At 42.7% G+C, this 288,358-nt stretch overlaps 2 protein-coding genes and 3 long non-coding RNA genes across 41 annotated transcripts in view; 3 read left to right on the top strand and 2 right to left on the bottom strand.

The window, feature by feature from the left end:
- Positions 1-32,364, top strand: part of LOC309664086 — an 85,607-nt gene extending 53,243 nt beyond the window's left edge. The window contains exons 1-6 of one of the 9 annotated variants that reach the window (XR_014265573.1): positions 24,786-26,126; positions 26,911-26,958; positions 29,016-29,083; positions 29,479-29,567; positions 29,828-32,314; positions 32,350-32,364. This is a non-coding gene — a long non-coding RNA (uncharacterized lncRNA). Of the gene's footprint in view, positions 1-24,223; positions 24,751-24,785; positions 26,127-26,746; positions 26,762-26,910; positions 26,959-29,015; positions 29,084-29,478; positions 29,568-29,827; positions 32,315-32,349 lie in introns of those variants that run through there. The other 8 variants (XR_014265579.1, XR_014265572.1, XR_014265574.1 and 5 more) reach the window with 8 other exon arrangements.
- On the bottom strand, positions 1,399-107,502 carry LOC309664075 (uncharacterized protein). Of its 17 annotated transcripts, none has more exons than XM_082469072.1 (7): positions 90,251-90,479; positions 89,722-89,885; positions 74,136-74,247; positions 64,566-64,670; positions 63,254-63,413; positions 10,099-10,318; positions 7,266-7,658 (listed from the first exon to the last, which is right to left on the bottom strand). In XM_082469072.1, exons 3-6 carry the CDS (start codon positions 74,187-74,189, stop codon positions 10,110-10,112), a joined length of 528 nt encoding a protein of 175 aa, XP_082325198.1. In that variant the 5' UTR covers positions 74,190-74,247; positions 89,722-89,885; positions 90,251-90,479; the 3' UTR covers positions 7,266-7,658; positions 10,099-10,109. The 17 variants fall into 17 exon arrangements, 10 of the variants coding, with proteins under 10 accessions (XP_082325200.1, XP_082325198.1, XP_082325205.1 ...); XR_014265564.1 differs by lacking the exons at positions 7,266-7,658; positions 10,099-10,318 and adding exons at positions 14,565-15,747; positions 23,621-23,921; XR_014265565.1 differs by lacking the exons at positions 7,266-7,658; positions 10,099-10,318 and adding exons at positions 16,453-23,376; positions 23,621-23,921.
- On the top strand, positions 85,512-88,917 carry LOC309664106. Its single transcript, XR_014265617.1, has 2 exons — positions 85,512-86,637; positions 87,089-88,917. It is a non-coding gene; the product is annotated as an uncharacterized lncRNA (long non-coding RNA).
- Positions 107,503-114,976: 7,474 nt separating the features above from the next.
- On the bottom strand, positions 114,977-117,711 carry HAND2 (heart and neural crest derivatives expressed 2). Its single transcript, XM_082469056.1, has 2 exons — positions 117,094-117,711; positions 114,977-115,761 (listed from the first exon to the last, which is right to left on the bottom strand). Exons 1-2 carry the CDS (start codon positions 117,646-117,648, stop codon positions 115,663-115,665), a joined length of 654 nt encoding a protein of 217 aa, XP_082325182.1. The 5' UTR covers positions 117,649-117,711; the 3' UTR covers positions 114,977-115,662.
- A 978-nt stretch (positions 117,712-118,689) lies between these two features.
- LOC309664097 lies at positions 118,690-272,093 on the top strand. 13 transcript variants are annotated; one of them, XR_014265587.1, is made up of 6 exons: positions 118,747-118,868; positions 119,286-119,401; positions 188,514-188,605; positions 197,597-201,326; positions 265,056-265,229; positions 265,645-272,093. It is a non-coding gene; the product is annotated as an uncharacterized lncRNA (long non-coding RNA). The 13 variants fall into 13 exon arrangements; XR_014265590.1 differs by lacking the exons at positions 265,056-265,229; positions 265,645-272,093 and adding an exon at positions 188,026-188,124 and having other exon boundaries at positions 118,690-118,868; positions 188,518-188,605; positions 197,597-212,824; XR_014265591.1 differs by lacking the exons at positions 265,056-265,229; positions 265,645-272,093 and adding an exon at positions 146,432-146,536 and having other exon boundaries at positions 118,690-118,868; positions 197,597-212,824.
- The last annotated feature ends 16,265 nt before the right edge of the window (positions 272,094-288,358 follow it).

The following is a 288,358-nucleotide window of genomic DNA, read 5'->3' as shown; positions in this document are numbered from 1 at the left end:
CACATTCCTGTGCCAATCATCAGAAAGAAAATTACATATACACTTCATGACTCCTGAACTGACAAAAATTTGCTGCTGTGGAAATACTTGCATGGTTCTGTAACAATAAGTAAACCCAGAAGTAGAAGTATATTTTAAAGAAAAAAAAAAAAAAAGGAGTTATCAGTGAGTTGCCAATTTCATGACCAACACTTTGACTTAACTTTTTTTGGTCCTGGAGCATTCTTTCCATTTTCCAAAAGATTTCTCATTACTCATTAGGAGGGTTTAGCCAGAAACTCAGAAGGCATAAGCTGTTCAAAAAGATCACAGTATGTTTTTCTTGAGTTTCATTCAGCAGCAAGGAATTTTCTGGTTGTTTTAATTGGTAGCTGGCTTCCCAGTAGTTTTCCATTGCAGTCATACTACTTCACTCCACTTAATTTAAAAGACATCCATTTCTGTGTCTCTCACACATCTACTGAATCTCTCCTACTTCCCCTAAGGAGTAAGTATGGTGGCCACTGTGTCTCCAGGCCTTAGTCCTTTGTGATCTTAGCTCTCTGTGCTCTTTCTTTCCATTGGCCCAAGACCAATGAGATGCGCAAAAAGGCTGGATTTGCGGCATTCATTCCTTAAACCAACATGTCTCACCAATCTTTTATCTTACTGTGTAAGCCCTCCAGTGCCAGTCCACCCCTGGAATAATAAGAATATCTCTTCTCTTGTTGCCTTCTGCCTTCCCCTCCCCACCCCTGCATCTTCTCCTGGGACCTAAGAGGGTGTTTCCCAGTGGCTATAATAATAATAGGCGGTATTTATTGAGCATTCTCAAGCATTTCCCAGACAATTCAAGAACGTTACACGTAGAGCAGGCCTAGGTATTGACACCTCTGCTGCCACTTCTATGCCATCACTCCCATGCCATCACTCCCATGCCATCAGGGGCTGAGACCCCAAACCAAAAGTTCTCCTGGGGAAGAACTTTTAATTGCCAGACTTAGCAAGTAGAATTACAGAAATCCCAGTGAAACTTGAATTTCAGATAAACAATGGGAAAAAATTTATTGTAAGCATGTCCCAAATATTGCATGAGAGGTACTTATATTTGAAAATGATGTATTGTTTATATATCCTTGCTTCTCCCAAACCAGGTCACTGGCTCTACCTCACTCTCGAGCTTTCTCTGATAACTCACTCCCAAAACATGGGGAAGTGAGTCTTCAAAAAGCTCTCCTTGGAATAAACAGTATAAAAATTCCTTGATTGTACAATTCTAGGTATGTCCAGGAAGCCCATGTGCAAACGTAGGTGTGGAGGCAGCACGTTATAGCAGCAAGCACGCGGGCTTTGGAACAAAACAGCTCTGTGTTGCCTGACAGCCCTACCACTACTGCCTGTAGGACTCTGGGTAAGGGCTTTAATCCTCCTATGATGCAGTGTCCTCCTTTATAGTAAAAAGAGAATAAGACTTAAATTGTAAGGTTGTGCATTAGTTTTCTAGGGCTGCTGTAACAAAGTACCACAAACTGGGTGCCTTAAACAACAGAAATGAGTTGCCTCACAGTCTGGAGGCTGGAAGTTTGGAATCAAGGTGTTGGCAGGGCTGGTTCCTCCTGAGGCTGTGAGGGAAGGGTTTGCTCCAGGTCTCTGTCCTCAGATAGTAGACAGCTGTCTTTATATTCACATGGCATTCTTCCTGTGTGTGTCTCTGTGTCCAAATTTCCCTTTTTGTTAATAAGGAGACCAGTCATCTTGGATGAGGGTCTTCCCTGATACATCACCTTGACCTAATTACCTTTGTAAAGACTTTATCTCCAAATAAGGTCCCACTTTGAGGTACTGTGAGTCTGGGCTCCAATGTATCTTTTGGGGGGAGCAAAATTCGACTCATAACAGGTTGCCAAAAGAATGGAATATGGTAACTTATATGAGGCACCTAACAGAAACTCTGGATTATAAGAAATACTTAAGAAATAGCAGCTTTTATAGTTATTATTAGCAGTTCTGTGTTTTGTTTTGTAATGATCTTATGAATACACAGTTACTCTCTGGGATTAATGGACACATATATAGAAGGTCTAGGTGGGGAGAATGTGTAAGTATCTGGAAAATGTTAGACATAAGAATCAAATATTGAGGACTTCCCTGGTAGTGCAGTGGTTAAGAATCCGCCTGCCAATGCAGGAGACACAGGTACGAGCCCTGGTCCGGGAAGATCCCACATACCATGGAGCAACTAAGCTTGTGAGCCACAACTACTGACCCTGCGCTCTAGAGCCTGTGAATCACAACTACTGAGCCCACGCACATAGAGCCCGTGCTCTGCAACAAGAGAAGCCTCCGCAGTGAGAAGCTAGCGCACCGCAACGAAGAGTAGCCCCTGCTCGCCACAACTAGAGAAAGCCCTCACGCAGCAGCAAAGACCCAACGCGGCCAAAAATAAATAAATAAATTTATATAAAAAGAAGAATCAAATATTGAGAATAAAGGACTTTATGTTTCTGTATGTGTTTGGGGTAGAGGGGAGAGAAAGAGCAGGGACATAAGATAGATGGTGAATAGAGGTGATAGGATTTAACTGTCCAGACTGACACATGTTGAATTAACACTCCATTTTACTTCACTTTGAAAACAGAGTCAGAGAGAGACAGAATCAAAGTTTACCCTTGAACAATACAATCTGTCAGAAACGGTCAGAATCATTGTGTTTTTTAGAGCAAAAAAATAGTCACCAGAGAACCAGTCACTCAATTCTGATGACAGAAAAAGTCAGACTGTAATTATTCTACAAACAGCATTACTTGGAAAATGTTTACTAAAGCAAGTTTCAAGCCTCTGTGGGATTTAAAAGTGGTGCATTTTCTGTGGCACCTTTCATTTCAATGTATTCTTTGAAGAGAGATTCTCACTGCTAATAAAACTAGAAAGGAGAGAATTTCATTTGTTAGTTCGTGAAGAAAGACACCCCATTTGATCTTGGACATTTCCCTCCAGGATACCCTCTGTGCGGCTGGGTTACTAAGACAATGCAGTGGAATGTGTGGCAGGGAGGTTGGGTCTTCAGTACCATGAAGAAGGGTGATTATTTAAGAAGTCTGGCCTCCATTAAGAATAGAACAAGAGGGGGCTTCCCTGGTGGCACAGTGGTTAAGAATCCGCCTGCCAATGCAGGGGACACGGGTTCAAGCCCTGGGCCGGGAAGATCCCACATGCTGCAGAGCAGCTAAGCCCGTGCACCACAACTACTGAGCCTGCGAGCCACAACTACTGAGTCCATGTGCTACAAATACTGAAGCCCGTGCGCCTGAGAGCCTGTGCTCCACAGCAAGAGAAGCCACCACAATGAGAAACCCGCGCACCACAACGAAGAGTAACCCCTGCTCGCCACAACTAGAGTAAGCCCGCGTGCAGCAACGAAGACCCAACACAGCCAAAAATAAATAAATTTAAATAAATAAATTTTAAAAAAAAGAACAAGAGGAAATATGTTTGATTTGCAGAAGAAAGGATTTAGGCTGTATCCAAATGCTCTCTGTATTGGTAATCAGTAAAATAGATGCCCAAGAGAGATTAAGTAATACCACTCCTAAGAAGATCTATAAAATTATGATAGAAATTGCATTGTTAATAGTATTTGAAAATCGTAAGGCCTTATGAATCTTCTATCCAGCATATGAGATTTGCATAGGGTAATGCAGCCTGAGGCTCTCATGTGTTTGCAGATTCTCAGGGTTTTACTTCCCATCTCCTTTCCCCCATAGGTCAGGCTAAACAGAAGAGCTTCCTTTAAGTCTTACTTTGGGAGGGGATAAATGTTTTCAGTTCTCCCCTTTCACAGATGTATAGTAATTCAAGTGTTCTTTATTTGAGGGCGTTAGGTCCATATTTCTGCCCCTCGTGGACCCCAAAATTTGCCTCCTGTACTTTCATAGACATTAAAACTCAAACCCATTGTTAAACTGGCAAAAAAAAAAAAATAAACCCAGAATAGTCAAAATATCAGTTTCTGTAGTATTTCCCTTAATTTCCTATTAGCACTTAAAAGCATACTTTTTATATTTTTGTCCAGTACCTCTAAGTGATTTGTAGTAAGAGGGTTTTCAGATTATCTAATCAGCACTGTTGCTAGCAATGAAAGTCCTGTGTTGTTTTTCATGTATTTATACTTTGAACATTTCGTTCTTATTTTTTGTCAAGATTTCTTTGTGTATGTAGTCACTTTTGAATATGAACTTGCTTGATAACCACTTATGATCCCATATAGAGTTACACTGAAAATACCTTCTTAGGCAAAGTGAAAAGAAGATTTGTGCAAGGTCAGCTTCAGGTTGCCCTCCCTCGGGTTTAAGGTTTGGATTTGGACTGTCTGGAGAGCCTAGATTCCCTAACAAAATAGTTTGAAATGCAGTCTCAGGCCGATAACAATCCTAGAGTCTTCAATAAAAGTTATTAAAAGCCTTCTCTAGAAAGGTGTATTTTCAGCCCTACACAGAATTCCTATAGATAGTCTCACCAAAATGAACTTGCAATTCTAAATTACAAAATACATGAAAGAAACAGTCCAGAATCATCAGCAATAACAACCTGTATAATTAGACCTTAAGAACTTCAGGAAAAATATTTTAAGTACATTTAAAATTGTTAAAGAGAAAAAGCAAACGTTGCTAAAATATTTACAAGGAGTAGTTTTTCAAGCCTACAAAGGGGTTAACTGGTACGCTGTCCCATAGGTCATTTTACTTATGAAGTAACTCAGGGCCAGAGTTCCGCTTATGGGCAGGAGGGCACTCTTATTTTCAGACCATCCTCTGCACATGCTAGGGTTCAGTGAGCAGAACTAAACTTGGGAACAAGAGCCACTGCTGGCCTTCAGTCATGGGCCACTGAGCAAAGGGAAATCTAAATCTGTATTCCAGCTGAAGTCAAGTTTGGAAAGCAAACTGATTAATTCCAAAAGGGTAGAAAGAGTGAGAATCAAACGAACGAGAAACAAGACAAAGCCAGCGAATTTAGGAGGTGGACAAGGTGCTGTTCCTTCAGGCAAAAGCGTACAAGTGGAAGCAACCTTCATAGGTCACCTTCAAAGGAGGCTGTGGTTGGGAACTAGCTTGGGGGGTATTCAGAAGTGTTGTTTTGACTGTGAAGTAAGGCCAGATCTGCTGAAAGAAATCTAATTTCAGAAAGAGACTGTGTCTGCTAGGGTGTTAATAGGAGATTCTAATCCCTGGAACTATACATATTTAACTGGGCTTGGTTTCTCCTGCCTCTGCCCCAGGAACTTCTGTCCTTTGTTATGTGGGTGTTGGACACAAAGCTACCAGAGACTCTGTCTCGACTGATCAGCTTCCAGATGAATGGGACAGAAACGTTTCTCAGAACTAGAATCGGGCCGGAATGTTTTAGTATGAATCTAGTGCCACGTCGGGTCTGTAGATAGCAAGTCATGATGAAAAGAAATAGGCTGAAGTCATGTGATAGCTACTTGCATCCACATTTAAGTGTTTGGAATTTTTGGTACCTGTTTTTAGGGTACAGAATGGAATAAATAGGATACAGTTAAATAAGTAAAATCAATTCAAACTGCTTTTGCGTAAGAAATTTCCAGATTTCCAGAGAGGAAAGAGCTGTCTTCATGAATGAAATCCAGCTCAAAGGTAAAAGCCAGATTAGCATAACTTGATGTGTGTGTGGGATATGTCTACGAGTTGGAAACATTCTAGTTGAACAGGGATAATTTAGAGCCAGTTTCCAGGGGGTCTAGAAAATCATCAAGCAGCTGTTTTTTCTTCCTTCCTTCCACCCTCCTCCCCTCCCCCTCCTCCCCTTTCCCCCTTTTCCGTCTTCCCCCTCCCCTCCCCCTCTCTCCGTCCTGGTTGCTCCTTTTCTCTCAGCATCTGCCTTTGCAGACAACCTCTCAACCCCGACGTCTGCATCTGCCACAGAGAGTTTTGCTGTCCTGCACCCTCTGTTTCTGGGTCAGCCTGTGTCGGGTGTTAAATCAGATGCCTCTTCCAGCCTGAGGCAGGGATGGAGGAGGTCGAAATAATCAGAGTCCTAAAAGTGATGGAAAGGTAGAGAGTGGAGTTGCCTTTTACCTCCTTGAATAAAAGTGGAGCTGCCCTTCGCCCCATGGGGTAATTGTCAAGCTACTCTGTGTGTTTAAGGGCAGTGGGCACCCAGGTCTCTCTGTGATGTTCTGTGCAGTTCCATGGAACACGTCCCCGTTTCTCTCAGATTATGTCGAGGCTGGTGGTCTTTGTTATGGCTCATGGTTAGTGATTCTTCTGGAGGTTGAGTGAGGAATGCTTTTCCTCACAGCGTGGTGAAGGGCAGGGGGGATGTCCCCTCTACAGATAAGAGGAACCATGAAAGTGAAATAGTTAGACTCAGTACTTTGCAGATAGAATTCTGTTTTTCTTCCTATTTCACTTGTATATGTTACTTTTTTCCAGCTCCAGAGGCTAACAGATAAGAAAGCGGTTTGGGCTTAGGTAGTGCCTTTTTTAGAATGGCATTTACAGCACAGTTTGCATGCTCTGAGGAATATTATATCCGAACAAATAAGGAATTCATACTAAATAAATTTGAGAAATAATTAACAAAGTAAAGCAGGATCCTCTACTGTAGGACTTCTCAGAGCCTTCAATAGGCTAATGGCATTGGTTTTCCCAAATTTATTCGACCATCAGAAAAGCACCAACAGGGACTTCCCTGGAGGTCCAGTGGTTAAGACTCCACGCTTCCAATGCAGGGGACGCAGGTTCAATCCCTGGTCAGGGCACTAAGATCCCACATGCTGTAGGGTGCAGCCAAAAAAAAAGTAAAAAAAAAAAAAAGCAGCCGCAGAAACAAAAGCTTTTAACCTGGTTTCTGCCAATGCAATTTTCCCTACTCTCTTGACCCAAAGGTTCATCTGATGCTGTGCTTGACCAAGACACTGCCGCCCCCCCCCGCCCCCCGCCCCGCTCCAGACCTTCCCTTCTCTACTCTGTTTTGTGACACAGGGGCCAAGACTCTGGAGACCATCCTTTGTGCTGGTCAGCTGGCTTCCTACTGATGCACCCAAGAGGGAGACTGGTCAGCCGAAGGGAGAGGGGTTTTCCTTCTTCCCTTTTGTTTGCTGCTTCTGGGTGTCAGCCTATCAATGGCTCTTCACCGGGCAGCAGTGGCTGTTGGCTGTCTTCAGCCTCTCTCCATGGTCCCAGAACCTCACTGCAATCCATCTGAGGTAGCAGTGGTCCCAGGGAGTCAGAGCCCCAGGTCCAAGAGGCCTCTCCTCCCACCTCCTGAGGTACCAGTGTTACTGAACTCAGGTTCGGCTGCTCACTGCTCAAAAGCCAATCATTGGAGACGCAAGTGTCAGTAGAGGGGAAAGGTGCTTTAATCAGAAAAGCTGGCAATCTGGGGAGAAGGTGGACTCGTGTCCAGAGACCACCTCTGAAGATTCTGCTCAGCCATGACAGTCTTTAAAGGGAAAAATGTGGGGAGGAGGAGAATCTCAGGGAATCATCAAGGCAGGAGGTTGGGTCCTGCATCTCCATTGTGTGCAGACTGGCTGACTCTCTCTTCAGGTGTCATCTTGTCCGAGTGATCTGCCAGCAGAATTGCTAAGGGGGCTACTGGGGGTAGACAGTTAGTCATTCTTTAACTGCTTCATTGTTCCTTCTTCTTTTTATCTAGGAAGAGAATCAACAGGTCAGGCAAATCATGGTGTGCATTCAGGAGAGCATAAGTCAGGATGTAGTTTCTATTGGTTAGTGATCTCATTCCTATAATTTGGTTTTTAAGGTTAAAGAGGGACAGAAATGAGTAAACAGGAAAGGGGCAAAAGAGCTGCTTTCAATTCCCCACTGTTAAACATCATCCCATTTCTGTGGGATTAGGGGCGAATGTCCATCTTCTGTAACTGCTTCATGCTGACATTGGGCGCCTTCTCAGAGTGGAAGATGTCAACATGGGTCTGTAGCATCTCTTTGTTGACAATTTTAGTTGCCCGTTTACATGTACGGGCAGAGCAAGCTATAATTATTCTGATGTCACAAAGGCACAGATTACTATGAGCAATAATATTAATCCCATTCTCTTGAGGCCAGTTCTTGGAATTGTGCTAGCCACAGATTCAGTGCTGCTCAGGATGGAGCAGCTTGTGTCGTGCCCTCTGGTGGCAGTTACAGTATCTGTAAAACAGCTCAGGAATGCCCGTCAGACACTGAGTCTGTGCCTCTGTTGTCCTAATCATTAACTACTTGAGCCTACGCTTTTGTGACTCAGGGAGGCCTGGGAGACTGGAGCTTTTCCACATACAAGGGGCAGGGGACATGGGGGGCGTTTGTACTTGTGGGGACGGGGCTGCAGGGTTCGCCGCATTCCGCTAGCAGTGGCTCAGCTGGGCCCTACCCTGAGACCTGGGTCCCAGTCCTGTGTGGCCTTCAGTCAACTTCCAGGTCCGGTGACTCCAACTCTTCCCCAAGAGTGGAAGCTGCTTCCTACCTATCTCTGTATCCTAGTGTCCTGTTTTGCTTTTTTCGTCTTCTGACGTCTGTAACAGACTTCCTGTATCAAATCCCCTCTGTTGAAATACCTAGTGTGGTGTCTGTCTTCCTGACTGGATCTCGATGGAAAAAGAATGCACATGAGAGCCTCCTCTGCAGAGGAGTGTCTTTGGAGACAGAAGGAAGGTGGGAGTATGGGTAGAGGGGGCAGGGAGGAAACTCCTGGAATTCTTTCCTTGAATCTAAAGCAGGGTTTTCCAAATCTTACAAGTTTAAGTGAACTCAAATGAATTTAATCTAGGAGATTTCACAGCATGCCTTGAGATAGGAGGAGACATTCTGGGGTGCTATTAAAATAGAATTATGAATTGCTTTCTCATCTCTTAAGTTACTCAGCAATTTTAGTAAAAGTGGAATGAAATGTCTCTTTTTGCATGACTGTATTTGCCAAACCTGTAAACCGCGGATTAGTCATTCCAAGACAGTGGAAGAAGACACTTAGTAGAGGGTTGGACTTGGGAGTAAAACACAAGCAGTACCTTCCAAATGGGACCTCCAAAGATACATTTTTAAATATTTGGTTTTTAAAGATAAACTAGGGCTTCCCTGGTGGCGCAAAGGATAAGAATCCACCTGCCAATGCAGGGGACACAGGTTCAATCCCTGGTCCAGGAAGATCCCACATGCCGCGGAGCAACTAAGCCCGTGCGCCACAACTACTGAGCCTGTGCTCTAGAGCCCGTGAGCCACAACTACTGAAGCCCGCGTGCCTAGAGCCCGTGTTCCACAACAAGAGAAGCCACCGCAATGAGAAGCCCACGCACCGCAACGAAGAGTAACCCCCGCTCACCACAACTAGAGAAAGCCCACACACAGCAACGAAGACCCAACGCAGCCAAAAGTAAATAAATAACAAACAAAACAAAACAAAAAAAACTAAACTAAGTTCTAGTTCTCAAATACGGATGATCATTAGAATCATCTGGGGAAGGATTAAAAATACAGAGTGCAGAAACTGACCCTATGACCAGGATTCAGACTCTCCCAGTTTGGGGCCCCAGAACTGGTATTTTTTGAAACCTCATGTGAACAAGGGGTTCTGATAATCAATAGGTTTAGGATCCATTATTATATATATAGAATTTTAAATTTTCTATTTTTTTTTTTTTAATACTTAGATCCAGAATTCAGTCTTTTGGGTTTTTTTCCACTAAAGGTCTGAGCAAGGAGCAGAGCTGACATTCTCTATCCTGGCGGGGGCAGCTGGAGGAGACAGAAGGCAGTGGAGCTCCCCTCGGAGACTGGCTTTTGAAGGGCTTTTGATCATCTCCACCCCCTGCCAGAGCCAATCATGGATGTCAGAGCCCAGGCAGCTGTGGCAGCTCAGTTTCCATGGCAACACCGCCTCTGCCAGGAAGCTGGGATTCCCTGATCCCTGGGCCTTTCCCCCATCAGCGCTGAGCTTTTCCCAGTTGTGGGATCCTAAGAATGACCGGGCGTCTGGCTCCTTTAAGAAACAGCCCCAAATGTCCGTAGATCCTGCCAGGAGCTTATCAAGTCCCTGGAAAAGGAAATAAAGGAAAGAACATAGCCAGGGTCAGCAGCAAGAAAGCGTCTCATTTACCTGTAGCCGGGTCAGTTTTCTTGCTTTGTGACTTCGAAATGAAATACAGAGCAGAGGAGAGCCTCAGTATGAAAAGCAAACCAACACGCAAACAAACAACCACCGTTTATGAAAAGAGTGCAGAAGGGTGTCCCCTCTTCCTGCTGCCTCCTGGCCGCCTGTTGCAGCATTGAGGAAGTCAGGAACATTCTGCTCACAGCCAGAGGAAAGGACACCAGATCTGTTAAAATCAAGAAAAATAAGGATCACGTGAAGGTGGGAGTTGGGTGCAGCGGTTCCCTTTACACGGTGGGTGTCACGGACCGAGGGAAGGCAGAGAAAAGAGGCAGCCCTGACCTGGGGTTGCAGCTGAAGCCACCAGCCCCGCTGATTTAAGTATGTTATAATTTCAAAAATTCAAACAAACTAATTTTTTAAAGGGATGAAGAGGCTGCTTGTCTTCCAGCTGAGCCGGCCGGTCCCCTGTGCCGCCCAGCGTGGGTGATGTTGGTGGGGACTTAGTGCGGAAGAGCGGGTCCTGGATGTGATCCGGAAACTCACCAGGTGTGTGGCTTCGCAGTAGTGGAATCTGTCGATATGAACAATCCTCAGCATGTTGGGTGATTCGAGTGCACTTTCATGATTCCCTCTCATTTTACCCCTTTGCTATTTCCACACGCCGCAGGAATCCCTCACTCCCCTCTGAATTATGTGCCGCTGGAGACGGATGCTCGGACCTCCCACTCAGGCAGGGCAGTCCCAGCACCGCCAACTCACAGGACCTATTGTTCGTCCCTTCCTTACCCGGTGCTGTCACCGCAGCCCGGCACTGCAGCCCAGCCGGGAGGGTGGGAAACGAGTCCCCAGACAGCCATCCATCTCGCTCGTAAACGCTCTGTATTTTACTAAGTTCCATCAACGTTCACGTACACACCGAAGCAAAACAATCCTCCTCTATGCATTCTTTTTTTCTCAACCTGTATGCAGCCCACAGACGTACATGAAGTATTCGCGTGTGTGTGCTGGGAGTGCTTGAAGCCCTGCGTGCATCTGTGCAATGGTGCGTGTGCGCCCCAGGCCGCGTGCCAGGGCGCACAGGACACCTGGTGCCGGGCGGAACCGCCACCTTCACAGGCTGCACATGGAGGCCGAGCTGCTCCTAGGCTTGGATCCTCATGAATCACTCTTTGGCAGTTTCCTCCCCAGCGTGCCATGTGTTGGTTTTTTGTTTGTTTGTTTGTCTTTTTCCTTTTAATGACCATTTCTTTAAAACTGAAGTGTAGTTAATTTACAATGTGTTAGTTTCAGGTGTACAGCAAAGTGGTTCAGTGATACATATATATGTATAATAATACAAATATATTACATATATATAACTTTTCAGGTTCTTTTCCGTTATAGCTTATTGCAGGGTGTTGACTGTACCCCCCTGTGCTGTGCAGTAGGTCCTTGCTGGCTTTCTGTTCTGTATGCAGTAGCGGGCACATCCCATGTGTTGGTTTTAACTGCCTCACTCATCTTAGCATGTCCAAAGACTGTGTGATGAGTTGGTGCCCCAGCCTGCTGCTGCCTCTCTCCTCCCCCTCTTCTGCTCCCACACCCAGATTCGCCGGGAACGTTTATCGCTCAGTAAACGATAAGGGATTCCTTCTGCGAGTCCAGGAAGACACGAAAGGCAGCTGTCTTTTGTGTTAACATCAACTCCGGCTCTCCTCACCGTCTTCTTTCTACTTGTAGGCCCTCTGCCCACTTACTTTAGAAAAGAAGCAAACGTTACACTAGCTTCCCAGATCATGCAGTCCTGTTCTTGAATAACCTTCCAATGGTTTACTATGTAAGATACCCGGAAGAAAACACACACACACCCACACACACACACACACACACACTCACTCACTCACTCACTCACTCACTCACTCAAAACCAAAGAGTTTGGCATCCTCTCCTTGTTTTTAATCAACGGCTGCTTCCCATCTAGTTTTCACCTTGTGAAACTCATGAGGAATCTGAAGTCGTCACCTCCGCTTCAGACTGAGTGTTCTGAGGAGTGCTAGAGGGCAGACGGGACAGGGGTTTGAAGGCTGTTGCTCCGTATTCTTGGACCCCTTCAATATGCATCTTTCAGCCCGATGCTTGGTGCACCACAGTGCACATTTGAAGTCTCAGGTTAGGGAACTACCGAGAGTGCTAGTTCTGAGGCTAACGAGAAGCACCTGCAGATTCCTTTCTCGTTCAGCTCAAGGATTTTCTAATCTCTTTCAGTGTAAATCCTCTTGACTGGAGTGAGGCTTCTAATATTACCTCTTACGATGAGTGCTTTTCAGACCCCGTAGAAGGCATCCTAATAGTCGAGAACAAGAGAGAATTACCACAGAACAGGAGGGAAATGATACAGGACTTGTTGATACAGGGTTGGACAACAATGGTGAAATTCCACATTTTTATCTAGAATCATCCTGGAATGATTAAGGCTGAGAAGACATGAGGAGGGCCAGGGGACCGTCCTGTTACAGCCCGTGGTGCCAGCGTCCAGACCAACCTGCACGTGCTGGTCACCTGTCTTTGGAGAGTGAGCCCCCAGATGCAGGGAGGCTGGAGAGAGCAGCGTCTGTGTCTCGTCTCCAGACGTCTAGGGGAGAATTCATGTCCTGGGGTGATGCTTTTGCCTTGCCTCTATTGAGGACTTTCTCCTCTGAATTCTCACATTACTTTCTTTTTTAATTAATTTTTATTGGAGTATAGTTGCTTTACAATGTTGTGTTTCTGCTGTACAGCAAAGTGAATGAGCTATATGTATACATATATCCCCTCCTTTTTAGATTTCCTTCCCATGTAGGTCACTGTGGAGCATTGAATAGAGTTCCCTGTGCTATACAGCAGGTTCTCATTAGTTATCTATTTTATACATGGTAGTGTGTATATGTCAATCCCAATCTCCCAATTCATCCCACCTCCCCTTCCCCCTTGGTGTCCATACATTTGTTCTCTACGTCTGTGTCTCTGTTTCTGCTTTAACCTTCATGCATAGTTTATATGATCCATGCCGTGTGATGATACGCCGTTAGCTTCCTCTCTGCATTTCGAGGACAGAGTTTGTTTTTAGGGCCACACTGACTTGCAACAGTCATTGTGGGTGATCTGTCTCCATCTATCCCACCCTGAGCATTCTCTATATGAGAGGTCAGCAAACATTTTCTGTAAAAGGCCAGTGTGTTTGGTTTGAATGTTTGTGTCTCCCCAAAATTCAGATGTTGAAACTTGATGTCCAAGTGATGGTATTTGGAGGTGAGAACTCTGGGAGGTGACTGGGTCATGAGGGCAGAGCCCTCAGAAGGGGCACTGGGGCCCCCTCAGAGGGCTCCCTTGTCCCTTCTCCACGTGACACACAGCCAAAAGGTGGCCTTCTCTGAACCAGGATATGGGCTCTCTCCAGACACTGAATCTGCCAGCGCCTTGACCTCAGACTCTGCAGCCTCTAGAACTGTGAGAAAGAGATGTCTGTTGTTTACAGGCCTCCCAGTTTATGGTATCTTATTAAAGCAGCCCAGGGACTTCCCTGGTGGCACAGTGGTTAAGAATCCGCCTGCCAATGCAGGGCACACGGGTTCGATCCCTGGTCTGGGAAGATCCCACATGCCACGGAGCAACTAAGCCTGTGCGCCACAACTACTAAGCCTGCGCTCTAGAGCCTGCGTGCAGCAACTACTGAGCCTGCGTGCCACAACTACTGAAGCCTGCACGCCTAGAGCCCGTGCTCTACAGCAAGAGAAGCCACCACAATGAGAAGCCCACACACCGCAACAAAGTGTAGCCCCCACTCGCCACAACTAGAGAAAGCCTGCGTGCAGCAACAAAGACGCAATGCAGCCAAAAATAAATTAAAAAAAAAAAAAAGGCAGCCCAAACAAACTAAGACAGCCAGACAGGACACATTTAGGCTTTGTGAACCACGTGGTCTCTGTTGTAACAGCTCTGCTCTGCGAGAAAGCAGCCAGACACAATCATACGTAAATGAGCAAGGCTGTGTTACAATAAAACTTTATTGACAAAACAGGCTGAGGGCCAGAAGCGGTCCTTGGCAATAGTTTGATGATTGCTGGTCTAAGTCAATGCCAGTCATCCCATTTCCCTTATTAGTGATCAGACCAGGCAGGCATGTGTGTGTGTGACCTTATCCTGGTCAGGAAACAGGAGGGGACATCTGGTGCGGGCCTCTGGAAAAGGCTTCCTTGATTGATTCTAAGACCTTGTCCCTTATTTCCCTCTGGACCTTGCTGTGTTGGGAGCAGGCATCGTACTCCCTGGCTGAGGATGGCCCAACACTGGAAGGAGGACAAGGCTGAGAGGAGCACAAAGAGGAGAGAGACCCTGACATTGTCACCCAAGCCCACTCTGCTCTGGTCTCCAAACTATGCAGATTAATCGATGTCCTTCTTGGGTAAGCCAGTTAGCCTTTTTGTTTGCAAGAAAGCATATTAATTGATACAGCTCTACCCCTGAAATGTTTAAAATGATGTTAAATTGATGTAAATCGAATCTAGCTTCTCCTTGGGGGAAAATTATATACTTCATACCGCATTTCTGATAAAGAGCCCAGTGTCCAACTTTTTACAAAAATGATAAAAAATGCCATGTTGAGTCAAACATACATGGCGTGTTTCTAGAAAGTTGTTTTTACAGTGCATATAACTGATGACTAGGACAGAATACAGTGAGTCGCTTCAAATTCAAATTCGCATGAGTGTGTATCACATGAAGTTCTCGTCTTACATCTTCATAATTCCTACGTCTTAGTGCAGGAAATATAGTAAACACTCACTCAGGTCACAGAATCGACTGGGATTTTTAGGGAACATTTCACAAGACTCTTTGAGGAGAATTTTAAGGATATTTGGGTCCACATGATAAATTTAAAGAGTGTAAAGGGGTCCAGAACCACTGACTTGGAAGTATACTTCATGAAACATGAAAATACGGGAAATACGATGTCAGGGGGTAAAAAGCAGAACACTGAAGTGGACACGCAGGGACTCCAACTATGTAAAAAATACATGTGCACAGAGAAGGAATGGATGAAACTATACAATCATAATTTAGGTAATTCAAGTTTTATTTTCATAAAATTTCCAAGTTTTCTACAATAAAAAAGTTTTGCTTCTATAATCGGGAAGAATAAAATTTCAGTACCGACCACAGAGCACACGTTTGCCTTATATGACAGCGGCTGCCACCAAAAGAACATCATTCCTTTTATAAGTTGTGTATAAGGATTTAATACGCCTGACTATAAGACAGTGAGATTTTTAAATAAAGAAACTCCAAAATCAAATGAATGTATTTCTTCCTGGTAGTTCCTTTAGGAGACGATATGCTTATTCAAATGACGTTTTTTGGAGGTCCTGTGGAAGAACTGTCGGTGAACAGTCAGCCACGGAAGAAATGGATCTCCTGTCTCTATCGAGGCTTAGCATTCTCTCTCCTCCCTCCTCAGCCAGCTTCAGCTAATGGTTTGTGTGCTTGTTGACACTGACCTCCAGCGCCACTGGGAAGGGCTGTAGGGTCATGTGCAGGGGTGGAGCCCAGAAGCGCCCTCAGTCTCCATGTAAAAGCAGGTCTCTTTGTGGATTCCGAGATGCTTTAGGAGTTAGCATAGGTTTACTTGGCTGTACCCTGTAAAGGCGAATTAAAAGAAAGTGAGGAATTAATTGCACTTTCCTTTTTATTTTTATTTATTTTTAATTTTTAATTTTAATTTTTTAAACATCTTTAATGGAGTATAATTGCTTTACAATGGTGTGTTAGTTTCTGCTTTATAACAAAGTGAATCAGCTATACATATACATATATCCCCATATCTCTTCCCTCTTGCGTCTCCCTCCCACCCCTCTAGGTGGTTGCAAAGCACCGAGCTGATCTCCCCGTGCTATGCAGCTGCTTCCCACTAGCTACCTATTTTGGTAGTGTATATAAGTCCATGCCACTCTCTCACTTCTTCCCAGCTTACCCTTCCCCCTCCCCATGTCCTCAAGTCCATTCTCTACATCTGCGTCTTTATTCCTGTCCTGCCCCTAGGTTCTTCAGAACCATTTTTGTTTCTTTAGATTCCATATATATGTGTTAGCATATGGTATTTGTTTTTCTCTTTCTGACTTACTTCACTCTGTATGACAGACTCTAGGTCCATCCACCTCACTACAAATAACTCAATTTCGTTTCTTTTAATGGCTGAGTAATATTCCATTGTATATATGTGCCACATCTTCTTTATCCATTCATCTGTCGATGGACACTTAGGTTGCTTCCATGTCCTGGCTATTGTAAATAGAGCTGCAGTGAACACTGTGGTACATGACTCTTTTTCAATTATGGTTTTCTCAGGGTATATGCCCAGTAGTGGGATTGCTGGGTCGTATGGTAGTTCTATTCTTACTTTTTTAAGGAACCTCCATACTGTTCTCCATAGTGGCTGTATCAATTTACATTCTCACCAACAGTGCAAGAGGGTTCCCTTTTCTCCACACCCTCTCCAGCATTTATTGTTTGTAGACTTTTTGATGATGGCCATTCTGACTGGTGTGAGGTGATACCTCACTGTAGTTTTGATTTGCATTTCTCTAATGATTAGTGATGTTGAGCATCCTTTCATATGTTTGTTGGCAATCTGTATATCTTCTTTAGAGAAATGTCTATTTAGGTCTTCTGCCCATTTTTGGATTGGGTTGTTTGTTTTTTTTGATATTGAGCTGCATCAGCTGCTTGTAAATTTGGGAGATTAGTCCTTTGTCAGTTTCTTCATTTGCAAATATTTTCTCCCATTCTGAGGGTTGTCTTTTCATCTTGTTTATGGTTTTCTTTGCTGTGCAAAAGCTTTTAAGTTTCATTAGGTCCCATTTGTTTCTTTTTGTTTTTCTTTCCATTTCTCTAGGAGGTGGGTCAAAAAGGATCTTGAAGTGATTTATGTCATAGAGTGTTCTGCCTATGTTTTCCTCTAAGAGTTTTATGGTGTCTGGCCTTACATTTAGGTCTTTAATCCATTTTGAGTTTATTTTTGTGTATGGTGTTAGGGAGTGTTCTAATTTCATTCTTTGCACTTGCCTTTTTATCCCTACTCAGTACACAGCGCCATGCTGAGCACAAAGCAAAGGTTCAATTCATTGACGTTAATTGGGACATCTGTGACACTGCGGAGTCACTGTAGCTGGGGACTGGATTGTCTGTGTTGACGTCACTCAGCTAAAGAGAAGCTGAGAGTTATCAGCTTGTTTAGACTCATAGATGATTCAATTTTCCCAAATAGCCTAAAACTCGGTCTCTTACTGGGGTGACAAACTCTGCCCAGTTTGCCAAGGATATTTCTCATTTTAGCACCAAAACTCATGCATCTCAGGAACCCCCTCAGGTGCAGGCTGACTGAGGTGGTTGGTCACTCTCTCCACTGGTGACCCAACTTTATAATGATGCAACTTCCCTTCGTCTTAGTCTGACCTGGCTTCTCCAGCCAAGCCATTCACCCAAGGCTGGATGGAGGCATCCAGTGGCCCAGCCATCTGACCTCTGCTGTGTGTCGTTGTCCTACAGACGAACAAGCCAGAACAAAGGGATGAACTGCACAGAGGCAGGGCCCTACACGTATAACCTGGTTATAATTTTCCTGGGAGAGTTTGGGTTCCTGGCTTATCCATCCATTTCTTATGTATGTATGTATGTATATATTTATGGCTGCGTTGGGTTCCTGGCTTATCTGTCCACTCCTTATTTATTCATTTATTTGTTTATTTATTTGTTTATTTATTTTTGGCTGCCTTGGGACTTCATCGCTGCGTGCGGGCTTTCTCTAGCTGCGGCGAGCGGGGGCTACTGATCGTTGCGGTGCGCGGGCTTCTCATTGTTGTGGCTTCTCTTGTTGTGGAGCACGGGCTGTAGGCACGCAGGCTTCAGTAGCTGTGGCTCGCAGGCTCTAGAGTGCAGGCTCAGTAGTTGTGGCACACGGGCTTAGTTGCTCCACGGCATGTGGGATCTTCCCCAACCGGGGCTCGAACCCGTGTCCCCTGCATTGGCAGGTGGATTCTTAACCACTGCGCCACCAGGGAAGCCCCCGTCTGCTCCTTGTAAAGAACAACTGCCTCTCAGGTTGGCTCATCACTTCTGTTTTGCCTGTGACATACAGAAAGACAAACCGACCAGCCCAACATGACCCTGCTCAGAACAAGGTTTTCTGCCAGGTTTTCACATGCTGGAAAACTTGTGTCCCTCGGAAAGAAACCCCAGGAAAATGAAGCCTAATTTTTATTTATTTTTGCATTCAGAGAGGAATGGCAATGTCTTCCATGTCCTAGACACATCTTAATTTGTGGATTTTCTTCTTATTTGACTCTCTTAATAGGAGGAAAGTATGCCAGGGCTGATTTATGGATCTCCAGTGGTGCCAGGCATCATTTCACATGTGCACAGCTGCTCCACAGTAGTTTAACTTGGCGGATAGTATTAAACCCTGGAATTGTGTCATCTATTTGTACACGCATACAATAGCCTCCTTGTGCAGGTTTTTCAAGAATCCTTGCAGGCATGGTTGAGACTGGGCGTTTAAGGAGCCTCACAGAGTGATTTATTCTGTTGGAAGGCTTTCAGAGTTTCCAGAATGAAGGATGAGATAGCATTTTGTGCCATTGATTAAGTTCCCCCGGGGAGTTAGAGTCGGGCTAACGTGGAGAGGCCTCAAGCCCGCGGTGGGAACTCCCGTTTCAGTGGTCGTCCAGGCGATGTGGGACATGTGACTGCTGACAGCAGGCTGGCTTTCATTCTGACGTGTCGCAGGGAAGCAGCTAAAAGTGGGGGGCGGGATGATCTAATGCAAGTCGCCGTGGGCGTAAATAACTTGAGAAGCTCTGTTGACAGCAGAAAGTCCGGCCTCCGCAGTAGTTAACAAGGCTATCTTCAAATTCAAAGGGCCCTGACATCTGTCACAGTTGTCCTTTGTAGTCAAGGGTGCTACTGTGGACACCGTGTTTATCCCTGCAGCCGAGTGTGGCTGAAAATACCCGTGTGTGACAGATGATAAGGCCTTTCTGCGGAGGGGGACAGAGCGGACGTGAGAGCCTGGCTGGGGTTCGTGTGCGGGCCTCCCAGCGCACAGCTTGGCGTGTCACAGAACATCTTGTCTCCATCTGCAGCGACCTGGCCGCTCTGGCCTCAGCCCCTCGGCTCCAGCGGCCCGCAAGGGTCTCCATTCTTGAGCGACTTTCCCTGGGTCTTGCTTGCTGTCTCCCCTGCCTGCACAGGGCAGGCAGGCTGGTGCCAGACTCCTTCCTACACCCCGGCTCGGGGGAGAAGCCCTTTGAGGTGGGCTGGGTCCCTTGACACTTTTGTCGATGGGTGATTTTATTTTGCCACTTCAGCACTGAGCGTTTTCAACTGGAAAGACCTTTGAGGCTGAAAGGACTTCCCCCCTTTCTTGGTGTTGCCTGTCTTAGGACAGGGAAAGGCAGAGGCAGTGCTCTGGGCTCAGGTGTGCCTCTCCCGTCGGTGGGCTAGGAGGGCACTTACACAGTTCATTGCCGTAAAAAATGGTACCTCACCAGCCTATTCTCAAAATCCTTTCTTAAGGCCAGAAATTCCTAAAGGCTCATCTTGGAAGCCTAATAATAGGTTCACAAGCCAGCGACAGGGCTCAGAAAGCCTTCCTGCTCGGGCGTCTTGCTGGGGGCAGCAGCTCGGTCAGGCCCGGGCGGCGCTGGTGGCCGCAGCCCATGGCCAGCACTGTGTGACTGCTTATTACTTCGCCTCTTTGGCAAATAAAAATCTTTTTACCCATGGGTTCAAGATGGGGCTTAGGAAAGAGAATAAAAGGGCTTCTTGGTGATGCCTTAGCCTTAAAATCTCCTATGGGAGGAACTGCTAATTGTCTTGAACAGGGAAACCCCAAGAATCTTATGAGCTCCTTAACCACTGAGTGAATCGCCTTATCAGACCTTCTTCGAGAAGAGTCTGGTGCATAAGGAAGTTTTGATGAGGATGACTGAGAGATGAGAGCGTGGTGCCTGAGACCCACCCTGGGCACTGGACTTCCCCGGGAGGCAAAGACGACTTGAGCCTCCATGAGCAGCTAAGGGACACTGGTGTCCAAGAACAGACATCTTCTCGGGAGGGAGAGCGGGTCTGGAATTGGGAGGCAGGAGAACTGAGCACAGACTTTGTCTACTTCACAATTCTGCCCCTTTGGTTTGAGGTCATTCAGTAGAGTTCCATCCCACACAAGTCTTGAAGTTGTTTCTCCAAGGAACGTCTCTGAATCAGCTTTCATCTCTTCTTGACCCTCTAAGGGACGCTGGGAGGGAGGCCCAGAGTCCCCAAGGCTCCGGCGCATGTAGCAACAGTCTCTGATCCTGTAGATATTGTTTTTTTGTTTATTTGTTTGTTTGTTTTTTGAGAAAGTAGGAGGAATGGGATTGAAAGTAACAAGCATCTAGTATGTTCTGTCATTCCCATTTTATAGATGAGGAAACTGAAGTTCGGTTATGGGACCAGGATTACGTGAAAGCGAATAGCAAAGCTGGGATCTAAACGTAGGCCACCTACCGGGGGTGAGCAGGTTGACAAGTTAGCCCAACTCAAGAGAGCCCCCTGCACCTGACTTCTGCACTCCATCTCAGAACTGTGGGCTTCTCTCTACAGTCCTGACTGAGAACTTCACCAGGAAGACAGCAGGTTCTCCTCATGGTGTTTGAGAAACCACTGACTAAATAATGAGCCTTGCCTGTATCCCTGATGATCTTTTAAAATAGTAAATAGTAGCACTGCTATAATGGTGAACATTGAAATGCCACCATCTGCCCTTGGTGTTTCGGAAGGTACCAGGCAAATCTTGCTGTTCTGAGACCGATATCTAAATTCTTTTAATTAACTCATTTATTGACCAGGGGATTTTTGCAGAATCTAACGCCTGTGGCTGGTGATTTGTTATGTAAATCAATATTGAAACGTCTCTGGTCAATAACGTTTGGGTAACAAAAGACGTATTAATAAGTCTCTGGTCAATATTAATAAACCTTATTTGGTTTGATGAGTTAAAACAATACCCTTAGCCTCCACTGTGTATGTTGGACAAGAGGTCAGAAGGAAACAGTTCCTCTGAGATGACTCTCCAAAGAAGATCCTAATAGGTTTGGGTTGATAGACATCCAAGAAGTTACAGATGATAGGGGTTGACACCCTTCTAAAATTACTACATGCCCAGTAGGCTAAGCCCATGGTTTCGTTCCTTTTCCATTGGATTTCTAAATGTCAGAAGTCCCCATCTTCATGGTCTGTGACGTGATGGGGCCCTTCTAGTTACAGAGCTCTTCCTCATGAATTGCTCTGTGAAACCTCCAAGACAGTGCTTCATTCCTTTTCTGTCAGGTGAGGACATGGAGACAGAACGCCCGTGCATTCCTGACGGCAGCACAACTGGTACACCACGGAGCTGGGGCTAGAATCTAGAACATGAGTGCTTTTAGCATTGCCCCGCCGTGCTCCCTCTCCACATTCCACAGAAGGGTTATTAAGGATCACATTTTGCATAAGGCAGCCGATGGTAGCAATGGTCACCTGAAGCCAAGGTCCCAGGCTGTGGAGCTGGTAGGGCTGGGGCATCTCTTGCCTTGGCTTGGGGTTGGCCCAAGGGATTAAAATCACTGGGGTACAAGAGGAAGGATGCCAAGGTTGGAAGCCGGGCCCAGGCTGAATTGGGCTGTGCTGGCGGCATGCGAAGTTATGAAGCATTTTCAAAGTACCTATGACATTTTTTTTTTTAGGTAATAAAATCTTTACGTTCAAACTGTTAGAAAATATTTGAAACAAGCCATTCCTAAATATGTTTATGTAAGTATTCCTAAGACACACTACACACATGTGTGAGTCAGACTAAGTTCTTCATAAAATAGAACTGAATTCAGTTGTTTAAAATGGGTTTGCTGTTGGGTTGCATGGAGACATGTACGTGATTTGATCGTAGCCCTCACTTTTCAATGTTTTGAGTGTCAAAAGGACATAGGATGGCACCTTTCTTAGGAAGTGTGATTTATAGTATACTCCACACTCAGTGAAAATTGAGTTTGTGTAGTAGTTAGGATTAGGTTGCTAGAAGATCCAAAATAACAGTGGTTTAAAGAAAATAGAAGTTTCTTTTTCTCTCATGAAACGAAGTCAGTTCACAGATGGTTTGGTGGCTTCGTGGTATCAGGGGCTCCTCCTATCTTGTTACTCACTATGCATGAATTCTATTTCCAAATTCACTTCGTGGGCCAGTATGGCTGCTGGAGTGCCAACAATTATATCTGCAATCCAGGCAGTAGGAAGAAAAAAGGAGTGAAAATGAGGGAACGCTCTCTTCTACTTCCACTATGTCTCCTCAGCTAGAACTCTGTGATATGCCAGATCTGGCTACCAAGCAGACTGAGAAATGTATGATTTTAGCTAGCCGTGGTGTTCTCAGCTAAAACAATAATTGGGATTATTTTAACAAGGAAAACAAAGGGAGAATGAATATTGAGTGGCAATTAGGAATCTCTGCCACAGGTTGGTTATGGAACCTGTTCCCTTCATCTTGTTCCCTAGGCTCCCCACACTTGCTCCTTGCCCATCCGCTCTTGCACACATGCAATTAAAAAAAGACCCTATTGCTTGAGAGACCCAGAGCCATGCAGAACAGAAAAGATCATTATGGGTGGAAACTGAGTCAAACTAGGGAGCTTCAAGAGCTATGATTATTTGCCTTTATTATCAGTATCATTTATATCATCATCAAAAAACCTTACTGTGTACTAGAATGTGTAGGGGAAAACATCAGAGGTGTTAGGAAATATAATACAGGATTCCTGTCTCCACCCTTGACTTTCTCATTTGGGGGAGATGAGACTCCCAGAGTAAGGTCCTGTCAAGAGCTGTGAAAGGGCTGAGATTTTCCCCCACTTGTAAGTGAGGAGCTAGCCCGCCAGTGTCCTGGGTGCTGGCAGGAGACACAGGACCCTGGGTCAGAGATAAAGAACTTAATTATAGCAGTAGTCTGAGCGCCAGTCTTTTCTTGTGCTAGTTCCCCAGTTCCCGCAGGGTGACTCGGGTGGCCACATGGCGACTGCACGGCAGCAGGTGTCATTACAGGAGAGGAACCTGGGGCTCAAGGCAGGCAAGCCTTGTACGATGGGAAGTAAGGGTGCCGCCCCTTCTCCCGAGGGAACCTCCGTCTCCGAGGTTCCAGGCTGCCCACTTGTAAGCATCCTTGTAAAGACGGTCCCTCCAGAACAGAGGTGTAAGCGTCTCCGCCTGCAAGATGTCAGACACAGGAGAGGCCCGTGGAGAACCGTCTCCCACCCGACGTGACACAGCGCACGCCAAGCGCGGCACCAGGACAGAAGCACCCCGGTCCCCTGTGAGTGAGCAGAGCGCGCTGGGGGCCGCGCAATCGGGGGCCTGGAAGGGAGGGTGAGGCTGGACCAAGAGTGGGAAGAGGGCTCCGACCCCCATGCAGGTGCGCAGACGCGGTACAATGAGGCGTTCGCAGACCTACCGAAGAGCAGTTTGGTGGAAGGGAGAGTGTTACAGGAAAGCCGTGGGGTCTGGACGTCCCGGCAGGGCCTGGGATGCCTGAGGAACTTCCCACAGTGAGGAGGAGGGTCGGTAATGGTGCCGCCGGCGACACGGCTCGGGATGGCCGGAGTGGAGGAGACGGGAGGCGAGGCAGGGACCGGTCTGGGCATCAAGTGCTGGGTACGCGAGCGCTTCCCACATGGCAGGGCAGCGCACCTGTATTTATTGTTTCGCTTCCTTTACTATGGAGCAGGCAGGCAAGCTTGCAGGGAACTTCGTGTCTGTAAGGATGAAGGGGTAGCACCACTGATAGACCCGTCATCTCAAGTGGCACTTCCTGAATTTCTCACGAGGGCATCACCCAGGTGTTCAGTGCTGGATCCTCTCATGTATTTTAGGATCAGGCCCTTCCCTGCAGGTATCAGTGTGAGGTTCTAAAGGACCCCGGGGGCCCTTCCTGCCCAGGATAAGGGAGGGCTTTGGTGTGGGGCAGATGGATAGAAATACCTGTGTCGTACCTGGGTGACCAGTCACAATAGCAGCTCTGAAAGTGAGAAAACTAGTGTAAAGGACACGTCCCCAGGGAAACCCGGATACTAACAGACAAATGGCTTCAACAGAGGAGCCCCTGACAAAGAAGATGCTGGACATCCCTGTCCTTAACCCTCAGACTGGAGACGGAAATTCTACGTGTCCTCGAGTGGCTTCCTACTCTTCTCACAGAACAGTCTTGGCTCCTTGACGTGGTGTGAGAAGCAGGAGCACGTCCCCCGGCCCCCGCACCTCCACAGTGAGTGAAGTGGCCCTGACTCGGCTTGGCTTCTGCCATCCATCATGGAAGGCTTTGGCAGACCACTGTGGAAACAAACTCCTAAATATTTTAAACAGAGACCATGGCTGACAGGAGTCAAACTTTCTGTATTAAGGGAGGATTAAAACCTCAGCTATTTCCAGTAATTTATTATGCACCCGCTTATAAACACATTGCACTGGTCACAGAATGTATACGTGTAGCAGGCCCTCCAGAGACAGATGAAGAACACTTCAAGGGCATCAAGGGCACCCAGGTTCCAGCATGGAAGCAGAGTCACAGTTGGCAACCTTTGCACAGTAAGTCCCCTGACCGTTGGTGACCTGTGTCCTGTGGGCCACTGTCTGGGAACCACTGCACATGGCAAAGGAGCAAGACCCTCTGGCCTTACTCAGACCCATCATTACAGTGTCCCCAAAAGTGACCCATGTCAGCCTTCAAGGGCTCACGTTGAGAAAGGCAATCTGTCTCGAGAAAAGCCATCCAAGTGCCAAATTATTGATGGACAGTCACCACACCCAGTGTGCTGTGTCTGACTGTGGGCACCACACCTCAGGGGCAACATTAGCCCCAAACGTGACACATGCAGGGCAGATGCATCCAGACCAGAAGGGGACACAAACCATGCGACACTGGGACAAAGGAACAGGATTCACATGGATAGAAGGGGGGGCACGCTTGCTGTCCGAATGCTCTGGAGGTCGTGGAGAGGAAGGTTTTCCCAGGGTGGGGGCGGAAACCAGTGGTAAAGGGTGGTCGCTGTGAGAACAGATTTATGCTAAAAAACCCGGGGGTGTGGGGGGAGTACTTCCTAACAGAGCTCTTGAGAAAGGGCTGAGCTCTCTGCCCCTGGAGACGCTCAAGCCTTCGCTGCACAGCCATGCTGGAAGAACCCTGCAGAAAAACTCCAGCATCGGATCACTGAAGGAAGGGACTAAGTTGTTTCCCCCACAGGACCCTGTGATGCCATGCATGGGGGACTTGAATCTGAAGTTGGTGTGTGTGTGGTGTGGTGTGTGTGTGGTCTTGTAATAGAGAAGAATAAATCTGACTCCATATTGGATCTATTTCTTTAGCTCCAACCTTTGTGCCCTGTTGCCTCTGCTTAGTCATGCTGGCTCTGCACCTTTTGTAAAAGAATGTTGCCTATGGCTTGAAATATACAGGATAGCCTGACCTTGACCTGACCTGAACAGAGAATAACAGGGACGTGACCTGGCCTGCTGGACAGCTACAAGAACAAAGGATCTGACACCAAGAAGTTTGCAACAACTAACCACACCCCTCCCTCACCTTGCCTTTAAAAGGGCTTTGCTGATAGCTTTTCGGGAGTTTGGTCTTTTTAAGGCATGAGCCACCTGTCTCCTTGCCTGGCCCCACAATAAATCTCTCTGCTCCAAACTCTGATGTTTCAGTATTGTTTGGCCTGTGTATTAGGCACACAGACTTGCGTTTGGTAACAATTATGGCGAGCCAGCCAGGAATCTGTGCCTGTGGCGGGTGGACCCCAGCCAGGGACAGCCCCTTCCCAAGTTCCCAGCAGCTGCTGGAGCTCATTTTGCTCCGGGGAACTGCAAGGGACTCTCCCTGAGAGGCGTCAGCTGCCCCAGTGCACAAGGCCATTTGGAGCAGAGAAACATCCAGAGCTATGGTCCACATTTGGTGTCACTTGGGGGTAAGTCGCTCCATCTTGCACAGGCTGGGAATTCTCTCCACTCCATTTGGGTTACTTCCCTTGTGGGAAGTGAGACACTCTGGGTCTGTTCTCTTTTGAGAGCTAAGCCAGTCTATTTGGAGACCTCCATCTGGGAGTAGAAATGGAATTTTAGACTATACCTCCACTGATTTTGTGTGACCGTAGCTTATTTGTTATTTGTGTTTTTGTATGTGTGTATTGTTTTGGGGTGAGCCACTCCAGCTTGTGCCTTTGTTAGTGAGACCATACGTTTGTTGTTTGTATGTGTGTGTATCAGTATGCATTGGTCAGTTGAGACGTCTTCGGTAACAGGGCTCGCATATGACGGCACCAGGGTATCCTTCCCTATTGTGTTGGGTTTCACCTGTGGTCGAGCATTGGTTGGGATTTTCCTTTTGCAATGAATGGGTATCTCCCTTTTTGGTGCTAGGGAACTGTGATCGTGAAAGACCATTTTGCATTGCATTTGTTTGCTTTATTAATATTAGATAACACCGGCCATGAATAATTAAGTATGGCTAATCAGATCTCTGTTCCATCTTATAGTACCCCTAGCATGTATTTTGCAAAACTGGGAGATCTTCAGTATGCTCCTAGAAAGAGAGAGAAAGAAGGTATTTTTTTAACACTTCACCACCACTACATTCTTTAGACTCTGGACTAAATTAATTAAGATGATGAAACTCTCTTAAAATTCCAAAACTGGTTCTTTTTGCATATGCAGTTAAGAGAAAGCTGGCTTGATAAAATACCTTTTTTTCAGAATTCTGACCCCAAGAGAACAAAAATATTCTGAGGAGCAAGCTTGAAGGTAACTAAGTAAATTCAACCTATTCCAACTGTTATTTTTGGTTTGCATTTGCCAGGTGAATTGCCATGACACGTGTGGTAATGATTCCTTATCTTTACATTTGCATGTTGTTTGTTGTTAAAAAGTAGGATCCTTGTTGAGGAAATTGTTGGACTTCACCCTTTTGTTTTTGTTCTGCAGGTATTAGATTTTGTTCTTTGTGTGTATGTTTACATTTGTCTTGCATAGAAGTATGCCAGCTATGAGATCTCTTGTCTATCTGGATGTATGTATGTTTCATTATGATTAGGTGTCTTTGTCTTTGGATAGTATTGCTGAGGTTAACTTGTAAATGAGCTCTATTTAATAGACTTAAAAGTAAATGCTTACAAATTAAATACTTACTACTATTTAGAAAACAAGCCAAAATGAATTTCAGGTCCTCATGATCTGGGAAATATTCACTACGGAATTGATATCTGGTATTGAAGCTAGCTTAAGCTTGTTGGTTTGACTAATACAGACATGTCTTTTAGAAAATTCAAACTATTTAGGATAAATCTTATAACCAGCAATAGAAATTTCTAGTAAGCGTTTCCGAAAAATAAGTATAAATTGTGAGAGATGCCTTTAACATTACTTACTTACTTAGGATGCTTTTAAATGCATTTCTATCTTGTAATAGAAAACACAACTAAAAGTATCTTAAACAATTACGACTAATTCCTAATGGTTCCAGCATAGATTCAGTCAGTGAATCAGTGACATCAAGGATCCAGGTTCTTGCCATATTTTCCTCTGCCATTCTTACATGTCAGTTTTGTCCTCGGATTTGTTCCCTCATGATCTTAAGACAGCTTCCACGGCACCAGTCCTCATCCAACAATGACCAGATTCAGGAAAAGTATGAACCTTTTGTCCCTTTCAAGAGCAAAGGAAACCCAAAAGTTCCCTTATTTGCCTTCACAGTTCTTAAGCAAGGTTGCACCTGTACTAAATCAAATATTGCCAAGAAGAAAAGGAATTACACCAGGATTGCCTTAACCTAATCCTCATTCACCCACTGGGGCTAAGGAGGGACCAATGAAAATCATGGGCCTAATAACTGAACAGTATTGGGATTCTCTTGGCAAGGAAGTATGAAGGGAATTGTTGGTGTGGTCAATACAGACATGTCTTTTATTGTGCCTGGGGTTACTGAGGGTGAATGGGTTTATGTTGTTTCTGTTGCACAGTTTGTCAACAGAAAAAAAAATTAGCTTGGTATGATGAAATTCTTATAAGTAAATTAGATGCAAATAGGATGAGAGCTTTTGGGTGACCTCTTTAGAAATGGCTGTGATTTGGGAATGTCTGCTTAAGGGTGGTCCCTCCAGATATTTGGTAACTTAAATTTTAGAGTTGTGCTAGTTTGGGTGGGATGATGGGGGGTTACTGAATAGCTAGGTCATTCCCAGGCAGGTTACTGAAACATTAAGTACTGAACATAGAAGCTAAAGGTGTCTGGGACTACGTTTGGTGCCACACTGAGATATTTTCTGTAAAAAGCAGATGTTTTAAAAAATTATTATTGTTGTTTGTTTGCCAACCTACAGAATGCTAAAGGACAGTTCATAATTGATTGCTTCTTGGTTTTCGCTAGAAATTAAGGGTTTTTGTTTAGAGCTTTGGATTCAAATTTAAATATGTAATTAAAGCTACTAAAATAATAAAGGAAACATTTCCGTATACAGCAGGAAAGTAGGATATATGTTTGGAGTTTTACACATGGTTGGGCTGAGATTAAGTTAAACTTAAGTAAATGGATTTTGTTATTAAAAATAGGCTGGTGCAAAACTAGATTTGGTCCCTCTCTACTAAGGGAACAAGTTTACTTAGAATGCTGCTTTTGATAACAGATAATGTGAACTTCCTTGCCTTTAAGTGATCTATATTTGCTTCTGAGATCTCTTCTCACTTTGGTTAAGAAACTAGTATTGTCTTACAGTGACTTGTGATCTTATTTGACCAAGTGTTTTGAAACTTTTTGACGAACTTCCCAAGTATCAAATTTTAATTAAAATTCTTTTGACCTCCAGCTAACTTTGGGATGCTTTAGAGGGCCCTTGACGCATCTTAGAGAGAAGTATTTAACTCGTATTATTTGGTATGTTGAATTACACGGGAAGCATTGTCAAGTGGGTGATAAGCCTCCTCAGATTATACAGTACAGATAAATGTTATTAATATAGATATTCTAGAAATTATGTAAAGTTTCTGAAATGTAGATATGTCCTGGTATAATGCTATCAGTCATAATTCTGGTTATCTTAAAATGTTGTATATCGCAGCAACTTGACTAAGCTTTTTTGTTAACACACTGTAATCAGATCTTTAACCTTGCCTTTTTAAGTCTTTAATAGACAGTTAAGCTGATGCTTTGCAAAAGTGCTTCATCTTCAAGAAGATTCATAGGAAGGACTAATAAATTTTAGATTATACTTTTTTTTTTTTGCCGCACGACATGGCAAAATTAAGTCACGATATTAATTCCCCGACCAGGGATTGAACCCGTGTCCCCTGCAGTGGAAGTGCAGAGTCTTAACCACTGGATCACCAGCGAAGTCCCTCAGGTTATACTGCTGAACTGGGTAAGAAATTAAAAACCCTAATGGAAATCCTGATGGCTTCATAAAAAGTTAACAGAAGGATTGGTTACTAAGTGAACTGCTGAATACGGTTATAATGTTTATGGGTTTTCTCTGGAAAATTACTGATTTTGATTTGTGTTTTCCAGATATAGGGAAGCACTTCCCCTCCAGTTACTCATGACTTAACAGCAATTTGGTAAATTATACCTTGCTGAGTAAAACTGAAATATTTTTCTTTTCTCTCTGGCTGGTCCCTCCAGAAACTGGAGATCCTTGGGTTCTGAGCAGCCTTATCAGGTGAATGGGAAAGACTGTCTTGTCTCCTGGCATGTACAGGAATCTTGATATTTTGGGGACCAAGAATGCCACCGAGGCAGAATCTGATGGCAGGCCTTTGGCATGGATTTCCTGGCCTTGAGAGGCCTTTGGGAATTCAGTCTAAGACTCCTGAGGAGTTCCACCACAGGCAGTTTGGGAAAGCCTATGTAGTCAATTGACCAGACTTATAATTTACGTGTTTGTGGAGAACACTGCCTGCTTTAAGTCTACTGCTAAAAGCACATGTACAATGCTTGTGTGGCAATTGGGTATAAGTAATAAAATATATGGCCTATAAAGTGTATACCCATTAACATACCTCTGAGCCTGTTCACAATATTTGATCAGTTTTCCCCCATCATGAATATCTAGGCAAATATAAAGGAGGCCTAGCACCAAGGGACATGATCTAGACCTGGGGCAAGAAGCTAAATCACCCTGGCATCAAGGGACATGTTTTGGTCTGTTGAAGAATTTGCAATTAACAAGGGAGACGATGGGAAATCTGTACATATTTTGAGGTCTGGGGAAGTCATTCTAGCTGATACATGATTTCTTAAACTTATACTGACCAGAGCAGCCTGTTTTGTGGCTTTTCGGACATGCATTGTACATCTGCCTTGGCCACGGAGGAGTGCAATACATTTGAAAGTCAAAACTGGAGATGTGGTTCAGACGTTCAAGGTAAAACTAGGTGGCCATTGTGCATGTGATTTCAGGCACATTCCTGTATTGCTGAAAACTTGAATTTTCTGAGCTCTGTCCTACTTGGGATGCCACCAGCCATTCTCAAAGCAGTGTCTGCTGGCAGACGGCAGCTGCAACCATATGACCTCAAGATCTCCTCTTGTAACTATTAAACTGTTAGACAATAAAATTGTTTTAGATGTCAGCAGAAAAAGGATACGTGCAGTGGTCAATTGCTCCTGTTATATATATGTTAATACCACATCAGAAGTTAAAACCTACTTTGATAAAAGCACACAACTGGCTACCTGGCTACAAGTCTCCCCCAAAGTGCCAGGTCCAGACTGGTTTTCAGGCTTATTCTCCTGAATTCCTCAGGGAATGAGATTTTTATTATACAAGACTCAGATCCAGGACTTGGAACTTGAGAATATTTCCAGCTCTGTGTCCATTCCCCAAATCAAGGTAGGACTACGTCCCATTTCAGCAGGAAGTAGCCAGAGTGGTAATCACCCCATTCCCTGAAAGAATTGGGGAAGGATGAAACAGGATTGGAGTTTGAAACCAAATCACTGTGAAACGGAGTTCCTCTGCTGAGTTTATGATTAACCTCTCTATCTAAAACACTGTTCCCCTCTTGTTGTCTGACACCTCCTCAAGACTGAGGAGTATCAAAGAAAAGGGAAGAACTGTAATATGGAGGAACAAATCTGACTCCATATTAGATCTGCTCCTTTTACTTTAACCTTATTTAACCTTTGTGTTCTGTCGCCTGTGCTTAGTCATGCTGGCTCTGCATCTTTCGTAAAAGAATGCTGCCTATAACCTGAAATACACAGGACAGCCTACAGGATAACCTAACCTTGACCTGACCTGAACAGAGAATAACAGGAACATCAGGACCTGACTGTGACCTGGCCTACGTAGACAGCTACATCCAACAACACAAAGAAGTTTGCAACAGCTAACCACGCCCCTCCCTCATCTTCCCTTTAAAGGGCTTTGCTAAAAGCCTTTGGGGAGTTCCAGCTTTTTAAGGCATAAGCCACCCATCTCTTTGCCTGGCCCTGCAATAAACATTTCTCTGCTCCAAACTCCGATGTTTCAGTATTGTTTGGCCTCACTGTGCATCGAGCACACAGTGTGTGTGTGCTGTATGTTGTTATGTGTAGATGTGTGTGTGGTATGCATGATGCGGTGTTTCTGTGTGGTATGGGTATGTGTGGTGTGTGTGTGGTGTATATGGTGTGTGTCTGTGGTTTGTGTGGTATGTGAGGGGTGTATGTGATAGGTGTGCGTGGTATATGTATGTGTGTGGTGTGTGTGTGGGGGGTATGTCCAGTGTGTGGTCTGTGTGTGTGTGTGGTATATGTGTGTGTTGCATGTAATCTGTGTGTGGTCCGTGTGGGGTGCGTGTATGTGTGTGATCTGTGTGTCATCTGTATGGTGTGCATGTAGTGTGTGTGGTATATGTGTCTGTAATTTGTGTGGTGTCCGTGCTGTGGGGTGTGTGTGTGGGATGTGTGTCTGTGGTTAGTGTGGTGTGTGTCATGTGTTTGGTGTATGTGTGTGTATGGTATATGTGTATGTGGTGTTTCTATCATCTGTGCTGTGTTTAGGGGTGTGTTTGGTGTGTGGAGTGCATAGTGTATGTGTGTGTTCTGTGTGTATAAGTATGTGTGGTCTGTGTGGTGTGCATGTGTGTGTGTATGTGTATCTGTGGTTTGTGTGGTGCGTGTCATGTTTGGTGTGTGGTGTCTGGTGTGGTGGGTGTGAGTGTGGTTAGTGTGGTGTGTGTCATGTTTGGTGTGTGTGTGGTATATGCATGGTGTATGTGTGTGGGGTGTGTGTGGTGTGTCTGTGGTTTGTGTATCTGTGGTGTATGTGTTGTGGTCTCTGTGTGTGGTAGGTTGTGTTTGTGTATGGTGTGTGTCTGGTTTGTGTTGTATGTGTAGTGCGTGTGGTGTGTGTTTTGTGTGTCTGTGTAGTGTGTGTGATGTCTGTGTGTGTTTTGTGCCGTGTGTGTAGTGTATGTGTTGTGTGTGTGGTATCAGTGGTGTCTGTACACAGGCAGTACACGCAATGTCCTGACACTGTCCTCTGTGTATGGGATGAGTGTTCCGTCTTCCCAGGTGTGACAGGGGTGTCCTTTTCCTCACGCCTTCCTTTACACACACGGGAAAACCAACGACAGGGGAGAATTGGCAGTAGCTTAGAGCCAGGCCCACTTCCGGTTAGTTTAAAGAACATTTATGGATGAAATGGCCAATCTGAAGTAAAAAAAAAAAAAAAAAAAAAGAGGTTGTGGGGAGGGAGACAGGTTAAAAAGAGAAGAGGAAAGGAAGCAGGAGGAGGAGAAGGAGAAAAACTTGTGAACTTCAGAACACTATACTTGCGGTCAAACAGAACAAATTTCTTTTTACTCGGGACATAAACTTGTCCTAAGCAATGTGCTCGAAGGGAAAATTCCCAAGCTGCAGTGCTAGGTTCGGAGTCATTTATCAAGTTAATCATGATCTATTTTCTTGCCCTGAATAGCGTCAGCTGGAATATGTTACATTCCATCCCAGGAAGGGAATCCAAGGGAACAATTCCCAGCAAGCAACTGTTCAGTCTGCAGAGTGAAAACCTCCAAGTCTTTTCATTACTGTTCCCAATATTTTTCCATCATCTTCCAATTGGGGAGATATAGTCAAATGGGAAAATAAGGATTGGAACATACATTATACAGTTTTGGAACCAACACGGTGTTGGTGTCAGGAGAGACCAAGATTCCAATCAGAAGGCAAGGCGAGGCTTGGTACAAGATATTCACTTACAGAGGGTGGAAAAAATAATAAGGCTGGCCTGGTACATACTTGGCACAAACTTGTAAGAGTACAAGTGCTTAACTCAGTTCCTTTCACAAGTACCTGAAATAAGTGGTTGGCCTAATGATATTTTAGCATTCAGCTATGTAATATTTGACAATATGCAAAACTATAAAAATGTAGTGAATTGTACACTGTGAATTGTAAAAATGAGTATCAATTTGAGGGACACAACAGATTTAAAATGTAAATTTTTATAATTCTGAAGTGTTATTATGTTCATTTTCTTCATTTGAGATAAAAAGTGCCAATATTCTATTTGACTCACAGCCCTGACGCAGCCACCTTAACCATGAACGTCCACAGGAAAAACAATGAACTGGGCTACAAACTAGTTTCTCTAGTTTATGAACTACTGTCAGCCGTGCGTTCTCTCCCTCTTCCAAATTTGGGCCTGATATTAATACTACAAAGGCCCTATGTATCTATACATGAAAAGGAGGAAGCTGGGAATTTTCTGGATCATGTGGGCTAACAAAAAATTTCTCATGGAATACACAATGAATTGAAGCAATATTTTTAAAGAAAATTTACTTAATTATAATTTATCAAGTTAATTTCTTCTATTCTTCCTTATTTGGTTGTGAGTAAATAGTCTACCGGCAAAAGATATTTTCCTATTGTACTAAAGAATCACATTATCCACTTTTTGGCATTGGTCTAGAGTCTAGACATTTTTATATCAATATTATGCAAAAAAAATCACTGGAATTTAACCTAATTGACTACTCAAGGCACTAGATTAAAAGTCAGTGAATCCACCCAGGAGACAAGCGAGCACAGGTGCACAGCAGTTGACCCCTGGCATGTCAGCTGTTGCCTTTTGGGTTCATGTGAATGTGGGGAGGGTGGAAAAGAGCGAATTTGTTGACAAAATTTGCTAGTCACCCAAGGTCAGATTTTTTGCCTTGGATTGTTTTGGGAGAACCCTGCCAACATTTAGGAAATATGATAACTTGGACATTTGCCTATAATTCTTGTAACCCCTCCCGGCTGGAGCTAAGTATTAGCATTGAAACACTCATGTTAAAATGGTCCTCCAAGGTTCAGCATCTCTAGGCTGCCTAACTCTGCTCCCTGTTCCATGTCACCTCAATTCTAAAAGCTCCACGTGTTCTTCTATCCCAGTGACGCTGAGCTGCATCAAGTTGGCCAAGCCAGCAAGCTTTGGGAGTTAGTGGAGGAGAACATTTTGACATCATCTAAAAAGAACATGTATTGTAATTACAAGAGGGTGGGGAGTGAGGAGACTTCTCCCCAGATAATTGGACCCAAATGGAAATAAGGCTTTGCAAAAATGGAATTATTGAAAAATATCAGTAACAATGATGTCTAGATGGTAAGTCAAACAGTGGCTCCCTACAAAATCCACCGATTTATCCATTCCCTGATGAAAACCTTTACTCAGCGTTTCCTCTGAGAAACACTGCCAAGCACATGGGTGGGTGTTAGACAACACTCATGTGTAAGGGAGATGGCCCTGCTCGGAGAGCCATTCTCAGAGCTCCGAACGGACGAGGACAGCTGCCCGGTGCCCTCAGTCTCCCTACCGCTGACATTTCCTCACATAAGCCAAGAGGAGGAGTCTGTGACCCAGAAGGCCCTCAGAAGCATTTCACGGCTCCACCCTTTTCAACCGCAGGCATCAGAAGAAGATCCTGACAAGGCACAGCCGGGCACACTAAGGACACAAAGCACGGCTTGTTTAAGTGAACTCATCCCTGTTTTGAAACCCACTGATAAACACAAACTTTTTGCAGATAAAACAAGAGAGGCAGAGAACAGAAGGTGGTTGCCAGGGGTCAGTGGGGGCGGAGGGGCTGAGTACCACGGGCAGCAGAGGGGGCGTTCTGTGGGAGGGAGTGGTTGGTCCTGCGTCCTGACTGTGGTGCACCTACGACTCTGCGCATGTCTCAAAGCTTACAGAAATGTACATACACAGAAAGTGAATGTACTGGATGCCCATTCACAGTAAACTTAAAGAAAAGGGGACCCTCATGCACTGTCGGCGGGAATGTAAATTGGTGCAGCCACTATGGAAAACAGTATGGAGGTTCTTTAAAAAAACTCAAAATAGAGCTACCATACGATCCGGCAATCCCACTTCTGGGCATATATCAGGAGAAAATGTATATCTGAAAAGATACATGCACCCCAATGTTCACAGCAGCACTATTTACACAAGCCAAGACATGGAAGCAACCTAATGTCCATCAACAGAGGAATGGATAAAGAAGATGTGGTGATATATATACAATGGAATATTACTCAGCCATAAAAAGGAATGAAATAATGCCATTTGCAGCAACGTGGATGAACCTAGAGATGATCATACTAAGTGAAGTAAGTCAGACAGAGAAAGACAAACATCATATGACATCACTTATATGTGGAATCTAAAATATGACACAAATGAACTTATTTACAAAACAGAAATAGACTCACAGACATAGAAAACAAACTTATAATTATCGAAGGGGAAAGGGAGTGGGGAGGGATAAATTAGGGGTTTGGGATTAGCAGGTACACACTACTACATGTAAAATAGATAAACAACAAGGTCCCACTGTATAGCACAGGGAACTATATTTAATATCTTGCAGTAAACCATAATGGAAAAGAATGTGAAAAAGAATATAAACATGCACACACATATCTGAATCACTATGCTGTACAACAGAAACTAATACAACATTGTAAATCAACTATACTTCAATAAAAAATCTTTTTTAAAGTGAACTCAAAAATTATATACATAACACTATCTTTAGTCAAGTGTGGAAACAGAGACCATAAAATAACCCATTGGAAATATACAGCACTTTCCAGGTTAAAACTCCTTCAATGTAATTTAAACTGTATACTCCCATTGGTCTTGACTTTAAAAGATTAGGAGACATGTTGATATGAAGATAAATGTTTAATAGATGTATTGGACAAGAATAAAACTCTGTCTCCTAACAAACAGCCAGAGCAAGAACTTTCTGCCCCCAGAGACAGAGTGTGCAGTGACAGCACAGTTCAAGACCCCATTCCAACCGTGTCCATCAAACTGGGCACTGAGCCTGATCCGCCTTTGTATTTTCAGCACAGTTTTGCTCAGAGTAGGTGCTCAAAAAATCTTGTTTTACCTAAAGTGAAGGGAGGAGAAGGCTTCTGGCGGGTACACACAGAGCAGAAGCTCGGAAGTATCCCCAGTGTGGGATCCATGTAACTTCAAGTTAATTTTGCCACCGTGTGTAAACCAAGACTGCCCAAGGTATTTTCGTTTCATTTAGTTTGGAAGTCACTCAAGGTGGAGTTCAGAATTAAGAAATTGGATGCTATCTTGGATATTGGTGATGGGCCATGAAAAATAAATTAGGTCCTTTAAATAGTAAGTACTGTATAAAACAACCCAGGAGTTAGCCAGAGAAAAAAATGGCAAAGCCAATTTTTAAATAAACTTTTCTGTAATCAATCAAATCTTTTTAGAATTTAGATAATATAACAGACTCAGAATTTGGTCATAAAAAGAAAGCTGCCAAAATAACAACATAAAATAAATGTAGAACACTTCATTTTTACGAATTTGTTTTTTCAAAAGAAAATAGAGACGCTGCCAATTTATCCCTCAGCAACCTTCCAACTGGGTAAAGCACTAAAATAATATATGCTATTTAAAAATTATAAGGAATCCGTTAAATTGCCAAGGTCTCAGATTTCATGTATTGAGGATTTTGCTTTGATGGGAAGCAAATGCTATACACACCCTATTGGAATTAGATATTTCTGGATGTGAGCAGCAGTTTTCTTTGAACTGGACGGAGAATGCTGTATAAATGAGACTGAATAATAAATACTTGCCTGTGGAGTCCTCTCTCCGCGTCAGACACCAACCAAGCAGCCTGCAGGAAGGAGGAAGAAACTGGCCTGGGCTCATGGATCCCCCCTTCCAGGTTTAGACAGGGAACAGTTGACCTTCAGCTCCTTCAGAGTTCCTGCTGCACTGGGGGAGGCTTGTTCCTGCCGCCTTACTGTCTACACGAGGCCACTGACTCTGTTAGAGGCCTATGTTGTTGCTTATCCTGCTTTGCAGCTACCCAGGCTCTGTGCCTGTGTGCCCAACTCTCTAATACACCAATGACAGCCTTTCCAGGGGTCTTACCTTCGCTGGGAAGCCGAACATGTGGCCCAGCCCAGGCAGAGAACCCAGACAGAGTTAGAAACAAGGGCTACGGTTCTGGCCATTTCCTATCTCTTCTTTTTTCCCCTTCCCTCTCTCTCTCTCACCCGTTTATCATTGGTATGCACCATAATGTGTTTGCTAGGTGGTATAAGCTGTTATAGCAGAAGGTAACAAGGCTTTTAATTGGTGCAGAAGCCTGCATTGGGCATCTCTTACAAGCATTCCACCAAGCCAGGCATAGGGAGATGAGAGGGGAGCGGGACCCAACCCCCCCCCCCTCCCTCTTGGCACTCTAAATGACTGAGATCAACTCACAGGCCTATTGATTTGTCAGGTAGACCCTGGTTGCTGAGCAAGCGGTCATAAAGACTGTACGAAAAAAGAAACAAACAAAACCAACAAAAAACCAAATCGCCTTGCCTCCAAAGCAAATTAAGTAACAGAGATCCAAATTGGATCACTTAACATTTTCTGTTTTAAATGTACTTAAGAACATTTGCTTACTAAGACGAGTTTTTGTTTTATACAACCTTAGAGAAGCCCTATGACTTTTGTCTTTATTTCCTTTTAATACAGTTCATTGAAATTATCTGGATTTGGCACCTTGATTTGTTACTTTTTAGCATTATGTGAACTTTTAGAAACAATCATCCTAATAGCCATGTAATACAAGTTTTATTTAATAGTTTTTAGAAGTGAAATATGTTCATAGTTTAGTACCAAAAAGTGACTAAAATGAACAAATCTCATGAAATTATCAGTGGACTCTAGGAAACAAAGCATTAAAAGAAAACTCTGTGAGCAATAGACTTTGAACATATTTTCCCCCAAAGATCAAAGGGTAAGATTAAAATTTCAAAAGTGTGATGATTTTTAACCTTTGAAGGTTAGGTATTTACAAAGAAATAAAAGCTGAAAATATTATATATATTTTGAAAATTAAAAGAAAAACAGCAACTCAGTTCATGTGATGAAATAATATTGACTATGCACAAAGTTTTTAAAGTCCACTAGTCCTGGATACTGAGATTAGAAATGCAGTATAGACCGAGTTAGGATAAAATCATCTGATTGACTTACAGGAATAAATTCCAGGTTTATTTGAAGGCAAAGAATTAAAATCACCCTCTACAATGTCCAACACACAGTCAGTTCTTAATAAATACTGGGTGCACGGGGGGAAAACAATGCATTCTTGGCTTGGAGGTTTAAAAACGTCTTTGAGACGCTTCTTGGTCTCCTGATTGCGTTCAGCATGCTGACCTGGATTCTGGATGAGAATCACCCTGTCCACGGGCAGCTCGGCAGGAAAACCCAAACAGTCTCCTCTGAAGCTTCTACCAACCTCACCCCCGACGCACACTGTTTTATACTCAAATGAGTATTTAATGCAATTAAAAAATTTTAATGGCCATTTCAGAGTTAAAAAAATCAGGCGAAACAGTTTTTGGAATGGATGGCCTGGTCAATATAGTGCAGTGGTCACCCTGGTAGCCCGTGCAGCCCCGACACGAGAGGTACTAACTTCTGGGGGAGGCGGGGAGGGGAATGACTTTGAAAGTGAGAATCATACTGACTTCTTACTACCTCTGCTTCTTCCTTTGCTTACCTGTTTCTCCCTTAATTTCAGCAAGAGGTTTCATTTGTTATATGGTGAATTTACCATGAAAGAATCTTTCTTTTAAGGAGGAAAATAAAATTCAATGTCTAACACTTGGCTAGCTAATAAGAGACATGTTCACAGATATTTTATCTTTATCATGTATGATTTCCTCTACAAGTTACAGCTCCAGTACGTTAGCTTTAGAAATGTTATTTTTATGTGAAGCTTTGTGATACTTCATGGCTGAACCTGACAAAATTAGATTTCCTTTTGCCAGGTGTACGAGTCAGGGTTCTCTAGAGAAACAGAACCAGTAGGGTGTGCGTGTGTGTGTGTGTGTGTGTGTGTGTGTGTGTCTGTGTGTGTGTGTGTTACGAGTTTATTGTAAAGAACTGGTTCAGGTGATCATGGAGGCTGAGACTACAAGATCTGTAGTCAGCAAGCTGGAGATGCAGGGGAACTGATGTAGCCCCAGACTGAATCTGAAGGCCTGAGAACCAGAAGCACCGATGGTATGATTTTAGTCTGAAAACCAGCAGGTCTGACACCCAAGAAGAGCTGATGTTTCAGTTTTAGTCCAAAGGCAAGAAAAAACTGATGTCCCAGCTCAGGGGCAGTCGAGCAGGAAGAGTTCCCTCTCACTGACAGGAAAGTCAGCCTTTTTTGTTCCATTCAGACCTTCAGTCGGTTGGATGAGGCCCACCCACATTAGGGAGGGCCACCCCCTTTACTCAGTCTACTGATTCAAACATGAATCTCATTCACAACCCCCCTCACAGACACACACACCCAGAATTATGTTTGACCAAATGTCTGGACACCCCTTGCTCCAGTAAAGTTAACACATAAAAATTAACCATCACTCCAGGTGAGACTCAATTGTATGATTAAATGAGTGCTGATAAGTTTACATGCAAGAAATTATGCTTACATCATAAGTTCAAGCTTTTGGTTACAGAACATTTGAAGATTTAATGAACCATTTTAAGGGGAAATTAGTTAGCCTTTGCAGTGTTACCTGAAAAACTATTGTTTAACCAAAAACAATTCTATAAACATTAGCCACTATTTAATTAGTTCATTAATTCATGTATCAATCATGCATGTGTTCAGCAGACCTCAGCTGAGCATGTATTTTGTGCCAGGCGCTGTGCCAGACACAGGGTGTTCAGATGCCAAAGGAGAAAAACCCATTCCTGTCAGCCAGGAACTTACTGTCTAGTAGGTGAGACAGCCAAATAAATTAGGAAGTAAAGTGGGTTACTGAATATGCTTTTTTTTGAGATATAATTGACATGTAACATTATATTAGTTTCAGATTGGAGGTAGAGACAAGACAGTGGAGTGGAAGGACTTGAGCTCACCTCCTTTCATGAAAACACCAAAATCACAACTAACTGCTCACAACCAGTGATAACAAAGACTGCAACCTACCCCAAAAGATATTCTACACCTAAAGACAAAGAAGAAGCCACAAGATGGCAGGAGGGGCACTTTCACGATATAATCAAATCCCATACCCACCGGGTGGGCAACTCACAAACTGGAAAATAATTATATTGCAGAGGTTCTCCCACAGGAGTGAGAGTTCTGAGCCCCATGTCAGGCTCCCCAGCCTGGGAGGAGCCCCTAGAGCATTTGGCTTTGAAGGCCAACAGGGCTTGAGTGCAGGAGCTCCACAGGACTGGGGGAAACAGAGACTCCACTCTTGGAGGGCGCACACAAGGTTTCACGTGCACTGGGATCCAGGGCAAAGCAGTGACTCCACAGGAGCCTGGGCCAGATCTACCTGTGGGTCCTGGAGGCAGGGATCGGCTGTGGCTCACTGTGGGGGGAAGGACACTGGTGGCAGAGGCCTCAGGGAATATTCATAGGTGTGAGCTCTCCTGGAGGTCGCCATTTTTGCACCGAGACCTGGCCCCACCCAACAGCCTGCAGGCTCCAGTGCTAGGACGCCTCAGGCCAGACAGCCAACGAGGGTGGGGGGACACAGCCCAACCCATCAACAGACATGATGCCTAAAGTCACGTCCTGAGCCCACAGCCACCTCTAAACACACCCTTGGCATGGCCCTGCCCACCAGAGGGACAAGACCTAGCTCTACCCACTAGTGGGCATGCATCAGTCCCTCACACCAGGAAGCCTACAAAAGCCCCTGGACCAACCTCACCCACCAGGGGACATACACTAGAAGCAAGAGGAATTACAATCCTGAAACCTGCAGACCGGAGACCACAAACACAGAAAGTTAGACAAAATGAGACGGCAGAGAAATATGTTCCACATGAAGGAACAAGATAAAATGCCAGAAGAACAACGAAGTGAAGCAGAGATAGACAATCTGTCTGAAAAAGTATTCAGAATAATGATAATAAAGGTGATCCAAGATCTCGAAAAAAGAATGGAGGCACAGACCAAGAAGATACAAGAAATGTTTAACAAAGAGCAAGAAGATTTAAAGAACAAACAGAGATGAACAATACAATAACTGAAATGAAAAATATACTAGAAGGAATCAATAGCAGAATTAATGAGGCAGAAGAATGAATAAGTGAGCTGTAAGACAGATTGGTGGAAATCACTACCGTGGAACAGAATAAAGAAAAAAGAAAGAAAAGAAATGAGGACGGTCTAAGAGACCTCTGGGACAAAATTAAATGCATCAACATTCACATTATAGGGGTCCCAGAAGGAGGAAAGAGAGAGAAAGGGTATGAGAAAATATTTGAAGAGATTATAGCCAAAAACTTCCCTAACATGAGAAAGGAAACACTCAAGTCCAGGAAGCACAGAGAGTCCCATACAGGATAAACCCAAGGAGGAACATGCCGACACACATATTTATCAAACTGACAAAAATAAACGACAAGGAGAAAATATTAAAATCAACAAAGGAAAAGCAACAAATAATATACAAGGGAATCCCCATAAGGTTATCAGCTGATTTTTCAGCAGAAACTCTGCAGGCCAGAAGGGAGTGGCAGGATGTATTTAAAGTGATGAGGGCTTCCCTGGTGGCGCAGTGGTTGAGAGTCTGCCTGCCAATGCAGGGGATGCGGGTTCGAGCCCTGGTCTGGGAAGATCCCACATGCCACGGAGCGACTAGGCCCGTGAGCCACAACTACTGAGCCTGCGCGTCTGGAGCCTGTGCTCCACAATAGGAGAGGCCGCGATGGTGAGAGGCCCGCGCACCGCGATGAGGAGTGGCCCCCGCTTGCCACAACTAGAGAAGGCCCTCGCACAGAAACAAAGACCCAACACAGCCAAAAAAATAAATGAATAAATAAATAAATTAAAGTGATGAAAGAGAAAAACCTACAGCCAAGAATACTCAGCAAGGCTCTCGTTCAGATTCAATGGAGAAATCAAAAGCTTTACAGAAAAACAAAAGCTAAGAGAATTCAGCACCACCAAACCAGCTTTACAGCAAATGCTAAAGGAACTTCTCTAGGTGGAAAAGAAAAGGCTACAAGTAGAAACAAGAAAATTACAAATGGGAAAGCTCACCAGTAAAGGCAAACACACCGTAAAGGTAGGAAATCATCCACACACAAATATGATCTCAAAAGCAGCAATAGTGAGGGCAGTACAAACGCAGGATATTGGAAATGCATTTGAAATTAAGAGACCAGTAACTTAAAACAATCTTGTATATATAAAGACTGCTATATCAAACCTCATGGTAACTGCAAACCAAAAATCTACAATAGATACCCACACAAAAAAGAAAAAGCAATCCAAACACTAAAGATAGTCATCCAATCACAAATGAAGAGAAGAAAAGAGACCTACAAAACAAATCCAAAACAATTAACAAAATGGCAATAAGAACATACATATCGGTAATTATCTTAAATGTAAACAGATTAAATGCTCCAACTAAAAAACACAGACTGGCTGAACGGATACAAAAACAAGACCCGTATATATATGCTGTCTACAAGAGACCCACTTCAGATCTAGCGACACATACAAAGTGAAAGTGAAAGGATGGAAAAAGGTATTCCATGCAAATGGAAATCAAAAGAAATCTGGGATAGCAATATTCATATAAGACAATATATACTTTAAAATAAAGACTGTTACAAGAGACAAAGAAGGACACTTCATAATGATCAAGGGATCAATCCAAGAAGATAGAACAATTGTAAATATATATGCATCCAACATAGGAGCACCTCAATATATAAGGCAAATATTAACAGCCATAAAAGGAGAAATTGACAGTAACACAATAATACTGGGGGGACTTTAACAGCCCACTTACATCAATGGACAGATCATCCAGACAGAAAATCAATAAGCAAACACGGGCCTTAAATGACACATTAGACCAGATGGACTTAATTATCGAGCATTCCATTCGAAAGCAGCAGAATACACATTCTTCTCAAGTGCACATGGAACATTCTCCAGAATAGATCACATGCTGGGCCACAAAGCACGCCTCAGTAAATTTAAGAAAACTGAAATCATATCAAGCATCTTTTCCGACCACAACACTATGAGATTAGAAATCAACTACAAGAATAAAACTGTAAAAAACACAAACCCATGGAGGCTAAACAATATGTTACTAAACAACAAATGGATCACTGAAGAAATCAAAGAGGAAATCAAACAATATCTAGAGACAAATGAAAATGAAAAAAAGATGATCTAAAACCTATGGTATGCAGCAAAAGCTGTTCTAAGAGGGAAGTTTATAGCAATACAATCTTACCTTAGGAAACAAGAAAAATCTCAAATAAACAACCTAACCTTACACCTAAAGCCACTAGAGAAAAAAGAACAAACAAAGCCCAAAGTTAGTAGAAGGAAAGAAATCATAAAGATCAGAGCAGAAATAAATGAAATCGAGACAAAATAGAAAACATCAATGAAACTAAAAGCTGGTTCTTTGAAAAGATAAACAAGATTGATAAACCTTTAGCCAGACCCATCAAGAAAAAGAGGGAGAGGGCGCAAATCAATAAAATTAGAAATGAAAAAGAAGTTACAACAGACACTACAGCAATACAAAGGACCATAATAGACTACTACAAGTACCTATACTCCAATAAAATGGACAACCTAGAAGAAAAGGACAAATTCTTAGAAAGGTACAACCTTCCAAGACTGAACGAGGAAGAAGTGGAATATATGAACAGACCAATCACAAGTACTGAAATTGAAACTGTGATTAGAAACTCCCAACAAATGAAAGTCCAGTACCAGATGGCTTCACAGGCGAATTCTATCAAACACTTAGAGAAGAGTTAACACCTACCCTTCCAAAACTCTTCCAAAAAATTGAAGAGGAAGGAACACTCCCAAGCTCATTCTACGAGGCCACTATTACCACGATACCAAAACCAGACAAAGAAACCACAAAAAAAGAAAATTACAGGCCAATATCAATGATGAACATAGTCGCAAAAATCCTCAACAAAATACTAGCAAACCGAATCCAAAAATGCATTAAAAGGATCATACACCATGATCAAGTGGGATTCATCTCAGGGATGCAAGGATTCTTCAATATCTGCAAATCAATCAGTGTGACACACCACACTAACAAAATGAAGAATAAAAAACTTATGATCATCTCAAGAGATGCAGACGAAGCTTTTGACAAAATTCAACACCCATTTATGATAAAAACTCTCCAGAAAGTGGGCATAGAGGAAACCTGCCTCAACATAATAACAGCCATATATGACAAACCCACAGCTAACATCATACTCAACAATGAAAAGCTGAAAGCATTTCCTCTAAGATCAGGAACAAGATAAGGATGTCCACTCTCATCACGTTTATTCAACATAGTTTTGGAAGTCCTAGCCATGGCAATCAGAGAAGAAAAAGAAATAAAAGAATCCAAACTGGAAAGTAAGAAGTAAAACTGTCAGTTTGCAGATGACATGATACTATACATAGAAAATCTTAATGATGCTACCATAAAACTACTAGAGCTCAGCAATGAATTCAGTAAAGTTGCAGGATAGAAAATTAATACACAGAAATCTCTTGCATTTCTATACACTAACAATAAGAGATCAGAAAGAGAAATTAAGGAAACAATGCCATTTACCATTGCATCAAAAAGCAAAAAATACCTAGGAACAAACATACCTAAGGAGGCAACAGACCTGTACACGGAAAACTATAAGACACTGATGAAAGAAATTGAACATGACATAAACAGATGGAAAGATATACCACATGCTTTGATTGAAAGAATACTGTCAAAATGAACATACTACCCAAGGCAATCTAGAGATTCAATGCAATCCCTATCAAATTATCAATGACAACTTTCACAGAACTAGAACAAAAACTTTTAATATGGGTATGGAAACAGAAAAGACCCTGAATAGCCAAAGCAATCCTGACAGAGAAAAACGGAGCTGAAGCAATACGACTCCCTGACTTCAGACTATGCTACAAAGTTACAGTAATCAAAACAGTATTGTACTAGCACCAAAACAGAAATGTACATCAATGCGACAAGATAGTAAGCACAGAAATAAACCCACACACCTATGGTCAATTAATCTATGACAAAGAAGGCAAGAATATACAATGGAGGTAAGACAGTCTCTCTTCAGTAAGTGCTGCTGAGAAAACTGGACAGCCACATGTAAAAGAATGAAATTAGAACACTCTTAGCAGCATACACACACACACACAAAACTCAAAATGGATTAAAGACCTAAATGTAAGACCAGATACTATAAAACTCTTAGAGGAAAACATAGGCAGAACATTCTAGGACATAAGTTGCAGCAATATCTTTTTGGGTCCACCTCCTACAGTAATGAAAATAAGAACAAAAATAAATGGGAACTAGCTAAACTTAAAAGCTTTTGCACAGCAAAGGAAACCATAAACAAAATGAAAAGTCAACCTACAGAATGGGAGAAAATATTTGCCAATGAAGTGACTGACAAGGGATTAATCTCCAAAATATACAAACAGCTCATACAGCTCAATGTCAAAAAGACAAACAACCCAATCAAAAAATGGACAGAAGATCTAAATAGACATTTCTCCAAAGACAAACAGATGGCCCAAAAGCACATGAAAGGATGCTTAACATCACTAATACAATGAGGTATCACCTCATACGAGTTAGAATAGCCATCATCAAAAATTCTACAGAGAGTGGAGTCAAGATGGCGGACTAGGAGAACACAGAATTCACGTCTCCTCACAACTAGGGCACCTACCAGGCACTGGTGGGGGACCACAGATACCTAAGGAGACGGGAGGAAACCCCAGCGACCGGGTAGGACGTGGGGTGCGGGGGGAGTGTAAGGGGAGAAGTGGAGGTGGGACGGGACTGGCACCCCTGAGGGGCGGCTGGGGGAGGGGAAGGGATCCATGCCAAAGTGGGAAATTGGGGGACCATTGGGAGGACAGAGGATCAAAAGGGAGTGTGGCCAAGTTTCCCCTGCCCACTTGGGCCCCTGGAAGCCTGCTGAGATTCCGGGCCTGATCCTCTGCCCACCGAGGCCCCCTCTAGCCACACAGGCCCTGAGGGAGTGGGAAGGAGGGAAGGGGGAGCAAAAGTAAAGGTCGGACCTCTGGGACTGGCACCACTGAGGGGGGTGGCTGGGGGAGGAGAAGAGTTCCTACACCCAGGAGGACCCACCCTCGGTTAGAGGTCCAGCAGCGACGGGGGAGACCCTGGGGGTGATGGGGGAGGGGCACAGAGGAACAGAAGGGAACGTGGCCAATGACTTCCCTGTCCACTCAGGCACCAGGGAGCTTGTTGGGCCCCCAGGCCTAATCCTCTGCCCTCAGAACCCCCTCCTGCCGCGCAGAGCCCAAGCCCTGCCCCTACACCCCCACCCAGGGCCCCACCTCTACACTCAGATACCCCCTCCGAGACCCCCTCCATCACGCTGGGTCTAAACCCCACCCACACACCCTCACCCAGGGCCCCACCTCCACACTCCAGAACTCCACACTCCAGAGGCCCTCCTTTCGACTTGCTGCCTCTCTCCTTCCACGCAGGTCCTAAGCTGAGGCCCCGCCCCATGCTCAAATGTCACCCCCCCACCCTCCTAGGTCCTGCCCAACCCTAAACCCCGCCCCTGCCTAAGTTCCACCCCTGCCTGAACTCCACCTCCATAGCCAAGGCTTTTTTTTTTTTTTTTTCTTTTTTCCTCTTTTAGATTGGGGCTCTGTTTTACCCTGTTGATTCATTGCTGTTCATTCATTTATATTTTTATTTTTCCTAATCTATTTTTCTAATTTTATTTTATTCTTTATACTTTGTTATTGTTCTCTCCTTCTGTCTTGTTCCCCCTCCCACACACACACCCTTTTTTTTTTCTTTTTTCTATTGTGGTTTTATTTTACCCTGTTCCAGTGGTTTCAATTATATTTTTATTTTTCCTAATATATTTTTTATCTTTCTAATTTTATTTTGTTTTTATTCTTTGATATTGTACTGCTCCTTTTTCTCTTTTTTCTTTTTTGCCACGCCACACAGCTTGCAGGATCTTGGTTCCCAGGCCAGAGGTCGGGCCTGAGCTCCTGTGGTGGGAGCTGCGAGTCCAAACAGCTGGGCTAACAGAGAACCTCAGACCACAGGGAATATTAATCAGAGTGAGATCTCCCGGAGGTCCTAATCTCAGTACCAAGACCTGGCTCTATCTAACTGCCTGCAAACTCCAGTGCTGGATGCCTCAGGCCAAACAACCAGTAAGACAGGAATACAGCCCCACCCATCAAAAAAAAAAAAAAAATGAAACGACAAAAATATATGTTACAGACAAAGAAGCAAGGTAAAAACCTACAAGACCAAATAAATGTAGACGAAATAGGCAACCTACCTAAAAAAGAATTCAGAGTAATGATAGTAAAGATGATCCAAAATCTCAGAAACAGAATGGAGAAAATACAAGAAACATTTAACAAGGATCTAGAAGAACTAAAGAGCAAGCAAACAGTGATGAACAATACAATAACTGAAATTAAAAATACTCTAGAAGTAATCAATAGCAGAAAAACTGAGGCAGAAGAACGGATGAGTGACCTGGAAGATAAAATGGTGGAAATAACTGCCAAGGAGCAGAATAAAGAAAAAAGAATGAAAATAATTGAGGAGAGTCTCAGAGACCTCTGGGACAACATTAAAGGCACCAACATTCGAATTATAGGGGTCACAGAAGAAGAAGAGAAAAAGAAAGGGTCTGAGAAAATATTTGAAGAGATTATAGTCAAAAACTTCCTTAGCATGGGAAAGGAAATAGTCAAGTCCAGGAAGCGCAGAGAGTCCCATACAGGATAAATCCAAAGAGAAACATGCCATGACACGTATTAATCAAACTATCAAAAATTAAATACAAAGAAAAAATATTAAAAGCAGCAAGGGAAAAGCAACAAAAACATACAAGGGAATCCCCATAAGGCTAACAGCTGATCTTTCAGCAGAAACTCTGCAAGCGAGAAGGGAGTGGCAGGACATATTTAAAGTGATGAAAGGGAAAAACCTACAACCAAGATTACTCTATCCAGCAAGGATCTCATTCAGATACGACGAAGAAATTAAAACCTTTACAGACAAGCAAAATTTAAGAGAATTCAGCACCACCACACCAGCTTTACAACAAATGCTAAAGGAACTTCTTTAGGCAGGAAACACAAGAGAAGGAAAAGATCTACAAAAACAAACCCAAAACAATTAAGAAAATGGTAATAGGAACATACATATCGATAACCACCTTAAATGTAAATGGATTAAATGCTCCAAGCAAAAGACATAGACTGGCTGAACGGATACAAAAACAAGACACGTATACATGCTGTCTACAAGAGACCCACTTCGGACCTAGGGACACATACAGACTGAAAGTGAGGGGATGGAAAAAGATATTCCATGCAAATGGAAATCAAAAGAAAGCTGGAGAAGCAATTCTCATATCAGACAAAATAGACTTTAAAATAAAGACTATTACAAGACACAAAGAAGGACACTACATAATGATCAAGGGATCAATCCAAGAAAAAGATATAACAATTGTAAATATTTATGCCCCCAACATAGGAGAACCTCAATACATAAGGCAAAGGCTAACAGCCATAAAAGGGGAAATCGACAGCAACACAACCATAGTAGGGGACTTTAACACCCCACTTTCACCAGTGGACAGATCATCCAAAATGAAAATAAATAAGGAAACACAAGCTTTAAATGACATATTAGACAAGATGGACTTAATTGATATTTATAGGACCTTCCATCCAAAAACAACAGAATACACTTTCTTCTCAAGTGCTCATAGAACATTCTCCAGGATAGACCATATCTTGGGTCACAAATCAAGCCTTGGGAAATTTAAGAACACTGAAATCATATCAAGTATCTTTTCCGACCACAACACTATGAGACTAGATATCAATTACAGGAAAAAAAAACTGTAAAAAATACAAACACACAGAGGCTAAACAATATGCTACAAAATAACCAAGAGATCACTGAAGAAGTCAAAGAGGAAATCAAAAAATACCTAGAAACAAATGACAATGAAAACACGATGACCCAAAACCTATGGGATGTGGCAAAAGCAGTTCTAAGAGGGAAGTTTATAGCAATACAATCTTACCTCAAGAAACAAGAAAAATCTCAAATAAACAACATAACCCTACACCTAAAGCAATTAGGAAAGAAATCATAAAGATCAGATCAGAAATAAATGAAAAAGAAAGGAAGGAAACAATAGCAAAGATCAAAAAAACTAAAAGCTGGTTCTTTGAGAAGATAAACAAAATTCATAAACCATTAGCCAGACTCATCAAGAAAAAAAGGGAGAAGACTCATATCAACAGAATTAGAAATTAAAAAGAAGTAACAACTGACACTGCAGAAATACAAAGGATCATGAGAGATTACTACAAGCAACTATATGCCAATAAAATGAACAACCTGGAAGAAATGGACAAATTCTTAGAAAAGTACAACCTTCCATGACTGAACCAGGAAGAAATAAAAAATATAAACACACCAATCACAAGCACTGAAATTCAAACTGTGATTTAAAATCTTCCAGCAAACAAAAGTCCAGGACCAGATGGCTTCACAGGTGAATTCTATGAAACATTTAGAGAAGAGCTAACACCTATCCTTCCCAAACTCTTCGAAAATACAGCAGAAGGAGGAACACTCCCAAACTCATTCTACGAGGCCACCATCACCCTGATACCAAAACCAGACAAAGATGTCACAAAAAAAGAAAACTACAGGCCAGTATCACTGATGAACATAGATGCAAAAATCCTCAACAAAATACTAGCAAACAGAATCCAACAGCACATTAACAGGATCATAGCTGATGATCAAGTGGGGTATATCCCAGGAATACAAGGATTCTTCAATATATGCAAATCAATCAATGTGATACACCATATTAACAAATTGAAGGAGAAAAAATATACAATCATCTCAACAGATGCAGAAAAAGCTTTTGACAAAATTCAACACCCATTTATGATAAAAAAAACCCTCCAGAAAGTAGGCATAGAGGGAAGCTACCTCAACACAGTAAGGCCATATATGACAAACACCATTCTCAATGGTGAAAAACCAAAACCATTTCCTCTAAGATCAGGAACAACACAAGGCTGCCCACTCTCACCACTATTATTCAACATAGTTTTGAAGTTTTAGTCACAGCAATCAGAAAAGAAAAAGAAATAAAAGGAATCCAAATAGGAAAAGAAGTAAAACTGTCACTGTTTGCAGATAACATGACACTACACACAGAGAATCCTAAAGATACTACCAGAAAACTACTAGAGCTAATCAATGAATTTGGTAGAGTAGCAAGCAGGATACAAAATTAATGTACAGAAATCTCTTGCATTCCTATACACTAATGATGAAAAATCTGAAAGAGAAATTAAGGAAACACCCCCATTTACCATTGCAACAAAAATAATCAAATACCTAGGAATAAACCTACCTAAGGAGACGAAAGACCTGTATGCAGAAAACTATAAGACACTGATGAAAGAAATTAAAGATGATACAAACAGATGGAGAGATATACCATGTTCTTGGATTGGAAGAATCAACACTGTGAAAATGACTCTACTACCCAAAGCAATCTACAGATTCTGTGCAATCCCTATCAAACTACCAATGGCATTTTTCACAGAACTAGAACAAAAAATTTCACAATTTCTATGGAAACACAAAAGACCCAGAATAGCCAAAGCAATCTTGAGAAAGAAACACGGAACTGGAGGAATCAGGCTCCCTGACTTCAGACTATACTACAAAGCTATAGTAATCAAGACAGTATGGTACTGGCACAAAAACAGAAATACAGATCAAAGGAACAGGATAGAAAGCCCAGAGATAAACCCATGCACATATGGTCACCTTATCTTTGATAAAGGAGGCAAGAGTATACAATGGAGAAAAGACAGCCTCTTCAATAAGTGGTGATGGGAAAACTGGACAGCTACATGTGAAAGAATGAAATTAGAACACTTCCTAACACCATACACAAAAATAAACTCAAAATGGATTAAAGACCTAAATGTAAGGCCACACACTATAAAACTCTTAGAGGAAAACATAGGCAGAACACTCTATGACATAAATCACAGCAAGATCCTTTTTGACCCACCTCCTAGAGAAATGGAAATAAAAACAAAAATAAACAAATGGGACCTAATGAAACTTAAAAGCTTTTGCATAGCAAAGGAAACCATAAACAAGATGAAGAGACAACCCTCAGAATGGGAGAAAATATTTGTAAACAAAGCAACTGACAAAGGACTAATCTCCAAAGTATACACGCAGCTCATGCAGCTCAATATCAAGAAAACAAACAACCCAATCCAAAAATGGGCAGAACACCTAAAGAGACATTTCTCCAAAGAAGATATACAGATTGCCAACAAACATATGAAAGGATGCTCAACATAACTTACCATTAGTGAAATGCAAATCAAAACTACAATGAGGTATCACCTCACAGCAGTCAGAATGGCCATCATCAATAAGTCTACAAACAGTAAATGCTGGAAAGGGTGTGGAGAAAAGGGAACCCTCTTGCACTGTTGGTGGGAATGTAAATTGATACAGCCACTATGGAGAACAGTATGGAAGTTCCTTAAAAAACTAAAAATAGAACTACCATATGACCCAGCAATCCCACTACTGGGCATATATGCTGAGAAAACTGTAATTTACAAAGAGTCATGTACCACAATGTTCACTGCAGCTCTATTTACAATAGCCAGGACATGGAAGCAACCTAAGTGTCCATCGACAAATGAATGGATAAAGAAGATGTGGCACATATATACAATGGAATATTACTCAGCCATAAAAAAAAGAATGAAATAATGCCATTTGAAGCAACATGGATGGACCTAGAGATTGTCATACTAAGTGAAGTCAGACAGAGAAAGACAAATATGGTATCACTTATATATGGAATTAAAAAAAATAATACAAATGAGCTTATTTACAAAACAGAAATGGACTAACAAACTTCGAAAACAAAACTTATGGTTACCAAAGGGGAAAGGCTGGTGGGGGGAGGGATAAATTAGGATTTTAGGATTAACATATACACACTACTATATATAAGACAGATAATCAATAAGAACCTACTGTATAGCACAGGGAACTCTACTCAATATTCTGTAATAACCTATATGGGGAAAGAATCTGAAAAAGAATGGATATATGTATATGTATAACCGAATCACTTTGCTGTACACCTGAAACTAACACAACATTGTAAATCAACTATACTCCAATATAAAATAAAAATTAAATTTAAAAAACACTGTACTAGTTTCAGATGTACAACATAATGATTCAATACATGCATGCACGAAATAGTGTCAATGGTAAGATGACCACACATGCTCCTAGCCTAGAGCAGCCCCCTTTACACCTGTAGTCCCAATGAACTAATTAAAACCTCCCTATTGTTTGCAAAAGTGTCCTTATTTGGGCAACAAATTTTGCAGCCACCTAGCTAGACGAGATGAGAGAGAAGTTTCTATACGATAGAGGAGGGATGCCCGTGAGGAAGAGGCTGAGCTACCTGCAGGCAGGGACAGGAGGGCTCTCAACAGATCCTGGGATTGATCCCGAGAATGAGGCAGAGTGCTTACTGGGCAGAGAGAGAAAGGGAAAGGGCGCTCTGTGCGTGACGGCCACGGGGCAGGGATCAGCAGGGGCCCCGGACCACGGAGGACTCCGATATGTCTGGGCAGCAGCGGAGGGGTGAGAGTTGGAGGAGGCCATCAGGGGGTTCCTGACTCAGTCGGGGGGGTTCACGGTAGCTGAATCCTAAAGGCTTCTGGGTGTTGGGCTGGGTACTCTGAACACATCCTGCTGGTAATGACGACGTCACAGCAGACAGTTTAGGTTAGGTGTGTGATTTAGAAAAACAAACATGTCTGTTAAAACTTGAATTTCTGAGTATTTACCGATTTGAACCAACTTTGTAAAAATTACATCAGTGGGGGGCTTCCCTGGTGGCGCAGTGGTTAAAAATCTGCCTGCTAATGCAGGGGACACGGCTTCGAGCCCTGGTCCGGGAAGATCCCACATGCCGCGGAGCAACTAAACCCGTGCGCCACAACTACTGAGCCTGTGCTCTAGAGCCCGCAAGCCACAACTACTGAAGCCCGTGCACCTAGAGCCCATGCTCCACAACAAGAGAAGCCACTGCAATAAGAAGCCCGCGCACCACAACGAAGAGTAACCCCCGCTCGCCACAACTAGAGAAAGCCCGCGCGCAACAACAAAGACCCAACGCAGTCAAAAATAAAATAAGTAAATTAAAAAAAAAAATTACATCAGTGTTAGAATTATTGGCACCGTTATCTTCACCATCACAATTTTAGAGCTTTTTATTGGATGGTTATTTAGTTCTAGGCATTAGGCAAGGCAGGTTACATACACTGCCTCAATTAATCCTCACAACAGCCTTTTGAAGTTAGCCTTAGATCTGATTCCCATGCACGTGAAATTTTGAGTGGGGGAATCACCAAGAAATGTTCAACCTTTGAAAATAAATAAGCAGTAATTTCAGGTTAGCACATTTAATAACATTTGCAGAAATATTTTGATTTTCTCGCTGGTCCTTCCGAAGCCCTGACAGGAGTCAGGGTTTTCTCAGACAGTTGCCACCTGTCTGTTGACACCAAGGTTATCCTGATAGACTGCAAGTAAGCTCTATGGATTCCTGTGCTTCCTCAGGAACTACTTATTCTGTAATTTTAGATGAAGCCAGGAGTAAGAAACGTTGTTTAATAACTCAGGATCCCACAGATAAAGAAGTGAAAGTTTATCCAAAGAATAAAGGAGCCAAATGGAGGTTCAACTGGACAGGGATGCCCAGCTCCTCTCTCAGTAACTGCCCGTAAACAATACAGAGCAAGGTCCCCAAGTTAAGGAATGTCTTGGTGCAGGGACTTTGCAGGCAAGGACTCTTGTAAGGAAGCTCTAGAATAATGGGGCTGGGCTAACGTCACCTGTGACTCCACCTGGCATTGTTAGTGACTTCAAAATTTATTTTATAAATTAAAAAAGATTTATAAACTCAACTGTTACGTATTTTCACTTAGACTGTTGCCTAACTGCTCATGTTCACGTCATACCCCAAGGTAGGGAGGCATAGCTAACATTTTTTCTCTCCACTGGAATGCATCTTTTGCTTTGTCTTTTTTCCTTAGAAGAAAATTATTTTAATCTAAGGATTATTTAATTACAGACATTCAGATGGCCAATAGACACATGAAAAGATGCTCAACATCACTAATTATTAGAGAAATGCAAATCAAAACTACAATGAGGTATCACCTCACACAATGGTCAGGATGGCCATTATTAAAAAGTCTACTAATAATAAATGCTGGAGAGGGTGTGGAGAAAAGGGGACCCTCCTGCACTGTTGGTGGGAATGTAAGCTGATACAGCCACTATGGAGAACAGTATGGAGGTTCCTCAGAACTAAAAACAGAATTACCATATGATCCAGCAATCCCACTCATGGGCATATATCTGGACAAAACTATAACTCAAAAAGATACACGCACCCTAGTGTTCACAGCAGCACTATTCACAATAGCCACGACATGGAAATGACCTAAATGTCCATCAACAGATGAATGGATAAAGAAGATGTGGTGCATATATACAATGGAATACTACTCAACCATAAAAAAAGAATGAAATAATGCCATTTGCAGCAACACAGATGGACCGAGAGATTATTATACTAAGTGAAGTTAGAAAGAGAAAGACAAATACCATATGATATCACTTATACGTGGAATCTAAAATATGACACAAATGAACTTATCTATGAAACAGAGACAGACTCAAAGACATAGAGAACAGACTTGTGGCTGCCAAGGGGAAGGGAGGGTGAGGGAGGGATGCAGCGGGAGTTTGGGGTTGGTAGATGCAAACTAGTAGATACAGGATGGATAAACAATGAGGTCCTACTGTATAGCACATGGAACTATATTCAACAGACAAACCATAACAGAAAAGAGAAGAAAAATAAAAAGAATATTTGATTTTACCTTACATAATTCCTTATTTAATGCTCTTCCTTTCTTTATATAAATCTAAGTTGTACCTTATCATATTCCTTCTCCCAGAAGAACTTCTTTTAACATTTCTTGCAGAGTCAGCTGTTTTTGTTTGTCTGAGAAAATATTTCTCCTGTACTTTTGAGGTATAATTTTTGCTGGATATAGAATTCTACACATTACTCTATATAAAATACATAAACAACAAGGATCTACTCTATAGCGCAGGGAACTATATTCAGTATCTTGTAATAACTTATAATGGAAAAGAATCTGAAGCTGTACACCTGAAACTAACACAATATTGTAAATCAACTATAGTTAAATATAAAAAAATTTGTAACTATGTATGGTGCTGATGAATGTTAACTAAACTTATTGTGGTGATCATTTTGCAATATATACAAATATTGAACCACTATATGAAACTAATACAATGCTATACATAAATTATACCTCAATTTAAAAAAATAAAGGACAAAATATTTTTAATTAAAAAAAAAGTTACCAGTTTTAAGGAACTGAACCCTGCGTAAATCCAGAGATTTGTGGATGAGGAGGCAGACTCAGAGAGTAAATCCCTTGGTCTGAAAGTGGCCAGGTCTCTGACTTCAAAGCCCTTAACCACTTAAGGAAGCAGGTCACTTGAACATTAGAAAGTAGGAAAATAAAAACATGAAGTATAAGATAAAAACATAAAGTTTAAATGAAGAGGAACAAGAGTCAGAAGTTCTTTACATTTTAGAATATCTAGTAGCTCCTCCACATGATATGTGAATTCTTATGATTATTTACTGGTCACGGTCTACAATTACACTGTTTTTAAGGGATGACACTTAATGATCATTTAATTCAAAGTCCCTGGAGTTACCTGTGGTCATGAGATGTCAACAGATTTGACAGGTCACAGCTGCCTGCAGATCACTTGTCTGTGGGTAAGCTACAAGTAGAGACGAGTCACTAGACCAGTATCACGTCCCAGCAAAGAGCAGTGTGATATTGTGATTTATGAGAGGGGCTGGGGGTCGAATCAATCACCAGCGGTCAGTGATTTAATCAATCGTGCCTATGTAGTGGGGCCTCCAAAAAACCCCAAGAAGGGTGCTGGGAGAGCTGCTGAGTTGAGGGACACGTGGACGTGCTGGGAGAGGGTTCACTCTGAGGGATGGAAGCTCCTTGCCCTCCCCAGGCCTTGCCCTACACACCTCTTCCACTGGTTGCTCCTGAGTTATATCCTTTTATGCTAGATTACCAAATCTAGTTAAGTAAAATCCTTCTCTGAGTCCTGTGAGCCACTCCAGCAAATTAACTGAACTCGAGGAGGGGGTCGTGGGCACCTCCGATTTATGACTGGTTTGTCAAAAGCACAGGTGACAACCTGCACTTATGACTGGCATCTGAAGTGGAGGGGGCAATCTTGCAGGACTGAGCCCTTAACCTGTGGGATCTGATGTTCTCTCCAGCTAGGCAGTATCAGAATTGAGTTAGAGTGTAGGAACCCAGCTGGTGTTGCAGAATTGCTTGATGGGTGGAAAACCCACCCACATGGTGTCAAAGTGAAGTAGTATAACAGAGCATGTTAAAGTAAGGAGAGACACACAGGAGTGATACTTATCACTGCATTCATTGTGTTAATACAGTTCACATGCTTTTTTGAAGGACATGTTGTATGCCAAGTCTAGGGCCTTTTGGAAAATCTAAATTGGTTAGACAAGAAAATAAAGATCACAAACATTTGTAGTTATTCAAGAAAAGGAAGTAAACAAGATGAGAAATCCTTGTGTAGTGAGTGAATATTTTGAAATAGTCATCTCCTTCCTCCCTCCTCCTCCTGTCCCTTCCTTTCAATTAAATTAGGTCATTCTCTACTAATTGAATCAAGGAAGCGATGTGACAGCAAGAGAGAAAAAAGAGCCTCTTCCAGGATTCTGAGTTTCCAGAGACAAAGCTTTCAGGCATCACACCAGGGGTTCTAACTATGCAGCTTCTTCTCACCCCTTAGGGGATATTTGAAAGGCGCTGTATACTAGTTGGGGGGTAGGTGTTTTTCACAACAACCGGGGACATTATTCCATCACCTGAAAATAGTGGGTGAGGCCAGGGATGCTAAAGAGTGGGGAAAATCCTGCAGGACAAGGAAGGGCTGACCCCAAGTTCCAAGAGCACCTCTGTTAGAACTCACTGACAGGCAAGGATATGGAGAAACTGGAACCCTGTGCATTCAGCCACTCTGGAAAACAATATAGCAGTTCTTCAAAAATTAAAGTTAGAATTACCACATGACCCAGCAATTCTACTTCTGGGTATAGACCCCTCCAAAAATTGAAAGCAGGGACCCAAATAGATACTTGTACAACAGTGTTCACAGCAGAATTATTCATGATAGCCAAAAGGCGGAAACAACCAAAATGTCCATCGTCGCACAAATGTGGTCCATCCATACAACAGAATATTATTCAGCCTTAAAAAGGAAAGACAGTCTGACACAGGCTACGACACGGATGAACACTGAAGACATTATGCTGAGTGAAATAAGCCAGACACAAAAGGACACATATTGTACAGTTCCACTTGTATGACGTACTTAGACTAGTCAAATTCATAGCAACAGGAAGCAGAATGGCGATTCCCAGGGGCTGGGGGTGGGGAATGGGGAGTTAGTGTTTAACGGGGACAGAGTTTCTGTTTGGGAAGATGAAAAAGTTCTGGAAATGGAGAGCAGTGATGGTCACACAACAATCATAATGTACTTAATGCCACTTAAAATTGGTTAAAATGATGAATTTTATGTTATGTGTATTTTACCACAATTAAAACAAAACAAAACTCACTCAGTGGCAGAGGAGACATTGAAAGCAAGCCTTTTCTGCCCTTAGGCCCATAAAAAGATCCCTCAGGCTGGGAGAAGCAGCAAGGGAGGCCAGCTGGAGAGGCAGGCAGTGATGCGTTTCTGAGAAAGGCCCTGCTCGCTGTTCTTGGGGAATGGTCAAAACCTTCACAGATCTCAGACGGGGAAACTTGTACCGCGCTTCCTGGTACAGCCCTAAGAATGGCAAGAATTTGGAAGAGGGACAAATATGGCTCTGTGCCGTGTCTTGGCCACCCCAGGTCTTAGCCTCACAAAATCCCCAGGCCCCAGTGAGTGCACGAGCAGAAGAACAATTGCTGAGTGCCCAGGAGTGGTGGGGAAGTGGCAGAAAGAGGCACAGGAGCTGAGGGCAGGCAGATGGAGCTGAAGGGACCTCACAGGGTTGCATTTATGAGCAGGGACAGCCCAGGCTGATGGGCAACACAGTGTCCCCCGAGCACACAGACACTACGGAGGATCAGACGAGTCCCTCCAGTGCCTCGGCTCTGCGGAAGCCTCCCCGGAATCTGCGTGTGACACCAGAAACCGAGACACGTCTTGAAGTGAGTGAACGAGGGTTGGAAACAGAACCGTAGTTGCACCACCAAGTTACATTTATTGCAGCTGAACCTCCAGCTCGACATGCAAAGCCATCCTCACTTCCCCCCAGCTCTCTAAAGGTTGCAGAGCCACTGGGGGCCTTCAGCAGAACATCCTGTCTAATTTTTCACGTGTATGAGGACCTCCACCATTAGTGAGTTCAATCGCTATCACTGTGCTTTCCCTCTGTTCACAAAATGTTTCTGCACCGTGTTGGGTGGAGGTGCTTCAGCAGAGCATCCCCCTGCCTACGGAACGCTGCCCCCCCAGCCCTCGTCCGAGGCAGCACAGCCCGCCCGGAAGCAGTCTTCCACTGTAGGTGCCTATTTTCTATTTGGGCATGGAGCAAGGAAGTGAGCTGAATGAATATGATTAAGCTCCTGGCCTGCGATGCTCCCCACATGGTCTTGTTTTTGTTTTTCTTTAAAGGAATGATGCTAAACCCTAGTGGCTCCCCCAAACACCTGGATTTTAGTATCTGAAAATTTAAGATAATTAGCAAAACATAATCCCGACTTAATATAGCTTTCATCTGCTCCTATCAATTTAATATGATTATTCCCAGTGTTAATTTCAAGTTCTAAATAGTCTCCTGTAACAGGCGGCTCACATAGAATCCCATCTCTTCATTTTACTAATTCTACTGCAGATAAGTGTTCCCTTGGCTATTCAGGCAAATCCTTGTAATCCTGGGAATGTGGTCGTTAAGTAACTAACCTCTGGTTGGAAAAAAAAAAAATACCAGTCCTGGTCTTCATCACATTTCGATACTCTATGGAGCCCAGGTTTGGGCAGTTTCCAGTTTTCTTCTGTCTGGAGACTTCAGTTGCCTGTAAGGCTTCTGAATTCTGTTTTCCTGGCGTGTCTGCTGTGGAGCGTCTCACAGTTCTAGCTCGCCCCCCACCCCGGCACACTCTCGGGCCTGCTCCCTCTCCCTCTCCCTCTCATCCTCCCTCTCACCCTGGGAATTAAAGGTACGTGCTCTGCAGTCTCAGTAACCTGGCTTTTAAGTGAGACCACAGTACAAAATAATAAATGAGATTTTAAACAATGTTTGAAGTGGGTGCAAGCCATGCTGTAGGTTTCGAGATGGATATTCTCGCAGAAGCCATTGTGGAAGATGACGAAAGGCAAATGAATCACAGATGAGGGCGAAACAAAAACAAATGAAGTAAGGAAAATGAACAGACACAGATTTTAGAAATGATTTTCTATTCCTAATTAGGCTTGATACCACCATGTTTGGTTACTGATATGTCTTCATTCACGTCTTTGGACCTTCTTAAAAAAAGAAACAAAGAAGTCACTTCAAGGGACCCCCTCGTTTCAGTTCCAGAGTGTGGCTCAATACACTTACGGCCAGAGTCCGGCAGCCATCACACACCTACGGTAATGCCTGCCTTCTTGGTCATGGGGTGCTGCCTGGATCTCATTTCATTACTCAGGACAATACGACATTCGTGTCCACAGCAGTCTACGTTGCTCCAGGTCTGAACACGGGCATGGAGTAACCATAAAATAAAAGGAGGGGAGGGCTTCCCTGGTGGCGCAGTGGTTGAGTCTGCCTGCCAATGCGGGGCGCACGGGTTTGGGCCCTGGTCTGGGAAGATCCCACATTCCACGGAGCAACTGGGCCCGTGAGCCACAACTACTGAGCCTGCGCGTCTGGAGCCTGTGCTCCGCAACAAGAGAGGCTGCGATAGTGAGAGGCCCGCGCACCGCGATGAAGAGTGGCCCCAGCTCGCCGCAACTAGAGAAAGCCCTCGCACAGAAACGAAGACCCAACACAGCCAAAAACAAATAAATAAATAAACAAACTCCAATCTCTAAAACAAAATAAAATAAAAGGAGTGGATAAGGGGACAACAGCACACAGCTCTGGGAACCCACTGATGGCCAGTTTACTAGCCCAGGTAGGCACGATCACTGTAAGCTAGAATAGTGCCCCAGATGACAAAGATAGGAGCAAGAGGATGAATAACTACCTAATGGCTGACTGCAGACACTGATTTGTTTTCATAATTTTAGGTTGAATATACCAGCTTGATGAAAGTTTTGAAAAACCGAGTATAATTCTTTATTAAAATAAAAAGCACAGTGAGTTATGCTTTTAAAAAAGACTAACTTTAGGGAACTAGATATTTTCATGGCTCCACTGATGACTAGCTAATTGACAAAGGGAAAATGCATCTTGCGAGTTCAGAAAGCTGGGGCTGCAACTAGTCTACTTATTTTAACCAGTCTACTTTCCTATCTGGATGTATGTGTAGAATATGCAAATCAAATAAAATACTTATATTTTACTGTATACATCTGAGTTAAATTGTTGTCCAGATTTGGTTGTCAAAAGTTGCCTTTGGAAATTGCTAAAATCCACTTCCGGTAATAATGAGGTGATTATTAATTGGGCATGATGAAAACAGCACAGGATTGGGAGCTGTAACACCTGTGTGGCAGCCCACTCTTCTATGCTTGTATACTCAACAAACAGTCCTTAGTGTCTTTGGACCTCAATTTCCTTGCTTAAATATGCCAATGGTTAGAATAAAGACTCTTAACCTGGGTTGGAAGGGTCCATGACTCCCCTGAAATCAAACTCTTTCGTGTGCCTTAGTGTCGAGGCCTTTCTCTGGGGAGAGGTGCGGTAGATCAGACACACCAGCAGCGACAACTCTCATCTAAAGGTATCATGCGATTCCCTGTCCCTGGGCATGGGATGGCCTTGCAACTTGCCCTGACCAACAGGATGACGCAGAAGTGATGTTATGTGACTTCTCAGCCTTGACCTTGCTGCTTCTGCCCTCGTTCTCCTGGAAGGCTGCCCACCATGTAAACAAGCCCTGGCACCCCTGCTGGAGAGCTGCGGCCCAGGTGGCAGCCAGCAACAACCGTTGGGCGTGTGGCTGAGGGTGTCCTGGACCATCCAGTCTCAGTTAAGCTAAGGATGACTGAAGCTTCCTGAGGGGTCCTGGATGAAACCAGCCAGCTGGGCCCAGGAAAACAGAATTGTGAGCAAATTAATAGTAGCTGCTTTAAGCCACTAAGTTCTGGAGTGGTCAGTTACCACTGTATTATTTAACTATTCCAAGAGTGTATTTAGCTTTTATCGAATTCTCAAGGGTTATGACTTTCTGAATTTGAATTAGGTTATTTCAAAGGTTATGATTCCTTGTCTCTGCTCTCTTTGTTAACTATGTCATAGGTATAATTTAACGTGGCAGTCTTGCATTCAAACTGCATTTTAAAGTGAATTCTAGAATTTTTGAACTGAAGAATCAGCAGGTCTCTGAGTCTATAGTTCAAAGACGTTTTCTACTTTCCTCTTAAAAAAAAATGTGGAACAGTCCTCAGGCACATCTTACAATCTTCATATTTTTAATGATTAAAGCAATTTCATCTGAAAATTCTATTAATATTTCGGTTATTTCCAGACCAACGTTTGAACTTAATTAGGACAGCAAGCATTGCTCCTAAGTGATCTTATTCTTCAAGCCCTCTTAACCAAACTCTGTCCCATCCTCTCTAGTCTACAGTGCAACACAGAGTCTGAGGGAGTGGTCTCCTTGTATCTTTACTGCTGACATCACATGGACGAAGCGCCACCCCAGCCGTGCATGGATTCTACACTTGCTTTTGTTTCAAACAGCCCTCTTCATCACTGGGAATGTTAGCCTCCTTCTGGATTTAGTCTTTCTGACTCTTTTCTCACATGTTCTTGGCAGTTTTTTTGTATCCATGCTTGTTTTTCCAGATCATCTTTCACACTTTACATACACCATTTAAAAATATATCTGACCTCAACAAACAGCTTCCTGCACAAAGATAGTAAATCTTTTTGGCTACCTCCTTCCCTTTTCTTCTTCTCCTCCCCACCCCCTCCAACCTGCCCTTGCTTTGGACCATTTACAATTGTAGCATCAGAAGTTCATTTTGAGGACTCTCCCCTGCTTCTTTTTGGAATCTCAGACCAGGGGGTCAAAGTCAAGCTTTTATAATTTCCTGAGATATTTTAAAACTCAAACTAACCGACTGTATGTCTGGCAGTGACCACATCCCTCTGGAATTTTCTGATGGCCAGGTGGCCCTCTTCCAGGATTCCTGTCACTCCTGATTTTCCGTGCAGAGCCTCTGAGTTGGCCAGAATTAGAAGCAGGGTGTTAATCCTCTTCATCACTTCCTCTCCCTTCTGAAAGATGAAATTATCATGTGGGTTAGCGATTCTCAACCTGGCTGCAGGCTGGAATCACTAGGGGGCGGGGGCACTTAAAAACAAGCAAGCAAATGTCTGGGGCCCTACCCTGAGAGATTCCGCCTTAATTAGAATGGGTGGAGCCCGCCTATCCATGTTTTTAAAAAGAAGTCTGGGATTATTCTAACGTGCAGCCGGGGTTGGGAGCACTAACTGATGAGGTAAATCGTGAATTCATCAGAGGCTCCGAGTTTAGAAAATGAGACATCTGGCGGATGCCGGGATAGCTGAGGCCCCCATCACTGAGAGTCCGAATGCTTCTCTTCCCTAATCCATTAAGTTTTAACACAGGCAATCCAGTTCTAGCATGTCTACACAGGACAATGACAACCAGACCATGATATTACTTTCTGATTGTTGATATCAATCTCAACAGAGCTCTAACATCTTTAAACAAGATGAAGCTAGACAGCAAAAAGTCCTTTGAAAAGTTCAGAAAATAGTTGGGGACAGTAGTTTTTCTGAAATTCCAAATACAGATGAGCTAACTGCTGTGGATGGTTTTCCTTACTAGTTAAGAGAGCAGTTTGACAAAGGAAATGTACTGCAAATGAAAAAATAAAGCAAAACTTTTTTCTCCTTCTTTGATCAATTTTCAGGATGCTAATTCTGTGTTAGTCAAAAGGCAACTGACATGTCAAATACATTATATTTTTGAAAAATTCTCTCTCACCATACATCGCATACATTACATACTTAGGCTTTAGAATTTTTTAAAAAATTCTAATTGTTAATTATTATCACCAAGGATGCAAATGCAACTTTTCATGAGGCTATTACTCTTTCACAATGGAAACGGCCTTGTTTCTAGTTAGTGGCAGAACTGATTTTGGTGTCATTCGCAGAAGTAGGCTAAGTGTCAGCCAAGCTGGGATGCTGAGGCGTGAACAGCAAGTCAATTCTGAAGGAGCATCTTTTCAAAGGACCTACTGAGGGCACAGCTGCATCTTGGCGACCACAGCACACGCTGGGATTGCACAAGCATGATTACGCCAGGTAGGTGGTGTTAGACACTAGAGGCATGCAGGGGAATTCAGCCTCCTATGAACTAGAGATGACCAGAGGAGAGCAGTTTTCCTGAATGCTTACTCCAGGAATAGAAGCTGTAGAGTCTAGCTCTAACCTGTTCCAAGTTAGCTGTGTAGAAACTGCTATCTGCGGACAGTAGAAGTGCAGAGGTATGCTCTGTAGAATCTAAAAACAGAAAGACAACAGAAAGGATGAGCAATATTGTCATGCTGAAATACTGCAACTGCTTTCAATCAAGCAGGCCCTTTTGGAATCACATGCATTTTGTCAATAATTCAGTTTTGCAAACATTTTGCAATATGGTATCATCTGACAAACTCTCAATAATGTATTTTTCCACTTTCTAAAGAAAGCACATGTAGAAAATGGTGTCAAATAACATGAAAGGGTGTGTTTTGAAACTGTGGACACTAAGAAAACTAGTGTTGCTTCTCTTTCCAACTCTAACTCATGCCACATTGAGCTAGGATTACAGGAGTTGAAAATAATGCATGACAAGATGGTGGAATGAAAAAGAAATCTTGACAAAACAAGACAGAGCTAACAGCAGAGTGAAGGCAACTGCTACAGGGTTTCCTAAAATTGGTGCATGTAACTCAGACCGAGAGTTATTTTAACATCTCTTTCATTTTACTTAGACATACCCAAATACACACAAATATTTCACCATCTACTGCCAAATATCAACAATGAAAACGATGTATACTTTTGTTCTGTATCAGGGCAAGAACTGCAGATACATGCATAAGTGTTTACAGAAGTTTTTAAAAATCTTAAGTTATATTTCTCCTCCTACCGAAATTGTGCAGTCTTTCTAAACAACTCTGTTGACTTTCCTGGAGAAAAGAGAAGACTCCCACTGTTTCAAATTAAGGTCCACATATTAGCAGAGGAATTACTGGTTATGACCAATGGAAGACAGATTGGCTGTTCCTTCAATTAGAAGTACGTACATTCACTTTATAAATAGTTTGCCATTGGAAAGCAAGCACTTCAGATCTCAGGTGTGCATCCGTGATTACTTTTTCCACCTCTTTCCTTAGTAGGACAGGAAAAAACATACTTAGAACCCTAATGTTTTGATTTTGCAAGCAATACAACCAACCTCCTGATTTCATGGTAAACCAGGAGGCCTTCCTACTTTGGCACAGTTCAGCCAGGACTGCACAAATGACTGGGATCAAAAGAAGACATTCTGCTTCTTCACTTGAACTGAGTCAGTGCGAATTAATTTAAAATGTCAAACTTGATTTCAATAAAAGAGACTTGAAAAACAATACTGTTTGGTTAAGAAAGAGGTTAATGAGGAAAATGTAATCCCCACTCAAATGCCATTGGAATGCAAAGCCACATTTATTTGCATGTGTGGTAGCTGTAAAAGGTCCAAGGAATTTTGTTTTCAGTGTTTTGAATTGTTTATAATGTATTCTTTTTATTCCATCTACTAACAATTCCCAGAAATGATGGAAATCAAAAGATGGAAAAACATAATGGCACTTGGGTTCTAAGAAAATTACCAGTTGCAACATCTGCTCTAGCCACAGTTCATGAAGCAGGTGATTATGGAGACAATAAAGAAAAATGTTATTAAGTCAGTAAAAATCCCTTGAACCTTGCCAATTCTGTGATAGCGCCTTGAAGTCTGACACTCCAGAACAGTCCATGAAAAATTGTGCAACAAAATTTTCACTACTAATGATGGTCGTTTGCAAGCACAGAGTTCAGATATTCCAGGCTGCAGGACATAAAACACACTACCATTTCTTTGACCTCATTACGTTTTATTAAAGCATTTACCAAAGTGTCAAATAAAACAAATCTATTATTTAAAAATCAACCCTGGAAAGGCTTTTCAACAGACCAGTTTTTCGTGGCACTTTTAGGTATTTTCCCGCACATTTCAGGGCCAGGAACTGCTTCATCAAGAGCACTGGGTTTCAAAACAACGCCATCTCCCCAGGCTCGGCAGCCAGAGCAGAGCCCTGTGCTGGGAGCACCGGCCATCAGTTACGAGGAGCCAGGCCCTCGGAGTCCTGGCAGAAAGTCTGCCCTGTTAAGGTTCAGGCCACAGTTCACCTACTATAGAGCCGCTGCTCTATCGGTTAGGATTACCGTTGCTTGAAGTTTTATTTAATGCCTTGATCCATCACTTGAATGGCCTCCTTAGGCTTTCAAATATGAAAGAATGAAAATGAGACAAGAATTAACGTTTTTCTGGCCTCTCCTAATATTTCTATTTCTGGCAAATTCTTTCAGATATGGAGAGTGATACAATTCTACAGTAATGAAATCCCTTCAGAAACCTCTCCTATTTCCCTCCCCCGAAGTTTTCAGGGGACAGGACAGCCTGTGGAGTACCTCCCTGCACCCCTTCCTGACCTAGCCCATTGGTGCATTTGGAAGAACCACCGGCCCTTCTGGACTAAACCCTGGCTGGGGTGAGAGGTGCAACGTATTAGGCCTCTGAAGTCCCAACCACTTCACAGAAACCAATAAACTAATACAGAATTAATATTTTCCTGAAGTTTCAGCGCCAGGTCCCTCCTGGGTTCCTGTGGCCAGGCTCCACGTCGCCATCACTGAGGGGCCAGGCTGCAGCACGGCCTCTGTCTACATCGTTGCTGGCGCGTAGCAAGAGGGACTAAAGACCAAGGGCAGACCACGGGCAGTCATTTCCACTCCCACTTCACTGGCCAGAGCAAGTGCACATGGTCACACCCAAGTGCAGCAGACGTCTCCTCCTGCAGGGAGGGTACCGTGCCGAGAGCAGTGAGACCGTTCCCAGAGCAAGCCAGTCCTTCTGGACGACAATCAGTAAGGGACACATATTCAGTCTTGTCTCTGCTCAGGAAGAACCGCTGAGCCAGAGAATCAGCTCCGCAATAAGAGCTGCAGTTCAGGGCATTAAGGTGGGGCCAGGCAGCAAGGCAGACGGAGGAGGTGGCCCGGGAGTCCGCCACTGTGGCCAGGGACGGCAGCGCCCGTCCAGCACTGCGTTCACACTGAGCCAGGCTGATTTGCTCAAGTCACTTGCTGTTCAGTCTCGGGCTGGAAACCGAAAACTCACTCTTCCCTTAACTAGGGTAAAGGCTCACTGGGGAGTGAATGTCCAGAAATTAAGGCGCAGGACAGGACAACATTCAATCAAGTAACAAAATGGGCAGAGCAGACGGTCACGGAGCCCTAGCGAAAACGTGTGCCTACACTCTCCAAAAAAGTGCTGGTTTTCCTGCTTTGTTGCAAAATCCAGAGAGGGAAGCTGGTAGAAGGGAGGCTTTGTGGTGAGAGAGGCAGAACCAGCTGCGGGTTTCAGGACAGCAGGCAAGCTCTCCTGGCCCTGGCTCATCACCCGCAAAGGTCCCCCCGCCCAGGACGGTCACCTCACCAGCTGCAGGGTCCACGCCATACTCTGTGCCCACACTGTCCTCTCCCTGTGTCAGTCAGGGTTCAATACAGGAAACGGAAAACACTCCAGATCTTTCAAGCTCAGAGGGATTTAATACAAGCTATCACATGGAAGGGCTGGGGGAGCAGCCGTGAGAGCCCCCATACCCTCTAAGCTGGGGACCAGGCGGTGGGCCAGGGGGTGGGGCCACTGCCCACACTCATGCCTTCCAGAGCCCTCTTGGGCACCTACACAGCTGAGGAAAGAGAGCGTCCTCCTCTTTTCTGCCTTTCAAATCCTAGGTGACTGCATTTCATTATCAGAACCTGCCCTGCATCCTGCCTCTGGCTGCAGAAGTGACTGGGAATTCTAGCTTGTGTGCCCCAGGCCCCGCAGCACAAGGAGTTCCATCGGCAAGAGCGTGGCTCTCCTCCAGGGACAGGCAACCACAGTGCTCAGTGGCTGCCAAGAGTAAGGGGCCCCGGACCCCTCCTCTCCTGAGTCCCCTCAAAGTGGAGAGCCCCAAAACTAACCAGTCAGAGCCGCTGTTACTGAGTCACCCTCCTCCAGACCTGATCCCCTCACAGCCTTGAGTGTCAGGGGACTGGCTGGGGGGCAGGGGCGGGCAGCGTTCATGGAATTAAGGTGGCATTAAGGCCAAGATCTCAGGAGGGCTCTCCTCTTGCCCTGCCAGTCACCTTCTCCCCCAACACCCTTCTCAAAACAGACCACTGGTTCTCACGGTCTGGTCCTGGGCCAGCATCGGCATCACTTGGGAACGTGTTAGAAACGCACCCCAGCCTGGGTGCATCAAAGCTGGGGGGTGGTAGAGCCAAGCAATCTGTAGCTTAACAAGCCCTCCGGCTGATTCTGCTGCACCCCAAAGTTTGAGAACCCCTGCAGTTGGGAATTAGACATTTCTGGAACAAGAGAAAGTGGAACCAATGCCCACCTGATTACTAGGAGTGAACATGGCATACATCTCAGCAGAGGTCTGGTCAGGCTAAGATGGAGCCTGGGCTAGGTCCATTGCCCCAAAGTCCAAATCTACGTCTCCTTTCCCTCTGGTTGACCACGTGGGACAGGGTCAAAGCCATGACCAGCATGTTTTCAGGGGAAGAGAGAGAAGGAAGGCCATACCCAATCTGGATCTGGCTCAGGTAACCAAATCCCAGTACCTGGAGTGGAAAAAAGACAGGCCTGGTTGACATTCCTGAGGACAGGCTCCTATACCAGGAAGTAGGAGAAAAAGCCAAAGGGAGCCATCGACTCTTAAAACAAAAGACCTACCCCTCTAGTAAACATGGTTTAATCAAAGTCTTGTAGTATCTGTTCCCCTTAGACACCGGGGCAGAGAGGAAGATGAGGGACAGAAGCATTCCTCATGCCCCGTGTCAATCCCTGAGCTCCTAAATTGGCTTAAGACTACTCTACCTGCCCCTGCTAAGATAAGCTAAGACAAAGACTCCCCGTTCCAAAACTTCTGACTCCAGCTGCCCCTCCCCCCTCCACACCCAGGTTGAATAAGCAGAATTCTGCTTTGGACTTTGCTGCAGAGGTCCTGTTCCCATCTTCCTGTTGCCACCTTCCTCTCTGAGGCCTGGGGCTCCATCTCATTCTTCCATGCCAATCTTTTTCCTGGGGTCTGAGGCCTGATGTGATGTCTTATCAAGTATTACTTTTGTAACCAGGAAAGAACCCACTGTGCTGAGATTTTAAAAACTGAATACCCACCTCCCAATCTCATTTCCCTGAGGGTCATGCTCAGTGTCAGATCTACAAGGGGGCATATACCCTCTAGTTCACTGCAGAGCACCAGGAGGTGGCAGGAGCCCCAACCCTGCACCCCAAACCTCAAGAGCGTAACATGGATGGGGACCTTGTTGGATTTTTCTACAACCATAGCTTTCAAACTTCTTTTTACTGTAATCCATGATAAGAAATACATTTTGCATTGTGACTCAGTACACACGTATGTATACACGAGAAAAAAGACTTATGAAAGAATATCCTTAATATCCTTCTAATATTTTCTATTCTACTTTAAAAATGCTAGTCAAACCTCACATTACTGAGTTACTAATGGCTGGCAACCCGTGGTGTGAAAAACACTGAAGTCCACACTGGAATAAACACACCACCGGCGCCCCGCAGAAGGCAGCATTCATAGCACACTCTCATCGTGACCAGCACTGCTGAGAGCTCTGTGTGTTTGTATGTGTGTTGCTGTCATTTCAATTAAAATCGTAAAATTGCTACAGGCCATAATTCCAACTCTATGCTCCTAGTGTTCCAATAAATACAAAAAAATTACTTTTACTGGATTCATCTTAACTTCAAATTTGGTGATTTGAAACAGCAGCACGTGTAGATGGCTAAATTCTCATTACCAGATAAGCAGTTATTTTCTAAGTTTCAACAAACATTTTTGTTCAATGTAGTTTGGTTTAAATCAAGTAAATGGATATAATTGCATAATCGAGTTTCTCTCTTCTCCCTGTTAAATAAAAGCAGTTCAAAGACTGGAAACATTTCAAGGATAAAAAATGGGGTTTGAAAGCTGAAACGTGTGCCTTTCCTAATAGATTCAGACCCTCAGCTGTCCTATGAGGGCAGCTGGAAGCCCTCCTTTCACAGCTCGGCCGGTTCTGCCTCTTTGGGACCTGCACCGACTCTGTCCCTCATCTCAGGTAGGCCCAGCACACGACACCAGGGCCTCTCCTGTCCCCGCAGGACGGGCCCGCGCGTCATCTGCAGCGCAGACAGGCAGACACAGGATGCTGGCAGATTGGAACCGGCTTGCCGCGCTCCGCGCCCTCCTTCCCCAAATCAAAACCCACCGAAAACACCGCAAAGAGCCAGGAAACCTCATGGCGTTAATTACTTCCATTCCCCAAGCTGCATGTGGCACACAGGACACCTCGTATCCCTCCAGGGGTGCGCAGGGGAGGGCGGAGGGTGCAGGGAGGGAGCGCCAGCCCGGCCCACCCTTCCTCCCAGCTCTGCGCCCTGGGCTCAGGCCTGGCTTGAGGGTTGGCGCCACCTGGCTTTTTCAAGCAGAACGAGAGGCAGGAGGTCGAGGAGGTGGGCGAGGGGCTGCGGGCACTGCGGAGGGAAGGCGCCCCGGAGCGCCCCCCCTTCAAAGCCCTGGGGCGGCCAGGCAGCTGGCAACCGCGCACTGCGGAAGGACAGGCAATTACCCTCCCGGGAACCGAAAACCCAGGAATTTCCCCCGCTACTGAGGTTAGAAGAGTGGATTCCACATTTAGGGCAGGCCCGAAGCGCAGAAATAACTGTGGCAACTCAAAGCGTTATAAATCAGCACTGGTCAGTTTACGCCTTGATGGGCTCTGGTTGGTTTTACCTATCAGCTATTCTGCGCAAACTTCCCACACCGACCTGCGGGAAAAGAAAGGAGACAGGAGAAGGGGCTCTGATCTCCACGCAGCTGCAGCACCGGAAAGGGGGCAGCTTGTTAAAGGAACCTCCTGTGCCTGGGTTTGTTCACATGCAAAATGGGGAAAACCACACGTTCAGTAACTGCTGCAAGTGACCTATGTGAAAATAAAACAAAGCCCACCAGGAAGTGCTTTCGACGTTACCGCTTGAGTAGAAAAGTACAATCACAGCTGTAATAAAAATGGTAACGGACTCTAACACCCATTCAGGGCTCTATAAATCTGCACTGTTTGTGTGCGTGGACGTGACGCACTCACGGAAGGACAATGGGGGACACTACTACTAAACCTGGACTAAGTTATCTAAAGTGATTACCTATCCGCCTATTTGAGCTGGCCTCTTAAAGAGGGGAGGATCTAGAGAAAGGTATGTTTGGAAGCTGCTTTTCCATGTAACCATGAAGGTGCACCAACAGACACATGGATGCATGTAACAGGCACACATTACGTGCATGAATGGAAATGTGTACATGCACGGGAAACGTGGGTTTGCATTTATTATAATAACGACTCAGGTACAGTGCTACACGGTTTACTGGAGACTTTGCAGCATTCACTTTTCATTTAACCCTCACAACATTAGGGGGCATCATTAATCCCCACTTTACAGGTGAAAAAACTGCAGCTCAGAAAAAAATAACTTGCCCTGAATCTTGATGATGAGAAGCTATAAAACCAAAGATATTTATTCTAATTCTGGGCCTTTCTCATATTCAGCAAACACGTGATGGACACCCACTGTATGCCAGTTAAGCATTGTAGCCACAAAGATTAAAGACCTATTCTACTGCCCTCGGGAACTCACACCTAGTGGAAAAGAGAGAAATGACACTCCTGTAGAATATAAACTCTGTAGTCAGCCTGAGGCTTAGTGAAGGCTTCCAAAAAGAGCAGACACCCAGGTGGCATCTTGAAGGACAAGGAGAATGACATCCTTCTACCTTATGGAAAAGGAGGGAGGTGTGCAGCAGGCAGAGGGACAACACGTGCAGAGACATGAAGGCAAAAGAAACTGGGCTGTTCAACACAGTTCAGCGGAGCCAGGGCTCAGCGTGTGTGAAGGGAAAGTGGTGAGAAAGGAGATGTTACGTTAGGAGCGTCACAGGCTCGCATTTGGGTTTTCCTGAAGTCTATGCAGAGTGAATGGAAGATTGAGAGTAGGGACATGACATGACCAAACTGCATTATATAAAGACGACACCGGCTGCTGCGAGCACAGACTGGAGAGCACACCGGCAGCAGGAGAAATAATGGAATGACGCAAACTCAGCACCTGTCATCACTGAGGCAGGAGGCAGACAGGGTGGATTTGAAAGATACTAGGAGGACCTGGTGGCAGCTGCCAGGTTACGGCCCAGCTCCTGACTGATGGTGGTGCCATTCATAGAGCCTAGGAGAACAGACTATGAGTGTGCAACAGGGACTAGAAACGCATTCCGTTCTGAGCGTGACGAGGTTTAAAAACCTAAGTACATCTACTTAGGACGTGAAAATGTCCTCCAGCAGGGGGTGGGATATTTGGGTCTAGCACTCCTAGAAGAGGTCTGAACGGTAGAAAAATATGCCATCAACGTCACGTGAAACCACAGAATGGCTAATAAAAACAATAACGATAATAATAATAATCATTGCTAACACGCATCTAGTACTTACTACATACGTGGCACTGTGAAAAGCACTTTTAGTACATTTTCTCATTTAATCCTCATAACCATCTCAGGAAGTATTTAGATTGACTATAGCCCAGGGAGAGGTTTTCATATAGGAAGAGAAAAGGTCCAGAACAGGACCCTGAGGATGAGGTTTAGGAGGAATGGGCGGAGAGCTCTTTGTACTCTATTGCACAGCTAGAGTTGCAACGAACACCTTACATAATCGCCCAGATTCAAAGGTGGAAGGTGGGTATCCTTGCTCCGGTCCTACCTAGGACAACAGCCTGCAGCGGCTGTCTGGGCTGGGTGGCCCACTGCCACAGGCCTAAGGGAGACCCCCTCAGCCCTGGTGCTATGTGGGGTTCTTTTAGCCTCCAAGTTGTCAAGGTCCCCCCGCCTGCAGGTGAGAGAGGGAGAGACTGCTTCAGTGCAGAGAAGCTGCCTCTTGCGCTACACGCCCACGGGAAACACATTACAACTGTCCCTCTGAAACACTCTGGATTCCAGCCAGGCAGCACCACCAGGCTCATCAAGGTCTACCAAGGCAGGAGAGAGCATCCACACTTAACTTCCAACATGGCAGACAGTTCCCCACATCCTTATCGCACATCGAGAAGGTGCTTCCCCAAAGCAAGCAACAGCAGCTTTACCATCTTACTATTAATGCTGGGTAATTCCTTTGTTAGCTCTTCCACCTGCCCCCAACGTGGATAATTTGGGAGTGTGTTGTGTGAGGGAAAAGGATCAGTGAAATATTAGTCTGAACATTGGCTTTACTTTACAAATTTGTTAATTATTGTTGTGCCTCTTTATTAAGTTTGATCATGGATTTCTACCTCTAAAGAGACTCTAAAGACCCGTGAGACTTGTGGCTGTATCCGCATTAGAGGACCCGTAACCTTGTCCCAAAGCTCCTTGTGGGCTCGCCGTCCACAAAATAGAGCAGGAATGTTTAAAGAAGCGCAGCACAAGTGACACGGTGCTGACTTCGAGTTTTGCTTTAAATCTGTACTCCTGTACCCAAGACCATTATATTCTGGTCTGGGTATTGCTGTTCTGAATGAGAAAGTGGGGTGAGGAGTGTGGATGGCTGGGTGGTAGAAGGAAATATCCTAGAGACTTGACCCATGCTCACCTGGCCCGTCTCTGCAATAATTTTCACGGAGTATGGCACTGAGCAAGAAGCCATCCTGGGCTCTCTAGCTGTGCGACCGGGGGTAATCAGCTCTCTGGGTTCGTGTGCTCATCTGCAAGAAGGGGCAGAAGCAGCTCTAAAGAACTATGCAGGTTTAACATTCACTGATTAACTTATTAACTTAATACAAGAATAAGCAGGGTGTCGGCGTTGGCTCTGTGGCTTCTGCATCTGGCAGGGGTCAGGGACTCACTGTATGCTGATACACACAACAGCATCAGAAAATATAAAAACAGAAATTGGGGAGCAGACAAGCCTCTCGGGCTGGTGAGTGCTGCTTGCTTGGCGCCGAGCCTCTGTGCGGGAATCTCTCCGCTTTGCCCTCCGCACCCCTGTTGCTGTGCTCTCCTCCGTGGCTCCGAAGCTTACCCCCTCCGCCACCCACAGTCTCCGCCTGCGAAGGGGCTTCCTAGTGTGTGGAAACCTTTCCTCCTTCACGGCTCCCTCCCACTGGCGCAGGCTCAACTTTCCTGCATAATTAAGAATTTGCAGCTTCGTAATGCCATGAACCACATCTGCACTGAAATCAATTATCTATTTGCCGTGTGGACGAAAGGCTCTTGGTGCTCCAGCCAGGCATCAGGGCCGTGCCTCTGAGGTGGGAGAGCCAACTTCAGGACACTGGTCCACAAGAGACCTCCCAGCTTCACGTAATACCAAAAGGCAAAAATCTCTCAGAGATCTCCATCTCAACATCAAGACCCAGCTTCACTCAACGACCAACAAGCTACAGTGCTGGACACCCTATGCCAAACAACTAGCAAGACAGGAACACAGCCCCATCCATTAGCAGAGAGGCTGCCTAAAATCATAATAAGGCCACAGACACCCCAAAATACACCACCAGACGTGGACGTGCCCACCAGAAAGACAAGAGCCAACCTCATCCACCAGAGCTCAGGCACTAGTTCCCTCCACCAGGAAGCCTACACAACCCACTGAACCAACCTTAGCCACTGGGGACAGATACCAAAAACAACAGGAACTACGAACCTGCAGCCTGTGAAAAGGAGACCCCAAACACAGTAAGATAAGCAAAATGAGACGACAGAAAAACACACAGCAGATGAAGGAGCAGGGTCAGAACATACCAGACTTAACAAATGAAGAGGAAATAGGTAGTCTACCTGAAAAAGAATTCAGAATAATGATAGTAAGGATGATCCAAAATCTTGGAAATAGAATAGACAAAATGCAAGAAACATTTAACAAGGACGTAGAAGAACTAAAGAGGAACCAAGCAATGATGAAAACCACAATAAATGAAATTAAAAATACTCTAGATGGGATCAATAGCAGAATAACTGAGGCAGAAGAAAGGATAAGTGACCTGGAAGATAAAATGGTGGAAATAACTACTGCAGAGCAGGATAAAGAAAAAAGAATGAAAAGAACTGAGGACAGTCTCAGAGACCTCTGGGACAACATTAAACGTGCCAACATTCGAATTATAGGGGTCCCAGAAGAAGAAGAGAAAAAGAAAGGGACTGAGAAGATATTTGAAGAGATTATAGTTGAAAACTTCCCTAATATGGGAAAGGAAATAGTTAATCAAGTCCTGGAAGCACAGAGAGTCCCATACAGGATAAACCCAAGGAGAAACACACCAAGACACATATTAATCAAACTGTCAAAAATTAAATATAAGGAAAACATATTAAAGGCAGCAAGGGAAAAAAAACAAATAACACACAAGGGAATCCCCATAAGGTTAACATCTGATCTTTCAGCAGAAACTCTGCAAGCCAGAAGGGAGTGGCAGGATATACTTAAAGTGATGAAGGAGAAAAACCTGCAACCAAGATTACACTACCCAGCAAGGATCTCATTCAGATTCGATGGAGAAATTAAAACCTTTACAGACAAGCAAAAGCTGAGAGAGTTCAGCACCACCAAACCAGCTTTACAACAAATGCTAAAGGAACTTCTCTAGGCAAGAAACACAAGAGAAGGAAAACACCTACAATAACAAACCCAAAACATTTAAGAAAATGGGAATAGGAACATACATATCGATAATTACCTTGAATGTAAATGGATTAAATGCTCCCACCAAAAGACACAGGCTGGCTGAATGGATACAAAAACAAGACCCATATATATGCTGTCTACAAGAGACCCACTTCAGACCTAGAGACACATATAGACTGAAAGTGAGGGGATGGAAAAAGATATTCCATGCAAATGGAAATCAAAAGAAAGCTGGAGTAGCAATTCTCATATCAGACAAAATAGACTTTAAAATAAAGACTATTACAAGAGACAAAGAAGGACACTATATAATGATCAAGGGATCGATACAAGAGGAAGGTATAACAATTGTAAATATTTATGCACCCAACATAGGAGCACCTCAATACATAAGGCAAATACTAACAGCCATAAAAGGGGACATCGACAGCAACACAATCATAGTAGGGGACTTTAACACCCCACTCTCACCAATGGACAGATCATCCAAAATGAAAATAAATAAGGAAACACAAGCTTTAAATGATACATTAAACAAGATAGACTTAATTGATATTTATAGGACATTCCATCCAAAAACAACAGAATACACATTTTTCTCAAGTGCTCATGGAACATTCTCCAGGATAGATCATATCTTGGGTCACAAATCAAGCCTTGGTAAATTTAAGAAAATTGAAATAGTATCAAGTATCTTTTCTGACCACAACGCTATGAGACTAGATATCAATTACAGGAAAAGACCTGTAAAAAATACAAACACATGGAGGCTACACAATACATTACTTAATAACGAAGTGATCACTGAAGAAATCAAAGGGGAAATCAAAAAATACCTAGAAACAAATGACAATGGAGATACGACGACCCAAAACCTATGGGACGCAGCAAAAGCAGTGCTAAGAGGGAAGTTTATAGCAATACAAGCCTACCTCAAGAAACAGGAAACATCTCGAATAAACAACCTAACCTTGCACCTAAAGCAATTAGAGAAAGAAGAACAAAAAAACCCCAAAGCCAGCAGAAGGAAAGAAATTATAAAGATCAGGTCAGAAATAAATGAAAAAGAAATGAAGGAAACAATAGCAAAAATCAATGAAACTAAAAGCTGGTTCTTTGAGAAGATAAACAAAATTGATAAACCATTAGCCAGACTCATCAAGAGAAAAAGGGAGAAGACTCAGATCAATAGAATTAGAAATGAAAAAGGAGAAGTAACCACTGACACTGCAGAAATACAAAAGATCATGAGAGATTACTACAAGCAACTCTATGCCAATAAAATGGACAACCTGGAAGAAATGGACAGATTCTTAGAAAGGCACAAACTGCCGAGACTGAACCAGGAAGAAATAGAAAATATGAACAGACCAATCACAAGCACTGAAATTGAAACTGTGATTAAAAACCTTCCAACAAACAAAAGCCCAGGACCAGATGGCTTCACAGGTGAATTCTATCAAACATTTAGAGAAGAGCTAACACCTATCCTTCTCAAACTCTTCCAAAATATTGCAGAGGGAGGAACACTCCCAAACTCATTCTACGAGGCCACCATCACCCTGATACCAAAACCAGACAAAGATGTCACAAAGAAAGAAAACTACAGGCCAATATCACTGATGAACATAGATGCAAAAATCCTCAACAAAATACTAGCAAACAGAATCCAACAGCACATTAAAAGGATCATACACCATGATCAAGTGGGGTTTATCCCAGGAATGCAAGGATTCTTCAATATACGCAAATCAATCAATGTGATACATCATATTAACAAACTGAAGGAGAAAAACCATATGATCATCTCAATAGATGCAGAGAAAGCTTTCGACAAAATTCAACACCCATTTATGATAAAAGCCCTGCAGAAAGTAGGCATAGAGGGAACTTTCCTCAACATAATAAAGGCCATATATGACAAACCCACAGCCAACATTGTCCTCAATGGTGAAAAACTGAAACCATTTCCACTAAGATCAGGAACAAGACAAGGTTGCCCACTCTCACCACTATTATTCAACATAGTTTTGGAAGTGTTAGCCACAGCAATCAGAGAAGACAAAGAAATAAAAGGAATCCAAATCGGAAAAGAAGAAGTAAAGCTGTCACTATTTGCAGATGACATGATACTATACATAGAGAATCCTAAAGATGCTACCAGAAAACTCCTAGAGCTAATCAATGAATTTGGTAAAGTAGCAGGATACAAAATTAATGCACAGAAATCTCTTGCATTTCTATACACTAATGACGAAAAATCTGAAAGTGAAATTAAGAAAACACTCCCATTTACCATTGCAACAAAAAGAATAAAATATCTAGGAATAAACCTACCTAAGGAGACAAAAGACCTGTATGCAGAAAATTATAAGACACTAATGAAAGAAATCAAAGATGATACAAATAGATGGAGAGATATACCATGTTCCTGGATTGGAAGAATCAACATTGTGAAAATGACTCTACTACCCAAAGCAATCTACAGATTCAATGCAATCCCTATCAAACTACCACTGGCATTTTTCACAGAACTAGAACAAAAAATTTCACAATTTGTATGGAAACACAAAAGACCCCGAATAGCCAAAGCAATCTTGAGAACGAAAAATGGAGCTGGGGGAATCAGGCTCCCTGACTTCAGACTATATTACAAAGCTTCAGTAATCAAGACAGTTTGGTACTGGCACAAAAACAGAAATATAGATCAATGGAACAGGATAGAAAGCCCAGAGATAAACCCACACACATATGGGCACCTTATTTTTGATAAAGGAGGCAAGCATATACAGTGGAGAAAAGACAGCCTCTTCAATAAGTGGTGCTGGGAAAATTGGACAGGTACATGTAAAAGTATGAAAATAGAACACTCCCTGACACCATGCACAAAAATAAACTCAAAATGGATTAAAGACCTAAGTGTAAGGGCAGACACTATCAAACTCTTAGAGGAAAACATAGGCAGAACACTCTATGACATACATCACAGCAAGATTCTTTTTGACCCAGCTCCCAGAGAAATGGAAATAAGAACACAAATAAACAAATGGGACCTAATGAAACTTAAAAGCTTTTGCACAGCAAAGGAAACCATAAACAAGACCAAAAGACAACCATCAGAATGGGAGAAAATATTTGCAAATGAAGCAACTGACAAAGGATTAATCTCCAAGATTTACAAGCAGCTCATGCAGCTCAATAACAAAAAAACGAACAACCCAATCCAAAAATGGGCCGAAGACCTAAATAGACATTTCTCCAAAGAAGATATACAGATGGCCTACAGACACATGAAAGAATGCTCAACATCATTAATCATTAGAGAAATGCAAATCAAAACTACAATGAGATATCATCTCACACCGGTCAGAATGGCCATCATCAAAAAATCTAGAAACAATAAATGCTGGAGAGGGTGTGGAGGAAAGGGAACACTCTTGCACTGTTGGTGGGAATGTAAATTGATACAGCCACTATGGAGAACAGTATGGAGGTTCCTTAAAAAACTACAAATAGAACTACCATACGACCCAGCAATCCCACTACTGGGCATATACCCTGAGAAAACCATAGGTCAAAAAGAGTCATGTACCAAAATGTTCATTGCAGCTCTATTTACAATAGCCAGGACATGGAAGCAATCTAAATGTCCATCGACAGATGAATGGATAAAGAAGATGTGGCACATATATACAATGGAATATTACTCAGCCATAAAAAGAAATGAAATGGAGGTATTTGTAATGAGGTGGATGGAGTTAGAGTCTGTCATACAGAGTGAAGTAAGTCAGAAAGAGAAAAACAAATACAGTATGCTAACACATATATACGGAATCTAAGGGGAAAAAAAAAAAAAAAAAAAGGCCATGAAGAACCTAGTGGCAAGACGGGAATAAAGACACAGACCTACTAGAGAATGGACTTGAGGATATGGGGAGGGGGTGGGGTGAGATGTGACAGGGTAAGAGAGTGTCATGGACATATATACACTACCAAATGTAAAATAGATAACTAGTAGGAAGCAGCCGCATAGCACAGGGAGATCAGCTCGGTGCTTTGTGACCATCTAGAGGGATGGGATGGGGAGGGTGGGAGGGAGGGAGATGCAAGAGGGAAGAGAAATGGGAACATATTGTATATGTATAACTGATTCACTTTGTTATAAAGCAGAAGCTAACACACCATTGTAAGGCAATTATACTTCAATAAAGATGTTAAAAAAAAAAAAAAAAAAAAAAAAAAAAAAACAGAAATTGGGTTTGTGAACCAACAGATTACCAAGATTAAAAATTAATAACCTAAGTACATGCGTATGCATACGCACAAATATATAATACACACATATGATAAAAATTAAAAACGTGTATATAGAGAGAGAAATAAATCCAGAGAAATTGACTGGTCAGGACATGCAGCAGGTTGATGGCAAAGCCAGGTGTAAAGTCCAGATCTTCTAACTGCTTGTCAGGTAATTTGCCCACCGGTCTGGGTATGTAAGTCACATGAGTCACCAGACACTGGAAGATTTGATGAGATTCATGTTTAACCAGCTCCATGTGCGGCGGTGTGTTTCCCTCCCCCACTATCATCAGTAGCGCATTAGAAAAAGCTGCATGTTCTGGCGACGGTGTGGTGGCCCCCAAGCTGTAAGCTTATTCAGCTTTCTGCTTTCCGGAGAACTGCTTGTCTCTTTCTTGGTATGCACTCCTGACGCTGCGGTATTGAGCGTAAAAAAGGAAAATGGCTTGCAGCCAGTTTCGTTCCAGGTGCCTGCTCTGAATCTAAGAGCCCCTGGTTGTTCCCCAGAAGAAGGACGTGCTGCCCTGAGGGGGAAGTCTGCATCTCCAAAGAATGGCCCATAAGGCATGCTGACGCATAGATAGTGGTGCATAGATAGTGGTGCATAGATAGTGGTGCATAGATAGTGGTGCATAGATAGTGGTGCATAGATAGTGGCGACAGAACTATGTGGAAATACAAGGTTTACTGATTTGTTGTTTAGTATTCGTTCCGTACTAAACCTATATATACATTCATGCTCTTTGAATAAACTTGCCTTGCAACCATCAGTTGTCTTGGCCCTTCTGACCCCATACTGGTGCTTTTCAGTTCCTTACCCCTCACCGCCAGGAACTTCTAGCTTTCTGCAGCCGGTCTGCGGCAAGTGGCGCCCGAACAGGGACCTGAGTGCGTGAGGCATTTCGGAAGATTTCAGGTAAGTAGAACTCTCGAGTGAGATAGTGTGGCCACAAGAAATAATTTCGTTTTTAGGACGGTAACTCGAGAAAGAGTCAGAAGTAAAATAATATGGGACAAAAGGGCTCTAAGGAGCGTGATTTATTTGCTCAGGTTTTGCTTTCAATGTTAAAAGCCCGTGGAACTAAGGTAACTACCTCACAACTTCTGGAATTTTTGCAACTAGTATATGATGCTTGTCCTTGGTTCCCTGAAGGAGGATCAGTGGACTTAACAATTTGGACTCGTGTAGGAGATGAATTATCTAAATATCATGAAGCTCATGGACCATCTTCTGTTTCAGTTTCCATTTTTAGCTTGTGGAATTTAATAAGAGATTGTTTTAATCCAATTTATGATTCAGTTCCAAAATTAACAGCTAAATCTGTAGAACATATTGCTGCAGTAGCTACTGCTCCTCCGTTGCCACCGAGGATAAACAGTGTTAATTCACTTGATGATGATGACTTTTCTTTTGATTTAGCGGGTGAAGAAACCAAATATGAGGCTGAAAAATATCCTGATGAAAATATTCTTCCGCGGTTACAGCAATTGCATGTCTCTGTCCCTATCCCTCCTAAGCTTAGTCCTTTACAACAAGCAGTACGGGGAGCTCTTAATAGAGGGGAGGATCCTTTATTCTGCTGCCCGGTGGTGGAACGACCCAATCCTCAAAATCCACAACAAAATAATCGGGAATATCAGCCTCTCTCCTTTAAGGTTTTGAAAGATTTAAAAGCAGCCTGTGCACAATATGGGCCTATAGCCCCTTTCACTATTACTATGTTGGATACTATTGCAACAGAAGCATTGCCTCCAGCAGACTGGAAATCTATTGCTCGTGCTTGTCTCACTGGTGGTGACTATTTACTTTGGAAATCAGAATATTATGAAAAGGCTGCTGAACAAGCTGAAAGAAATACTGCACATAATGTGCTAGTAAATTATGAGATGTTGATTGGGGAAGGACAACATCAGTTATTACAGGATCAATTAGCTTTCCCTTTTGTGGCTTATGCTCAGATCAATCATATAGCTCTACATGCATGGAAACATTTACCTGCCTCCACTAGGACTGAAGACCTTGCTAAAATAAGGCAAGGGGCAGATGAACCTTATGCTGATTTTGTGGCTAGATTATTACAGGCTGTTAATAGAATTATTTCTGATGGTCCTTCTGGAGCAATTATCGTCAAACAATTGGCTTTCGAAAATGCTAATAATATTTGTCAAGCAGCTCTACGTCCATGGAAAAGGAAAGGAAATTTAGAGGATTATATTCGAGTTTGTTCTGATATTGGATCATCTTACTTACAGGGAGCAGCTATAGCTGCAGCCCTAACTAAGGCAGGATTTGGGCCAAATGCTAAAAGTAAAAACTGTTTTAAATGTGGGAAGCCAGGTCATTTTGCAAAAAATTGTACTGTTGATACTCCTAATATGCCTGTCGTAAATTCTGTGCCTCAAGGTAAATCTCCTCCTCCCACAATTTGTCCCCGATGCCAAAGAGGACGGCATTGGGCTAAAGAATGTCGATCAGTGACTCATAAAGATGGAACTCCCTTGTCGGGAAACTTCCGGAGGGGCCTGCTCCGGCCCCATCAAACAATTGGAGCAATGTCAATAATCCCCCCACACCCTGCTCCACCGCCTCCAGCTCAGACCTTTGTGCCTCAGGGAATGGAATCTCCTCCCTTCAAAGGGCCACGCCAAATAGTGCAGGACTGGACCTCTGTGCCTCCACCCAATTCTTATTAACCTCGGATATGGGACCCCAAGCCCTTCCTACGGGAACTTTTGGGCCTTTACCCCAGGGAACGGTTGGTATAATCCTTGGAAGAAGTAGTATGTCTATGAAAGGCTTAACTATTATTCCTGGGGTGATTGATGCTGATTATGAAGGGGAATTAAAGGTTATGGTTCAAACATCAAAAGGATCTTTTCTTATCATGCCTGGTATGCGAATAGCTCAGCTTCTATTAATTCCATACATACCAGAAGGAAAAATTTTACAACATAACAAAAGAGGAACTGGGGCTTTCGGTTCCTCTGATGCAGTTTACTGGATTCAACAAATTGGTAGGGAAAGACCACAATTGGTATTAAAAATAAATGGAAGGCCTTTTTCTGGGTTATTAGATACTGGTGCTGATGTTTCTGTTATTTCGTTTATACATTGGCCAAAAAATTGGCCCGTGCACCAAACCATTACACAGTTGCAAGGTATTGGCCAATCTAATTCTCCACAACAAAGTTCGCAATACCTACATTGGCAGGATGCTGAAGGTAATCAAGGAATATTCAAACCTTACGTATTGCCCGGATTGCCAGTTAACCTTTGGGGAAGAGATATATTACAACAAATGGGAATCCTATTGCTTAGTCCCAACCCTACTGTAACTAATATATTGTTAAATCAAGGGTATGATCCTAGGAATGGTTTGGGAAAAAATCAACAGGGAAATAAATTACCCTTACAGACTGATAATAAACGGGATAAAACAGGCTTGGGTTTTTTCTAGGGGCCTTGGATTCTCCTCCACCACATGCTGACCCTATAACTTGGATTTCTGATAATCCTGTCTGGGTGGACCAATGGCCCCTTTCTAAGGAGAAATTAATGGCGGCCCATAATATAATTAATGAACAGCTTGCTTTGGGCAGACTAGAAAAGTCTAATAGCCCTTGGAATACTCCTATATTTGTTATAAAGAAAAAATCGGGAAAATATCGTTTATTACAAGATTTACGTGCTGTTAATCAAACTATGGTAATTATGGGAGCTCTGCAACCAGGTTTGCCTTCTCCTGCAGCCATACCTAAAAATTATATGATTATTATTATTGATCTTAAGGATTGCTTTTTTACTATTCCTCTATTTCCGGCTGATAAGTTGCGATTTGCTTTTAGCTTACCCTCTTTAAATTTTATAGAACCTATGCAACGTTATCAATGGAAAATGCTGCCTCAGGGTATGGCTAATAGTCCTACTTTATGTCAACAGTTTGTAGCTCAAGTTATTGCCCCTGTTCGTAAACAGTTCCCTCAGATATATTTTATTCATTATATGGATGACTTATTACTTGCTTATTCTGATAAACATATTTTACTTAAGGCTTATAATTCCCTTCAAAGTCATTTGTCACGATCAGGACTAGTCATTGCTGCTGACAAAGTACAGATGAACCCACCTTTCTCATATCTTGGTAAGTATATCACAAATTATAATATTACACCTCAGAAGATAGAGATACGGACTGACATTCTTAAAACTTTAAATGATTTTCAAAAGTTATTAGGAGATATTAATTGGCTGCGACCTTCTTTAAAATTAACTACGGGTCAGTTACAGCCTCTTTTTAATATCCTAAAGGGAAGTCCTGATCCTTCTTCCCCTCGTATTTTAACTTCTGAAGCTCAACAAGCACTCAAGCTTGTAAACAAAGCAATACAATCTGCTCAGTTAACTAGAATTGAGCCTTCTTTACCTATACTATTAATAATCTGTGCTACGTCACATACCCCTACCGCCTTATTATGGCAAGAAACAGGAATTCTTGAATGGATTCATATGAAAAATACGCCTAATAAAGTCATTACACCTTATTATGAGTTAATAGCAACCCTTGTTCAGTTGGGTCGTAGAAGAAATATTCAGTTGGTAGGATATGAACCAAATTCTATTATTATACCTTATACTACTTATCAATATTCTTGGCTATTATTTGTCTCTGATTTTTGGGCTCTTGCTTTTGCTGGATATTCAGGAATTATTGATAATCATTATCCTTCTAATAAGCTCCTTCATTTTGCTACTCAACATCTATTTATTTTTCCTAAAACTATCTGTTCAACTCCTATTCTCAATGCCCCAAATGTTTTTACTGATGGTTCTGCCAATGGCATCGCTGTTGTTATTTCTGATGACTTACTTCATAAAGAACAAACAGATCATACCTCTGCCCAACGAGTTGAATTACATGCGATTTCCTTGGCTTTTCAAATATTTTCACATTGTTCTTTTAATCTCTATACGGATAGCCATTATTTGGTTACTATTTTGCGTAACATAGAAACTGCTATAATTGGCAATACTGTTGATTCTCAATTATTTCAGACTTTCTTTCAACTACAAAAGATTATTCGTCAGCATGACTTTCCTGTAGCCATATTACATATTCGAGCCCATTCAGGTCTCCCTGGCCCATTGTCTTTGGGAAATCAATTGGCTGACGAAAATACAAAGATTATAGGCTTAAGTTTATCTCAACCTCAGGATCTTGCTACTCAATCACATAATTTACATCATCAATCTGCTGCTATGCTTCAAAAACAATTCTCTATTTCTAGAGAAACAGCCCGATACATTGTTAAGTCCTGCTCTAAATGTTTACCCCACCTTCCTGTTCCACAATTTGGAGTCAATCCTCGGGGTTTACTCCCTCATCATCTTTGGCAAATGGATGTTACTCATATTCCCTCTTTTGGTAAATTACAATTTGTTCATGTAACTGTTGATACTTACTCTAATTTTATATGTGCTACGCCTTTGGCTGGGGAATCTACTAAATATGTAATTACTCATTTATTTCATTGTTTTGCATCTATGGGAATTCCTAAAGCTTTAAAAACAGATAATGCTCCAGGATATACGAGTAAAGCTTTTGCCAATTTTTGTGCAACTTTCCATATTTCACATAAAACAGGCATTCCCTACAATCCTCAGGGTCAAGGTATTGTAGAACGTGCCAACCAACAATTAAAAATTACATTACAAAAAATAAAAAAGGGGGAATATGATAGATCTTCTCAGATTATGCTTAATCATGCTTTATTTATTTTAAATTTTTTAACTTTAGATGCATTTAGTCACACGCCTTATGAACGATTGTTTACAGGTCTTTCTGGAACCCCTCCTGAAAAAGCGCTTGTTAAATGGAAAGATCCCATGACTAACCTTTGGCATGGACCAGACCCTGTTTTAGTATGGGGCCGAGGCCATGTTTGTGTTTTCCCTAGGGAAGCAGACTCTCCTAGGTGGCTCCCGGAGCGCTTGGTTCGACATTATCATGCCATCACCAATAAACATCCTGACTCGAAGAATGCGTCGCCTGAGGCTCTCGCAATCGACCACAGCACACCCCAACCGGTTCCCCCGGCGGACGAGAAGAATGCGGCGACGGAGTAGGAGACAACTTGTCAGGGAGGCGAGGGGAGATCGAAATCAAATTACTTGGTATCAATTGCAATGTTTAGTATTTCAAGCACGTAGGATTATGGAGGAGAGTGCTCATCCTCGCTCTCCTCTTACCTTTTTTTTAGCCATGATAGCTGTATTGGCAGCCCCACCTATAGAGGCTAAATCTTATTGGGCTTATGTACCCGATCCTCCTTTATTACAACCTGTTACATGGTCTGAAGCTGACCTTCCAATTTTCTATAATGATTCTACTTTTGGAAGAGTGCTAGGAAATTTGCCTATTACTAATACTTCTGTTAATTACTCTAATTGGTTTAATACTCCCCCTGTTTGTTTAAGTCCTATGAGTACCAATTCGGGTTGTGTTAAGGCTGTTGCTTTAGAACATGCTATTTCTTACCAAACCACTGTAAATTCTCAATTTTTTACTCATTTACGTAAAAATTATAAAGCTATGGGATCTAATATTTGTCTTCCTTGCAAACAGACTGTTTCTAGACGAGAAGATTTATCCACCTTTGTATTTTGGTATAAGGATAACGTTCCCATTCACATGAATGCTAGAGTAACTAAGCTTGCTTCTAATACTTCGTTGGATCATTCTCTATGCATATATCGCTTGAGGATTGAAGATACTGGACATTATTTGTGTATTGAAACTACCATAGGTAATCAAGGGACGTTATTAGCTGGACATCAAATTACGGTCGTAAAGACTGTCACAGGACTACAATTTCCTGCTTTTATGGCTTCTGAATTCCCGCAGTTTGATTTTCCTGTTTGTAATGATACATGGACTAAAGCCTCTGTCTGGTGTACTTTAGATTATGATAATGGCACCATACTAGTTTCTTCTGTCCCCGTTAATAATAACAGCCTTGTTTTTTACAAGCAATGGGAATTCTGGAAACTTGCCTTATCCTTTTCTTATAGACCGGTGATTACTTGCGTCGCTCCTCCTTATGCTTTATTGATTGGAGATTTAATTGTAGAAAACACTATGAATCCTATAGGTTATAATATTACTTGTGTTAATTGTATCTTTAGTAGTTGTGTTTTGCCCGTTAAAGGATCTACATCTGTTATGATTATGAAGCAACCTTCTTATATAATGTTACCTGTTAATTTGTCTGAACCATGGTATCATAACACTGGCATGCAAGCCTGGCTGGAATTGACTGAAGCATTAAAACGACCAAAGAGATTTATAGGTGTTCTAATATGTGCAATCCTAGCCTTAGCAGCTTTAACTGCTACTGCGGCCACTGCTGGGATTGCTCTTTCACAAACTATTCACCAGGCTCATTATGTTAATCAGTTATCTAAAAATACTAGTGTAGCATTAGCCCTACAAAGTCATATTGATACCCAACTAAAAACGGAAGTAGATGAATTAAAAAATGTTCTAATAGGAATAGGGGATCAAGTTATGGCTTTAAAATTAAAAATGCGTTTGATTTGTCATGCCAAATATACCTGGATTTGTGTAACTCAACATTTATATAATGATTCACAATGGGATTGGGAAAAAGTAAAAATGCATATATTAAGTGTATGGACTGATGGACACATTAGCCTTGATATTCAAAAGTTAAATGCGGAAATACAAGCTATTCAAGAGGCCCACCTGGACGAAGATGGACCCCAGAATTTGATTCAAGGATTATTAGATCAACTACAAGGGCTAAATCCGATACAATGGATTCATGGAGGGCTCTCAGGCCTGATATCAATTGGTGTACTACTTTTATTGGTGATCGGTTTATTACCTTGTGTTGTTAGATTTGTAATGGGGCGCTTCGCTGTCTTGCGTCAGGATGTTCATGGCTTAAAACTACATTATCAAGCTTTAAAAAATAATAAAAAAGGGGGAAATGTGGTGGCCCCCAAGCTGTAAGCTTATTCAGCTTTCTGCTTTCCGGAGAACTGCTTGTCTCTTTCTTGGTATGCACTCCTGACGCTGCGGTATTGAGCGTAAAAAAGGAAAATGGCTTGCAGCCAGTTTCGTTCCAGGTGCCTGCTCTGAATCTAAGAGCCCCTGGTTGTTCCCCAGAAGAAGGACGTGCTGCCCTGAGGGGGAAGTCTGCATCTCCAAAGAATGGCCCATAAGGCATGCTGACGCATAGATAGTGGTGCATAGATAGTGGTGCATAGATAGTGGTGCATAGATAGTGGTGCATAGATAGTGGTGCATAGATAGTGGCGACAGAACTATGTGGAAATACAAGGTTTACTGATTTGTTGTTTAGTATTCGTTCCGTACTAAACCTATATATACATTCATGCTCTTTGAATAAACTTGCCTTGCAACCATCAGTTGTCTTGGCCCTTCTGACCCCATACTGGTGCTTTTCAGTTCCTTACCCCTCACCGCCAGGAACTTCTAGCTTTCTGCAGCCGGTCTGCGGCACGACGGCATGGATCTTCCGTTAAATGGGAGCTCCCAAGAATTTACCCCTACCTTTAATACTAACCCTACGTGTAAATGTGCTGAAGGAGAAGAGCCTGAGATCATTTTTCAGAGGCGACAGCAATCCATTTAACAGAAGCAGCGAGAAGAGACGAAATGATCCAGCTTCTCCTTCCGCTGAGGGCGGTGAGAGGCAGCGAGCTCTTAGGCATCAGCCTGGGAGAGAGAGCACCTCCCCAGCTCCATCCTGGCCTACGCCCTGGGCTAGTAACTACCTCGTCAGGGCCCAGCTCACCTTCCGGGAAGTTCACAAGTTGAAACTAGATCATTTTAATGACCCCTCACGTTCTGAGATTTCACCTTGAGAAATTCCTGAAGCAAACCGCCTGAACTTTGAGCCAACTGTCCCTTGCCTCTCTCTGCTAGGTTATTTAAAGAACTGCGATAGTGGTCTCCTATTGTTTAGCAGTAATAATAATTTTAACATGGCTGTTAAGGAGGAAGAGGAGCTTTGCACCTAAATCTTGTTTAGACTGAAGTAAAAGGTAAACTGAAGCCAGGTTTGCAGGCTTTTGCCTTCCCTTCACTTCAATATCCATTAACTATTGAAGAGCCCTGACCTAAGGAGAGCGAGACGCTGAGGCCTGAGGCCTGAGGACCCAGCTGGTGTAACGTGACAGTAAGGGCGCGCTTACCAGCAGGAAACTTACCTGCTTTTGCAGGTAAAATGCCAGAAGCGACCTGGCGCTTCTGCTCTGGGTCCCGGGCGAGTCACGGCTCTGCGGTCCCCACAGCCCCTTCCCGGGCGAGCATCACATCCCGAAAGGTCGTGGATCGCCTCGCAGCCTCCTCGCGAGCCCGTGGCTCCCTCCCACTGGGGGAGAAAACCAGAGAAGCCTGGGGTGAGGGCGGAGAGGGGATGGACAAAAAGGGAAGGAGGAAAATCCTGCGAAACGTGTTTTGGCAGGTCCGGCATTCGGAGACCGCCATGTGCGCTCCATATTGCGCAGCCCCGGTCTTTGATGTTTTTCCTGAAAGTAGAGACATTATTCTTTCTCCAATTGCGCCTGAGCCCCACAGACAGGAAAACAGCGAGGCCAGGGCGCGGGCCCCCGGTAGGCCGGCCACGTGGACCGAGGCGCTGTCCCGACGCCCGCGGCCCCGGGCTCTCCCGTCGCGGACACCGGCCCGGCTGGACCCGCGGCGTCCTGCCCACGGCGGTTAGGAGTTAGGAGTCACCTCAGGACCCTCGTCTCTTTGGAGTTAACCGAATGGCCCCCCACGGGCCCACTGTCAAGTCCTCCTTCCCTTTGCCTCCCTCTACCCGTGGCCGGACGGCACGGCGGCCTTCCGAGAACTCTAAATCCGCTCGGGCTCCTCCCGGGGACGTGGAGGCCCGGGCCGCCACCGGCCGGGACTCAGAGGCGGGAAAGTCCCCGCTGCCGGGCGAGAGGGCGGCGCGGACGCGGTCGCAGGTCTCGCGCGACGCGAGGCTTCGATAACCCCAGCGCCTCGCAAGTGGGCGGGGCGGGGAGGGTTCGCCCGCGAGAGCAGCGATGTCTGAGCTCCCGCCGCTTCCGGGTCTCCACGAGCTCTTCCGGGGTGCGCGCCACGCGGACAGAGTCGGCGCCTGTGGATAGCTACAAGTGTGTAGCGGAAGGTTAGCGCCGAAAAAGAGCTGTAACAACCTTATACGACAGTAACGTCCGGGTGGGCGACAGCAGGACCCCTCCAGTTAGTCACGATCAAGCTCCAGTGCTCAAGCAAGTCAGCGTCTGCTCTCCGCCCGCCCAGAGAAGGGGGATCCGGGAAGCGGGGGACCAGGGCGCGACCTCAGCATCCCCGCCCCCACCCGTGGTCGCGAGTACTCGGGCACGGCCCGGGCGCCCCATTCGCTACCCTAAATTCACTGGGCGCAGAAGACACGGCTTTTCTGCACTCTCGCCTCCGGGAAGGTCTCTGCTCCTGGGTGTCTGGAGTGAGTCTGGCCTGAGTGTGAATTCGGTCGGGCGGGCTCAGCTAACCTCGAGCCTCGAGGGTCAGGAGAGGAACACTGTCCGCAGAAGTCATAATGATGCCCTGTCCGTTCAATGGGTCAGCTGAAGCGGGCTCCCTCGTGTTTGGGCGCTGTGTTGAAAGTGGGAGCAGATCCTCCTGAGGTGATCTCCTTTGTGAGCCTGAAATTAACTGGACACACCTGGCGCCTTTACTTACAGTTGCTCTCAAACAATTGCTCCTTTTCCTTCAGAGCATGCAGTCTGTCAACCAGGATCAATTGTCTCAGGGCCTACTGTGTGCTCAGATCTTTACCAGCCCCTTCTGGGGATACCAGGCCACAGAAGGCCAGTTTCCTGCCCGTGAACCTGGCTCAGGACTTGGGAATTAGCGCGTTAGTGGAAGAAAGGGAGGGGGCACATTAAAATTACTTATTCTGCTGCACTTTTTTTCTGGAATGACTCAAAGTCACCCGGAGAAGAATATAATATTGCACGCCTGGCCTTGGGCTCGGCTTCCTTTTTCTGACCCTTCCTCAACCCGGCTTTCCCTCCTCAGGAGGTTTGGAATTCCCCCTACGAAGGGTGGGTGGGGAAAGAGCCAGCCTAGGTAAGTATGGGAGCCACATGGTCTCGCGAATGGACAAAAGGAAATCATCGCCAAATGCAACCAGGCAGGTGGTGGGTAGATTGAAGCAGAAAGGGAATAGGAAATGTGAATAACCCCCAAGGCAGCAGACTCCGGTGGTGAGGTGTGAGAAACAGTCAACATTTGGAGCTCTGGAGTCAGAAGATTTTTGGCAGCTGTTAGATAACTTCCTGATCTGCAGTAAAGTTCACGTGACCCAGAGGATGTTTCCGCAATTCCGTTGCCTGGCTACCTTCCTCTCTTTCCAAGTCTGCAAGCTTAAGGGATTTTTACTGGGTCCCAGTTGAATGGTGGTGCTGGCCAAATACGGGCCCAGGAAGGAGTCCTGACTTACTACAGGGGCAGCCCCAATCTCACTCACCTGTTGCCTACCCAGCTCAACTGCAAGGTGACATAGAAGCCCCCATTTCGGAATGGGGGATCCAGGCGCCCCCGTTTCCAGCCGCCAACCTGTCGGTGCTGGACACTCCACAAACTGTCCAAACTGAACATTTTTTTTTTTCTATATGTATAGTTCCAAGCGTCTTCCACTGCCCCGGCGCCCTCCTGCCCCATCAGCAGGAGGAACGCGGTTTTCCATAATTAGGGCCTGACCAGTATGGAAATACATGCAAGGTGTTTAATTTTCCTTAGTGAAAAAATTTTAAAAGGATCCTGGCGCGCAATGCAGGATTCCCTGGGAAGCAGCGCTCAGTTAGCGGGGCGCAGCACCCGCCAATCCTGAACACTTCTCTGCGTGGGCGAAGGTGGAGGAGGGGCTGAGGAGCCCAGGCCCACGCGGCTCCCTACGGCCCAAATCCCTGGGTTCTTCCAGGGCCAGTGCAGTTGTCGCCTCTTGGTCCCTGCGGCCGGCTGGCCCTCGCATCGTTCCCACTCCCAGGCCCCGTAGTCACGCACGTGGGGCCTGGCCCGCCCGGCAGGTGGATAGGAGCTCCTGCTCCACTGGCATCGTGAGTCCGGGTTTTTGCGCAGGTTCCGGCCGGCTTGGAGGGATCATCGTCCGGGGCGGTCTAATGTGGGCTTTCCAGACGTGCAGCGAGAGGGTTATAGGACAGGCTGGAGAGCAGTCGCAAGAAAGCAAGGATCAGACCTCGCCCGCCGGTCGGAGAATGTAAATTACGGGGCAAGGCGCTTGTGAGACCCAAGGGAAGGACTTGGAGACCCCAGAGTCGCGGGTCGGGGGAGGGAGGCCGTCGCTTAGGAAGCCACACCTCGCGGTGGGAAGAGGGGATGGCAGTTCCGTCACGTTTCCCGCGTTTCTAGGAAGAAAGTGCGGTGATTTCCCCGAAGATGAATAAATACACAGCGATGAGGATCACCAGGGCTAGGAGCCAGGAACTTTCAAACCCTTATTGGGCATATGTCCCCATTTTTCAAACGCAAAAACAAACTGGGCGAGGCCAAGATGCTGGCTCGAGATCATAAAGCCAGAAAGTCCAGAAGCCAGGACCCAGCCCAGGTGCACCTGGCCCCGAAATGCATTAAGGCACTTGCCACTCAGCCTCTGGCAAGGGGCTCAAGCTGGATCGTCGCTACATTCCTAATTCTACAAGAGTCGCAGATCTTTCCGAACTCTTGAATGCCTTTGGGGGCGGGGGGCGGTGTCATCCTTAGCAAAGGAGAGACTTACTTTAAACCTGCCTCTCGGAGGGAGTGGGGGGGGGGTAGTAAGTCTTCTTAAGTACGCCAGGGATGTCTTCTATTTCCGCCGACCATAAGCACGGTGTGGTCGAACCGTTTCACGTAAGTGCCTTCCAGCCCCGCGCCACTGCACACTCAGCAGCTCACAGCCCGCCGCCGTCGTGCGCCGCTCCGCCGGCACGGAGCGATGCCGAAGCAGCAGCTGGGGACGTTGTCGCCGGCGCCAGCCCCACTCACAGCCACGGCGCAGAGCGCAGCTGCACTGGCGTGCTCGCTTGGAGCCATTTCTTTCTGGTCTTGGCTTAAGAAATGATCCTGATCATGAATAACTGTAATAAGATCACTCTGGCCCCAGTTGTCCGGAATGGTGAGCAGCCCAGAAGCTCCCCTGCGACGGCCGGCGCGGGACCCCTCCGGTACCTGGTCGGGGAGGGCCTCGCCCGGACCTGCCTGCACCCCCCGGGGCTTCCCCCACCACCAGGCCGCGCCCCCAGCTTTCCTACGACCGCCCGTGGGCAGAGCCCTCCAGGAGGCCAGCCCCGCTGGAAAGCGCCCTTCCCACGCAAAGAAGCCCAGAGATACTGAGCAAGGGAACTGCGCGCTAGAAACCGCGTGGAGAAACCCAGCGAAGTGGAGACAAACAAGCTTTAACTCGGGTTGTTGGAAACTCAGGCAGAATTCCGAAAGCACTTAGATTTTTGTGCACAATTGTTTTCCTTTTTCTTTCCCTCTGTTACTACAGTTTCTGGTTCTTCTCATTTCCTTCTTGAATTTCTTGATTTTTAGAGTTTCCAGACGGCCAGAGTCCCTGACAGGCGAGGAGATTTCACTTCCGGGTCGCGGCATCCTGCTTGGAGGCGGGAAGACCAAGTTCAACTCAAATTGGCAACCTAGTCCCGGTCTCTGCTCAGCCTCTTGGACTTGGGGTTCCTAAAGTTGAGTGTGGCCCACCAGCCCAAGTAGGGGCAGAATCTATAGCAGAGGATGATAGAGGAGAAATACACCAGCGCACTGCGGCTTTCTAACTTGGTTTGTACTTGTCTATCAGCCTTGTCACCAGAGTCAGATCATCAATCATTGTTTATTAAACAAAATGGTGGGCTAGAGGGGCTAGTTACTACTTGGCGTTTAGGAAATCATCATAGTCACTCCCTCTCCCCCACTCCCCCCATGACTGTAAAATGAATTAATACACCCTGCAGGGTTAAAAAATAAGGACCACTCATTTAGCTGCCTCCAAGCTTGGAACAGTGCTCCAGGGGAAATGATGGTCCATAGCTCTTAGATTAACCAGAACTTCAGGAACTGCCCCAGAACTTCCCCTCCATGCCCAAAGGGAAGAGAGGGCTCAACAGGGATGCGTATGGCTGCAGGGACCCTTTAAAACAATTTGTCCTCAGTGCCACCTGGAGTCGCTACTCTGTGCAGCGGACTGCCCTAAAGAGAACGATGTGGGCTCCTGCTCCATCATTCTTCTTGCCCAGGCTCAGCACCAGGAGAGTAAAGAAAGAGGGAAAGGAGAAAGTAAATAGAGGATGGAGAGGATCTGGGCTGGGACTGTCTTTGTAGGAGAAGAGGAAACAGAAAAAAACGCTTGCCTAAGCAACTCCCAATCCACAGTTGCCTCCCGCCACAGGCCGCACACTCTCCTTCCTTGCCTTCTGGCTTTGCCTGTTCTCTCTCACTCTCTCATCCTACCTTCCACACAAATGCCTCAAATCCAAAATCTAGGCATTTTCTCAAGCAGTCACCAGACCGCCTCTCTGCAGACGAAAGGGGAGTCCAGGACACCACGAGGCAACTACTGAACGAGTGCTGGGAGGTGGAGGGACGCAAATAACAATGTTTGGGAGGTGGAGCTCCTGGGGTTTCGCTGCCAAAAGTTGACACGTGGGTTTCCAGAGCCCCACACTCAGTCCTTCCCCCAGCCTAGGGGTGGGTGGTCCCTTTTACTTGCTGGACAGACTCTAACCTCTGGCCCTGACAAGTGGAGAAAGGGCAGAGGTGGCCCTTGGAAGTTAGGAACCGTGTTAATCCCTTCCCAGGCCTCCCCAGGCTGAAGGGGAGAGCTCTGGATTCAGTTGAGATATTAGCGGTAGAGCAGAAACAAGTCCAGTGAATTTGAGTTTAAATCTTCTCAATGCCAGTGTGGTGGGGCAAGAAAAGTGACACTGAGGGACACGTGTGGTGGACTCTGGGCTCCCCTGGCTGAGTAAGAGAGTCTGGTAACTGGCTTTCATGGGTATTTTGGAGGAATAGGTATAAAGGCACTACAGCTTGTACAGTGCCCAAAGCTTCGAGTCCCTGCTCCCGAAGTTCCCATGGCCTCAATCACCCTCTAGGAGTGCATGTTAGAGGCTCATGGAAGGCAGCTCAACTCCCTCTCAAGGTCACCAGGAGACCTGGCCCAGGCTGCAGGACCCCTCAGTGTGTCATCAGCTCCCAGGACATTGCTAGAAGCACAGAATGGTAGTGAGGGGGCCTGGAGTTTGTCTGCAGGCACAGATCTGTGGCTCTGGCCAGGGCCCTCCTCTCTGCACCTCAGCTTCCTTGCAGTCACACAGGGTTTGGAAATACTCCTCTTACAGTTTGTGAAGATTAAACAACATGCAGCCTGCAAAACGCTCCACACATAACAGGCTCTCCTTAGAAGTTAGTTCCTCCCCTCACCCCACCCACCCCATCTCCCCAGGTAGAGGGCAGGCGGATTTCATTACCCCCCTTGATGGAAGAACTGAGGTGGGGTCCTGGAGGAGCAGCAGAGAATCACTCTTACCTTCCCCTAACTTTTCAGATTGAAGCCCCAGGGCCACCGGCCTCAGCCCTGCTCAGGTGGCAAACCCGGGCCTCTCCCGGCTCCGCAGCGCCCTCTAGGAACCCAGGCTCAGGAGAGGCCCGGGACCACGGTCTCCACCGCACCAATGAGGGTCCAGTGCACTGAAACCGGACTCTGAGACCCCTTCAGCCCTTTGTCGGGGAGCGCGTGCCACTCCAGAGTCCACTCAACAGCCAAAGAGCTGGCGACTCCTGTTGCGGGGAGCTGTGGCTCCCACGCCAGCCTGACTTGCTTTCTCCTCTGCTCTGAAGCTCTCCTGCCTGGGCGCTTGGCTCTAACTCCTCTACCCCGGGCCCCTCAGTGCCCAGATGCTACGCCTTGGGCCGGGTGCTCCTGCAGGGAAGGCAGGACTTACGATGCAGGCCAGGTCCTTCTTCTTGACTTGCTGGAGGCCCGGAGCAAGGCCTTGTTCACTGAAAAATCGCCCGTCTAGTCGCACATAATTTACCAAAAGTCGGGACAGTCCCCGCAGCCTTTCTGTTCCCACAACCGCTCCCTCCACCCCGCTGGAAGGCCAGGGTTAAGACCTCCTCCACACCTGTGCGCCCCTACCCAGGGGCCACCACCGGCACCGCCTTCCCGGGGTCTGGAGATAGATCCCAGAAGAGGAGAGAAGAAGGAAGCCAACGAGGCCCCACGCTGAGAGAGCCGGCATCGTCCCCATCACCAGGAGAAGCCCGATGAAGGCCGTGGTCCTGGGAGGCCTGGCTCGGTGCATGGAAGTATCTAGCCGGCTCAGTGCTATCACTGCCTAACAGGGTGTGAAAAGTAATATGAATGTGAAATACTGTGGGAAAACGGAGAGTTTCCAAAGCAGGCAGCGAGGCCCCTCTGCGGCCTGGCCTGCAAGGCCCAGAGTCTCGGCTGCCCCACACGTGGCGCCAGGAGGCACTGCTGCGGGCAGGGACCGCAAAGGGGACTTGGGGGGAGGGAGTAGGGACCGGAGCGGGGGTGGGGCGCGCATCGAGACGTCGGGAGGGGCCGGGGGAGGGCAAGCTGACAGCACCCCCGCGAAACCTGGGTAAAGCTCCCGGCTCCTGACTGCCCAGGTTGACACAGGACGGCTTCACTACCTCCGCCCTAAATGTACGGAGGAAGACTTGGAGTTTTCAAATAGATAACCATAGGTTAGGTTAGTAAACAAGATTTTACTTATTTTATGAGACAACCTATCCATCCACTGGGTAGAGATGCCAGGAGGTATGCGGGTGCTTTCTGCAGGAGGTGAAAAGGCGAGGTCCTACTTGATGCAAATTTCTCCAATCGATTCCAGATCAAGAGCACATAAACCCGACCAGCGTTCCCACACGGTGCCCTGCAGACAAGGACCCGTCCTCGCGGTCTGACCATAAGCCCCACGCCCGATCCACAGAGGCCTTCGTACTCTCCCAGCTCACAGGCCTCCCCAATCCCTAACCGTCTGACGCCCGAACCACGGGCCGGCCTCACCCGGAGCCATGCCACGGGCCGAGCCCTCGCGCGGCGTCGGCGCCCAGGCACCTTCTCCTCGGGCGAGGGCAGGGCCCTCCAGCAAGGCCTGGAGAAAGCCCGGGGCCGGGGTCTGCCCGCAGGGCCTAGAGCTACACCCCCTCCCCCCGCCCCGACCCGGGTTCCGGACCGACGCAACGCGACCGGTCTGGCTGGAGCAGCATCGCGGCCCGGGAAGCCGAGGTGCGAAGGCTCCCTTTGGGCAGGTGCCCCTGCGTCGTCAGGCGCCTCGTCAGTTTGGAAACGCTCGTACCGCTCGCTCCTGTTTTCTGCTCTCGGGGCCTCGTGCCGGGCGAGACAGCCAGCCTCGCTCTGTCAACCTTTCCCGGGCAGGACTGCAGCGGAGCCGCGGGGTGACGGCGCGGGCGGTGGCAGACGGTACAGGTTTGGAGACAGACCCGCAGCTCACTATTCTGAAGCACGAGGACTGAGCGTATTCACGAGGGGGTGGCCGCGGTCGCCCTGGTTAGCTCCTGCAAACAGCTCCACGCTCGGAGGGTAAACCCGAACTCCAGCACACGGCGTTGGCAGGGGCGCGGACGCAGGCGGAGGGGAGGTGGACGCGGGCACGGGCGGACGGGTGCGCGCTGGAGGGCCAGGGGCGCGCTCACGCGGCGGGAGGGTGGGGCAGCTGGGCCGGGGCCGCGCCCCCGGGAACCCGGAGCTCGCCGGGCCCCAGCCTCCCGGTTCTGTCCTGGAAGCCTGAGCCTCGCGAGTGCCGCCCCGCGCGCTCCCTCCCGCGGCCGCGAAGCAGCGAGTGCGCGGCCGAGAGCGAGTCGAGTCCCGCGGCCCCGGCCTCCTCCCCGGTCTCCCCAAGCCTCCCGGCGCCGCGCCGCGGGCCTGCCTCCCCCGTGAGCTCACTTCCTCCCCGGCGGCCCCCGGAACCGCTCCCGGCCGGCGCGCGGGCCTGGGGCGCTGGGCCTGCTCCGAGCTCCTGGGCTCTGCTCGGGCCGAAGTCCGCGAGCTGCGAGCAGCTCGGCCGGGAGGAGAGGAGGAGTCGAAACTTCTGGAAAGAGAGGAAACGGCTTCATTCGTGGCCCAACTCAGAGCGCGGGCCGAGGCCGCCCGCTGCCCCTGACTCGGCCCTGAGGCCTGCGTCTCTCTCCGTCCTTCTTTCTTTCTTTTTATTCTTTTCTTCTTTCTCCTCCGCCCCTGGTCACCTAGTTTCTCCTTTAGTTTTCACCTGTGTTTTAAAAATTCGTATGCAGGCACGTTTAACAAGTAATTTCGCATGCTGAAGTCGGCAGCAGCGGAGGGAGAATTACAAATAGGCTTGGATTTAATTAGCTGGTAATTCTCCTCTCCTGCCCGCTTAATTAAACGGAGATTCTAGTGGTGCTTCAGGGCCCGCAAGTGACTATGGCAAGCATATTTTACCTTTACATTAAAATGCTGTCCCCGGGGCGTAATCCAAGACCGGGCTCCATTTATTCGGATTTCGGACCTGAGCTCTGAGCCCTGAACACTGCTCCCCAGCCCTGGAAGGATGGCTTGTGGGCACTGTTTAGTTTCCCTGCTGATTTTTCATTTTGTCCGGTTCTGTTTCTGAGGCTTTAGGAAGGACCGCCCATGGCTCCCAAGGACCCTCAGTATCCGACCGGACTGCCTCCAGCCTCAGACCCCACCGAGACCCACGTCCAGAGAATGAAAGAATATTTTTAAAAGCGTGAATGTGGGCAAAACCAAGAGCCACCTCTTGGTTCCACCACGCAGAGAGGAGCCCGAACAGAATCTTCAGCCGGGACAGCGGACCGCATCTGGCGGCGGTGCGGGTGGACTGTTTCCCTGTAGAATCCAGCAGCCCGGTTCCCTGTTTCGTGACCGCGCCATGTCTCTCCTCCCGCGCTCTCCTCTCCCCCACCTCGCCTTTCTCTGTCGCAGTGATCGACCAGCCTCCCTTCCTCTGCGATTCCCTACGAATCGTTACTAGTCCCCTGGCCCGACCACAGCCCTTCTCCGGCCCAGGCATGCAGCCGCCAGGAGCCCAGTACCCGCCTGACAACTTCCAGGCTCTAAGGGAATCGCGTGTCCGTGTTGTCACCAGATCCACCAGCGCTTTTGATGAGAGCTGCTTCGCTTTTGGAAACATCACTCCCTCTTTTTTCCCAAGAGAGAAGAATTTCTTCTCCTGGACTGGCTTAAACACAGACACACACACACACAGACACACACACAGACACACACACGACAAAGTATCTGTGTTGTGAAAACATCAGCCTCTAACAGCTGTCTTGGAGTCCAGTAAAGACTTTCAGGAAATACGAAGATAGGCCTCCAGTAACCCACCCCCAGATTATCATTTCTCTGGCAACCTTTCTTCCCGCCTGGTCCTCTACATCATTTTTCTTTTTTCTTCAAAACTTTTCCTACCGCCATCTCCTCCTTATTTATACCTTCATCTTTCTTAAAGGAGAGATACCTGGAAAGAACTATCTAAGGAGAGCAGAGGAATCCACCACCCCCAGTTTCACTCATTAGTGGCACATGCTGGCCAGGAACCAGGAGCATGATTGAGTCTGAGTCTTCTCATCTGTAAAGAAGGGGTTAGAACTCCCAAGACCCATTTCCACTCTTAAATGCTATACTGTTAAGACAAAACTTTTCTTCTGTATTTCTGAACGATTGAAGATACATATATATATATATAAAATACATACACACACATATTCCAATAATGTCCTGTGTCAAGAAGAGCAGGACATTTTAAACTTCTGCCAGTGCCCTCTTTGGCCTTCCCAGACCAGCCTTCCCTGCAGGCATGAAAAGAGCCTCAGGGTGGAGAACACCAGGGGTAGGTCTCCTGATCACAGCTGCCATCCAAGACCACTTATGGTCACATGACTCATTAGGACGCTTAATCCTCATCTGACCTGCCGATTCAAGCACCGCCAGTGAAACCTCATAAAACTGGTCAAGAGGCTGGCCAACATATGCACACATTAAATAGAGTTATGTGAGCCTTAGGATTCCAGTCTGATGAACAGCTCCAGAGCTGTAGAGGGCAGGGGTTTGGGTTCCTTTTCGCCTACCAATGCCCTTTGGTCCTACCAGTACATCATTTGAACTCAGTGGGTGATCTGAAAGCTAACCTCCTGCAGCAGGTGGCTTAACCACAGTAACTAAGGCTAAAACCTGCCAGTGGGTCCCTAAGAGGGACAGGCAGGAATCTGTTCAGAGGAGGAAAAGAGAATCAGCAGTGAGCTTTTATTGTTATTATTGCATCTAGTATTACTATGAGAGAGGGGCAGGGAGAATCCCAAAGTGAAAGAAGAGAGATTTTTGGCATTAATGGAAGGCGTGGATACTTAGCAAGCCTGTCCCTGAACACACACACACACACACACACACACTCACAGTAATAGCTATAAATGCTTTCAACCCCACTGACAAGGATAAGGGAAGGCATGGTGAGGAGGAGTGTGGGCTTGAGCCAATTTAGCAACTGCAATTCTGGCCAGGTACCAAGAAGTCACAGAACACCCCAGATAGCCGAACTGGCCCCATCTCTGGCAGGGGCCCCTATGCATCGCACTTTTCCTACAAGGCATGTCTTCTTCTCCATCTGCATCTGACTCCTAGATAGACGATGGTCAGGGTCAGTCACTGTTGGGCAGCAAGACCACTTGGCCTCTCTGAGAACTGCCCTGATAAAACTGATGTAACTGGAGGTGCCATCTGCTGTGTATAGGGAGCAATTAACCCTGGCTTTATTTCTGTCTCGTTGAATTGTAAAGGACAAAATGCCTGAGGTCTATCAAGTCTACATATACTAACTTATTACACTGCAGGATTTAGCTCAGCTGTTTTAAAACACAGGTGCATTTCCCAATCACTCCCCCGCCACCCTCCCCTGCATTTATAACCCATACAAAATATCTACAGGCTAGAACATGGCAAAACCTCTCTGAAAGTAGGAAGAAATTTACTTGTGATTTCCTTGGTGCGTAACAATTTAGTCCTTTTAAATTTGACTGGGGGTGTGTGTGTCACATTTGGGGACCCACCAAAAAAGGAGAAGCCACATTCCTACAGTTCTAAATTTGATAACCTCACTCTTTCTGCTTGCTTTTCTTCCTTTCCTTCTTCCCCTTTGCCTTACTCTCTGGATTCAGCAACAGAGAAAAGACAATCCAGTTTGGAGCCTTAGGGATCATTTGTTCTGCATGTGCCCTGTCTTCCCTTTCCCATCTATTTTAAAATTGCAATTGGGAGGCATCTCACACCCTAACCAGATTTGAGCCTCTTCAAGTTCTTCAAAGCTTCCAGGGATCTGCCCCCATCCCCCAATCCCTCCTGATCAGCAGAACAGATACAAATGGAGTAACTTGCAGCCTTCCAGACCCATAGCAATTCTATTCCTATTTGCTTTCTATGCATTAGGAAGCTCTGCAGGAATATGCAAGAAATTAATAACAATGAGAAAGAAACTGGACAGACAGAGAAAGGCTATTCACACAGACATTTTGTATATTTTTGAACCATGAGAATGTACTGCGAATTCATGAGAAATCAACTGATCAGGATATATATGAGAGACATTAGGTGTTGAGTACACTTAGACATGATATCACACCTTGAGAAGGAGGATCTAGAGGCCATCTATGGAGAATATGGGATTGAAAAACATGTAATAAAACTTTCTCTTTTGCTCAATGGGTCACAGGTTGGAAATCTGACTAGAAAATAATATTTTAACGCAGAAATATAAAACTTTAGGCGAGGCAGAATGTACACTACTCCTCTCCTGTTCTCAGATGGGAATATTTGCCAATTGAAAGCCATTTGCCCCTCCAGTTAAGCCAGGTTACTAGCAACACTGACTTGCAGGACTGGCCAAACCCTCAATCCTAGGTGGAAAGGCTGAGCTAGAACACAACTGAAGAAGAAAGATTGACGCTTCCTAATAGATGCTTGAAAATGGACAATTTCTTGTAAAGGAGGACAAGACCCTTCCCTAGAAATGGCTGCCTGTCAGCCTACTTCTGCCTTACCCCTCTCAGGGTGGGCTGAACACTTCACCCTAGGACATCTGCCCATTTCCCTAGGCTTTAACCAGATGCAAAAGTTCTTGTTAGGCAAATTCTACTCAGGAAGCCTAAATCAAAAAGAAAGTAAAAATTCCCTTAGTGATGTTAACTCAGAAACTAATGGATCAACTAAGCAGTGAGTTGAACAATCAACCCACTCCACCCCCAGATCATTAAATGGTCCCTGGATGCCAAAAAAACCTTTAAGTTAGACTGCCTTGCTCTTTAAAAAATATGCAAATATGGATAAACAACAAGATCCTACTGTATAGCACAGGGAACGCTATTCAATATCCTGTGATAAACCATAATGGAAAAGAATATGAAAAAGAATATATATGTATAACTGACTCACTTTGCTGTACAGCAGAAATTAACATAACACTGTAAATCAACTATACTTCAATAAAAAATTTTAAATATGCAAATAACTCCACGCCCACTGGGGGCCCATCCCATCAGCTCACACTAGAGTTTACACCACCTGCAGTTTTTCTGGTGGCATTAACTCCCGCTAGTAAACAACTTAAACCATTCCTGTGGCAAAGGTCAATTGCAAAATGAAAGGGACTTCAAAAAACTTTTATGTAAAGGTATGGTATACGGAAAATCACAAGGGGCATTATCTTCGTTCTACCCACTCGTGTTAATAGACAATCCTCCCCCAAACACAAAATCGGACCCTCTTTTCCCCACGAAAACAGGTGGTTAACTATGTGATTTCTAAGGAGGAAGTCGGTTATATCGAAAAATGGGAGAGATTTCTGAAGAGGGACTAGGAAAAAGAGCAGGGCGATGTTTTTGAGACCCCCCCCAAAGGTGGTATTTGGGGGAAAAGGTAGGGCAGGAAGGAAGGGGAGGGAGTTGAAAGAGTCCTTGGTTTCCCCAGCTGTTTGCGGCCGTTGGAACATATGGAGCCAGGGTTTTCCAAAGATGACAAGGGATAGAAAGTACAATTCTCCCCCCCTCCCCCTCCCCCCTCCCAGGCAGGCCTTCCCCCAAATGAAGATATATCTTCAGGCTGGAGACTTTTCCTCCTTCCACAGGGAATGAGCCGAGGTCACTTGGAACAAAGTCTCAACATTTAGTTTAAAATAGCAGAGTGATTATGGAAGCAACAAAAGGAGTCAAGGTATTTGTGCTAAAAAAAACCCCTTCAATCTCAGGTCTGGCTGGCAGTGGGAATATCCAAACGGGTTCTTCATATTTCACGTTTTAATAGACAGTCTTTTCCCTAAAGGATATACTTTCATTAGGTCATAAATGCACCAGCAGATGAGAGAGAGGCAGAAGGTGTGTGTGTGCGCGCGCGCGCGCGGATGAGCGGGGTCTTGGGGGGGAGGCGGGGTCCCGGCGTGGGGCTCCGTGCCACGCGCTCCTGCGAGCGGAGGTCAGGAACCGCGAGTGGAGGCAGCCGTTGGAGACGCTTCCTCTCTGCTGCTTCGCTTTCTTAGTTCTTAGTTTCCGGTGGGTCCACCGAATCTTCTAACTGCCCAAGGTCCAAGCATTTACTCACCACAGGCCACAGAGGGGTGGGGGAAATGACCTGCCTTTTCAAGAGAGTTTGTTAAAATTTTAACTCGGTGAAGTTTACTTGTTGGGGCCTCAGGGCCAGAGCCTAGGAGGGAGGGAAAGGGGTTTTCTGGCGACTTTCACTTCCCGCTGGACCGGGTTGGAGAGGTTTACCTCCCCCAGGGACTGCGACAAGGTGCCCTGCTCCAGACAGGAGAGGGCTCTGCAGACGGGAATCGCCCGTCGCCGACGGCCACTTTGGCTTCTTTCAGTCTATTTCTCCAAGTGAGTCGGAGTTACGCAACCAGCATCAGTTCACCGCCTATATCGAGTCCCGGAGAATTAAATCCGCAGCACTGATTTCACACTTAGAAGTTGGTACCAGTTTTGAAATTATTGTAAAATGCCACCTGGATGATATATCGTCTGTCTAGGCCAGATTAGCAAGCCACGAGCGCATACTCTGTTTAAATCACACCCCGAAACGCGGAGAAAATGTTTCAATAGGGATCTACACGCAACAGAAGGAAACTGGAGCAATAATTATTTCCCTCTTTTTTTGATTTCCTGTTTCTAAAGAAAGCACTGGTATCAAGGACGAGTTAGGTAATGTGAACTAAAAGGCTAGCAGGTCGCTGTCGTTTAAGCCCAATCACAGTTCGTAGTTCAAGGAAAACTGCCTTTAATTGACACCGTGTATATATTCCTCTGCTACTCTCGGGCTCCCCAGTCAGGAACGCCCCCAAGAGTATTTATTTCTAGGGCTGGAAACAAAACAACTAACCCGGTCTGCTGCGTAAGAGAGCGTTCCAAGATGGACTGCCGGAGAAAGGCTTTTTGACCCCTGTGGAAATTAGTCATATTGACAGACGCCCGGGGAAGGTAAATTACCCCGCGCGCTGACGTTACGCAGAAGCGCGCCCGGTTGCGCCTCCGCCGCGGCGCCCGCCGGGCCAGAGGCTCTCAGTTGGTTTCTCCAGATTCCGACAAAGCCCCGCTCTGCTTCTCTGGGCCTGGGATTTCAACGTGAAGGCGATGGAGAGAGCGGTAAAAAGATGCTAGAGAGGGCAAGAGAAAACCAAAAACAGTGGAGGGGAAGAGACAATGCTGTGCGCCCGCGGCACGGGCAAGCTGGATGGAGACCCGGAGAAAAGGAGCAGAGTCCGCAGGGGAGGGAGGGAGGGAGGAGGCGGGAGGGAGAGGGTCGCGCGGCTCCCGGCTCCAAGGTCCGCCACTTGGGAGGTCCCGGCCCCAGCGCAGGCCCGGCCAAACGTCCCCCCGGGAGGCTCGCGGATCGGGCGGGGTCGCAATTACACCTCGGCTCCAGGCGAGGACTTAAAAACCAAGTGGCTGGGGCTGCAGTCTGGAAACAAGGCCCTGCGGTCATCAGAGCGGCGGTGGGGGGGGGGGGGGGCCGGGCCCCGTGCACTGAAAACTTTTACAGGGCATGTGGGTACAAGAAAAAACAAACCCCAAATAAACCACTTTTATCCAGCGTGGGCCGTGAAAATAAAAGCTGCCTTCTGAAGGGGGCGAGCGGGAGTTTTGAAATTCAGTGTGTGTTTTGCTCTTGTATAAAGAGTTTTGTGATTTTACCTGATAACCAGGGAGAATGGTAGGGGAAATAACTGAGAGATTTTTTTTTTTTCCGGGAGAGGGCTGTAATAGGGGTTCACAGGTTTCTCCCAAATCATCTTGCGTCCCCGGACTGCAAACAACTGCAGTGTGGCGGGACCCTGCGAGACCGGGTTATTGTTGACGTAAAATAGGATCTAGTGGTCCTACCTCTCTGCTTTCTCAGATTGAGTCTGCAGAGAGGGCAGAATGGAGAGCGTGAAAAGCGTGGCATCTGGTTTTACCAGAGATTGGACCCGAAGGCTTGGCTACAGAAGGCCCGGGTCAGGGCGCAAAGACAAGGAGAAACTCGCCCTGAGGCTGCCGGGCCCTCGAGGTGCAGGGGGCGGTCCCTTCAGGGCAGGCCGGGGCTGGGGGTGGCCGTCAGCTCTCCCCCACCCCCAGCACCTTGGGCCTCGCGTCTGCGGTATTTTTAGCTCCTCTCTCGGTTCCATAGAGACTCTTTTGAAAGCCAAACTGAGGCTCTCCAAGCTGGGAGGGGTGGTGTGGGAGTTGGTGGAGGCGGCTGCATGGGTATTTTGATGGAGAGACCAGTGTCTTATCTTTAAATTAAAGCAAAACTCGTTCTCTCCAGGTCTCTGTTCTTCCTTCCTTTTCTCTCTTTCGCCCCCGGCCCAGGCCCGTGGGAACACGCCGAGTGCCCCAGTTAAGAGGATCGTGGGGTAGGGATGGGTGGGGTCTAGAAATCCGAGCAGAATCGGTTGCCGCGCGCGCCCCGCTCCGCCGTTCACCCCCTCTCCAGGCCTAGGCACCCTCGGGAGGGGCCGGCACCGGGCTAGGAATCTCCATCGCCTCCGAGGAGGTAGGGACGGGGCTGTTTAATTTTTAAATAAAGGTTTAACATAAGTCCAAATGTTTCTGCAATGGAGCTTCCAACCCGAAGCGTGTCCTGGAATGCGAAACTTGGGGCGCGGACCTGCAGCCGGCCGCTCTCAAGTGGGCGGATGTAGATTGCGTGGAAAGCTGGGACTCGCTGCGCCCCCTCTCACCTGCGAGATGCCCCAGTCCAGCTTCCGCCGCCCCATCTCCCCACGCCGGATCACGCGGAGCCCCGGAGGCTCGCGAGGCGGCCTGCACGCCCTTCCCGGTCCCGGAGGCAGCCCCCGCCCCCTTCCCGGGCTTGGCGCGGCCCCTGAAATTGCCGGGGCTGGCGGGACGGCGCTCCGCCAGGGAAAATGGGCAAGGCAAGCAGGGGGCCAGGCCGGTTGCTCTCCGCTTCCTCCTAAGGTTCAATCCTCGCGCCCCCCGCCCCCCAGCTCTCCCCGTGCCGTCCACCCCGGCTGCCTGGGGCGCTCCGAGTTGCCCCCAAGTTTCAGACGCCGCGCCCCTACCCACCGGATTGCCTTCGGGGCCCCTTGGTGCTGAGTCGACGGCGCGGCGCTGGGCCGGGCGAACGGGAACCACCAGGCTCGCCAGGTCTGCGCTCTTAGCAGCCGGGTAGCCCTTCGGGTCGAAGGTGCTCAGTGGAGAAGGAAGTGCAGAGAAAAAAGAAGCGGGGGGCGGGGGGAGCCTAAGCTACAGGCACGCACGCGAAACCAACTGTGGGGTTGGACTTTTTCAGTTTCACACAAAGCGACCTGGAGTATCTGGAGAAGGTTTTTGAAGACGTTTAGGAGGGAGGGTGAGTTTTCTGCTGAGAAACTCAATCTGCCATACAGTAGCGGCCCCATCTGGGATCTGTCACTGCTGACAGCACCACAGGGCACAGCCGTGATCTTCTGCACAGCCTGCACTCCCCGAAATACCCTCCTTAATCAAAGGATGTCTGCGCGCCGGGGCTCAGCTGACCGCGCCGGGAGCAGAGCGGCCGGCGAATTCCACCCGCCCCACCCCCGCCCGTCCCCTCCCCACGGACAGAGCCCCGGCCCCTCTGTCTTCCCAGCACATTAATTAAAAGCGGAAAATAGACAGAGGCTGATGTCATTGCTCTCAGAAGATCATAAACGTAAAAGAGTCATCCTGTGAGAATCCCTGAAAATGACTTTAATGAATAATTTCAGAGACAGTTATGGCTTTGGGTGATTACTGAGGGAGAATATGAAAACCAGATTTGCAAAGGGAGGGCGATGGTCAGGCGGCTTGGCGGACACTTTCTCCCAGTAAAACCGCACCAGTTTTCCTTCGTCGCCAAGTTCTACTTACAGACTTAGCCTGCGTTTTCTTCTTCAAAAATAAAAGCAACAAACACACGGTTTTTGTTTCCTGCGTTTCTGCCTTATCCTAAAGACAAAATGTCAGCTCAAGGCAACAACAACTCACTTTAAATAGAAGGCAGTCATGCACTGGCCTAGTGGTCACTGGCTTCCATCTTTCCAGAAGGAGGTATTTACTGCCATCTTAATTTAGAATGATACCTTTTTTGGCCTCTTCTCTAGGCAATGTACTTAAGGAAGGTTGAAAACTCTCTCTGCCCGAGTAAGTGCACTGTTTGTTCTAAGTCCTTTCAGTGGGGGGGGGGGGGGAGCCAACAAACAAGAAAGCAGCAAATGACCCCACGTCCTACAGAAAAATCTGCAGGTCTCCCTGACTCTTTAGTCCTTGCTCACCATTGAATTGAAAGATGATTTGGTGCTACATGGAATGACATTTTGAAACCCTCCATCTGGTCACAGGGAAATATCAGGTTGAGTCTGGTTGTTCAGGATTAGTTGTGCATTAAATATACTATTTGAGAAAACGGGGTTGTAAGTTGGGGTGGGGGGGGTCTGGTGAGTACCCTATGATCCTTTATATAAACGATTTAGCTGCCTGCAAGCCTGCCCTCTTTGCTTAGAAATATACACAGGGATTCTCTGGGCCTGTGGACCACATTGATTCATTCCATTTAATTCCAGTAAAAGTTCATTTATGCTAAGTGCAAGTGCATAGGAAGAACCAATGTGGTTTTGTTGTTGTTGTTGTTCGTTCTGTTTGTGAGTGGTCTGAATGACTCAGAAAACTGCCTATTTGCCTGAATGAACTCCACCATTAAGGCAGAACCTGGAGAAGCCACTTACCAGCGCTATGGGAAACTACTTCTTGCAGCGATTACCTGCCCCTCCCCCCCTCTAGGAGCTCAGATAGGCCCCTCCTCCTCCAGTTATTATGGATTCAGTCTCTAAAAGCCTCATTCTCTATCCCCACCCCGCCCCCATATTTCCTCTCCCCTCCGCTGGGGATAGGGGTGTGTGGGAGGGGATGGGGGGCGCTAAGTTCTCTCAGTGTGATGCTTTCACCGACTTAGGAGGAGATGGTTCTCTTCCCTTCTAGATTACAAGAAGACACTTTGGAGGTTGCCGTATTGAGTGGCCTCAAACAATCGAGGAGGGGTGAACATTTGGGACATTTTCTCGACTGGATCCCCTGTTTATTTTAGATACTCTTGGCTGCCCAAATAGATCTTCTCATCACTACACTCAAATCATGGGCTATGACTTCTTTTCCCTCTAGCTAAATTATCTGTAGCTTCTGAGTAAACAATCAGCTCGGCCTTTGCAGCCTGTGCTGAAATAAATAGCAGCTTCTGGCTTTGCTTTGAATCCTTGCCGTTGCCCAGTTAAATCAAGGTGTGGGACTGATCCATGATATGGCCAATTCTCTCCCAGTAGAGACTATAAATAATGCAGGCCTCACCCTCCCCGGAGAAAGCCATCTCCATGCGGACCCGTCCATTGTTTCACATGGGCCTTTGCGAGAGTGCCAAGGTCGAGGGGCTGGCTGCAGTGGGTGTGTGTGGCCTCAGGAAGTGGTTCCGGAATCCCCTAGGGGAGTTTTGAAAACTGCAGACTTCAGGTCTCACCCCTGACTGGCTGAATCAGAATTTCGGGTGGAGGTGAGGGCTGAATTTATATCTTTCCCAGGTTCTTCGGGGATTTTGGATCACTAGGTAAGTGTGGGAAGCTCCAACCTAAACGGTTCTGGAGTTGGATTCATCCCAAAGACCAGGCCAGCGCCCCAGGGCACCAGGGGGAGGTCAGGGGTGTCGTCCTCCCGCCCAGGAACTGCACAGATATACCCAGCCTCTGCTCTGGGCACTGAGATATAGTAGGGGACAAAGCTGCCGCCCGGCAACCTTGCCCTTGCAAGATGTCAGGGTTTGTGTCAAGCACAACTCCTGAGGGGGAGGGGGAGGCAGGAGAGGGTCCAGAGCCGCTGCTTCTCAGATCCTTTGGGCTGTAATAGCAGGTGCAAAGACGGAGGCGTGGGGAGACATCCTGTTCCATAACCAGCGTCTGCCCGCCCGCCCCGCTAGGCAGAAACTCCCACTATTTTGGCTCGAGGGCTGTAGGGGCCAAGCGGGTGCCAGTACCGGGAGAGCAGCCCTAAGAGACCCCTGGACCCCTAAGAGCCACCTCCTCCTGGCAGCCCGGCCTGCATGGGCATGGCTGCAGGGGTCGCAGCTGTTGGTGTAGGAGAGCAGCACCCTGGCCCAGAGATAGCAGAGGACCGCCGTCGGTCAGGGCCAGTCGCGGGAGCCTTTTCCAGGCCGGATGCACCAGATGCAGTGAGTTGGAAAACTTAAAGTGGGGAGGGGGCCCGTAGAGACGTTCCCCGGCCACACCTCACCTCCAACAAGGAAAACAAAACGTCTTCTGGACTAAAAATACATATTGAGAAAGTCCCCGCGCGCAGGCGGGCGGCGCGTTCCAGCTGCCGGCCTGGCCCGGGAGGACTTGGCCGCGCGGTCGCCGATTACACCCAGCTCGGCTGGGATGGCTCCGAGCCGTCTGCCCTGACGTCAGCCAGGCTCCGGCCCCGCCGCGGCGAGATAGGCAGCGCGGCCGGGCGCGGGCGCGGCGCTAATCACTCCCAGATGGCCCTAATAGCGGAGATAAAGACGGACGGAGCGGCCGGGAATAAATTTGTAATCAGGGCTCTACCATCTGATCATCAAAGCGACCCAACTGCCGGGAGAATTGGAAGGGAATGCGTGTGTAGGGGGGTCGGTTCTGGGGAGAGGCGGGGGGCGCGCTCCAGCAGGGAGCTGGCTTGGGCAGGGTGGCGGGGACAGGAGAGGAGGCTCGTCGGTGCGCCTGTGACTCAGTGCCCCGCGCCCCTGGACCGCCACCAGCCGACCGGCCGCCGCCGGGGAGCTGAGTCTGGCCGGGCGGCACCCGCGGACCCGCTGCGGGCAGTGCCTGCTCCCAGCCGTCCGCCCCCAAACGTGGGATAGGTTCCTCTCCTGGAGTTGCCCCTCTCCCCTCCTCTCTTGCCAAACAGTTAAACAACACTTGGTCCCCCATCCCCCCGTGGACGTAAACCCGACAGCACAACTGGGCTTCTGGGGAAGAGGGCTGCAGGGGCCTCGGGGCCGCTCCAGGGTCTCTGACTCCGAGGGATGCGCGGGCTCCCACAGGCCCGGGGAGTCAGGCCCGGTCGAACGAAAGGGTCCCCTCAGGTCAACAGATCCGGAAGAGACAGGCGGCGCCTAGGGTCCAGATGCAGCCCTCCCCGGGGCACACGCCCCAAGCCTCCTTTCCTCATCGTCTCCGCTTGGCACCTACCACCATTCTGCTCTCCAATTCCAGGCGCGTGGGTGGGACTCGCGGGAAGGGAGCACGCAGGGCAGCCGTGGGGGAGAAAACCGCCGGCCACACGCGCAGCCGGAGACGCGCAGTTTCCTTAAAGCTACAGGAAGAGCTGAGCCGTTTCCTGCGCTCTGTAGAGCCGCTGTGCAAATGCAGTGCCGGCTGTTGTGGCATCCTGTGCCCAGTTTACGGCCCCCCGCACACACACCTGAGGCCCTCGCAGCCGGCTCGGGCTCTCGCTGCAAAACTAGTCTCGGAAGCAGCTCGCAGGCCTCCTCCGGCTGCCTGTGGCTTTGCCTCGAGATCACTCTCACCCGCGGCCCCCCTTCCTGCGAAATCCGCGTGCACCCAATTCACTCCTTTTGCCACCTTAACAACGGGGTGTGGGCTACCAGCCCCAGACGGCGGCCAGCAGCGGCCCAGGTGAGGGGGCAGGGATGCAGCCGCCCTCCTGTCCCGACTCTTGCACACTTGGTTTCCAAGGGGCCCGAAGGTTGTCGTCCCTGGCGCCACTGCTGCACTCACCTCACCGCGGAGACGACCAGGACGCCTGGTCCTGCCGCCCCTGAGGAGGGCAGCCTAGGTGAGAGGCCCACCTTTCCTAGATGCCCGGACCTACTGGCTAACCGACTGGGAGGATGGAGCTTCCCACCGTGCCCCCAGAGTGTGGCCCCGGGATTTAGAAGGCAAGAAGAACTCCAAGTGATCTTGCTGTCATCTCCTTGGCATGTCGACCTGAAAAAAAAAAAAGAAAAAGAAAAAAAGGAAAAAGAACAAAACAACTCTGAAAGCCACAGTAAGAGTAAGTGTCCTGCCTGGGGGGCGAAAAGTCCTGGAAAATTGGGGTTGGGACCAGGGAGTGCTCGGGTCTCCCTCTGTCGAGTTTCCCAAATTACTTCCCAAGAAGGTGAGAATGGGTCTGTTGGAACACACACACACACACACACACACACACACACACACACACACACACACACACACACACACACACACACACACACACACACACACACACACACACACACACACACACAGCCCTCGCCCCGCCGGTGCTCCAGGGTTATCAGGCTCTCGGCCCGCGCGGCGGTCTGGGGCCGGCCCCTGACAACCAGATCCACCATCAATTTACCTTCCGCCGCCCCAGCTTCCCATTTAGCTTTTAACGTCAAATCCTGCATTTTTGTCGGCTCCGGCCTGTCTAGAGAGCTTGTGATTTCGCTGCAGGAGTGATTGCTTTTAACAAAATGGCAGCAACCACATTATCCGAGCAATTAAAACAGAGGCCTTTTAGCCAGTCCCACAAGGCAGGAGCTTGGAAACTTTTTTTTTTTTTTTTAAGCAAAGAAGAAAGGGAGTTAAAAGAGAAAGAAACGTGTAGAAGAGAAAAGCATGGAAGCGTGGAAGAAACGCCTGCTTCGCCCACCACTCAGTGCCCTGGGACTTGACGACGTGGGGCGGGAGGTGGGGTGGCACTGCGCATTGGGAGGGTGGGGGCATGCGGCGGCGGGAGTGACGGACAATCTGGGGTGTCTTGCTGTTAAAGCGTTCGGCCGGGTAGTGCGCTCGCCCGGTTAGGGGGTTCGGCCCCCTGGGGTGTCGGGTCTGCCGGATATCTGGCCCGTTGAGGTGGCGGCTGGGTTGGAACGTCCAGGTGGTGGAGGTGTCGGGGCCTGGTGCTGCGGAGCCCGAGGAAGCGGCGCGGCGGGCGGGCAGGAGAGCGGGCGGGCAGCGCCGGGCCCAGGCCAGACAAAGAGGCCGGACCCGCGTTGCTGGAGCGCGGGTTTAAAGGCATGTGCAGCAGCCGGCGGCCTCGTAGCGACGGTGCCGCCAGGGTCTTCTGGCTCCCTCCTGCTGGTGTTTAACAAACCACAAAAAGTGTTAAAGCGGCAGCAATGCGTTAAGGCCCAGGTGGCGAGGAAGACCACAGCCAAGCCAGGCCCACACCAGCCAACACAGGCACGTGAAGATAACAGCTCTGGGGTTCCTGTTTTGAAAACCTCACCGCCTCCACCACCGTGCACTCCACTACCTCGGTAAACTCTATCCCTCCGCCCCTAGAATCTGGCATCTTTCTCTCGAACGGATTAAAGTAAAAGGCGGCTGGAGGCGGGAGAGGGAGGGAGCCCCTCGGTCAAACGGACAGGGATCCCGAGAGTCACAGAAAATCAAGGCGCGCCTCCCTCCGCCCCCCAGCGTTATAAACAAAGGCAAGTGTCTGTAAACACAGCCCCGCGCCCACCATGTCGGCCCAGCGCCGGCTGACCCGAGGGGAGAAAGTTCAGATCGCTTTGGCCGAGTTGTTCTAACCCCGCGCCCTCGAGTCGGCGGCCGCCCGCAGCAGAACCCCGCAGCGCCGCTCGCCCGCCTCCCGCCCGGCGCTTGCGAATTCGCCGGCTGCCGGCGGTGGGCTCAGAGGCGGCACCCACCAGAGTGGGACCCCTGGGATGGCGGGGGAGGGTCCGTGCCCGAGGCCGAGGTGCGAATATCACCCCGAGGATGGGTTCCAAGGTGGAAACGCTCTGGCCAGCCTCCCTAGCCCCAGATCTGTACACGCGGCGTTTCCTGAAGCAAACCGCTTTTTAATAAGTTTCGCCCTTCTCCCTCCCCCCTCCGCACCCCCCATCCCTCCCTCAGCTCCCCCTCCCCGGCCTGCCGAGCCCTTTCCGGCACTCCAGCTTCTCCGACTCCTAGAGCAGAGATTCCGCTCTGGCCAAGCCCACGGGCAAAGGAAGCCTCGGAGACTTCCTTCCGGGATGTGCCTGGGCTCCCGGAGCCCGAACCTCCGACGAGGGTGGGGGGGAGTCCCGGCGGCTGAGAGCTGGGGACGGAGCCCCGGGCTGGCCTGGCCTGCGGCCGGGAGGACTTCAGACACCGCACAGTTAATATTGAGTTCCCTATAGCTCCTTGTAAATCTAGCGCCCGCTCCACACCCATCCCCCCTTTAAATCCTCGGTCGCGTTCTCGACTTCTTACTTGACGTAGAATTCCTGGTTACCTAATCACGGACTTTTTTCCCCCGAAGGGCCTCCCCCTCCCCCTCCCCGCTCAAACCAGTCCCCCCCTCCCCACCTAACCCCCCATCGAGACGACCAGCCAAAACCTCTTTTCCTTTCTCCTGGTCTTTTCTCCCGTTTCTTGGATGAAAGCCCTATATTTTGAATTAAAAACTCTAGACTAGTTCCTGCGGCTGCAATAACGTGTGGGTTTCTCCCCAAAACGCCCTCAACCGAAAATGGCTCCTCAAACAAAACCCGAAGCCCCCCCCACCCCCCCACCAATGGCATCTGGTTGATTTCAGGAAAAGGACACCTTTCCACCTTCTGAGCAAACCGCCCAGGCCCCTCTCCGGCCAGACCCTCCTTCCACAGCCCACTCAGCGCTCTCCTGGGGGCCAGGGGCAGAGGGAAGGGAGGCAGCGCTCGATGGCGCCCAGGCCCTTTGGCAGGATTTTCACCAAGGATACTTCTCTTTAAAGGGCCTCCTCGCCAGCCCTGCGAGGCCAGGAGCTCAAGTTGATGACTGGTCCGAACCACTGACTCTATCAAACAAAGTTAGAGGCAATCATGATAATTTAGTTTACTTCTGAATATTTTAAATATAATGAAAACAAGTATAACAGTTTTGTTTTCAAAACTCTTTTGAGGTATCCACCATTAAAAGATTGGGGTTTTGTAAAAAAAAAAAAAACACACAGTGGTTTATTGAATACTTACAACGTTTACACCTTCGATATTAATTAAATTCCACTTAGTTTTAGAGGACGGAAGTGCACAAAACAAGTAGCTGTTGGAAACATCTTCACATAGGGAACCACCACAGATGAAACGGCAGCACTAGATACCGACCCCAACGGAAATGTTAGCGGCCCCGTTTTCTGCTTTGAAATAAAACTTTATAATCCCCAGGAATATTTATATCCAAAGGCCAAGTATTAAAGATACACTTCACATACACACTATTGTCCGCTGTCTTTATCTGTAAGGGGTTGGGGAGAGGGCACCGCTGGTGTCTACACAGCCAGGAGGAAACATTCACAAACAGAGAATCTACGAGACGCCGGGATCCCTTACCACGCGGGAGTGTCCTCTTCATATTAAAATATGGAATGCTTTTCTTCAAATATCCACTTTGTTTTTGGAGGGGAAGGTGGGGAGCGGATGCCTCGAAGGGGGGCAAAGAGAGGGAGGCACATTGCACATAAATAAACCGGATGATCCAAATGCAGGAAGTCCTCAGAGCGGAGCGCGCGGAGCTTGCCCGGAGTCCTGGGTCTGCATCCGGCTCCTGGGCCCGGCTCGCGCTCTCCTCCTCCTCCTCTTCTTCTTCTTCTCCTTCTCCTCCTCCTCTTCCTCCTTCTCCTCCTCACTGCTTGAGCTCCAGGGCCCAGACGTGCTGCGGCCAGCCCGTCCGGCCTTTGGTTTTCTTGTCGTTGCTACTTACTGTGCTTTTCAAGATTTCGTTCTGGGCAGAGGGGAGGCGAGGGGGAGAAAAGGAGAAAGAGAGAATCAAAGAGGAGACCCGGTTCCACGCCACCCCCGCGCTTTTCCCGGCCAGAGGAGAGAGAGAGCCAGCCAGGGATGGTGGGTAGGATGGTTTCAAGTCCCAGCCCCTGCAGAAGAGCTACGGAGGCCGGCCGCTGCCCTAGCTCCCGCCCGGGCCTCCAGACGCCGGCAGCGCTCAACTCCCGATGGGCAGGTTTATAAACCACCACCCGTTTTCAAGTCGTTTATGGAGGAACCGGGGGCCTTCTCTCTAACTCCAGATGTAGGGGCGCGAGCGGGGGTCATCGCAGCCCCAGCTCCGCGCTCTAAGGAAGATGGGGTGAGGTGCCCCTGCCTTGGCCTGGGCCTGTCCGCATGCAGCTCGGCCTCCGGCTCGTTTCGGCAGTGCCTCTCCTTCCAAGGCCTCTGAAATCCCCGGTTACCCGGGATCACTCGACTATGTAGCGACTAAAGCGCCATAGGCCCCAAAGAAGAAAACCTCGACAAATGGGATAATTTTCCAGGCCCTTCGTGGCACTAGCCCTGCTCTGAACACCACTACCCTCTGGGCAGCTGGTAGGAACTTGAAAAAACTAATTTTCAGTTATAATTTCGTGTTACTGTTAACAACAATTACAGTGACCAAGATAATATTTACTATTTGTCTTAAAATGTACAGCCTCATGCAAACAAAACAAGAACTACCGTGAAGTATACTCATCTGGGAAGTCACATTTTAGCCTCAGTGCCAAAGAGAAACTGCATTTTGAAGTTAAAAGTACTAATTTTATGTCTACCTTGACGTCTTCCCGGCACAGAAATCAGAACAAGCATAAAATTCTTAGGATTAGTGGCTGCCTCATTCTCAAGAGGGAGAAATGCAATCACTAGTGAAATAATTGGGATCAAGCGCTTCTGAGTAACTTATTTTAGAAATATCTGAAAGCAAGATCGGATTGGAAGCCAAATGAAGGCTCTACAGGACAGGGAATGAGGGGTCCGGGCCAGTGCGATCGGGACATCAAGCCGGACCCTGAGTCCGCGAGGCCCGCCCTGAGTGCCGGGGGGAGCGGCGATAACCCGCGGGTAAGATCACCAGCGCGAAGCATCCCTCTTAACCTCCTCCGCGTGCTGACACCCTCCCCCACCCCCTCCGCTTCTGCGGGAAACCATCCCGACCAGAACCTGGTGCAAGCAACCCTGGCTCAAGACGCAGCCAAAGAACGCGGAGTGCCATTGCTCAGCCCAGCTGTAAAGAGACCGGAATTCCCGGTCCCCCGTACCCCACTGCCCGCTGCCCCCTGGTACTGACCAGTTCCTTCTTCCTCTTCTCTTCTTTCACGTCTGTCTTCTTGATCTCCGCCTTGAAGGCCTCCGCCTCGCCGTTCTGGTCGTCCTTGGCCAGCAGGTCCATGAGGTAGGCGATGTAGCTGGTGGCCAGGCGCAGCGTCTTGATCTTGGAGAGTTTGGTGTCGGCGGGCACGTTGGGGATGCACTCGCGCAGCTCAGCGAAGGCGCTGTTGATGCTCTGAGTCCTGCGCCGCTCCTTGCGGTTGGCGGTGCCCCGGCGCTTCACCGGGCGCGGCCCCCCCAGGCCCGGGGGCCCGGCGCCCGGCGGCACCCCCCCGTAATGGGAGTGGTCCAGGCCGGCGGCGCCGCTGGCGTACTCGGGGCTGTAGGACAGGGCCATGCTGTAGTCGGGGGGCGACATCTCGGGGTGGCCGATGAGCCAGCCATGGAAGTAGGGGTTCTCCTCGTGGCTGCAGCGGCTGGCGGCGGCGGCGGCAGCGGCGGCGGCGGCGGCGGCGAACGGATAGCCCTCATGGTGCACCACCGGGTGGTGGGGGAAGCCCCCCACCAGACTCATCTCGCCCTCCGCGCCCCTCCACGCGCCCCAGCGTGCGCACAGTGCCGCCGCGCCCTCGGCCCGGGCCCCCGCTCCGGCGCTCGGCGGCCTCCCCCACCCCCCAGCCCCCAGCCCCCGGGCGCCCCGGCCGGCCCGGCAGCCGCAGAGGGGGCTGCTGCAGCCCGGGCCCCGGCCCCCCGCCTGGCCCGCGGGGCCCGCCTCAGCAGCGCCGCGGCCGCCGGCTCCCCATAGGGCGCGGCGAGGTGGTCCCGGCACCGTGCGCCCCTGGCCGCCGCCGCCGCCGCCGGCTCCCGCCTCGCTCCACGGCCCGCTCGCAGGCTTCTGCTTCCCGGGCGTCTGCGGGCAGGCACAGTCCTCTCGTGCTCATGCAAAGGTGCCCGGGCTTCGGCGGGGCTGCTCGGCGGAGTCGCCGGGCTCCGCGCCCCGGCCGCGCGCCCGGCGCCGCTGCTACTCGGAGTCCCGGGGCGAGTCCAAGCCGCGGCTGGAGGAGCCGGCGGGGTCGATTGCTCACTGTGAGGCTACCTCCATGCGACCCTCCCCTTCCCGCCCTTTCCCCTCCCCCCACCAGCCTGATCTGGGTTCTTGGGCGCTTATTGTTTTAATGAAATTTTTGGTTGTTGTTGTTTTGGTCCTTGAATGTGATTTTAGCTGCGAGTAACGTGTCCCGCGCTCCTCTCGGGCTCCCTCGGAGGGTTTTCAGAGAGGTCTCAGTGCATCCATTTTCTCAGATCCTCTCCTTCTTTCGGGGGGAAGGATCTAGGCCCTGCAGGCGCCCTGGAGCGCGAAGGCGGCGGCTGGGGCTCGGAGGGGTCTGCGCGGCGGCCTTGGGAGCTCCCGGGCGGCGGCGGCGGCGGTTCTCCGGGACTGGACACCGTGAGGGAAGCAAGAGGATTTTCCTAGCAAGATCTCCATGTACAGCTACATCTTTAGGGCCGCTCGGGTTAATATATGTCGTCAGAGGCTCCTCACGCCAATCCCGGGGCGGCGGGGGCGGCGCCTCGCGCTCTCTGCAATAAAACTTTTTGATGTTCTCCTTGCTAATTGCCGAGGTCCTCATCCAGGATTGGCTGCCCCTTCATAACCAGAAGATAATTAAAACGAGGGGGGGAGGGTTAAAAAAACTTTTTTATCAGCCGGAGGTTAATGCAAGTGTTTAACAGATGCTTCACTATTAAAATATTTTCCCCCCAAGTCGCAAATATTGAAGAATCTTAAACCAGGTACGGTATCACTCCGCTTTCTTTTCTGATTAAAAAAAAAAAAAAAAAGGGAAGCAGATATTTCTTTTCGAAGTGTTTTGTAGGTAACCGAGGCAAGAAAACCAGAAGGCAGCGGGCGCAGTTCCGTGCGGGGCCGGGAGCAGAGGCGGCGGGCGGTCCCCACGGAGGCGCGTCTCCAGCCCAGGCGGGCGCGGGGCCCGGGGTGCGGGGCGCGGCGGGGCACGGCTGCGGCTTTGACCTGGGCACGGGCTGGAAACGCCCGCCTCGGCGTCGCTGGACTTACCCACCATCCCGTTACCCAGGCCAGGGACGTCTTGGGTAGCTCATGTTATTGTGGCTGTTTTTGGAGATCATGGTGGAGACCCCGGGACCGACGGCCAAGCCGATTGTAAATACTCTTACTTCCATGTTCTTCAGGGACACCAGCCCCAGCGAAGGAAGACCTTAAGCGATTTCAAAGCGCAGGCACATCGATTCCCCGAATTTGTTGTGTGGCCGGTATCGGTGTTCCCCTGGTTTAACTAGCCTGTCTGGTAAGTAACTGAATATTTTTTACAGCGTGTTCTGAGCTTATTTTCCAGTTTTTATGAACAAACATATAAATACATTTCTGCATTCCTGCCTCTGCCATAAAAGCGGGCATCTGTGGAAAGCAGGTTTAGTTATCGGAGGGGAACCATTAAACACCAGTTTAAGAGGCAGGCCGGGAGGACGGCTCGTGGATGTTTAGACTGCTGGCCTTGGTGATCTTGAACGCATTATAACGGAAAATGGATCTCCACTTGTAAGTCACCCGGCCGCAGGGCACCGGGGCCGCGGCGCCCCGAGCGGCGTGAGCGTCTCCAGAAAGCTCGCAAGAGGTTGGGGGGGGCGGTGGTGGACGGTGGCAGGAGCTGAAATGATCCCCGGGGCTTGGCCCTGAGCCGCAAGGGGAGGCTGATGTGTAGCTGAGGATTCCGCCCAAAGGGTCGGTGTGGAAAAGGGTGTCTACAGGAGCCCGCGGGCCGTAAATTAGAGGGAGCCCACGCGGAGTGTGCAGGAGCCCGCGCTGAGCCTGGGACTTGCCGCTGGGCCTGGCGAGGGTCGCCCAGGGGAGGCCACCTACGCTACCTCGGGCGTCGTCTCTGGCAGGCAGGCAGAGTCAGGCCCCAGGCCGCAAAGGGAGTCCCACCCAAAAGACTCAGCGAGCACAGTCCTTTTCTTGCCTGCTGCGTGCGTTTTGCGGGGCACACGGTTGGGGATGGAAGGCCAGGTCAGCACAAATAGAGGGCGGGGTTGGGGGGTACCCAACTCCTGAGCGGCCAGGGATTGGGGCGGCCGCCAGCCACTAACCCCAGAGCCCTGGGCAACAGCTTTGGGAAACATGTGTTAGGTTTTAGGTGGCCAGGCTGCAGGAGAGGGAAAGGAACCCAGAGAGGGTCGTAGAAATCCAGTCTGGGAGTCCTCATGACGGCCCATTCAGTCCCTTCAGCACGGGGTCAGTTTCCCTGGATGCCCCCAGCAGTGGTGTTAAGGCAGAGGACAGGAGGTGGGGAGTAGCTGAAACCAGACTGGTTGGTAAGTGCCCTTTGGGCTCAGAACAAAATAGCCACCTAGAGCTTTGAACCCTCACCTTGGGTAGGTCTGCAGTTTTGAGCACAAGGAGAGTCTTTTAAAGACCTTGTTCTTCAAGGAAAGAATATAGGTAGTGTGGTCAGGGTTCTGTTTACATTTTCACCGGGGGAGGCCAACCCTGAATGTGTAAATACTGGTAGTTCAATCCTCTGACATTTGATACATTTTTAAAAAGTCTGTTTATAAAAACACATCTAGGCCTCAGGAGCAGGTAGACGAAGTAAGATGATTGCACCCTGGCTGGGAACAGATAAAAATGCAGGGAAAGTAGATGCAAGCTGCTTTCAGGCCAGGGGGAGTTTGGGGAATTGAAAGGAGGAGGAAGAAGCCAGGGAGAGGGCTGAGCCAGGGCACTGGGATGCAGTGTCCACCAGAGGCGAGGGGCCTCCATGGTAAAGGCGTCAGAACTTGCCACTTTCAGCCTTTCTCCCATGCTCTTCTCATTGAAACAAAAATGGACGAACCCCTTCATGGTCCCAGAGAGCCTGGCAAGTGATAGAAGAGATGGACAACACAGGACAGAAAAAAGTCGTAAAAGATGCTAATCTGAACATCCGTCCTCATTGACAGTGTCATTATCAGTTAATTAATGTGATCCGAGGGTCTAGGGGTTCATGAATCTCCGAAAGCCAAAATGCAGAGGCTACAGCCCTAGAAAGGGGGCTTGGAGGCAGGGGACAAATGGGAGAACTCTAGGGTCCCTAAGTGGCTGAGTTCCACTCTGTATGCACAACCAGAGTCCACTTTTTTCTGTTAGCGCTCTCTTTGGGACACTTTGCTCCGCGTCTAGTGGGATGCTGGATTCGTCTGCTGCTTTGGAAAGCTGTGAGGCAAAGATGCCGTCTCAGGTTTGCCCCCAGTTTCGGTGGCCAGTGCCTTCTGGGGGGCTACTGATGGAGCCGGTGGTAGTGGTGGTGATGGAGGGGAAAGTGGGAAAGGAAAAGGAGGAGGGGGAAGTTCCTGGCTTAGTTATCAGCCCAGGGACCCCATCCTGGTCTGTACTAGTGTGGCCTCTGGTGTGCTGCTCCCCAAAGGGCACACATTCCGAGTACTCCAGGGCAGGTGAGACGATGCAGGCCACAGAGGATCACTGAGCAGCTGAGAAGATGCGGGCTGGGGGCCGCCTGGGGTGCCTGCAGGAGGAATCCTGCAAGGACGAGGGTGTGCTAACATCGTCCCCTTTTCTGAGGCCCTGAGCTGAGCTGCAACCAGTCTTAACCTAGGCGGGGAGACTGCTTCACAGGAGGGGGGCTGGGGATGAGGTCTGCGATCCTTGTAGCTGACGGTGTACCCACTGTGCTGCACGTTACATCCGACGTTGCAGCTAAGCAGACAGAACTGGGGCCCAACGTTTATTCTGGGCCCGTGTCTCCTGTCTCTTTTCCCTCACTCCTACCCCTTCCCCTGGAAGGGAGTCAAAGGGCACGCGAATGGCTGCACACTCCCTTGCAAACGTTCTGGTCTTGTGAGATATTACTTTTAAAATAAATCTGGTTTAAAGTAAATATTTTCTTAAAAACTTCAGTCTGTTTTTAGGGAAAATACAGATCTTTTCGAGGTATTTATTATTTCAAAGGCGAGGGCAGTTTGTATCTTGTGTTTTGCTCATGAGAACTCAAAATAAACTGGACCTGAAAATAACCAGGCCAGAGGGCCATAAACACACATTTTATGTTTATGGGAATTATGGCTCAATTCCCTTCAACGTCTTTCAAATCTCGTTTTCCCTTATTTTCTTAACCAACGTAGTAGAAGTGACTCTGGGCATTCCTTTAAATATCTATAATGCTCTTCTGTGAGGTGAACCCCAGAACGTGCTAAGAAGCCCAGAAAGAACATCAAACCCAGAAAGTGGCCGCAGAAGCAGTGTGTTCTTGAAGATGTCACCCCAGCCTCACCTGCTCCAAGGATGTGCTTCCTGTGACACCCTAATTGCTCCGTGTTTCTGTCTGTCCAAGGGTGGGGTTGGTTCATTGTACCTGCTGGCCACTTAGCCCCAGAACCTCTAGGACAATCTAGAACCACGCATATTGTCTGAGTGGCAGCAAGAGTCTCCCTCTAACTGGGGTTTTGTAGTCCCTCCCTTTCTTGTGTACCTTTTGGCGAGTGACAGTGGCCCCAGAAACGTGGTGGTGCTCGAAGTACACATCTACAAAGCAGAATCAAGTTTGATCGGACTCACGTCTGTTTCAGAAACGAAGGGCAGGAAGAGCTGCCCTTGGCTCTTGGGAGGTTTCATTTCTCGTGAGCATTTTCTTGTTGGATTTTGGGGTGGGCCTGGGGTATTTGGTGAGTGAGCCCTTGTCCCTCCTCTTTCCCATCCGAACAGATCTGTGGCGACAGGGCGGGGAGGGGCTGATCCAGATGCAGTGATGACTCTGGAGGGGCTGATTGCTCCGTGTTGATCAGGAAACAGTTAAGTCAGTGGAGAAAATTGGAACTTGCTGGGTGCTTGTAACCCCCCTGCATTTAGCCCTTCTCTCTCTCTTTCTCTCTTCTCTCCTCCCTTTCTACCTTCTTTTCCCTCTCTACCTCCTTCCCCCTTCTCTCCTTCCCTTGCTTCTAATTTGCCTTCCAGCAATACTTGGATTTACAGGGGTTTTGGTATCATAGAACCTGAAAGTGGTGAAGAATAAGACACTGGCTCATCCTTAAATAAAGTCCTTTAAGAAAAATAATTTTAAAAATTGAAATATGACTGACATATAACATTGTGTACAATAATTAAGGTGTACACTGTACAAGAAACATCTTAATGTCCACTATGATGGGTGGTGGGAATTTGCATTTTCTCCAAATAATCAATGACTAGATCTTCATATTAACTGGCAAATGTGCTGCTGCTCTGGAGGGTCTTTATTGATGAGGGGGAACCTTTGCCAGGTATCCACATTTGTCTGTAAAGCTAAAATCCATACTCAGACTGAAGGGAACAAAAGATAATGCACATGAAGGGGCCTCATTCCGGGCGGCATGATGTATATATACATGGGAAGTGTTACTAATGTAATTATGGTGGTCCTAAGAGGTATGATAAATCTGATCTTTGCTACTTTGTAGTAAAATATAGATGGAGTTTAGAGCAGAAGTGGCGGAAGAAAATACACCTCACAGGATTTATGTCAACTACTCATTCACATTCTTGTTTCAATCAAATCACCTACACACACAAGCAATATTTTCTTCCAAGCCGGGAGGAAAGCATTCAACATGGAGAAGAGGAAGTAATTGTAATTTTGCATACACGCTCTAAGGAAATGGTAAGGAATAGACTTCAACTAGTCTGCAATACAGTCTGTGGTTCAGAATAAAATATGAAAGCAAATGGCAGCTTAAAATGCGGGGCTTTGGACAAACCACTCAAGTGACTGAAGGGTCTGTTTGTGTCTGGAAGCCCCAGTGCCTTCCCAGTTCTAACTGCAGTGTGGCTCGCATTCCTGTTCTGAAGCCTCCTTTGCAAATTCACAGAGATAGATTTCTCTAGCCCTGGCAGTTGCTTCCAAACCCTTGCTAGTTTCTTCCGGGGCCTTTGCTTCTAGACGAGGGCTCGCCAGGATGGCTAGGTTTCAGGTTAACAAAAAGAAACGGTTTTATTGTCGATATTAATGGCAAACCTCGATGTTTACAAGGCTTGGGTTCAGCAGATCAAAAGCAGCTTGGCTTGACTTCTCAATATTCTCTGGAGCTTAGACAATTAACTGCAATTTTGCTCCTAACGAAACAACACAGAGAAGTTCGTTCCAGAAACGCTGAAGGTAGTCTTTCAGCAGAGATTTTTTTTTTTTTAACCTGTGTACAACCTGTCAGAATCTAAAACATTTGTCCACTGAAGCTGAGCTGAGTTTTGAAGGAAACCTCCTTAAGAAAATGTGTTGGCAAAGTGTCTTCGTTTGCAACGCCACGAGCCTGTTCAGCCCTGCATTCCATGCTTGCCTTTCTGGATCCGGCAGACTGAGGTCTCCCTGGTAATTTGGGTACACCGAGTCTCCAGTTAATGACAGATAATCAGCCTTTGGGTCATTCGGTCATTCTCTTATTACAAACCCCTCCTGCTCTCTCTGATCTCCTTTCAAACTATATTTCACACAAACAAATAAAGCAAGACAGGGACAAGTTCTTAAAAGAGAGAGAGAGAGAAATATTAGAAACTCCCGATACAGAACGCTACACAAGGAAAGGCAAGCTAAAAGAGGATAGGAAAGGACATCTTATCCAAATGAACATGTTGTGTACAAAACATTAAAGGAAAAGGCTCTGGATTCTGTTAAAGTGACAGAAAATTAAAATAAAAATAATTGCAGGCAGAAAAGTTATAACATAAACAGAGAAGGCAGGATGCTTGCTGGAAATGCGCAGCACCAGGAGGCGAATTTGTTGTTACAGATTATATATCTGCAGTGTGATTGGAGAGGCGCGACTTTGTTTCATTTTCCAGGAGAGAATGGATTTCTTTTTAATACTTGTGTGAGTGCCCACTTAAGTTAACACAGGCCAAAACCTCGAGGAACAAAAAATGGAATTGCATTCTGCTTCTTGCAAAGCATCCAACTTCAAACGAAGGAATTGGTTGCATACAGAAAAAGCAGAATTCCATTCAGAACACATTGAGAGACTCCACTAGAAGCGGATGACTGATGCTTTTTTTGTTTTGCTGACGGAAGGCACAGATCATTCTTGGGGAAGTACCACCGAAGCCAGTTCTCCCTGCCCCCACAGCACCCGACCCCCCCCCCCCGGGGGTCTCCATTTGTCCAGTCTACCTTTGGCTGTGACTCCAGAAAGACAAACTTCTGATTGGCCAAGGTATATCTCTGACCACATCCCTCTGGGAAAAGCCTGGGAACGTGTAGCTCTAATAAGAGCCCTGGGGAGAGTGCCCCAGTGCCATTTTCCTGCCCCTGCCTGCCCTTAACCGTACCTTTTGGCCCAAGTCCAGGGCTCCTGAAAGGTCAAAGTCTAGCCGCTGGTGTCGTCTGCAAGCCCTAGGTTTTCAATCCTAAGAGAGACTGGAACTTATTGCTCAGGACTTGATCCACTCAAGTTCTCCAAGTCAGAGGGGCAGCTGGGGGATCAGCAGGTGACGAAAAGTGTGACCCCTACATTGTCCTCAGCTGTGTGTCTGGCACCCCTCGACTTGCCAGCGGAGCTGGCAAACAACCCATGTCTCTCCCATGTTAAAGAATCCACACTTCTTGGTTTCTTCTAGGCCCAGCGTAAATGCCACCTCCTCCAGGAAGCCTTTCCAGGTACGGCTTTCCTTCTCTCTGCTCCCGCAAATCAGGTCTCCCTTCTTCTGAACTCCGTTCTGATGCCCCCCCCACCCCCATCTTCTCTCTGGTAGATCTCTGGGCACACATCTTTCCCCTCCTGTGACTGTGGGTTCCCTGAGAGCCCAATCGAGGCACTGTACCCAGTAGGTGCTTAAACAACTTGCGTAAAGGATGACAGAGAAATCTGGTGAATTCCGCGTATCCCAGTTGCAATCGGATTGCAATTTTCTTTGTTTTGAAAGCGACCAAAGCTAGCGGCGGAGGCGGACGTCGTGCCGAAAGGCACAGACCTTCATCGCCAAGCCCTCGGGAGAAGCAGGGAAGGCTCCTCGGCTGGACCGCGCGTCCGAGGGCTCCGCATCGCCGGCGTGGGATGGAGAGTGGGGACCCATCCCGGCCTGGTCTCCCCTGGCCCCTCCGCCTCCTGAGCTGTGGAGCCAGAGCTGGCCGGGCGGACTCCGCGGACTGGTCTCTCTAAGCCTTGGTTTCCGCATCTGAGCAATGGGGTAGCCACGCCGGCCGCGAGGATGCGCACGAAAGATGAATGAGATCAAGGCGCGCGCGGGGCTGGACGCCGGACACACAGGCTGCGCGCAATAAATGTGTGTGTGTGCTTTCTCTTCCTTCCTCTTGCGTATCTCGCCTTCCCTTCCAGCCGCCGGGACCCCCAGCCCGACAACCAGGGCCGGGTCGCGCCGGAGGGCGCCACCGGGCCTCGGGGCCCCAGCCGCGCGGGCCGCGGACGCCGGGGGGAGATGCGAGCGCGGGCGGAGTTTAGGCCGTGGCCGGCGGGAGGTCACTGCGCGGGGCGGGACGGGACGGACCCCTGCTCCCCCTTCTACCCCCGCTAGGCTCCGGGGCTTTTCGCCCGAGGCGGGCAGGAAGGGGTTAACGGCGCCCCTCCCCCCCCCCAGCTTCCCTCCCGAGGTCTCATTAGGGAACCCTCCCCGCTATTTTCAACATTTCCTCAATCAAGGGCCTTTTAAATAGAGCTGCACAAACAAATTGGCGGCAAAAGCGTAGATCTTGTCACGATTGAGACCAATCCAATATTTCAGCCTTGTTTGCTTTGCAATTACGGGCAGGCTTGTGGCTTCGGTGCCACCGGGGCAAATCTGCCGCCGCCCGCTTTCTCTCCGCACCGGGCGGCGGAGGAAGGACCCGCGGAGCCGGCGCGGGGAGGGGCGGGGGCGGGCGGAGAGGAGGCGGGGAGGGGGCCGGGCCGGGGGCCTTTCCTGCACCCGGTGCGGAGGCGCGCGGAGCCGAGTTGAAGGGCTTCTCCTACCCGGCCGAGCGGCTGGGGCGCACCTAGTGGTAACGCACCGTGCAGCGCGCACGTGGAGTCCAGGGTGTGCCCTTGCCCAGCTTCCTTTCTCCCCTCTTCCGTTCCCCTCTCTTCTATCCCATCCCATTTTCCTCCAGTACTTCCAGGCGGTTCCTGGATTTCCCGCTCCCTCTCGCTGTTAAACCTACTGGCCGGCTCCGTACCGTTTTCCATGGCTGCTTATTCTTGTTTGACTTTTTTTACAAAGTCACTTTAACTCGGCTGCAGGAGGAGAAAGCTCCAAGGCCTCTGGCCCGGCTCCCGCGGCCGCGCAGTCCTCCTTGAACCTGCTCGTTCGGCCACTGCGGGCCAGCCTAGTTGGTCTCAGCAGAACAGTAGTTAACTCGAACCAGGTCTTAAGCCTTATATTTCACAGACAATTATATCTTGGCTGCTGTTTCACAAAATTGTTAATATTTGCTTTATACCGAGGAGCATTTTTAAAGTCAAAAACAAATACTACATTTCAAAAAGAAAGTATGATAATAAATCTCTTTTTATGGATTCTCTCTGTATACGTGGAAACCACATGATTTAACTCCTCGACCCCCGCCCCTTCAGGCGCAGCTGAAGTTATACAGATACCGGCTTTTAATACACAGTCTCTGTGTCTGGGGGGAGGCACCTGCATTTGTCACGTTCAGTATAGTTTCCAAGATTTCCCACCCCACCCTGACCCGTGTAGCTGAGTGCAACAAGGATTATAATATAATTAGGTCTGAGATGTGAAGTCCATTTTCACACGAATTCAAGAAAGATGGGCAACACGGGTAATTAATCCACAGTTTCATATTATTTTCTAAATGACTACCCATTTTCCTCTCCTGTCCAGATGGGAAAGTTGAGGCAAAGAAATATTTTTATGAGACTCTGGGGGTGCATATTAAAATATGCTTCTAATGCATTAAGGACCTACATTTCTTTGCTGGTGGTTATAAAAGAAATCCATAGCTGTTCTTGCCAATTAGCAATCTCTTTTAGGCTTTTTTTTTTTTTTAATCCCACCGTCATTCTTCTAGATTGTCATGTTTTGGTTCTCAATTTTATTTAAAGCAAACTTCAGAAATGATGGTTTCATGAAATTGTGCGATGACAAAGACACAGAATAATATTTCAAGTCCATGAGTCATGCACACCTATGTGTATCTCTCTTGCAGTTTTCTAGCTGATTGCTTTAGTATGTCTATAAGAAATACAAAGCAGTAGCTAGAAAGAATTCTCTCTTCACCAAAAGAATTGGTTTGACATATTATTCAGTGCACAAATTATATTACTTTCATGTGTGTTAATCTGTTTGGTATTAAAACTGCTAGAGTGTTTTAAGCATTAACATGTTTTACCACGCCACTTTCAAATTCGTGATCTCAAATAATTATAAAGGTTTTGATGTTAATCCCACGTTAAGTGAACAACTATGAAAATACCCTGAAAGCATTATTATGCTTATATAAATGCCAACAAACACAACTGTACGGGGAACACGATTACTTTTTATCTGACATTATCCTATAGGGATATACATTCATTTCTTTTTAAATCAGAGCAGTTTTCAATTACTTTTTAACAGATTTTTTTTCAACACAGCATTTTGCAATGCCTACAAACCACAGCAACTTTGTCCTGACAGATAGATATTTTTCCTTCATTGTTATTCATTAGCTTCTTTGCAAACTCACTATAATAGAATAATATAAAAAATATCAAAATATAGAAAACAATTATTAGACTCTACATATTTATTTCAGTAAGCTAATGTTATTAAAATTAAAAACATGTGCCTGGCATATAAATGTTTCTCTAAGAATTCTTTTTTGGATGCATAGTTATTATTTTTTAAACCAACTCAGATTTTCAAGTACTGATTTTTTCCCTCTAAACAGGCATTGCATTGTTTTAAACAGTAGCTCCTGGAACAGTACCACCCTTAGTATTTTAGACTTTCAAACGACAATTGGAATTGGATAAATACTTTCAGCTGGGAGCACTTTCCTAATACCTTTGTAGGTAATAGGAGTCACTACTTGTGCTGGGTGACAAACAGACAGTGAACTGGACATTCAGATTCTACCCTTTGTAGAACCTACCAGAAAATGGAGTTTTCCTATAAGATTGCTGTGGTCCATCTAAAAAAAATTCTGTGAAGATGTAAAATCAGAGAAAATGAGTGAGTGCTTTTTCTCATGACAGTTATGAAATGATGGCTTAAAGAGGGATGCAAAATATGACACAGGAGGAATGCAGAAACATAAAATCTGAAAAAGAAAGTTTCCTCAGGCAGCGTCTGGCTCTTTGTGTATAACAGGAGAGGCATGAGTTGGATCTGCAAAACCAAATAGATTGAGTTTGTTTGTTTCAATTCAGTGATTTTTAAAATAGATTTTTCACTGAGTGAAGAAGACGCATCAAGGAAATATATACAAATTCTTGTATATAGAAAATACTAACTACCTTGATTTTTCATGTTGGGTTAAAATATAAGGACCTTTAAGCTACTATACCACTGTTCTTTCTAAATGAATGCATGTTGTCATAACTGGTGTCAAAAAGCATTGATTTTTTTTCAAATTGGTGTTAAACTGGAGTAATAAAGTATATCCATGAGAGGATTTCCATAAACTCCAACTTGTGGAGAAAACGGTGAAAAAACTTTTTCAGGAAGAAACCAGGCAACTTTAACTGTTATTAATCTGGGATAAATAAAGTGAGAAACTGCCTCCTTACATTCCTAGTAATTCTTTCTGCTTTTCCAAACATTGTTAAGTTCTCTGAATCTTGTGCTAGTCAAGTCAAGATGATGTTAGCAATAAAATTACAGAATCTAATCAAGTGGCTATTTTTGCTTTATTACAAATATAAATTATATGTGGGCTGTTGAAGTGCTTTTTCTTTGAGAGCTGAATTTTTCCTTTTTCAGATACAGTGATGTTTAATGAAGTGTTCATAAGGATAAATACGATGGTTCATCAAGGATAAAATAGCTATGTCAAAAAAGTGGCATTTGAGTCCACTTGGTGTGGGCTGTGCTTTGTAAATTATAGTGCTTTTAATATCACAACCTAGGTATTTGTAATGAGAACATCTGAGAAGAGAACTCAAGTGACCTCAGTGTACACAGGCAAGAACATCTGAATATGAGGAAATAACTAGATCACACACTGAATTTTTCTCATTGCCTTGGATGCTAGGAGTTTTAAATTATAACCTCAGATACATCTGAACAAATAGTAAGCCGGACACATTTTATTGTATTATTGTTTATACCCTGCTTCATGTTAGAAATAATTTACAGCAGTTTTTTTTCAAGGATTGGTAAGATAAATTTTTCAAAATCTCTTTGTAAGAATAATTCCTGTAAGTATAATTGTAATTTATTTTGTTTATTACAAGATCAGTGATGTGCTCTGGTAAATATTTGATCCCAAGATGAAGCAACATCACATTCGGAATGAGACAAATTTGAGAAATTAATTTTGAGTACATTGTAAAGAAATCTTAGTACATACAAATAAAGCTATTATTATGCATGGAGAGTAGCATAACACAGTGATTAAGAGCAAGTCTCTGGAGTCAGGGGCACAATTTTGAATCTTGACTAGAGCAGCTATCAGCATGTGATCTTGGGAAAATTACTTAACCATCCTTAGCTTCAGTTACACTTCTGTACAAGGTGGATAATAATCGTCTTATCACAATGTCATGATGAACATGTGGTGAGATGATTCACATGAGGCTCTTAATTGAGGGTCTGGCATACAGTAAGTGCTTAATAAGCACTAGCTCTTCTCTTTGGCATAGCTGTACAATGTTAAAGACTAGAATGCCAGGTACATTCCTGAAAGCTGCAGAATGTGGGGATGTTGACAGCCCATGGACTTCGTAGAGATTTGTATCAGGAGATTGACTTCCAGACCTCAAGGTTGACAGGGTGAAGGAAAAGTCTTCTGTCTGTCTTTAGAGGCTCTAGAAAGGTATGGGGAGGTGGTCTTAGTGAGAGCAACCTGCTAAACTGGCAGAGGAAATCTACCTGCATGCCATCTTGGCCACGTGTGGTGGTCTGTTGGTGTCTAACACAAAGGTCTAAACTAAGAGAAATGACATCTGAAAGAAATAGGATACCCTAGGTCAATGGTCTCCTCATTGATTTAATTGTGCACCCCAAGAGTAAAACATTTAAAGTATATTTATTGGCAAATTATATATCTGCACTACTTTACTGATATATTATGTACATTATATACCGTTGCAAAAGCGAAACTACAAAAGGGCAAGATAAAGAAAAATTAAACAATAGGTTTAAATATTTAAAGGTGAGGTTCAGCCTTATCAGTTGTGTATGCAAATCGACACTTTAAGTAGCCTCGGTCACTTAAAAATACTTTAGTTGACTTACTGTTGGATTCATGTTGTCTGTGTTTCTGCCTTGTTTCATGGCTTTAGGACTAAAGTGCTTAACTTGGAGCCAGAACAGTATCAATTCTGTCATTTTCACTTTGACGGTTTCTGCCTGTATTCTTTCAATTATCTTCAATACAAGGTTCTTTGCAGGAAACTTTTAAAGCCCTTTGTCCATTTGGTGAAGGTTAGTTTAGTTGCAACTGGATTATATAATCTGCTTCCACCTAACTGAACCAGCTAAACCATAACACATCTCAGTCAAGCTCATCTCTGTGAGCTTGTGGTGGTGTCACTGAGTCCAAGATGGTATTGCTCACCGCACAACAGGCCAATAAATAAAGAGATGAGGTGTTGGGGCAAAGAATAGCGACTTTATTTGGAAAGCCAGCAGCCCAAGAAGATGCTGGACTAGCGTCCCAAAGAACCCTGTTACCCGAGTTAGATTTCAGGCTTCTTTTACTAAAAGGGAAGGGGGGTGCGGCTGGTTGTTGCAGACTTCTTGGTGCCGGAATCCTTTGTTCTTGCAGCTGTGGTTACAATGTTTCAATAAACCTCCAACAAGACAAATGTTATTCTCTGTTCTGCAACTTTTTATCTCTATATGAATAGGAAAATGTTATACCTTTAAAGGTCAGAGCCTTGAGAATGGGCTATCCTGTATATTTCTGGCAACAGGTAACATTCTTTTGTGATTAACTTGTAGCAAAAGCAACAGAATACAAAGGTTAAAGTAAAAGAAACAGATCCAGTATGGAGTCAGATTTGTTCTTCCCTATTACAGTTGGGGGCACTGTTAGCCCCTCTGCCCTTCAGATCTCCCCGACCCCCCCTGGGTGCCTGGGACAACTGTTGATGAAGACCAGGTGAGGGTGTTGGTGAACTCATTTCTAATTGTTTATCTAAAAACAAAAGAGAATTTGTACTCTGGTCTTCTTGCACCCCATTCTCTGGGGCGTCACCATCCTAGACTCAGAAGTCATTGTGGTTCCTGCCATTTTTCTACCTTGACATTCTATGGCAGAATGAATGAGACCCTTTGGCGCCCTGGACTTTGTTTTCTATAACTTGCCGTATTCTGCTAGCCATGTAGTTGTGTAGCTCTTCACTGTTTACAAGTTGCTTTCACATAGTTCTTTCATTTGAACTCAGCACCTCTGGAGGGCAGGTAAGGCAGGTCTGATTCTGTCCATTCTAAAGATGAAGAGATGAACTATCAGTGGCGTTGACTGGAGATGTAAAATAATGGCCCAAGTTCACACAGTCAGTAGGCGGTAGATCTGGGTTTGAACTTGTTTCCTGAAAGCAGTATCATGCCGTTTCTGTTCCATCATCTTTACTGAGTTTTAAACTATATTCATATTCGCCTGAATTGAGGTGAGACAGAGCTATAAAACTGAACAGAAGCAGTGGTTCTAAGTGGTTCTGGGAACGGATTGAGAGGAAGCATGTTGGTTAGAATATATGAGAATCAAACGGAGTGATGTAGAGGAAAGGAATTAGCATTCATTGAACACTTATTTTATCCTATGCTCTATATACACATTATTACTTTAATATAGTTATTTACCTGGAAGGAGTAGTTTTTACATATCAGGAAATTGAGGTTCAGAGACGTTAAGTAATTTGTCTAAAGTACAGAGCTTTTAAGTTGTAGAGTTTAAACCAAAGCAAGCTAATGTTTATATATATATAAATTATATACATATTTAATCGCTGTGTAGTGTTAAAAATAACAAAATATGTTAAATTTGGAAGCCTTGCTAGCAGTTTTTTGTCCTAAACTGGATTTCTGGCTTTGGCTAAAAATAAACCATGACAACACCCCATGCTAATGAGGATGCAGAAAAAATGGGTCACTCATACACTGCTGGTGGGGAGAAAAATTGGACAGCCAGTCTGGAAGACAGTTTGGCAGTTTCTTAAAAAGTAAACGTGTAACTACCGTATGACTCAGCAGCTGCACTCCAGAGAATTTATCCTAGCTCAGTGAAGACTTAAGTTCACACAGAAACCTGTGCGTGAATGTTTATAGCAGCCTTATTCACGATAGCTCCAAACTGGACACAACTCAGATGTCCTTCAAAGGACACACAAAGTGTTCACCATTTTGTTAAGTTAAGCATGTACTGTTAATTGTAGTACATCCATACCCTGGAATACTACTCAGCAATGAAAAGGAATAAATTATTGATAAGCTCCACAGCCCAAATGAATCTCTGGGTGGAAAAGCCAACCCCAAATTGTTGTATGCCGTCTGGTTCCATTTATGTAACTTTTTTAAATGGCAAAATTATAGAAATAGAAAAAAGATTAGTGGTGACTAGGGGTTAAGGAGCCGAGAGGGTGGAGGGAAAGTGGGCGTGGCTATAAAAGGGCAACAAGAGGGATCCTGGTGATGGAAGAGTCCTGTGTTTTGACTGTATTGATGTCAGCATCATGATTGGGACATTGCACTATAATTTTGCAAGGTTAGGAAAAACTGGGTAAAGCGTGCATGGGATCTCTATCCTTTCTCACAACTGCGTGAGAATCTACAAGTACTTCAACATAGAAAGCTTAATAAAAAAGTGGGCTGCCCTTCAGTGAATTCAATCCCATGCCTTCCAGATCACCTGCAGATTGAGGAAGGTTGAGATTATGAGTCGGAGGCGTGAACTTTAAGGATGATGATGTGATACCACACAAACTCTTCCAAATCTATTCCCTCCGATGATTTTTATTACTGATTGTAGTGCATTCTTACTGCTATTTTAGGGAAGCATAAAAATGCCACCTCTCTTTTCATAGGACTTCTGCTTTATAAACCGTGGTGTGTTTTTTTAATCCATCAGGATTTACACATTAGAAGAAGAAACGAGACCACATCGGATCTGATTGTCTCAATCTATTTTTAAGTGAATCAGAGAAGAGTTTTTATTACCCTTTTTTCCCTTTCCTACTTATTTTTCTTCTTTTTCCCTTCTTCTATTTGAATCCATATTTCCCAATATCGTACTATGTAATCTGAAACACAACGTGTGCATATTACAGATGGAATTAGTAATGTCCTTCCTAAAATGGGAAATATAAAGATATACTGAATCTCCGAGGGTAACTTACCATTTGCACTATGCCTGGATGTTGTTTCTTTTGGAGAGGAGTAGTGGAGATTATAAGTGTAACTAAAAAAAAAAAAAAATCTATTGATGATTTGTTGAGACAATAAAGTAACAGCAGTATTGCAGGGGGCTGGTCTCGCTTTCCCAGGCCACCAGAGCAGCCCCAGGGCCTCTGCTAACACCTGACAATGCCGGAGAGTGATTTAGTCACTGCAGAGGAGCTGCCTTCAATGACAAATAGGGGTTAAATTGTGAGAATTTCAGGACACATTTTGGGGAAGGATTAAATAAATCAGGGGACTTGCTGACAGCAAATAGTATCTTTGAGAGGCTGATTTGAAACACAGAATCAGAGAATTGAGATGAATCCCAGGTGGTCGTTGGGAGCTGGATAAAGTCCCAATGAGTTGGCTGACTTAAGTCTCGTCTTTGTCTCAGTGTCATTAAATAGTCTTTAAGTGATGCCTTATTAATTATCACCTTAGGAAGAGATGATGCACATACAGAGGTGGAGTTAAGGTATGTTAATCGAGGGAACGATATTTGTAGTTCATTTAAATGATTTCCCTCACGGTAGAGTTAAAAGGCCCTAGAACTGCCTCTTTATAATCTTTCCAATTCTATCACTGTTTGTGTTACTATAACACATCTTTTCCGAGGAACTTAAACGTACGTTCAATTTTTAACTGTCAGAATGAGAAAGAGTTTTTCATTCTGACAATGCATTTAAACATTTATTCTCTTCAATGGTGAATAATAAACTTTACTCAAGGATACCACTGTTGGATGTTGAAATGAAGCCTTTTACCTCAACTAGCTTGCCGTGGAACGAGAGATGCCAAGGAAGGCGATTGGTAGCACGCAGTCTGAAAAAAAAAAAGGGCATTTCCAGCTGCTTACTGGGAGGAAATGGCACGGTGGAAGGGGAAGAGGCTGTGAGACAGGTGAATACCAGGGAACAAAAATTCCTAGTTCCACATCTATTCAAGACACTTTAGAATGGCTGGGCTGCCTCACTTCATAGTTTTCCCAGACCAAATAGACAAAGGAAAAACAAACAAAAAAACCGAAAGCAAGCAAAATCCTGAAAACAACAACAGCACAACGAAAACTTTAATTCGAGCCAAAACAAAAATTGGGCTTTTATGAGGTTGACTTGAGGTCAGGAAAAGAATGATAAACTTTGGAGAGGAAGAAAGAAATCATCAAAGCCAAGAGAAGCTCAAAGTGGAGTTTAATAGCAGCTATCGTATTGCGCCCAAGCCTGGACCACTCCTGCTGCAGCTGTTTCATTTTAAGATGCTCCGGTTCCCGATCCCACTCACACAGCCCTCCACAGTGACCTGGGCGCACACACCCAGGCACCCGGGCCGTCCTAGATGACTGAAACCCCCCGGAGGATGACTGCAGAGGCAGTGTGAGTGGAAACAAGGAAACCCAACATAGCAGTTTACTGAATCACATCTGCGGCCAAGCCCAGTGAACAATTAGCAATATTGGGGATCTCCTGGTACCTGTCAAAATTGTACTGATGGTATTTTGTGCAACTTATGCCCGTGTGAGGAAGTTATTTTTTCTGTTTAATATCAATGGACCTTGGGTAGTAACTTGGATACAACTTAAAAAAAATTACTTAAGGACAGAAGTGGTTATAAGCTTCTCACTCTGGAGGATCTCTTTATTTTTAAATTTTATTTATTTATTTATTTTTTTAACTTTTTATTTTATGTTGGAGTATAGTTGATTAACAATGTTGCGTTAGTTTCAGGTGTACAGCAAAGTGATTCAGTTATACATATACATGCATCTATTCTTTTTCAAATTCTTTTCCCAATTAGGTTGTTACGGAATATTGAGCAGAGGATCTTTTTAAACACTGCAAGACATTAGGCCTTTTGCAGAGTTCATACTATTGAGCGGCAAGCTTTGTCTTCCTCTTCACAAAAGGAGGATGATTTGCTGTAGGTGTGACTGTTCCCACCGGGCAGTGAGCGCCTCCAGGACAGCATGAAGTCCTAGAAGTTGGGCAGGGCCACCCTACACCAGGAATTAGAGGTTCGGAATAATTAATAATAATAATGATAGAAAATATAGTAATACTATGTGCCAGGTCCTGTTCTAAGTGCGTTTCCCATATTAACTCATTTATTTTTCATAGTTACCCACTAAGGTACAGTCGTGACCCCTATTGTACAGCTGAGAAGCTGCAGCACCAAAGTGTTCCAAGTCACACAGCTAGTGAGCTACAGGCAGGAGGGAAACCCACGCTTACCCACTGCCGTTCACTCAGGCGCTCAATAAAGAGCAGCTGATGTATGACAGGTATTGGGTTCTCTGCAGGCAAACTAGTGAATCCAGATGGATGTCTCTGCCTTCTTTGAGCTTATCACCTATTGGGCATAAAGGCTAATGACTTACTGTGTTGTGGGATGTTATTAGGCCATGTTTGTATGGCATGGTGATTTTGATCTAAGCTCCTTAATACACGCAGGGAGCCCAACTCCTTCCTGCACAGCCACGGCTGTCTTCTTCCTTCCGCTCCCCACTGGCGTGGTTCCTTTCCCTGGAGTACGATGTGTGTCTCAGGCTAGGCGGGCAGGCTCCCCACCGGGATATGACTGCGCCGGTAACAGTGGCAGTAGGGGTAGGAGGTGGAGGCAGGGTGATCTTTGAATGCGTTGCTTTTCTTGTTTTTTTTTTTTTTTTTTTGGCCATGCATGCCACACAGCTTGTGGGATCTTAGTTCCCCGACCAGGGATCGAACCCGGGCCACGGCAGTGAGAGCACAGAGTCCTAACCACTGGACAGCCAGGGAATTCCCTGAATGCATTGCTCTTAACTCAAAACTTTGTTTTGATGTGTAGCCATACAACTCTGGAATGTGACTCTGGGATCACACACTCAGAGATGGCCCCTTGAGGGGGTTTTGAGAAACTCCAAGGGCTCTCTTTTATACAAAGGAAGGTCCAAGCTTCTTTTTCTGAAGTATAGTCACATTTATTTTCTTGGACCTCTGCCTAAACAATTCTGTCTGGATCTTTTGGAAACCTTAAGATGATTCAAACTCCGAATTAAGCAGAATCAATTACAGGAGGTAGATCTGAGCCTAGTTTTTGAGACTTTTATCTTGAATTCCATCTGGAATCTGCTCCAGGATATAGGCCTTTGTGATTATGGGTTGGGTTCCCAAGTTCAGGTGGATGGAATTTATTCATTCATTCTTCAGTCGATGTTTAATTGAGTGCCTTTTTTTTTTTTTTAAATTAATAGCTACTTTATTTACTTATTTATTTTTATTTTTGGCCGTGTTGGGTCTTCGTTTTGTGCGAGGGCTTTCTCTAGTTACGGCAAGCGGGGGCCACTCCTCATTGCGGTGCGCGGGCCTCTCACTATCGCGGCCTCTCTTGTTGCGGAGCACAGGCTCCAGACGCGCAGGCCCAGCAGCTGTGGTGCACGGGCTTAGTTGCTCCGTGGCATGTGGGATCTTCCCAGACCAGGGCTCGAACCCGTGTCCCCTACATTGGCAGGTGGATTCTCAACCACTGCGCCACCAGGGAAGCCCTTGAGTGCCTATTTTAACAAGACCTAAAATAAATGAAACTTGGAAGTCCTAGGCTTCATTGGTTTTCTTAAAGATTCTAAAAACATAAATGCTATTGTTAGATTCACATGAGTATTTAGGATGAAAAGGAAATAAGTTGCAGATTGTTCCAGAAACAAGGGTTCATCTGCTCTGGAGGTGACTCTTCAGTTATAAAGCATACTCATAGGTAGAAACACATTTGGTAGTGAGACAATATAATTTTATAATATAATCACTGCCACTGAGACCCAGCCTCTTCCAAATGTGTAAAATAAGTTAGAGTTTTAGTCACACTAATGAAAATGGGAGTGACATATGTGCATGGAGTAAGTCTTTGGTTGAAGGCCCAACTGATTAGGAGCTGTGTTCTGTGGTTTTTGCCACTTGTGTGTGATTAAACCCTACAGAATAGAGTCTGTCCCCATGCATGGCTTATGAAGAAAACTAGTAATGTGATATTGAATTAATGATCCAGCTTCTCAAAAGGAGAGACTATTGGCCTAACACCTTCCTAAGTTGGAGCTGTCAACATGTTTAGTTTGCTTCTAATGGGAGCGAGGCTGGAGAAAGGAAAAGCTTTGTAGGAAGGGTTATGTGATATTAATAAGAACCACATTCTGTTTGATGTTCTCTCAAATTGTATGTGCTTTATCTCACTAAAAACTGAACCGTTCAAAAATAATAAATCCTCCTTTTCTATGGCCCATAAATGATCAACATTTTGGATGACCCAAAAACTTTTGTCCCAAAGATATCTCCACTTCTAGCCCATCTTTATTTGCTGGTGCTGATTTACAGCTGAAAGCACCACTTCCTGTTTTTTCTAAGCATAAAAGTCATAATGTGTTTTACAAATACTCAAAAGAGCTTAAAATCCATGAACCTCTGTATTTCTTTTTTTTTTATTCTTCTATAAGAATGTATTCAAATTTGTTAAACAGATGGCTTTCTGTTTTTGAAAAAAAAAAAAAAACTGCTGAAAGTATTCACCTCAAGATGGAGAGCTCGTAGGTTAAATTTCATTCTGGAGTGCACTTTTACAACCAAGTAATTAACCTTTCAATATGAGGGTATTTGAAGGAAACAAGAAAAATCTTAACAAGAGGATCTCACAAACACTGGTATGGAAGCCATCCCAGAGATGCTCCAGAAAGTTAATAATTAAAGACTTTAAAATAGTTTACAAACATTGTTTCATTTTCCAAGTTTTCCTGTTTTCTCTCTTTATTACAGTAACCTTAAGAGATAAATATCAATACTCCAAGGAGTGCATAACAATAGAAATTGGCACAAAATTCTTAGTGGGAGGATGGAGGTGCTGACATTCATTGGTTTTAGTCAGTTACATTTTTTGGGTACTTACCACGTGTGGAAGTGTCTTCCATGCTTGTGAAGGGATACAGCACATTATAGCATGTAGAAGATGCTCTTTGAACCTACAATTTAGTGAGTCTGAGAAGAAATGGATTAAAGAAAAGTTAAAAGGACAAATAGAAAGGAATAATAAGTGGAGAGCTGAGGTAGTCCACGATTGTTGTCTGAGACATTTTGTTAATAACACTAAATTAAAAGAATGAGAGACCATTATGGGATGGAGTGGGCTGGAAAGAGCTCCTCTGCTTACAGCTTGCTCTCCACCTTGAGAGTCAGACCTATTTTGGAAAAGCAGAATTTGGGTACATGGGGGTGGGGTTGAGAGAATACTCTAGAAGGGAGAAGAGTTTCATTTTGGAGACAGAGAGATCTGAGTACAAATCTTGGTTCCAGGGGCTCCCCTGGGTGTCCAGTGGTTAAGACTCCCCGCTCCCAACGCAGCGGGCCCAGATGTGATCCCTGGTCAGGGAACTAGATCCCGCATGCTGCAACTAAGAGCCCACACAGGGCAACGAGGATCCTGTGTGCCACAATCAAGACCCAGCGCAGCCAAAATAAGTAAACAAACAAAACCAAAACAAAACAAATGTTCGTTCCATTGCTCTCCGGCTGTAGAGTCTCGGGAATTTACTCTACTTTTCTGAGTGCCTTGTGGAAAATGGGTATAGTAGTGACTGCTTAATTTTGTTTTAGAATTAAAGGAGATAACATATACAGAGTGATACATAGTAAGCACTCAACACACGCTAATATCCTTAGTTGGAGGGAACATCCTGAATAAGCATGGAGTGAGGAGAGAGCTGGCCATGTCCACGGGGCAATGAGAAGAAATGAGTAGGATTCTCACTGCCCCATGGAAAATGAGAATGGAGGGGAGGATTAAGTAAGAGCAGCAAAGTGAGACAAAGTGGAAAGATAAAATAGGATCAGAGATGTTCACTTGTCTCCTCAGTCAACATGGACTGAACTCCTTTTCTGCGGGAAGCCTTCTGCTAAGCATGGGGATGCAAAGAGGAAAAGACTGAGCCTGCATTTCTATGGGGCGTCAACCTAAGCAACTGGAACTTTATCTCGAGGGGAACTTTCAAGAGGGGAGGAGCTTGAACGTGGTAGTTTTGGATGGTAACTGGAATATATTTCTCGAGCCCCGAGATAATAAGTTCAATTGTTGTCTCCTAGTGGTTGGGGGTTAATGAGCCTGCAATCCCGTTGACCAGGGTCCTGTGATGGAGAGTCCATGCAGATGGATGAGGAGGAAGGGCCAAAGCGTGGAACTTCATCTCATCCCTTGAAATATAATCTTGGCACTGAAACTACTCGTATTGCACTTGTGGTGAAGTTTCTCACCTAATCTGGGATTTTCCACACTCGGTGATTATTGCATTGGGCCTGCAGTCATGAAGACCTTAGAGGTTGGCACCAGAGTCACTGTCTATTCAGGGCGAAGGACAACGTGAGAATGCAGACGTCGGTGACTTTCTCCATGATTCTGTGCTCTGTGAGCAGAACTCCCCTCCCTGTTGGTAGATCTCTGTAACCAGAGGCCCCGTGACGCACCAAACACACGATACTCAACCAAAAGTTGTAGATTGAGCACAGACATTTCTTCATGAAGCTTTGCCTGGATAAACAGCTTCTATGTCTTCTACTCACGAATTCTTGGCTCTTGTTCTTACCTCTGCTTCTGTCAACTACCATTTTTATCTCTCCTTCCCTTTTTAAAGCCCAAGGCTCAGGAGAACACAGATCAAATGAGATGTAGACTCTATTACTTTCTGGGATCTCCTAATCCATCCTAGTTCACTACTATTTCAATGGCCATTGTCTTTATTTCAGGGTTGGTACCATATTGAGTTGTGGTATAGAACTGAAATATAATTCTTTTTAAGATGGTCATGTTTTTGTTCTCAGCTTGGAAAATGCCACTGGGGTGTGGGTTACAAGACACACAGTTTATAGGAGGACAAGACACCCTCTTTTAATACCTAAACACCAGCATTATGTCCAGTATTGTGTATTATTTTATACCCGGCTTTGACACCCCTCTGCACAGACATCTATCAACCCAGCATTCAATCTACACGTTTTTTTGTGGCTGTTTAACTCAGGTGGTTAGGGCATTGAGCTAATGAGAACAAGGTCACAGGTTCAACCTTTGTGTGGGCCAGCAAGGTTTGCTTTGTTCAGTGGCCACAGACCTGGTCCAGCCAGCTGTCTAGCATATGTCTGCCCCAGGTCATAAGAGGACATGGCAGGAGTGTGTGGATGGACAAGAGAAAATCCATCACCACCATTAGAGAAAGCCACGGCGAGCACGTGTCCTACTAATGGGGGTCAATAATGTCTCATTCAAATGAGGCTGACATTTTAATACCTCTCACTGAGAGGGACTTTTGAATACCACGTTTAAACATTGTTGCTTTTTTGTGGGAATTCATCTCTCTAATAAATGGAAGCCTAGCTGTATAAGACCTCAGATGATTACAGATTTCCAAATATAGATGAATGACTTGAATATTTGAAAAGTTGGTTTAGTATGAAAAAAGAAATTTCAGTATGGCTGTTCAGTTATCTTCCTTTTTTCTTAAAATCTGTTTAAGCTGGTGAAATAAAAAATTAATTAGTTCTTCAGAGAGTTGTTGATAATCATTACCCTCATTTACGAATGAAGACATTTTAATTAAATCTTCTCATAATTAGACCATTAAAATGTTAGCAAGAAGGAAGCACAATTAATTCTGTGTTATTCAACTCTTTGGCCATCACCCGGACCCCACAGTCCAGCTTTCATTTCTATGCAAATATGTTCCCCAAATTACTTCATTATTTAGCATCATGTCTTGTTAGATTTCAAACTGGATCCAAATCAACTCCATTCCAAAGTGTTCTGCCTTAGCTCTTTCCCTCAGTTGGGTCTTTGTGAGCATTGAAAAGACATTTGATGTAAAAGAGAGGAGAGCACAGTTTACAAAAGGGAAATCTGGCAATAGAGGATGGAGAGTGACATATTGGGAATTCTTTTAAAATCCATTTATTAAACAAACATTAGACCAATGATAATGGAGATACATATTAAATTTTTTTGAATAGATAATACATGCACAAGATTAAGAGTGAAAAATATAAAATGATAGATTGTGAAAATTTTTGCTCCCTTCTCCTGCCCTGCAGGGACCCAAGGCTACCTCCCTCATAGAGCCATGTTTATTAGTTTCTTGTGTCTTGCCTGGAATTTCTTTATGCAGGTTTATCTGAAACGCTCCGCTCCTTGAATGCAAAAGTTAACACACTATAAACATTGTTCTTAATCTTGTTTTTGTCACTTAATAATGTATTTCAGATATCTTTCTATATGTGCAGAGTAGCCTCATTTTTTTATGGGTGTGTACTATTCCACTGAATGGATGTACTCTAATTTACTTATCCAGTCACCTATTGATGGATCTTGATAGAATTTCTAATATTTTCTATTACAAACAGCAATATAATAAATTACTTGGGGATGCATTACCTAGAAAGCATTCTCATTCCTTTTTAAAATATTTGCATATCATTCCATTGAAAGGATATATCATAATTTATTTATCTAGTCCTCTTTTGGTGGACATTGAGTTTCCAGTCTTTTATTTTTATAGACCATGTTGTAATAAATAACCTTGTATGTGCATTATTTATATATGGGCAAGTAAATGTGTAGAATTAATGCCTAGAAGTCAGATTTTTAGTAAAAATGGAAATTTTAATAGAGTAAAAGTCATGAAAAATGTATCATCACATTATACAATTAAATATTTTCACTTATTGTCCTTTAGGCAGTGTTAGAGCCATACAATGTCTGAAATTAGAGAAGTCTGTGTAGCCTACTTAAGGGTATAGAAAATGACTTAACATGAGAAGTGCGAGCCCATGATAACTGCATGAGTGAAATATTTGGTTGTGAATAATATTTTTCTGTTATGGATACTTTTCAGATACTATTAGCTGAGGAAGGTGCGGAAAAACCCTTCTGTCACTGAGTCCGAAATTTTAAGAGAAAAAAAGTTAGTGCTAGTAATGATTAATGTTGGCATGTATAATTTTAAAAATTTACTACATTTAAGTAATTTTATTTGATGCCTAATTAAGTGTGATGTGATGCATTCTAACAATTATTTAAGATTAAGAAACAAGAAGCAGAATAGAAGGTAGAATTTAGAGAATATGGCCAAAGAACCCTTTCCTCAATAGTTGTCAACTTACATATCCTTGTAGTTAACATTGTTGTTAGACATTTCTTGCTCTCTGTCATCAATATGACTCTTCCCTTTAAAGAAAGGGAATTTAAGTAAGTCATGGATGGAAGACTGGTTTAAGGTGGGACACATTATGACTTGGGTTATTTTTGGGACCATAGCAATGGGATTCACTATAGAGTATTCATTCATTCATAAATCCATTCATTCAATTCATTGATTGATTCATTCCTTGTCAGATTCCATATTTACTTCACTCCTGGTGTGCTAATCATTGTGCTAAAACTCTGGAATATATAAGAAGTACAAAGTATAGGTCATACCTTACAGTCCTGTAAGGGAATTAAGGAATGCACAGGATACAATAAAAGGGTTCACGGTAAATACCTCAAGAATGATATAGGGACTTCCCTAGCAATCCAGTGATTGGGACTCCGTGCTTCCAGTGCAGGGGCGCAGGTTCAATCCCTGGTCGGGGAACTAAGGTCCTATGTGCCGAGTGGCGGTGGCGTGGTAAAGAAAAAACAAAACAAAACAAAACAAAACAAAACAATGATATAAAGTGCTATGGTGGGGCTTCCCTGGTGGCACAGTGGTTAAGAACCTGCCTGCCAATGCAGGGGACACGGGTTCGAGCCCTGGCCCAGGAAGATCCCGCATGCCACAGAACAACTAAGCCCGTGAGCCACAACTGCTGAAGCCCACACTCCTAGAGCCCGCAAGCCACAACTACTGAGCCCACGTGCCGCAACTACTGAAGCCCGCGCACGGCAACGAAGACCCAACACAACCAAAAACAAACAAACAAACAAATAAATAATAAAAAATAAAGTGCTATGGTGGTTCCAAAGAGGAAGACATTACTTTTAATGGGCAAGAGATGGTGGCATTTACCCTGGAGAACATGACAACTGGAGTAACAAAAACACAATGTAGTAGGTTTTACTGACAATGCAGTGACTTATTCAAAGTCTGCATTGACTGGAGAAATTGTCGGAAGCTGATGAATGGATTACTTCCCAGCTGCCCCCCTTTCCTGACACTTCACACACTTGCATAACCCGGTTCCATGGGGTCCCCTGGGTCCGGGTGGGCTGTTGGGCAGAGGATCTTGGCATTTCTCCAGACCCACCTGAGGGGCAGACTGCGTCATCTGTTGCTCAAAGACCCAAAGGCTCTTTCTTTTATGGTTGACTGTATCCCGTCATTTTTAGCGTGTATTTTGGTGTGAGCTTAGCTGCCATCTTCTCAGGATGTCCCAGCCTTAGCAAATTCACCATGTATCTGTGGCGTATTTGATAGATACAAGTAGAGGTAAGCAGCATGGCTTCCTAGGCATTACCCTTATGCAACTTCTTTATCCATCCTTACCCCAGCTGCTAAGCCACACTGGCTGCATCTGGAGCAGTTTTTCTCAGCTTTGCCACAGAATAACTATGGAAAGGATCTTGAGGAATTTGGACCTAGGATGGCACATGGGAGGAAAGGGAAATCATTTTGAGTGGAAGAAACAGGACAAATGGTGGCAATAAATTGTTCCCTATCTGTGCTAATGCAGTAGCCACTAGTCAACATGTAGCCTACTGAGCACTTGAATGGGGCTACTGCAAATGAGGAACTGAAATTTTTTATTGTGTTTCATTTCCGCTAATTTAAATTTGAATTTAAATGGCCACATATTAACTAGTGGCTACTGTATTGGACAGCCCAGCTCTAAGCAATTCTTGGGACTTCTGAACATGTAGAACCATAGCATTTAAGAGCTAGGATAGACCTTAACGTTTACCTAGTCTGGCATTTTGATTTTACAAATGAGGGGGTTTGTTTTACAAATGGGGAAACTGTAGCCCAGAAGGTGGAATGCCTCATCCAAGGGTTTTGAACATGAGTATTGATGAGTGGAGTTGGAAGCTGGCTTTCTGATGCCCTGACTCCCAGTTTGGTGGACTTTTGACCGTACCATGTGGCGTCCCCAGGGCTGTAGCCACGGCCAGTTGAAGATGGTTGATTGGAAGATTAAAAAAGTGAAGTCAAGCTTAGTCCTTCAAATCAACCAGCCAAGAGATGCGTGCTGGACTTGGTGCCAGGTACTGAGATCAGGAGGGCATTTGTTGGAGGAGAGAGGTGCAAAATGGCATAAAGAACCCACAATCAAGTTGGGGAAACAGGACATTTTCTGAAATAGATATATTAGAATATATTCTAGTATAATATATATTTCCATGGACTTGACCTGTATTAAAGTCTCTAACACAGGAGGTAAAAGATGACATTAATGTCATTCAAACATAACAGTGGTTGATATGAAGCAAACTTCTGCTCCATGGTTGACTTTGCATTCTTGCATCCTGTATTAATTACACATGCTCATTTATCACCACAACCAGCTGTACTATTTCTGAAGTTTTAACATGTGAAAGGGAAGTGGTGTGCTTCAGGATTGTTTTCGTGTAGAATGGTGATGATATAGAATTAATTAGTATTAAAGCTATGTTGTTAGATCACAGAGGGGTAAATAGTCATGGAAGGCTGTCTATTAAAATCAGGAGAAAATTATTGGCTATTTTCTTTTAGGCATAGCTTGGAAATCAAATCCTCACTTGGCTTACTAAAGTCTGAACCTAGTATTGCATGACACCATTTCCAGAGATTTTTTTTTTTTTCCATTGGTAGGCAAAACAAATGAGACTCAAGTGCTCACAGAACATTCCAAAGAGTCAACAGAGAGAAATGGAAAGTATTAGAAACATGATTGTCTTTGGAAAAGGAGACACAAATGTAAGTAAAATGGGGAATGAAAAATCATCTATTATCTAAAGTAGAAATCCACATTGTGGATGTTTCTTAACACTTTTTGTTTCTCTGATTTCATAAAGGTAATGTGTGCTTAATGTATTCAGCTAGGGAAATAAACAAAAGACCAAAAAAAGCAACTAAAACTCACTCAATCTCACTCAGAGAGAGCCCATGTTAATTTCTTTTTTCCCTTCTTTGCAAAACCTAGCTTGAAATATTTAGTTACTTAATATTGCAGAGAGTTTTGTATCATAATTTTTCACTTAACCTTAATTAAGTTTTGACTGGGGAAGTTTTTTGAGCGAAGAACTTCTGTTAGGGGAGCCCAGGCCGGTTGGGAAAGCCACGCAGTGTTTTCCACTTCTGCAGGTCTTTAAGGATGTTAATAAATTATGTCTTGTAATCAGTAGTTAATGACTTCCAAAAGTTTTCTTTGTTGCCGTGCCTTGGTAAGGGGGTAAAATAATCTGGCTTGGTACCTTATTCATTGACTAGCTGCTGATATGAACCATCCATCAATCTGTACCAAGTACTTGCTGTGCTTGGGTCCCCAGAGCTGCCAATTTAGGAAACACCGTCATCAGTTGGTGGGGGCCAGAAAGTCCCAATTGTCTCCTTGGCATATAGAGATCCGATTTGGTCTAGGGGCTTCCAAAGTGGACTTTTGAGAGCCCTCTTCTTTTTCCAATGAAACACATTTATGTAATCATGTTACATTTATAATGCGGACTTTTTCTATGCCATGTAAATGACTTCACATGCTGTTTTCTTCAGTCCTTGGAAGGGATCCCTGATTTGGCAATTTGTTAATTTTTTAGTGTCTGTTCTTGCTGCAAATGATCTATTAGAAATATTGCTAAAAATGTTTTTGGTCCAACTTGGGGAACCTAAAATGATACTTGGTACTTTACTAACCTTGAACTTTATAAATCAGTTTCTCATCCTCAGAGGAATTTTTTTAAAAAGATGTTGTTTCCTGCACAATTATTGCCTCCTTTGATCTCGCACTACATTTGGTCTTTCAGATAAGGGAGCCCAATAATTCCTCAGCTATAACTTCAGCAACACAGATAACTATCAAGCATCGTGTGACATGCAGTTCATTACTCAGTTGTGAATAACCAACCGTGGTCCTGTATTAAATGTTTTACAGCGCATCTCTTCATGGCTCACTGAGTTAGTATAACACTTAGGAATATCTTTGTGTCCAGGAGGGATAAAACAACTTATAAAATGGCATATGAGATTTAAATGGAAACATTTTAAGACATCTTAGAAGAAGATAATGCTATAGTGAGGTAAATCTCCATATGTAGCTTAGTTATTTTATTTTATTCTATCCAATAAAGGGGCCTCCTTTCTTTGATGTGTCTGGTAATTCTCATTATTGCCTTCCGGATAAAGTAGATGAATATGCAGAAGCAAGATGCAGTCTTCAGAACTCTCATGATCAGCATTTACTGATGTTCCATCATCCTTCTTTATCCATTTTATAATGTACCGTGGAGTTATTTGCAGGGCATAAAGACCTCTTTGGAATGTAATAGAAAACAAAAGATTGGTTCAAGATCTGATCACATACTTAAGGACAATCTTCCTACAGTTTTCAGTTCACCAAATAAAGAGTTGGCAGTCTGGAGAGGCCTGGAAGAGCAGTTTCCTAATTTTGAGTCTTTGGCGAGCTGGAATTCCACCTGCTAAAATGTAACAGTGTGGAGATTGTTATCCACTGGGTACATTTGCAACTTTCTGTTTGGTGCTCAATAAAGCAGACTGTATTACTGTGCTGGAAAAATTTAACTTGCTGCTCATTTGAGTACTAATCTATCAAAATATTTCCTGGACTTATTTTACAAACTAACAAAAGAGCTATTATACGTTTACCATCAGAAAGTTCTTAGTTCATATTGATATTTTTGATTCCTTAATTGAATGGTTTTCCTTCCTAGCTTAATGTAGACATTATTTTCAGATTATTAGTGAACTAAGAGAAGGTTAATTTGTAAGTTGAATTGGATTTTTGTTACAATCTGAAAAGCCTTTTTGTAACCCAAGAACATTTTTTTCCTGGGCTCTGATTCTCCCTACCACCACTCCCTCGGCACCCTTCTGCCCTCAAATGAGGCTCCCCCATTTCTTAATTTCTACTTCTCCTCAGTAAAGTGACTCCTATGTCAGATAGTATGTACTCACTTTTCAGGACCAGTTGGTTCCTAAACATTCTAGGGGGGATGCAGATGTTTAATATGACAGCAAAGGAGGAAAAATGATGAGAGCATAAACTTTTCTGGCACAGATACCAGGGTAAAAGTCTGATTGCTTTACAATGTAAATTTGAACTCTAGCTCAAAAAGACTTTTATATTATTTTTTCTGAAAAATCACTTGAGATGATAAAATATGTAGTAAGTTTTTTTCTAATTTAGCACAAAAGCTTACGAAAAAATTTTTTCCCTATCATGTCTGGGGTTGTATTTTTTTCTTCTCCTGTATAGAATTCTTTAGCAGAGTAGGTTCAAAGTTTGTTTAAACTTGGAGATGAATTTTTCAAAAAGGTGGACTTAAAACAAAAGTAGTATGGACTAATTCCTACCTTAAAAACACAAAAGAGTTGTTTTCAATTCTGCTGTCCTTTGTTCTTACTCAAATCCAATTTGTCGGTGTGTGTGTGTGCACGTATGGTTTGTGTATATGCATGAACAATTAAAAACAAGACTTTAATTAAAGGAAGAAATTACCATAGTGAATAAGACTGTCTATACAAGCAAAATAGAGGGTTATTTAATAATTATCAGGTGAATTTGGACTATAAAAAATGACATGATGGTGGATCTTAGTACCAAATTCCAATTCCTTCAATAATAATTTTTACAGTATGAAGGTAAGTCTTCACTTCATCAATGTAGATCCAACTTAAAGTGTTTGGGCACGGGGCACTGTAGTATTAGCAACCTGAACCTGCCTCGGCAAGGTTTTGTCAGAGTAAAAATCTGTATTTAATAATGACCTTTTCATAAGTTCCTCCTTTGCAACTGGCCATGTGGGACTGTTTGCTTCGCTGAGCTGTCAGTATGGCGAATGGAAAATAGCACCAGTTTTAGGATCAAAAGACCCCACTTCCGAATCAGATAGCTGCAGGACTTTGCAAAAATCATGAAGCTTCCCTGAGACACAATTGTTTCCTCTATAAAAGGGGTCCACAATAGCACCTACCTTACAGGGCTGTTGTGAGGAAAAGAATTAGATATGTGAAAGTACCTGATAATGTCCCTTATCCATAGTCCCTGCTCAGTACATATTATGTTCCCACAATATGAAGGATTACTTATTACTGATTAAACGTTTAGCAATTTTTTTGCAAGGTGGCGTCAGTCAAAGTATTTGGGGGTTACCTCATTAACAGTCAATGTATCCCAACAACAGGCGTCCGTGCTATTGTATATTTGTGACATCTGATCATCCTCAAATGAGGAAAGGAGTGAGAGACAAGGGCACCTCTTTGCAAACTTGATGGAGAGACGCCTGGCTGCCCTGAGCGGTTTTCTTTCTGGAGAGCTTCATGCGCATCGAATTCCTTGCCTTGCAGTGGTTATGTGCTCAGATATTTTTCCTGTGTACCCTCTGGGGCCTCATGCAGCCTTCCTCCCCCACTACACAGCCACATGCCTCAGCACAATCAGAAAGAAGCTCATTTCTTTGCTAAAATCACAGTAACCCTCCAAGAGCCGGGAGATGGGAAGTGCTGGGGGGAGAGACATGGCTCCTCCCTTTGTTCAGCTGGCCTGCATTTTCTCCCAGTCCCCGCAGAGAGCTTGAAGAGGCCCGTAGCATGGGCTCCATGACCTCCTCTGACATCCCGTGTCCTCTCTGTCGCAGGAGAGGCTCCAGCTTTTATTTGAAAATCGGTCCTGCAGTACGTCCAAGCTCTGAAGAGGAGAGAGCTGTCAGGGGCGGGCACTGTTCTCTCTTGGGGATTGCTCAGTCTTGAATGGCCTGCTCCCCCACCCCCCAATCTGGGTGTCCTAGTGGAGACTGAGGCCTCACAGGCTACAGCCCCTGCAGCTGGATCACCCCTCTGTCCATGGTGGACGATACTTTAAGAGATGAAGCTTTGTGGCCCGGAGATCTTTTTGCCTTTGCCCTCTTCACAAGCCACGCCACTTCCATAATTGCTAAGAGGGACTTATTTACAAAACAGAAATAGAGTCACAGATGTAGAAAATAAACCTATGGTTACCAGAGGGAAAACAGGGGTGGGGGGAGGGATAAATTGGGAGACTGGGATTGACACATACACACTACTATGTACAAAATAGGTAACTAATAAGCACCTACTGTATAGCACAGGGAACTCTACTCAATACTCTGTAATGGCCTGTATGGGAAAAGAATCTAAAAAGAGTGGATAGATGTACATGTATAACAGATTCACTTTTGCTGTACACCTGAAACTAACACAGTATTGTAAATCAACTAGACTCCAATAAAAATTTTTTAAAAAAAGAGGGAGGTGCCTGAAGTCAGGTAACCATCGCCATGTTTTGTGACCTTTAGTCTCATCTTTGTTATTTAAAGTAGGCACAACAATAGTACCTAACTGTTAAGTGAACTAAGATGCTGTGTCTATTGCCTTTGGCACATCGTAGGCGCTCCAATACATGTGTTTTAATTCAGATAGTCACAAAAATAAGTCCTGATTCAGATGTGAAGAGCTTCACAATCATGTACCTTCTCCTGGCCGCACACAGGTGCCTTGGTGCTGGTGGAGATGCAGGTTGAGCCCCTCCATCCTGGTTCCAGTGGCTCTGCTTTGGGCTCCCTGGGTCCTACCCTTGCTCCGTGGGTTTAAACCGCTGCTGGTTTGAACAAGTGCGGGGAGCCTGGCCGGGGGGAGTGGTGGAGAGTGGCAGGATTTTCTCCGTTGGTTTCTCAAGGAGCCATAACTCTTTCAGATTCACTGCTCACATATGGCTTCCAAGCAGCCCTGGCAGTTTCCATCCATGGTGCAGGCTGAGAAAGGTAGGGTCTGGAAATCTCATAAAAGCTGACCGAGTGGTAAAGGAAAATCAATCTTCTCCTGCTTTGGACCAAGTTGATGAGAATCATTCTCCCTGATTCTCCATAAATTGGAACAAGGCTTAGGACACTAATCCTACTGTAATACCATTTGAAGACGAACACTGACATTTGTGACATTTAAATAACAGTTCAGGTCTGCTATTAAACCAGGGCCTCCAACTGTTTAACCTTTGCCCTTGTGTACTATTACCCTTGGTCCAGTGCATGCAAATGTATTTATTAATGCATTTCAGCTTTCTGATGACACGTGCTTATTTCATTTTGCTGGCTACATTTTCAAACTTTTAAATGTGATACATTCCAAGGCTCTCTCTTAGATCATTTTTATAGAGTTAAAGCTAAATAAAAGTTGAGGCAATTATCCAGAAATCTTCCTGTGGGTGGAAGAAAGTGTATTTCTGGAACTAAAAGTAGAGAAACCCCACGGCATCCTTTCATTCAACAAAATTTCACAAGTGCCTTTTTTTTTTTTTTTAAAGATTGATTGATTGATTGATTGATTGCTGTGTTGGGTCTTCGTTTCTGTGCGAGGGCTTTCTCTAGTTGCGGCGAGCGGGGGCCACTCTTCATTGCGGTGCGCGGGCCTCTCACTGTCGCAGCCTCTCTTGTTGCGGAGCACAGGCTCCAGACCCGCAGGCTCAGTAGTTGTGGCTCACGGGCCTAGTTGCTCCGCGGCATGGGGGATCTTCCCAGACCAGGGCTCGAACCCGTGTCCCCTGCATTGGCAGGCAGATTCTCAACCACTGTGCCACCAGGGAAGCCCCTCACAGGTGCTTTTTATGTATCACATACTGTGTTAGATCTAGTGGGAAGAAGATGTGCCTCTTGCCTTTAAAGAACTGTAGCTACGTGATTTGTGACCCTGCTCAAGGAGTTCTTCACCTTAACTTGTATGCATCTTACCTTACTCTTTGCTTAATTGCACTGACAAAATCTCGACTGGTATCCAAAAAGCAGATTCTCATTTAGTTAAAATCACGTTAACTAATGAACTAGAGACTGGGGGACATGGATGTTTTTCACTTAGCTATGATATTTTAAAAAAGATAGTGTTGGTCTTAAAAATCAGGAATAACCTTCTCTTCATTCTTGGATATTTTTCTAAACAAGAGAAAACGCTTTCTGCTTTGTTCTTTCTCATCACACACCGTTTCCTGAGAGGTGACAAATCTGCTCCACGTCTCATGGAAAATCAGGGTCACTTTGCTACTAGGGTCACTTGGAAGCCTGAGATTCTAGTTTGGCTTTGTGTAAAGCTAGTCCCAGCCTGGTTGGCACCTGAGAGACCCAACCTGGATGACTGGTCCTGCCAGTTTCTAGATGTGCGAAATTCAGCAAGATGCTTCACTTCACGGGCCTCGGTTTCCTCATCCATAAAATGGGCTAATTGTACTTCCCTTGCTGAGTTGTTGGGAGGATCAGAGAAAATAATTCTGGGAAGATAGACAACATAGAACCTGGCACACAGCGGCCCCTGTTCAGGTCCCCATGCTTTACACTGCCCCTACCCCACTTCATCCCTGCTCTAGCTCTGCCTCTGGTCACAGCTCAGCCTTTCCCTTCCAGGCCAGTGGTTCTAAACCAGGAGCAATTCTGTCCAGAAGACACACTTAATGTCAGGAGACTGTTTTTGTTGTTACGATTTTAGGGGGAAATGCTACTTGCATCTAGTTGGGAGAGGCCCAGCCATGCTGCTAGACATCCTATAATGCACAGGCGATCCTCTCCCTTCCCCCCAGCAAAGACCCATCCAGAGCAGTGCTCCTGAGGTTGAGAAACCCTGCTCTGGGTCCCTGGGACCCTGACATTCTCTCCCAAACAGCCCATTTCCAGGGTCTGTTCTTCTCATCACCTGGTCACATGCGAGTGGCTATTTGAGAGAGATGTGGGAAAACCTTGGGTGTGCGGAATGGGGTGTCCACATGCCTCTGTGAGGCACCCCCCCAGATGCCTGGGGTGGATGAGAAGGCAGTGGCTCTCGGGCCAGCTCTCTCGCGTTCCAACGTGGATCTCACAGGAGGCTGAGGACGCTCCATTACAACTTGGCCTTCCAAGTCGTTACGAAGGGACATCTGTCAAGGTCAGGTGATAAAATATATTTTATTCTACTGTTTGTAAGCTTGATGAATAACTTTAAATATTTAGACATACGACATGGGGACCTCTGTTTGCTTTCTTGCTCTGGGTCCCACAAAAGTTAGGGATGGGCGAGCCAGTTGGATTTCTAAGACTTCGCGCCCTTCCCTCTGCGTGGCCGCGCTTCCTTGGTTCCCCCTTCAGAATTGGTTCTAAGAGCTTCCGTGTACTTGAGGCAGATGGTGAGCGTGAGCGGTGACTTGGTTGCCGTGGGCTCAACACAAGTCTGTTTCGGTTGCTAGTTTGTTCCAGAATTGGTGATCTTTTCTGTAGTTGAAATATTCACGGTGACCATCCTCACGGTGACCTCTTTGCCTAAGGGCTTCACTTCAGCTCAGGCCTGGGCCGCTAGCAGTCATGTTTTTAGTACATCTGATGCAAGCAAGGCCTTCAGAATCTCTTCCAGGGAATCACTTTCTGTACAGTGTCAGTGCTGTAAACGTGAGAGCTGCCATGGGACAGCCATCTTTGACCACGAAGAAAGGTGGTAGGAGAGAAAGCAAGAGAGAGACAGAGACCTGCCTGGGTTCTCGATGGCTTTCCAGCCCTGCAAACGTCTCTGGGATCCATTAGATACCTCAGTTCCTTCCAAGAAATTCTTTTGATTGCTTAAGCTGGATTGAGTTAGTCTCTGTTATACACATAACCCATAACCACAATAAGACCCCATCTTTCAAGTCCCTCTTTCGGTACCTTGCCTCCAATCTCGGAGCTCTTCTTTTTATAATTTTTTATTTAAAAATTTTTTCAAAAATTGAAGTATAGCTGCTTTACAATGTTGTGTTAATTACTGCTGTACAGAAAAGTGATTCAGTTTTACATATACATACATTCTTTTTTTTACATATTCTTTCCCATTGTGGTTTATCATGGGATATTGAATATAGTTGTGCTATACGGTAGGGCCTTGTTGTTTATCCATCCTATATAAAAGTTTACGTCTAATAACCCCAGCCTTCCTGTCTACCCCTTCCCCAACCCCCTCCCCCTTGGCAACCACAAGTCTGTTCTCTATGTCTGTGAGTCTGTTCTGCTTCGTAGATAATTTCATTTGAGTCATATTTTAGATTCCACACATAAGTGATATCATATGGTGTTTGTCTTTCTCTTTCTGACTTACTTCACTTAGTATGATAATCTCTAGGTCCATCCATGTTGCTGCAACTGGCATCATTTCATTCTTTTTTTGCAGCTGAGTAATATTCCATTGTATATATGTACCACACCTTCTTTACCCATGTTGATGGACACTTAGGTTGCTTCCATGTCTTGGCTATTGTAAATAGTGCTGCAATGAACACTGGGGTGCATGTATCTTTTTGAATTCTAGTTTTGTCCGAGTTGTCCTTGTTCTCAGCAGTGCACTCGCTGGCTGTGCCGTGGACGGAGCCTGCAGCTAGCTGTCACACTTTGCCCATCAGCAGGACCCTTCCTGATCACTTGAAGGTGGGATCGACTCCTAGGAGCTGTCCCGCATCAGTGGGTAGGTTTGTTGGGGGACCCGTCTCCTTTGAGTTGCAAGAAGCAGGACCATTCAGGCCCTGTCCTTCAGTGTCATGTGCTTTTTCTCTAGAAATCTGCAGTTTACAACTGTGTCTACCTGCTTCTAGAGATACAGACAAAACTCCCCCAAATAGATAATTGCATTTGGGAAATTTTTGTAGAGCAGAGGAGGAAGCAAATTTTCACCCGGACATGTACAGTTTATTAGATGTAATCCTGAATACATATCACTGCAGAAAAACTGACAGGAGAATATATAGACGAGTATTCAGATACTGCTGGTACAGCAGCCTAGCTCAGAGGACACGGGTGGGGTTGTGAATCAGAGTATGTGTGCACGTGAGTGAGTGTGGGTGGGTGTAAGTGTGTGAACCTGCTACTTTCCAAGATCTTCGTGTGTGTTTTCTCATTGAATCCTCATTACAACCACATGTAGTAGGTCTTGTTATTTCCAGTTTTACAAATTAAAAAACAGGAGCCCCTGTTCATGGTGAAGGTAGTTTGAATTCAGGTATGAGGGCAGTAGTTAGGAACTCTAGTTGGGAGATATGGAAACCAGTGGTTTTCTTATATTCATTTATTTATTTTTTTGGCTTCTCCGCATGGCATGTGGGATCTTAGCTCCCCAACCAGGGATCAAACCTGTGCCCCCTCCCTGGGAAGCACGGAGTCTTAACCACTGGACCGTCAGGGAAGTCCCCAGTGGTTTTCTTATAGAAGAGAATTGTTGGGAATGTCTGTTTTTATCTGTTTGCGTCGTGCAAAAAATTAGGTTCTAGGAAGCCACTTAGAAATTTTTACGTTGCTTAACTATTGTGGCCTGCAGACTCACCTGAGACGTTTCGGTTTCTTTTTCCTCTCTGTTTGTTCACCTGAGGATTTAAGCCTACTTCCAAGAGATTCAGTTGATTTATTAATACAGCCAAATTTTTGTGCAAAAAAGTCCAAGTGGCTTTGAGACGTAGTGTAGTTAAGACAATTGATTGACTGGGTTCCTTCCTCTCCCTCCTGTCTTTGCTGATATTTTTTTAGTTTCCCCTCTGTTGTTTGTCCTTTTCCTTCTCATTTTTATCCAGGCTGCTCAGTCAATGTCTATCAGTTTATATGGTTTTGTCTAAAGTTTTCTTTCTTTTTTATTGAAGTATAGTTGATTTACAATGTTGTGTTAATAAAGTTTTCTTATGTATAGACTCAGGATGGCTGTCTGGCTAATCTGATCATCTATACTAATATAATTAAGATGACTTAAAAAAAAAAAAAGAGGCAAACTAATTCCAAAAGTCAATTCCTTAACCCCTTATACATTCTGTTTATGTTTTCAGTCTTAGCCTGGCCATAATTTTTTTTTTTCATAATTTTAAATTCAAGAATTGAACCTAATTATAGATCTATGTATAAAAAAGATGTTTAGAATAAGTTTGTCATAGTACAGAGGATTCTACGCCAACTGTTTTATGACTTAATTTTGTTTATTCCTAAAATATCCAGTCTAATGGACATATCCAAGATCATTTAAATAGGGAAGTTTTACCATGGTTGTTGACAAATTAGATTTCTTTTTCCAAAATTACCATGTGTTTTAATCAATAACTAGTAAGGTTTAAAGTCTTACACATTCTACTAGTTATGGAAGAAAATTAAAGGACTAAAGACCCATGTCTTTTCTACCCACAGTAGAAAAAAATGATGAATCTTTTCATCACTCAGCATCATGGGATGCTCCAAATATATTGTGCTTTTTCCCCCTTGGAGTTATTTATTGGCCAGAGGGGAGGGTGGACAGAACTTCTTTTGAAGTTAAACATCTTGCCTGGATGAGGAGATATGTTGCATCAAATCACAGTAATAAAAAGACAAAATGCTTTATTAAATCTTCTTTATCACTATATTGTGCTCCAATAGAATGATCTAATTAAAGACACAGTGGAGCCTCTTTTCATGTGAAGAGGAGTTCAGAGGCTTTTGTTATTAAAAGGTTTGCACAGAAACAAATACATTGCTGTCTTGCTTCCAAGTTTCTCAGGGGTGCCTCCTTCCTGTTTTGCTCTAATAATTATGGATGTCTTGTCTGCCACTCTGAGGCTTGATACTAACTTGTCCTTTTCATCTTCAAAGTACCTGCAAAGCATTTACATGATTAATATTCATAATACCACTCTGAGGTAGGCACTGGAAGTGCTCTTCTTTTCTCAGATATGGAAACAAAAGAAAAGAATTGAGGGTGGTATTTATTTGATGCCGCTGATAAGCACTTTGCTTTCTGGTGCTGACCTCCCAAATGTCCAAGCTGGTGCCTTTCCCTGACATCTCTAGCAGTTGCTGCCAATTCAGTCCACATAACGTGAGACTTCCTCGAGCCATCACACTAATGGCCATCATCGTCATGGGAAAAATGTACACAGATCAGGGAGAGCACGATTTGGGACTGCCCCTTGATTGGAGTCTCTCTAGGTCCTCTTGATTTAACGAGCATTCACGAGGTACTGAATGGCGTTTTAATTTAATTCCTGAATGACATCCTTCTGGCATAAGAACTTCATTCAGGTTGGGCTACATTACAGATCAAAAAGTAGCAGCTGCCTATAGCTAATCTTAATTGGCCGGCCACGTTGTTTCCTAATTTTCTTTTTGGATTTGCAGTTCTTGTGATGAGCTTGGTGCTTCTTTGATCATCAGAGGCACCCTCCACTGCTTGACACAGTTGATTTTGTGTAATTTGTGTTACCTGCCTAACTGCTGAAGGCTTTTGAGTTTGCTGACGAGATAGAGAGGGAAGGATTATTTCTCCAAACCAAGGCAACTTTGGTAAATTGGCAAAATTGGTAAATTGTTGAATTTCTTTGACGTCATGTCACCCCTGCCCAAAAATGATCTCTCCCCTTTCCCTGTCAAATTCTTATGCATTTATTTCATTTAGCATTCTCAGAGGAAAGTAATCTAATAAAGGAATCCACACGGAATTGGGAATGGCTGGCCCCAGTATGATGGTTTCTTCCTCTACAGCTGCTGGGAGTTTAAAAGAAAACGCTAACCCCTCCCTCGTCTCTGGTATCTGCCAACCCAATGGAATTTTTTTTTCTTGGGGGGGGGTTGGCTAATGGCATGATTGGAATCTCTCAAGTCACATTATATAGTTGTGATGATTAGCTTTTACACTGTGCATAGCATATAAGGCAAGTCCCACCCAGAAGTCTATATTTCTGTATTCAGATTTCTATGTCAGAATCTAGAAAACTGGAAGAAATCAACCAGTAAATGTTAAAAAGCAAGTCTGAAACATTGCCTGTTTCCTTAGGCTTCTCTCTGCATTAAAGAGAGGACAGGAAGAGAAGGTTCTGGGGTAGCAGCGCAAAGAGAGCTAGGCAGACCCTCTTACATTTCTGTTCCCATTCTGAATTTCATGCTGACCTGCCTGGCGCTGGGAGTTTCAGACGCAGATAGAGTGGAGATTTCCAGCCATGATGAATGATCTTGGACAGAGGCGCTGGTCGGGTAACAGCAAGTGTTAGTGAGAAACGTGAAGCATTCCGGTGGTGACTTATTCCAGGATGGACCTGCAGGCAGGAGCCGACTTCACCACATCACTGCCCTGAGCCCTCTGAACCTTCCCTCTCCACTGGAACGTGCCCTTAGTTGAAGTAAGTCGACCCTAAGTCCTCAAAGGCCCAGGCAGTGCAAAAACAAGTTGCTTTCTGAGCCATGTGCATCTCAGTTAATTCCTTTGGCCTTCCATTTATAATTTTTACAGGTTTTCAGCTTTAGTTTAACAGTAATTTGTGATCAAGGTTAAATTAGAGTTTGTTTTACTTTTGGTGACATTTTCACAACTAATTTGAACTTAGGTCCCCCGTTGGAGAAATATTTACAAAGAAATAACATCAAATTGCATGGAATAAATGCCATGCCATTTAACTATGTAAATAGCAGCTGAGATGTTTAATTGAAAATAAAACACTGGTAAAATGTAAACATCATTTTGCTCCAGTTGCTCTGAGCAGAGGCTTCAGTGGAAGCAGTGAACGCAGGAACTGAGGGCGGAAGTTAGAGTTTATGACAGGGTCCACTAGGTCTAGTGTGTCTGCAGATCTTTTCAGTAGTCACTGTGTCCTTCAAGGCTGTTCAGTCCACCTTTCAAAACACACTCATTCATTTTCTTTTTTCAAAAAAAACCCCAAAACACTAATTCAAAAAGATACATGCACCCCATTGTTCCTAGCAGCACTATTTACAATTGCCAAGACCTGGAAGCAAGCTAAGTGTCCATCAACAGACACTATCTTTGCACCCCAAGCAAAACCTTCCCAGGTCATATCTTGACAAAAGTAATATTGGAGGAAGCATACATACTTGGTTACGGGATAGGGAATGCACAATTACCTTGGGGAGAGTTGTCTAAATATATCTACTTTTTGAAGGAGGGGTCCTCTATTCCAGGTTTATAGGCTTTAATATGTGAGGATGAAATTGTAACACCTTGATCTAAAATTTAGTAGAGGTGGAGGATTATTTCAATGATCCCAACCGATTGCATATTTATCTTTAAATTACATTAATTGGAGAACTTCTATTACCTTTGTTGAAAAACTGATCCAAAGAGGTGTTATAACAATTATTAAGAGCACAGACTCTAGAGCCGGGCTTATTGGATTAGCTAGGAACCCCCAGCAAGTTACTTAACTGTTCTGTGTTCTCATCTGTAAAACAGGTATAAAAATAATACTTAGTGCATTGGGCCATTGTAAGGATTAAACGAGGTAACATATGACAAGTAAATAGAATAGTGCCTGGCACAGTTAGTGCTATATAAATGTAGTTATTCAGTTCATTAGTAAATATGCATTAAGAGCTTTTAATATTTAGCATTTATTCATCTGCATTAACTTTCTATGTTATTATCTTTTATGGGAAACTTTTTTTTTTTAATTTTCCCACACTGTGGGGCATGCAGGATCTTAGTTCCCTGACTGGGGATCGAACCTGTGCCCCTGCATTAGTAGTGTGGAGTCTTTTTTTTTTTTTTTTTAACATCTTTATTGGAGTATAATTGCTTTACAATGGTGTGTTAAGTAGCATGGAGTCTTAACCACTGGACCACTGGGGAAGTCCTGGGAAACTTTTTTTACTGATTTATTTTATTATTTTTTTTCCCAGCTTGATTGTGGTATGATTGAAAAAAATTATATATATTTAGGTTGTACAATGTGATTTCTAAAAAGATGTACAATGTGATGATTTAATATGCATATACATTGTAAAATGATGAGTACAATCAAGTTAATTAGCATATCTAGGATCTCACACACTTTTGTGTGTGTGTGGTAAGAAAATTTAAGATCTACTAATCTCTTAGCAACTTTTAAGTATACAATACAGTACTGTTAACTGTAATCACCATGCTGTACATTAGGTCCCTAGAACTTAGTCCTCTTACAACTGAAAGTTTGTACCCTTGGACCAACACCTCCCTATTTCCCCGGCCTCTCAGGGAAACAATTCTTTAAGGGAATAAACCTGATTTCAAATTCTCACTGCTTCATTCCCTGAAGAGAGGGTCAGGTTTTGAAGAGTTAAAATCTGATGAAAATGTGCTCATATCTGGCAAAATTATTAGTACGAACACTTTTTAAAAAAAAATTTAAAGGGCAGCATCTGGACTTCAGTAAGCAAATATGCAATAAAATATTATTTTGACCTTTTAAAAAGTTGATCTTTATTTTATTCAAATGGTAAAAATATCCTGAAGAGTAAAGTTCCATGTTGAATTGCATTTTGGCCATCATTTAGTGAAATATGTATGTGCAGACAATGCTTTTACATTTCATATTTTGTACCAAGAAAATTAGACTGAGAGAATCATATAAGCTGAGAGAATCATCTAAAGTAAAAAACCGAGAAAGATCAGACTTCGACTCACCAAACGTGGGAACCCAATTTGAAAATACCCTTTTTAGTTGAGAAATGACTGAATCTTGTGTTCTAGCGTAAGGGTCAGAGAACTTAGGACAGGTTATTTTGCTCCCTGTTACAGCCATGTTTTTATGATCGGAGTCAGGCAGAACCCGGGAACCATTTGAAAACCGTACTGGCTGCGGCACAGACTTCGGTGTGAGGACACATCTATTTTGTTTCCCGTTCGAGGCATTTAAGTTCCAAAGCTCAAAGTGGACTTTGCCAGAAATAGAAAATTATTCCCCCAGTTCAAAGGCTTTAAAAAAAAAACAAATGAAACTAGCACATTTATAGTAAAGCTTTGTCGTGTGTGTGTGTGTGTGTGTGTGTGTGTGTGTGTATGTGTGAGTCCGTCATCCAACTTCCCTTTTATTAGTCCCCTGTCCACTTTCCATGAAGCCTCTCTGTGTGGAGTCCCAGGTAGCCGCACAGCTGGCTAAGGGGGCCAGACTCTCTCTTCTCCCGGATGTAGCCATGTGATTTATTTTATTTTATTTAAAATTTTTTTCTAATCCATAGACTTTATTCAGATTCTTCCAATTGTCCTAGTAATAATTTTTTTTGCTAGTCATAAAATGAAGCCTGTATTCTTTGTATTGAAGCATAGCTGATTTACAATATTGTGTTAGTTTCAGGTGTACAGCAAACTGATTCAGTTATATATATATTTTTCAGATTATTTTCCATTATAGGTTACTACAAGATATTGAATATAGTTTCCTGTGCTATACAGTAAATTCTTGTTGCTTATCTATTTTATGTGTAGGAGTTTGTTAATCCTATACTCCTAATTTATCCCTCCCCCACCTTTGGTAACCATAAGCTTGTTTTCTATGTCTGTGAGTCTGTTTCTGTTTTGTATATTCATTTGTAATATTTTTTAGATTTCACATATAAGTGATATATATTTGTCTTTCTCTGTCTTACTTCACTTAGTATGATATTCTCTAGGTCCATCCATGTTGCTGCAAATGGCAATATTTCATTCCTTTTTATGGCTGAGTAATATTACATTGTGTATTATACACACACACACACACACACACACACACACACACACACACACACATCTTCTTTATCCATTCCTCTGTTGATGGACTCTTAGGTTGCGTCCATGTTTTGGCTATTGTAAATAGTGTGATGAACACTGGAGTAGCCAGGTGATATAGAATCGGGAATCACACATTGTCTTCTGGGACTTTGGTTCTTGAGCAAGCAGTGTGCAGGCAGGGGGCAGATGTAGGGCATTCTGGCAGTGGAATTGGAACAGCCGGCTCGGCCAGACCCCTGCTCTGGTTCTGGATGCCCAGCTCTATCGGGCTTCTGGGTTCCTGACCGTTTTCCCAGCCTGGCCCTCCAGCTTTCCACCAATTCTGCAAGCCTCTGGGTACTTCCGTTCAATCCCCTTCCTCACCTTTTTTTGTCTTCCCTTAAGATAATCAGAGTAGGTTTCTATTTCTTGCAAACAAGAACTTTCATTGTTGCAACAATATTCAAAGCCTGCGTAGAAATAAATGTCAACGTTTTACACTGAATTATCAATGCAGCTGATGGTAACTTACCTTTCAGTAATGTTTCCTTCGAAGCAATTAGCTGTTGTGAAACTGTAGCAGTTATATGCTTTTGTAGGATTGCACAATGCGATTTTGCCCAAATGTATTATCTCTAACCAGCCAGTGAGAGTATACCTTTTAACTTGGTTCTGTAGTTCAGCCTCTTTGCTGCTATTTTAGAGATAAAATTTTGACATTATTGGAATGAGCTACACTAATGTCTTTGGGGAGGCAGGGGAGGGTCAATCAACAGACACATAATTGGTTTCAATACTGTGCTTTCCAGAAGCGAAGGGTCGGCCGCGGTGTTATTAGCTGAGATACTGTAGATAGTTTTACATGTCGGGAACGATTAACATGCATCCTGCAGGTCTGATTACCAGCATTAAGGAAGTTCTGCTCTACATAACCCCCAAAGCAAAGCCTCCCCCCAAAGCAAAGGAAAGTTAAAGGTCCCTGTTCTACCATTAAAAAGGGAGAGTAATGTGCCTTTTTTTGATTGACTATCAACTTTGACTCATGGGACTTTGTTCTTAAAGGTGAAAACAAACATGAAGAGGAGACAAGTTGTTTTCCTTAAAAATCCTTAAACCCTTGGTTGAAACCATTTATCAGAACGTTTCTTAAAATAAAATCAGTATTGCCTATGGTTATCACAGGAAAAAAAACAAAAGTGAAAAAGCCAAAGTGGACATTTTCCTTAAAAATCCAGCACAAATGAAATTTTATACATCTAGGCCATTGCCCAGAAGAGTGATAAATGTGATATACGATATGTGAGACCGTTGTAGGAACGGCATAAGGAGTTGTATTTATAAAAGATTTTGAGTAATTAAATGATTGAGAGTGAATTTTTGAGACGTATCATAGATCCTTGAAATACAAAAGTAATTAGGTGATGCACACAGTGAATTAAAGGCATTACTAGTAATGTCCAGTAACACGCATATTCCCAGTGACACGTGAGCAGAGATGTGGTTGTCAAGTCGTAAACCTGGCCCTTTGCTCCCAGCTAACCAGCTAACGAACCTGAGGCCAAGTTACCTCGAATGTGAGGTAAAGGGCATGGACGCCGAGACCACAAGCTTCCTATCAGCTCTGAAATACCACTGTCCTAAAAGCATACGTTTAATCTTGTTATTATTATCTCTTTCGTTGTTTGATTACGTTTCTCTTCTCTCAGAACGAGGGGGAAAAGAAAGAAATGCAGTGTCAAAGCAGACCGTTCTGATCCTAAACGCTGAGCCTCTGAGTGGATTCGGAGTGCAGGTCCCCCTAGTTCATGTCCTCCCAGCCAAGAAAGAGAGGTGGGCCCGGCACTGTTCCACTAGCGCCCAGCGCCCAGGGCAAAGGCCACGTCTCTGTACACCACAGGGAGATGCTGGTGTCACCACAGACAGTGCTGGACTGCAGGGGCGGTTTCTGCCTCTGTCACAAAGGGCCCCGTGGCTTTGGACAAATTATGTAGCCTCTGTGGGCCTCTTATCTTCAAAAGAGGAGCTAGGACAGGCCTTCAGCATTCTTTCCAGCTCTTATATCCTTTGATTCAAAGAAAGCATTGTCTTGGGTATCAAGTAATGATCCGATCTGTCTACTAATTTGAGGTCAAGTTTTCTTTATTTTGCCTAAAATAGTATCATTCCAAGCTGCAAGGTAGAGATAGCTCCCAAATAGAGACTAACTTGGCCGTTTAATTACGACAGGAAGATTTTGGACTTTTCCTGGAACCAAGGAAATAAAAGAGCAGGGCACACCGTCAGGAGAGCCGTAAAGTTGTGGGAAGATGGAGAGATTAGACGTGTTTCTATCAAAGGCAAGAAAGTTGTAAGAAGAAAGTGAAAGAGAGAGAGAGAGAGGGAGAGAGAGAGGGAGCGAGCCCCGGCAAAGGAGTGGGGGAGGAAAAAGGAAATACATAGAATAAGTGCAGCCCCTCTCGGGCTGCGGGTCTTTGAAGTGAGGCCAGAAGCACAGGACAGGACTGTGGGACCAGAGGCCGAGAGAGAAGGAGACGGAGACCCTTCGTTCAAAGGTTGATAGTTATGTGCCAGGAGTGCTTTATCAGAGTGAAATGCCCTGTGCGTTTCTAGATACTTTTTAGAGAAGTAAACCAGTTCTGGGGAAGTTTCCCAAGGTCTTTGTGAAAGAAGAGCTCTACGTTTAAAACCTAAAAGAAAGATATTCTGCAACTAGAGGCTCTGTTTTCACTGGAAATAACAATGCACTAGGAAAGGCCTGGTGTTTCCTATTTAAAAGGATCCAAAACAAACTGGTTTGATTTTTATTTTGGGTGAAAAGAGGGGGTGAGTGAAGCCACTGACAGTGATTTCCGGAGCCTTTCAATTGCTCCCCAGGATCTTCACGGTTTCTGCAAGTTCAGTGCCACGTAACGGGTAAATTATGAATGAGAAGAGGAATCTTTGCTCTCCGTAGGCATTCTGGTTCCTAAGCGATGCCAGCCAAAGGTCAAAACCAAGGTGAATTCAAGTTTGCTTTGGCAAAACGTACTTTCTCCTTCAGATAGCTGAATTAGGTGATTGTGTAAAATTAGCAAAGGTTACTATGGAATCCTCTGGAAAGTTTCCTACAAGTGTAGGAGACCAGGGCCAGTGGTGTTTCCTTGAATGAGTTATCCAAAGTGCTTCAGATCACTCACTTCCAGGGAGATATAGATGTATTTTTTTTTTTTTTTTTAAACAAGAAAGCCAAACATTTTCCTCTACATTTGGCGGGTTTCTTCGCGTGGAAGTGACGTGGTCCAGCTTTTTATGTGTCCCCCTCTCCTCTGATGTGCCGTCAGGCAGCTTCTCAGGTGATTAAGAGGGGCTCACAGGGAACTTCCACCTCTGACTGTTTAACTTACCAGCACATCTAAAAGCAAGGCTGATAAAATTCATAAATTTGTCACATCTCTTGAGGTGGATGACACTCGTCAGGTCCGTTTGTAAAACGCTTTGGTTCTGTGCTTTCGTGAAGCCGGGTCACCGATGATATATGTAATGCAGAGCGATCAAGTCATAACTAACCTTTAAGTGTTTTCCTGAAGGTCAAGACCAGAGGACCTGAATAAAAAGTAGCAGGATCCTTGCTCTGGTCTTTTTCTGACATTTCCCAAATCCCCAAGGCTGAGGACACGATACAGGTTGGAGCACATAAACTGTTCCATGCTCACGGCCCTCGCTGCACGCTCACAGGCAAGCTGGTTTCTGTGGGCAGGGAAAGGGATAAGCACATACTATGCGACTAATATTTGATGTGACTGTGGGTTTAATTTTAATAAGCTTATCAAAAACACTTAACTGCCAAGAAGACACAGATGTAATGAATTACATAATCACAAAATGCTGAGATGTAAATTTCTTTTGTTTGACGTATTTAAAAAAAAACTCATTTTTCTAAGCTCTTGAGGTACAGTTGTTATAAAACAACTCATTTAACACCAGCTCAGGATTATGAAAATTATTTAATCTGTGGAAAAGGATTACATTTCCTCCTCTTTTAATTGTTCATCACAATTTCAGAGAGAATGCAATCTTTTTTTATACATGATGACAAGCAAACTCCGTGTTTCTTCTAGGGTGGATGGTTAGCTGTCCTTGTATAACTAAATATCATTTTCTGAAAAAGCAGGTCAAGTAATGTTAGACTTAGTAATAGCTGTGGGTACCTTGAGTACGTCTCAAATCAATAATGACAGAGGTAGCCTGATAGCAATTTATGAACCACAGTCCCCTTGGGAAACATATTTCAAACCATAACTTCATCTAAACTGTTTATCGGCTAAGCTTGCTCAAATGTATGAAGTGTCAAAAAGTTTCTTTGACATTAGGCTTGTTATCGGCCTTTGATTTATGTACCAAAGCAAAACGTAGTAAATAAAAAGATTGTTTGGTGGTTTGGTATTTTAAGGAAATGATTAGAAACATTTGCCAATGCTATTCATTTTATATGGGTTTTTTTTTCCCTTTCCAAATAAAAAAAAAAAGTGTTTCCGTCCAGTGAATGACTTCACAGTAATGGTACCTTAAACGATCATTATCGTAAGCAGAAAGGCCAGTGAACTTGCTATGAAATATTCAGAAAACTCTGAACTAAATGTGTAATATTCGTATAAAACATTTATCCCTCCCCTTGAATTTTGCGTACCCAGCAGTTCACAAAATGTCCCGTTTATAATTTGAGGCACATTTATGGTGGTAAATCTGACTTATTAAAAAAAAGGTCATCATATCTTAGTTGGTTTTTGTGGAAACTTCCACATGGAAAATACAAAGGACTATTCTCTTGAAAGGCATCCTTCAGGAAAATTCTTGGGTGTACACAAAGCATTTTTATTTGCTTAGGAGTGGAAATACCGACTTTTTAGCTTTTTTTGATGATGGAATATTATAGAGGTATAAAATGCATCAAAAGGCAAGCTGTAAGACAAATCCTTCGAACAATATTTCATTTAAATATTTTAGTCCAGTATTTTACACTTTCTTTCAATTTGAGGTTTTCCATTCTTATAATTACTTAAGCAGATTTTCATATTAGGCAACTCTATGGGCAGAATGTATATAAAAACTTAAATATAAAATTATAAAAGTTGACCAAGCATTCCAAAGGATTGCATTGTGAATTTTAAAAGATTAATTAAAAAAAAACTGGTATAAATGGAATTCACTCACACATTGAAGGGAACCAAGAGACCCAGTTCAGATGGACACATTTTAATGCAAGGATTGCTTAAATGAGGACTATTTCTGTTTCCAATATATCTTTTTCTGATTGGTTAAGTGATAAGTTGATGGGCACCGTAAAAAAAGTCACAAACGTGGGAGGACAAACAAGTACCCAGATACCTATGCCAGCATTGTTAACTTGTTAGTGAATCTGTTTCCTTGAAAACAGGATACAGTGAATCTGTGTATATTTAATGGAAAGTGGCCACATTTACTGGAGAATTAGGAGAAAACACTCCCCGATGGAGTCAGAAGTTCTGATCTGCTATCCTTCAAAGAAAGGCTGTTTCCTAGGCTGGCCAATATTCCTATGGAGAAACCTATGCCTATTGATAAGTTATCGGATTCCTCTCCGGAATCAGTTTGTCAGGAAGGATACGGGGGACAGCAGGGCTGGGGGGCGGTGAGGGAATTTTGATAGTGGCTTTGTCTGATCGCCAAGGTAGGAAGGGGGTGGAGTATTGAGAAAGGAAGAATAAGAGAGGTAAAGATAGGAAGGAAAGCAGGGAGAGAAGGGGGAGGAATCCAGCAGAAACAAAGCAAAGCAAGCAGGGAGAGGATATCTAGAGAGAAAAAAAAATCTTTGTAAATGGGTTCTCCTTCCAGACCTCCAGGCACTTTAGAACTGGGATTCCTAGCCTGGATTTCACAGACTTCCCTAAGTCTCTGAACCCACTGAAATTGTAGGCATATTTTGTGAGTATGTGTATGTGCATTTTTTTTTTCCTGGGGAAAGTGTCCTTTTCTTTGATCTGATCCTCCAAGGAGTTCCAAGACTCAATAAAACTTAAGAACTACTAGTTTAGTGGGATCACACACACACTGTAAAGACATGTGTCTTTTAAGGAGTCTTTGAATGCCTGGGATTGACTATAGATAGCCCAAGAATGTTTGTTTCTAGTATTAAAAGTTGTGTAGCCTGGGAAGATTATTCATTCTTCCAGAACTCTAGAATGCTAGCTATTCAGTCAAATGCCATTGATTGACTGTTTGCATTAAATGAAGTCAGCATTTTCCCAGGGGGTCCTGGGAGAGTGGAGAAAGAGTTTGGCTCAGAGAAAAGGGTGTTAATTTGGAGCCAGATGCTTCTGGGGACACAGGTACTCTCTGGAACGCTAACTGACAGTGTGAAACTGGACAGGTAACATCTCCTCCTTAACTCTTTGTCCTTCCTGATAAATGAAGATGATGCTGATGGCCTCAATAGGGCCGTTGTAGAGAGGAAACAAAATGCAACACTGGCTTACGTTGATTGGGTGCTTACTATCCTCCACGCACTACGAGAAACATTTTATATGCTTTATGCAATTTAATCTTCCCAACAATTTTATGAAGTTGCTTTTATCTTCATTTTCACTTTATAGGTGGGGAAACTGAGGCATAGAAGTCAAGAAATTTGCTCAGGGTCATGAAAGAAAAATGATAGAGCCAGTATGTGAACACAGGCTCTGTGACTCTATAGCCCGTGCTCTTGAACCATCAGTCAGATTGAGGCAGTGCACCAGGGGGTCTTAGCTTAGTGTGGTTGCTTAGTTGCTGCCGCTGATGGGAGAGGATCCTGGTCCTTCCTTGGATTGGTTACCATGGCACAACTTGCACTGAAGCTGCTCCTATTCCTGAGACATGTATTGTTATCTTATTTCCCTCCGTGTTAAATGTTATTCTGTAATGTTCCTACTTGTTTTCCTCTCCTCCCCTTCCAGATAACTTCCTGGGTTCTTGTGATTCTGTAATTCTAGGGGAGAAAGGATGACAAGAATCTTGATGTGAGTTTCAGAAGAAAACTAATTTTGCATCACGTACATAAAGTTGCTTCCTAGGAGCTCTGGGAGAAATTGCGTCTCCCCAGACACCTGGTTTTCTATCAGAATTAGATCCAATGTCTTGGAAGTATTATCTTAGCAAGGTAGACCCCATTTATTCAACACACCACAAAAACGCTGGAGATGTAATAGCTTTCTTTTTTAGTTAGCGCACTTCCCGTGGACAATTATACAATCTAAGTAGGCATTATATTATTTTCTACTTTACATTCAAAGGAAGTTCAGAATTTTTCCTCTTTTGGAATGTTTTCCTTTTCTCCTGAGAGAGCTGGGTATTCATGAATGTGTTTAGTGTACTTAAATCCAAGAAAACCACATATAAAAACGTAAATTTCTTTTTCTTATCATCAAACTTCCTCTCTTTTTTGTTCTTTCTTAGTGCTGTTAATCAGCAAAATGGCCAATGTTGGGTTTTTTTAAAATAAATTTATTAATTTAATTTATTTATTTTTGGCTGCGTTGGGTCTTCGTGGCTGCATGAAGCTTTTCTCTAGTTGCAAGCGAGCAGGAGCTACTCTTCCTTGCGGTGCGTGGGCTTCTCGTTGTGCTGGCTTCTCTTTGTTGCGGAGCACGGGCTCTAGGCATGCGGGCTCAGTAGTTGCAGCGCATGGGCTCAGTAGTTGTGGCTCGCAGGCTCTAGGGTGCAGGCTCAGTAGTTGTGGCGCACGGGCTTAGTTGCTCCGCGGCATGCGGAATCTTCCCAGACCAGGGATCGAACCCGTGTCCCCTGCATTGGCAGGCGGATTCCTAACCACTGCGCCACCAGGGAAGCCCCCTCAACGTTGGTTTTAAAAGCATCTTCTTATCCAGATTTTGGGAGGTTTGGAAAGATATGTGCCTGTTGAATTAGAGCTTTTTTTCCCTTCTGGGAGGAAGGACATGTGCAAGGCCTTAGCTTTTCTGTAGTGGCTCGTACGCCCAGTCTGGACTCCACGGGGAGGCCAGGGAACGGGATTCGGCCCTAGAGATAGCTTGTCAGTCATCATGAGGGGTGAGCTAGGGCATCACCTAAGTTGTCCCTTTGGGTCACATGGAAGAAACAATTTACTGGCATTGATGAGTGTGATTAACAATGAGATAGGATATACTGCCCCCTCCACCCCCTGCCGGCTATGGATGTTTATATTTAAAAATATAACAGTTATCTTTTTTCTTGAATGATTAAAATGAAGCTCTGGGGAGGAAAAGGTGGTTTGGAAAACGTCTTAGTGGACTTTTCTATTTCTATGCTCTGTTCTAAGGCTTAATTCCTCAGTTCCCTGTCTTATCCTCACTGTTCACTCAAGTAGTGATCTGAGTAATTTTATGTTCACTAAAGCTCAGATTTCCAGCCACATTGATTTAAAAAATCAAATAAATCTTTGTTTTCAACCGAGTAACTAAATGGATGAATTTTCAGCTCCATACTCTCAGAGCCTAAGTATCTGATAGGCATCCTCGGGGCTTTGAAATTAGGCCCCCTTTGCCTATTTCTTTTTCCAAATGTACTTTTCTTTCATTTCCAAACATCACCTTTTAAACCCAAGGCAATCATGGTGCCTCGCTACCTTCCGAAGCTTTTTGGTCTTCAAGTTGGAAAGTAGATTAATTTTAGGAGAGGGGTCCCAACACCACTTTACTCATAGATGAGCTCTTTATTTGTCAGGAGCAGTGTTTTCTCAGTAGGTAGAGTAGGTCTTCCCCGTTGGAAACACGGCACGAAGAATCCTTCGCCGAGGTTCTGGAAAGGCTGGGGTGGGGTTTCCTGAGCTACCCTTCCCTCAGCATCTTTGCCCACTCTCCCTTCTCCTCCTCAGAAGCAGGGTGCAGCGAAGGACTGCAGAACTGGTTTCCCTGGCGCCTGGTGGAACCCTAATTCCTTCCTGTCAGCACATCTCTAGGCCACTCTCAGAGTTAGGATAAGCACTGGATAAGCAGTTGAACTTCTGGGTAGTTTTCCAAATGAAATTCAACCTCTAGACCTTTTGGGGTTTACTGAGTCTTCCTTACTACCCTAAGATGAGTTTGGAATGAATTTTCACTTAATGGATTCTATTTGTGGGTAGGAGAGGCAATGATTGCGTTGCTCAGAGTCTCGAGTGTAACTTCAAATAAGGGAAAAAAACCCAGCAGGAATGTGAGAAGAGCTGAGATCCCAGGGAAGGTGTGCTTGAGGAGGTGCGGGGAGATTCTGATCACCTGTTGAATGGAGATACTGTATCTCACGTGACAGAGGTCACCTCCTGACAGGAGAGTTGTGTTTGAGTGGGATTTAAAAAATAATATAGCTGATGAAGAAATATGAAAGACATTGCTTTGCAATATGGCGAAGTGACTATGGAATGTTCAGGATGAATGACTGAGTACTGATGAGCTGGGAGAAAGGCAATAAAACATTAAAAGTAAAATCTGTAGGAATAGCGCCCTGAGTAAGTGGGACTATGCCTCCTGCTGGCTTGTTGCAAGGAATTTTCTTTGGGGAAAATCCCATTGAATTATGTGACTTGTGAATCTGGTTCTAGGTCTGTAAATGTAATTAGAATCGAAAGAGAACTATTTTAAAATACCAAGATATCTTTAAAAATTATCATTTTTTAGCGCACTATTGACAACTCATTAACATAGGCCATTACATTGCAGTTTGTCCAGGTTACTGCTTTTGTACAGGGGGCTAGAATGAGGGTGAAACCACTGTGTGCCCATGGCGCGGCCCCATTTCACACCACATGCTTCTTTTGGCAAATGATCAGGCCCCAGATATGTGTGCAAACAGCCCCTGTCTCCGTTGATTTATTTTGGTAATGTAAATAATGGAGAGAAAAACATTAAAATTTGGCAATAATAGTCCTTTGGACTAAGTCTGTTCTTTGAAGATGTCACTTGTTTCCCATAACAGAAAAATGTTATCACCAATACCTCCTTCAACAACAAACCATTATACAGGAATGGACCTTATACAATCAGTGGAGTTACCAAGAGGTGTAAGATTGAATCTTATCCTCAGGAAGGTTATGGTCTAGTCAGGAGGACAAGACAGGTAGATCATATGATGATGTTAGATACGGTAGCAGAAGCTAAGGGCCAGATGTGCGATACTGATCCGTAGTGCTCCAGGAAGACCAGGTGGGATTGAGGGTAGACAGGTGGATAAACAATGGGACTTGAACCAAGGCTGGAATGGATGGCGGACCTGTCAGAGAGGTGAGGTGGAGGATTTAGGGAGTGGGGTAGATTTTATTTCTCTTTGCAATCATTAACCTCATTTCTTCCCTGAAATAGGATTTTACAGTTCTGCTAGTTGCAGTGTGATTTGTAATGTCTACTTGCAGGGGAAGTATAATTTCTTGGCCCCTTTAGGCTGGGCTTGCCTTAGTGACTTGCTTTGGCCAATGAAATAGGAGTGAATCCTGACATATGCCCCATCAGAGCCGCAGCTTTAGATGGAACTGCATATTTCCCTCTGTCCTCTTCTGGGAGCACAGTGTGTCCCAGAGAGTGGTAGCTTCTTGGGTGTGGGTTCCAGAACGAAGTGACACATAGTTGGATCCTGGAGCAGGGGCTGAAGCTCACTAAAAACCTACATGTCATGTGAATGAGAAATAAATATTTGTTGTTGTAATCCATTGGGAGTTTGGGGACTGTTTGTTACTGCAGCACGGCTGACCAGTATAGGGAAGGAATTCAACTGGAGCAACCATGTGGGGAAAGAAAGCTCCATGTGTGAGGGGCCGTGAAAAAATCTCATTTGGTCTAGTCCAGGGATTTGTGTAGGAGCAAAATTTCAAAAAAGAGGTGGGCCATACTATGGAAGCCTTGAATAGCAGATTAAGAACATTGACCTTCTTCTACAGGCTGTGGAAAAGCCCTGAAGATTCGGAGTTCAGGGGCACAGGAAGAAAGGGAGAATTTTAGGAATATTTGTCCAACAGCAGTGTCAGGATGAAATGGAAAGTGGGAAAGAAACCAGTTAGAAGCAGCATGTTCTCAAGCATGTGCTTTAAAAATGTTTCAAAGAAAAAACAATCATTTCTTTGGAAGAGGGTGGAGTTGATATCTCCACGTATGAGAGTGCAAAGAGAAAAATCGAACGGGCGAAACAACTTTAAGGTAAAAGCAATTGATGTGACAAGGATAACACAAATGTTTTCCTTGGCCAGGGAAACAGAGCCACCTGCCATGACTTGTGGATGTCCTTCTTTGTCCCTTCTCTTTGTTCATATATTCTGACTTACATGCAGCCTGTTCCTTTGTCTGCAGATCCATAACTGTCGTTCAGCTCACTGCGGTGTGTATCCTGCAAAGTCAGGGAGTACAGGAGAAGTAGCTAAGACACAGAAAACTCATAGACTTCTTGTAATCTGCCATCGTTATGTGTAAATCTATACAACTTCAGCATGAGGGACCTTGACCACACACAGGAACTGGGATGCAGGTTGACAGTAAGGGTGGCTATCTGTTACTCAACAGAAATATGATGTTTACCTGCTCTTGAGTTTGCTCTGTAATTCACCTGCTTTGGGTCCATCCATGAGTATCTTTCATATCTGAGCAGGACAATTTTTTAAAAATTGAAGTATAGTTAATTTACAATGTTGTGTTAGTTTCAAGTGTACAGCAAAGTGCTTCATTTATACATATATATACATTCTTTTTCAAATTCTTTTCCATTATAGTTTATTACAAGATATTGAATATAGTTCCCTGTGCTATACAGTAGGTTCTCGTTGTTTACTTGTGTTATATATAGTGGTGTGTATCTGTTAATCCCAAACTCCTAATTTGTCCCCCTGCCACTTTCCCCTTTGATAACCATAAGTTTGTTTTCTATGTCTGTGAGTTTGTTTCTGTTTTGTAAATAAGTTCATTTGTACTATTTTTTAGATTCCACATATAAGTGATATCACATGATATTTGTCTTTCTCTTTCTGACTTACTTCACTTAGTATGATCATCTCTAGGTGCATCCATGTTGCTGAAAATGGCATTATTTCGTTCTTTTTTATGGCTGAGTAACATTCCATTGTGTATATATATCTGTATCTATATCTATATCTATCTATCTGTCTTACATCTTCTTTATCCATTCATCTGTCGATGGGTGTTTAGGTTGTTTCCATATCTTGGCTACTGTAAATAGTGCTGCTATGAACATAGGGGTGCATGTATCTTTTCGAATTATAGTTTTGTCTGGATATATGCCCAGGAGTGGGATTGCTGGAACATATGGTAGCTCCACTTTTAGTTTTTTAAGGAACCTCCATGCTGTTCTCCATAGTGGCTGCACCAATTTACATTCCCACCAACAGTGTAGGAGGGTTCCCTTTTCTCCACACCCTCTTCATCATTTGTTATTTGTAGACTTTTTAATCATGGCCATTCTGACTGGTGTGAGGTGATACCTCATTGTAGTTTTGATTTACACTTTTCTAATAATTAGTGATGTTGAGCATCTTTTCATGTGCCTGTAGGCCATCTGTAGGTATGACAATTTTAAAAAATGGATTCAATGAGCTGTCTTGTATTGTCCCAGGTGATGTGTCCTTGGATTGATGGGTTTATTGAGGGCAGATGCAGAGACTCTTGGTGAACAGCACAGAGCCGAGAAGGCCTTCTAAACTTTACAGTCCTCACCTGAATCCAGAAGTGAATCTGTTCCATTTCTAATGCCGCAACTGGGTTTTCTTAATTGCACGGAGGTGTTTTCCTTACCCTGATCACAGTGTTTGCCTCAAATCTCATAAAGTCCAGCGTGTTCTTGCTGCTCTGAAAGTCTCCTGCTTTGTGAACTATGAGATTTAGTGCATTGGGACTATCTGTGCACATTGCATTCACTTAAAAAGGGAAAATCTTCTCAAACAGCTCCAGCTATAGAAATTCAATCTAGTTTATATAGGAGGAAATGAGAAAACTTGCATTGTAGGTGTGGAGTCTTACAATTGTTCTGACTGGTAAAAGCATGCTTTGGGGGATGGTTGGAAGAGCATGGAATTGCTGCAGCCAAAATTATTTTTGTGAGCACATTTCCAAACACACGATCATGTTTTGATAAGAAAAATCTCTTTCTCCGAAAGTTCTCAGGGCCCACTTGTCAGCCCCTCACTCCCAATTCTGGAACCTGTGTCAGGCTGTTCTGTGGCTCGGTTCTTGGTGATATGTTTTCTATTTGAGTCAACTTGATGAGAGAAAAATTACTAAAAAGTGGGAATGAGCTGTGAGGTGAATAGGGTTTTTCTATCAAAGTGGAGGTATTTTTAAAAGCATTTATTATTTCAAACTAAAACATTTATAGAAAGCCATGAGTGTGAAGTGTATGGTTACCACTTGTGGATTGCCGTATTGAAAAATTCAAGCTCCTAGGAAATATTTACCGAGGCTCCGGCCAGCAAAAAGTTCGATCATGGGAATAATTTGGTCCAGAAGCCATGTCAGTTTAAAACAATCGTTTACTAACATGCTAGTAGCAGGCAATTAACTTTCATAAACGTTGCCATGATTGAGACATAATTTGGGGTCTTAGATGGAAACAGTTCTGTCATTAACGGAACAGAATTGAAATGCCGAATGTCTGTGTCTTACACATGATGTGTATGTCAGAAGTGAGAAAATCACTCCTCCATTTTCCATATTTTATGGGCTCTGATGTAATACGGTTATTTTTTTCTGTGTTGAAAATGATGAATATGGTTTTTGGCACGTTTGTTCCATAGTAAAAAACTATTTAGTTTAGAAGCTAAAAAAGTCTGGCTTTGACTGTGGATTAAAGAGATGTTGTAGAGCTAAATTCACTGTCTTAGGGAAGATCGGTTTTGTGTGGCATCTCTGGAAATTTGTTTGGAACTTAGAAAATTCTCTTGTCATGGGAATGCTGGAGATCTGAGGGAAATGTGTTTAATCACGTTGGGTGAGAACGTCCCTTTTTGTGTGAGTTCTTAGTAAGCTCACAGTGTTTCTTCTCACTCAATTATGCATCATGGAGTTCATTCTGCAACAATGTATATGGGTGTTGTGGGATAAAAAGCCAGCTGCAAACTGTATTTATGGTATATGATTTTACATACACATAAAATTTTATGCATGTGCACGTGGGTGCTTGTGTATAAAAAGAAAGATGACTTGAAGGTTGTTAATACTGAACCCTGGGCGGTGGGTGTTGGGTGATTATTGTTTTCTTTGTACACTTTTTAGAGTGCTCCATTTTCTTTTGTTATTATGAAACGTGCCATACATTTGAGGGAGGACATATGTCCAGTTTAAAGCAGTGTAATGGATAGCCACTGCCTGGCTGAGAAACAGAATATTGCTTCATCTTAGAAGCCAAGACTTCCTTCTGTCCCCGCCTCTTTCATGGAGGTCATTGCTTGCCTGAATCTTGTGCTAATCATTTCTTTGTTTTTCTGTATGGTTTAGCCACCTATGAATGCCTCCTGAAGCCAAAAATTGGTTTTATTTTTGATTGTTTTGAACTTCAAATAAATGAAATCATACTGGGTATATTCTTCTGGGACTTTCCTTTTTTTTAGCTCTACGTTTTTGAGATTCATTCATGTTGATGTGTGCAGTTAATTATTCCTTTGTGAGTGGAAAATATCATTTCCTCACCAAAACATCAAGGAAGTTATAGTTATTTTGAATAGGAAAACCTCATATTTATTTTTAAGAAATACATGTGCTGGAGGAATGCGGAAATAACTGTGTTTTGTTTTGTTTTTTTTTTTGCCTGGGAGATTTGATACCAGGATATCATCAGATACATACTTTTTTTTTTTCTTTTCTGTCTTTTTTTTTTTTTTGGCTGCTCCGTGCAGCATGTGGGATCGTAGTTTCCTGACCAGGGATCGAACCTGTGCCCCCTGCAGTGGAAGCTCGGAGTCCTAACCACTGGACCACCAGGGAAGTTCTGAAATAACCATGAGTTTGTGAAATGAAAACATTTTTTTCCAGTTCTTGTATGTCCACATGTTGACGCTGTTGATAGCTGCCTACAGAATGTGATTTGGGGGATCGCTGGCTGTACACCAGAGCAGAGAAATACCTGCCTTTCTTGCCCTTGCTGGACAGCCACTGTGTCTGAGATTCAGCCATTAGCTATTCTTTCCTTGGGATTTTAGGCACTAGCTCCCCAAAGGAAAACTGTGTCATTTACAATCCAACATGAATTAGTTTAGCCAGTGATCAGCTTTAGTATTGATACTTGGAAAGCAATGAGCAGGTCTTGGGAGGCGGAGGAAAGGGACAGTTCTAGACCTTGAGATGTTTGGGGACGGGCTTCAGTGGGACAGTTAAATGAAGAGCTCTGGGGCTCCCGAAGACAGAGGACAGGGTGAGGAGGCAACACCAGGTGTGGAGACACAGAGAGAGGAGGTAGGTAAAATTTTGCCCCCTTTATACATTTGCCCATTGTCGTGACAGGCACTTTCTGACGACTGGTTTCTGAGCGAGGCATCCTCAATTCCAAGCATAACTAAGACTCAGCCCCTGCTGTTAGAGGACCCTCAGTCTAACAGAGGAATCGGATACTCTAACAATCTTTGTACCGTGTTCTAGAAGGCTACTGAGAGAGCAAAGGGACAAGGACTGACCGCCGAGGGGCTTCCGTGACGGGGCCGTGCCTATGCGGAGACTTGAAAGAAGGATGGGTCTGCGGGACAAGGAAGGGAGGCCGTTCCATCCGCGGGAAGGACGTTTACCGAGGCACCGGGACATGAGAGCGCGGACTCCAGGGAACAGCTGATACTCATGGCCTGCGTGTGGGATCCGTCCTACATCACCTAGCGATGGCCCTAAAATCCGACCATGTCACCCTCCTATTTGAAATCGGCCCACGCCTCTCCAGACTGGCACGTGGCATCTTTACTCTTGGCCTCAGCCCACTCCCCCCTACCATGCTTTTCACTTTATTTTCCTTAAATGACCCTCTGCCTCATACTTTTCTCATGTATAAAAATAGAGAGCTGCATCAGGCCCCCTTAACTCAATTTTCTGCCTTTTTCTACAGCGAGCCTGACAACGACCACAAGCACCTGCTAACTGGGGGATGAGTATTTCATCTCCGAAACAGATTTCTCTTTACTATTGCAGTTGAATTATACAGTTCCAGAAACATCCAGGTTCCTATGAATGTGGATGGACTATCCCTGAAAGTCCAAATGCAGAAGTCTATGAGAACAGAACACCAATCAATCACTTGTCAAATCTTTGAATAGTTATTGTGATCAGGATACCGTATGACCATTATGCCATGTTATTAATCTACTGGAAAATAATTTGATCTTGCTTGTATAGTGAACCTATAATATACATATTTGTTTATATTTATCTTAAATTTTATAATTCTTTCATAAGTGTTTAGAAACCAACTATTCAAGGACCATATACAAGGTATGGTTTTATTATCCTTTGCTGCTTTTTCTTCTGTTTGGATAAAGTATAAATATGGTGCAAGAACCATATCTTACCAAAGCAAACATATGTATCATAGTTAAAAAAAATGTTAAATTTGGGAACCATCAACCATAAATAAGAAAGCATCGAAACTGTAAGAAGCAAATAGATCTGTTGTCTAGAAATGAATAGAACATGCTGTGCAACTCAAATTTGATTTAGCCAATAATTACTGGCCCCTCTTCTAGGCATCGTGGAGGACACTGTCACAATGGTGGTGATCATGATCGTTCCACGAAGCAATGCCTCTGCCCTTGGCAGCTCTAGGGTAGCACGACTCTATCAAGTCTACTGAAGAGTCAGAGAATGGAGAACTTCCCACCCCTTTCCTTACCGCCAACCTCCAAAAGCAAGCTTTCTATCATTTGACTCTGCTGAAGAGGAAATCCACGTAAAGCTCATCAGCCCTGTAATTAATCCAGAGCAGGTGGTGAAGAAGTGAAGCGGTGATGGACCCAGGCAGATTGAATTACAAATGCTGGAGTCTGCACTTCACTCCAGAAACTGATAGTGAATGTAAGAGGCCTTTTCCTCGCATGCTCAGGCTGAATGTTATCAGCACAGAATTTCTGATAGTGCAGAGAAAAACCCTACGAGATACTGCATGTGGCTCTCAGACCCGCTCCCTTCGCCATCCCTAAAGCCCCTCTCGGATCCCTCACTAAACGAAGGCTGCTGAATTGCACCAAGATTGTTGTTTTAGACCATCTCCCTGTTTCTTTCCAGGTCCCCTCTAGGATGTATTTATTCTGGGAAATATACAGGAATATCTCTACTGCTAGCATCTCGGTCCAAGCCACCACGTAGTTCACCTGGTTGCTGCAATTTTCTCCTAACTGGTTTTCCCACTTCTGTCCTTGACTCTCTTTCAGTCTGTTCTCAGCACAGTGGCCACAATGACCCATGAAAAGGTCATTCCTCTGCTAAAACCCCGTAAGGCAGTCTGCCTCCTCTCCTTCCCGCCCTGCCCCATCGTCTCTCTCACTGAGTCTCCCTCCACCCTCCTTTCTCACTATACGTTCCCTGCACTGGCCTCCTTGCTGTTTCTCCAACAGATCGGGGACCCTGTCACCTCAGGGCGTTTGTACTTGCTGTTCCCTCTGCCTGGACCACTCTTCTTCCTGTATCTGGCTTATTCCCTCACTGTCTTCAGGTCTGGACTCCAGTATTACATTCTCTATGAGGATTTCCCTGGCTGTTTTCTGTGAAATTGTAGCTCCCAGACGCTGTATTTCCTACTCTCCTTCCCTACTTCGTTTTTTTCTAGGTACTTATCATCATCTCATACATCATACATTTCGCATTTTCACTTTGTCTTTCTTCTGTCTCCTCCAACTGGAATGTAAGGTCTGTTTTCACGTGACTGTGTTCCCAGTGCCCGAACGGTGCTGGCACAGAGTAAGCACTTGATGTACATATTTGTGGAGAAAATGAATGAACGGGTGTGTGAAAACACGGGCATACTCCTACCTTATATTGCTTTTATGAGAACACTCGAGTTCCAATCCAAATTTTAGTTAGAGCGACACTTAGTTCTCATTAAGTAAAAACATTTGCCCGTGGTGTTTCCTTTCTAGGTGCCAGTGTTTGAATTTTGTCTTTTCCAAGCTTAAAAGGATAACAGATTGAGTGCAAGTTTAATGATTTCTGACTGTCACTTGTAGAAAGGAGCCCCTTGAGTTAGAAAGTGAAAAACCTTCATGCTTTCCAGAAATATTCTCTTTGAGGAAAGGCCTCAGAAATAGCTTTTAAATATACCTTTGTGGGATCTACACATCCAAAGAGCAAAGAAATCTTTCAGCAGCAAGACTTATCATGAGATTAGGGCTACTTTTACATTTGAGGTGGGTGGTCACCTCAATGAGACCTCAATTGGTCTAAGCCTGTTCTTCATCTTTCTTTTTTAAAAAATTAATTAATTAATTATTTTATTTATTTTTGGCTGTGTTGGGTCTTCGTTTCCGTGCGAGGGCTTTCTCTAGTCGCGGCAAGTGGGGGCCACTCTTCATCGTGGTGCGTGGGCCTCTCACTATCGCGGCCTCTCTTGTTGCGGAGCACAGGCTCCAGACGCGCAGGCTCAGCAGTTGTGGCTCACGGGCCCAGTTGCTCCGCGGCACGTGGGATCTTCCCAGACCAGGGCACGAACCCGTGTCCCCTGCATTGGCAGGGAGATTCTCAACCCCTGTTCTTCATCTTGATCTTCAGATATCTGAGAGAACATCTGGGTCAGGTCTATGTTGCTTATGCATTTCCTTTTCCTTCCTTGACTTAATCAGAGAGTAAGAACAGCATCTTCTCTGCAGAAGGAAGATGGGGAGTCAACTGATCTGTCAGATACCTGTTTTTATAACATTTTATTGGAACACAGCCACATCCTTTTGGTTACGTGTTGTCTATGAATATTGTCTACACCTGCATTCATGCTACGATAGCAGAACTGAGTACTTGTAACAGTGGCTGTATGGCTTGTGAAGCTTAACTTATTTCCTTCTGGCCCTGGATAGAAAATGTGTGGATCCCTGACATCAGACTACAAGCAGTTCACGTTGGGGAGGCCAGCCAAAGGCAGTTAGCCACGTGGAAGAGGAGAAAGCAGAGGTTTGATGATCCACAGAGTGGCCACAGTCTTTAATTAATTAATAGGCAATGACATATTTTCTCAGTTTGTACAATTGCTTGGTCCCGTTACATTATTTGTCAATATAAATTTTCTAAGCAGAACCATTTATTCTCATTGACATACTGAAATTCAGAACTATTTCGTTTTAATTTTGGATTGGTTTTCAAGTAACGGTGACTTCTGCCACTAATTTGCAGTTCCTTTGCAGCTTTTCAGATCAAGTGCTATTGTATTATTAATTTTATTTAATTTATTTATTTGGCTGCGTTGAGTCTTCGTTGTTGCACGCGGGCTTTCTCTAGTTGCGGCGAGCAGGGGCTACGCTTCGTTGCGGTGCGTGGGCTTCTCACTGTGGTGGCGTCTCTTGTTGTGGAGCACAGGCTCCAGGCGTGCGGGCTTCAGTAGTTGCAGCACGTGGACTCAGTAGTTGTGGCTCACGGGCTCTAGAGCGCAGGCTCAGTAGTTGTGGCACAGGGGCTTAGTTGCTCTGCAGCATGTGGGATCTTCCCGGACCAGGGCCCGAACCTGCGTCCCCTGCATTGGCAGGCGGATTCTTAACCACTGCGCCACCAGGGAAGCCCCAAGTGCTATTGTAGAATAAGCACCACTGCATTTTTATAACACACATTACACTATAATTTACCTGTTTTTTATATGTATCTCTTAATACATGATTGAAATTTGTTGCAGTGACTAGTTTTGACGAAATCATATCTCTTTAAACATAACTACTTCACAGTGGAAAAATAGGTAGCATCAATGTTGTAGTTAATTTGGTCATCCAGTCAGGTTTTATGAAAACAACTTGCTTCTTGGATTTTCTTAAAACACAGCACCTATACCTTTAATGTGTCTTATTTGTAGAATATCAAGATAGACTATATTGAAATGTCTATTGAAATGTGTGATAAATAATCAAAATTAAGTACCGTGTTGAACGTTTGAGAAACTTTCAGAATGTGTTATCTGCATTTGGGAATCTCCAGGAAGGCTCTACTTAGATTTGTCATCTGTTTAAATTAGTGAAGTTGGTATAATAGAGACAAAGTGACAAACCCAGCCTTCCAATATTTATTGGGAAATACAAGGCCACGTCACATTTTTAGTATTCAATGCAACTTTAGTGGTCTGAAAAAATTAGGTCTCTGTAAGCGTAACACAGTCAGATTTATGTAGGCACCTTGGAAAACAGAGGAGGCTTCTGCCTATAACATAGGCTTAACTGTATAGCCATTAAATCACAAATAGAGACTGTATCTGGCACTGCATTGTTGCAGTACATTTTATCCTTAAATCATCAAGTATTAATAACAAAATTTACCACTTGTGGAGTCTCACGTGTGCCAGGCCGGTTCTGTGTGCTTTCTGGGTATCCTGTCATGTGTGCTTTACAAGATCCTTCCAGCTCTATTTTGCTGATGAGGAAACTGAGGCTTAGAGAGTTTAAGTAACATGTCAGGAACACAGAGAGGAAGTAATGGCACCCGGTTTTGGCTTATCCAGTCTATGGGATTGGATCCTCTGCAGTGTACTACTACCCTCAGTAGGTGTAATCTTAGCTTATTGATTATGGGAAAAACCTTAAATGGATTCTCTCTTCACATCTGTTTTTATGTCTTGTACAAAATGGTTAAAAACAGAGTTCTTTCCTACCTTCTATCACATCCCGCACCCTCAACCCTGCATCCCTTATATTTGCATACTCCATTACATTTTAGAGATCATTCTAAGTAAAATTAAAAAATGATTTTTTCAAAGCATTACAGTCAACCTTCTCTTCTTTATCCTTTTCCTAGGTTCTTAAATATGATGTAAATCTCACCTATCATTCCTGCCTCCAAAGGTGCTTTCTCATTTAAAAAAAAAAAAAAAAGAGAAACACAGAAATTCCAGTGTTATGGCAGACAGCTGGACTTTGTTGAGATGACTTAGGTCTGGAAGGTGTTCGTCCTACTGGACATTTCTGGAAACAAAGATTTTAGCTTGATTTATGGTGCTGAAATAATTATTGTTAATTTACGGACTCCACATACTTCCATTGGAAGAACAACATTTGGAAAGCATCTTCCAATCGTCCAGGCACCGTTCCTTGCCCTGAATTACTTCCATTTAATTAAACCAGGTGGTACTTTGTGTCAACAAATTTTAGATAATGCCTGTAAAGGGACTTGAAGGTGAAAAGTACAATTTAGCAGGACACGTTACTGATGTGATGCCATCAGCCCGGATAATGACAAGTAATTGAGAAGCCCCTTCTCTGTACACTTTTATGTACAAACAATCGTTGATGTCTAGATGTCTACGGCATCTAGACATGGTCTGGAGGGCACGCTGTCCCTCCACAATCATGGGAAACTTTGGGGAAGAACTGAGGTTGTTTCACGCTGACCTCCTTTTTCCCTCTCCTGGCTCCTGGACTGTTTGCGGAATGAGTAGAAAATTATTTTGCAGCATCTAGAAGTCAAAGTGTGCAGTCACGTTGCCCTCTCAGGGCACATCTGACTGAATTTCCACTTCTTCCTTTGGAAGAATATGGAGCAAAGGAGGTGAAATTTTTCACAAGCAGTTAATAGATTCAGCAAAGCTTGCATAATGATTTCAATCATTAATAAACGATTATTGACTAGTTCATAGTCTACCCCGTTCCAGAAAAGATTTGAGGTGATGCACATGAATGTGTAAAGTAAGGTTAAAAGTATGCACGGATACGAAGTCCAGACAGAGGAAATATAACATGGAGATCAAGGCTGGGGAGAATTAGAGCAGAACAACTCAGGCCAAAGTGAATAAAGCCGAGTTGTGCTTGGCTCTGAACTTCCTGTGACTGACTTGGAAAGGGAATCATGACTAGTAAGGTCTAAATTTAATTCACCGAGAAGAAACTAGACAAACATTTCGGTGCCCTTTTCCCCATTATTTTGAGCAGTAAAAGTCACAGAGGGTCAAAACTTTTGTAAGTCCCATCTTGTCCTGGTAGTCATTTTTAGGGAAGTGAATTGAGTCTTTCCTGCCACAGATAACGTAACTAAATGGGTTATTCCATTCCGTTAAATGGAACCTGGAAAAAAATTCCTCTCACAATGTAGTCAGTTTAGATCTGGGCTGGAATGAATGCACTTCTAGGATCTGGCTGGTTCACTCTTAGTTCAGTTATAAGGGCCAACTCCAGTGATAGTGTTTAGAGCTCCAGGGAGCCAGGCTCACATCTTTTTCTCTTTCCTCCTGAGTATTCCTGTTCCGAGGACCGTGGCTGCTGTCTCAGACCTCCCTGTTAGGAATTGTGAAGGGTCTGATGTTTTCCCCTACTGGCAAGCAGACAAGTGAGCCTGACTTAGTTCATGACTCACGACAACAGCAGCAGCCAAAGTATCCCGAGCTCCAGTTCCCACCCGGCCACATAAAGAGGGCTACGGATGCCCGCGCAGTTCACGGGCTGCATTACAGGAGAGGAACCCTGGGCTTAAGGAGCCCGGCTATTTCAATATTTTATCGTGGGCAGTAAGCATGCTGCTCCTTCGCCCCAGAGAAAGACATTTATCTCCGTCTTCCAAGGTTGTTAGTTATGCAAACACCCTCAGTTTGGAACAGTGGCAATTAGCGCCTCTGCTTCTAAGAAACGCAGAAATGTGACAGACCTGCTGTCTCGCAACAGTGCTGTCACTCCTTTATATCTACTCAAGTACTATCCGTCCCTGAAAATGAAAATTTTCACAGCTACTTTTTTTTTTTTCCAGCCTTCTTGGTGCCTATATTTTATTTTTTAGAATTTTTATTGGAGTAGAGTTGATTTACAATATTGTGTTACTTTCTGCTGTACAGCAGAGTGAATCAGTTATACATACACATCTATCCACTCTTTTTTAGATTCTTTTCCCACATAGGCCAGTACAGAGTATTGACTAGAGTTCCCTGTGCTGTACAGTAGGTCCTTATATTAGTGATCTATTTTATATATAGCAGTGTGTGTATGTCAATCCCAATCTCCCAACTTATCCCTCCCCCCCCCTTATCCCCTGGTAACCATAAGTTTGTTTTCTACATCTGTGACTCTATTTCTGTTTTGTAGATAAGTTCATTTGTACCCTTGCATTTTAGAGAAATCTTATCTCTCTCTGGATTTTCATTGTAACCTCTACCAAGATTTTGTTATTAGTCTTCTAATATATACTTCCCTGTTTCTAATGGTTTCATATGAGTCAACATTTTTTTCTCAAGGAGGGTCTAGGGTATTTGAGGGCAGAAACCACTTTTGGAGCTTATTTGTACTACTATAGCACTCAATATTGTAGATGGTGTATATATATATATATATATATATATATATATGAAATATGTGAAAGGGCCATATATATATGGCCCTTTCATATATATGAAAGGGCCACAGTTGGAAAGATTGTCCATGGTAACAAAATGAAAAATAATTGCCCATTCTTTCCAATTTGTCATGCTACAATGAGCAAAGAAACAGAATTCCTAACTAAGAATCTGAAAGTTTTTATGATTTCATAGCTGTAGCATGCCAAGATTCTACAGCCAAATCTTGGCTTGGCTTTACTGGAGTTTAATCGTGGTGTGTTGGTGTCTCGTGTTGATTTATCTCTGATTAAACATAAGGGGTGGAAGGGACTCTCATGAGACAAGGGTGGCTCTACTTTTATCCAGAAGCTTTTTTGCCTAAATAGGGCCAGCAGTGTGAAGAAGAGAGGTGGCGGCATGGTGGAAGGCAAAATTGTGGGTGAGCACAATCGATGTCGATATGAATTAATCAAGCAACAAGTCCATGTTTGCTGAAAATTAGCTAGGTATCTGCACTGGGTGAGTCTTGTCAACCTGGCTTCTGGTACAGAAGCAGAGAATGAGACCAGCATGTGTACTTGAAATAAGTCAGGAACCTAAGTAAATATTTTTCCTTTTTCTCTGCATATCTATAAAAAAGCAAAATATGTTTAAAAATGGAATTAGAAGGCCCATCTATAGAACATGATTTTATAGATGCGTGAGAGGCACTTTAGCCTAGTGGGCATCATAGGCTTTGGGGCTTGGTTAAAATCCAGACTGCACCACTTAAGCACTGAGTCAGGTTAAATTACATGAGTTTGCAGAGTTATCAGTAAATGTGGAAAATAAAGCCCACTTCTTGGAACATTTGAGAATTAAATGACATAATGGGTGTCAAGCACCCAGTGGATGTACATCTGGTACATACAGTTGGGCCCCAAAAGGGTAATTTTCATTATTATTAAACAATTGAGTCATAAGGAAGATTCGAGGCTGGAAAAGTGGGGAGGTGATTGAAGAAGAATTAAAAAGAGCAGAGTTGGCCGAGGGATGAATCGGCAGAGAACAGCAGATGTTTAGGGCAATGAAACAATTCTGTATGTACTATAATGGTGGATACATGTCATTGTACGTTTATCCAAACCCGTAGAATGTATAATACAAGGCCAAGAGTGGACCCTAATGTAAACGATGGACTCTGGGTGGTTATGATGTGTGTTGTAGGTTCATCAGTGGTAACAAATGTAGCCCTCGGGTGGGGGATGATGATGGGGGAGGCTGTGTGTGGCAGGGGGGAGGGGGTTAGATGGAAAATCTCTGTACCTTCCACTCAATTTTGCTGTGCACCTAAAAGTGCTCTAAAAAATAAAATCTGTTAAAAAAAAACAGCCCTTAGACGTGTCCCCCAAGTAGGGAGTGACCCAAGGGATATGGGACGATTTTAACTATGAACCAGGTTACCCACCAGGACTCAGAAATGGAGGAAAAAAGATGACTACCCTTCAGTGGATTGTCCCGATTACTGATGGATTAAATGAAGAATCTCAATGTTCAGGGCCACGAAGAAAAAGCATTAAATTTTGTAACCCTATCAATCTTTGTAAATTTTCCACGCTAAAAGTGGACAACTTACATATAGAGGCTTTGCCTGAGTTTCAAGTTGACTTTTTGTATTTTTTACTTGCTTTTTTAGATAGTCCCATTTTAAACCATAAAATCAAAATTATGATGTAGAGAGTAATAGTTTCTTTGTCAAAGTGAAATAAGGTAACTGGTAGTTTTCCAAGACGGTCTGAAGGGGGTGAGTTGTATTTATGTGATCGAAATCCATTGGTTAAATGCACAGGGATTAACATCTGTTAAAAGAATTGTGCTTGGCATGCAGGTGTTTCAATATTTGCATTTAGTATGTGTTTCAGAAACGGCCTCTGAGAAAAACATTTATATAACAATCTGGTGGTTTTATTGTCTAAATCTGTCAGGACAGTCATTTTGTTACCCAGACTTTGTGACCCTCTTGCAAGCTGTAAACTGTTTAACGAAGTGAGTACATTGAGAAAGATGACAGACTTTCAAACTCGGGGGAAAGAGTCTTATATGAGAAGAATCAGCTTTTCCCCTGGAGACTGCGCCTAATATGTGAACAGCAAAAACAATTACATTGGTGATTTCAGGAAGTCCAATAAAGTTCATGGCACAGTCCTACTTTTGAAATATTACATCATTCAGCAAAAGCTTAGGCTCGTATATTAGCTGAAATGAACTAATCATGAATTAATTACCATCAGTTTGCTTTTGTGAATGGAGTGCAGAGGTAGGGCTCTGGTTTCAGTGCCTTCGGTGCCTTGCAGCTTAACTGTGCTGCTGTTTAAGTGTCCCTGTACCCACAGGTGAGGGCGCTCAGGGTGGATTCCATCCAGCAAACCTGAGGATCCCCTCTCATTGTGGGGACTGACATAACCATTCCCTAATCCACGTTGTTCAAATAAGTTGTGCTCTGGTCATTTGTTTTGTAGGTAAAGTGGGGGGGGGGGGGGGAGTAAATGCAGCGTTTCTCCAGGGATTTGTGGCCTAAAATTAGAAAGAAAACTAGGGAATCAGTTGATTTTGCACATTGCCAGATTATCCCTCGAGCTCATGAAAACTGGGTAAAAGCAGAATTATGAATGATTTCTACTTTATAAAAACCACACATGGCTATGATAGCACATGATGGCTCACTTTGGCTTCATTACTTTTTAAGTGCTGTAAATGTCTTTAGGGTATGTGGATAGCCAGTCAGAAATTAATGTTTTGTGTATAAATAGCAATTAGTTTTTGATGTTAGTATGTGCCGTGTGGCTTGTTCACCACAATGACTCTGCTTTTTAACTTCTAGATAGTTCCTGAATCAAGGCTATTTCAGGCCACTTTGGAAATTCACCCAGGAAGTTTCAGTTGAAGCAGATTTCAGATACCTCATGGCTTCAGGTAATTGACTCCATCAGCTGAGGGTGGGGATGTGTGTGGGATTGTAATTTGAGTTTTGTCTGATGGCTTCTGGAACAGTCTGCACTTTTCTGGGGTTGGAACAGCCATCTACTGTGTTTTCTTCACTGAACACACACTAGCACTTCTCCCGATTTCTGTAGCCAGTCCCGTAAGCTCTACCTTATCCATTTCTCCTCCTTTGGTAGTTTGCATGGACCAGAAAAATCTCCAGAGTTTTCTGGGGGGAGACCTATGTTGATAGTCAACTTTTGATTTTGCCCATTATGGGCGTGAAAAATACTCTTATCATCTAAAAAAATGAGAGTACATTTTAACACCCCAAATTGAGAAAGATATAATGCATGAGTGAAGAACAGCACTGTAAATTGAGTAAATTTAACTTCCGCAGAAGTCGTTTCTTATTTTTCTCATTTGGGTGACCCTCTGGGAAGAGGGGATGGGAACCCTGGCCTGGCCTTTCTCTCAAGGTTATTGTGAAATTCACATGGAATAATGTATGCAAAAGTGTTTTTTGGACAATAAAGCACAATGAAAGTGAGGTTGTTTTATTGCAAATTTATAGAAGATGATAATGAGGTGCTGGAACCCTCTGGATAGGCACAGCATCAGGAGTCAAATGAGGAATTACCTCCCGGTTTTTCTGCTGAGCATGCAACGCCTTCTCTAGTCTCCAATGGGTAAAGGATGTAGAGGTTTTAATCGAGCTGGTTTAAACCTTTTCCTGAAGCGCCCTCCTACTGCTACTGGCTCCTTGAAGAAAGAAATTTTTTTTTTTTTTGGCCGCGCCTTGCGGCTTGGGGGGATCTTAATTCCCCAACCAGGGATGGAACCCGTGTCCCCTGCAGTGGAAGCACAGAGCCTTAACCACTGCACCGCCAGGGAAGTCTCGTAGAAATGCTTCTTTTCTTCTCTGTGATGGCCCTTGAGAAAGGCCAAGAAATTTAATTGCTGAGACCCAGAGATGCTTTGGGGAGCACATGGAGAGGTGTGGTACCCAACTCCTTGCTTGGCATGTTGTACTGCTAATAATGCTCTACAGACCTTGGGATGTCCTTCCTGGATGTTGTCTGCCCTGCTTCTCTTGGACTCTGCATACACCTCCCTTTGCTCCTACTACATTCTATTTAATTATGTACTAATATGCCTCTTTCTTCTGGTATGTACCTCCTTCAGAACAGGGTCTTTATCTTTCATTTTTATGTTCCCGTCACACAGTAGATTCTTATTAAATGTTGAACTCACCCAAACACGGGTCTTTTTTGTGACAGCCACATGACTCTGTTTACAAATATTAAACTGATGGCCCAAATCTTCCTGTCTTTTTTTATGAGGGTTGCTGATAAATCATATATTTCTTATTTTTTAGTTGCTTACTTTTTCCGGTGTCAAAAGCAAAACCTTATACAAACTTTGTTTCATCTTGTTAGTCTGGCTCTGTACTCAGGTCCAATATTGAGGGCAAGTCTGATTTTTAATTTCTTACATGATTTTAAATCCGGGTAATACGTGTATAAGGAGTGCAGTTTAAAGGACACAGAAGTGTGTGCAGCATAAATGAGGTCTCCTTTTTCTCTGTGTCTCAGAGCCTGCCACCTCTCCTCTCTGGATGAAATTGTTACCTGTTTCTTGTATATTCTTCAGAAATAATTTACACACACATTTTTAATATCTATACATTGTTCTACATGGTGCTGGATATAATACAGTTGATGAGTAATCTTATTTTTCCCTACACGAACTTATACATATTTCATGGGTCACACAAGGTCACATAACCAAATCACATTTAGTATATTTTATTTTATTCTTTAAATTTTTTTAAATTTTTTAGTTTTTATTTTATTTTTTGACATTTATTGAATAAATTTGTAGCTTGAAATAACAAATTGTACTTGGGTGAATAAAAATATCTTTTGAAGTTTCATGCAGTGAAAATAATTTTGGTATTGCAGTTCTGAAACTCTCCAGTCCATTCCCCTCTTTCCCCATTATAGCCTTGATTTTAATATCTCTATTTTTATTAAGCTGAGGTTTCTTAGTACCGTAACTGTAATGATATTACAGAATAGACTATATGATATTTTGTGTTTTAACGTATTGTTTAGTGTCAATTTAGACTACCTTCAGCAATGTATGGGAGTGCCCATTGCCTTGTCACATTTAGTATATTTTAAATGGGAAAGAAAATAGGTATCAATTTGATTTCATATTTAAATTTTAACTTGACGTTTTGCACCCTTAAAAAAGACTGCAGGGCCATACATTTAAATACTTTATTCATTGAATCTTGACTTCAATTTCTTTTGAAAGGATACAATAATAATTGTAACTTGATGCTGAAAATCAACCTAATAACAAGTTTGACTCAGCAAGGCATCATGCATTTTCTTAGAGGATTTCTAAAAATATCCAGCTCAATTGGCTGATAGGTTGCTAATTGGGTAAAGCAGGTGAACTATATATGAGCTTCAGAAATGACCATCTTTAAGAAATTCTGGTATACCTTAGTATACATGTAGGTGACGAGCAGTCACACTTTTCGGCTAGGATTGTGGATGGTGCTGAGTACCTGAGACACCCTTATTCTGGGTCTTCAGGACCTATTGAGGCTAAATCTGTTTCTATATTTCATTTTACCCATAGCATATTGTTGTGAAATAAACAGCAAAAACAGGTAAAAATAAACAACAGAAGCAATGACAAGAAAAAAAAAAGTCATCACAAAGCAAAATGTAGCTTGAAATTTATTTACGGACATCGAGGAGAGAGAATCTTATAGATTTGCTCTGCTGATGGTGTGGGATTTACAAATAGGCAATATAGAATGAGAACTGCTGAAACAGAAAAATCTCATTCCTTAAATCTGTCTCATACTGTCTGACTTTTACATTTCCATTAGAAGCATGATTATTTTTGTCGCCACCTCCCTACGCCCAAAGTCTTGGAATAATCTGTTATTCTTTTCCCTCTAATATTTTTAACCAATCACCCAATCTAGCTGCCTCTTATTGATCATCTAATATCTGCTAAAAACCTTATATGATCTAAGTCTCACAATATCCTGTCAAGTAATCATTATTATTCCCATTTTCCCAATGAGAAAAACAGAAGCTCAAGCAAGTTAAATGAGGGACTCTGTGTCACTGAGTTTATAAGCAAAAGAGCCAGATTTCAGGGCCTGGTTTATTTGTCGCCCAAACCTATTTTTTCCAGTGATGGAAACTCTCCCTCTCAAGGAGTACTGGTACTATCTATGGAGTTTAGCTCCTAAATGTTATGATTATGTTTAAGAATCAGGGACACAGATTTAGATTAATCATAATCCTTGGTTCAAGACACTTTCATTGCTGCTTCATTCATGGCCATCTTCTTTCTGTTTGGTGTTTCTGTTTTGATGTAATAATAATTAATAATAATAATAATGTGAATTCCTACCCAACCTGAGAGAGAGGACCTTGAGAATAACTTACACCTATTCAATAGCTCTCATATCAATCTTCTTTCAATTCCCTCTGCTACTCTGCTACTTAAAAGTCTAAATATCTCACTTTTGGGCTCTTTAAATTCCTCATAATTGGCTTCTATCCAATGTTCTTTTCTCCAGTTCACTCTCTGAACATCTCTTACAGACTGATATTATTTTATTTATTTATTTATTTGACTGCACCAGGTCTTAGTTTTGGCACGTGGGATCTTTTAGTTGTGGCATGCGGGCTCTTAGTTGTGGCATGTGGGATCTAGTTCCCTGATCAGGGATTGAACCCAGGGCCCCCTGCATTGGGAGTGTGGAGTCTTAACCACTGGACCATCAGGGAAGTCTCCAGATTGATCTTATTAAAAGACAACTCTCTTCACATCATTATCTTGTGCAGAATCTTTCCCTCTCCCCCCTGTAATTCTACGCTGGCCTTTGGAGACCTCTAGGATGTTACCTCGTCCTCCACTCTAGTTATATCTCACAGTCTAGAGAAACCAAAGTGTTCATGCTTCTCAGGCTGTCCCCCATGTTCTTATCCTTAGCACTGCAAGCCATTCTCTTTGCTTGCAAGTGCTCTCCAATCTCTGACCATTCGGTCACCTCTTTCATGAGGTTTTCCTTGATTCTCCCAACCAGAAGGAACTCCGCACTCCTCAAATCACTCATATGTTAGTGTATATGCCATGGTTCTTATCACCTACCAACTCATGTTACAATAATTTATCTTCTTGTTTTATTTCCCTTAATAGATTGTAAGCTTCTTAGCGATAAGAATATTTTAAATTTAATTTTTGTACATCTCATCAGCATAGTCGTTTCGTTTTCTTTGCCCTCGTATGAGGGAAGGATGGGTGTCCATTAACCTCAGGTGTTCTCCAGCACCAACCAATTCCTTGTGCCCTTCCTTCTCAAAGTTGTTCTTCTCTTGTGTTCCATGACTCACGGCTTTCTCCGATCTGTGCATTGACTACGTGGGTGGTGGGGACGGTTTAGTGGGATAGGAGCAGGGGAGACGAGGGAGGGAGGAAAGGCAGTACCCAGTGACTGGGGCTATGTCAGTTGTCTCTAGGGAAGTGATGTAAACACATTGACAGGCGAGACTATGACAGTATCACTGCTCCTTATTTCAAGGGTAAGGAGTGACTGGAATGGATGTTAGATCAAGGAAAAGGAGGCGGACGGGGGCTTCGGTTTCACTCCCGCCTCCTCTGCTTCTTCTGGTGCGTCCTAGGTGATTAGTCATCCTTACTACGTTGCAGAATCACACCTTGCCCATGAAGAGCATATTATAATTCACAGTATCCCTATTTTGAAGATTAGGAAAATAGATTGATGACATTTCTTTAATTCCTTTATTTACTGTTTAGGAAGTTCGTAGTACATCACTCTTAGCCTAAAAGAATGTGGGAACTTCTGGGAGAAAGAACAGAGTCGATATTTTTATTTTTTTACATTTTTATTTATTTACTTATTTTCGTGTTTTTATTTCTATCTATCTATTTATTTATTTTTGGCTGCATTGGGTCTTCATTGCTGTGCGTGGGCTTTCTCTAGTTGCGGCGAGCCGGGGTTACTCTTCGTCGTGGTGCGTGGGCTTCTCACTGCCGTGGCTTCTCTTGTTGTGGAGCACGGGCTCTAGGCATGTGGGCTTCAGTAGTTGTAGCTTGCGGGCTCAGCAGTTGTGGCTTGCGGGCTCTAGAACGCAGGCTCAGTAGCTGTGGTGCACGGGCTTAGTTGCTCCGCGGCATGTGGGATCTTCCCGGACCAGGGCTCGAACCCGTGTCCCCTGCATTGGCAGGTGGATTCTTAACCACTGCGCCATCAGGTTAGCCCATATTTTTAAATACTATGTCTGAACTGGAGAATCAGCAGAGGGAACCACCCTGTTTAGTGTGGTGCTGCCTTAACCACACACTATTAGACACTAACATGCATTTCCTAAGATTCTTTAACACTTATGTAAGATGTCCTCTTGCTTCTTTCAGGGGCTCCAAATGCCACTGGCTTCCTAGGCTACTGTTTGGGTCAGATCTCAATGTTTAGAGCAAAAAAGCCATGACAGACAAAAGATGCCTTGTTTAATCGTGTGAACTCTAGTTTTCTAAGATCCATCTCAGTTATGTTGCTAAGAAGGAACAGTTCTCTCACACATTTATTTCTGTGAAAATGCCACTAATGAAAACACTATAGAGTCATACGTCCACTGACTCTCCAATAATTCGTGTGACCCACCCTGTGGCGCTTTTTTTTTTTTAATTAATTTATTTTTATTTATTTATTTTTGGCTGCAATTGGGTCTTTATTGCTGTGCGCGGGCTTTCTCTAGTTGCGCTGAGCCGGGGCTACTCTTCGTCGCAGTGAGTGGGCTTCTCATTGCGGTAGCTTCTCTTGTTGCAGAGCACGGGCTCTAGGCGCGTGGGCTCAGTAGTTGTGGCACACGGGCTTACTTGCTCTGTGGCATCTTCCTGGACCAGGGCTCGAACCTGTGTCCCTTGCATTGGCAGGTGGACTCTTAACCACTGCGCCACCAGGGAAGCCTGCTCTGGTGCTTTTGTAGATTTACACCTCCATTGAAACATTGAAAACTTGAGAGAGAGAGAGAGGTGGGGGAGGGGGAGCGAAGGAGGGAGAGAGACTGAGACTATATTTAGCTTGACTTCTAAGTCAGGGCAGAGAGGAAATAGTCACCAACGTTCATGACATTTATGTCTAGGTGATGAGGCCTGTCATGTTACTAAGTTGTTCAGGATTTCAGTGATATTTCTTTTAAAATATAACCAACAGATTGAATGTACTTAAGAAAAATTCCAGAAGAAAACTCATTTCCAAAGAGTTTTTTGGTTGTGGTGGTAATGCTGAGGAATGTGTGTTATTGATCTTGTAATAGAAATAATGACTTCAACCCAGGTTTTCTAAGAAAATGAATGACTGCCCCAGGTTAATGGCCTTGAGGCAATCTCCCAGTCAGCCCTCCATCCTCAGGAAATGCCCCAGGCCTTGATCATTATTGTGTAAATAATACAAAAGTGGGTATAGTTCTCTGGTCAGATGGGAAACATACACCCTTATTCTCTCCTGGATTCCCTTTATGACAATAAGAATAACATATTAGGGGAAAAATGCAACAATTTTGCTACCAATGCAAATAAATAGTCTCGTTTAAACAAAATTATTAAACATAATATTAAATAAACTTGAACTCTGTACGTTTGAGTGAGAAATAATGGAAAACTCCACGCTCAGAATTCTTCGACAGCTATAGTTACAGCTAAGTAGAGCCAAATATTGAATTGAGAATAACGCAATTACTGTCGTATTAGATATTTCAAGTTAAAAATCAGGGTTAAATTAGACACATAATTGACTGCTTTAATGGTTGCAAACGAAAGACGGTACTGAAATTTACTTTTAAAATGAGGACCTTATATTCTCATAAAAATATCTTATATAACTGCGCTTGAAAAGTTTTCAAATAGATATTATGATGTATAGGGATAGTTTTCTTATCTTAAAATATCAAAGGATTTTTATGGTCTTTTCATGGGCTTATTTTGCATTCCAGGATCTTCAAGAAGGCAAATAGTAAAATGAAAAACACGTGCAGGAAATTAGGATTGCAGTTGCCTGGGCCGCTGAAGGGGTTGCTACTGAGGGGGAAAAGGCCTCAGAGGGGATCTTCTTACGTTGAATGGAGATGTGCATGCATAATGTCGTCCCAAATCCCAAATCCAGGCGTAGAGCTCGTACACTTTAAATATCTCACGATTTTATTTGTCAGTTATACCTTAATAAAACTGGAAAAAAGTAAATTTTTTAAAAATGCTCTTTCTTTCTGTGAGAGTTCTTCTAATATTTGGGGGATCAGCTCTTTTTCTAAATGATTATCCAGGTGGTACGACACTATTTATTAAAAAGTCCATCTTGTCCTCACATACGTGATATGCTACGTCAACTAGAATTGATGTTTCCATAGGCAGTTGGATTTATGTTGACACTTTCCTTTCTGTTGTATCAGTCTGCCTGTTTATTCATCTGCCATGTTTTGATACAGAGAACTGCTAATCACTTCTCTCTTGGTTATTCTTTCTAAGGGGCTTATCAGTAATTTTGCATCTATTTGACATTTATACATGGGTTTTAGAGCCAAATTGCTTAATTCCAGGAAAAAAATAATCTCATTTATATATGTGTTTTTTTGGAAAAATCACATTACATTTCTATTACTTAGAAGGATACTTGGTATCTTTTTGTTGAGTCATCCTGATGAAAAGCAAGGGCTGTCTATTGGTTCGATGTCACTTTTGTCTTTCAAGAGTGTTTGTAATGTTCCTCATGTAGGTTTTGTACATTACTGTTAATGTACAAAATGTTTTTTAGTTTTTGTTGATGTTTTTCCTGTCCTTACATCTTCTGACTGGTTATTATTTATATACATTATGGCTATAGATTTTTGTATAATTTTGTATCTTTCTAACTTACTGAATTATTTTATTTATGATAGTTTTATCACTGATACCAATATTCCAAGAAAAGTATTATACCATGTGAAAATACTCTCTTCAATTATTTTCTCTTGTTTCATTGCATTAGCTAATAAATCCAATTCTATTCTGAATAGTTCAATAGAATAGCAGGAATTCTTGCCTTGTTCTGGATCTTGGTGGAAATGCTTCTGGTGTTTACCTAGTAAGTCACTGACTGGTTTTAGAAATGAGGTAAATTTATTTTTATCAATTTGAAGAAAAATCCATGGTTTTCTATTTTACAACATGTTTTATCAGAAATGAGTTTTGAACTTTGTTGAATTTTTTTCAGTATCTATGTGAATAGTCAAATTTTCTAAAGATTTTTAAAAAATGGTGGTCATACTAATGGATTTCTTAATATTGAATCACTCTTGCTTTCGTGTAGTAAGCCTTACTCAGTCAAGATATATTATTTCTTTAATATGCTATTGGAGTCTATTTCCTAATATCTCATTTAAGATTTTTTTTTGTCCCAATATTTCAAAGTGAGATTGGTCTGTGTGTTTTCTTTACTATGCTATTTTATCAGGCTTATGTATCTATAGCATATTTCCTTTGTAATAAAATTTTTTAAAGTGTCTTGTCTATGCTTGGAAAAATTAAAGTAGCATTGGATTATCTAGTCTTTGAAGGTTTGTCTGAATTCCTCTGTGAAACCATCTGTACATGGTAATTTTTAAGGGCTAGTTCCCCATTTCTTCTATGAAAAGTGATCCAAGTTTTGTTTGTTTTTTTTTTAAGAAATCTTTATACGGGTCTACAATAAAAGAATAATGGCCCCTAAATGTCTCCATGCCCCAATTCCCCGGGACCGGTGACTATGTTATGTTGCATGGGAAAAGGGAGGGTGCCAGTCTGATTAAGGGTAAGGACTTGAGGTGGGAAGATTATCCTAGACTATTTAATCTTTTGAGAACTTAAAAATGCATAACTTTTTTTTTTTTTTTTTTTAATGGTGGGTCAAAGAGATACATTGTGAGAGGGACTTGACCTGTACCCACTGTTGCTGGCTTTGAAGATTGAGTGAGGGACCATCAGCCAAGGCTTCTGGTGGCTTCTAGGAGCAGGGAACGACCCTCAACTGACAGCTGGTAAGAAAATAGCCACAAGGAAACAAATCCTGGCAACACACGAATGAGTAGGAAACAAATTCTCTAGAACTTCCAGAAAAGGAAGCAGACTGCTGACATCTTGATTTTTGTTCAGGGAGACCGACATTGGATTTCTGACCTTCAGAAATATAAAATAATAACTTTGTGTCAAGCCACTAAGTTTGCCAAAGGAATAAATAAATAAACAGATTATTGCTTTAAAAAAATTGTGTTAAGACACTAAGTTTGTGGTGACTTTTTATGGCAGCAATAGAAAACAGGGTCAAATTTGATAAATGTATTTTATAGGAAAGGGACTATTTTAGCTAGGTTTTCAAATTTATTTTCATAGAATTATACAACATGGAATCATGATTTTCAAAGTTTTATCTATTTATTTCCCCTTGGTCATTTATTATTTTGTGTATTTGTACTTACTCTCTTTTTCTTCAATGAAGTTATAGCTAATTTTTGTTTATGGCTACTTTCAGGTAATCTGAATCAGCAGTCTTGGATGAGAAGGCTAAAGGCCGTGTCTTACCTGATCTTTGCCACTAGACTGGCCCAATTAGCTCCGTGATGGTTTTGAGAAGACAGGGCCAATCTTACCTCCTGCTAAATCTGCCTCTTATAATTCTCTTTTTTAAACAATTTTAAAATTTTTTATTGGAGTATAGTTGATTTACAATGTTGTGTTATTTTCAGGTATACAACAAAGTGAAGCAGTTATACTTATATGTATTCCACTCTTTTAGATTCTTTTCCCATATAGACCATTACAGAATATTGAGTAGAGTTTCCTGTGCTGTACAGTAGGTCCTTAGTAGTTATCTATTTTATATATAGTAATGGCAGAAGAGGAGAATGTATAATGAGGCCAACTGTTGGCATATGCCATGTCCTTTATCTCATGATTGTTTTCTTATTTTTTTCCCATTAACACTAAGGATGTTTCTTTGCACTTAAATGCTTAAAAATTTCCCGTACACTAAGTAGTATTTATATTGAGAGAAATTTAGTTTATTCTTTCTATAGTTGTTCCTTTTTTTTCCCTCCAATGAAAATAGCCCTTTCATCATGTATTTTATAGCTAATAATGATCATGGTTTTAAAAAAATCAGCCAGTGAGAGAGAAGGGAAATATCCCAGATTTCTGCACATTGAGAAAAAATGTCATTAACATTTTGATGACTATTCTTTCCTACACCTTTTTAGAAACATGCACTCCGTTTTCTAAAGATTTTATCAAAAGGTGATCATATAATAATGCTGCCTTTACTGTATAAACTTTTAAAAAATGCAGTTTTCTTTTCGTTCATTGTCTTTTCTCTTCCATCTAAGTAAATAACCCTAGGAATCAATGTCACCACTTTGGTATGTTCCTTGGCTTACTTTAATTGATGGTCATATAATTATATTCATACATATATTTACATATATTCATACACATGTATAATTGTATGTATATTCAAGTATTTGGGTATTGTTTGGTTTAGAAAAATGAGATAATGTTATATATTATTACATATTGAATTATAATGCAATATGTTATTACATGTATTTCTCTGCCTCTTAACTTTCTTACTTAACAGCATGTTGTAGAAATCTTTTCAATCATTGATTTTAGATTGAAATTATTCTCTGTAATTGCTGCATGTGATCTCATGGTATATATATGGTTTTATCACAACTTATTCAAATTTTTACCCATTAATGGACACGCATTTTTCTTCCCACATTTTTTGTCCCGGCCCTGAAAAACGGCATTAACCATTCTTATATACCAGTACTTTATTTCTACAGAATAGATCGCCAGTAACAACGATGCTGATGCAAAGAGTGTGTGTGCTTTAAATTTTGCTTTTCCAAAGGCTGTAAGAAGTCATAGTTCCTTCGGCAGCGTCTGACTGTATCCTTTCCCACGTCTCCGTCAGCAATAGGTGCTATCACTCTTTTAAACCTTACCGATATCATCTGTGAAGTGATATCTCATTGCTACTTTAACTTTTCATTTTACAGTCATTGAGATTGTGTCTGTGTTCTGTGTGTGTGCGTGTGTGTGTGTGTGTGGTATATTTTAGGCTATTTGAAAAATATTGCAAAACAAAACCCATGAATGTTAGTACTTCAGTGACACAGAGTACACTCTAAATTTGTCTACAGAAGGCCATTTCAGCTGTTCAAAAGATAAAAAATTCTGCGTACAACTTTTCTTGTGATATGAAAGAACCATTTCACTGCTCTTTTTCCTTTCAGAAGCAGTTTCAAAATTTAAATTGCCTAATTAACTGGTTGTTTTATTATTATTTAAACCCAGGAGATGACTAAATAACTAGTAAGCGTCTACTGCCGGGTAAAAATTTGCTATGCATCCCATTACTCCAAAAGTAAACATTTGTCTATTTTTACAATGTTTAAAAATACTTGGGTTACTTTAATCTTAAACTTTTTGGCAGTCAATTTAGAAAAGGGTTGACTGCAAGCTCTTCCAGACCTATCTGGCTGGGTCTTTTCAGGGTAAATGTAATTGCCCATCTCAGGAGGCTAAGATTCTAGTTCTGTAAGTTTGACATAGGTGAACTTACCTGAAGACTAAGAGAAATAATTTTGTCATAATTCAGACTAATGGTAGTCTCTTAGTATAAAGACATTAAGTATTGAAACCATTGATTATGTTTAACATAATTGATTTTGCTAAACATTAAAACCAGTCTTCTCCAGTGTAAAAGTCTTGGGTTAGGTGTTTAAAGAGAACAGTGGGGTCAGCCTAGGTATTTTTCAAATATGATTATTTGTGGATTTATTACATATGTGTTCTATCTATTTAAAATCTGAAATCTTACAAAACTGTTTCTTTATGCCATTATGCTAGTCCCCAATTATTACAGCTTGATTTACTTATGCCAGTCCCAACTTTTAAAACCTATTCAAGGGAATTCCTGGCGGTCCAGTGGTTAGGACTCTGCACTTTCATTGCCAGGGCCCAGGTTCGACCCCTGGTCAGGGAACTAAGATCTCTGAAGCCGTGCCGTGTGGCCAAAAAAAAAAAAAAAGCCTATTCAAACGTCCCACTCATTTTTACATAGGCACTGTGATTGCTGTTAGGAATTCAGAGTACATGATTACTGTAGCTGTATGTAAATGACATACATGTTATGGGTGCCAAAATCTAATACATGTTTTAGGTTGTAGTAGATAATTTCCCCCTCGTGGTATCATGTTTCTCTTAAATCTTTAGGAGTCTGTGGGTTGTAATGTAAATGGTCTGAGCGCTAGGTCAATTTTTTAAATATAAAGCTGTACAAAATTGTAGCTACTTGTTACTATGTGATCGAGACAGAAACTGTGAAATCAGTTTGGCTGTTCTTGTGACATTTTAAACAAGCAAAAAAGTTAAACTGTCTATAAAGAAACTGCATTTGTAAGTTTTATTATTAAATCCACCACTGCTTTGCTGACTAATAAAAATGGAAAATGTGTGCTTTTATAGGTTTATAAAAAGGCAAGCTATCGTTTCGTGAAAAATATCTTGCACCGATTGAATACAGGTGGCTGCTTGTTTGGACTTTGAAGATGTAAAGGCTCAGTATAGATGTCTGAAAAAGGTAATACAGCACAATAAAAAAAATCTTCCTCTCTTTGCTCATCAATCCTTTGGGTATTCCGTGTCAAATAAACGCTACAACAATTTACACTAAGAGTACACAGTGGAAGTGCCAGCCCTAACGCTCCTTAGGACTGGATACCTGCCAGGTTTTTCACACCAATATTTAATGTGAACTAAAACGTCTTTTCCATTGGAAGTGTGAGAAGGAGCTTGCTTTCCTATATTTGGCTACGCGCTTACATGAAGTATAAAGTCAAATGCCCGTGATGTTCTCTTTATTTCAACCATGATGAATTGTGTTCATTTGTTTAAGTGCATGTGGCAGCTTTAGTGTTCCAACTATAAATTTTGGTTAACTTCTATTGACATGCTGTATTAAACTTAAGAAAAACAAATTACACTTCACCCGTTTTAATTGACTAAATGTGTCAAAAACACAGTAAGTATAACACGAAAGGTCAGAGCCTTCGTCTACACTGTAATGGGTGTCATGGCAGGGATCCAACTTTTCTTGTACATTTCATTTTTCACCAAGTTTGAGGACGAGGCATACGTTTCACGTTCACTTCCACTTCTCATTTGTACTTCAAAGTTTATCACAGGCGGTGTGACTACCAAGAACACTTTTCTCTTGTGCTATTTAAAGTTCTCTTCACAGTGACGTGCCTGCCCAGAGAATACTGATGTTCTCCTGTAAACAAGGCCTCGAGAACGGACTGCGGCATTCTCAGGAACAAAATGCTGATTTATAGCACACCATAGATCAATGTAGCACTGCCTGGAAAAGACCTCGTTTACATATCTAGTCCGTGCTTCCACGACTGAACCAGCAACTGCGTGGCTAGGGGCCGGCTTAAACTTGGCACCCTGGATTCCCTTAGGATCTGATTAAAGTTGCCAGTTCTTTTGCTCTGCGTCCAGTGGTTTATACGAATCTTTATTCCTCCATTAAAATTTATTAGCTTGATGCCCGATGATTACATAATATTCATGAAGCTCTCTCTCACCTGCTACCACCCACCTGTCCTATTTTTTCCAGAGTTACCTCTTGGTCTGGGATTTTTTCATCCCCTTTCTCAAAATTAGCTCCTTTTCCAGGGTTCCAACATGAGTTTCCAGTGTGAATTTACGTCTGGAAAAACTCTCCATGGGGCAGGTGTTTGCAAAGTGTTACGTTTCGTACTGGGGAAGACAGGGATTCTAAAGTTTATGCCACTTTCACCACTGCTTGTAACAATCTCATTCCGTATGACATGCTTTACCAGCAAGAAGCCACACGTTGTATGTTGGCACTAATGGGAGGCTGTCAGTATTTGTTCTGCTCTGATCCACATGGGGTGGGAAGCCTAACAGTCATCCTTATGCAAGAAGCTCAGACACTGCCTGATGGGGCCTAATCAGGGCTTTCGATTCTCCTTAAAGAAAGGAAGAGACCACCCCCTGACCCCAACCCCGGGTATCACTACTACCGTGAAGATTCGATGAGAATGAGTCTGGTTCTAAATGACAGGCTGGCAGATTTTCTGTAAAGGGCCAGAGAGGGAAAATTTTCAGCCTCAAAGCCCAGATGGTCTCTGTCATAGCTACTCAGCTCCGCCATCCACAGCACAACCTTTCGGCATTGTGTAAACGGATAAGCGTAGCTGTGTTCCAATAAATATTTATGGACAATGAAATCTGAATATCATTATAAATTTCACGTGTCATCAAACAGTCTTCTTCTGACTTTTTTTCCAACCATTTAAAAACATCAATACAATCCTTAGCTTGGGGGCCATACAAAAACAGTTGGCAGGCTGCATTTGGCTTGAGGGCCCTAGCATGCCACCCCTGCTCTAAGCTAATACAATATTAATTTCTAAAAGGCCCAAGACATTTAGAGTAGGGAGCTTTCCCTTTTAAAATAGAGTTGCTCTACTCATCTCTTACATACAAGAATCGTTCCCTCCCTTCCCTCATTTTCGGGTCAGATGGTGAATATGGTGGCGTTTGGAGTCTAATCCTGTGAGAATGGGGTGTAGCAAAGGGCGGGTGATGCCCGGCCCGTATCTGCTCCCTCCTCGCCGTCCCCACTCCCATCCTCTCTGCTGCTTGGTGCAGCAGGCCCGGGCCTCTGTGTGAGGTTTTCTTTGGCTTCTGTGAGGTGCCTTTGGCCCGTGGGGAGGTTGTGCTGGAAGTGCTGAGGCATTAAGGTCCCTTGGGAGGAGCCCTTGGCCAATGACTGAGAGAGTCGGAGGGTAAGTATCCCCAGTGTGGAATGTCCCTGAGGGATGGTCTGCATCGCCTCTCTGGTTCCTCAGGGCGATGGGAGCCCCCGTTGCTAACAGCTGCAACCTGCTCAAGAACATAACCTTGATTGGCCTCCATCCTTTTCTGTTTCATCCCGACTTCTCTCCTCGTGCTTCTCAGGACTCCCTCCCAAATAAACAACCTGCTTGCTAGAGTCTCAAAAGATGGCACATTCTTAAATTCAAAAACAGCCTTTTGTAAATAATGAAGGCCACTGGCCTAGGTTGTAAATCTTAAATCCTTGCTTTCTCTAGGCAGAGCCGGCCACCTGTCCTTTGACTATGGCGGGGACTTTTTCTCCTCTTTTGTTTTTGGCCAAAGGGCAGAAATCAGAGCTACTTGGCCCTGTGAATGCTTGCTAACCAAAGAGCATTCTGAGAAGCAGTGTGACATTTCCACCCAGGTCACACAGGTTGTTGTGCCCCGTGTGCTGTGACACATGACACAAGAAAATAGGCCAGAGGGGACACTGTGTCCTCCACCTCCTCCCCCATACCAGCCTGTGACATGTCAAAGACTATCTCTATGACAGCTCACTTTCTCTTTTCTGTTGTGAAGTGTAGGGCTGGGATGAAGAAAAAGGATACGGTCTCTTTGAACTCCAAATCCTTGATAACTTTTACTCCGCGTCTAGCCCATTACAGATTTTCTTACTGCCCTCTGCAACTCTGGCCCATCTGCTGACTTTTCTTCCAAAGCACCTCTGCTTTATGGTGCTAGAATAAACTATTCCAAAAAACAATTTTTAAATCTTTATTAAAACTCTTTAAGAAGTAGTTAAAAGTTTTCCCCCGATAACGCCCTCATTCTGGATCTTTCTTTCATTAGCAGGAAGCATGGATATGCTTTACTAACATCCCCTCTACTGGATCCTGTTTTTGAAAAGTACAACATATTTACTACTTATGGTGTAAGTGGAAAAGGAATAGGGGTGACCAGAAGCCTTTTTAAGGTAAAATTTTCTTGAGGAAAGAGAAATAAAGTGAATAAGTGCAAAGGAGAGACATTACGATTACATTTATAGCAGCAAAAGGGGGTGGTGAAGGATCTGAAATCATTAAATACAGAGTTGATAAGATAGAAGGGTTATGCTTACCTAAAGCCAGAATCACTTAAAGAGAAGCAAATTTATATTTTAATCAAAAGTTTTTATTTTTAATAGAAGGCCCTACCATACTGCAAGTTGAATGTCAGATTTTAAAGAATGTATGTTTGAATCGTTTTCACCTTATTAACTTCTAATCCCCATGAACATTAAATCAATGTTTACTTGGACCGAAAATTTCTTAGGTACTTTGGCATAGAGAATGATGTGAAAGGCTAAGGTGAGAAAAAGGAAGACCAGGGACGGACCAGGAATTATACTTTTATAGGCCGTACTTACACAATTCAAAGTGAAATAGATGCATTCATACAGTTTAGAACTTGGCTTTGAGTCTACACTGAATATGGCCAGTTTAGCTCAGCAGGTGATCAAGATGATTCAGGAAAGAAAAATACAGTTAAGAATAGTCCCATGTCTATGATGAGCTGTGTATTAGATGAAGTCTTCTCATTTAACATTGTTACAAATAAGAACTTGGAAGGATGGATCAATGCATTGTCTTCATTCGTGCTACGTATAGGCCCAGTGCTGGGTGTTAAAGTACTGCGGTTACTAAGATGTGGTCTCTGGCTTAAGCAGCCTCTGGTGACTTTATGAGCAGCACCAAAAATGGTGCAGGAAAGCCCAAGAAGTGCCTGGTGCTCTTTGATTGATTCCACTGCAATGTGGAAAACCTATGGTGTGGTCGTCGCTTTGCTTGGTCATAGATTCACATAGACTCCATCCATCCATTCACTCACTCACTCAATATTTTTGGATCACATACTATAAGCTAGATATTGTGCTAAGTGTTTCAGATGTCCGTGGGGAGTTACCCTCTTGTCTTTAGAACAAACCAACACTGAGATGTAAGGATGCATTAGTAATCCTTGAGCTCCAGGAGTCATTAAAATTGAATTATGGCATTATTGAGTCTCGAAATAATCCACACATGGAAGTTAAATTATGGAAGATGACAGTCTTTGAGGACTGCTTCCTGACAACATATCACTACAGTCACATGAAGATGGGGGGTAATCTGAAGACAGGACATCCTCTATATTATGTTCAAAGAATTAGTCACCAACTGTTGCTCTTCATAATCTATAACATCCATGCATCAAAATTCAGCAGTGGTTTTTCAAGTTTCCTACTGGTCATTTGAATAACCTTGCAGATAAAGTGTTTTACATTATGGATGGATGTCCACCACCTTAAGATCACTGCCCATCTCACTCGATTGTTCCTTGGGATGCCCAGCTGCACCTCATCATATATCACCACCTTTCAGCCGGCTCTGGTCACCCCATCTCACACTTCATCACGTCCTGCATTCTTTGGGAACTCTCTGCTCTGTTAAGGAATCTGTCTCCATTGTTGCCTAATTCATTATTCCCAAACCAATTATTATTTAATCAGACTTTATTGGTGTCCAAATTAGTTCTTTTTACTGTATCAAGCCAGGACTATTGCACACTATCAAAAAGGAATATTTTCTATGACCAAATGTGGTCAAGAAGTATTAAATGATACTACGTAGTTTCTGGGCTTTATTCCTCTCTATATTGATTCTATGAACTTGAGCAGGCAACTTACTATGGAGCCTTTGTTTCATTAAACAGAAAGAAGTTAAGATACTTGCTGACTGCCCTGTTGAGGTGTCTGCGTTATGAGTTGGTCATATTGCTTTTGGTGATGTTAACTTGAGCAGGTTATTACTTTGAGCACATTTCAGAGTAGTGAGTGTCATTTTTGGGGGGTCACCTTCTTTACCTTAAACAGCTACATAATTTCCTTCATTCTGATGACCAGTCCAGGCCGAGTGTGAACTAATCTGGATCATTTGAAAGACAACCTCTATACAAAATTAAAAGACTGGTTGTTACATGATTTACTGTTGATTTAAGTAGATTTTCCTGAGTGAATTATTCCTTCAAATTTTCAAGGCAAAGTTGCCAACATATATTTTATTATATGATGGAATTGGTCATAGCAAATGTAATATTTTTATTTACAATCATTTCACTTTTTCCATTCAGATTCTCATGTATTCTATACATAATTTCTCACTCTTTGCTATTATAATGATCTCAAATTACCCAAATAGATTTTCCCATCACTCTGTGTGTCTTAATCTGTTCAGGCTGCAAAATACCACAGACTGCGTGGCTTATAAACAACAGAAGTTTATTTCTCACAGTTCTGAAGGCTGGGAATTCCAAGATCAAGGTGCCAACATGGTTGTGTCCTAGTGGGAGCACTGTTGCTTGTTCATAGCTGGCCATCTTCCTGCTGTGTCCTCACATGATGGACGGGTCAAGGGCGTTCACTGGAATCTTTTTCTTAAGGGCATTAATCTCATTCATGAGGGCTCCACCCTCATGACTTAAGCAGAGTCATGCTTAAGTCATCCTAATACCATCATCTTTGGGGGTTAGGATTTCAACATATGAATATTAGGGGGACACAAGCCCTCAGACTATAAAATCATGTCCACTAGAATCAAACGTTGTACATTTAGAAGTTTACCCTCCCCACAAGGTTACTGCAATTCAGTGTGTTTCAGTGGGGTTTGGTAGAGCCTTGGGGAGGCCAGCCAGCAATTTCAAGATCTAATGTGAAAGGATCATGATCTCTGATCATCTCATTTCAATAATTCTAGAAGTTGTATTTGTAGATATATGGTATGTCTCATTGGTGTGACTAGCTCATTATTCAATTAGCCTTAGTGAATATTGAATTTATACTACTAAAGCAGGAAAAACATGCTTATGGGGCATTTAAATTATCATTTGGAGAATTATTTATTACTTAGAACAATATTTCAGTTAAAAAAATCAAACTGCTGCAAATTTAGGACTACTAACTTTTACCAAGTCTTCCTTGTGTACCTCGTTATTGCCTAGGCTTAAAGCATGATATTAATCACATATGTTACAATTAAGCAGGCAGGTGTGTGTGGTCAATTTTTAATTTTGTTTTTATTTTACTCTGTGGTGTGTGGAATTTAAGACTTTGTTTATTCAGAGGATGATGAGAAAACTCTGCCTTTGGGGTACTCCATAAAAATTTACAGAAACAATGCTTTTTTCTTTAGTCAAAACAATGCATTTCATTGACTTTAATGACTGCTTGAAGTTGTAATTGGTTTGCCCTTTGAAGCACTTTGGTATTTGTTAGTGGTTTTTAACTTAAGAGATGCTGGTCGATATACAAATGGATTGAAAAATCTTGACTGATGTTAGAAATGGGCATTTTCAATTTAATTTCAGGACTCTGAGAAAACAAATATTAAAGTGAAAAGTAAGAGGATATGATGTTATATAGTCAAGTATACACAGAAACATACTTAGATTTATCAGGTGTGACCCAGAATGAGAACTGTGTGAATTGTAAAAATTGAGACAGGCACTGTGGCACTGATATTTATAAGTAAGCAATGGAGGGTGCATCTAGAAGAATTTTGTGTAATCTCTGACTGCCAGTAGACATAAAACTTTATGATTGGATTCAGATGGAAAAGGCAAGATGACTTGACTGATGACTTTTAGAAGGTCCATAGCCAGTCTATGATAGCCCACTGCCTACCAAGAAGACCAAAATGTCACCTATACTTACTCTTTGTTCAGCAAGCATTTCTTGAGTCCCTTCACCATCATTCACAGGTGATGGAGATAGAAAGATAAATAAGACACTCTCTCCCCTCTAGAATGGGGCTATATGGAAATAATAATAGTAGTAGTAGTCAAAATAATAATCATCATTTATTGGACACCTAAAATATGCTCCCTACTTAAATGCAGTTATCCCTAACACTCTGATTCTGCAAAGCATCACTTGCTCCAATTTGTCAACAAAGAAACAACCCCGAAGTGGTTAATTAACTTGTCTGAGTCACAGAGAGCGAAAAGAGAATTTGGATTGGAACCTTGTTCAGATCCCAAGGTCTAAGGTCACCGTTTTGAAAATACATGGGTCAGATCATGTAAGTCATTTAGGACATTCCAAGTAATTTATATTTTATTCTGAAGGCTACTGAACACTGCTGATTATAAACAGCCTATGGCATGCCAGGGTTTGGGCTTTAGAGAGAAACTTCTGACAAGGATGGAGAATGGGGTTGAGACTGGAGGTAAAAAGCCATTGCAGAAGTTAAAGTGGGAGAGGATGAAGTCCTAACTTAAGACATGGCAGTGAGAATGGAAAAGGAGTGGATGGATTCAAGGCATATGCCAGAGGGCGTGGGTGCAAGGATAAGGCAAGGATGACATCCAGAGGTCTAACTTGAGAAGCCAGTTAGGAGATGGTGCCATTTGGTGCCATTATCAGAATAAGAAATACAAAGAGAAGAGGGGGTGAGATTAGTTTAAAAAACTGTATTGAAAAATCATACAAGCTTATTATAAAAATTAGAGCAGTAGAAGAAGGCAAAAAAGTGAAAGTTAGATGTTATGCCAAATCTTAGAACTCAGAAACACTCATTACTAGATAGATAAATTACAGGATTTACTCAACATTAGATCGATGATTCTTTCCTATAAGGGATATTAGTTCCTAAAATCTCCCTCTAAAGTTAAGACAAAAGATTCTGATACATGTCAAGAGTGATTCTGGTTTGGTGACTACACATTATATATCTAAACAGTATCCTAAAGATTCAAGTTCAGTTTTTAATGTGGTAAATTTGAGGTGTTTTGGGGACGTCCATACGGAATTGTCCTTCAGTCAGATGCATTTGTGGTCTTGGATCCACAGTGAGATCAGGGCTTGGATGTTATCATATAGGGGGAAGTTGAAACCCTGAAGAGGTAACACTGGGTTAGCAGGTTGAATTGATGAGGGTTGAGGATACAGTCTTTGAGGGACTCAGATATTTAAGGAGTGGGAGATATAGGAGATGACTCTCCATCTCCATCCATTCCTTATGTAGAAGAAAAACAAAGAGATATGACATGATAAAAGCCAGTTGAGAAAAGAGTTTGAAAAAGTTGTCTATAGCATCAAATGTCACAGAACAATCGAGTAGGATAGAGTGGACAATTACCCAGGGCTATAGCAATTTGGGAACAGCATGAACGGCAATTTGGTCTCACTGAGAACGGTTTCTGTAAAGTGGCAGAGAAAGAAACCACATTACAGTGAGTGAAGAACTAAGTGGGCCGCAAAGACCACTGTTAAGAAAGTTGGTTGCAAAAGACAGGGGACGCTAGAGAGACTGCTCAAGAGATACACGGGGTGGAGAGAGGGCTTGTTTTTTCACATGGGAGAGGCTTGAATCCTATGGGGAGTGTAAAATCCAAAACAGAGGAAGAGGTTCAAGTATAGGCAAAAGCAGAGCTGATTCGTGGTGGAAGATGTGGATTGCCCCACTAGCTTTGGGCAGGAGGTGGGACATCTCATTCTCTGCGACAGAAAGGGTGTAGGCTGGAAGATATACCATATAGGAAAATAGCGCTTTAAGAAAGTTTTTCCTAAATAGCTTCTGTTTTCTATGTTAAGAGAAGGATTAGAAAATCTACTGTAAATGAGGAAGATGGGGTTTGAAAAAGTTTGAGAAGGAGTAAATGTAAATGGTAAAAAAAATTGTATGTGCTAACGGGAAAGGGAGCAGACCAGGGATATAGAAGGGACTGTTGCTTGTCCCCAAAGGCTTGATCAGAGTTGGAAGCCATGTTTCTTCCTGATGCCAGATTTCGTGGCTGTGTGATTGTCTTCACGGAACTTAGATGTAGAAGCGGAGTAGATCAATGGTTAGATTGACCCAAGGGTTTCCAGTCCTTATGCGTCAGAAGAGAGATTGACAAATTCAAGAGCCAGTAGATGCTAACCAAAGAATGTTTGAATATTTGAATAGACTGTGAGACTCGGGCTACATGGGGAGAGAAGGGGAGGAAGAAAAGGCAGGTTCTCTGAGATTGATGACAGGTATTGATAAAAGTAGGAGAGCGGGGAATCTGTAAAGAGAAAAAGTTGTGACTGGGATGTGGTGCGCTAGATGTAAGAGATGGAATACTTCCAGTGGAAATGAGAAATTTAAAACAGCCGGAAGCAATTTGCATATTTTTTCATGAGGGGAACAGGGTAACTGGGAATTCCATTGTTGTGGGCTCGAAATTGCAAACACAGCAGCTGTGGTAGAACCACATGTCTGTAGAGTGAAGACAACCTCTTTCTCCCCAGCTATCAAGTCTACAGAGAACAGTCCTTCTGGAGTTAGAGAGCTGGAGCTCCATTTGGGGTGATGGAGATGGAATGAAACCCTGTCATTCCAAATCTACTGCAGCTAATCTGAAAATCAACTTGTCTTTACTTTCAAACTAGAGTGAATTAGGTTTTTGCATCCTGCAACTTTACCGATTATCATACTAAGTGAAGTAAGCCAGGCAAAGAAAGACAAATATCATAAGACATGGCTTATACGTGGAATCTGAAAAAATGACGCCAATGAACTTATTTACGACACAGAAATAGACTCACAGATATAGAAAACAAACTTTTGGTACCAAAGGGGAAAGGGTGGGAGAGGGATAAATTAGGAGTTTGGGGTTAACATATACACACTACTGTATATAAAATAGATAACCAACAAGGACCTATTGTATAGCACAGGGATCTCTACTCAGTATCTTGTAATAATCTATAAGGGAAAAGAATCTTGAAGAGAATAGATATATATGTGTATAACTGAATCACTTTGCTGTACACCTGAAACTAACGCAACATTGTAAACCAACTATACTTCAATAAAAAAAATTAATTAAAAAAACCCACCAAACTAACGTGATTATGTGAAATGGTTGCTTTGGCCTCTTGTCACTCATGACCATGCTGTGACAGAACGCAGCACATTATACGGTGAGCACTGTAGCATCTGTCCCATTAGACTATGATTTCATCCGTGGCAGTGACTGCATCTTATTTATTTCTGAACTCCCAGTGCTTATCAGTGTCTGACACGTTGTAAGGATTCAGTAATGTTTATTTTCTCACGTAGACAGAGATAATCAGGAAGACTTCATGAACTAAGTAGGTTTTAAGCAACTGGCTGTTCTTTTTTGTCACGTTTTCCATATTTGACTTTTTCCCAGAGGATCAATATAGCACACAGTAGGTGCATAGTAAATATTTGCAATCAGTTGATTATAAAAGAGCATCCTGCCTTGATTGTAGAATTTTGGACATTGCTTTGTTGTTATTTCTGTAAACCTGCACCTGTGGAACTATTATACATTTACACAGATTCCATTTAGTTTTCTTAGTTCTGACCAAAAAATATGTTTTATTTCCAGAAAATATGCCTTTGAAATATGGCTTCTGCACCTTGTTGAAAGTATTTATCACACGATTCTGACTCTGATGGAATGATTTCAGTAGGAGTGGAATATCTCTGTACATTGTATGGATCCTATGAGAGATCTAGGATGCTTGCAGACATTTAGAAGTTTACTGAGAACTCTTCTGAAAATGTTATACCCATTGATGCGAAGCTTGTCTACCTCACAAAAGTGGAAGGTTGAACCCCCAGTTTATTTTTATCTTTTTTTTTTTTTCCTTGACAAGTTCCATACCAGTCAAAATCATTGAATAATTACTCAGAGAGCTCAAGTGTGGTTTGGGTAAATTAACATGCCTGGGGGATCATTTGACTGACACAGGATGGAAAAAATTTTGCAATTTAAAAAAAGGTGGAAAAGCCATTTTAATTACAGGAATACTTGTGTACTGGCAACTGGAATGGCTAGTTCCTTTCAGGGGCACAAGCAGATGTCAGAACTTGGTAGAAAGTTTGGCTGGATCCTGTGCCATAGTCTTTGAGATTCTCTGCTCTGTTCTCAATTTTAGGGGGTGCTGCTCGTCTTGTCTTGGACCAAAGTGACCTTCTTTATTTTTACTGTTTGCTGAGAGCTCAGTATCTATCATCTATTTATCTATCATCTAGAGAAGTTTGAGGTATCCGGTCCCTAGATGTCTCATAAATATTTATAAAACTCCACTTAACACAGAAAGGGACCATGAGGGTGTGGAAGAGCATCAGCTGATTTAATTGTGATCCCGCCTGAAAGTATTTCTATATTCAATGGCCATCACAAATAGCCACATGCTAATAATAACATCTTCAATCTTTTTTTTTTTAATTAATTAATTAATTAATTAATTTATGGCTATGTTGGGTCTTCATTTCTGTGCAAGGGCTTTCTCTAGTTGTGGCAAGCGGGGGCCACTCTTCATTGCGGTGCGCGGGCCTCTCACTATTGCGGCCTCTCTTGCTGCGGACCACAGGCTCCAGACACGCAGGCTCAGTAGTTGTGGCTCACGGGCCCAGTTGCTCCGCGGCATGTGGGATCTTCCCAGACCAGGGCTCGAACCCGTGTCCTCTGCATTAGCAGGCAGATTCTCAACCACTGCGCCACCAGGGAAGCCCTTCAATCTTTTTTTGACCACAGATTTTAAAACCCTAGTAAGGTAAGAGGCCTGATGTATTACTGTTCTATAGCAATTTCAAGATTTCTGGCAGAGACTTAGTGATGAGACAATGCCCTGTGTGACAAACCAAGACAAATTGTTTCTTTGAAATCTGGCTCAAAACATCAGTGTTGGTTTTTTGAAAATTTCATCAAATGCAGTTTAGGTCACTTTAAACTTATAAACAGTACCCAGAAGGAATAGTCTCATGGAAAAGAAATATAAGCCTGTAGCAATTTAATTAGCTGTTTTCACCATTGGCTTAAGAATCAACATTTACAGGTACAAATGAACTTATTTAAAAAACAGAAATAAAATCACAGATGTAGAAAACAAACTTATGGTTACCATGGGGGAAAGGGCGGTGGGAGGGATAAATCGGAAGATTGGGATTGACATATATACACTGCTATGTATAAAATAGATAACTAATAAGGACGTACTGTATAGCACAGGGAACTCTTCTCAGTACTCTGTAATGACCTATATGGGAAAAGAATCTAAAAAAGAGTGGATCTATGCATACGTATAACAGATTCACTTTGCTGTACACCTGAAACTAACACAACATTGTAAATCAACTCTACTCCAATAAAAATTTAAAAAATCAACATTTACATAGTGGGATATGCTTTTTATAAAATGTCACAAAGTAAAATAATTATGTGTCAATTAATAGTCTCGATTTCTGAAACAACTGAATGTTTCCTTTTTCCAAGTTAAAGACTTTTCAAGAAAGATTTAAATAAGTATGCAATCCCAACCAGATGTTACTGTAATCCCTCTGAAAGAATAGTCAGTAACAATTTTTTTCATTCCTGATTGCTTGTCTTGTTGACAAGACTTTTCCGAATTCTTCTTGGATCCTAAGAAACAAAAAAGGGATTGGGGGGGGCATAAAATCTGTTACTTCCTGCTATTAAGTTAGACAATTTGCTTTTGCTTTTTCAGATTTAGTTCATATACATTTTCCTAATGTGTCAGGAAAGCTGGGCTCACCTCATGGCTCTGGTTTCACCCCTAAGTGAGTGATTTTAGGGTCAATTTTTCCCATGTCTGCTCCTGGATTCTTATTTGAATCAAAACCAAGCTTTGACTTCACTTTTGGTGTTGCTGACTGCAAATTTCTAATAATCTACCTCTTCAACAAGTCTTCCCTTTTTCCTACACCTGTTGATGATATTCCCAAACATTGTTTTCTGTCCCCTCGACTTCTATTATAATGTATTTTTGTGCCATGTTCAAAGACGTCTTTCCAAAAAATAATCTTTTTTGCTACTGTTCTCCCAATCATAGCTCAAAATAATATTTCTTAATGGCTATAGGTGACTGAGTCACAAACCAAACACAGTGTCTGGAGACAAATTTCCTAAAGTGAGCTGCTGTGTTAAGAGACCCATCACCTGTTGTCTCCCTAGGTGTTACGTGGTGACAGAGAGAACAATGAAAGAAACTAGCTGTTCATCTGTTGGAGCAGGAATTTAATTATTTCATCCTCCTCACAGCCCTGTGATTAAGGGTACCCTTATTTTTCTTACATTGTAGATGAGGAAACTGAGGTGTAAGAGGTTAAACAATGTTCCTCGGATCACACAGTGAGGAACTAGCAGATCGGGGGTTTGACCTTCGGTCGTTGCCATTTTGAGGACTGTCTGTACTCTTAACTACCACGTGCATCAATCCAACCAGCACTGAGAAACATTTTCAACAGATCATAAAAAGAACTTGTGTAATGGGAAAAGTCAAAGCTCAGCTTACGTGAATGTTGGGTGAATCCTCCTGTCTTATACAGTACTGTTCAACGATGCCCCAAACGCCTCCATTGTGTCCGGAGAGAAAAGTATGACCTCCCTGGAGTTAAACTCTGGGAAACCAATAAAAAGACTTGCAAGACATTGATTTATAAAGTGGAAGTTCAAGTTACTTCTGTAAAGAGAAATATATGTCTATAGGATTACAAATATTCATCATTTGGAGAGAGTTTTTTCTTTAGCAAGGATTCACTCAGGAAATCCATTTATATGTTACAAAGCTTCTATAATCAGAAAAAAGAAACAATGTTCATAATGGATTTTTCTTTAAATACTGTAGCTGAATGATTGTTATGGGCTGACTTGTGTCCCCCCGCCCCCAGATTCCTGTGTAGAAGCCTAATCCCCCAGTACCTCAGAATGTGACTGTATTTGGAGATAGGCCCTTTAAAGAGGTAATGAAGGTGAATGAGGTCGTATGGTAGGCACTAATCCAATAGGACTGGCCTCCTTATAAGAAGAAGAGATTAGGACACAGACACACGTGGAAAAGATGATGTGAGGACACAGAGAGAAGGTGGCCACGTGTAAGCCAAAGAGAGAGAGTCAAATTGCACATAACTTGATCTGGCACTTCCAGCCTCGAGATCCATGAGAAATAAATTTCTGTTGTTTAAGCTACTCAATCTGTGGTGTTTTGTTATGACAGCTAATATGATTAAATATTTTATTGTAGAATGATTTCCATTTTACTAAACAATATTGCAAAGTTAGAGTTTACCGTCTCTCAACAGCCCTGAGGATGTCCTGAATGACTTTTTTTTTTAAAGCTTAATTTATTCAATTATTTATGCTTGTGTGTATATCATAGGTATAGCTAGCTTATATATACAAGTGAGATGAATGACAGCAATGATACCAGGGATGGGAGCGAGGAATAAGGATTACTTTTTTTTTAAGATTTTAATTTAATTAATTAATTTATTTTTGGCTGCATTGGGTCTTCGTTGCTGCACACAGGCTTTCTCTAGTTGTGGCTAGTGGGGGCTGCTCTTTGTTGCGGTGCGCAGGCCTCTCGTTGCAGTGGCTTCTCTTGTTGCAGATCACAGGCTTCAGTAGTTATGGCACGTGGGCTCAGTAGTTGTGGCTTGCGGGCTCTAGAGCACAGGCTCAGTAGTTGTGGCGCACGGGCTTAATTGCTCAGTGGCATGTGGGATCTTCCCGGACCAGGGCTCGAACCCATGTCCCCTGCACAGGCAGGTGGATTCGTATCCACTGCACCACCAGGGAAGTCCCCTGAATGACTTTTAATCTGCTTCCTAGACTCTGTAATTGCTTGTCTTTTACATTTTCGCCAGTAATAAATTATATTATTGCTTAATTATAGTGATTAAATTTGGTAAACACTCTAGGCCAGCACTGAACAGTTAAAATATAATGTGAACCATTAACGCTCACAGTATTAAAGTTTCTAGTAGCCACATTAAAAAGTAAAAAGAGGCAGGTGAAGTTAATTTTTATATGACTGTATAGTCATATATATTATATCATATATATATTAATATTATATATGATATAGTCCAAATAGAATCCATTCAACATGCAGTCAGCATAAAATTATCATTATTTTTTTAAACAGTAATACAATATTCAAATTTATTCAGAACTTTTTCAAAGCATCACAAAAATATGTTCACCAAATCTCTACACAATATTTCTGTTTTCTGCCTGTTACATTTAAGGTCAATTTTTTTTTTTTAAACTTTAGAAATGTGTGCTTATTTTATTTTATTATTAGTTGTCCATTTTATACATATTAGTGTATATATGTCAATCCCAATCTCCCAATTCATCACACCACCACCACCATTAATAAAATTATTAATGAGACCTTTTACATTCGTTTTTTTTCCATCCTAAGTCTTCACACTCAGGGAGCTCCCTCACCTCCTCCCTCACCCAGAATTCCCTCACACGGACAAAAAAAAAAAAAAAAAAAAAAAAAACTCTTCCGATTTTACTCTTAGAGTGTAATAGGGTAGGCGGTCAGCAAGCAGCCTTTAGTGGTCTTGCTCAGCCATTGGTCTGGCATCGCACTGGGCCCCGCCCCCTCCCCTTCCTCTGTATAAAAGGAGCCCGAATTCAGAGTGAGGGAAGATGGTTCTTTGACACACCTGTCTACCATCTTCTCAGTCTGCGGGCTTTCCGATTAAAGTCGTTCTTCCTTGCCCCAACGCCTCCTCTCCCGATTTATTGGCCTGCATTTGATGAGAAGAGTGAGCTTGGGCTCAAGGTCAAGAGCAGATCTCATTTTGGACCACATTTCAAATGCTCAGTAGTCAGTGTGGCTAGTGGATGGGACAGCTTTAGACCAACTGTTGAGAATTTCAGAGACACCTTTCTCCGAAAGCAGTGTATTATATTTGCACATCTTTTTAAGGCAGTGCTTCTGCAGGTGCCTGAGGTTACCTGTGGTATGTTGGGTTTTTTTCAGTTTCAATTTCAGAATGCGATGTGCTCTTACATGAGAGCATACACTTGGAGTTCGGTGTACAGATTCCTACGGACAAAATGCAATAGGAGGAAGCCATCACCAAAGTTCCAATCAGGCTACGTTTTCCTAGGAGGGGTTACTGGAAACATTCCATTCTCTTCAGTAAATATTTATGAAATTGCCCACTACAAGCGAGGTATTAAGAGAGAAAATATGTAAGAGAGAAAACTCGTTAGTTTTCAAATTGAGTTATCTTAAATATTGAAACTCTGTAAATGGATTAAAGGGGAAAATGCTTCCCTTTGTGGTTTTTTCCTCTGTTCTCTCATACACGATCTCATATATCCCTTCATAATCTTGGGAGCTTTATACAAATGAGTCAGCTGAAGCTTGGAGGTTTTAAGTAAATTTTCCAAGATCACTTTGTTCACAACTGGTGATGTCGCTCATCCATATTTGATTTTAAAAGATTCGTGAGATGGTTAAATCTTATTCCAGTGCGTGTTTTCTATTTGAGAAATTTCAAAGTAACGTGACGTGTGTATGAATTTTACAGAAACCATTAAGCCTCGCTCTCAAGGGCACGGATTTTGAAGTAGGCTGGACTCAAGTTCAAGTTCCTCCTCTTCCACTTAGAAGTTTTTTTATTTTTTAAACCTTATTTAAACCCCAGAAGCCTGTTTCCTCTTTTAGAAAATGGGCATTGTAATAGTTCCTATCTCGTAGGGTTGTATTAGGGCTGAGTGAGCTAATGCAGGGAAAGTACACCGTGCCAGGCTTGGGCTAATGACTCACCAAATGTTAGCTGCTTGTTCTTTTTTTTATCATAAGCAGTGACAGGCCTGGTACATGTTAACTCTTTCAATTTACAGGAATTTTCTCCACTACTCATATACATTATATATTTATATACAAAATTTGATTAAGCAGAGACGCCTGGAGTACTTTTCCATAATTAACCGCTCAAACCATCTTAGAGAATGAGAACAGCCCTCTGACACAGACCTGACATTCACCAACAGCTGGTGCAGAGGACAGTGCTGATGTCCTTCTACCTACGAACTAAGAGTTTTATCCGACAGAGGTGGTGACCCTGATTTCTCTCTGAAAGATACCTGAATGCCAGCCAATGCTGCTTTAGGATCTGACACACCACCTGACCCATCTAAATGCAGATAGAGGAATAAGGTTTTTCAAAGGTCACATTGAAGCCATTCAAAGTGTTTTACGTGTTTTTGCTATGGCTGAAGATTGTATTAAGACAACTGTAACAAAAACAACAAAAATCGAAATGAACCGATGAACAAAAATAGAAAAGAAAGGGAAAAGAGAGCTTCTGTCCAGGATTGAAATTCTTCCACTCGTCAGTCTTAACCTTTTTGATAATTATATCATGTGTAGCAGCAAAGAAACAAAAGGGGATAAAGGTCTTAGGATTTATATTGATAAACTACGTGTGGTGCTCAAAAATGGCATGGAATATCTTGTTTAAGCTGTAAAAATATATTAGCGTGTCATGTTATCGTCATAAATTCTTCTCACACGTAGGGTGGGTGGAGTTCCCAAACCCCAAGGCACATCACCAATTTGGCCGGTCACTGCAATTCATCAATTGTTTTGTCACAAATTTGCAGGCATACAGTTGGGACTGAGGTATTATGATTCTAGAGGGTTTGATAATAGGTGAATTATTAGCTGTTGGGGACAGATTTGTTTCAGAGCCTTTCTGTGGCAGTCTCTCATATAGGAAGGCTATCATTCTCATGGAATTTGCTCCCTCAGACTTAAACAGATTCTGACTAGAGCTTGTAATTTTTTTCCCAGTAAAATTTCATTAGTGGTTAATCACGAAGGGTAGAGCTTTCCGGAAGTTCAGCAAGTGTGTTGAGAGTTCAAACATGTCAAATTTTAATCAGTCTCACGATGGAACAACCTTGGAGATTCTTTGTCACCATGTTTACACACACTTGTATTCCGTTCTTCCATGTATGATCACATGTTGAACTTGAGATTTGAACCTTTTTGGAAAACAAAAAGACTTTTAGAGCTTATTTCTTCTTAGGCTGAGCAATTTTACTTTTTGGTCTTTGAGTATTTCAACAGCATCTAACTTAGATAAGGATGCAAGAAGTTAAATGCTTTTTGTGGATGTTACAGATCAAGCCACATCAACCCAAAGTGTGCTTAAGCCTCTTCATTCCTTTCTAAAAGCTTCTCAAAGAAGCCACATGAGTCAGGGCAGATTAAGCAGTATCATCTCTACCTCCAAAGGTGTATACATTTGTGGGAAACTGAAAGGAGATAAGCCACAAAGGAATGTAATAAAGTTCTCAATAAATTCTCAAAGCTCCAAATTTCTATTTTAGAAGAGTTTCTTTATATTTAGGTAATTATTTTAGTTCACGCGTTGTCATCAACTCCAAACTTAGCTTGACTGCTAAAATATTATTAATTGCTCATATTTTTTTCAGTGGGGGTCGGAAGATATGCAAATAACGAAGGGTTTCCAAAAAAGTCAACACAAAATATAGTTAAATTGGAAGAATTAGATAATGAAACACATAATTTAAATTATGCTGAATCCAAAGTTTTGGCTAGGAATACAACGCTGTCAGACTTTTGTGCTGTTTTTCCTGTTTTACTGAAGACTGGGTTCACCTGAAAACCGCATCTATATTTTCCTAACTGGAGGACAGAAGGAGAATATCAGACGTGAATTAAAGAAGGAGAAATGGTCACCTGGGCAGCAGAAGTCCCAAGTGGCAGTTGCATCTACAGCAAACATTCTCGAATACTGAAGTAGATCTAGAATACTACTAAAGCGTTTTATCTTTTTGCTGTGTTGGAATATTTTTTTGGGTGAGGGGCATTTCTGTTTCAGCAAAGAATTATGAGGCTGAATTACTGGGAGTGCGATTTGGGGCCTGAAAGATATTTGATTATGCACTATTGAGGGCTAATAATTAAAATGAGGTATGAGTCACAGACACTATGTATTCAAAAGTTATGTGAATTATTTCTAAGTTATTTTGAACCCTTTTGTCAGCCCTATACCTCTCATGCCATTTTAGAGAGCCCTTGGCTGAGGGCAGACTCAGTCTTAGATTATCTTATTTAAAATGCATTATGAGGGACTTCCCTGGCGGTCCAGTGGTTAAGACTTTGCCTTCCAATGCAGGGGGTGCGGATTTGATCCCTGGTCGGGAGTTAAGATCCCACATGCCTCACGGCCAAAAAACCAAAACATAAAACAGAAGCAATATAGTAATGAATTCAATAAAGACTTTAAAAATGGTCCACATCAGGGGCTTCCCTGGTGGTGCAGTGGTTAAGAATCTGCCTGCCAATGCAGGGGACACAGGTTCGATCCCTGGTCCAGAAAGATCCCATATGCTGTGGAGCAAATAAGCCCATGTGCCATAACGACTGAGCCTGTGCTCTAGAGCCCATGAGCCACAACTACTGAGCCCACATGCCGCAACTACTGAAGTCCGTGTGCCTAGAGACCGTGCTCTGCAACAAGAGAAACCACTGCAATGAGAAGCCTGTGCACCACAACAAAGAGTAGACCCTGCTCGCCACAACTAGAGAAATCCTGCTCACAGCAGCGAACACCCAACACAGCCAAAATAAATAAATAAATAAATAAATAAATAAATAACTTAAAAAAAAATAATCAATAAAAGAAATGGTTCACATAAAAAAAAATCTTTAAAAAAAATAAAATGCATTATGAGGGATACAAAAGAAATCTAAATTGTAGATTATATTCTGGAAACTTACAGACTATTTTGGGAAAGCAGCACTCACTCATAAGAGTAGAAAGAGGGAGAAGACCAGTGAGGGTTGAGGTGCTACAGAGTGACTGCACTTGGATGGCAATGAACAGGGAGGGTGATAATCCAGGCCTGCACGGGATGGTGGGGCAAGCTGACTAAATGTTGAGGTTGAGATGTATCTGGTATGAGGAACTGGAAGGCCTTCTCCCTCTTACCTATTTGTTTAACTCAGTTGCTCATTCAAAATGTGTGTTGGGCCTGGACAGTGGGCTGGGTGCCTTGGAAGGGAGCATAGCGCTGAGGACAGCAGGTGTGGTTGTTACCTCCAGAAAGTTTAGGGTCCAGCGGCTGCAGGCAGACATGTGGAAACAAACAAATGCATCTAACAGCAAACCGTGGTGAACAATAGTTAAGAAAAGCAAGATGCTGTGAGAAAGATTGTGGGTTGGGGAATGAAGATCTGAAGAAGAGGCACTTAGGCTGAGATTTGTAGGATCTATTTATTAAGATATAAAGACACACTTCTTCCATGAGATTTGCTAGAATTAGATAGAATTCTCTACTGAATTGTTCTTATATAATCATGTGTGTGATAGATGAAATAAAGACATACTTACGGCATGCTCATTTAATTCAGCAAGTGTATCAGTCAGGGGCCCAGCAAGAAACAGATGCTATGTGTAACATGGAGAACTTCAAGAGGGTTTGATACATTGTACAAAGCTGTGGGGAGGGATAATGCAGTACTCCCAGGACCATTCATAGCAGAGCCATCACAATTCCTAGACCCAAAGAGACAGGTGGGTGGCATGGTTACTAAGATCTTCAGGGAGAAAGCAGTAAGGAGAGGGGCAGTGACCTCGGTCGAGGGACACAGCAGCCTGAGGTGACCCCCCCATCCCCAGTGCCCAATCCTATTCCTTCTGCTCTCCTGGTAGGTCCCCTTCCGCTGGCCTCAACTAGAAGTCAGAAGACCATGACTTCCACACAGGTCGGCCTCCCAGTATAGAGATCAAGGTCCAGAAGGTGGAGCCTAGATCTGGTATGGTGGTGGTGGGGGGGTGGGGCACAGACAGAAGATAGCTCACACGGCAAGTCTACACAAAGAAACTCCTGTGGGCAAAGCTCAGAGGTGGGGATGCAGAAGAAATAGAAGCCCTGTGAAAAGATTTATGAAGATTTGTTCTGTTGTGAATTCATTTGTGGGGGGGTGTGGTGTGATTTATCAGAATCAAAAACACTGCTGTCTAGATACCATTACAGTAGACCTTTCTTGTACGATTTCTCCTGTGTGGAAATTCAGACTTCTCTCCTAGGGGCTGCGTTTCCTCTATAGTGTCTATCATAATATTATCCGAACCATGTTGGAAAGTTACGCTGCATGTGACACAATGTCCCGGGGAGTCTCACAACCCAGTCCCCTTGTAACCAGGGTCACGCAGGCACTTATAGCACATTCTTTTCTTTTTAAATTATTATTATTTATTTTTCTGTTTTAGCCGCGCCATGTGGGATCTTAGTTCCCCGACCAGGAATCGAACCCTGCATTGGAAGCTCGGAGTCTTAACCACTGGACCACCAGGGAAGTCCTACAGCGCATTCTTACAAGGTCACCTTTTCTGCTCTTTCTTGGGGAAGCTTTGCAGTTTTTTTTTTTTTCTCAGCAAGGCTAGGGATGTGGCAGAGCAAGGAGGCAGGAACTGAAACGTGCTGATAATAGCAGCTGACTTTGTACACGGAGATTCCTGGAAGAGGAAGGAAAGGCTGCATTCTCCAAGCAGCCCCAATTCCCTTTGCCACTTTGGTTTCAAACCCTGCAGGAAAAAGACAGCTCTGAAAATTGACAAGCCATCACTTGCTCATCATTACATGGTCACACGGGAAGCAGCGAGCACGCAAGCCTACGGGGTCACCGGTGGGTCTGGAAATCTTTGTAATTTTATAGGGAGGGTCACCACTGGCGGCAGGTGGCGTGATGGGACGCTGACAGTTTACTCCTTCACCAGGAAGGATGCTCAGCAGTTGTGTTAAATGATGATATACGTGTGTACAGGATACACTTCCGTTACAAAATTTTCCCCAAACGTGAGAATCTCAGTTAATTCTTGCCGTGGTCCTGCGGGTCAGGCTGGGCGAGTCCTGCTAAGTCCCATCTCGGATGAGAAATTGCGTCTCAGAGGCCGGCTGGCCCGTCAGCGTCATGCAGTTGAGAAGTGGCAGAGGTGCTGGAAACTAATTCCAATTAAAAAAAAAAAAAAAAAAAATCACAGCAGTTTCCAGTGGAAGATTTCAAAGCAGAGAACATCTAGGACTCTTACTGTTCTCGGAAAATTCGAGAGTGTTGGGATAGTCAGGAGCTTTTCTTTTGTTTATAAATGTGTCCAGTGAAAAGAGAACTGTGGTTGGAAGGAAAATTCCACTCTGTTTGAACGGCTGTTCAAATAGCTCCTTCCTGGTTGTTTCCCTCTTGAGAATACCGGCAACTGGCCTGGAAGCTGTTTGAGGACAGTCTCAGGCCGTTTTCCCTCTTGCTGTCACAAGTGTTTACTCAGTACAGTGGAACTCATTCCAGTGCTTTGAACAGTTTTAAAAAATCTCCTTTGGCTGCTAGATGGAGAAGAGACATTGGATGAGATGGAGGCAGGAGAGGCCACCTGGAAGGCTGGTGCCCTCATCTCAGTGAGGGAGGATGGTGTTTGGACCGAAGGGTAGCAGAGGGGGTGGTAAGAAGTATATTTTCGTATTTTGAAAGCACAGCCAGCAGGACTTCCTGACGGTTTAGACGTGAGTTGTGAGAAAAGAGAGGCGTCAAGAATCAAGACAAGTGTTTTGGCCTGAGGGTCTGAAGGGAGAGAGGGGCCACCAGCGAAGATGGGGAGGTGGGAGGAGAAGCCAATGTGGACGGATGGTCAAGAGTCCAGTTCTGGAAATGTGGAACTCGACACGCCTGTTACACATTTGTATTAGTTGGTTTTCTTCCTCCCTCCCTCCCTTCCTTCTTTCCTTCCTTCTTTTTTTTCTTTCTTCATTTTCTCCATTTGTTCTTTTATAATGTCAAATTAAGGCAAGACACATCGAATTTCTATTTAATATAGTTTATTTCACTTTTCTAGCTTCCAAATAGTCACCTGCAAGAGGGGAAAAAAGAAATCAGAAACAAGTACTCTTACTATTTTTTAAAAATTTATTTATTTTTGGCTGGGGGGAGGGGCAATATAGGGGAAGGGGGTTAAGAGGTACAAAGTACTATGTATAATATAAGTAAGCTACAAGGATGTATTATACAACATGGGGAATATAGCCCATATTTTATAATAACTATAAATGGAATATAACTTTAAAAAACTGTGAATCACTATATTGTACACTTGTAACTTATATAATATTGTACAACAACTATACTTCAATTAAAAAAAAAAAGAAAAAAAACAGGAAATACAACTCCATTATGGACTGGCTTTTTTCTTCCTATTTGTGATGGTCTCCTCCCTAACTTCCCTATCTAAAACAAGTCTTTTAAGATCCATCTCAAATTGCTACTCAGTGAAGCCAGCCTGAGAACTTCCACTCTCATCAAAGTCTACTTCCTGGGCAGCCATGCACTTAATAGCTGTATCATTGATTTAGACACAATTATTGTGGAACTGATCACATGCAGCTTAGCACAGTGTTACATAGCATTTAAAATTTTTCTGTGCATGTAATTCTTCGCTCTCCAGTAAGTTTCTAAGGTGTCTGACAGTAGCTAGGTCGTGCCGTTTTGTTCTGGGTGCAATGTATTTTTTTGTTGAACGAAATAATTTATTCATTTATTCAAGCTCACTAAAAGCCAGGAGCTGTGCTGAGTATTGGCATACACCAAGCTTTATCTGTTATTTATTAATTCAACACATTTTTGAGTGTCTAACATCTGCCAGGTAATTGAGATACAGGAATAAAGAAAATTAAATTTCTAGTTTTGTGGACCTTACATCTTAGAAGTGGGGGCAGAGCATAAAGAATAACCAATATGTACATATTCTCAGGTACTGATAAGGGCTGTGAAGAAAATGAAACACGATGGGGTGATAGGGAGGGATGGAGGGTGAGTGTCGGGGTGTCTGGGGGAAGATGGTGAGGAAGGGTCTCTCTTAGCAGATGGCATTTGAGCAGAGGACTGAGTGAAGTCAGGGGCTGGGACAAGCAAACATCTGCCTGGCGAGAGCTCCTGGCAGAGGGGAGGGCAGGTTCAAGTGCCCGTGATAGGGGTGCCCGTGGCATGACTTGGCACAGTGAGAAGGTCACTGTAGCTAAGAGACCCTGAGTGATGGGGGATGGGGGGTGGGGGACTCCCAGGAGGTGAGGTCAGGGGGCAGGCAGGGCCAGCTTATGGTGGGCTTTAAAGGATTTAATTCCACACAGGAAGGGAAGATGGTGGGAGGTTTTGAGACCACTGACATAGTCTGATTTATGATGAATGAGACGAACGAGAAAGATCCCGGAACTGTTCTAAGGAAACTGAAAATCTATTATTCAGAGTTCTACTATGCAAACATCCATAGCCATTTTTATTAAACTATGAAATAAAAAAAAAGAAATTTACTAAAAATTTAAAAATTCTAGCTATGTATATGGTATTAAGTAGGGTGTATATATAAGTGGGTAATTGTGGGAAGTAGCAAATAGTAAACTTAAGTCGAAAATTATAGCCTCCAAAGTTATAAAGGTGAGGAATGTAGCATTTACAAACTGAAAACTCCAGTCCAAGAAATGCAACGTATTCATTTGAGAAATGAAAGGTGTGGTGATTTTTTTTTACTTCTATATTTGTACATCTCAAAATATCAAGGTATGATTTAAATACTCTATGTAATAATATAAATTTCTATTATTTGAGTTGTGGGACCCAAGGAATATTAATAAATATTTGCAGCACTCGTTTGCCTCAAATAAGGGCACAGTGATTAGTTAAGTGGATCTGAGGGGCTGTGAAATAGAAACAATTATATGATCTTAAGGTATTAAACAATCAAAACTATTTTTTTTTTCTGCCCACAGATGAGAGCTTAGCACTGTAATTAAGGGATCTGGGCTGTGATATTAATTTTGACACTGATGTGATAGGCTACTTGGAGCAAGAAGGAATGACGGAGGAAACAGCCAATGCTTATTGAGTGCTCTCTTTGTCCGGGAACTCTGTGAGCTACGTGCTTTGTGTGGGTGTTTTCTTGCCAGAGTTCTGAACCAAATGAGAGAGAAAACAAAACTGGTCACAGGGAGAGCCAAACATCACCTTTACGACAAATGAAGCTGTTACCAGACAATGTGGCAACAACAGGCTTCAAGCAGCAAACCCTGGAATTAGATGGATTTCTGCATCCAGATTTTCCACGGAAGGGTAACCTAAGATGAGTATTTAGAGCAGGGCAGAAGTTGAGTGTTCTGTGGGCAGCTGATCCCAGGATAAAGGGAGAGAAACGATCTGTTCTACCTCCTCTTCCAAAGGGGGTACTCAGGGGTATTTGAGGAAATCCTCTCTTCACTGAAATTACAGAAATAGACAAGAACTGTTCTTCCTGGTAATGAATGTATTAGCTCATTTAATTCTCACAGAAACCCTACAGAGTGGGTATTATCATAATTTTACTACACAGAAACAAAGGCACAGAGAGGTGAAGTAAATTGCCAAACGTCTCACAGCCCCGGCAATGATGGAAGCAGACTTGAACGCTGGCAGTTTGGTCCTAGAATTCTCACCAATCCTGCTTCTCTCATCGTTTTTAGCTGAGCTTTCTTATCTGAAAAATGAAGGGATTAGGCTAGAAACATCTCTGAGAATTCCTTTCAACCTTAAAACGCTTTAATATGCCTTTAGGTTTACTGCAGACATATCTGGGTGTGTGCACTATTTTAAACTCCTCAGGCAAGGGAGAATATGGAACAACATTATATACAACTTAGAATGTTATTCTGATGAAAAGTCTCAGTAGGTAATTGTAACCCAATTCTCTTTTCAATGTGGAAAACTTAACAGTTTAAAAAGGAGCAGACAGATGGAATTTTGCTAATGTGTCCAAGAAGGAAATATGATTTCACATGCATATTATATGCAAGTTTATGAATGCAGTCATAGTGTCTGGAACCGAGGTAGGAAACTGTGATGAAAATCAGTGAAGTAAAATATCAAAATAAAACATTGCATGACAACTCCTAATGGGGAGCAATGCTGGTGCCTTTAATAAAACTTGGGAGTATTAATGTGAGATGTAAGTGGCTGAAGGATTCTGAATTTCCCCGGCAATATTCACATGTCACAAAATGAATGTTAGCTGGCAACAATTCAAGAAGCGACACACTTAACATACCGCTGTTGAGATGCCCACGTTATGATCACTCACGGTAAATTGTGACATTTTACTTTTTGTTAAATTAAGTAGACCCTTGTTTATAATTTCCTAAGAACTTGTTGAAAACAAAGATTTAGGATTATAATCTCAACTAAGGATGGAATGTGAGACTTAGGTAACAAGCTCACCTTTGTATATTTGAGAGGGTACAGGCATTATCAACATATTTCAATGTCTTCCTGGCAGCAGAGAATTTACTCCACATTTAAATCCACCCTGGACATTTTGGAATACTGTTTTTGATTGAAGATTTAAAAAAAAATCACCTTGAATTAATAAGCTTCTAAAAATGGCTTCAAACCAATGTAAGTTCTAATTATGTAATTAATAGTTCAAATAACTTCAATTTTGGTGTCAAATTAATTTGGTAGTTGGCAAGTGTCAGATACCTTTATTCAATGCAATACATTTAAATTCCAGCTGATGTGCTTTCTTCTCTTCTCTACCAAAAAAAAAAAAAAATCAAAAGTATGGCATTTCCTTTACTAATTAAATAATATATCTTTGAAGAGTGTGACTTTAAAAAAAAAAAGCATTTTCTTTCTTCAGGGGTTGCTTTGGTATTATGTATAACTACAGTTATAATTCTCAGCTTATAGCTACTCTCCTCTTAATAGTATTATTTTCCAGAATTCTTCTGGCACCTCAGGGGGTCTTTCCAAAGACTTTTCTTTTCTTTTTGGTTAAAAAGATGTTTTATTTGCCTGCTGGAACTTTATGTACACTTGCTCTTTCCCAAGTGTGTGTGTGTGTTTTGAAATTATGTCTTTACGACTATGGTATGAATAGTATGTTACGATTCTTGATTTCCATAAAGAGTCTAAGCATAAGAATGATTTTTTAATGATACAATTTAATCTACATATACATTATAAATTACTTCTAATAATATGTTTACTTTATTGACTAACATCTCAGGATAGAGGACACAAATTAGTAAGGAGTAGAGCTGGCACATTAAAAAGAGAAATGAAAAATGCCTATACTCTGGAGCAGAGTGGTTTAATAAAACAAATAGAAAAAGAACCAGAATCTTTTTTCCTCAGTGCATATTACAAAGTGTAATAAAGTCTCTAAATGTGTAGCATAGGGTAAACTAAAACTACGTTATTTGACTCCTAATAAACTATGTCGATGACTTGTTACAAACAAATGAATAGTAAAGAGTAAATATGAATGTATAAATACGTTGACACGTAGTCAAAAAATTCTAATAATGTCCAGGGTGTAGTGACCACGGAGATGCCAGGGGAGGGGAGGCTGAGTAGTGAGGTCTCATCTGCTGCTTATTTTGAGAACAGGGACTTGGAGCGCTTGTGAAATATTCTCTTGTGATTCCTCCAGCTATAAATAGCTTGCTTTGGGTCTGATGGCGTCTAATCAGTGAATAATGATTGCCGACCAGGCCACAGTTAGCAACAGCAACAACAGTAGCATTTATGGGGCTTTAATCCTCATAACAACCCAGTGAAGTAAGGATTATAATTACCTTCATTTTACCCACAAGCAAGCCAACCTCAGAGAGTTTAGGTCACTTGCCAAAGACCATCAAGCAAGGCAAATATCACTGATATTTATTGTGTTCCTGCTACGTTCTAGGCACTGGTCTTGAGGACAGAACAGAAGAAAAGGCAGCCTGTGCTCTCAATTCCTGTCTAGTCTCCTGGGGGAAACAGATGAACTCCCAGGCAACTACAGCATAGAGAGCTAAGAGCTAATGCATGCAGTGCTGCAATGGTGTGCCGTGAGATACAGAACACATTCCTAGGGGGCCAGGGAGACTTCTGTAGGCAGAAAGTAACAGAGCATGATACGACACAGGAAACTGCTGCTCTCTCTGCAAATGTACTGCCAGAATCCACCTTACATTTACTTTCAGGGCTGTGTTTAGGAGGGTACTTATCTATCGTGCCAAAGAAAATATATACTTGAGAAAAGCACTGAATAGTTTTGCCATAGCCAGTTGTTTATAAGATCAGATTATCATTTATACACTCTCAGCTTTAATATAAGACATTTTAGCTGCTGGAAAGTGTTTTGTCATTTAGAAGTGTTTCAACATTTAGAAGGTCAGCATTACATGTACTTTCCCGTCACATGGAATGATCACATGAATTTATAGCATCGGCAGAGCCATCTGTAGATCTGACCAGATTTATGAATGAAATGCATGACATTCTCGGTCATTCACTGAAGCTCTAGCAGTGGGAGTAAAAACCAGGATATTGTCTGCCCAGCATCTCTTTTCTAGGAACTTCCCCTTCCCCCAAGTCACCTGGTTGCTACGGGTGCCACCATGTTTGTAAATGTGACCATTGATTGGTTTAGGGTGGGAAGAAGAGTCCAGCTGGGCTAATCATATTATCCTACTATTTGGTCTCATGGATTAGGCTTGGTTAGTCAGAGTCTACCCTGTTTCCACCCCAGATGGGTGGATTGCAAGTCAGTTCTGGCATCAACTACCTGGAGTTAACATCAGACTCCCCAGGTTAAGGGCTCTCACCTCAGACACCAGCTGCAGGTGGGCTACCCAGGTCACCTGCACTTCTGACTGACCTACTATAAATTTGGGGGTTCCTATGACCCCCTCAGTTTCCGTAATTTGACAGAAAATCTCTCAGAACTCAAGGAAGTGCTATACTCACGATTACAGTTCTATTATAAAGGACACAACTCAGGAACAGCTGAATGAAATGTTGCACAGGGCAAGGTCTGGGATGGTCTCAGACACAGAGCTCTGTCCCTGAGGCGCTTCAGGGTACCTCACTCTCCTGGCACAGTGATGTGTTCACCAACCAGGAAGAGCCTTGGTATGCAGAGTTTTTGTTGGCATATCATTGAGTAGACACGATTGGTTGGCCGTGTGACTGTACTCAATCTGCAGCCCCTACCCTCTCCCTGGAGGTTCCAACCCTCTAGCCACATGCCTGGTCTTTCTGATGACCAGCTTCCATCCTGAAGCTACCTGGGTACCAGCCATGAGTCACTTCATTAACATAACAAAGGGACTTACCGCTCAGAAAATTCCAATGGTTTTTGAATCTCTGAGCCAGGAACCAGAGACAAAGAGCAGATATATTCTTTATTCTATCACAGAGTCCATCTTTGGAAATTCTTTTCCTAGAACTGAGTAAGAGAACTCATTTTTTTTAGATTTCAGTACTGTGATACATAAAGCATGTTGACCACCATGTTTCCCACTAGAAAAACAGAAGCCAATGTGTAGAGAAAAAAGGAGAAATGAAGAAGATGCACAGAGAGGAGAAGAGAGGAATGGGGGAGAGAGTGAGCCCTTAGAGATTGGAGTCCCTTTTCCAACTCTTTCCTGTCCTTGCTTTCTGTGACATGTCACATTATCTTTACCAAATACCCTTTCCTTCTTCTGACTTCATCCAACTCTAGAAGAGTTTCTCAAACCACTAACTGAGCATCTATGGGTGGAGTGAGCAGGTGAACATTTATAATTAAAAGACATTGAGCTACGGGTGGGATTTATATTCACTTACTACGTGCTGCTTAGAAGGTCCCTTCTTTGCCTTGGACAAATGCCCATCTTGTTACTCTTCAGAATGAACAGGTGTCGGTGTTTGGGGAGAGCTGTCTACCCATGGTCAGATGGTTCCTTCCATGCTCTGAAGCAGGTATCTGGCAGTAAAAACAGCTCTCTCTTTATAAGATGCTCCTGCAGCAGCTACAGCAGAGTTGGAACCAGCAACTCAGCTCTGGTTTTTGCTCTTGCTGACCTTCTCCTGTTGCCCTGGATACATACAAGTTCTTTGTGCGGTCCCACAGTTGTCACTTGGGAACCTTAAGTGTGGAAAACATTCAAGCTCTTAGGAAGACTAGAGAATGTATTATTTGACTCTGGGCTTTGCACTTCCTCCTAAAGGGTCCGTGAGAGTGTTATCAGTGTGTGGAACATATTTGCCTCGCCTGGGGGCTTTTGCATGTGCCAGTGTCTCTGCCTGGAACACTCCTCCCAGATCTGTCTGCGGGACCTGTGTCCTTCTCAGCACCGTCTTACCTTTTGCTTAAGTGCAAACTCCTTAGTGATGCCCCCCTGACTCCTGGTCAGGGTGGTTCCCACTCATCATTCTCTGTCCCTTTATCCTGCCTATTTCGGTTTTTAGCACTTAACTTCTGGCATATTGAACATTTATTTGTTCACTTGTTTGTTGTCTGCTCCTTTAGAACATAAGATTTTATGAAAGAGGGACTTTGTCTATTTTGTTCATTGTTTTATCCCAGCACACAGAGGAGTGCCAGGTGCATTGTAGGCAGTAACAGAAATTTCTTGAATAAAAAGAGAAATGAAGAAGTGCTTGTGCTGGTCGTCATCTTTTGAACACGCTTCCTACATTTGGGGGAACTTCCTGTCTTGGGAATCTTATCTCCTCAAAAAGGCTAGTCAGATACAGTACTGGATTTCCAGTCCTCCCTTGTAGCCGGGGCACCGATCAGATGTACCCACACGTTGCTCTGAATCAGAAGACAGCAACTTTTGGAGTATGTACCAGGAGAAACACGTGTGTGTGTGTGTGTGTGTGTGTGTGCGTGCATGTGTGTGTGTTGGACAAAAGCAACAGTGGTGGAGGTTCTAGCAGCCAAAACCCAATGTCAGTGCTGTGAGACGCAGCTTCTCTGCTTAGGAGTGTTGGGCAGTGGATTTTTCTATGGAATAGTCTGTGTTTGGAGGTTGTACCTCACCGCATAGCCTCCAGGTTTTACTCTTTCCCCTGCAACAGAGTTTGTGAGCTTACAGTTACTTTTAAAAACAAATTCCTTTTTTCTGTTTAAACTCGAGTTTGAGTTCTGTTCTCTGCAACTGAGAATCCTAACTGATTCACAGCCGGTTTGAATCTGGATAACACATCCAGAAGTCTACAGTTTTAAAAGGCAAGTTAGCAGTTTATAAGCTAGAATACTCTTTGGGTAGACCTCAGTGTTCAGCCGTCAAGGGGTTTGCAATCTGTTTTGCATAGAAGTATGTTTTCAAGTGAAATTTTACAAGCAGATGCGCACCCAATATGTAAAACAGATAAAACTGAAGCTGCTCTGGTTAAAGGGTGTAGGTGTAAGAATCCTTGACCCCTCTTCTCTGAGTCCGTAAGGCACCACAGGGCATGAGAATTCACTGACAATTTAACTTCCTCATTTTCTAGAAGAAGAAATGGGTACATGGTAAAGTGTAAAACACACCCCTTTAGTGAGAGAACAGTAGCTAGAACCTTGGTATTTCTACACCAGTCTAGATGTTTTGCACTACATTACACTGTAACCTCAAAATAAAACAGAAAAGTCATCAACCTCTTTCAAAGTTTTCTTCTGGGCATAGTTCAAGTAGCAGAAACAATATTTCAATTTAGGTTCTACAATTGATAAGTTTTAACAAACTCAATTCAAAACCTATTTCCAATAGAGAATTTGAGGGTACTTTAAAAGTTAACACGTTGTGTGGCTATTAACTTAAAAATGGACATCATCTAATAAAACTTTTGCTTAAGGTAAAACTCTGTTTCAAGATTTCTCACCAGGATATGGTAATCTAAGTGCTATACCTTACACTCTTAAAATTCAAAAACATTGAAAGAACAAGTCAAAATAATATTAACACATATGTTAAGTCTGTCTAGATAAAAGTCCAGTAAAATCAAATCAGTGAAGCAGGCATACGTTTTCCTATTTTGTCTGAGTGTGTGCATGTGTGCATGTGTGTTTTCTATGGCTGGGCAGATGTAGCAAAACAAACTCTTTCAATTAGTGACATGAGTCCCTTCATTTATAAGGCAAATTCAATTAAATTGATATTAAGTAGGGGATCCATTTGAGTTTGACCTAAATTTTCGGAACCTGAAACAACAAACCATTATAGAGCAAATATCATTAAGTCCCCTGTTCTTGCAATCACAGTTCAAGCCATTGATAATTTTATTTGCTGTGGTTACCTGTCTCAGTCTGAGCTCCTATGGAGAAACCAAAATTCGCAGCAACTCATTATTGCCAACATCTTTGATTCTTTCTTTTATTTTTCTTTTGCAAATGATAATGATGATTACTGCTTGGTGATTTGGAGGGCTGTTTGTTTATGACTCAGCCTCCAAAGGGTTATAATTTCCCATAAAAATTGCTGTCCACACTAGGACCACAAAGCAACTCCCTTCTATCGTGATTTTTTAACCGACTATTCCCTTTATAACCATTAAAATTTTGTTAAAGCTGTTTCTTTTGTTAAAGGTGTATCTTGAGAGTCCTTACTTTAAAATTTTTAGGGGCTCTTGGTAACTGAATAGAAGAAGTTATCCTCAAGTGAATTTTTATTTCATTTAGTTCCAAAAAAGAAATGAGGAGCTCATCAGGGATTTAGGACAATTTCATGACCAGTGCATCATCAGCTTTCTTGTTGGAAGCTAGGTAAGTGACAGTATGGGCTCAATACATGGCATCTAAAGCTGCTTCTGGTGTTCCCAGGTCAAGATGCCTCCCCATGGCACCACTGCTGTCCACATCTGTCCCTCCCAAGGTCCCTGTGGCTGCCACCACTGGGCCCCAGGGCAGTGGTAGCACTGGATACGTGGAATTCTCAATGACCAAAGCTTTGCTGTGTTCCAGCACTCACGCTTTGTTCAGAATGCTCCCTTTCCCTGGAAAGCCAAGTTTTTCAGTAGATCTGATAGGGAATACCTGACAAGATGAAGTCTTTCTCAGGAGGTTTTCAGTCCCTCATGTAAAGAGACGAATATTTCTTGCATTAATATTTTTGACATTTATGACAAAATAACCAAGGACCACTATATTAAAACTGTAGTTATGTGATATTTGTACTGAATCAATAACTATGAAGTCCCATCAGGCCGTCATTGACCTTTCCGTTCTTTGACTCTAAAATGGCATTCAACTCTGCAATGTTTTCATATTTTAAAGTTGTAAGGCTATATAAGCATTCATTCAGCCGTTTTTTAACCTATATTCATTGATCCTTAATCTGTGCTAGGTACTACCACTCAATGAGATTCAAACCTCCATCCTTGCCCAAAAGTATTTAATATTGATCTATATAAAGAATTGGTCTCCAGCCATGAATGGTAAATATGGTTTTAAAAATGTCACCGAGCCCTAGTCCTGACTCAGACATTTTTCAAGGTTAAAGCAAGTTGCTTGATCTCTTTCCCTGTATCTTGGAAATGCTTGTAGAAAAGGTTACCTTAGACAAGGCCAGAGGGGCCCCTGACCTGGGTTCACCCTTTAGAGAATCCTGTACATCATAAACACCACTCAGTTCCAATGAAATGCTTTTCCACTTTTCTTGCCCTGTATCCATGAAACAAAAGGCTCCATTGTCCTAATGCCATGAAGGCTTGTGGATTTTATCACTGCCAATGTCAGAGACAGACACTGCTTTGGAAGCGTGGGAAAAGAATACTTAGGTGGAGCAAAATAAATGAATTTGCAAATCCTTTCTATCAGATAACATTAATACAACATTTTCTTGAGTTATAAAGTATTTGTTTCCCAGGAGTGCTGAGTGCCTATCTTACTTTCCTTTGTTTCTAAGGACTCAACTGTGTCCCTCCAAATTCATATGTTGAAGCCCTACCCAGCAATGTGACTGTATTTGGAGATGGGGCATTTAAGGAGGTAACTAAGGTTAAAAGAGGTCATATGTGTGGGCTCTGATCCGATAGGACTAGCATCCTTATACGAAGAGATACCACAGTGGTCCCTCTCGTACGTGCTCAGCAGAAAAACCATGCGAGAACTGCAGCAAGAGGACAAATACTTGTATGATCTCACTTGCATTTGGAATCTAAAAATGTCAAACTTGTAGAACCGGATGGGTTGCCAGGGGCTGTGGGTTGGCAGGGGTTGAGAAAACTGCAAGATGTTGGTCAAAGGTTACAAACTTTCAGTTATAAGGTAAATAAATTCTGGGGATCTACTGTAGAGCCTGGTAATTATAGTTAATAATACAGTATCATATACTTGAAAGTTTCTAAGAAAGTAGACCTTGTGTTCTCACCACAAAACATTAAAAAATAACTATGTGAGGCGGTGGATGTATTAATTACCTTGATTGTATTTTGATGGTAGTAATCATTTGACAATATATATGTATAGCAAATCATAATGTTGTATGCTTTTAAAAAAAGTCACATTGTACATCCTCAATACATACAATTTTTATTTGTCAGTCATACCTCAATAAAGCTAGGAAGAAAAGTGAACAACAAAAAAAAAGACATCTGTCGGCAGCAGGGAAGAGTCCTCTCCAGAAACCAAACCCTGCTGCACATTGATCTGGAACTTCCAGCATCCAGAACTGTGAGAAGTAGATTTCTATGGTTTAAGCCTCCTAGCCTGTGTTTTGCTATGGCAGCCTGAGCAGACTGATAACACGTGTGTTCTAATCCCTGGATCTGGAGATGGTCATAGATCAGTGAGGTGTGCACGACAATTGTACACAGTGGCTGAGTAGCATTTTGCAACGTCAACTAATTCCTAGTGCTTAAAAATATGTACATTTACATAAGTCTAGATGAAACGTGAAGCATGACACCGCTTCTTTTTTCCTCCTATTTTATTGACGTGTAATGGATAAATAAAATTGTATATGTTTAAAGTGTACCCTACCAAGTGTAACATAGATAGCTAGTGGGAAGCAGCCACATAGCACAGGGAGATCAGCTTGGTGCTTTGTGACCACCTAGAGGGGTGGGATAGGGAGGGTGGGAGGGAGACTCAAGAGGGAGGAGATGTGGGGATATAGTTATATGTATAGCTGTTTCACTTTGTTATACAGTAGAAACTAGCACACCATTGTAAAGCAATTATACTGCAATAAAGATGTTAAAAAAATAATAGTGTACAATGTGATGATTTGATATATGTTTACATTGAGAAATGATGACTACAGCCAAGGTAACTCACACATCCATCACCTCACGTAGTTTCCTTATTTATTTATTTATTTGAGGAGCATGCTTGACATTTAATCTCTTAGCAAATTTCAAAAATATAATACGGTACGATTAACTATAATCACCATGCCGTACATTAGATCCTCAGAACTTATTTATCTTATAACTGAAATTTTGTCCCCTTTGACCTGTGTCCGCCAATTTCACTGAACCCCCAGCCCCTGGCAACCACTATTCTCTTCTCTATTTCTGTGAATTCGACTTCTTGTTTTCTGATTCCACACAGAAGTGATACCATACAGTGTTTGTCTTTCTCATGACATTGATTCTTTACCTTGGCAACTGATGGACATTGAACATTTTGATTGTGAATGGTTTTATTTTTATAAAAACATTTAATGAGATCTAATTACATTTTCAAAAATTTAATTAAAATTTCAGTTTTATCTCTATCTTCTGATTTAAATTTTGCTATTGATTATAATTTTCATCTTGCTATTTAGTTTTAATATATTATTTTAAGTATTTTAGAGGAAAAATAAGAAACATGAAAAATAGTTTTACATTATTTACATTTGGAAATTTTTTACACTTTGAAAACAGTGTTTCATTTTTGAATCCTTTAGATCAGGGGTCAGCAAACTATGACCTATGGGTCGAATCTGATCTGTCTTTGTTTAATATAAAGTTTTGCTGGGCTACATCCATGCCCATATTTTTATGTATTGTCTATGGCTATTTTCATGCTACAACATCAGACTTGAGTAATTGCTACAGATACTGTATGGCCACAAAGCAAAAAAAAAGAATTACTATCTGACCCTTTAAAAATAAAGTTTGCTGACGCCTGCTTTAGATCACTGAGAGTGTGTACAATTTGCACCATGATAAAAATATAAAATACAAAAGTAGATCTTAAAATAGGATAAAAACTAAAAAACAATAAGAGAGAGAAAATTTTCAAATTAGTGCTTCAAATTTGAATAACTGGAAGCCAGGAAAGTGAGCAGACTTCTGTAGAGCATGGCCCACATAAAATTTGCAAGCAGGAAATTCTTTCCTTAAAGAAGATTTAATGAAAATGAGCAAGGAAATTTTTCTCATCAAATCCACAACTGGAACTGTTCAGATACAACGGCTGCTGTGTCAGATTCTCATCAAACAAAGCTGTAACCACTGATCAAAACAATGAAAATGAAAGAGAAAATTATTCCTATCAAATTCATAATTCAGAGACAGCAAATATAACTCTGGCGTGCTTGTTAGAAGTTGAGGAAAACTACATTCATAAAATCTGCAAATTGGGTAAGAAAGTCAAAACCTCTGGAACTTGACTCTGTTTATTGGATGACGATTCTGGAAAATGGCTGTCATATCCTGACACGAATGAGAATGTTTCTAGCAAAGCACAATCTGATTCAAATCAATGATTACAGTTTTCCATTGGATAAACATGGCAGAAAATTTATATTTCGTTTTTTTTATAGACTTTATTATTTTAGAGCAGCTCTAGGTTCACAGCAAAATTGAAGTACAGAGATTTCCCATAGAGCCCCTTGCCCTCACACATACACAGCTTCCCCCATCATTCACGTCCCTCACCTGAGCGCTACCTTTGTTATAAAAGATGAACCTACACTGACACATCATTATGGCCCCGAGTCCAGAGTTTACATCAGGATTCACACTTGGTGCTGTACATTCTGTGGGTTTGGACTAATGTGTAACGACACGTATCCATTATCATTGTATTGTACAGGGTAGCTTCACTGCTCTAAAAATCCTCTGTGCTCCATATATTTCACTTTGAACCCAAATTCTTTCAAACTGGGAAAGAAGCTGTTATATTCTAAATTCAAAGTATCTTGTTACTACTCTTACGTGCTTCTCAACCAATGTCCATAATTGGTTTTGGCCAATGAAGACACTTGTGACTGGACACGCATTCTTAATTAAAAGAACTTGAAATGTCATGTGCACATAAAATTAGCAAATATGAGAACAACAACAAAAAAGACAGAATAAATGACAAATAGTTCATATTTTTCAACAAAGAAGTAAATATAGAACAGAATACACAACACTGTTATAATCTTCTTAAAAGAATATTAAAAGATGATATCATGTGTCCAATATAAGCACAATGATGCTTATTGCAGCTCTAACTTATTTTTACTTTTTTATTATTTTTAAAAATTTTATTTATTTTTGGCTGCCTTAGGTCTTCGTTGCTGTGCGCGGGCTTTCTCTAGTTGCGGCGAGCGGGGGCTACTCTTCCTTGTGGTGTATGTGCTTCTCATTGCGGTGGCTTCTCTTTGTTGCAGAGCATGGGCTCTAGGCTCGAGGGCTTCAGTAGTTGTGGCCCACGGGCTCAGTAGTTGTGGCTTGCAGGCTCTAGAGTGCAGGCTCAGTAGTTGTGGCGCATAGGCTTAGTTGCTCTGTGGCATGTGGGATCTTCCCAGACCAGGGCTCTAACCCACGTCCCCTGCATTGGCAGGCGGGTTCTTAACCACTGTGCCACCAGGGAAGTCCCTATACATATTTTTAAACATCTCAATTCTACTCTGTTAACAAATTTTAATTATACAATACAGTGTTATCAACTATTGTCACAGGTTATACATTGGATCCTTGGACTTTTTTCATTTTATAGCTGAAAGTTTGTACTGTTTTTATCAACTTCTCCCTAATATTTCTACAAAACATGAAAACATGGAAAATTTTTGAACTTAGCAGAAATGATTTCCAAATTTGTTACTAGAATGACTAAGTATGTCATGTGAATAAAAAATGAAAAATATGATTTCTCTTTTGGATGGAGAATAAAATTAGATCACAAACTTATTGGATAAAAAAGTAAGAAGAAAGCCCATTAAAAAAGCAAATGTTACTCAGTTTAGCAGGATTTCAAAAATTATGTTGAGAAGTTCCTCAAATAAAGATCAAATTGTAATTTTAGTGGAAAATAAATTATGAATTTAATTTTCATGTTAAAAATTTTGTATGTTAATAATGTTAGTAACAGATAATGACCAACAACACAAACAAGATGTGCTTGGCCGCTTCACTTTAAAAAGAATTAAAAAAACTTAAAAAAAAAAAACCTTGGAGAAAATGATTTTTCCAAATTGCAAGCAACTAATGTTAAGGATGCAACCAATGTGACATTTCATTAAAATAGAAGGAAATTATAACAAGAAATGAAAATATTTCATGACCATGCAGAAAAAGATTCATGTACAAATACTTCCAAAACTAATTTTTATAAAAAATATTTTCTGGCCATTAGAAAGCAAGTTACGGTCTCAGTTGAAGAGAGATTGGAACAAATGGAGTCACACGCTGCTATTTTCAGTTTTCTGGATCATATCCCAGCATTGATGATTTTAAAGAGAAGAGTCTAAGAGATATTCTACGACTCTTGATACTACTTTAAAATACTTTGAAAATCCAGTAAGAGTGATGGACATGTATATCTTGTAACTAAACGCTTTTATCATGTTTTTGTGATAATAGTTTATCAACCAGCATTCTAATGTTTGAACATGATTTATTAATTTTCATACTCACTTCTGAATCTAAGTATTGCTTTAAATTTTGATGAAAAATTCCATTTGCTACTGTCTCAGAGCAAATGCTAATGAATAAAAAACGATTTAACAACTACAGGGACTCAAGAAAGGTCATGTGATTTGGCTGTCACTAGAGCCCAACCACGTGGAAACCATGACTAGAACAACATAATGAGTGAATCTGTAGAAAATTTATGAGATAAATATGTAATTTAAAAAATAAATGCTGGGGCTTCCCTGTTGGCACAGTGGTTAAGAATCCGCCTGCCAAGGCAGAGGACACGGGTTCGAGCCCTGGTCCGGGAAGATCCCACATGCCTCAGAGCAACTAAGCCTGTGCACCACAACTACTGAGCCTGCGCTCTAGAGCCTGTGAGCCACAACTACTGAGCCCATGTGCCACAACTACTGAAGCCTGCACGCCTAGAGCCCGTGCTCCACAGCAAGAGAAGCCACCGCAATAAGAAGCCTGCGCACCGCAACGAAGAGTAGTCCCCACTCACCACAACTAGAGAAAGCCTGCGCACAGCAACGAAAACCCAACACAGCCCAAAATAAATTAAGAAAATAAATTAAAAAAAAAAGAGCCCTCTTTAAAAAATAAATAAATAAATAAAATAATAAATGCTGATATTTTTGTGTTTTATGACCCACCTAAACATTGCTGGCCCACCCACCGAACACCTAGATATGCACCATAAAATTTATTGATTTATTTTTATTTATTTTTTTAAATTAGTATATATATTTTTATTGGAGTATAGTTGCTTTACAATGTTGTGTTAGTTTCTGCTGTACAGGGAAGTGAATCAGCTATAGGTAAACATATTGCACAATAAAATTTAAATTCAGTTTTCTTTGAGATTTTGCCCAGTCTTATTACAAACCACGGTTTTACATGTATTTTTCAATGTTGTTGTTAAGAAGATATACTTTTCTACATTTGTGACTCATTTCTGTTTTGTAAGTTCATTTGTACCATTTTTTAGATTCCACATATACTGTACCCCTGAAACTAACACAACATTGTAAAGCAACTATACTCCAATAAAAATTTTAAAAAAGAGAAGATATACTTGTTAAAGTAGGAGAACAGAATATATTAAATATTTTATTTAACAGCTTGTTAGCTTGCTGTCAAACTTAAATATTTAGACATGTGATGTGTGGGCCCCCAAGGGTCCCCTCAGCTCTCAGGGTTGGGTTGGCACTGCCGGCCTCATCTTCAAGGCTTATTATGAGGAACTTGGATGAGAGGAAAGTGGCAGCTTGTTGATGACGGAGGAAGTGATGTGCCTTCTCCTGCTGTTCCTAGGAAGTGGGGTTACTTCTCCACACTCGAGCGTCTCACTATTTCCTTTCTACTTTAATGCTGTCTGCCTTCTTGACTGAAAAAGTGTGTTTTTTTTTTCTGATTTTTATTGGAGTATAGTTGATTACAGTGTTGCGTTAGTTCCTGCTGTACAGCAAAGTGATTCAGTTATACATACACATCTATCCACTCTTTTATAGATTCTCATATAGGCCATTACAGAGTACTGCGTAGAGTTCCCTGTGCTATACAGTAGGTCCTTAGTAGTTACCTATTTTACATATAGTAGTGTGTATGTGTCAATCTCAATCTCCCAATGTATCCCTCCCCCGCTTACCCCTGGTTAGGTAAGGGTTTTGGTCTTGAATGAACCCACCTTTGTAGAAAATCGAAAGAAATTTGCACGTGGATTTTTTCCTCCATGCTTCCAGGGAGGGTAAATGCCTGACCATCTAGGAGAATCAGCCCCCTGTCACCACCCAGACCTATTAAATTTAACAATTTATTGAAAAGAAGGCTATGCTGTTATATTTAAGCAGCTATTCCATATCTTACATGCAAAAGTTGTTAAAAATAACAATGGACTATTATCTTGAATGTGACAAACCAAATCATGTCTTAAAATGTGATTAATTCCATGAGCTTGGATCTTTTAAGTCCATGTGGTAAACAGTATTCCTTGGGAACTTTCTCCGCATGTGTCCAACGACGTAAACAAAAAGTTAAAATACAGCTTACACTCTCCCGGGCATTCATTAGCATAGCAAAGGAAGCAGGAACTAACCACATTTTACATAAAAAGACTTTAGCAATCTGTGTCTGCTTGCATTAGCATTATTCAATCTGCGGTGCCACTATAGAAATGATTTATTTATAGGCCTATCACCAAAATGTGTTCTTCATTAATTCATATTTTTCTCAGCCTCACATTACTTCTTGAACCCATCCAGGTGGTTTTTAAATGCTGAGGGTAATTTAAAACTGAGCAAAGTCACACACCCCTGTTTTTCAGGGTTTAATAATTATTGAATGGAAACGTCCTTACAGCTCATTTGATATTTTGTCCATTTCTTTGCCTTTAATTAACCTGAAGAATACCACAAATGTGAGCTTGGCTGGACCGTGGGAGTTGAAATCCGCATTGCGAAGGGAATAAACCTTGAATGCCTTGCCAAAGATATTTAGAAGTGTATTTCTCTCAAGATTAAAGCTGAAAATCCAGAGTAACTGCAGTTTATTCCAACAATACAGTTCGGTGAAACTGTGTTATATTGAACATTTCCTTCTATATGACATTCATTAAAATAGAAAAGACCTCAGCTAAAGCCTCGTAAAGTGACATTTCCTCTATATAATATTTTCCTGTATGTAACGTTCAAAAAGGGCCATGCCCTGGAAAACATTACAAAGGGCTTTTCCTGTAGAGTCTGTGCTTGTTGCTAAATTTATTTTGGGTTGCCCTTTCGGTTAGCATTTCATAGCTCTTCACAGATTCAGTCAATATATAATGGGGAAGAAAGCCCCACGGTTTGCCTTTAATTCTATTAATAGGAAGCAGCAGGAGAAAGTTGACATTCCTGGGTTGGAGGTTCTTGAGCACATTCTTTGCTTCTGATAACGCTTGTCACATCTTCCATTTTGTTTCCAGGGAAATGTGTTGCCTATGCTGTTCTCTGCAACTCATGGAATGTTTGGAAATGATCTGATCACCAGAAAATCTTGTTCGTAAAAAAAAAGTGACTCCCCTCCCTTCTGGAGAGCAACTTTACCCCTACGTGTGTTTCCATATTGCATTATACGAGCAAAGCCGCCACTTACAAAATGGTAACTGATTTGGGTTGCTATGGTATGATTTATCGATATCTGTTATTTTTCAGCCTAGCAAATGAGTCCATTAGATGACGAAAATGTTTTTCTACATCATCAGAGCCCTTTGAAGTTTCTAGTAACATTATATACATATACTATAGTATATGTACATATATACAGCGAAATTTGTGCAGAGGTAACTTGTCCTCTACTACTCTAGTATTTTGTGGTTTGTTTTAAGCTGATGTTAACCCCAAAGTACTCATTTATTTGAAAATATGTTTTGAGTGCCTACTATGTGCTATGCTAGACCCAAGGCAGAAGAGTGACACGGATCTCATTTGCCTGAGTATTTGGACAGTTAACAGGGGCTTGCAATAGAACCTGAAGAGGGTCGACATCAGCAGAGGCACAGGTTGCCATGCGGACAAATAGCAGGATGATCTGACCTCCTTTATGGGGGGATGGGTATGGTGGGTGGCGTTGAATCTGACACCTGAAGGATGGTAGGGACAAGCGAAGGGACGGGGAGGGTTGAAGGTTGGGAAGATTCTCAGACAGAGGGAACGGCACTTGCAAAGGCTCAGAGGCCAGAGAGAATGTTCAAGGAACCAACCGTTTGAGGCCAGGTGTGAGGGGGAAAGGGGCAAACACGATGCCAGGTTGTCTGTCTCTTCTCAGCATGTTTCAGGCAGAGCAAACGACCTCTACGGGGAGCTAAAGTAAACCACCGTAAAAAGGTACATCTGATAAGCCAATTATAGATTTCGAATTTAACTGCATCTCGCACATACAAATTGATTGCGTAGGCAACCTTGCCGGGCCTGAAATTTAGACTTGCTCAGGGCAAGAAGAGATTTTTTCCCACGGTTTCTAATTGATAATCTGGGTGCCAAGAGGAGTTTACTCCTGCTAAAGGTTGTACTATTGAGTCTTCTTGGGGGTATGCTGGCCTGGACACACATTTGGAAGCGGAAAAGGCGCCTTCAGGATAATAGCTCCAGGCCTGCCGCAGAATGCTTGTGTTCGTCTCCAGGCCCGGAGCGCAAGCGCTGCCCTGTGATCCCTGCTGGCCTCAGTCCCTCCTGCCAGGTGAGAGGGCTCCTACCAGCGGCTTCCTTAGTGAGGAGGGGAAGGGGGTCACCCAGAGATTCGGGGCTTCCTTCAGCCCCAGGAAGCAGTGAGACAGACAATAGAATCCATGTGCGTCCCTGTGTGCCGGTTTTATTTTTTCCCCTTTCTTGTAATTATTCATTATTTTTTTCAAAGTTAGCTATTTTTATTATGAAGCTTTTCTCTTTCAAAAATGACCTGTGATCTAAAAAGATGATACAAATGAACTTATTTACAAAGCAGAAACAGACTCACAGAGTTCGAAAACAAACTTATGGTTACCAAAGGGGAAAGGAGGGGAGGAGGGATAAATCAGGAGGTAGGGATTAATAGATACACATGACTTTATATAAAATAGATAATCAACAAGGACCTACTGTATAGCACAGGGAACTCTATTCAGTGTTCTGTAATAACCTATATGGGAAAAGAATCTGAAAAAGAATTGATATATGAATATATATAACTGAATCACTTTTTTATACACCTGAAACTAACACAACATTGTAAATCAACTATACCCCAATATAAAATAGAAATTAAATTTAAAAAATGACCTGTGATCATTTTTACCAGATGTCCCCTGTTGACATTAATTTCTTTTTAAGGTTCTCATCACAAGAAAAAATATTTGTAACTCTGAATTGTGATGGTTGTTAACAGGACTTATTGTGGTGGCCATTTCACAATGTGTACAAATATTGAATCGTTTTGTTGTACACCTGAAACTAATATAATGTTATATGTCAATTATACCTCAATAAAAAATAGCAGTGATAAAAGCAAATGCTTTCCAAAAACTATGAACAGAAAACAAAAAACCATGTTCTTCTAAATGTCCCCCGTCTTTCTTCCCATAGGTACCACCATTAACAATTTTTTTGTGTATATACTTCTAGAACTTGTTCCTTTCTATGCCCAGGTAGTTCTGTGGTGGGTACTGTGATGGGCCCAGATGTCCCCTTCAGGACTGAAGGACTTATTCCCTCACTTGTGGCGGGGTGCATCCGGCAGACGGAGAGTAGATTGGTGGTTGCCAGAGGTGGGGTTGGGGGCCAGGGAGCGGGGGAAATGGGTGAAGGGGGTCAAAAAGTACAAGCTTCCAGTTATGAGATAAATTAGTCCCAGGGATGTCACGTACAGCTTGGCGACTATGGTTAATAATACCGTATTGTAGATTGGGAAGTCGCTAAAGCGTAGGTCTTAAAATCTCTCATCACAAGAAAAAACATTTGTAACTATGTCAGGTGATGGGTGTTACCTAGACATTGTGGTCATCATTTTGCAAGATATACATATAGCAAATCATTATGTTGTACACCTGAAACTAAGGCAATGTTATATGTCAATTATATCTCAATGAAACTGGAAAAAAAATTTAAAAATGAACAGTACGATGGCAGGAATCAGAAATGAAATTTTACAGCTTCTATTTTTCCTTTTAAGTTAAATGACTCACAATGGATACGACATCAGCAACTTGATGAACTGCAGGTTGGGGATCCTTGCAGGATGGATTTCCAGGGAGGCTGGCTCTAAAGCAGAGAGTAGTCCTGCAGGGTATTTATTAAAGTGTGTCCTTCAGAGCAGCGCCTGTAGGAGGAGGGGAAGGAAGCAGAAATGAGAGAGGACAAAGCTGGGCTGCAGTGAAGTTCAAATAAAAGACCTCAGCTGATCCCACGGGGAACCCTGGAGCTGTAATGCCCCACCGAGGTTGTCCCATGATGCTGGACCCTCACATCCTGGCATCAGATGCAGACCCCCTGGGAAGGGAACATGAACTTGGGCGAGCTGTCTCCTCTTTCTTTCAAGAGCAGAAAAGGAGAGAGGTCATTGCCACTCTGGTCAAAAGCCCCCGAGGTGGTAGCTGCGACGGCAGTGCTCTGGTGTCCACAGTGGGCGTATCACTTAGGGCAGTGCCATTGGAGACACTGTGACAGAAAAGGCTGGCAAGGCTCCCTGGGGACAGCTGCTGGTGACTGTAGCCCAGCAAGGAGAAGCTGTGTTATCTCGCCCATCGTGACCTCCAGGCCTTTCTCTCAAGGAGCTTGCCAGGAGCTTCTGCTGGCAGGACAGAGGAGGGGATTGGTAACAAAAACAGCAAACAGACAACGTCTGCTGAGAGCTTTCGCAAGCCGGCTTCAACAGGCATTAACTCAATCGTTACACCAAGCCTCAGAATAATAGTACTATTATTATCATCATATCCCAGATATGGAAACTGAGGCAAAAAATGTTAAACTCATTCAAAGTCACAAAGCAAATATACAGCAGAGCTGGGATTTGAACACCTAAGCGCCCAGTGGCTTTATGCAAAAAGTCACTCTGGGGACATCATCCTATGTATGGTTGGCTAAAGGGCTGAGCGTAAGAGAAATGACTGAAGATCACATTTTGATTGGACGGTCATGTCTGGCCATTGGGAATACATCTATGGCATAAGGCTAAGAATTTTATTGTTTCAAGGAAACAAAGGAATGGAGAAGGGGCTTTCTCTGTGAAAGCCCATGGTTTTCCTTTTATCATGTAATTTGGGCTGTGTGGATCTCAGAATGCATTCCAAGTAGTTTTGGATTTAGGGCTGACTTTGTCAGTGGGAATCATGTGCAAGGTGTGATGTGAGGGTTCTCTTGCCTCCAGAGGTTTCTACCCCTACCTGACAGTGCCTGAAATTCCAATATTAGATACTCATTCCTTTGAATGTTGAAGAGTTTTTATTTTACAGGATGCTCTCTTAAAGTATACACGTCCCTTTTGAAGGATACATTTAAATCCCTTGAAGGGATGGCAAATACATGTCACTATATCCTGAAGAGTGTTTCCACAGTATGGAAGGTTAAGGAAAGCAGGAAAGGGAAGAGAAATACAGAAAAGTGTTTCCCTAAGAGGGTGTCAGTGAAAAATTGCTTCTTCAAGTCCCTGAATTTATATGCCGTAGCCTGATGGCACATTCTCATAGAATTGTGATCAGTAATGTAAGTAAGTGTTACTGGGTGGGTTCTTTTATTCCAAATGATTCATTGTTTAGGATGGTGACTGGCTATTTCAAGAAAAGTTAATTATTTAAAAACATTGTTCACAATGGCTAGTATCTTCATACTTTTCTGAAACAGTCCTGTGTCCCAGATAATGGTGAAAAGAGAGCTTATTTGAACACTTATCAGGCAGCACGTTAGATTACCATGGAGGATACAGTAGAACACCATAAGATAAAGTGTCTGTCTTTGAAACAGTCAAACATCCCTTTAGATGTGGCGGTTGTGTTTGTAGGTCCACCGTGAAGACTGTTGATGTCTGATCGGTGCTGTATTTTCAGCAACATTTGATGGATCACCGGATTCATTATTTTCTATTACTCTGATTGTCAAGTTACAATTAAGAAAAAAAATCACAGTTAAGATCCGACAGCACAAATAAGTATAAACAAATCACACCCAACGTGTTAGGAGCTCATATTCTGGGATAATTGATTAAGATGTGCAAAGAAAATAATTATAAGAGAATCATGGCCTGAATAAAAATAATGTATCATAAAAATATAAGGCCCTGAGTATTTATGAATAATGCAAAAAAGTCTGTATTTTTGTATTGGCCTTTTGGGTTTTTCAAGAGGTGGTGAGAAATCACGAGACTGATAGCCGAGACCTTGAGTTTCCTCTTCTGTGAAAAATGTAGGCTAATGGTACCTTTTGTACACGTGTCGGGGTTATTGCGAGAATCGAAGGAGGTTGTGTGTGCCGGGCCTTCTAAGCTATCACGGGTGAGATGTCATTATGGCAAGTTTGCTCAGAAAAGGTGGGTGGGGAGACAGAGGTTTCATGTCCTCATCACCAGTGTTCACGTGTCAGAAGACAGCGTGGTTAAGTGCACAAAGTGTGGGCTGTGTTGGAAAGTCACTTCATTGCAATGGGGACCTGCCTTTTTCCGTGCAGCGGATCCAAATGCTTATCCAGATCTTCAATCCTCCCCCACCCCAAAGTGTTAAGAACCACAGTCTGGGAGAAGGTATTTTCTGTATACTTTTCCAAATGATCTGAGAGTAGAAGAAACAGTTTCTTTACGGAAATTTCATCAATTAGAGTTGATGGAGCACAGACTAAGTACCGATGGGATGTAGCTCTGTTTAGAACACTGATCCTTCACCAGAATCTCATCCATCAGGGCTGCATACCTTAAGTTAACTGTTTCACTTTAGATCTGACTTGCAATTTCAGATAATGCATTAATTGCATGTCATGGCATAAAGTATCCCAACAGTAATATTTGCATGGAATTTGGGTGTGTCTACATGGATCTTGGTGAAAAATTAATTCCATTTTCTTTGCATAATTATGATGGGGAAACAAAATATAAAGAATTAAAAGAGCAGATATTAAATATTAAATTTTAAAACACTTCCAAATAAAATATTTTCAAAAAATTTTAATGAGAAAATTGAGCTTGCTTTTATTCATTAGGCTTAACGTTTGAAATGACTACGTGAAATTGATCAAAACTTGTAGCTGACGAGCTCTTCAATTTTTAGTATTTCTCATGGATGAGAAGCTTATTTCAAAATAACTTTTGAAATGATTTATCAACCAATCAAAAATTTACAAGTTGAAATTATATTTTAAAGTGTCTAATAGATTTTGCTCTTTTTTTTTTTCCATTGAAAATATCTAAGGCTAATGTGCATGGATTCTAAATCTAATGGGACTTTTTTGTTTTGCTTTTATTTTATTTTATTTTGGCCACACCAGGTGGCATGTGCGATCTTAGTTCCCCGACCAGGGATCGACCCCGAGCCCACTGCAGTGGAAGCGCGGCGCTCTAACCACTGGACCGCCAGGGAATTCCCCCAGTGGAATATTTTCATACCAAGTATTTCAAACTAATGAAGCTCTAACTTTGGGAAATTGTGTGTATCGTCAGAGTCGTCATCGTGCAGCCAGACTTGCACAGCCCTAAATGTGCATCAGCCAGCAATGGGCGCAGGAATTCAATCCGTGTGAAGCTCAGCGTCAGGACCCCCACCTGTCCTGGAGCCTGCAGGAGCCCTGTCCTGCCTTCCTGGCCTGACATCTCCAGTGCCCATGCCGACTGGCTCCTGAGCCCCGTGCTGCTTCCCTGAGCCCTTCCACTTGGACAGAGGGATACGAGTTTCTCCGGCAGCTGCATGGCCCTTGTTCAGATGGCTGAAGTGGACATGCAGGTGGCAGAACACCCGAGGAGGGGCAGGAAGTGCTGAGATGATGGTCATTCTCTGGCTGCCTCTGGGGACAAGTTGGGACCACGTAAGCTGCCAACCCTGGATGAGGCCCTTGATGCTGGAAACTGTGGCTTGGGGACTTTAAACACTCCAGGGGGTTCTGCTCCCCCAGGGCTGAGGGGACCAGTGTCTCCATTCAGGTCACACTAGCAGGAAAGCTCTGGACTGGGATTCTTTCAAACTTTGGTGTGCGTCAGAGTCACCTGAAAGTCTTGTGGGAGCACAGCTTCTGGGTCCCATCCCCAGTGTCTGGTCCAGTAGGTTTGGGGTGTAGCTTGAGAATCTACATTTCTTTTCTCTCTCTTTTTTTTTTTGGCCGCACCATGCGGCTTGCGGGATCTTCATTCCCTGACAGGGGATTGAAATTGCGCCCTCCGCAGTGAAAGCACAAAGTCCTAACCACTGGACTGCCAGGGAAGTCCCAAGAATCTGCATTTCTAAGATGCGTCCAGGTGATGTTGACACTGTTGGTGGGGAACCATACTTTGTGAGCTACTGCCCTAGAGTATGGGATTTCTAACAGGATTTTATGTAATTCCCCACTTCTCTTCAATACATTTCTAGAATCCATCTTTTAAAACATCTATCCCTCTGTCTTTAAGAATATTTATAGTGTCCAAAAGTTTCTGGCCATTCACAGACTTTAAGATGTGCGGTTTTGAAAATCTGAGAGCAGCCCAAATAAAAGAATTCTTAATTTTGCCAAAACACAAAATTATGTTTCATGTTAAATAACCACTGTGTGTATGAGCTGGCAGTCAGGAGCTGGTGAGTGATTCCTCAAAGGTCAGTGTCAAAACTCAAACCATCCTTGTGTGCTACTCAAGGCTATTGTACCCTTTAAGTGAATAATTACATATTCTCACGCCGGGGTCGCAAACTCAAATGCCTGAAGGATTCAGGGAAGCAGTTGCACATAAGTGGAGAGAGCCGGGTGGGGAATGTGGTGACCTGATGGGCTCGTGTCCATCCAAGGACAGAACCTTCCAGAGCTCTAGCTGACGGATGCCAGGTAGGAAGTTGGGGCTGCTTTGAAATCCGGATCTTTACATGAAATCTCTCCCTGCCTTTTCATGTCAGCCTCTAGAAGGCCCAGTAAAACACATTTGTAAGCCAATTCTAAATTTACTTTTACCATCCAAAAATACCCCACCATTTGAGCAGTACTGAAGAGTTTGGAAACCTAGCTTTTATGAATGTCAAGGGCTCACAGTTCAACATTTTAAAAGAGTTTAGTTTAAATCTCTGCCTGCCCTTTACAGCAATTTTATTGTAATGAAGGAAAAGAAAGGTACTACGGACTTTCATTCTTGGGACAGGACGCTTCTCACAGGAAAACTCAAAAGGACTTGAGAAAGGATGAATTCCATGCCACGAGTATGTGTTCTGGTGCCAAACAGAGACTGTATTCTCTGTGCTGTGCCTTATCATTATTCACATTCTTTTACTAGCCTGAAAATCGTTTTGGGAAACAAACCTCCGGTTGTTGAAAGCAGAGATAATTTTCCTAAAGTGAAACAATTTGCCATTCAAATGTTTTTATCCGAGGACCAAAGTTACCGTATGACAGCTGAGGTGTTTATGACCCACTTCCAGTTATCTGGGACCAGGCTGCTGGATTTTCATATTAATTCTCCTCTCCTTTGCTTACCCTTTGACTATTTTGTTGCTCGTGCCCCTGCCAATCGTAAGCCCGGCCGATGGAACGGTAGGATGTGGTTTTACTAGCAATTCTTTTAAGAGTTAGGCTGAGAGGCTCTTGGAATCGAAGCCTTAATTGGAAGTTAGGGTTTTGGCATTTTTCATTTGTACATTTTCCTGCCAATCCTGCTTTCACTGAAGTAGCTGGGGCTAACTAGGATTTGCGTTTCTTCTCTTTCCAAAACACCCAGGATTTTTGGTGTTTTGCCTTGAGAGGAAAAAATGTCAATCTTTTATAGGAAAAGGATAAACACCAGCCATCAGTGAGAGCTAAGTCAAGGGTCGGCGCATGGAAGAGCCAACCAGTGGCCTCCTTGATAAATCACCTCGCATCTCTGGGCCTAGAAAATGAATGGGTTGGATGGGCAAAATCAGTGATTTTCCCACTGTGCCCTGGGGAGCCGCAGGGTTTCTACCAGCTGCCTCGGAGGAGCCGGGGAAGGGGGGGCATCACCTCTGCCACTTCATCGGGAGCAACTCTGCTTCTAGCTGAATGAAAGTTTATGCTGCAGACAGTTTGAAAACCACAGTTGTCAATAACCACTTTAGAACAATTCAAGAAGTCCTCTTCACTCCTCACGGAACTGCCGTGCTCCCATCTTCCCGGGCCCTGTTTTTATGCCACATCCCCACCAGGAATGCTCGCCTCCCCATTGGCTGACCAGCCAATCCCTATTCATTTTGAACGTTAGGTAAACATGCCTCGCGTCTTAAATACGCTTAGTTCTTTGAGAGCAGGAATTCCGTTTACGCGACCCCAAAGGTCCTAAAGCACACAATAGAAACATACTCGTCGCTGCATTGAGATCTATTTTTATAGTTTAATCAATGAACAGATTGGTATTATTATTATTAGCCTACGCACCCAGGTAGGCAAGAGACAATTTTGTTTTCCTCTGATGCGTATACGTTTCTATTCAAAGTTCCCGCTTCTGCCACGGTGAGAGAAATTTAGCCTTAGTCATTCTGGGGTTCCTTCCCACCCAGGGCTGCATCTAAGTTCCTCGAGTTTACTTAGTGCTGACCGTGGGGAGGTGTGAGCGCTGTAGCCCCTGTACAGGTTTCAGGTTGTTACAGAGACAACCCCAGTTCCCACCCACATGATCCTGTCACATGGTCTCCTCTTTCTCTGGTCGTATTCACGTCTGTACCCCCCCCTACCCCCCAGAGATCATGTCTCTTCTCCCCTCAGGCCAGGCTTTGAAAATCAGGTTTTAGGTGGACTTCCTGGCGGTCCAGTGGTTAAGACTCGTGGTTCCACTGCAGGCGGCGCAGGTTTGATCCCTGGTCCGGGAACTCAGATCCCAAAAGCTGTGTGATATGGCAAAAAAAAAAAAAAAAAAAAAAGAAAAAGAAACCAAAAGAACAAACAAAAAAATCATTAAAATCTTGTTTAAGGGAGAAGCACTGTTCCTTTAAACTGAAATTTTTGCCGTGGAAACTCCCCCAGTACTTGTCTTTCTGTCCCACCAGCACTTCAGCTCACACACCAAAGCCATGAAGACTCCTCTGCTTCTGCTTTCAGCCCTGTGAGGCCTCCCACCCTAGTGACCAGCACACAATGTCCTGGATTCCTGAGTAAAGGATGGATGAGGTGTGGGTGGGGATAGAGAACAAGAAACATCCACCCAGAGCAAAAAACTAATTGGACCGCAAGCCTTGAGCTAAACAGCTTGCAAAAACTGTGATGGTCTTATAGGCCAGGGTTTTATCTTAAATATCCAAATGAATTCTATAGTCATAAAACATTCATAAAACATACATACTCAATGTAAAAATGCTTCAAGATACTTTCAATAAAAAATTACACCTGCCTACAATCTTGAAGCAAAAAGGAAGCATCTAGAAAGATGCTACGTGTTGCGTTATGCATCCCAGGGTGCCCTCGCGCATTTCAGACAGAGATATGGGAGCAATCCCAAGAAATCCCCAGTCCAGTCCAGGTTACATGTGGCAATAGTGTTGGGAGGAAAGTGGTGAAATATGACACCAAACACATGAAAGAAAGGCCATGTTTGCCAGGAAGAGAATTAATAAACTATGAGACTAATTTTAAGAACGGTATCAAAACCAAGATCATTCTTAGCTTCCAAAGATAAAAGAGAGGTACTCTTTTCATGTAACCTTTTATTTTCTCTCCTCTCCATGAAACATCTTTGCTGCAAGCTGTCGGGGAACCTTCTATTATAATGAAAGTTACTTTATTTACTCTTGCAGTAATGTAAAAAAGCAAGCTTTTAGAAGAAAATTATACCTCCTAATTTTTAGTACAGAATTGAAATGAGATGATATCAATGAAGGAATTAAAAGTATTCCTGATTTCAGAACACCCAGATATAATATTCACTTGCCTCGAAAATCACAGTGAAAGGGAAATATAAACGAGGAGAACGGGACACTTTAAAAAATAATTAAGGCCTTACTCTGACTTGATTGCCTTTATCTTAAAACCACGTTATTTTCTAGCAAAGGATAATCAGACTTGCTGCTAAAAATAATGTGAAGAGTCCACATTCCAGAGAGGTGGCCTAAGACAGTAAGGAAGTTCTATGGCTTCTGAGACTTGTAGGCAGAGGTAAACCTAAGAAAGCGGGATTTATGTAACAAATAGAAACCAGCCAGCACTTACGTGTGGACGAGAGAGAAGCAGCTCATTAGTAAGCCTGGAAGGTCTGGTTTCAAAGGCACAGAGAAAACAATGAGACCCATTGCCTTCAGAAGGCTCCGAATTACCAGAAATAGTGATGACTTGTGTCCCATCGTTCTGGAGCAAGTAGATGGCTTTCTGAAAAAAAACCAACCAAGTCTATTTCATAAGTCTTTTCGTGCTAAGATAGAAGAGGAAAATGCCTTCCCAGGGTGAGTACTTGTAGAGGGAAGGTGGAGGCCTGGAGCCAGTCAACCATTGAGAAGGCTGTGATGGGCCAAGACCCAGGTTCACTGACAGCTCCGTGGGACAAAACCTTCTCAGCCGCATTTCCATGCAGAAGACGAATATGAAAGAACCAAAGCATGGAGTTAAGCCTCTCTGTTTCAAAATAAAATGTTGAGTCTCCAAAAAGGCTAAAGTTTTTCTTCTCTGAGTTGAGACAGACATTCACGTCACAGCCAGCCCGAAGTTCTCCTAAAGGCTTCTTAAACTGTATTTTGGTTAAGGACCAGCTCCAGCGATACTGGTGCTCAGGGCTTTTTGTTTGTTTGTTTGCTAGCAGTGAATGGACTTAGGTTTACGCCTCTGTCCTGACTCTCTCCGGGTGTGCTGTTGGCAGATGCTTCTACAGAGCGCGGAAGATGGAGGGCTGCCTTTACCAGTCAAATCTTTTCTAAACGAAACTGTGCCGAATTCAAACAACTCTCAGAGTTCAGGGCTCCACCAAGAGTTCTAGGTAGATATCAATCGTAAAGGGGGAAAAGAGTGAAGAAAGGAGTAAAAGGAAAAAAAAAAACCCCAACTCTGAGGAGCTGGCATATTATCCCTTTGAATTAACCATAGCTAATAGAGCAGACAAATCAGTGTTTTCTCCCCACAGCTTGGGGTCGCCTGCATCTCTCCTCATCATGATATTGTTTTGCAGTGAAATAGTGTGACACGACACACTAGTTAAAAGCGACAACAGATAGGTTTTCCCAACTCTTCTCTTTATCACTGAATCATGGTAACCTGTGAGCTCAACCTCAGTTGAACATTAGCCACAAGCTTTGGGGATCCTAACGATTACTTTGTAAAAGGGATTTAATAACATATTATCTAACTGAAGCCAGGTGACCAGACTGTACAATCACCCATGACCCCTTTTGGTACCAAAGGTCGGCATCTATTTTTTTCAAATGCTGTGATTAACTCTTTGGGAAGAAACTTAAACAAGAAAGGTCCTAGAAAGTAATACATTCTTCTTAATACTTAAGGGTATGAAGCTAATGTAGGTTGCAGGGTCAGTGCAGGTGGAGGGGAGAACACATTTTTTCTTGTGTTCTAAGGGTTCGAGATACGGTGAACAAAACACAGAAACCTCGCTTTTACGGAGCGTACATCACACACACACATGCACACACGCACACACGTATTAAATGCTCCAGAGATAAATAAATCGAAATAAAGGAATAGAGAGTGATGGCAGGAGTGATATTTCAGATACAGTGTGTGTGGGGGGGTCTTTCTCAGGAGGTGACATTTGAGCAGAGACTTAGATGAAGGGGAGGGGGAGACCGTCAAGTTCTAGGAGAAGGATGTTCCAGGCTGGAGAACTGAGATGTACAAAACCCCTGAGAAACCCTGCTGGGCTGGGGGAGCGGAACCATTTACTGATCCGGGAAAGGCTGGAAGAGGAGCAGGGCAGGCCAGGATCCAGGAATCAGGAGTTCTGCTGTTAACATCTGACGTTTGAGAGGCCCCTTAGGCATCCAAGGGAAGGTGTTGAATAGGCAGCTGGAAATCTGAGTCTGGTATTTGGGGGAAAGGCTGAAGCTGGAGATAAAAATTAGGGCATCACTAATGTGGAGATCATACTTCAAGCCACAGGATTAGATGATTTGTTGGGAGTAAGGCAGAAAGAAAACAGTGGAGAGTCCAAGACTGGGTCCCCAGGGGCACCCACATCTGGAGGCAGAGAGACAAATGTGTGCAGAGAAGACACAGGTGAATGGCCTGCTTTCAGGTAGTAGGTCTGTATAATCCAGGGGAAATAGCTGGGATTTAATCGTGAGGATTTCATTAGCAGTAGTGAATTCAAAACCTCAGAAGCCCTTTACAGGGATTCCTTTTCAAATATATCAATCAAATGATAACCTCATTAAAAACAAATCCCAAGTGGTCCACTGACCTAGCATGATATGACATAGAGCTATCTCAGAGTTGGAAAGAACTTAGCAGTAGTCTGCAGAGTTGCAGGATAACATCAAGATGACACTAAAAGCACTTTTTATGTGAATATTAAAAGATTAATGTATACATGCAAGTAATAAAGTTGGGATCCACAATTTCCCTCCTTAGCCAGGTGAGTTAAGATCTCTTGAATTGTGTTTTTTAAAATTATTTTTATTTTTAAGCATATATTTTTAAAATTAATTAATTAATTAATTTTTGGCTGTGTTGGGTCTTTGTTGCTGTGCGTGGGCTTTCTCTAGTTGTGGCGAGCGGGGGCTACTCTTTGTTGCGGTGCACAGACTTCTCATTGCAGTGGCTTCTCTTGTTGTGGAGCACGGGCTGTAGGCTTGCAGACTTCAGTAGTTGCGGCATGTGGGCTCAGTAGTTGTGACTCACAGACTCTAGAGCACAGGCTCAGTAGTTGTGGCGCATGGGCTTCAGTAGTTGTGGCACACGGGTTCAGTAGTTGTGGCTCGCGGGCTCTAGAGCGCAGGCTCAGTAGTTGTGGCACACGGGCTTAGTTGCTCTGCGGCATGTGGGATCCTCCCGGGCCAGGGATCGAATCCGTGTCCCCTGCATTGGCAGGCAGATTCTTAACCACTGCACCACCAGGGAAGTCGCTCTTGAATTGTGTTTTGTTCCCATATTTTAGGAGACATTAAAAAGAAATTCACTTAGAAAAATATTCTTTACCCCAGTAGAAACATAGCAAAGGATATATCCAGACCAATCACAAGGGAGAACAAAAGGAGTAATAAACTTCAGTAGTAATCAAGTAAAGACCAATTAAAATGAGAAACCAATTTTAATATTTTGGAGTCACAATGGTTTATCAAGATAAGTGTATGTGCACTCACATACATTATTGGTGGGAATGTAACTTAGAACAACTTTTCTAGATTGAAATTCAGTAGTCTATTAAAAGCCTTAAAATACTTGTATTCTTTTTGAGAGTAATTCCGCTTCCAGGAATTTATCTTAAGAACGTATTTTGAGCTAGGTACTAAAAATATTTATTGCAGCAATATTTGTAAAGATGAAAAATTAGAAATAGCCTAAGATTACAGTGGTAAGGGAACGGTTAAATAAATTATGGTATGTTCATATGATGTGATTTCTCTACATGTTTTGGAAGACTACTTCATGACATGGATAAATGTAAATCGTCTGCTACAAGAAAATAGCAGGTTATGGAATATTGCACACATTATGATATTAATTATATGTGTATGAACATGCATATACACAGGAAAAACCTGAAAAAACTTCTACCAAGACATTTATAGTGATTTTCTCTGAGTGATGAAATAAAGGTGACTTTTAAATTCTCCAAATAACTTTTACATTTTATAAAGTTTCTACAATATTCATATATTACTCTTATATTTAGAACTTTAAAATTTATGAATATTTAGGAGGGAAAGATGCTCAGACACTTTTGTTTTCCTTTTAGTAACATATTACTATAAAATTAGTTCTCCTATTTACTGTTATTGGGCATTTGTAGTTTCAAGCAAATAATTTTCTTAAGTGAGTCATTTACACAGGGTTCTCTTTACTTCTTTCAACTGGATGTCGTGACATTGACCCTGCCCGCTACTTGATGATAGCAATCTGTCATTACTACATTACATCGTAGTCACACTTTAGACCATAAGAAAAAAGTGAAAAATGGAAATAAGTTCAGTTAGCAGAGCTGAATTAGGTGATTCTAGATTCTTGCCATTGTATACATGCTAAACAGTATGGGACTGAATAACTATCTTGAATCAATTATTTTCTTCTTTCTATGTAGGTTCTAATCTGACAGTGCATTATGATGCCGGAGGATTTCTTAGGCCCGAAATTTCAATTCTGCAAACTCTCAACTTCAATCTGGAAATTGTTGTGGTAGGGAGGACACTAATTCCTAAGCTAGGAATTTCGATGGAGTAAAGTTCCTTTCCTTGAATTAATGAATGGAAACCATTTGAGGAAGTCATGTGAAAAATATTGTAAAATTCGTTATGGATAGTGATGAGGGTGATGATCTGTATAGAAAAGCTCAAACTTCTATGATAAAAATACGTATCTGTGTATGCGTGTTTGTTTAAAGTAGTTAACTGGCTAAGATGATTTTTTTTTTAGGTTTATAAATGGCATGTATGTAAAAGGACATTAAGTATCCTTTTTAAGACAGGGTATTTCTGGCCTTAGAATAACTGTACAGAGACTCAGAAAAAAAATGTCAAAGTGGTAAAGTAATAGAAGCTGCTCTATGTATAATTCAAGCAAAAAGAAAGCATCTTTTCCCAAATCACCACTAATGTACTGGTTTCCCTTGAATGACCCAGATAATTGCCATCATATTACATTTCATTTGGACTACGGAGACCTGACTTTTACATTTTGTCTTCTATGTAGAACACAGAGGGGGAAAAAAAGCATATGCACCTCCCTTTACGGAATTTCCCAATGAAATTGCAAAGGAAGTAACTCACCCAAAAGTTGTAGCGTAAAGCAAAGACCTTAATTTCTGTCGGGCCTCTGAAAGAAGACTTAACTACATTGAAGGCAGGTTTTTCTTTTTCTCTATTTACTGCCACACTATTTCCATCCATTTGGTGAGAGTCATCTGAGGGAAGCATTAGTGTTAATTAAACAAAAAGCAAAATATCTTTACAAGATTATAAATTAGTTTTAACACTTACCTGTTTTTAGAAGTTGCATTGCCAGGTCACTTTGATATTTCAGAAATTACTTCTCAAGTGTAAAAAAAGAATTTGAACCACACCATTGGTGTGATTTCAGAATGTTTTAGTGACTGAGGCTAAGGAAGAGTTATAAACTCTTTAAAGAGAACGCTGCAGCTTCAGACCTTGGAGGTGGGCTTGGTGCCGTGTACGTAACAAGAGTTATTACTCATGTCGGCTCTTCCAGGAAACACATGGGCCTTTTTTTGGCTGTCGTCACAACTGAATACTTGAATTACCCCTATCTGGTCTCTGATTGTTTACAATCTTCTCTTGAGGGTGCAGCACACTCCAATTGTACTTAAGACAAATAAATCTCCCTTCAAAGTCTTGGGAGCCCTTGGGCTTCGGAGCCTAAAGTGCAACTGACACAGCGGCCTCTCAAATGTAGGTATTACACTTTGTTTAAATTATAGAACAATCTAGACTAAAGAATGAACTCTATGATAATTCAGCTAAAGAAAAGTATAACCACTGCTAAAAATAAACTCCTCGTAATCACCAGTGACCCTTATTTATTTGCGGCTTCCTTGAGGATACACTGGGGAGCAGTGATTTGCGACGCCACCCCATCGCCAGAAACAAACAGACAAAGCAAACTACAGATAGAACTTTACTTCTTTTTTTTTTTTTTTTTTTTTTTTAAACACATTCTAAGGGAGCATGTTTTCCCCATCTACTGGCCTCATCTACCAACTCCACTTTTTTTTTTTTTTTTTTTAATAAATTTATTTATTTATTTATTTATTTATTTTTGGCTGTGTTGGGTCTTCGTTTCTGTGCGAGGGCTTTCTCCAGTTGCGGCGAGCGGGGGCCACTCTTCATCGCGGTGCGCGGGCCTCTCACTGTCGTGGCCTCTCCCGTTGCGGAGCACAAGCTCCAGACGCGCAAGCTCAGTAGTTGTGGCTCACGGGCTTAGTTGCTCCGCGGCATGTGGGATCTTCCCAGACCAGGGCTCGAACCCGTGTCCCCTGCATTGGCAGGCAGATTCTTAACCACTGCGCCACCAGGGAAGCCCAGAACTTTACTTCTTAATCGCACTGGTTAATTGGAATTTTTCAGGTGGCTCCAACTTAGAGACAAGTACAATTTGTGAGGTTCATGAAAGCTTACCCGCCTTGATTCAACCTTTAAATGCTTAAATTCCAACAGCTTCAAGTATTCCTTATTTCCGCCATGTATCTCCTCATTTCCCTAATGTATCATTTCCATCACAAAACTGCACATTTGGCATTTTTTTAAATCACAAATTATAATTCTGCACTAAAACTTGCAATAAATCAAACTGAGTTGAGCCCCATACATCTTTTGTTTGGCTGGAACTATTCTAGTGCTTAATGAAAGTTGCTTTGGCTGATGCCTTAGTGCCTTAATTTGTCTGGCCACAGTGGTTGGTTTCTGTCTTTTCCAGAAAGTGGCTCTGTAGTCAGTGTTTTTTATTTATGTTGCTTCATAGCCATTGCATGCTTTGTTTTACTTGGAAGCTTATTTTCTTTTGGCTTTGCCTACCAGCAGATCATTTCTCACTTTCTGACTTTATCATCTTTATTATAACAATTTTGGGGGGGGGGAATACATGTGTCTGTATACCATCATCAAAACACTTCTTTTAGTATTTGGATTAATGCCAAGACTTTTGATAGACATTTCAAAATGAAGCTAATACTTGAAAGAGCCTTTCACTTAGTTGATACAAATGTTACCTTTCGTATGAGTGAAGTGTGTCATGCTGAGTAATATGGTTAATTAACATCTGCAGATTCATGTCAAAAACTTACTGCGGTCTGAACTTTTCATTAGTCATTATTTCAAGAGAATTAGTGGCACCCTTGCACTCAAGACATAACTGCAGTAACAATTAATTCTGGTTTATTTTTTGCTGTGGTTGGCTAAATACTCGTTGTGTTGACACTTCTATTCCCAGCTTGCTGGCGTATGTATCTGAGCAAAGGTAGTTGTATGGGAGATATCTGGGAGGGTATTAATGGCTGCTGAATTTAAGTGAAGACTATAATACAAAAACATAAGAAATAAAAAGACAACTTGTATACTGATTATCTTCTTTTTTCCCCCTTAACTTTAACAACACATTATCTTTTATATTTGGAATATAATTGAGGGGCAAGAAGCTACAAGAATTAGTAGAGAAATGCATGCTTAATAATTAATTTAGAATTAATAGAGAGATGCTTGCTCCCCGAGGCATTCACTTGGGACCTAAGAAAGGCTGTATTAAATCTAAAGCAAAAAAGCTACTCTAGACTCCTCCTAACAAATCTTAAAAAGAACGTTTAACAAGATCAAATTGATCCTCAAGGAATTTAACTACCTGCCCAAACAAAGTACAATACTTTTTTTTTGGCTGTAAGGCATGTGGAAGTTTCCCACCAGGGACTGAACCCGTGCCCCCTGCATTGGAAGCATGGAGTCTTAACCACTGGACCACAAAGGAAGCATACAATACTTTTTATTTTTTAAATTTTTTAAATAAAAAAATTTTGGGCCACTCCTCATGGCATGCGGGATCTTAGTTCCCCAACCAGGGATCGAACCTGTGCCCCCTGCAGTGGAATCATGGAGTCCTAATCACTGGACTGCCAGGGAACTCCCAATACTTTTTAAAGGAAAACAACAGAATTCAGGCACTCAATGTATTAGTCAAGATTCTCCAGAGAAACACAACCAATTAACCCACTTGACCTAGTTCACATTTATAAAAGATTACACCTAACGATGACAGAACACACATTCCTTTCAGATAAGTGTAGAATATTCATGAAGTTAGGCATATACTGGGTCAAAAAGAAATCTCAATAAACTTTGAAAGACTGAAATTTTATAGAGTTTATGATCATAATAGAACTAAACTAGAAATAAGTTACAGAAAGATATCTGGAAAATACAAAAATACATGGAAATTCAACAACATACTTTAAATAATGCATGGGTCAAAGAGGTGATCTCAAAGGGAATCAGAAAAATTTTTGAATTGAATGACAATGAAAACATCCTATATCAAATTAGTGGGATGCAGCTAAAATGGTGTTTAGAGGGAAATTTATAGCATTAAATGCTTGTGCTAGAAAAGAATACAGCTGTAAATCAATAATATAAGTTTTACTTTGAGAAACTAGGCCAGAGAAGAGAAAATTAAACCCACAAATTTTGCATACAATTTCAGGTGGTTTTTTTGAGTCCCATCATGCACTTTGGATTAAAATTCCCTGATCCTTAATGATATATCTTAGATTTGTATCCCATCCTAGACCTCTTTCTTGAGCCCCAGAATTTCATGTTTAAGTGCTTTCAGGACATCTACAGTTCAGTATTTCACAGACCCCTAAAAATCAAAAGTTACAAAAGGTAGTAAATTAACTCCTTCTCCCTCCCCCTTTCTTCCTCCCCCCCTGCCCACTCTTCCTTTTTCCTCTTCTAAACCTAAACCAACGAATGGTGCCACTACCCACTCAGCTGCCCATATATCAAAATCTTGGGTATCTTCCCCCTCCCTCACTCACACATCTAATCAGTCATGAAATCCTGCTTATTGCTTATTATTATCAATCACCTAATACTAAATCCACCTAAAACTCCCTCAAATGCACACATTTTTCTCCCTTTCTGCTGCTACTGTCCCAGAGTGGGTCACCAACATTTCCTGGGTAGATTATATAATAGCTTCTTCCTAACTTACCTCCCCCGAAGTCTGTCCTACACATCCACTTTCACTAGGCAGTCAGGGGGATATTTCCAAAAGGCTAATGTCACACCCTGTTTATAACCTTTCACTAGCTCCGCTCTGTTCTTGGGTTTAATTCCAGCGTCTTCCACATGGATTATAAGATCCTTCATGATTGGGACCCTACTTATCCCAAGGACCTTTCTCTCTCCTCCTGTTCTGCTGTTAACTTCCTGTTCTACCCATGATGGACTTCTCCCTGTCCCCTCAGTTTCATGCTTGCTCTTTCTTCCAGGCCTTCAAAGATGCTGTTCCTTCTGTCTGGGATATTTTTCCTAACTTTTTCCCTTTGCACCCTTATGTCCAATGCTCTCCACATTTTATTAGATCATCCCTATTCATTCTTTAGACCTGTAGTCTCATGGTTATTTCTCTGTCAGGTCTTCCCTGATCTTCCTTTTGCTGCCTTTCTGTCTTCACCTCCAGTGGATCAGTGTCCCTGCTGAGACTCTCATTACATTTTATCATCTGAACTGTAATTTCTTACTTGTGTATCTTCCCAACTAGACTGTGATATAATGTTTGTCCTTGTAGATACGATTGTGGTGCCTTCTTTTTGACAATCTATGGTCAGGCAGGAAGGATTCTGGAATTCTTAAAGTACCTGGGAAAATATATGACAAAAATAGTGTAGTATAAAGTAAGACTGGTAGACATTCAATGAATACTTGTACAATTAATATCCTTTATCTGTGGTTACATATTGTCATATGCCACTATCAAAACCTATGCTCTTACAGATTTTTTTCCTCTATTTTATTAACAAGGAAAATATAACTTTTTTGTTAATAAGTGTTGGTGCTGTGTTGGGTAGATTAAGAAGAAAAATTAAATGTCCATTGAGTTTTCTCTCAATTTTCTGTATATTTTATTATATTTTTCTTTCACTGAGAGGATTCCAAGCATAAAGTTATGGATATTTGCTTGAGAATCTATGATGCAAAGACCTCAGCATCCCAACTAAATGAAAAATTGATGGGTTTCATCTGTGCTAAGTCATTTTGCCCGCCTTTCATTTTTTTGTATTATTAAATTGTAATTGCCCATTCTCTCCGGCCTCTTTACCATGAACATTCAAATGGTCAGTACTAAAATTACACCATGCCATCACCAAATGTCCAGTACCAGATCCTTATTAGGCTAATAACAGATCCGTTAGAGATTAGAAGGGGTCAGTGTGCCCTTCTGGCATGGCTCTTGTACACTGTACTCTATGTAGTGGAAAAACAAAATCATTAAAATAAATTTATACACAATTAGTCATTAAACCATGTTGTAAACATTTGGCTCATTTAACTAGTCTTGGTTGGCTGGATTTGTTTGCCAAGTTACACTGATTAAAGTGGCAAAGAATTATGGGATGATCTAAAATAACCAATAGTCATGTGCTCATAATTTTAGTTTTCCTTATAATACGGTAGGAAGGAAATCAACAGTAAAATCAATGTGGTCAGCGTTGATGAGCTGTATTATTGTATCAGCCTTAACCACAAATATAACACCCTTAGAAGTGTTCTGTTCGTCCATAACCCTCCAGCTCTAAGGAGGAAAAGAGGTGTCAGTCATATGGAAGACACGTGGCTTCCAGGCATAATGATGTTTCACAGGTATTTAATTTCCCATACATATAGTATTCTAATAAGAGACTATTACCAACAGATTAAAGCTTTTATTTTTTAATAGATCTGAGCATTTTAGTCTGATGTGGCTTTTTTTTTTTTGGTAGTTTTTTGCTCATTTTGGTCAATGATCAGGTCATTGATGTTATTCACTCATTCATTTAATCCTTGAACTTTTATTTATTTAGTATACGTCAGGGAAAGTGCAGTTGAGGCTCCAGAGATGAACAACACACAATGTATGAAGTCGAAGGGGGTAGAGCTATAGGTTGAGGTGTGGTGCTCTTTGCATCTGTGTGTGTCTACGGGGCTCCCTTCTCTCTGAGAGGCTCCCTGGCCTCCATCTGAGGAGTCCCTTTGACCTGGTGTCTCTCTCTGGAGCCCTGCGGACATGGTAGGGGAATGCCCGAGGCAACTCTGGCTTCTCTGATTGGGATGCTTTCCCTTTAAACTATTCAGAGGATTTCATGTCTGGCTCTGGGTTATCATTTTTCCTCAAATAAATATTCTAATTACCCTTAGGTTTCTACTGATCTTTTACTTATTTTAGAAAGAAGCTTCACTGATGCATTACATTTGTTGCTATGTAATGGCAAGCAATACTGTCATTATGATTGCTACCATCTGTAAAAAATGAGGAGAGGAAAAAACATACAATAGGGCTGAAGATTCAGAGCCTCTCCCCACAATCGACAAGGGCTCATATTGGGACATTGCCTCTAATTTGGTCCAACCCACATGCTAACAGGATAGCTAGATTTCTCTGGGCTTTTAAAATTTTGTTTTGTTTTGTGACTTAAAGGTTTTTTGCTTTTCCTTCTGGGAATAGAAATATGTTTTCTTCCATTTTACAGGCAAACCACTTCAATAGAACATGGCTGGCAGCCATATGGTCATATATGAATCCAACAATTAATTTAGCAAAGAAAACTGCTTGTAACAAGTTTTGAATTTGCCATACCAGGTAGTACTTTGATGATAAATGAGGAGACGATTGCCAAGAAAGTGACAGTAACATTAATAAAAAGGTATGTTCCCTTTACTCGTTTAATGATAGTCAAATTGTTAGTTGCCATCTGTTTGAAGTGAAGTCCATGGCATTTGTAGGAGGTACTTAACACTTTTTACGTATAATTTTATAGCAAAAATATGGTGTTAATTTTCAAGCAGCTTACAGTCTAGTAAACTTTTGAATGAGGGCTTGTATTACCCTTATCTGGAACTTCTAGGTCTAGACTTTGGGTTGGCATGGCTTCTAGAACTGGCTTTATGACTGTATTTCACTACCAGTGATCTAGCCAAAGTTAGTAAGTGTGGAGTGGCTTAAAGATGGCAAAACAACACAAAGGAAAAGTCAAGTTAACTGAACACAGTAGAATCTCATAAAGGGTTATTAGGAATCTGGGGGAAGTAGCTCATACCAGTTTTTGTTCTATCTCACAGATCGTCTCCTCCCTGGATGGTTCCTGCAGCTCTGACGTTTGTAGAATCAAAGCTTTTGCCACCCAGTCGTCACTTCCCACACTCAGGGAGCACAGATGGTGCGCGGTTAAGCCCCTGTCCTTTTACAGTTCCTTGGCATCAGGAGTGGATAAAAGGGAAAGCAAAACTGTCAGGATACTGTGTGAATTTTGCTTACATTTTACTGAAAGATAACTGCTTAACCTCTGTCTAGGGAAATTAAATATTCCATAGCCTTGCATAGACATGTGAGGTGCATATTTATAGTTACATGAACACTATGATGAATATTTCCTCTGGAGAAATCTGCAACAGTCTGTTTATATTTAATTTTATCAGCTATTTTCGGTAAGGTTACTACTTACACAGTTAGATATTTATTGCATGTATCATAAAAATTTTGGTTGAATTTATGAACTGAAACGTGTGGTCAGGTTCCAAAATTATACTACAATTCAAATTAATAGGCTCTTATAGATATGATGATGGTTGCAGAACTATCCACAATGCGCCAACAGGTCTGACTTCTGGAAGGAGATATGAACATGTCCTTGAAATATTTTACAAGTAGGGATAAGAGGGAATCCTAGCCCTCCCCTTCATTATATGAGAATGGAATTAGCAAATAAAGGTTTTTTACCACTAAAATGTATATATAACGCTATTACATATTTCCAAGTATGAAGCATGACAGCCAACGGCAACCAGTAAAGTTGTACAAACATGAGGTCAGAGGAAAAAGATCAGAAATGTGTCCTAGCGTTGTTTCCTTTTGGTTCAGCTTTTACATGCACACGATTAATGCACAGGGGTCAAGTGCTAGATAGGGTTAAATAATGAGACTACCATTCTTTCAAAGCTGTTCTCCATGAATCTCTAGACTTTCAAACAGTTTGGCCTGGTGTGACTCTTTCAATATGCAGAAGTCATGACATGACCCAGGAAGTTTACCAAAACGTTTGTACTGTTTTATTTAGCCTGGTATCCAGTCTTCCAGGGCATTTACAAAACAGTATGAATTCCTTAGAGGATACCCAAAAGGAACTATTTACGTCAAGAGAGAGAAGCTTAGGAAAATTTTAGAAAAGGATTAAAATATGCAGTAAACATTAATTTCTCTGCAAAAACCTGTTTTTTACACTAATTATTTCATCTAACTTTGAATTTGAATTCAGACTTGGGGGCAAATAGTCAGATTTTATACTTCAAAACATAATCACTTTTTATGGCTACAGGAGAATTATTGTAATGGGAAGAATTTCTGATATGGAAGAAAATCACATGGTATTGTAATAGTCTTATTCTGATTTAACAGAGATACCCAAATTTAGACTCTGTTCTTGACTTGTACTTGGTTCAAACTCTTTAATTCTTTTATGACTATCTTCATGTATAAAATGGAAAAAGCAATAATTTCAACTCGTCTTTTGGAGCTTTTGTGAAAATTAATAAAATAAAAAGTAGAAAAATCAGTCTTGGTTAATATTTGTTTTGAGAGGCTAACAGAACAATGTGATACCAACATTGTATCTAGTTGCAGCCCAAATTCTTCAGAAAGCAGTAGCTAATTTTCAGTGATACTCCTGGACTTGTCACATCTTGGTAGGAATTTATATTGAAATGGGTTAGAAGAATAAACTTCAAAAGGATGAAGAAACGTCCTTCACATGCCATCAGAGTGTTCTGTCTAAAATGCAAAGTTTACCATTTTACTTCGGCGTTAAAAATTCTTGAATCTTGAACCTTAATATGATGGAGAAATCTTTATGATTTCTCCATCATATTAAAGACAAACATAGTATTACATGATGCAGTTTTGATTATCCTTTTCCAGCTTTGGTTACCATCATCCCATTATGTACCCTGTACTTCACTTATACCAAACTTCATAGAGCTCCCTGAAAGCACCAAGCTCTCCCAAGCTTTCCTGTCTTCGTATATGTTGTTCCCTCTGCCATACCCTCCCCTCCGTCCATCACCAACCACGTGAACTTCTTTTCACCTTTCAAAGCTCAGCTTATATCACTTCCTCCTTGTACCTATTCCTGACCTTCCTACTGCCTGAAAGAAGGCCATATTTGTCTTATGTCTGTCTCCCAAATACTGTGGGCTCCTGAAGTATAGATTACCTATTCTATATACATTTGTGTCTCTAGAGCCTAGCTCAGTGTTGCTGATTGAACAAATAAATAAAAGGATGAAACCTTGGTATGGATTATGCAGTGTCACTCTGGAAGCATCTGAAGTTAGGGACTCATAATAAATTAAACCACTCCACTCTTCTAAGGGTTGGAATCAGTTGAGAGATGGATTGAAAGATGGAGCCGAGAATCAGGCACTTGAAGATCAAAGTGATGGCTTTGTTGCTGACAAAGGCTGGGTTCCGTGGTTTAGGTATGTGGTAATACTGGTTTTCCTAGTAGAACTCAAGATTAGACACAATACTTTCTCAGTCAAGGCAGCTCTGGACAACCACTGACCACCTTTGTATTGACCACCAACTTTAGAGCATGACCAACAGTAGAACATAACACATGCATATGGTCAGATCTCAAAGAGGAAGAGGCGGAGAGCTGATGCAGACCTGCCTACTTTTTGTTCCAAAGCCATCAATCAGTTAAGTCAACCTCTCTCCCTTGGGAAAGAACTAGTGAAGGGGCAGAGCAGCCCAAAGTGTTGCTTGAATGAATGTCCTTCTACATGGGAACATGAAATCAGGGGAAAGTAAGCTTCCCTTATTTACCTTCTCCTAATGCTACTAAGGCTGTCTTTCCACATGTCCTTTCTCTGTTAATGGCATTACTCTTCCTCAGCGATTCACATATAAGTAGAGACACTATTCTAGTCTATAGCTCACATCCCCCAAAGAGTAATTGACGATGATCCCCAGACTATATTCTCTGTCCTATAATTAATTGCTGGTATCTTTTAATTTTTTAAATATAAAAGAAATACCTGATTACTTTGAAAATTACAACAGATTTAGATATATAAAAATAAGCCTCCTTAAAAGTGTCTTAATCTTCCAGCCTTTTCCCCTGTCTGGAGATAACTATTATTCATATATGTATCTCCAGACATTTTTCCAGACATTTATTCATGCTTAGACATAAAGGTTTTTAAAAACCACAAATAATAATAACTGATAGACATCTTCTTATGTCATATTTTGTTTATGTAATCCTTTTTAACATTCTATGAATGAATGTTTCATAATTTATTTCAGCGCTCCCCTCTTGCTGGATAGTTAGGTTGTTTCCAATTTTTTTACTACTACAAAGAATAAAGTTTCTATACACCCATCTGCCTTATTGTACCTGTAAGAGAGATTCCTATAAGTAAAACTGTTGAGTCAAGAAACTTGTGCATTGTAATTTCGACAGACATTTCCACATTGTGCTTTAAAAGTCTATACTAACAATATATTAAGTTTCCATTTCCCAAAATGTATGGACCCTGGATATTATCAGTCCTTGGAGTTTTTACCAGTTGAGCAGGTAAAACATCTTCTCATTTTAATTCCATTTGCTTTATTATTTATGAAGTTGTACATGATTTTGCAAGGTTATTAGTCTTCAGTACTTCCTCTTCTGCCAGTTCATGATTTTTGCCCATTTTTCTTTAGTTTAACTTTTTCATATATTATGAATTTTAATTCTGTTTCTGCTAAATATGTTGCAAATATTTTCTTACAGAAGTGGCTTTCTCTTCACTTTGCATTATAGTTAACCTTTTACTGACAGATTTTATTGCCAACATTTTCATAGACTAAATTCCTATATAATCATCACTCTCTTTTGGGAATTTCTATTTTGTTCCCTGATCTATTTATCTATTCTTCATACTGTTTCAATTCTATAGCAGCAGTACTTAATAACAATAATCTCTAATATTTATTGAAACTTTAATAAGCACCTGGCATCATTGTACTAATCTTCACAACTACCATATGTGGTAATTAACATTATTATCACCATTCTACATATTAGGGAACTGAGGTCCAAGTAGGCTAAGTAACTTGCCCAGGGTTACGAGCTAGTAAACAGCTGAGAATTGCCTATCCATGGTCAATTTTTTTTTTGTTTTGTCTGCATTGGGTCTTCATTGCTGTGTGTGGGCTTTCTCTAGTTGCAGTGAACAGGGGCTACTCTTCGTTGCAGTGTATGGGCTTCTCATTGCGGTGGCTTCTCTTGTTGCAGAGCACGGGCTCTGGGCACGCAGACTTCAGTAGTTGTGGCTCGCGGGTTCTAGAGCGCAGGCAGTAGTTGTGGAGCATGGGCTTAGTTGCTCCATGGCATGTGGGATCTTCCTGGACCAGGGCTCGAGCCCCTGTCCCCTGCATTGGCAGGTGGATTCTTAACCACTGTGCCACCAGGGAAGTCCCAGTCAGTGTTTTTAAACACTATACCATGAGCACTTTCATAGGTAAATAGAATGCATTGACAATTGGTATTGCAAGTTGTCCCTCAATGCTGTTGTATTTTACAATTTTTTTATGAGTTTACTCTAATGGGTAAATTTTATAATCACCTTGTCAGTTTCCATAAAAAGTTCTGTTGAGTTTTCAATAATAATTTTTTTGAAAGTTTAGATTACCTTGAGAAAGAAATGTCATTGTCATGGGCTGAATTGTGCCCCCCCTCCCCACTAAATCATATCCTGAAGTCCAACCCCTAGTACCTCAGAATGTGACTGTATTTGGAGACAGAGCCTTTAAAGAGGTGATTAAGTTAAATGAGATCATTTTGGGGGCACTGATCTAACATAACTGGTGAGGAAATTTGAAACAAGCAGATTCAGAGGGAAGAACACATGAAGACCAAGGAGAGAGGCCTCAGAAGAAACTAACCTTGCTGACACCTTGATTTTGGATTTCTATCCTCATAACTGTGAGAAAATAAATTTCTGTTGTTTAGCTGCCCAGTCTGCAGTACTTTGTTCAGTCACATAATCATGTCATAATTTATTGTCTTCTCATCTAGTGGGGTGTTATGACTTTTAATTTATTCAGTCCTTTTAAAGATTCTTCAGTTAGATATGCATGTTTTCTTCAAGACTACATGAACTTTTTTGTTAGTCTTGTCCCTATTCATTTTATTGCTTTCTGTTACTCTAGAAAATTGGATATTTCTTCCATTATATTTCTAATTGATTATTAATTGTTATATATTTATATTTTACCTGGCTACCTTACTGGACTCTTTTATTAGTTTTAGTAATTTTTCAGTTGTCCTTGTGTCTTAAGGCAGACAAACGTATACTATGCAAAGAACGGCAGCTTTGTTTTGATTCTTGATTTCCAACGTGTACAGTTCACTTTTCTTGTTTTATTGCATTGGCTGGAATGTTTCAAAATAAGCTTGAATAATAGTGATGATAGTGAGTGTCCTTGTCTAGCTCCTGATTTCATTTGGCAATCCTTAATTATTATATTTATCACAGGTTTTTATATAACGTTTAAGTTATAACTTTTCTAGGCGTCTTATTCTCTCCCTTTATCAACAAAAGTAATTACAGGACATGCTTTACCAGAAATTTTCAAAATAAACCTGTGGGTTTTCTCCTTTTATATGTTAATATGGTGAATTGAATGAATAGATTTATAAATTTAAACCATCTTTAAATTCTAAGAATAAGCCTGTGTGTTTATTGAGCATTCTTCTTGTAATTTACTGGGAGATTTGAATTATTAATATTTTACTCATGAATTTTTCAGAAAATGTGTGTATGGATAAACTTTCCAAGTCATTGTAGGACTGAAGATTAATTTGCCTAGATTAATAGATGTGAATATTTATTTATTTATTTATTATCAGTAAAGTTCTTTTAAGTTTACTAGTTGCCTTAATTTAATCAACTAATACTTCATTCCTTCTTAGTAAGCAATACGTTCGTGACCTTCTTAGAAAATTAGTGTAATATACTCAAAGGGGAAAAACTGGGGTTTTAGAAGTAGTTGGAAATGCTAAGACAGAGTTCATAAAATTCATTAAAATTACCATAGATGTGAATAATAATTTAATTTGATATAGAATTCTAGGCTCAAAATAACTTTGAAGACATTGGTCCAGTATAGTCTGGTATTCAGTATTGTAGAAAAGGAATTAGAGGCCAGTCTAATCCTCTCAGATTAGAAAAAACTCACAATTTGATGTGAATCACAGCAAAAATGGATTAGTGTGGAAGCTTTTAGATTTTATATGAGCTATTTTGTTGTGCCTTACTTTTATACCCTATATAGTTTTCACTGTAATACATCCCTGCTAGGTAGGATGAAGTGAGAAAATTACTGTTTCATCGTTTCATTCAGTTAGCATAATCTAATGAAAGAGCACTAAACTTGGAAAGAATAAGAAATTCTTACTAGTGAATAGGAAGCAGATTAAAGATTGTACCACTTTGTCAATGCAGAAGTGAGGCCAGAATCCAGGTCTCTTAATTATGAGATGTATGAGATTCCTGTTAGGAAGTTTGCTGGAGCAAAGAAAAATTGGAACTTTTACTCAAATGATAAAAGGGCCCTGGCAACCGCTCATCACTAGAGGAAAAGCCAACTGGAAATGCACAGGTACTTAGACCTTTGCTCGTTCTGACTATGGCTTGGTTAGATTTGGAACTTTCAACCTTTAAAAATATTTACCCCCTTTTTAATCATTGTCTACATATGTTTAAACAGTATTTGTATACATAAGACTCTGGAATCTCTATTATTTCCTGGGGATATTTAAAGTACTGATTTACACTAGAAACTCAGTTTTCCCGTATTTGTTGCCTGTATTCATTTTATCAATCTGGGAGTTATCTGTTGGACATGAATCTACTAAACTTGTGACAGAGATTACACCCACAGAATTTTTATTTATGAATAATTGGCTCCTGGATTTGTGAAACAGAACATGAATCTGATGGTCTTATTACAAGTTGCCCTGCAGGTTTTCATGAAAAAGAAACATGACAGTTTAAAGAGATAATACCTGTTTGATGAAACTGGTCATTTTGAAACCATATCTCTCATTGGCCATCCTGTTTCAGCTGTTATCATGTTAAATAATCTTGCATGTCCATGTGAGAGTCGTGGGAAGAAAAAAACAATTCCGAGTAAAATAGAGAGCTCATCATTAGCTCTGTAAGGAAGTTAAAGTGACTACTTTAAAGGATTGAAATACATAATGTAGAAGAAAAGATCTGACTTTGAAACTTTAGTGTAATGAATAACAGAGTGTATGGCATCAGATAGAAATATTAACCCAGAAAAATGGCATATAAGTTTTGTTATGCACTAAGTCTATTTATTGAGTAATCTAGAGCTATACACCGGTTGACTCACATACACACTGAATGAGGTGATTTAGGAATAAGGTGAATCATCATTTTTAGTTTGGGAAAAACCTTTTTCCAGTGGAGGCAGGTATTTTCAGAATTCATTGAAGTATATTATAGTTCTGCTATTACTGGGTGATCAAGTGCAAGTAGGCACAATATGATGTTTCGATAGTTGCTCAAAGTTAACAGTGACTCCTTTGTGATCAGCTAAGGTTATTTTTAGACCTAATTCTAGACAACTCAGAGAAGTGCAATTCTGTATTCCACATGGCAATGGCAGCAAAATTTGCCTTCGAAGACGTTGCAGGCCATTATGCAGGATTCCTTGTAAACCCCTTTCCCCATTTAAAAACCACTGAGAACAGAACCTCAAAGCAAAGGGAGGTCCATGGTATTTTCATTAGGAAGATCACACCTTATTCTTTTAGGAATTCTCTGTCTCTTGGTATAACTTGCTTGCCTACTAGTTTGTGGAGGGAAACATCTTCCAATCCTGAAGAAGCTTGAAGCTCCGGTGTAATTAACCACCTCCATCTCATACGCTGGCTTCTGTCCTTACTGAAACCACCCTACGTGTGAGCTTTTGGAACATTCCTGGGAGAACTCTGTATTTATTTAACTTGAAGGCAAAACAGCAACATGCTAAATAATGTGGTTAAAGTTGTTAAAAGCCAAAATAAACACTTATAATTATCTCAAGAAAAACGGTGTCAGGCCAATGCAGTCTCTATAAAGTGGACTCCGCTTGCGTCTTTCAGGCCCTACTGCACAATAGATCATAGTTAAAGGTCTGTTAACAGACCTCTGACGGCTGAGCGGGGTAGCTTGTGGTTTCCTTCGAAGCCTATTGGCATAATGTGAATTTATGTGTGAGGTGCAAATTGGCAGTTGCCATCTATTGGTGCTTTTGGCAGAACAGAAATCATACCGTAGGGCTACCAGCAGGAAGTGCATTGCTTTGAAATTACCCAGCAGGGTTTCTACTTGCTGCTCTTGCTGCTTCTGAGACAGAGGGCTTCCATCGTCTGGCCATGATTAAAATCAAAGTGGAGGCTTCTTTGCTGGGTGCCAGTAAACTTAGGTGAAAAACAGAAACAATCTGGAGTTTAATTATTTTAAAATGCAATGTAGTCAAGAAACAAAGATGAAAGCATTTTTGACTAATCTACCCCAATTATTTCACATAAACGGATTTGCTAAAAAAGAGACCCATAGAGAGAGAGATTGCCTTTACCAGAGACTTCATAACCTAATTCATAGCCATAAAATACATCTATGCCACGTATGCCGTCTCATGAAACTCACAGAGAAAAGTGTCCAAACATTATACTTTGGGGTGAATAGAGAAAACCAGATGTGCCTTTACCTTATTCCCAACTCAAGATGCTACATTTATATGAAATAAGCATGGAATAAAATGTATTGGCTAATTACTTACTACCTTAAAATAATCCATCTGAGGGAGTATCTCTGTGCTATAATCAAGATGGGTGTAATTCCATAGTAGGCTGGACAGATAATTCCCATTACGCCTGTAGTTCCCAAAGCTGGCAGGTTCTGGATTTCTTCTTTTCAGCTTCTCTTTTTTTCCCACGAAGAGTACAAAAGCACTAGTCATGAGTTCAGAGTTTGCTGTCTCTAATAATCCACTGGGAGAACATTTAACTCAATTTTGAACAAAAAAGAGGGAATGCAAACTTGCTATTACATTGAATCGACCAGCTCTCAAAAAGAAATAGTGGTTGGAATCAAGGGTTAATGTGTAGGTTCTTTGGAGAATACCCACGCATAAGTACTGGGAGTTCATGCTTTCAGTTAACAAATATTTACTGAGTACCTGCTATGTGGTAGACACTGTGATCTGGACTGGGGATAAGCCTGAAGCTAGAGAATTAAGTAGTTATTTACATCTGTCACTCTGGAGACGGCGTGCCAAGCAAAGGAAGTATAGTGTGCCAGGGGGTACACGGTGGGGACACGTACCCTGCAGCTGGGACTCTACCACAAGGAGAGGCGTGGAGGTTACATTTCTGCCACAAACGTCACATACTTTAAAAAGACATATAAGAAGAGGAAAAACATCATTTTGATTGCAAGGTTAGAAACGGCTTTAGAAAAATGGGACATGCAGGTCTGTTCTCTTCCTTTAAAAGTTTTCTTCAGCGAACTCCAATCTATCATGATACTTCAAATCATCTGGCCACAACGGAGAGCAGGTGTGTAGAACCTCTCCAAATCCTACAGCCCAAATGCCAAAGGCCTGTATCTTATCTGATGACATTGCTCAAGGTCAAGGCTCTTGAGCTACCACACCTGCTGAGGCAGGGGGGGAAATTCAGATTTTAAACCTTCTTCCACTTTAATTACAGTATAAGAAAGAGAGAAATCATAATAGCATAGTTATGTTAAAGGGCATTTATGAGGGGGGAGGGATAAATTAGGAATTTGGGAATAACATATACACACTACTACATATAAAAGAGATAACCAACCAGGACCTACTATATAGCACAGGGAACTCTACTCAATATTTTGTAATAACCTATATGGGAAAAGAATTTGAAAAAGAATAGCTACACATATATGTATAACTGAATCACTTTGCTGTACACCTGAAACTAACATGACATTGTGAAGCAACTATACTTCAATAAAAAATAAATAAATTTTTGAAAAGTCATTTTACTAATATGAAACAAAGAGCATTTATGAGTATATTTTGTACCTATCTAAATGTAGAACCTGGCAGTTATAACTTGGTTTCGTTTGACAGATAGGAGCACAGAAGACTCAGGCTGATTAACACAGAATTTGATGGCTTTACGTGAAAATCTGCTTACAAAAACTAGCTCCCACTGGTGGAAGTATCTTTCTGTTCAGTACGCGAAGTTGCTGGAAGCTTTTGTCTCTCTCAAATGCTCCTCCTGATCAGATTTTCATTCTGTTCCCAAACCAACCTTTAATTCAATAAGCATAGCCCTTTCATTCAGGAAGAATTTCCATGACATTGTGTTGAATCAAATGTACACGTTCAGTATCCATCCCAGCAGCACCACCTATTGTTATGTTGTAGCCCTTGTACTAAACTTCCCAAGCATCTACTTTGTTTATTCCTCTAGTATTTCTGTTTGGCATCCAATATACTACACATTTTGCAGGTTGTAAGGGTTAAGCATGAGGATTGTGGTGACGTTTCTAAAGTTATAAATCGGTTCTGTACAGAAAATACATTTTGTAGTACTTCAGATTTTCATTTTAATTGGTGAAAAGAAACTGAATGGAGAGGCTATATGCTTATAAAAATATTTATGGATAGTAGAATAAGGTTTGGTAAATCAGATCCAATTTGTATCTGTATGTTTTGAAAGTTACTACTATCATATATTATTTATCAAATATAAGTGACCTTTTTTTCCCAAAGGGGTTTAAAAGCACTTGTAAAAAACAAATATTATTATTTGCATTTACAGGTCAAAACAAACTCAGGAAGCAGCAAATGGGCTGCTATGGAATTTTGCAGCATTCTTCCCAGAAGAGACAGAGGTAGGATTGGAAATTTTACGTAGTCTTTATTTGATATTTATATATACATATATGAATGTGAGTCATAAACTATGTTTGCCGTAAGCCATGTTGATTCAAACCGTGTAAACCATGAAAAGGATGTTAGGAAGAAAACAATAGGTAACATAGAGAGTACTTTCCTACACACTGTATCATTTAATCTTCCCCACAACTCCTTGGGGTGAGTGAGGTGGCCTTGAGACCTTGCCTTCTTCTTCTCCTGCTATCTCCACTCTTTTCGAAATTTCATCCACTCTATAGATTCAATTACCATCTCTACGTCGATGGTTTCAAAATTTCTATTTATGTCCCTTACATTTCTCCCAACCTCTAGGAAAAAAAAGGTCTATATTTGGAAGTTCCACAAATATCTGAAACTCACCGTAGACTTATCATCCTTCTTGCCAGATCTCCTCATCTTCCTTATTCTCCGTCCCAGTTAACGCCCAACCATCTGTCTCGTCCTCCAGCCGGAACCTGGAAGTTATCTTAGGCCCCTCCTTCCTGTTCATCCTCTTCACTCAATTAGTCATGACAATGACATTTCCTCAATATCTCTGAATTCTCCCATATTTAGTTCAGGCCTTATCATTTCTCACCTGGTTCATTACAATAACTCTTCTGCTTCAAATTGGATTTTCTCTGCTTGCAGAGAGATGGTTCTAAAACTCAGGACTCAATGAATGGTTTCTCATTGCTTTTAGGATGAAGTCCAAATTTTTTACACAAATAATATGATGCCATTTAAAAAACAGGACCCATGACTAAGTTTCCAGTTTTTTATCCTACTGTTGAATGATGAGACGTTCAACCACACGGGATCTTTAGCAATCACAAGGGACCTGCCCTAGGGATGCCTCCCTATTTGGAAATCCAGTAATAGAATTCATCATATTATTAGAACTAAGGATCAAAATCATATGATCATCTACAGCGATGCTTAAATGACATTTGAAAAATTCAACACCCATTCAGGTTAAAAGATAATAAATTAGAAATTGACAGCTGCTCTAATATGATAATGTATATAATACTCATCTTAACTAATGAAGTGACCATCTTACCTAATGAAGAACATAATTGGAGGAATTCTTACTAAAGTCAAGATGAAGAAAAGACGCTGAGTATCTCTACTACTATTTAACTTTGGGAGTATCAGCCAGTGTCATGAGATATGAGGAACTGGAGGCATTAAGAGTTGGAAACGAAGAGGTTAAGCCATCTCTATGGCTATTTGATTCCAAATTGGAAATAAATAAGGTGCAGAACAGCATGTAGAGTTACTATCCTTTGTTTAAGAAAGGCTGAGGGGGTGATAAGACTATATATGTGTATCTTTCCAAATTAGTGTTTTGAACATTGCATTCTTTAAGCCAACAAATATTTTTTAATTCAATGCAGAATAAGAGATTAGGTAATACTATAATTGTAATCTGGAGTATTATTTGATGTACTAGTTTAGCATCACATAAAACCATCTTCAAGAGCTATATTTCATTACTTATTTAATTCTACTTACGCCAGGAATCTTTCAAGAAAGTGCCCTATCTGGAAATTTTCATGGCTGAGGATTTTTGATAAGATTCTAAAAATTCAACATTCAGTCATTGAGCATTTGGCCACAACATGGAATAAGTGTGCCTCTAATTTTCGGAAATAAAGGAAAACTCAAACTTAAAAAAGACTACATACCATTTTCTCATATTTTCAAAAGAAGTAATACAAGAATAAACTCAAAGTCAATAAAAGTGGTTACCCATAGAGTGAGGGAAAGGAATAGGGTGGAGGCAACTTTGGAGCTATATAAATATTTTACATAATTGAAAAATCAAAATGAATTCATGAAGGAAAAAGAACCTGTTGTCTTGAAGAAAGGGTGCTGTAGAGTGGAGACCGTTCTGAGGGGCGTGCAGTCCTGGCTGGGCTGTACCTCTGAGGGTGCAACGAGGCTGGTTCTGGGAGTGCTGGGGAAAGGCTGGAACCAGGTGCCAGCGTGGAGGTGGGTGTCCTGAGGCCACAGAGGGCAGACAGGATGTTTGCTTTTTTACTTTAAATATTTATTTATTTATTTACGTGTTTATTTATTTATTTGGCTGTGTCAGATCTTCAGTAGTGGCACACGAGATCTTTGTTGTGGCATGCAGGATCTTCTGTTGTGGCTCGTGGACTTCTCTCTAGTTGTGGCATGCGGGCTCCAGAGCACACGGGCTCAGTAGTTGCGGCACTTGGGCTTAGTTGCCCTGCAGCGTGTGGGATCTTAGTTCCCTGACCAGGGATTGAACCCGAGTCCCCTGCCTTGGAAGGGGGATTCGTAAGCACTGGGCCACCAAGGAAGTCTCAGGGAGACAAGATGTAAACAGAAACAACTCTCTCCTCTGTTCTCTCTCTCCCTCTCTGTCCCTGTCTCTCTCCCTATTGGCAGAGCCTTAAGAAGCCTATGGCAAAGTAGAAATTTAATCTGCAGGGTCCCAGACTCAGCATCACAAAGCAGAGGGAGGTTTTGGGGGTGAGGACAATAACTTAGTAGTTGATATTGCTGGGAAAATTGGGACCAAGAGTTTCCTTAGCATGGGGAGAATTTACGAGGGCCCAAATGACCCTGTAGTACAAGGTTGTCTGCATACCAACAGGGGCTGACACATTAGGCAAAAACTGATTTCAAATAAGATATTGCAGGTGAAATGGTTGAGAATTAGAAAGTGCCCAGCAAATACACAAGATTAGTGTGTTATTGTTGGTGTGATAATTTCATTCTTAACTGTAATGGGTGTTAATAAAACAAAGTGTATAAAGTCCAAGGTAATCACAAGATAAATTTTGAAAGATGTCTAGCAGCTTTAGAAACAAATAATCATTTGTTATTACTTGTCTCTAATTGAGCTGATTTTATTTTACTTTGGAAGTTAGGTGAGTTGCAAGCTTTCCAACGGACACCCATTGTAATTAGCTTTTCTGTAATAACTTACACAGAGTTTTGTGGATCCTTACAAAAATCTGAATCAAATTTTTTTCTAGTCATGTGTCTATATGTTATACACTGACTACATAAGGGCACTGAATTACTGTACTATAATTACATGGCTGATCATATTAATGTGTATCTCTGTAGTGCAACAATTTTTGTGTTTGTTCATTCATCAAGGATAACCATGACTAATGCAATTATAGCTTCATTTTAAACTCATTATTCATGGTCATCAGTTAAGAGATAAGAATGGAATTATGTTGATAAGTTTATAAACTAATGGCTGGAGGCCAATCAGATTGCTTCATGCTCTTAAATTATTTTATGATGATGTTACTTATGGTAACATGTGGATTTGAAGCAAAGCTTTTGGGATTTGAGCAACACTTAAAGAGCTGTAAGTCATTTTTCAGTTTTGTTCTCTCATATAGATACAGAAAAGGTACATTAAAATTATTTCGTGAGTTTAATTAACACCATTATAGATACTGCAAATACTTGTAAACTGAGAATAATCTGCAAAAAGAAGAAAATAATTCTGATGCTTTGTGCAAAAAATAGCATAACAAAATATAGCAAAGAAGTATGTGATAATTGGTAAGTCAGAACATTAGGAAAAGATTTTGGGAAACATTTATTTGTTTGGAGAACCAAAATAGTTGTAACTGGGCCAGATGACGTACTTAGTTTCTAAGAGAAACATAAACTTATGCGGGATAAAAAGTTGCAAGTGGTCAATAGAATTTAAAAAGTACTGAAATCATCCAAGAACAAGGTAGGCCTTGGTATAGGACAACAGTCTCTAATTCAGGTGTTACTGATTTGCAAAGGAATGGATCAGTTTTAATTGGAAACTAAAATCAATTGAACATTAAAATAATTTTAATCAAAAACTCATCACGTGTCTGTATCATTGTTTTTCTACCTGTAGAATATAGTTACAAGCCACAACTTTTCCAACTTAGTAAATATTTATTGAGCATCTATTTAATGTGCAAGATCGTTAGGCATCCCAATAGGGGCGAAAGGTAGAAAGATATTGTTAAGGAGTTTGTAATCTGGCAATGTGAGTAAGAGAAAAGTGTACACATTTTGAGAGCAAAGGGTAAAGTGCAAATGCTGTAAGAACGATACAAACACAATGTGTGGAAGGTTGATGGAAGGAAAGAGCATCTCCAGTTGGAAAGATGAGAAAAAGCTTAATGAAGGAGAGAATATGTGAGACGAACCATGAAGAATAAAAAGAACTTCCACTGGTTGATAACAGAGATATGTAAAAAAACACAAGCAGTGTTGATTTTGTGCTAGGCACTGTCTTAAGCATTTCATATGTTACCGTGTCATTTAATCCTCAAACAACCACAGGAATGGTGCTCCTGTGACCACTATTCCCAAATGAGGAAGCTTAGAGTGGTTAGTGGGTCTCATGGTACGTGGGGATCCAGAGTTTGGACTTGGATTCATCTAGCTCCAGAACCCAAACCTTAGTCACTATGTTATACTGCCTTGCAATGAGGAGTTGTCTATGAAGGTGAAAACTGAAAAACCTACAGCTCCATAACATTCGTGTTTTAGTAAAATGATGCTTGAGAAGTTGACGTTAACCAGTAAGAATATGACAAAAATGTACGTTATCATATTCAGTTGAAAAAGTAAATACAAAACTGTGCATGTGCTTTGTTTATAACAATGCCAGCATATAGGAGACTCAGTAAATGATTGTTGAGTGTATTAATGAATAATGTAGAAAATGTGCATGCACATGGGCAAAAATCGAGAGAGCAATACATAAAATGATTAGTTGTAACAGGATTCTGGCCTTTTCTTCTTTCAAAGTCATCTTTAATCAGTATATTTTCAGCTCTTCCAGGTTTGAGTACAAGCCAGCTGCCTATTTCCTTTTCATTAACAGAAGACTAATTCTTCAGCCCTAAAGAATAAATGCATCAATCTGTGATATCAATAATCAATGGAGAATTCTTTTTCAGGATATTTGTTAACATACACAATCTTTCTGAATATTTTTTTTATTTTTTCATCTTTTAATTTTTTCCGTAGTGAGGGATATAAATCCAGATAAAATGATGCATAGATAATTTAGACATGCATGACAGAGACCAGATGAGGCAGCGAGAGTTTGCATGTTGACTAATTTCTTTAATTTCCCCAAATTGAAGTCTTATTAATCATTTGCTAGTTCCATGAAATGCTACATTCTTCAAAAAATGCCTAATGATAAAAACAAGAGAAAAGATAAATGAAAATGGTCAAAGTATTCAATAACATGTTGATGTAGTAAAATTTAAAAATAGAGCTTAGCATATTGTGGGATTTTGCCTTTAACTAGACTAAAATACATTTTGTTGAGTCAGAAGAAACTACGAAATACCATATACAAATTGCTTTATACCTATTTGATTAGGAAACAGCATTTACATATGTGTATGTACACATGCGTTATTTACCAGTGAAACTGATTAACTCGTCTGAAGCACGATTTTTTTTTTTCATTAAAAAAAAGGGGCTTCTGGTAGCAACATAAGCTACATCTGAATGTGCTAAGTTGCCCATTTACCATGAAGCTGTCAGGTTTGAGTGGGTCCCAGAGCAAGAAAAGGCTCTGCAGATGGTCCAAGCTGAAGCAGAAGAAATCCTGCTACTTGGGCTTTATGACTGGGAAGATCCAATGGCACACAGAACGTCTGTGGAAAAATAGAGATGTTGTATGCAGCCCCTGGCCACTCCCAAGAGAAGACTCTTAGGGTTTGGGAAACAAATCCTTTCCCACTTTGAGAAATAGCTACTGCTCCCAACTTGCTACTGGCCCCTGGTAGACACAGAACCTGGCTAAGATGCACCAAATGAACATTTGACCTGAACTGCCTTTTTAATCCAAAACTTCGTAAAGCTGGGTTTGCTCAGAAGCAGTCCATCATCCAGCGACAGTGGTACCTAAGAGATGGGATTCAGGAAGTTACCGAAGGCGCACGTACACACATTGTGCCTACTTTGTGCCTTGGCTTATCTTGGCATCTGCTTCGGCTGCTCTAATCTCTTACCCTCAATCCACCCCGGGTTCCTTGAGGAGTTTCCTTTGATCAGTTGTCTGAAAAGGCAAAAATTCAGGTGTGGCCCATAGGTGGTTTTGCATGACATGCTGGTTCCAGCTAGCATTGGACTAGGGCCGCGTTGCAGCCTTCCTCCGAGGTGGCCCAGGACCTCGGGGAGGGAAAATCTCCCCAGTAGGAAAAAAATCCGCAAACAGCGCGTCTGATTATTTGCTTTGCTTGGAAGGAGAAAGGGCCAGAGATATAAACTTGGAGGAATCCGTGAGTAGCGGCTAACAGGTTGGCCGGAAGTTCAGGAGGAATATGAGAGACGGGTGAAACGAGGACCTGGGACAGGATGTGTCCGTGGGCTCCGTGATCCGCAGACGGGACCGCTTCAGTCTCAGCCAGCCTCTCCTCCCCAGCTCAGAGCTGCTCCCTGGGCTCGTGAACAAAGGGACAGCGATGAAATGATTCCAGTAACACGGGCTCCCCCTCACCCAAGCTGATCTGATTACTGCCAATTGAGGTGTTCAACCTAGTCGTCGCCTTCAGATCTAGTGAAGATCCTGAGAGAGAAACAGCGATTGGTGGAACGCTGGGGAGGCAAGCAGGCGTCCGCTGAGCCCTCAGCAAAGTCTCTTTCCCCGCAGGGACTAGCCAACTACCCCAGGGAAGCAGGTAATTTTGGCACCCCTCCATCATGAAGGAGCTGTGATTTATTACCACTGGAATCGACTCTCACTCTGTGTGTTGACCTGGCTTCCTTGCCCATACCTCTTCTGCAAGCCCTACCATCCACAGACTTGGTCTTAATAGCCATCAAGTATCCTGTACAACATTCTTTATGAGTAAAGAACTCCGTTTTTTTTTTTTTTGGCAAATGAATTATAACAATGGGCCTATGCCTCTACTCTTCACTGGTTTTACCCTGAATCCCCTCACCCTTGGCCCATCAAATGCCTTCCAAAATAAGTGCAGTGGAGGTTTCCAACATCCTTATGCTGTTAGACTTACAGCTTTGTTATCCAAAGGAGTAATAGTGTAGGAATGAAATCATTAATTTGATCTTTATTATTTAGTGGAACGACTGGTAAGTAGTTATTTCCATTTCCATTTGCCTTTTTATTTTTCTCTTAAAGTTATCCTCTTAAAATGAGATACAAAAATCCAGCATTAACTTAGTCAGTGTTTATTATTATTTTAAGGATTGTTTTAATGTGGTGTTCAACATGAGAATATTATATAAACCAGCATCAAGTGATTTTCGCTGACATTTATGAATGAGGTTAGTACTTTAATCAAATAAGGATATTAAGAGCTGGACTTAAAATCCCATTTAGATTCTGATTTTGTTTAGTATAATTTTTCAAGCCAAATAACTTCATGTATTTTTAAGGATTCTAAGTCAACAACCAGATATTAAAGTCGGAAACTTTTTCAAATGCCTTGTCAAAAGTCTTTAAGGTTATTTATGGAAATATTTAGTAATGTAATTTTAGGACTTTGGTAAATTTTGTATTGCTTTGATTACACTTAAAAAAGACTTAGTGTCAAAACATAACTAGCTAAAAATTTAAGCAAAAGCATACTTTGAGTAAGGGAGAGAACTTATATTACAATAGCTGAGAATTTTTTGTGAGACATCTTCTGTAAAAAACACATAGATCATTCGAGGGCAGCGTCAGCAAGATAAAGACATACTATTGATATAAACACTTAAATGTTCTGATCTAAATGTCCTACACTCAGGATAAAATTAGAGTCAAAAGTTAAACAAAATATAGCAAGTAACTTAAAAAATATGTAACCTAGAGGTTAACATAAGCTATTCTGAAATGAACATATGAAATGCACAGAATGCATAGCGCTAAAGGTGAGTGTTATAGGCATTTAAAAAATTTATTTTGCTTCATTCGAGGGGGGAAAAAATGTAGTTCAGTGTAATCTTTTCCATAGTAGGAAATAAAGCTTTAAGGTAAAAAGTGTAGTGACTCTGATGCAGAAAACTTACACCTGTACCTTTTCATCTTCTGAGTTAACAATAGATAACCCGGCAAAAAAGCTGCTTGTGCTTTGTCATTGATCAAATCAGGACAATTTTCCTGGCATGGAAAGCATAGTAATGAATGCTAAAACTCTCAGCACTCCAGGTACTGGAAGCCAGGAGCATTCGTTTCAAGTCCCAATGCTGCCAGTAACCATGTGACTTTAAGGAAATAGTCACCTTCCTGAGCCTTAGTTTCCTTGTATGTGAGGTAGGAATGCTGACTTGTGCCCTGACTCCCTGAATTATGAGAATCAAATAACTCTGGCACACACTGGTGAAATGAATAAATGAATGAAGATATATAAACGCATTTTGTACATTACAAAGCCCTAAATGCAAGTGAATTGTCAACTGTTGTATTTCTCAAGCTTACGATCTGATCTAAGAAACATTTTTTTAAAATTGAAGGGAGAACGCCTGGTTAAAATATTTTGCTCTTTGGATGCAGGTTGTTTCATCCATCAGTGAATGCAGCAGCAGTGGGTTAGGCTGGTTGTCACCTACGGGGTGACATTTGATGAGTGTACTTCATTTTCTTTTTCCTAAAAAAGTATAGTAGTACCTCGTGACCAAAGCTTCAAGATTGGATAGGCATTGCTTTGGCTTTTCTGTTAGCTAGATGTGTGGCCTTGAATGAGCCACTTCAATGTGCTGGATTTTAGTTCCCTTCTTGGTAAAATAAAGGCGTAATAATACCCGTCTTTTCCATCTCATCGCTGTCTAATATAGGGGCTGTTGAGGAAAGAAAGGACCACACATGGTATTGGGGAGCATGGGGGTAGAATCTGCCCAGGCTCAAGGGTTTGGCAACCTGGGGAGCTCCCGATAATTCCAGGGCAGAGACATGTGGATGGGAGATGATGTGGGGTCCCCAGCGTACAGGTTGTAGTAAATCATGGGGGAGATTTGAGGAGCAGGCAGAGAGCCGGACTCTGGGGGAATATGAACACCGATATTTACCTCCTATCTCCAATAGGTAGAATGCAAAGTACTTTTGATTACCTCTTACTTACTGAATTATTCTGATGAAATAAATCAGCTTCTTCCTTTGGGGAGGAGGTATTTTAGGACTTCAGTAAAATTAGATGCAGGCACGGAATAATCTCACAGTCCTGCCTTTCAGTTCAAGTACGAATGGGCCCCATGGTGAGAGAAACCCCCCAAATTCCAGGGGTGGAAAAGAGAGTTGGATTTCCCCTGTCTGGGACCCAATAGGATAGGTTTAGCGGCTGGGGGAGAGGAAGGGGTTTAGTAAGGACTTCAATTATATACTACGGGTGGGAGGGTTTGGCAGTCAATATCAGAAATGATTCTAAGCGTGCAAGGGTAGGTATGTATTTCTGGTGCTCCCCCACGTTATTTTATTTTTTAAAATTTATTTATTTATTTATTTATTGACGTGTAGCTGATCCACAATATCGTGCTAGTTTCAGGTGTACAGCAAAGTGATTTGGAGATATATATATATATATATATATATATATATAATTTTTTTATTCTTTTCCATTATAGATTATTATAAGATATAGAACATAGTTCCCTGTGCTATACAACAAATCCTTGCTGTCTATCCATTTATTTATTTATATTTTAAAATTAATTATTTATCTTTGGCTGCATTGGGTCTTCGCCACTGTGCGTGGGCTCCCTCCAGTTGAGAGCGCAGGCTCAGTAGTTGTGGCGCACGGGCTTATTTGCTCCGTGGCATGTGGGATCCTCCCGGACCAGGGCTCGAACCCCTGTTTCCTGCATTGGCAGGCAGACTCTTAACCACTGAAACACCAGGGAAGCCCTATCCATTTTATATATGGTAGTGTGTATCTGTCAATCCCGTACTCTTAATTTATACCCCCCCCCCCACTTTGGTAACCATAAGTTTGCTTTCTATGTCTGTGAGTCTGCCTCTGTTTTGTAAATAAGTTCATTTGTACTATTTTTCAGATTCTGCATTTAAGTAATATCATACGATATTTGTCTTTGTCTGACAGACTTCAGTGCTTCCCCCCTTAAAACCGTAAGGAGATGCATGTAAGCCAATTATCAGAGACTTTTCCTGTCAGCCTGCAAGCACACACTCGGAGTCTAGAATGAAAGCAAAGCACACCTTTGGGTTCCAGCTGAGCCTTCCAATCACCCAAGGCCCAGTGGGTCTTGGGCCTTTGGGCTTAGTTCCTTTTTTACTGGATTCGGACTTCTCAACAGACCTGAGGCCTCTCCAGACCCCATGTCATAATCTCTGATGTGCTCTGTAGGGGAACCTGTTCGCTTTGGACCCTCCCTCTCTTCATCTTCTTCTTTGTTACAGAGATTTAGGCTCTTCAAATCTTTTTGTTCCCTCACTTGTCCTTCCTGGATCCTATGGCATTTACTTGGCTGACTTCAAGTTTTGGTTTTGGTCGGTTTTGTTTGGTATCACTGCCAGGAGGGACAGGGGTGAGGTAGGTGACCAACTGACCCTGATCGTCCTGCCCTGATGAGCTCCTGGCCTGTGAGATTTTCACCTTTCAAACCAAGAAAGTCCCAGGCAAACCGGGAGCAGTTGGTCACCCTGGGATCTAGGAGCGAGGACAGAAAGAGGAAATGCAGTATTCCGCAGTCAGCGTGGAATACTTGCATTAAAACCAATCCTTTTACACTGAAAAGATTAACATTCTCTTAGTGTATTTCCTGTGACCTTCAAGGAAACTGTTTGCCTTGAGAAATACATGTGTCTTAAATGAATATGTGCGTAATAAACCCCTCTCAGCTTAAACCAGCTCGAGCAGACTTGATTCTCACAACCACACCCTCCGCTTTCTTTCTCCAGGCACAGTCACCGTGCAGGCATTGGTGTGTGACCCAGCTCCGCTACTGAGGATTATCTCGTGGAAATTTGGCTAGAGCTCCTAAGATGTTTGTTTGTTTGTGATCTGTGTCAGACTGCAGAGACAACTTAAACTCAAGACTCACCAGTGGATACACGTCTCCCTTGAGAATGAAACCAGCAAAGAAGTAGGCAGAGTTGCAGGGCACAGAAAGGGACTGAAGGCTTCTCACCTGGTTGGAACGTCGGGGTCTGGTCACACCTGAAATGACCTTGCAGTTACAGGCGTGATAATACTCTCTATTTTGTTCCAAAGGGTTGGAGTTGTGTTTGTGTCACTAGGTACCTAAAGAATACTGAATAACTCAACATGATACAACGAAATTTATATTTATAAACAGATAAATTTGGAGGACTATGGCCATAAGGTGGTTCACTTCATTTAATACTCAGTTTGCATTTAATGTATAATTCAATTTTAAAATGTTTGATGGGCATGTATACTTTCAGGAACACACATAATGCTTAAGGTGAAGGAAGGTGAGTAGAGCTCTTTCCTCTTAGCCTGACTCTGTTGTTTAACTAGCATGTTGCCTTGGGCAAGTTACTTAACCTCTCTGTGACTCATTTGCGCCATCCAAGTAATGTAGATAATAATAGTAACTAACTCTTAGAGAAATTGTGTGTAGATGGTGAAGCAGCTAGAACAGCGGTCTGGCACTTGAATGAGAGTTGGCTCTTATTGATAAGAAATAAATGGTTGTTAATTCATCCCTTTTTCTATCACGTTTACAATTAATATAATAGTTTTTAGGCAGTTTTTTAAATCTTTTGTGAAAATATTTTTATTGGAGTGTAGTCGATTTACAAGGTTGTGTTAGCTTCAGGTGTACAGCAAAGTGAATCAGTTATACATACACATACATCCACTCTTTTTTAGATTC

This window comes from Balaenoptera physalus (assembly GCF_965194825.1).
Source record: "Balaenoptera physalus genome assembly, chromosome: 7".
NCBI classification, from domain to species: Eukaryota; Metazoa; Chordata; class Mammalia; order Artiodactyla; family Balaenopteridae; genus Balaenoptera; species Balaenoptera physalus.
This window is presented reverse-complemented; position numbering and strand designations above follow the sequence as displayed.

Bases quoted from the DNA above. Each gene is read 5' to 3' on its own strand.
- LOC309664075 (XM_082469072.1), bottom strand. From the start codon at position 74,189: ATGGCTTCTTGCTCAGTGCCATACTCCGTGAAAATTATTGCAGAGACG. The intron at 64,671-74,135 runs GTGAGCATGGGT...TTCTGTTTTTAG, and splicing joins TTATTGCAGAGACGGGCCAG to ATTCTACAGAGCATACCTCT. The intron at 63,414-64,565 runs GTAAGCATTCAG...TTCATCTTTCAG, and splicing joins CTACAGCTTCTATTCCTGGA to AAGGGAGAGGAAGTGATGAA.
- HAND2 (XM_082469056.1), bottom strand. From the start codon at position 117,648: ATGAGTCTGGTGGGGGGCTTCCCCCACCACCCGGTGGTGCACCATGAG. The intron at 115,762-117,093 runs GTCAGTACCAGG...CCCTCTGCCCAG, and splicing joins AGAAGAGGAAGAAGGAACTG to AACGAAATCTTGAAAAGCAC.